This window comes from Chenopodium album, chromosome 20 (genome assembly GCF_948465745.1).
Source record: "Chenopodium album chromosome 20, dcCheAlbu1.1, whole genome shotgun sequence".
In the NCBI taxonomy this organism is placed as follows: Eukaryota; Viridiplantae; Streptophyta; class Magnoliopsida; order Caryophyllales; family Amaranthaceae; genus Chenopodium; species Chenopodium album.
The window spans coordinates 8,345,704-8,633,077 of record NC_137853.1 but is presented as its reverse complement, the minus strand read 5'-3'; the positions used below and the strand labels follow the sequence as shown (position 1 = coordinate 8,633,077).

The following is a 287,374-nucleotide window of genomic DNA, read 5'->3' as shown; positions in this document are numbered from 1 at the left end:
AACATGTCTGTGATGCACAAAACCAACCACTCTACTTCACAAGTGCAGGACTAAGCTGAATTATCTGGAGACATTAAAAGCCTTCCATTATAGAATTTTTAGCACACCATTAGTTGACTATATTGAAGCCATTCAGACATCAACAAAGTGAGTGTACAGAACCATGTCCATCAGCCGCCCTCAATCTAAGTCCAATTTCTTACATACATGATCTACTGCTTTTATATACTCTATCATGAAATCACCTACTCACATAGTCACATCCCATGAACCTGAAGACTAAGTTATGCCTACCATATAATCAGGGTGACATGTTATTCCAATAACTATATTGGAGCTTGTAGGCAATCTAGGCATGTACAATTAAATGCTCTACATATTTCCCAAAGGCAAAGGTATTCCTCTTGCAAATGTCTAGAGAGCAAGATTTTTCGTCATCAAGATGAATAAGTAGATTCAACTAATATCGTGCTTACATCACAATTCACATATAGCACATAGGATGTTAAAACTCACCGAATTTCTTCATAAATTGCATCACAAAGTTTCCTGGTTTGCATATTTTCTGCACCAGGACGATTAAGTGCAGTGGACTGCTTAACCACTGAAATAATGTTGTTACGCAAGTCCTCCTACAGCAACCAGCAAAGCTCAGAATAAGAACACATAGCAAAGATAGATTTCTTAGATATAAAAATGAGTTTGTAAGCAAATCTACTAATATCACAAGAAACGTAGAATCCTGCATGAAGTTGACAACATTATAAATATAGGGAATGACATAAGACATTGTGGTAGATGTGATGACCTTTTAAATACAAACATTCAAATTATAAGCATACTTCATGTTTTTTTGATAACAACAGTTTGACTTTAACATATATAATCTCCACTTTAACCATCTTTGGATATTTATATGCAAGAAAAATCATGTGGGATCTAACCACATTCATCTCAATACATATTTTCAAAAATCGACTTTTAACTAATGTACAATAAAGCTCAAGGCGCATTGAGGCAATAAAACACTAGAGCACCTCTTTGAAGTGAGGCACAATAACTTGCGCGCCTTAGGTGCGCCTCTTTATTTGCACCTCACCTAGAGCAAAAAATAGACGTTCTACCCTAATCGCATAGCGCCTAGGCCACCTTTTTATACATAGCTTTTAATAACATTGCTTAAAGAATATAAATATATCAATGGCCAAAGTCGTGAGTTGGCAAGCATGTAAAACAAACTATTGCAATTACAAGAATGGGGTATAAGGTATACTGTAAAAGATAATGACATTCTACAATATAATGCAAGCTTTGGAGATATACAATATACTTCTGAAACAGGGATGTGCTCACAGTGGGGTGTGGGCCATATTAGACTCTTCTCTTCACATAAAGTTATTCCAGATGGAAGAAACACCATACTTCACGATTTACTATAAAGTGAGAGGACTTGTCTTCAAAAGCATAATTTTGTTCATATTTCCAAAGTAAACTATCTTCATAAGACAAAAAGGCATGGATGGCATAAGAATTATTTGACATCCAACAAATCATCAAGGCCTCAGAGATTTAAAACTAAGGGCTTGTTCTCATTGACTGAACTCAGCTGAACTGAACTGAAATGAATATTTTATAAGAGAAGAAAATTAGGAGCTGAACTGAACTAAGCTGAGCTGAATTGAATTTCAACGTAAGAGAACAGGCCCTAAGATGGACTAACATGTGCTTTGAATACAGACTAACATGGATTTAAATAATAAGTGTAATATTCCTAAAATGACAAAATCAATGCAAATTAGGAGATAAACATCATATTTAAGCCATATTCATCTCCTTTTTCATTAATCAGTAATAAATTTCCTACTTTCAATTATCATCTTTCTTGGACAGAACATAATATATTTCAGTATTAGGCCCTATTATGTTCACCTTAATTTCACTTATTTCATGTCATAAGTTCAAATAAGATAAGTTCATGAAAAAACAGTTCTAATAAGGGTTGATAAGGTTGCCCAAGTTTGAAAATCTGTTGGATAGAGCACATCTTTAGTAGTATTACTGCAACGGAATTAAGGTTATTATGACTATATCTAATGAACTCACTCTCGACATATATTGAATTCAAAATAATAAATGCATTGATTCAACTTGCAGGTCACTACAAACAGGTTAGGAAAGAAAGAATCAGCCAAATTCATACTTGAAAACTCAAATATCCACCCACCATTAAGAAATGTTGTACTTGAGAAACACATAAGAAACACATAAGCTACTGCTAGGTTAACAAGTGAAAGGTCAATAAATCAAACGTGATTACAGACAACTCAATTAACTCTTCTACCCAAATAGGTTAATCAGATGAAAGATACCAGGGTGGCAGGGTAAATGTATTCTTTAACACAAGCAGGGTATTAATCACAAAACCTAGTGTCCTGTACTCCTGTCTCATACTTCAGGCAGATAACTGAACCCATTAGCTTATTCTTTCTACCAGAATGTCCAGGGTCCTCCAAGTATTGGTGAATAAGACATTCAGACGTATATATTTCTGATGATGAGAAGTCATTAGAACACTAGTCAAACTATGCTTTTTCCCAAGAGAAAGCCGCTTATGCAACCTTGTTGTCTGTAACAGTAGGTTATGCAAAACTGCAGCTTTATTTTTATTTTTTTTTGTTCTTTTATATTTCCTCTATTCCCCGAATGTTGTAACAAACTACCATCTTGAAAAGTTTCACAAATATTGCAACATTACCAGATTTGCACATGCTTTCCCTCTATCTCTCTTCTCTGATGGGTTCCTATCTTTATTTCTCTCTATCTCTAATTTCGTGTCTTCTCTCCTTGTGGCAATATTAGGGAACAGAGAAGGAAGGAGGGTGGGGGGTATGTCTTTCTGCTTGAGCACTGATTTTCTAGCTAAATCCCAAATTTATCAATTGACATGCAAAATATTCTTAGCTAGGATCCATTATCTAGAGCCAGTTAAGTTGATAAAATTCCCTAGGTAATATTTCCCAATTTGCAAACAAATCTAACATAATATTCTTGGCATTAAATGGCCATAAAGTGTTTTCTCTGGAGAAATCCAACCAACAATAAAGCTTAAGGAAAGAGTAATTCCTCATTTGTCTGTCAATGTTACAACAATCACATTACTACTAAAGATGAACAACAATTACCAAGTCAATTAAACCTCTCAAGAAATCGATTCGACCCGGGATAGATACTATTTTGGAAATAACCTATCAGACTAGATTTTCCTATAGACTTGGAAACAAATGCCTCATTGCCCGGCAACATCCAAAGCAACAGCCCACTTTCCACGTACCTTAACAACTTCCCTCTTGTTAAGAGTACCCCATTGGTTCACCGTGTCAAACGCCACCAATACATTAAATTTAGTTCACTAAATTTCATCAATATAAAATTACTAGAATACAATTAAAGTCCAACTATAAACAATTTCATTATAAATAAATAAAACCCAACATTTTTTTTTTTTTGGTGATAAAACCCAACATTATTAGTGAATATTTATTCCACCAAAACTAATTGTTGCTACTCTTTTTTCCTCCAAATTCAACCAATAATAGAAAATGGGAGTAAATATAGATAATTTTCACACTAAAAAATTTCAGCATTGACACCCACAATTTCATTGCCACAAATTCCAAGAAACTAATCAATGTGCATATGATAAGATAACGAAATTTTAATTTGTTATTACATTAAATCCTAAAGACAAACAACAATAACAATAATAATAACAATAAATTGATTTTGTTAGAAGTGCAATACGAAAAGAGAGAGAAAGAGTACGTTTTGTTTGAGTTGACGGACAATTTTGAAGCGAAGACGGTCGAAATCGCCATCATCTTTGAGCTTGGAAATGACTTGTTCAGCAGTGATCTTTTCATCTCTACTCATTGTTTTAGGTTTTCTGTCTGCGCAACTCTCCTTTAACTTTCTTTGTTGAACCAAAAACTGTAAAGTTTGGTTAAGATATCAATGTAAGTAACCATTAACTATCTCAAGGAGTACTAATATTGTAGGGCGTGTTCGGCGCTAGCTTTTGAGTAGATTTTAGGTAGCTTTTAATGGTTTGAACAAGTCAAATCACTACATTATCTATCTTCACAGCTAACAGGTTGTTGGCAGCTAACAGCTACCTACACAACTAACAACTACCTTCAATAAGCTGCCTACACAGCTATATTTAGCCAAACACACCCTTATACCATATCAATTATGAATTACTCCCTCTATTCCAAAGTAATCGGAACGGTTTGATATTTGAACAATTCATAAAGATCAACCGTTTGATCTTTACCCATTAATTTAAGAGACAATTTGCTCTAACTAGTTTTTTTGTAAGATCATGTTCTTTTCACCTTAAATTTTTTTTTTTTTTTTGTAAAAATAAGTTCAATTGAGTAAAATAATTTCAATCGAGTAAACATTAGTAAAAAGAAATATAATAGAAAATCAAAATGATATTAGTTATAGTTTAGTAAAATTAATTTCTGTTTAGCAGAAATAATTTCATTTCAATAAAAATAATTTAACTCAACAAAAATAAGGTGAAAAGAACTTGATGTTACTCCTTTTGTCTCTTAATACAATGACATCACTAAAGGAAAACAAAATAATTTAACTCAATAAAAATAAGGCGAAAAGAACTTGATGTTACTCCTTTTGCTCTAAAAACACTACTCTATCTCAATCACCAAATCAAATTCGAAAGTCAGTGTTAAAGTACTTTGCACTTTTTTTAGGGCTTAAATAATGCAATTAGAAAAACAAATTTGGTTAAAACTCATACTACCTCGGTTTTTCATTATATGCAACAAAGGGGTATTATTTGTGAGACATCAAATATTCTCGGACTGGGTAAAATATTCCTTTGTTGCACATAATAAGAAATGGAGATAGTAATAAATATACAAGGCTTGAAAACATAGTGTAATAAGTCATTAATAATTGGGCTATACTTTGGAGGCTCAAACATCAAATTATAGAACATGACTATATGAAAACAATCTATAATTTGATTTTTCGGTTCCAAACAATGTTAATTCGAAAATCTGAATTTTAAAAATACTTCAATCCGATTTAATTTTATTTAAAATTTAATATTAATTTGAATAATTTTCTAGATATTTCACAATCATTAAACCCTCCCTCCCCAAAATGAAATGTTTGGAGGCCTCCGAAAGACAATTTTGGAGGTTTGTAGTGTGTCAATCGTCTTCTTCCTTGAGAAGGGACCAACGGTACCCACAGTTAAGGGTATCGAATCACTTGAATCGGTGATTTAGTTTGTGCTGTTAAACCCTAATCGCTTTGTTTTCCCGCCCCATTTACTTAATGTTAATGGCACTTGGTGTCCTTTTTAGCTCGTTTATATGTTTGCCATAATTGGTTTGTTCGTTGTCCTCCAGTACATTCTCCAAGTTCAAAGGAAAAGTGGAATACATAAGTAGAATGGGGTGTTCCTTGTTGCATACTCAAAGGAAAATGACAGATTATTCAAGTCAGCAGATCAAATAGGGAAATACTTCTGTTCACATTTACTTAATTTCAGTTCAGTTCAGCTCCAATCAGTTCAGTTCAGTTTAGTTCAGCTCCTAATTTCCCTCTCTCATAAAATATTCATTTCAGCTCAATTCAATTCAGTTCAGCTCCAATCAGTTCAGTTCAGTTCAGCTTCAATCAGTTCAGTTCAGTAAATGTGAACAGGCCCTTAGTTTAATGTATTCTCGCTGTATTAGAAGAGCTAGTAAGGCTCGTAGTTTGTAATATTTTAATATTTATTCAAACCGTTGTAAAAAAAAAAAAAAAAAAAAAAAAAAAAAAAAACAAACCTCCCTCCCAACCTTCATTTTCTCTTTCTTTTCTTTTAGAAAACAAAACAAAAAAAAAACACAAAAGAAAAACAGAAAGCTTCATTGAATTTTACAATAATTTACAGTCTCAACCTGAATAGTTCAAATTCTTTCTTCTCACAAATCTATGAGTATCTTCATTTTCAACATGACTGACTTCAATTAGTTGAGTAGTTCAAACACCCAAGTCATAAAGGACCATAACCTCAAGGGATCTTAGTTTTCTTTCAATTGGGTGTTCTTAGAGAGACGAAAATTGGAAAATATTATGTTCTTCAAGCCTCAAGGGATCTGACTCCGGACAAAGGTTCAATTCGTTATGAAGACTAGTTTATTAAATTTATCAGAATATATTGTAATTTTGAGAAAAAAGTCTACTAAACTATCTCACTACTCACTGTATCTTAAAAGCTAGCAATTGACAATTACACCTCTAAGATTTTAAAATCCCAATATTGTTCTCTCACTCACTAACAATAAAGGGTTTTCTCAGCTGAAATGAATTCAATGAAGCTACATAGCCAATACCTATCTTTTACTATCCCAAAACCCTATCCACCAAAAAACCAGCAGGGGAGAATAAATGGTGTTTTCCTGTACAACTTGGTTCTAATCCTACAACCAATGTACTATATAATAGTTACAAAATATGTTACAGCCAGAACAAAGGCATGAGAAATATAAATTCTTGTTCTGGAGAAAGCTCATAATACTCCTGTATATGCTTCGAAAATCTTGATAGACAAGTATCACCACGAAGCCAGCAACTTGACACCAGACTGATTTTGCAAAATCACCCTCCTTTGGCACCAAAGATAAAGATACAGGAAGATCAACGACGAGACCTTTTACGAGAACTGCCATGTTCACTGTGACTTTGTCTGCAAAGTTAGAGAACAATTAGTGACAGTTACATACTTACATTACTTTTGTACAGCCAATGAAGAAATTAGTAGCTTACAAATCATCAACATCACGCTCTTTACTCGATGAATCTTCTTTTCCATGTGATTTTCTGCCAGCCTGAAAGTAAATTACACAAGCTTCATCAAAGATACCAGAACACATCTATATATAAATTCGGATCTGCAAATTGACAACAAAGCCTTTTTTTCCTTGAAAGAGAGAAGGGGGGGGGGGGGGCATCTAGGAAATAAACCAGCTCAGCAGACCATGCCTTAAAAATACAGTAGCAAATTATTATAGAAATTTAGCACCTAAAACACTTGCTTGATACCAGTAGCTCAGTGATATGCAATGCCACTAACACACAAAAGGTAAAGCATTACAAGCATAAAGATTAAAGACAAGCAGCTCCTTTTTAATCTCACTCACATCATCATGCACACACAAGTAATACTTGATAATGATAAAGACCGAAGAAGGCTTGCATGACTTTTCTTGATTTACTAATTTAATGCAGGGAGAATGACCACTTTGTTTGGATTGAAGGAAATGGAGCGGAGCGAAGGGAAGGGAAATGGAGGGATGAATTATATTTCATTTGATAACAAATGAAGGATGGGATTTGGAGGGGAGAGAAATTAAATTGTAAGAGATTGATCTCTCCAACTATGGAGATATTTGAAAGGAAAACTCATCATTAATCCCTCCCCTCCCCCCCCCACCCCTTCCCTTCCCTTTCCTTCCCTTCCCTTCCCTTCCCTTCCCTTCACCTCCCTCCCCTTCTTTTCCTTCCCAATTATCTATCCAAACACACTGTTAGTGATATCCCAAACCAAATAAGAGAAGAATTAATAACCGTATTTGAAAATAATGGTTCATCAGATGATACCAGTGACAAACAATCAATATTAATCTTGAGTTGAAACCCCTGTCCTCTGCCAATTATGTACTAGTACTGGACAAAGTACACAAATTTGGAGTTTCCTCGATAATGCAGGTTCATACATTTGCATCACTCTTTGTGACACATGGTCTCAAATCCACAATACTTCTAGATATTAGGACTTTAAGAGTTAGAAACAAAGCTGGAACTATCTGAATTAGAATACTTATGGACAAGGTCTTAGAACCACTATTATTTGCCTATATATATGAGCAAACAATTAGAATTTGCAGGTGAAGGTTGCTGGGGTTGGCGGTGAAGGTGGAGTCATGGGTTGGTTGTGCAGGTGGTTGGGACAGTGAGGAGATATTGGTGGTGGAACTGTGGAAGTGGAGAGTAAATCACTAAGGGAATGGTCAGTACAATCAAATAATGTAAGAGCAATAAGGGCACTAGATGTAATGCACTATACCCTGAGGTCACTTTAAAATGTCACCTTTTTTTTTATTTTTAGTTTCCACCATGCAGAAAAACCCCAAACCAAAATGCCACCATGAAGATTTTCCAAATGTAGAATTTACCAGATTTATACAATCCTTCAAAACAAACACTGACTAAAATGCTCTTACATCCATTAATGACAACCCATATTTTTCTCTCCAACGGTGGGTTAGCCTTATTAAGAGCAATGAGGGCACTAGATGCAATTTACTTTTTTTTTTTTTTTTTTTGGACTTTTTCTTTGGGGTTAATCTATATACATCTCCTTGTCAAAAAAATATATAAATAAATAAATTGCATCTAGTGCCCTCATTGCTCTTAACAAGGCTTGTCATCAATGGATGTAAGAGCATTTTAGACAGTGAGAAAAATATGGGTTGTCATTAATGGATGTAAGAGCATTTTAGTCGGTGTTTGTCACCATGCAATGGGGCATGTAGAATTTCCTAAACCAAACCACTTTGCCACCATGTAGAATTTCCTAAATAAATATAGTCCTTCACAACTGTACTATGATTACCTTTACACACCCACTCATGATAGCTAACCCAAACTTTCTGTTTCTTCCCCTTCTCTCTCTTTTGTAGGTATTAATGATTGACTGAATTTATATCTCTCTTCCGTTGAGGTGCAATTACATAGAGGTGTGGTAACGAAGAGAGGTGCAGACTGTAGACATCTTCAGGTGTAATTGCAAGGGTTGTTGCGGTATTGTTGGCGGTATAAGTTGACGAAAAATTTAGCAAGGTGGTTGGTGGTGGCAGCGAATGGCTAGGAGGTCATGGGAAGAGAGTGATTAAGGGCCAATTTTTATGGGGCTCAGCTTTTGTAAATATGCTACCTCCATGGATGAAGTTTAAAATCGGTATGAGCTTGTGAAGGGTCAAATAATCCTCCCTTTTGTAAGATGATTATTTTCCTCCTTCCTCTCCTATTTTCTCATCTCCCAAAGTCCTAAACAGAGGAATTGATTTTCTTCAATCCTCCCCTCCCTTCAGATTATGTAAATATGCTACCTCCATTGGTGAAGTTTAATGATGGTATAAGTTTGTAAAGGGTGAAAATATATCTCCCTTTAATAATTCCCAATGTATAAAAAGGCTAAAGGCGCATGAAGACATTTCGGAGTTCCTTGCACCTATCTTGGTGGGCCAAATTGAAGTGAGGCGCACATTATAAACAATAAAAAAAATTAAAAAAAAAATTTGTGTGCCTTAGCTGGGCCTCATCGAAATCGCCTCGCCTAGACTACAAAAAGCGCATGACCCCTAACGTCTTGCGCCTCAATGCCTGGACGTGCCTAAAATCTTATCCAAACAAATTGTTTGACAAAAAGAAGAACTAATCAAACTTCCGAATTAAAGACTATTCTATAATTTTCCTAATTATCTATTCTTATTCCTCTATGATTTTCCGTCAGGAATTGGTTGTAATTTTTAAGAACGTCATAAAAGGGGAAATAAGAGACCACTTAGTGATGTAAATCAGAGTTAAGCAATGTCACTACACACTAAAATAATAGAAAAGGCATGCTTACTAACAGGATGGAATGAATTACCTGCTTGATGCTTTTAGTATGAGCCTCTAGATATTCTTCATAAGACTGCAGCAAGATTTCCAGATTACAAAATGAGGTTAACATACTATAAAGCTTGTCCATAGGTGAAAAAAAACAAATCTGGTAATTCATGCTTCATCTGGATAAGGTTATATGTCAGCCGAGGCAGATTACAAACTATGTGAGCTCTTTATAACACTAGAACCTGAGCCATAGCAAAGCTGATATCAAGTAAACAAGGCTGTAAATCAGCCAATCAAACTATGTAAGTCCCCAGGGTCAGTCAGTCAAGCCAACATCACAGCTTGGAGGCTGAAGTTGTATCAACCCTAAGCTCCAGGTCAATTTAGGTATTCTACATTAGCTAACGTTACAGGAGATTTTACCTCTTATCATAGGTAGGGTTCTTTTTGTGCTTCAAAGTATTTTGCGTCACGTAGTATACTTTTCCAAAATCCACGTTTCTATAATGAGGATTTCCTTTTAGTATTAAAGCTAAGGGCTAGATACTTCTTGTCAAAGCATGTTCTGCTCTGAGCAATACCCCCTGAAGCCCCAACCAAGCAAAAAGCGTGCAGCCTTGATTTCATTGGCTTGTAAAAGTGGTGGTCTGTAAACAATAAAACCCTATTACTCATCAATGAGAAGAGCGATAAATTTAGAAAATAAAAATTTATTGGAGCTTAATGCAGGGTAAGACTGGTCAAGGCTCCACCGAGGATTAACTAGGAGCCAAGTGCTCTTCCGAGCCTAGCCTTCTCTCAACAAAAGAAATTGACTTTATCCAAAGAATTTATCAGGGACTCCCTTTGTTTTTGATTTAAGGCTTTCACAATTGAAATAGACCCACAACTAATTCGTCATTTCTCACTCCCACTAATTTCAGTTGCAATACTATTTTATTATTTCCCTTCCCCAACCTCACTTGCACTATTTTTCTTCCCAATACAATTAGATACACCCCCATAAATGATACTTTATATTATAACATTCCCACTTAAGTCCCCACCCTATAAAAATTTCCTTAAACTTTATGCACACCCTACTATTGCAATTAATCAAAAAAGGAGTATAAACTAGCAAAACTCTATAATCAGCTCAAAATAAACATTAAAATATTTTGCACTACCAGTCAACTCGCAACAATTATCTTACTTTACAAGTTTAAATGAGTAATTCAACCCCATGTAATTTTAAACGGAAAAACCTCATATTTGATTGGCTTGGTTGCGAAAAGTTCCCAAAATATCATGCCACCCTTCTATGATTATTTACATCACTTTGACTAAACATATTTGCCGATGCATAACTTTAACCATCAAAAATACTTCCTTTGTTTCTTTCTAATTGTCCAATTTGTTTTTAGCGTAGTTTCCATAGCATATATGTAATTAAAATATTTTCAAACTTCATAATAAAAAAATATATATAAATACATATTTGTAAACTAAAAACCAAAACGAATCTATCAAAATCCTACATGCCTATGTAAATATATATTATTCCTTAAAGTAAGATTCCATAGCACTGAAATCTCCAAAGATTCCAAATAGGACAACAAATTAGAAACATAGTGAGTATTAATTATCAAATACTCCCTTCAAATCTATGTTTCCCATTATGAATGTGTACGTTTGCCAATGCATTTCTATACCAATAAAAATATATAGTTGCATATTAGTATAAAATACTGTAGTAGGATATTAATAAATTACTCATTGAGAAGAATCAAATATGACTATGTTATGTTTTATATACATATAGTAATTTAGAAGATTCTCTCAACTTATAAATAGTGACAAGATTTCAAATGAGAAAAACAAAAATGATAGGAGGGAGTAGTAACAAATAGATAAATAGATAATATTTTAAAAGTTTAATTAAGATAGACCTAACAATATCTTACATACTAACATTTATTTTCATATATTAACAAAAAAAGGTTTGAATAGTACAAAAAGACAAAATGATGCAAGAGACCAAATGGAGCAGCCCACTTCCCGTATTCAATTTTGAAAGCTTAAAACTTGGTCCACACAAACCATGGCGGATACCTTAAAGAAAGACTCTCATATGTCCTTTTCCGTTTTTTCCCTTCCTGACCTCTTTCCCTTTCCTCATTAGCTTTCTCCCTCGTTTTCATAATCATCCCTTTTTCATGACTTTTATATAATCTACCAAAATTCAACAACCTTGAAACCCAAATCAATCAATACAGCTTCCGGAACTAACCTGACATCAAGATTAGCATCATCAAAACTAACTAGCATTGATCTCAGAACCATCTTCTTGATGAATTACCAATACCATTACCAACAACCATCGCTCAGCTACATATCTTCTCTTCAACAACATTACCACCCACTATCACAACAACAATAAGCCAATAAGCATATTCATGAGAGCCATAAATTCTATGCAATTGGCTCAAGAATCAAATTCAACCGAATCCTCCACAAATATCCAAAACAATCAGAATCAAGAGCCCAAGAAGAATTTATTGGATTAGCAATCTCTCTTCCTCGATTCATTCTCAGATAAAATGACCTATAATGCAGTGAGTGGGGAATCAGAGAAAGATGAGAGGGAAATATGGGTGATAGAGATAGCTGTAACAACTATCAGTGATGGTGGATGGTGCCATAGGGTGTCATTGCCATTGCGAAAGGCTGGCCAGGACTCCAGGAGCAAGAAAGGGGACTGAGAATTGACTGCAGCCATGAGGTATCATTCTCAAGGTGGAAGGCTTGCTAGGAGCAAGAAAGGGAAATTGAGTGAAGAGAGAGAGAGAGAGAGAGAGAGGAGAGAAGGGGGGAGTTATTTACACATCCAAATTTTGAATTATTATTACCAAATCAGCAGTTTGGCACCTTTACTAATGATGTAAAGTTGGGTGCATTTTCATTAAAACTAAAGTAGAATTATCAAAGTGGAATTATTAATGCAGATTAAGAAAAAGGTTGGATTAATGTGAATAACATTCCCATATCTTATCTCTGAATTTAACATTTCATAATTCATATATTTGTGAAAACTGTATATACAAAGGAAAGGCTTTAGCAGGATGACTATACATGATTACTACTGCAGCTATAAATTTCAAAAATTCTAAAATAATTCAATCAGCAGCAGAAAATAGTAATTATAAGCTGAAAAGAATATTGTATATAAGCCCCTTGAAAACTAAAGTAGCTAAGATAGGACCATACCATTTCAAGAAACTCATCTTCAGAAAGAGTACTACACAGAGGACTCGTTTCACTAGACATCCGCATGCCATCAACTTGAGAAGAAACTTTGTGATCAGCTGGTGAGTCTAAAGCACTTCCTTTACAATGGGCTTGCCTAGTCAGTGAACCTTTACTTCCTGAGACAGGCAGACTCTTGGGAGGATATAATCCAACAGGTTCATGGTGTGCGACAAGGGACCCACTTGCTTCAGTATGATATTGATAAAGATAAGATGAGTAGAGCATGGACTTTGTGGTCCAAGTCATATCCATAGAAGGAGCAACATACCCCTCTTCAGGAAAACAATATCCAGACTCCACACCAGGCCTCCTCACAAGAAATGCATCCCTGAAATAGAGTAAAGAACAAATCACAAATAGCCCATCCAACCTGATTAGCTTAGCTCTGATCTATCATACTACCTTTTCAGACTTGGGTCCTCTTCAGGTTCTCTATCAATAAGTTGACAAAGTGCTTCCCCAATTTCTGGAGGTACCTCCTGATAATAATTGAAATTTTTTAATTTAACTTATACTCTGTTCAAAGTTGAGCAGGGGAGGCAAGAGATAGTTCACGCATTATTAACCTGGCAATCTCTGCTTATTTTGACAGGTTTGTATTCATTCAGTGGATTTTTCAGATGGATAGTTTTGTGGAATGGCAAATTACTTAAACGCAACCATTTGACTCTAAAACTGCGCCCCCATGGATTATTAGCACCAGTTCCTTGTGTCCAAACATTCTCCCGCCTCCGGCCAACAGAAGACATCATCTGTGCATACCCTTGGAAGAATCCGCTTGAATTAACACTATATATCAGAATTACTTTACGACATTTCTGCAAGATAAGGGAATCTCCATAAAATACAACATTGATATAAGACATCATCACATCAAAGGAAGCAATCTTACATGAAAAGCTTCTTCCAGTATGGGCTCATTCATAAGTTGGGTAGCCCAGATTCCCTTTTCAACTGAGAGTTGGATATTTTCATGATTCAAGCTCTTAATGATAAAGTACTTTGTATTGCACATTTTATCTTTTAAAACCATATCTGAATTGTTCATCAAATCCCTGTGCCCCTTATCTTCTGTACTAGGTGGGTCTCTCTCCTCATTTGCTCTACAGCTGGAACTATCTGAGATTACAACTTAGCTTTGTCCGACATCAGTCCACACATAAAATATAACTTTTATACATGTATAATGCTGAAGGGAAAATATAAAGTGTTAGATATGAGCTATAACATATTTAAAAATTTCATTCAGTTAATAAAGGCCAACAATATTTTCAAAGCACAAGTTCAAAAACAAGACTAAAAATTCAGCCTTGCACATACAAATGCAATCGAACATTTTAAAATATATCTGTATGCATGAATAATTAAACCACACCTGATCTAATAAAGAGCAGGGTATGACATCCAAATCACAAAATTAATGTTTTAAGATTACTACTAAGATGGATGCTTTGAAAGATTGGTAGACATTCTAAGCATATCTGATTATTCGGTCCAGCCATGGTTTCATGGTATGACTCATAAGCTTTATTTCTTGTGTATATCCTTCATTCTTGTAAGGTAGGAAAGTCTTTTTTCTCTATCCTTTGTGGTATCTTGTTTGTGCTCCAATTTTTTTTTTATTTTCAATAGAATCATTAACCAATCAATAACATCCCTCCATAAGCATCTCAAAACCTCAACAAGAATACCATATGAGCCAACTACTTCCTTAACTTTCTTCTCTTCTAAGCCTTTTGTACCGATATTTTTTAATTCCTCCACATATTGCCCAATTTGACTTCTTCATCCTCAAGAAAGAAGTCCTCTATACAACTTATCAAAGTATTATATCGATCTGTTCACAACCTCTCCATCTTAAACAAGAATCCTTTGGCATTCATCCTTCATACACCGCACCATAAAAAGGCCTTTGGTCATTGCTTGTATTTTTCTTGCTATCTTATTGATCACTTTTGCAGCAACTCTAGTCCAATTTGTTGTATACATATTTATAAACCTTTCACTTAATTTATCTTCAGAATAAGTTCTTTCATCTTACCTTTAGCGTGTACCATACTATGCAATAGTTTGTTCATCTCTATAATCATTCAAAGCCAAACATTCTATTTTCTTCATAATTGCCTTATTTTCATTCTTATTGAGCCATGTTATATCCTTTTGCATTGGTAGTTTCTCATAAACCTTTTTTTCCACTATAGAAATATGATTCTTCATCTAGCACCCCAACAGCTTCATCAACTAATCAATTATAGTAGCCTTCAAAATTCAGACCCAATAAACTCCACATTCCACAATCTAATCCTTTGCTCACCTAACATCTATTTGCATCAAACACAATTAAATATGAAAATCAAGGGCTAGAAGCTGGTATTGTGTAACTACAATTTCCTTTGATATCATCGTGCAATTAAGACAACTAAGTTAGTTCCAATTTTTTGATTTGAAATTCATTAGAAGTCATTCCATCCTCCATAACCAAAAACTTCATGAACATTCTCAAAACCGCATTGATTGTCTACACATGTCCAATTGGAAGTCTGGTTCACCACTAATTAATACCTTTCTCTATGTAGTGAATACTTGACATCACTACATCTAAATTATCCTAAAATTGACTTTTAGAAGCTTAAACACCTACTCTTTCTCTCTATCCCTATTTGTTTATCTCGTTGTATTTTTTGGGGTTAAACTTTAAAACTTTGAACACAAATCCTTAATAATTTATAAGAAATAACATAGTCAAGTGGGATTTTGTTAGGTTCATTACAATGTCTACTTTAACAATATCAAATTTTTTATCATTTATGCGTGTTAAATTGGAGATATTTATGTTTTTCGACTATCTTGAAAACCGTGAATATTTAAATGGGACTAACAAATAGGAAGAGAGAAAGTACGACATTTACAATCCTTATACCAAAATTAGTCTTCATGCTAATAATTTTATCACCTTTTGTTACAAACTAGAATTGCATCATTTACTATCTGATCATCAATGTCAATATCAACTTCATTTTTACACTTGAATTGTACTTAACCTCTAAGGTCTTAATAAAGAGTAAAAATTGGCTACATACTAATGAAAATTATTCGCAAGTAACGATGCAGAGGTATTCTAAGCTGGCAAAAGTCAATCAAAACTCAACTTCAGAGAGCTAAATAAACGAAAATGATTCAAAAGGCTAAGTGAACAAATTAAAACTTAAAGCTGATAAATTAATATAGCAATTTTTTTTTTTAAAAAAAAAAAAATAAAAATAAAAAAATAAAATAAAAAAATTTACATGCATAACACACACTAGACAACAATAAAAGCTTTATAAAGTCATCAGTTGCTAAACCTCAAAGTTGTGTGCTCAAGTTACAAAAATTTCATTAGGTATTGCTTGAGTTCTGTATTTTTCTCTTTGATTGATTTTTGTCTACTACTCCCTCCGTTTTCTTTAAAAGCTAGAGTTGGGATTGTGCGGAGTTTTAGGAGGTATAATAAAAGATGTTAGTGGGGTAGATAAGCCTGATAAGGTAATATAAAATTGTAAGAAAAGATTGTGGGTTATTATTTTATTGAAAAGTAAAGTGGTGTAAGAGGGAGTGAGGACCATTAGATGAGTGATAAATGATAAAGAGTGAGTGGGGACCATTAGTGTGAAAAGATATATTATTAAATTGTAAAGGTTTCCAAAAGAGAAAGTGTAGCTTTTAAAAATAACAGAGGGAGTACTAATTAGTGCATCCCTGAAACTTTTTCTTGTTATGCCTTAATGATTTTAAGATGTAGTAATGGCTAAAAAGTGTTCTCTGTCTTCTTCCTTTTACACCTTTACATTAAAGTTCATAGACCTAGGTTTAAATAAAAGCAGGTAACAACTACTTGATGACATACATTCTTTTGGCCAACTTCCTTATCTAAGAGAGAAATTTCCCTTTTGCATTGAACAAACAACTAGGCATCATGACCTAACAAGAAATTTACATAAATAGATGCCTTGGAATGCATAATGTTTCTATAGCAATGTGGTCTATAACAGATAAAGATGTCGATGGGTTGCATGTCACCACTTCTAAACCGTTTCAAGATATAGACATCAAAATGTCCTTACAATAAGACTTTAAAATACTTAAAGGGATGTTCAACACTTCGTTATATCACCAAGACGTAAATTTGGAAACATGGTAGAAAGGTCATGCATAGCACATGCATCTTTCTACCTCCTTTGAAGGGGATAGATCACAAAATTTTAGGTACACCCTAGAGCACCATGCTCTATGTGCTCCCGGAACTCTATTGAATATTACATGAAATTCAACTAAAAACCAACATCCAGCTGTAGAAAATAACATATGATTGGTGTAAAAATAACCTAGGTTTAACATGTCATGATGGATAGATTTATCAAATTATGCTCTTTCTTCATATTCAGCAATGTTATTTGTTAACTACTTTGAAATAAGCATGTTAAAGAAAAAAAAAAAGAATACATTAGTTGTCATAAAATAGTTTCTACAAAAATATCCAAATATGTACATTTACCGGCTGTAAAAACTACTCTTATACATGGTTTTTAAAACAATATTTTGCTGGTTTAAAAATAGCATATGTCGTCAAAAACAAAAGTAAGTTGTTAGTGTTTACAAAATGTGTAAAATATAATTAAAATATGTAAATTAAATGGTTATGGGAAGAAAGAAAATATACTTCATTCTTGAAATCGACTTGATGTAAGCTCTTGTTTCTAGGGTAGTATGGATACAGAGTATGTGTAAGAAAAAGGTGGTTCGGGAGCAAAGATAGAATGGTTCAAGAGCACTATCCACTAAAAGAGCCTAGACCTAATGGATATTGGGAAATAAAGAACAAAAACCTAGATCTCCCTCGTTTTCGGTCCAATCAATGAGAAAATTGCCATATTTGCTAGTTGGTAGCCTTTGAGAAGCTCATGGATGCCAAAATTTCAGACTAGAGTATGTAGCTATAAAATATTATTCACAGCAAGACCTCACTGAAAATAACAGGTAAGTTAAAAAAGGTTTATGTACTCAGTTAACTTTCTCATCCTTTACAGCAATCTGCTATTCATTTTCAGTATTCTCTAAAATCCTGGATGTTCTCAACCACTGTTCTCATAAACCAAAGTTTTCACTTTTTGGTACAGTTTTAGTTAGCTCAGTTCTGTAGACATGCTTACCCAAAAAGCATAAATAAGATTACTCAAATGTACTAAAACGTATTAGAATGCACAAAAGGTCAAGAAAATCGAAGAGGAAAAATACAGTGTGCAGGCAGACACATAATGACATAATCACTAATCAGGCATCAAACATTGAAAGCCTCAAAATTCAAGAAGGAAACTACAAACTGAACTGCTGGAAGAAAAAAAAAAATGATCAATAGTAAAACCACAGCAGACAAGGCCAACAAATATTGACAGAATATTTTCCTTGCAGAATTAAAATCTAGTGACTAGCAAAATAGATTGCTTGAATCAAGCCAAAGAGGAATAAACTCATCACCAAAATACCTGGTCCTTCCAAATTCTTGGCATCACACTTCCGAGATACAGAAGAATCAACAATAGAGGCATTTTCCTTTGCAGTGTCAGTGGACATGTCCTATATATATCCGTCCAGTCAATTCAATAATGGCACAATCTGCAGCAGCATTAGCGACTTTTATAAGAAAAGATAGCCTACTAGGTTCATCTACAAACTTAATATCGGACAAAACGACAGAAGAACAATGCATTGCTGCTGGGAATAATCTTTAGCAGGAATCATATAACCATTAGTAACAATTATAAATTAAAATATAAATTATTAGAGGCAAAGCACTTTTCATTCCCCCAAAACTTAGCACCTAAAATCTTTGGTGTGTGAGCCTCAGCCTCATGCCTCGTCACTCAGGTTAACAATACTTGTACCTCTTATGCCTTGAGCTTTTTAAAACCAAGATGATTACAATGGGATGCACATACAGTCCATATTGTACATGAGGTTCCAAAATAAAGTATTTTAAATTTTGATATTTTGGTTTTAATATTTACTTCTTTGTATTCAGAAAAGGATAGGGAAAACCTCTATATGGGATTCAGGAAATTTCACCTAAGAGCATCCCCAAGTCCCAAGGAAGCACACACTTGAGAGGCTCCCCAATGAATCCACTCTTCCCTACAAGAGTATAGGCATACAAGCCTAAACCTAGCTACAGGTTTCTGACTCAGATTTAAGAGGGGCAACAGTACAGAACATATGAATATGTTTGTTGTTAAACATTGCAGAAATACAAATAGCTTGCCCCTAGTTAGTAAGGACAATTATTAGATTCTACAAGTAAATACGTATAGTCCTCTAACACCCCCTTCCCGAGAGAGAGAGAGGAGGGATTCTTTAGTTGTATAAATACACCAATACTCCCATATAACTAATTTACTATTCACTAAAACGTATTCAGGAACAATCCTGCAACATAACCACATATCTCGGCCTTCATCCAACTTCTAAGTGCTTAGCCATTAGGATTAGTAGTATAACCTATTGGAGATGTTGATACAGGTGTGGTCTTTGCTAATTAGTTAAGATTAACATTTCTATCATTCTATGGATACAAAGAGGTGCCTAATAATAGGAGGTCAAGAGGAAGCATTAATTATGTCAATAAGAGTAGCAAATTAACATATACTACGAGTATATCCCAATCTCTTTGAGACTCTGACTAAGGAACCTCTAACTTCTCTTCCTCCTCTTTCTATCTTTCCCCTAACCTTCCTCTTCTTGGACATCCATCAATGCTACCACCACTTTAACTCTCATCACACATTCACCACCTCATTTAGAACTACACTTCTGCCATCTATTATCTACAATTCTACCAACATATCTTCCCTCCTCCATCTCTCTGCCAAAAAGGCCAATGCCATTGTGGATATCTACAAAAAACACAACTTTACTTATCCATCCTACATTAACTCTCCCCAGGGTCCATTAGATCTGGCTATTAGTAACAGTGGAAAAGTTGTGGCGTATAAATGGAGACGCCAAGGGTTGGCAAACAGGGGAGGAAAATAATTTTAAAAAAAAATGAGGCAAAGCCATTTGGGGAGGAGAAAAAAATATATAATTGAGCAAGAAGAAAGAGTATTTATCCTTTTACATAGATAACCAATCAGCAAAATGTACAAGAACAACAGAGAACAAGTTGTCCTTAAAAATAAAAATAAAAGTGCTATAACTATCCTTATACATAGATAACCAATCAGCAAAAAGTACAACAAAAACAGAGAACAGGTTGTCCTTAAAAATAATTATAAAAGTGTTATAACCCACTTCCATAGAGTTTCAGCCATAATCTAGAAAATGCCTCACTATATACTCTTACAAGTTACAACAATCTTGTCAAATGACTTGAAATACAGTTTATTCACAGATAAATATCCTGATTATAAAATTTCACTAACTTATTTACATAGTTATTATGCCTCTTCTCATATTTTTGAAATGCCAACCAACTTTTCAATGATTAACAACTTTTCACAGATAAATATAATATTCCAAAATATGAAAATTCTACATGGTGGCCTCTAATTATTGCAATTTGTATACATTGGAAATTTACTATTGCCATATTCCAAAGTGACCCACTACTTTTGCAAAAATCCCTAACATGCCCTTACATATGTTATATGGCTAACTTTTGGTGTTGATGGTTAACCTTTAGTTCCAATAAGTAAAATTACTACCTTACTCTCCTAATTAATCCAACCATCACCACCTAGCTGCCACCACTGCCATCCAGCCACCACCACCGCATTAACCTCCCCCCCCAACCACCCTACCCACCCACAAACCCACCTCCACCCACCCCAAAACCAACCCCCACTCATCCCAAAACCACCCCACTCATCCCAAAACCAACCCCACCCACCCAAAACAACCCACCGCACCCAAAAGGTAGTAATTTTATTTATGTAACTTAAGGTTAACCATAAAACAAATACAAGGGCACATTGGAGATATATACAAAAGCAAAGGGTCACTTTAGAATATGGCCCAAAAAAAAAATACCACCGAATAAATGCAAAAATTAGAGGCCACCACCATACAGAATTCTCCATAATACAGTTAATGGGTGTGGAGCTACAAGGAATTATAAGAAGTAGCCAAATTTGCTACAGATTCCGATGATCTAGAATAATCTTTCAAATGACATGTACACACATTCGGTGAAATCTTGGATCAATTTAGGTATCAAATAAGATCTACAACAGCAGCAGCAAACACGCTTGACTCTCATTCACAGAAAATTAATAAACACAGAAAATTAACAATAAATTAGACATTAAAAGCAGTAGAATAATCAAATGACTACAATAAAATGCACTAAAAATCAATCAGAGAAAAAATAAGCAGCGTACTTTAAAGAATGAAGGTGCAAAAACCTCAAATTGTAGCTGGAGCTTGGAGCAAATGTTTTGGTGAGAAAAATTAGGGATATCAAGATCCAAGAATATATATTCTGTAACGATTGAAGGATGGGAGCCTTGTGACTGGCTAGAGAGCTACATAGAACAAGCATCAAACTTTGGATAGTCAGTCCGGCCCAATATGGTGTAAGCCTCCTTTTTCTCCTTCATTAATTTGGCTTGCTCTTCTTTGCATGTACTCAACCAACTTAATCTTCTGCATTAAATAAACAAAACCATCAATATTTTAGTCAAGATTTTCATTTTATAGAAACTCTAGAATCAAGAATTGAATTAAGAATACAAGTCCAAATCTGCTAATCTAATTTCTATAAAATCCATGTCAACATTAAAATAATTTTTTGAAGTAAACAAATGGACATAAATTACCTATATACACACACACATTATAATGTTGCAGGTATCTACTCTATAATCCCCTACAAAATGTATACCCAATTTTAAAAAATATATCAAGGATAAAAAAAATAAAAATAAAAAAGGTGGATAGTGAAAGAAAAAAGCAAGAGAAAATGTGGATAATAAGGAAAGAAAAGTAGGAGAAAGTGTGGGGATGAACGAGGTTATTTTTATATACATAAAGGTGAAAGTTTTTTTCGGAATGTCCATTGAAGGCAAGTATGAACTTCATTTAGTGACGGAGATTGTAATAAGTTACGCATCATAACTATCTAATGTTAACATTACCTCAAGTCTATACAGCTATACCCTATTCCAAATTCCCCTCAAAAAGAATGGTTTGTTTTGATAGTAAAAAATCCATTAATGTGTACTCTTAATTGATTAATTTATGATGCATTCCAAGCAATGGTAAGAGGCCAATAACCTTCATGCGCACTCCTGCGAACCAATTGCAAGTGCAGCATGACATTTATCTTCATGCACATGAAAATTTTTTCAAATCTACACAATAAACTCATCTTATCTCAAAATTTCACTACTCACAGCAAATTGCAATTGAAAAGGAAACTCAAGCAATGGATATACACATTTCAATATAGGCGATTACCTCTATCCAGAGTTCTCATGAAACATATAATCCAAATTTCAATTGTTTCAGTAAGAGCAGACAGCACAAAGCCATACCTCAGATTTCACAGTTCCCAAGCGACAAGTTCTCTTTTAACATGAAGTTTGCCGTATCTCCATCAACAAGATTCCGCATTGGATCAAATCTAATGTTCCAATATACTCCTTTCGCCCTATACAATAGGCCACATTTAATCGAAGACCATGTTCAAGAAATTAGGTCGAATTACTATAACTATCCTTCTTCAAATAAGTTTTTACATCTTTACCATGCCACAAACTAATCTTTACTTAAACTTATTATCAAGCAGAAGACAAAGATGTTGCAAGTTTTACAAAGAAAGTTTAGAAAGTTGACTATAAAGTATAATTTTGGGACATACTAAAGTAGAAACAAAACCAATTATTTAGGGATGGAGGGAGAAAGAGATAGCTCTAACAGGCTAACAACTGTCTTGAATTAAGACATCAGAGGTTGCTCTAACAGATAGCCACTTACATTGATTTTTAAGTGTGAAATCTTTTTTGTCTCCAATAAGAAGCAAAGTGCAGCAAAATAAAGTTCTTCTAACCACAAAAACTCATCATGAATACTGTTTTTTTACAATGATAAAATCAAACTAAGCATTTATATGAGTAAAGGCACTAAGGCTATGTACAGATTGTACACTAATGCCCCCATATCCCACCTTACGTAAGCGTCACTAGAAAAATCAGGGTAATGAGATGTTCGGCCAATTACAAGAAATACATAATACAGATTTATTCGGTTCAATTTTAGTAAAGCAAAAAAGAGGAAGGAAGGGAGGGGAAAAGGAAAGAAGGGAAAGGAAAGGAAAGAGATTTTAGTTTCCAATGTTTGGTTAACCAAATGAATTGAAGGGAAGAGATAAAAAAAAAAATTGATTTTAAAATAATTTTTTTTGTAAAGGGGCATTCTTTCCACTTCTCTTCCTTTCTTGTGAATTCTCATGTCATTTAGCAAACCAAACATGGAAACATAATAAAAAGCCTTCCCATTTTTTTCGTTTCTGGCCAAATTCCTTCAACCAAAAAGGGGCTACAGCAAAACAAAATGCCACAACTATTCTCATCCAATAATGAAGCCACGATCCTGATAAATGTTCTAAAAGACCATGCCTCTTGAAAACTTCTCGACTCGAATTGTTCTGGCATTCTAAACCTTCACCCACTGTTTCAGATTCCACCATCAATAGACCACTAACTATATTTCTAATTTTATGCAACAATTATTCATAGATAACCCATTTTGGTATAGCTTCTAAATTCAGAGTATTTTTCAAACATTCAAGTACAAACAATCAAATTAAGAAATAACAATAACCCTAAAAAACCAAATAATACGTTTCCCTCTCTCTATTTCACCCATTTAATTCTAAATTAAAAAAGGATTAACGATAACCTATCCTGAAATAGCAACATTCAGCTATCAATTTCCCAGAATTTCATCCATTTCTCTTCGAAATTACACCATAAACCAATTCAGCTTTGCAAATTTCCTCAATTAAGCAATTTAACTTGAAAATGTAAAAATTAACCCAAAAAAAAAGAAGAAGAGAATCGAAAGAATTAAGCAATGAAAGTCAATGTAACAAGGATTAATTACCTAGCTAGTGAGAAATTGAGTTGAATTTCTGGAAAAAATTTGATAATGCCCCAAAAAATCCTTTGCACTGAATTTAGTTTGGTTGTGTTCTTACTAATAGCACTTGGGAAGAAGGAACGACGCTCTTTGGCTCTTTTTACTCTCGCCTTTTTTTTGAATGATCCTCTCTTTCCAAATACAGATTTCCTTTAAAAAAACTGATTTTTTTACTGCTCGCCGAGGGATTTTTTTTTAAAAAAAAATTGGAGCAATTTCAAGCATTATTGAGCGAAAGGGGTGTTTGGTTCATGGATAGAGGTGTAAGTGAACAGAGCCGAGCTAAGTTCTACCTTATTCATGTTCAATTCATTTTATTTGAGCGAGTTTAAGAACGATTCTTAGCTTCAAGCATGCTTAAAATTTTTTTCAAGCATGACTCATTTAGTACAATATATGTTCATAAACAGCTTGTTTATTAAACGAGTTGATAAACGAGTGTTTCATGAATGAGTGTTTCATGAACCAATTTTATAATACACGAACTTTCATAATAAACGAACTCTGTGCTTTTGAAATTTGAAAATCTAAAACATAGCATAATAATTAAATCTTAATTATAAACTTAAGAATTAAATTAACAAATGTGAATAAATCAATAATTCATGAACATGAATAAACAAGTAGTTCGTGAACATAAATAAACGAGTTGTTCATGAACTTTATGAACGAGCATAACTATATATGTTCATGTTCAAGCCCATCTATTAAACAAGCTTCAAAATTTGCTCAAGCTCAGCTCGTTTATTAAATAAACGAACATGAACGAGTTTCAACCGACCTCGAATCCGAGTAGTTTATTGATCAGCTCGGTTCATTTACACCCTATTCGCGGAATATAGGTATGACGTATGAGTTCAAAATGAAACCCACACTATATGTTTGTTTGTCAAAAATATGAATTTTATATCCATACCTCAAACCCATGAGGTATGGGGTTTAGTAACCTTTAGGGGAAGGTGAGTTTGGGCCATTCCATTCCCTTAGGGCCTTAGATATTAAGGGGCCGTTTGGTTGGGGGTAATTAGGAAAGGGAATGGGAATCAACTGGCTCGATTCCCTTTGTTGATGTTTGTTTAACACTTTTAATCATTTCCTTTACCCTCCCAATTACCCCAAATCCTTCCAACTTCATTCCCCACCCCCCTAGACTTTCCCGTTCCCTTTCCCTATCCACCTTCACACCACCACATCACCACCTTCACACCACCACATCACCACCGGAAAACCATCCCAGACCACCGCCGCCCTTACCCAGACCACCGCCGCCCCTCCCTTCCCCTGAGCCTCGCCGACCTCCCCTCCCCCGAAAAAATCTCCCCTAGCTAGCCCCGCAAAACCCTAGCCCCGATCTCCTTTGACCCCGAAAACCGCCGCCCAGCCCTCCCACCACCCTCGAAACCCTCGCGAAACCCTAGCCGCGAGGGTTTCGAGGGTGGTGGGAGGGCTGGGCGGCGGTTTTCGGGGTCAAAGGAGATCGGGGCTAGGGTTTTGCGGGGCTAGGGGAGGTTTTTTCGGGGGAGGGGAGGTCGTGGCTCACGCGGCTAGCGGCGGCGAGGGGAGGGGAAGGGCGGCGAGGGGCAGGGGAAGGTCGACGAGGAGTTTGGTGGCTGAGAAAGATGAAATGTGTGGTGGTGTGGTGGTTGTGGTGGTGGTGGTGTGGTGGTGTAGTGGTGGGACTGATTCCCTTTGTTTTAAAAACAAACAACAAAGCAAAAAAGGCTATTTTCATTCCATTCTTCTCCATTCCCTTTGTTCATTCCATTCCGATTCCCTCGTGCGAACCAAACGGCCCCTAAATGCTTGGTATTAAGGGGATAAGATTCTATTCCAGAATTGAACCAAACACATAGTATTAAGTTATTGATTGATTTTTACTTCTTTTTTATAAAATTTGATAGATTAAAAAATAGAAATATTAAGATGGATCTAAAAAATAATTTATGTTATACGGAGTATATGATACTCCAAACATATACTCCATATATAACATTTATCTTTGTAGGTTAGTAAAAACAAAGAGTTATGATGTATTTCGTTCATCACTTATTAGATCTTATTATTACACCTGAAATACGTGGAAAAAAAGGTGAACATAACATGTTGTTATAGTTAATAGAAAAAAATAGAGAAAATGGATGTAGTCTTATATGATATACAAACTACTTTCTTTCGCATTAAATGAGCTTTTTTTTGGGTTAGTATACGGGCTTTTGTTCACAACAGATTTTTAAACTGGTTGATTGAATTTTAAAACAAACGGTTGATCGCTAAATCATACACATTACAAAGTAACATATATTATTGATTAAGGGCATGTTCACTTTAGCTTAATTTCAGTTTAGCTCCAATCAGTTCAGTTTATTTCAGCTCTAATCAGGTTCAGTTCAGTTCTGTTCAGCTCCTAATTTCCTTCTCTTTCATAAAATATTCATTTCAGCTCTGTCAGTATAGCTCCAATCTGTTCAGTTCAATAAATGTGAACAGACTCTAAGTTATATTCTATAAGAGGAATATAATTTCATTTCATACAGAACATTTTATATATTGACTAGTTTTATCCCCGTGCAAATGCACGGATTTGATAAGACTTGAAAATTATAAAAGTCAATTCAAATGGAGTTAGTTTAAATGAAATGACTTATATATAATATTTTTTATTTTTGAATTTGAATTCATATCATGTCTATCTTTAAAATTCTTTTGTTAGATACATTATTTAAAATATTTTATAAATTATTGTAAGTTTTTATTCATTAAATTATTTTTATCATGTTATTTCTTAAGGGGAAAAAAAAAGAAACTTAAAAAAATATTTGGGCGGGAAAATTTTTGTTGTGAATGTGACATGTGTACTTAAGAGATAACTCCGGTGATTACTTTAGTATATAGTATAGATAGTATAGAAGTATAGAAGATTAGAATAGATATAATATAAATTCAAAATAAAATATTCAAAATAATACATATGAAATAAAATAAACAAACCATGCATCACACAAGTTTAAATTTAGTCATCCAATATTCATAGCATAATGTGTAGATATCTTGCTGCAATGAATGACCATTATTACTGAAAAGAGATAAAATATCAGCTTGTGTTTTCATCTTGCTTTTCCCACATCCAAAGTGAAACTAAGCTTTCCTTGTAGGCAGAAATAACATCACACCCAAATCCATCTGGTGTTTCTAGATCCCATGTTTCTTGGGTTTCAAGGTCATATAAAACGATTGTGCGACAATACTTATAGAATAAGAGCTTGTTATCCTTCCAATGACCAAGTGGCTTTGGTCTACTATAGTCATTATCACAGTTAAGATCAATGGTGTGTTTCTTGGTCCAAGTTCCTTCATTAAAACTCCACAACACGAACCTATCCCGCATCCCTTGTTGACGATCTTCAATTAGTAAGGCAACAGAGTTGTAACATACTGCAAGACTATGCAATGCATAATAATCCACCTTCTCATCATTTGGTAGTTGCCACTCTTGAAATTCATCGGTAACTAGGTTGAAACCAACCATCAAATGATAATAATCGCGACATTTATCCTTGCTTGCAAGCCAATAAACACTATCATTCACATAGATATCTGTAGCAAATTTCCCGTTTCATATGATATTCTCCATTCAAGTCACCCCAATGTCTCCAAGAATCATTCCGTAAAGAGTAGATAAAAATCGATGTAAAATACTTCATATGCTCTTCTTCCGAAGAAGAACTCCAATCTTTATGTGTTCTTGTATCAATGCAATTCTTGATAATAATTACCTTGTAATCATTAGCTAGAGGATCATGTCCAAATCCATAATACTCAGGAATATAATAATATCCGGGACACTTATAATAAGATGGGAAAATAGAGCTCTTTAATAGGGAAGGCAACTTTTTTTTCTCATTGAGTATTGGGTTCCATAGATAGCGACCATCCTTCTCAAACAAGGCCGGTAATAATATAATCCATCGCACGGACCATATAAGAACGTATTATTAAAGTCCATACGATGATCTATATTTTCACATGCTAATAAAAGTTTTGGTACTTTATAATCTAACAATAACTCATACGTTTTAAGTTCACCCGCTTGAGTAATTGGAAATTGAGCAATGAGACATTCACAACTATCATCATTGTTTCTATAGTAATTTTTTAGATGCTTTGTAATGAAACTAGGGCTCTTGATGATAGCATACCATGATTTGCAAACAACTTTAAACTGCAATAGAGTTTTCACAGGCAACCTTGACAAAGTTTCTGTTAACAAATCTTCTGGAATTGAATATCCAATATTTTCTTTTAAAACTCCACTTGACCTCTTTCGTGCTCTTAACATTCTGCAATTAATATTACATGCTTGTATGATTATAAGTAAACTAATATTTTCATTGAAAAATATCAAATTAGAAAAAGTGACTGATTAATCATTGAACATTATTTTACGGGTAGAACATGTTAATAATTATTCTAATATTAATATAAGTTAACAACAAACTATAAATTTGTTTTTTTTAAAAAAATTGAATAATTAAAAGAAGAATTTATTACATACCTTTTCTTTAAAATGGTTGCAATTTCATTCCTCATATATGGATACACATGTTTGTACAACGACGAAAAAGCCATCTCTACAACACAACAATACATAATAATCAATAAAACAAACATTTTTGACTACTAAAAAAACCAAAATACAAAGCACCAATACTTATCAATATGGATTAATTATATTATCCCCTTAATTTTTTTTTTTCCAATTTATTGTTTCATAAAAAGATATCATACAAAAAGAACATAAAAATTACTACTCGATAATTTTTCTATCACAGTGTTCGCCTTCGTTTCAGATCATCAATTTGTACAAAATTTTGACACAGCTTCATATACAGACAATGCATAAATTATTAAATTATGAAACCTAGATAAGTTATACTTTAATTTAATATGAAAAAAATTTCAGAATCAACAACGCAATCTACTGTACTTATTGTTAAAACCTTATTTTATATATATTCTCCCAATATTTATTTGAAGATATGGACTAAATAAATCAAAGCCAACCTACGTGTAGTTTTCAAAAAAAAAAAAAAAAAACAAAGCCAACCTTTAACAAAACAAAAATCCATCAAGCAATTAAAAAAAAGATTAAAAATAATTCATAAAATTAATGTAAAATTTACCGAATTTTTGACGAGATAATCAACTATCACGTTTGTTGGTTAAATCCGCAGGAATCGAAGAATAATTTGTTGAAATCGGTGGTTTGACGTTATTAATACTCCGTATGTGTATATATTGTCAAGCTTAATTTTCACAGCAAAATTATAGGGATTAGGGAGTACATGGTGGAAAGCTTGGGCATCAAGTATTCTAGTAGGAAAATACGGAGTAACATATAATAACCGACTTCTAGGTTTTTGCAACCAATTCCAAGGTTTTAAAATTTACTACTACCTCCGTTACATATTAGTTGCAACTTTGGAATATTTTATCTCTCACGAATATTGCCCAAAATTGCAACTAATATGTAACGGAGGTAATATTAAGTATTACTAACGAAAAATTGCCAAAAAGGGGAGGGGGTGAGTTTTATGTGGTGGGGATGGGGAAGGGGGGAACTGCCCCTCCCTTAATCCCACCTCAGAACCCACCGAAAATTCGATTTTATATCGATACTATTTCATAATTTTAATGAAATTCTAAAATTTTATAATTACTATTTTTTTTTTGTATAAGGTGCATAATTCTTATATAAGTTCTATATAAATCGCGCATCGCACGAGATATTACCTAATATAAAACACTATGTTAGTTCACGTGCCACATAGTCACGCACAATAATTTTCAATAACTATATTAAAATATCATTATAATTAATTTGTACATTTTAAAAAAAATTGAAAATATTGTTGTCAAATTTTTATCAAAGAACAAATTACTAAACATAAGATAGATATTAAATGATGTGTGATAAAGATATGATAATCGTGGAATGATATTTAAGATTGAAATAAACTAGTTATTGACCCGGACGATGCCCCGAATCATTATAAATCCATAGATCAGATTTGATCAAATTAATTTAGAAGAGTTAATGTTGAATAGTATTACAATAATTTAATGAATACATAATAAGAGATTATACAGATGAAGAGGATGTTTAAGGTGATTATTCATCACCTTCCTTGATGCTTGAGATTCTTCTTCTATGTTCTTTCATTGTATCTCTATAAATAGAAAAAGTCTTTTTTTTTTCTTTTTTTTTTTCCTGATTTTTACACTTGAAAAATACATCAAGCACATAGTCTTAACACATTCTTTATTGGGCATAAAATCATAAGTTACTTGATTCAAACCTTCCTTCCAAATGTGTCTTTGTGTGGAAGTGGTGTGTTAACCATAGGGTTCGTGCCAACGAATGCAATTGAGCATTAAACTAAATTTTTTCTTTTTGAGTAAACCTCTTTATAATTTTTTTTTTTTTTTTTTTTTTGGTGAAGTCATATCTAAATCATTTTTATTTTTTTTGCAAAGTCATATCTTATGCTGAAAATTTTGGACGATGACTACCCCAACGGCCCAACCCCACCAATGAAACCGCCCCTTCCCCGGCCCAGTCCACAAAATCCCCCCCTTCACCCACGAAACCGCCTCCCCTTCTCATCCCCACCAACGAAATCGAACCCCATCCTTTCCACCACCCTGCGAAATATGGGTTTAGGATGGTTCGAGTGTAAATTTTAGGGTTTGGAGGGCGCGCAGCTAAGGGTGCTGACGCTGACAGGGGAGGGGAGAGGGGTGGCTTGGCCTATAGAGGAGGGTGGTCAACGCCGTGAAAGAGGTGTATTTAGGGTGGTCAATGCCGTGAAAGGGTGGTTTTGTGGGTGGTGCTGATCTGAGAAGGGAGGTGGTTTATTTCGTGGGTGGATTGGGGTAGTCAACGCTGGAAAAAAAGGTCAAATTTATGGCAGAATTGTATTACTTTAAATAGTCTTGGTCTCTGTGATTAAAGGGAAGCTCTAACTGTTTGAGTTATACTTCAATGTTCGTATATCTCTAAAAAGTTTACTATCTATCTTAATTAAATTCTATTTTAAATATAATTTGAAATTGAGTAACCCTTATTAAATGTTAACCTTAATTTAATCTTATTTGTGTCATACTTAGGGCGTGTTCGGCGCTAGCTTTTGAGTAGCTTTTAGGTAACAAAAAATGTGAGTGTTTGGCAAAGTAGTGGTTAGGGTAGCTTTTAGTGGTAAAGGTAGCTTTTATGAAAAGTTAGAAAGATTAGCTTTTGAAATTAGAAGTATGTAGCTTTTGAGGTAGCTGTTGAAAATTTAATCTATAGTTTTAAAAATAACATATTGATTTTTATATGTAACAGCTAATCAACAGCTACTTTACCGAACACTCATATCTAGATTATTATCTTCACTGCTAACAGCTTGTTGACAGCTAACAGCTACCTCCACAGCTACAACTACCTTCACAGCTATAATTTTCCAAACACGCCCTTATTAAATCTTGTTTGGTTTTATTTTTTTAGATTATGTGAATATAACATGAACAAATAATAATCAAATTCGTGCAATATTCAAATCACCTTATTTTCAATTAATTCAGAAGTTCAAATTTAATACAAGTTTATATGTTAGCATAGCCTCCTCAAACAATATATGTGAGTGTCTCATCACATTGATTTAAATATGGGAGAATAAAACACTGTCTTTTATAAGGCTAAGGGCGGGGCTATTCTTCTTATTATTATATAGTTTTTTGGACGAAACGTCCTTAGACTTGTAAAGTGACTTTCTCTTTTATGGTGAGGTTGTAGCCCATGTCCGAATTTAACATGGTATTAGAATCAGGCCTACGACTAGAACCTTTAATGGCTTAATTAAGTACACGTACAACTACGTACACTAGGCCAACTTATCCATGTAAGGGGAGTGAAAAAAATCACTCTAGCCTATAAAACATTATATATGACAAAATTAACTAAGGGATCTTACATGTGAGGGGGAGTGTTGACTATTAATCGAGACATAGCCTTTAAACCTTTTGAAAAAGGAAGAAGTGTTTGATACTTAATTACTTATTTATACTCTAATGATCTAATCTAGTGGGTTGCATAATGATCCACTCTATAAGACTATAACAAATAAAAAGTACATTAATTAATTAAGGAATAGGCCAGGGGAAATACTTGTACTATTTTACCTACTCTCGACCAATTTGTCCAAGTCTTTGTCATCCTTACAAACTAGGCTAAAATGCCTCTTAAAATAGATTTAAAAAATAATTACACCAAGAAAATTAAGCCTTATACTCATATATTATAATAAGTACAATATAGTATGCGAATATATGATTTTATTAATTTATAATTCATGAGTGATCTGTCAATGTCTGCCGTAGTAGACATAGATCAAAGCCTCTCCCATCGTCAACCTGTAGGAACAAAGGTACTTATAATTAGATCAACTACATATACAAATAAAATATATACGGAGTAATTCCTTTGTCCCTTAAAATTATCTTTAAAACTTTTAATGATGCCTAAAACATGTCTTAAACCGGTAATAAAATACGTAGTATAATACTACCCTTGATCTTTGGAGTATTATTTGTGAGATATAAAACATTTCAAAATTACAAATAATAAAAATCGGAGATAGTATTTAATATCCTTACGGGGCAATTTTATGGGGATGGAGGGGGCAATATATGATGTACATATATATATATATATATTACCTGTGCTTGTATGGTGTGAACCAAATTACTGCCAATTCTTGATGAAACACAGTTGATCACATTTAGCCCTTCTTCACCAAGTACACGGAGCATTTTCGAAAGGCGAAAACCTCTGTTATTTTCATGATCGTCGTCATCCAATGCATTTGTACGAACAATAACTTCAATTATTCCATCTTTACAAGGTGTTACTGTCACATGATGACTTTGCTGCTGTTTCGAAGTGCTACTACTGCTTGAACTTCTAGCACCTGATGTCATTTTCAATAATTCATCTCTTTTATCATTTAGTGCTTTTATTCCCTCTTCCATGCTGTTTATATGGTTTGTTGTCACTTGCAAGAGATCCGAAATCGACCGCTTCTTCTGCTACGTCAATTGGACAATGCAACAAAGACATTAGGAAAAAACGGCCTTACTCAAGTAACAAAGCAATAATCTTGATAGTCAAAGGGGCTTGTATTTCAAACATTGTAACAAAGCAATTACAGACAGAACAATGATCAAATTAATGCAAAAACCTCAGGTCGATTAACAATTAAAAAACATTGATAGTCAAAGGTACATCTCTAAGTCAAAATAAAACTGTCAAATTAAAACGGAATAAGTAATATACTGCTATTGATAGAGTATAAAACATATTCCTAAGTTTTAACCATCATCAGCTTAAGGTTTTGGTTGAGTTGGTCAATTAACATAGTATCGGAACCAGGGGACACAAAGTTCACGGGTTCGAATCTCCTTGAATTGATCCACTTACAATAATTATGTAATGTACAAAATAGTACTGACCTTAATAAGTCCAGGAGGTAGTAACGACCGAAGTTCTTGGTAGAGGGAGGACATATCATGCCTCCTCTTCCGCTCGATTTCCACGGCCTTCGCTTTCTTCTTCCCGGCATCATCCTTACTCGGGGCGGGGGCGGGGGCAGGGGCGGGGGCTGAGGCAAAGTTGAACTCCACAACATTATTATGTTGAGGTAGTTGAGTTGAAGCATGAAATGAGTTACCAAAAGTCAATAGATTATCATGACTATATTGAGCTTGAATCTCTGTTGAAGTAGTTAAAAAAGCTGAAACATCATGATTTTGAGGGGTTTGTGGAAAATCATTACTGATAAGCTGCATTAGCTCATCATCTAGTGATATCAAATCGAAATCGAAGGGATTCGATGAAGTTGAAGGATTGTCGTCCATGGATTGTTATTAGTACGAGGTTGATAAAGTCTAACGAGTAAAAGTTATGTTCTTAGGATTTTTGTTTAAGGTTTCGTGATTTAAGCAATTTATAGTGATTTTAATTAAATGTATATATAAATATTTGGAATAATAATTCAAATAATTGAGGACGATAATAATGCATGTATAGTATCTAGCTCAATGCATGTACAGTATCTAGCTCAATATAATATTATGCTACTTTGGATTTTGGAATGTGATTTAGATGCAAGATAGACAAAAAAATCATACGTATTATAATTTTTTATGAAGTAAGTAGAAAGTTGGAGTGATTCATTATGGGATTATTAATTATGGCAAAAAATTAAAGAAACCACTGATGATTAGTTCTAGGTCTTAATAGCTCATCACGACCCTAAGCTAGCTATGTGTGTAAAACTACTTTCTCTACTCTTAATGTCGATAAGGGAAAAATTTCTATTCCTTAGTTATCTAGCTATTTGATGAGATTATTAAATTAAAATGAGCAAAAAATACTCTTGGGAGCACCGTGCACCCGGGTGTATAAAACAATATTTAGATAATCTTATTATAAGAGTTCCAACATATTTTTTCTTTTATTTTACTTTAGGGTTCTGGTTGTTTAAGATTGATGGAAAACATTTTTCTAAACTTACATATGTTTGTAGCAATTTATTTGTACTTCGTACTTAGGTAGCCCTTATTAAAGCTTATTTTTTTCCGAACTTAACTTATTTGAACTGATTAGATCTGAGAAAACTGTAATGTAACAAACTATCTCAAGGGTTAAATTTAGACTTTTTTTTAATTGTCAATAAAAAAAATAAAAAAATAAAAAAAAAACTTTTTCTATATTGATTAAGTTAACTCACACGTGACTTGAAACTATTATCCTACCTAGTACAATAAAGAGATGACTTCTTTTTTTTTTTTGACATTGTGTTAAAACTCTCTTCTTATTATGCTAAGTTTTGCTTAGTGCAATACCAACTTAAAAGTTAAAATTTATCATGATATGATATCATAAAAGTAACACTCCTATAAAGTATTGAGCCCGTTGATTATATGAAAAATGCAAGTTGGAGAGATTTGAAATTGCCTAAGATCAAGAAATTAAAAGCCAAACATAATTAACTTTAAATTTCAAACATGCTCATTGCTCAATTAGTCAATTACAATACTTTTATATTGGTTTCACAGTTTAGTGAAAAAAAAAAAAAAAAACAGTTTAGTGTAGAAAAAGCGGAAGGCTTTAAACGTGCCGCTTAATTACAATGAAGCCAATAATCTCTTCAGATTCATTTAATCACATGTTTAAAACTTGAAATTAATACAAGTATAGGTGAAGGCGTAGAGTAGCCCACCAATAATATAGCAAATTATATTAGCAATACCTGCATAAAAAGTACGTAAAATTAGGGGCTGCCATTTGTTGAAAAAAGATCATAAAGTAACAATGTTGTCTCGCTCGTGTTGTGCTTGTGAATTTGTGATTGAATTCAATTGTCTATTGCTTTGCTTGAAAAGTTTCTTTAATGACATAAAAATAAACATTCATTTATATGATATGCACATATTATATAAACATTAATTAATCTGTGGTTGTTTATATGTTTGATGTTATATCACTATCAATATCATACGACAAATCCCACTATATAAAACCAAAATAGTATGACCATTTACCAATTGGTTAGTAGGCGTGACGAACATGAAATAAATTTTCGTTTCATTGGTTTGGAATAGTTTCAATTAAATCATAATATAATTTGGAGACAGTATGAAGTTTTTGTTCGATTTAGTTTGGACTACTACACCAATTTCACTTTTGGATTTAAGTTGGTTTATTTAATATATGATTTAAGTAATTAAATATAAGCAATTTAGTTTTCTATAGTCTATTAGTTAGATAAGCTTTCCTTTTTTTTTTTTCTTTTTAAACCAGATACATATGCTTTCCTTCATTTGCTATAGAGAAAGAAAGAGAGAAAGAAAGAGAGAGAAAGAGGCACTACTAGAATCCGGGCAGATACCGACATTTTGTACTGTTTCGATTATGTTTTTTCTTTCATTTTTTGTTCGAATTTTATTTTATTTGATGTATATTTGTATATCTTATTGTTTGATGTTTTGTTATTTTTATGTACTATTTTAATTTTTTTTTTTTATCTTTTTTTTTATGTACAATGTTGGTTATATGTTGGGTTTTTTTTGTATCTGGTCAGTTTGTTGGGGTTTAATTTTAAGATTGGAAAATTTGCCAAAAAAACCCTTTTAAATACGCCATTTTGCGGGGAAAAAAACCTTTTAAAAGCTTTATTGTAAAAAAAAATATATAAAAAAAAAAAGTGAATATTTTGTTCAAAGAAACCTAATACCACTAATTAACTTAATAAACCTTTAATCACCTTTTTTTTTTTTTTTTTTTTTTTTTTTTGGCAATGTCATACCTTATGTTGGAAAATAGATCAAATCCCATTTTTCAATGTTGACTACCCTAATCCCACCAAATAAACTACCCCCTCCCTAGCCCAGTCCACAAAATCACCCCCTTCACCCACAAAACTGTCTTCCCTCCTCATCCCCACCAACAAAATAGAACCCCCTCCTTTCCACCACCCCGTGAAAACTGGGTTTAGGGTGGTTCGAGTGTAAATTTTAGGGTTTGGGGGGCGCAGCTAGGGGTGCAGACGCCAACAATGGAGGGGAGAGGGGTGGCTATGGCTATAGAGAGGGTGGTCTACGACGTGAAAGGGGTGAATTTAGGGTGATCAATACCATGAAAGGGTGGTTTTTGGGTGGGGGCTAAGGAGGGAGGTGGTTTCATGGATGGGTTGGGGTAGTCAACGCCGGAAAAAAAATGGGTCAATTTCCATTTTATAGCATAAAGATAATATGACTTTGCAAAAAAAATTTGATAAAGGTATGATTTCGCCCAAAAAAAAAAGGAAATATCTTGGAAAGTAATGTCATTAATATTTAGGAAATATGGGTAGGCACAAACGATGAAAAAATACAGGTGTACAAACTGTTGAATTGTACATTTGTTGAAAAGTTATCCTAAATCAATAATTACCTTGAATCCAATATAAATAAAAGTAAATTAAATGAAATTAAATTAGTTTTTTTTTTTTTTTTTTTTTTTTTTTGGTGAAAGAGAGGGGACTAGCCCCAAAGAAGAACAAACTAAAGGAAACTAGAAAGGAAAACAAGCAACTGAAAAATAAAAGGAACTACAAACTACTAGGCCTAAGCACTAGGCTTATCCGGCACCATTCTAGCCCATGCCACTCCTCCCAATTCCTCCAATAAAACAGCACGAAGATCCTCCGGGATCGCCTCGATCATGACTAATTTCTCGTCTAAGGAAACACCATAGTTTGCGAGCCAATCTGCAACACGGTTCGCCTCTCTATAGCAATGAGAGATATCCACCTCCCAATCTCGACAAGAAGTAAGAGCCTTACATCTTCGCAAGATATGAATATAAGGAAAGTGGCTCGGAATGTCACCCAACAGCATACGGACCACCACCTCCGAGTCCACTGAGACCTCTACTCTACGATATCCACCATCCCACACAATCTTTAAACCTTGCAGCACTGCCATAAGTTCAGCTCTAGTACATGAGCACACCCCGCAATTCATAGCAAACATCTCGAACAAAGACCCATCACAACCTCGAATAACACCTCCAGCACCAGCTCTACCTGGATTCCCCTTTGCAGCTCCATCGGTGTTTAATTTCACCCAACCCAATCTAGGACACAACCATTTAATCAAAACCTCCTTCCTCTTCCGCACCACTTAACCAGGGCTTTCCACATTTCGATCCATTGTCGTCCTGATTATACCCAGTCGAGTATAAATAAAGCTTGCTTGGTCCAAAAGAATGTTAGGATGTTCACTAAAACATCTCTTATTTCTCCACTTCCATAGCCACCAACAAGTAAGAGCAAAGAACCGAGGCCACTCACTACCCAACTCCACATTGATGTCATTTATAATGTCCAAAATCCACTCCTTAAAGGCAAATTGCTACCAAGAACCTGATTATACACCTTGAGCTTCTTCCAAACTAACCTGGCAGTAGGACACGCACGAAGAATATGCTCAACATTCTCCTCAATTTCTCCACAAGCTTTGCATTGAGGGTCATCCGTGAGAGTTCGAATAAATCTATTCGAATTTGTCATCAATCTTTCCTGGGCAGCAAGCCACACAAAAAAGCGTATCCTTTGAGGCACTGGAATTTTCCTAATTAACTTCCAACCTCGCACTTCCTCAATACTCACAACTTTATCATTTCTAATAATATCAATAGTAGATTTCAGAGAAAACCCTCCCGAAGGAGTGCCTTTCCAATACACTATATCGACAGCTTCATCATCCACAATAACCTCATGAGCTAGAATTTCATCTAATATACTAGCAGGAAGAAAATCCGCAAATATATCAAATTTCCAGCTACTATTTTCGTCCCACATTTCCCCTACAGTCATATCTTGAATCTCCAAGGTTGGTTCCTCTCCCACATAGGACAATAATGGATCTTTAGTTGCCCACCGATGATGCCAAAAGAAGGTTCGCTCTCCATTCCCGACGGACATGTTGATACCCTTCCTTACAATATCAACACTACTCATAATTCCCCTCCAAGCATTGGAGCGAGGCATTAGCTTTCTCCTTAAACATATCGATATCACATCGATTATCACAATACTTCGCCCTTAAAACCCTCGACCATAAGGCATTAGGTTCCGCAAGAAAACGCCACCCTAACTTAGCAAGGAACGCACTATTGGTATTTCTCATAGACTTTATACCCAAACAACCTTCACCTTTCTGTTTCTCCCACGCAATCATATGCATCTTCCTTTTTTCATCAGTACCTCCCCACAAAAAACTCCTAGTCTTTCGATAAATTCCATCACACGTAGAACGGAGGAGTTTTGTGGACTGCATTGTGTAACAAGGAATCGAATTAAGAGTAGATTGAATGAGTGTAGCACGACCCGTGCGCAATCGACAAAGTTTTGGTCTTCCAACCGGCCAATTTTCCATTAATCTTTTCAACCAAGTATAGATATTCTCTCTTAGAAGTCCTTCCATTAATCGTAGGGACTCCTAAATACTTACCAAAGTCTTATGTGGCTTACATACCCAAGCAACTACATACTGCATCTCTAGTATTATAATTCGTGTTATTCGAAAAATAAACTTGAGACTTCTCAATACTCACTTTACTACCCGAAGCCTCACAAAATTTGTTTAGACACCCTTACATTACTTTGGCTTGCTCAACACTTGCTTCACAAAAAAGAATCTAATCATCCGCAAAAGCTAAATGGGAAATCGAAGGACCATTACGGCTAGCACGGATTGGTTTCCAGCTCCCCAACTTTACCTTCCTTTCAATCAAATGAGCTAATCTCTCCATACAAATAATGTATAAATATGGAGACAAAGGATCACCTTGACGGATGCCGCTCGACGGACTAAACGACTCTAAAGGCTCCCCATTCCATATAATCTGTAATTTTGCAGAATTAATACACAAAATGAAAAATTTCCACCAAGTGATTAGGAAGCCGAAGTTCTAAAAGCGAGTCTTTGATGAAATCCCTTCTCAAACGATCATACGCCTTCTCGAAATCGATCTTGACCACCATGAGCCCACCATGTCCTTGCTTATTCCTCATAGTATGAAGCATTTCTTGCACAGTAATCACATTATCCGTTATTTGCCTTTTTGGAACAAAACTACACTGAGTCGGAGAAATCAATGTTGGCAAGATTGGTTTAAACGATAAACAATCACCTTTGTCACAATCTTATAAATGATGTTACAAAGCCCAATAGGACGAAAGTGATTAGCCTTCTCCGGAACCTCCATCTTCGGAATAAGGACTAAAAATGCGTCATTAAGACCTTCAGGAAAGGCACGGCCTTCGAGAACATCCTTGACTAAAGATACCACGCTAGATTGAACAAGATCCCAAAATCGTTGATAAAACAACGGCTGAAACCCGTCAGGCCCCGGGACATTGTACAACTTCATGCTCTTGACCGCAGTATAGACTTCACAATTACTCACTGGTCGAAGCAGCTTCTCATAGTCATCAGGTGCAATTTCTGGGAAATAATCCCATAATAATCGACATCAACCTCTGCTCTCTGATCATCCGAAAAAAGACCCTTCCAATATTGTTGCACTATATCTCGAACTTCAATTTGATCAAAAATCCAATCTCCATTGCAATTCTGAATAGTCTCAATCTTATTTCTTCTTCGTCTAATCATAGTTGCATTGATCGATGAAAGTAATGCGTGTTACGATCTTCATCGCAAATATCATCCATACGAGACTTTTGAAACCATAACATCTCCTCATCATTAAGCACTTCTTCCATCTTCTGTCTCAACTTAGCTTTCAGTTTCACAAGGTGACTCTATCTTCCTTTCAAAATTTCAGCTTGGATCCCTTCGATACGAGCCCACAACTCTTATTTTTTTATGGAAAATATTATAAATTTTTTTTATTATTCCACTCATTTAACCTTTGGGAAAACTGTTTCAAGAACGGGATTAAAGGCTTACTACTACTCCATGTACAATGTACAAAATCATGGAAACTTTGATGATTAAGCCATGCCGCTTGAAAACGAAAAGGCTTAACTGCTGTAGGAATTGGTGCAAACCCCGTAGTGCTAATCAAAATTGGACAATGGTCAGATTGAATTTTAGGGAGATTTCTCACTGCACCCTCTGTAAAACGCAACCTCCACTCTTCATTCGCAAAGCCACGATCAAGTCTGGCTGACTTAAAAGTGTCAGGGGAATTACCTCTAAACCAAGTGTGCGCTGGGCCAGAGCAACCAAGATCAATCAAAGCATTTTTCTCGACCCAATTAGAAAATTCTCGATACCTACGCTGCATCTCTGCTCCTCCTACCCCATTCCGTTCAGACATCGAAGTAGTATCATTGAAATCTCCAGCTACTAACCATGGACCCTAATACTGATCTTTAATTTTTTCCAGTTCTTTCCATAGATCTTTCTTCAAGGCACTCATAAGGCTTGCGTACACTGCTGAAAATAGCCAAGGCTGCTCACCCACTTTCTTAATTTGCACTGGGGGATATGTTGCGAATGCTCATCAAATATAGAAACAGAAATATTTTTGGACCTCCAAAACAACCAGATCCCTCCACTAAAGCCTTGTGCTTCTACTCGATATTGACCCAAAAAGCCAATTTTATCACAAATCTTCTGAGCTTGTTCCCCACTAATGTGAGTTTCTACAAGAGCAAAAATCCACGGATCATTAATTCGAATTAACTCACGAATTATTGACAAGTTTTGACCAACTCCTTGCACATTCAAAATTAAGAGTTTTATCGACATATTAAACATTGAAAAATTAGGAAATCGATCATAAATCCTAAGAGGAATATTGGGCAGCATCTCCAAGTATGCTTCCTTCAACGCCTTCATCGACCCAGTTGTCTCCATTGGCAGTGCAAACCTTGCCATCATACAAGGTCGATTGTGCTCCGGGGGGAGGTACAAATCCAACTCTAGCAGCATCTTGTTTGCCACCGGATGAGCTGTCACCATCGACGGTCCCTCTGTCGGATAATCCACAAACATCTCGTATTTCGGGGGGATTTTCACCTCCAGAGTAATTGGTACTTGAGACGGATTCATGACTTCCAGAACTACTGGTACTAGGCTCAATAGTACTGTCTCGAAGAGCAGTTGGAGTAGAGGAAGCAACTTCAAAAATATTCTCTTTTCCACTCACCGAAGATTTACTCGAGGAATTCAACTTTGAGTCAATCTCCTTAAAATAAGGTTTAATTAAACTATTAAGTTTATTTTTGTTAGCTAAAGGCACTCTAACACCCTTCCTTAAATTTCTCCCTGTAGAATTAGAAAAATATTTCGTCGATATCTTTTCCTTTTCTACCTCCATCTTTTCCTCAATTTCTCTGATTTCAAAATCTTCCCTAATATTATCTTTCTCCAAATCACCTTGATTATTTTCCATATTTATCCCCTTAGTCAAGATTGACTCACCCAAATTCACAACAGAATTATCCTCAATTTCTATATTTTCCTCCAAATAACTCTTTTTCTTGATTAACATTATTTCTAAGAATATTCCCTGAATTTCACCCAAATTAACAGCATCCTCCAAAACAACTTCCCTATTATCTTTTTCTGAGATCCATACGAAATTTTTGTATTATTATTCTCCAAAATTTCCTCGTCAGTTTCCATATCATCCTCAACCACTAGAGCCCCGAATCTTGAACCCTTAGCCACCTGATTTGTAGCCACAACCTTAGTAGATCGAACCTCAACCTTCTCTAAACTAACCCCTGCATTAACCTGTTTACCCTTAGCCACATTAGACTGTTGTTTAGGCTTATTTACTGCAGCCCTCGGACTAGCCCTTCTTAGGTTCCTTAGCACCAGCATCCAGGAGCCAAAACGATCTTTTTCCTCTGGCCTCTCCTTTTGAAGTTGACTCTTGTCAAAAATTCCTTGACAATGAACTTTCTGTGCTTGCACCAAAGCTTGCTCTTGACTAGTACCATTATACACCTTACAATCCTCTTCCTTGTGGCCTAATCTACCACACTTGAAGCATATCAACTTCAAACCTTCATACTGAATTTTCCAAACCCTACCATTCAAACAAAACTTACAAAGCAGGGGTTTGGTTAGATCCACTTCAACACAAAGTCTAACATATGGCCCCCGTTCCTTAGACTCAGTATTTCTGTCAATTTTAATGACTTTCCCAATTTTTTCACCAATTTTGAATAATAATTGGCTATCGAAGTATTCCACAGAAAGTTGGGGATTCTCACCCAAGCAGTGAGCTTTTGAATTGGCTCCTCATCCGAAACAAAATTCGGCACCCATTTCCTTATAGTCAAGTAGCTATCTCCAATCATCCAAGGGCCATTGGTCAATACATAATCATAATCATCCAATGAATTAAATCGCACAACATAATAAGCATGACCAACATCAGTTAGTGCAATATCACCCTTTAGACTCCATTTAGCTTTAAGTCTCTTGACCAACACTTCATAACTAATTAAGGCGCTTATAAAACAATTTGATAATAAGAGCAATTTGCCAGGGTTTACGAATTCTCACCTTTTCTTCCCTTGTAAGCAAAATGGTTGGACAATTCTCATCATCAGAATCACATTCCAAAGGTCATCATCAGAGACAATTTCATCCTCCATAAAATCCTCATTATTAAATAGAGGATTTACAGTATTTCCATAGCCTCTAGCAGCCTGAATGTAAGACACTTTTTGTTGAGACTGAGAATTATTGCCCAAAGAATTTGGGACAAAAGTTTCCATGACCATATCTTGGTTACCATACATCACTGCATCCTCGTGAGGAGGATCTTCTTTGCTTGCATTGAAACTTCTTTTGAATTTTTTATTCGAGCGCTGCAGAATATCGCTTTCCTCGCTTGAGAGAATTTTCTCTCTTTCACTCTCCATTATTATAGTTAGCCTGATATAAATGAAAGAAATCTATGTTATAAATTAAATTAGGTTTTATTCATAAAACTTTCCTTCTTTAAATGAATAAAAATCAAAATATCAATGAAAAAGTCTTGGTCTCCATAATTAAAGGGAAGTTCTAATGTTTGAGTTATACTTCACTGCTAGTATATATATCTCTAAAGAATTAACTATTCATTTTAATTAACTTCTATTTTAAATATAATTTGATTTCTTCAAAAAAATAAAAAAATAAAAAAATAATAAAATACAATTTGAAATTGAGTAAACCTTATTAATTAAATATTAACCCTTATTTAATCTAATTTGTCTCATACTTATTAAATCTTTTTTGGTTTTATTTTTTAGAATATGTGAATATAACATGAACAAAAAATAATCAAATTCATACAATATTCAAATCACATACATTATTTCCAATTAATTCAGAAGTTCATACTAAATACAAGTTTATAAGTTAGCATAGCCTTCCCAAACAATACATGTGAGTGTCTCACATTGGTATAAAGATGTATGGGAGAATAAAACATTGTCTTTTATAAGGCTAATGGCTATTCTTCTTGTTATTACATAGATTTTGGGATGGAACGTTGTTAGACTTGTAAAGCGACTTTCTCCTTTGGTAATTAAGGGTGTAGCCCACGCTTGAATTTAACATGGTATTAGAATCAGGCAACAGTAAAAACCTTTAAGGGCTTAATTAAATACACAATTACGTACACTAGACCAACTTATCCAGGTGAAGGGAAGTGAAAAATGCACTCTAGCCTATAAAACATTATATATGACAAAATTAACTAAGGGATCTTACATGTGAGGGGAAGTGTTGTCTGTTGATGCATAACCTTTAAACCTTTTGAAAAAGGAAGAAGCATTTGATACTTAATTACTTATTTATACTCTAGTGATCTAATCTAGTGGGTTGCATGATGATCCACTCTATAAGACTATAACAAATAAAAAGTACATTAATTAAGGAATAGGCCAGGGGAAATAGTTGTCCTATTTTACCTACTTTCGATCAATTCGTCCAAGTCTTTGTCATCCTTACAAACTAGGCTAAAATGGCTCTTAAAATGGATTTAAAAAGTAATTACACCAAGAAAATTAAGCCATATACTCGTATATTACAATAAGTATGCGAATATATGATTTTATTAATTTTATTTATTTATAATTCATGAGTACGTGATCCATCAATGTATGCCGCATTCGACATAGATCAAAGCCTCTCCCATCATCAACCTGTAGGAACAAATTAAAGTTACTTATAATTAGATCAGCTACATATACAAACAAAAATATACATAATTCTTCCATTCTTTTATTATTGCACCATAGAGGTTAGCAATTTTTTTTTTTTTCGGTAGTGGAAAAGGAAAATGGTAAAATTACAAAGTTATCCATGTTAATGTAAACCTAAACTAAAGAATAAAGTGACAAAATTAGGATATATTGGGTATTTGTAATATGAACAGAGATATTTTGTTTTCCTAAAATGATAATGATAATGATAATGATATAATGGTGCAATATTTGTGAAACTTCCTTAAAAACAAGTGGTGCAATAAATAAATAACAGAAGAAGTATAATTAAGTAATACGTATTAATTCCTTTGTCTCTTAAAAATTGTCTGTAAAACTTTTTATTATGCATAAAACACGTCTTAAACTAGTTATAAAATATATATTCAATATTCTTACGGGGCAATCTTATGGGGATGGAGGGACAATACATGAAATTATGAAGAACGTATATATATTACCTGTGCTTGTATGGTGTGAACCAAATTACAGCCAATTCTTGATGAAACACAGTTGATCACATTGAGCCCTTCTTCACCAAGTACACGGAGCATTTTCGAAAGGCGAAAACCTCTGTTTTTTTCATGATCTTCGTCATCCAATGCACTTGTACTAACAATAACTTCAATTAGTCCATCTTTACAAGGTGTTACTGTCACATGATGACTTTGCTGCTGTTTTGAAGTGCTACTACTGCTTGAACTTCCAGCACCTAATGTCATTTTCAATAATTCATCTCTTTTATCATTTAGTGCTTTTAAACCCTCTTCCATGCTGTTTATATGGTTTGTTGTCACTTGCAAGAGATCAGAAATCGACCGCTTCTTCTGCTACATCAATTGGACAATGCAACAAAGACATTATGAAAAAACTGCCTCCTTACTCTTAGGTCGATTATATAGGGGCATATTTTTCAAACCATTGTAACAAAGCAATCACAAAAACGAAAAGTCTAGAGAACAATAATGATCAAATCAATGCAAATATATTCATTAATAAAATTATACTTCATAAGTTTCTAATTAGTTACATCACTTTCTAGTTTTAAATTAGTTGTATCATTTTCCTTTTTAGTTTATAAACTTCCTTTATTTCTTCTCCTATCACATGGGTTTTTTGTTTTTTTATTCTCTCTGTTTCTCTCATTTCCAAAAATTGGTTAAGGATTGTTCCGATTTACTGAAAACAATTAAACTGAACTTAACTAATTAGGGCTAAACTAAGCTGAAATGAATTGTTTATGAGAGAAGGAAATTGGAAACTGAACTTATTGGAGCTGAGCTGAACTGGACTGAACTGAAATTAAACTGAACATAACAGGCCCTAAGGGTCCGCAATTTACAAAGTGATTCAACTAAAAAACAGAGGAACTAAATACAAAGTACAAAGTAGTACTGGTACTGACCTTATTTAAAAGTCCAGGAGGTAGTAAGGACCGAAGTTCTTGGTAGAGGGAGGACATTTCATGCCTCCTCTTTCGCTCGATTTCCACAGCCTTTGCTTTCTTCTTCCCGGCCTCATCCATACTCGGGGCTGGGGCTGGGGCTGGGGCTGGGGCTGGTGCGGCGGGTGAGGCAAAGTTGAACTCCACCACATTATGTTGAGGTAGTTGAGCTGAAGCATGAAATGATTTACTAAAAGTCAATAGATTATCATGACTATATTGAGCTTGATTCTCTGTTGAAGTAGTTAACAAAGCTGAAACATCATGATTTTGAAGGGTTTGTGGAAAAACATTGTTGATAAGCTGCATTAGCTCATCATCTAGGGGTATCGAATCGTAATCGAAGGGATCCGATGAAATTGGAGGATTTTGGTCCATGGATTATTATTAGTACGAGATTGATAAACTCTAAGGAGTAAAGTTTTGTTTGTAGGATATCCTATTTAAGGTTTAGTGATTTGCAGATATATATAGTGATTGTAGCATAAAATCAATTAAATTTTCAAATAATTGAGTACGATGACAATGAATGTATAGTCTCATTATAATAATATGATTATTTGGATTTTGGAATGTGATTTAGATGCAAGATAGACAAAAAAAAATCTTATGTATTATATATAGAGTAATTTTTTTATGAAGTAGAAAGTTGGAGTGATTGGGGGATTAATGATAATGACAAAAATAAAGAGACCTATGCGGCTATGCCACACTAATTAATACTAGCTCTTAGCTTCTTAGACCCTAGCTATGTGTGTATGTTGAAACCTATTGTAGTCCACTTATTAGTGTCCCACATTGGAGAAAGATGAGAGTTAATTCAACTATATAAGGCAAATGATTTAGGGCCTGTTCACTTCAGCTTATATTCAGTTCAGTTCAGTTCAGTTAAGCTCCAATCAGTTCAATTCAGATTTTAATTTCCTTCTCTCATAAAATATTCAATTCAGTTTAGTTTAGTTTAGCTACAATCAGTTCAGTTCAGTATATCAGAACATGCCCTTACTCCTACTACTACCAATTGGATTTTGTATAGAAGCTCTCGGTCCTTGTTTGTGGACCAAACTCACCCCCTTGTTCGGGTTGCCTAGGCCCATTCTGTATTCTCTCAAAAATTGGATTTTGTATTCTTTTTTTTTTTTTTTTGTAATACAGGTTTGTCACATATTCCGACATATATTTAACACATCACTTCTCTATATTTTCTCCCACAAATTCTTATATGTGGTTGTCTGACCATTCCGTGTAGCCAACCATCATCAGGGTTACCTCAGCTTGTTAGTATATTATAGGGGTTTACTCGGTCAATGATTCAGGGGTTTACTCGGTAGGTACTACAAGGATTCCTTGATTAGTGTTATTGGATTTACTTTGTTATTTTACAAGCCGCACATAAAACGAGTTGATTTTCTCCTCTGTCCATGCCCTTCCTTGTATTTTAATTTTTCTTTTTATCCACAAGATTTTCTATAATCAAATAAACGAAAACCTTTTCACAGTCATGTTATCCATATTATTTTCTTTAGATAAAGATTTTTCATGAAATTGTTTTGTCAAAAGAACATAGCATAGATGTATGGTCTCAAATTATCTTACTCATACTGTTTTACTACGACGTCCGTTTCATATTATTTGCAACGATTTTACATAAAATAGAGAGGAATCACCTTTTCATTTATGAAAATTATGCAGGTTTTTGCTTAGTGCAACACGCACGTACTTAAATTGTTACCCATATTATTCTAATTAATATTATATGAAGAATCACCTTTCATTACTTCAGTGAATGGCTCCTTTTGTATTATTTAATATTATCATCATGCTTATGAAGAAAATTCTCTTTCTTATGCAATATATATATATATAGTGAAAATGAATCAAAAATCAACCCAGTATTATTAATTCATTTTATAGTTTCTATCCATTGCTTTACTGTAAAGTTACAATCCATCACATCAAGGGTTAAATTTACACTTTTTTAAAAAAATTGATTAAGGCCTTATTCTCTTACGTTGAAATTCAGTTCAGTTTAGCTCAGTTCAGTTCAGCTCCTAATTTCCTTCTCTTATAAAATATTCAGTTCAGTTCAGCTGAGTTCAGTCAATGACAACAGGCCCTAAGTTAGTTATAACCTACATGCGATTTGAGACTAAAATCCAAGCCATAATATTAATGAGATGATTAACTCATAAAATTTTATGATAATTATGCAGATTTTTGCTTAGTGCAATACGAACGTACTTAAATTGTATCATGGCTCATTAACACTCCCAAAAAGAGTTGAGCCTGTTGATTATATGAAAAATGCAAGATGGAGAGGATATTTGAAATTCCCTTAGATCAAGAACATAAAAGCCAAATATTATTAACGTAAAATTTTTAACATGCTCAATTAGTCAATTAAAATACTTTTATATTGGTTCCTCAGTTTAGTACTTTAGTGTTGAAAAAGTGGTAGATTTTAAACGTGCTTAATTACAATAAAGCTTATAATCCCTTCAAATTCATTTAATCACATGTTTAAACTTCAAATTAATACAAGTATAGCCCACCAATAATATAGCAAATTAGCAATACCTGCTTCCGATCCTATTTTCATCGATCATAAAATATTTGGGGGGAAAAAAAAGAGAGAGAGAGAGAAACAAAGAACTTGAATTCCTAGAATAAATAGTAAGTAAAAAATAATAGGGGTTGCCATTTGTTGAAAAAATGTCATAAAATAACAATGTTGTCTCGCTCTTGTTGTTGTGTTTGTGAATTTGTGATTGAATTCAATTCTCTATTGCTTTGCTTGAAAAGTTTCTACAATGACGTAAAAGTAAACTTCCATTTATTTGAAAGACACATATATATATATATATAAACATTAATTAATCTGTGATTGTTTATATCATTATATGTTTAATGTTGTATCACTATCACACGACAAATCCCACCTTAATATAAAACTAAATTAGTGACCATTTACCAATTGATTAGTAGGCGTGACGAACATGAAATTTACATTTGATTGGTTTGGAATAGTTTTATATCATAACTTGGAGACAGTATGAAATTTTTGTTCGATTCAGTTTGGCCTACTAGACTAATTTAACTTTGGATTTAAGTTTGTTTATTTGATTTATGGCATGGTTTAGACCTATGTTAGATCATTGATTCAACTCATTCAAGTAATTAAATTAATCATGTGCAATTTAGTTTTCTATGTCTATTAATTAGTTGGATTTGCTTTCCTTCATTTGATGTAGTATAGAGAGACAAAGAGGGTAAGAGGGGAACATTAACATAGAGATAGAGGAGGATGGTAGAGAGAGAAAGAGGGGATCGGAAGAGGAAGACTTAGTTAATCTTCATGGTAAACCAACAAATTTATCTAGTGGTAATGATTTTGTAAATAAATCAACATAAAATTCCAATTAGCATAACATTTTTGTAGATACATCAACATTTGTGGGGCCTATATTTAACAAAAAGCTATTGATATTTACAGAAATATCACTGGATAATTTTTTCTTTTAATTGTTTATCAAAAAGAAAAACTTGTATAGTCTCAAAGGGGAACACAGAGAGAGAAAGAGGAAGATGTTAGAGTAGAGAGAGAAAGGGAATGGGAAGATAGATAGAATTAGTGGGGGAGGTGTTCCAAACGGAGGGTTGAGAGAGATTTGGAAGTGTCTCATAGGGACAGGTTGGTCATTTTATGCGGGATTTAAATTTTATCATTGTAGATTCAATGGTACAAAATACACTATTAGTGGTATAAAATATAATTTCAGTGGTATTTAAAAAAAGTTCAAATGTCTCATTAGACTGTCAAATAATACCATTAGTGCTCAGTGGTAAAAAAATACATTGCCAGTGGTACTCAATACAGTTATAATGGTACTTACAAAAATCCTTAGTGGTACAAAATATACTCTCAGTAGTTGTGGTCCCAAATTTTTTTTTTTGTTCTTTTTGCACGTGAAACCATTTCTGACGAAAAGGTAGGTCGTAGCTCAGCCTTTTTCACTCTCTTTAATTTATCTCTCTCTTCCTTTCTCCCTCTTCCTAGTACATTTGCTATATTATATTATGTTGTGAGACATTTTATTTTGTCTCACAACCTTCCAAATATATTTCCAAGGGGGTATGAATATATGGAATGAGGAGTAGCTTAGGGTTTCCCAATCTTTCTTTTTTTTTTTTTTTTTTTTTTTTAACAAGGATGAAATCATTAATAAGAGCAACTCCAATGACAAGCTAATTTGACAATTAGCTTGCCATGCCACATAAGCTTTTAAGCTAATTATCATTTTAGCTACCTTTTGCTCCAATGGCTAGCTATTAGCTTAGTATTAGTTGTTAGATAGAAAATACATGGAAAGAGCTTAATTGGTGCAATGAGCATTTTATTTTGGAAAGTTTAATTCCCAAGCAAATTAGCTTGGCAAAGCTAATTTGCTTAGCCAAGCTAATTGAGTTTTCTAGCTCCAATGGTCAAGCTAGTAGCTAGGGAATTATTGAAATTGCAAGCAAGTCCGTAGCTACAACCATTGGAGTTGCATGCTCTAAGTAGCCATACGACATCTACATTGGATATGACTATATGAGTACAGAAATCAATAGGATCTAAATTCCGGAAACAAGATTCACATCCAATACAACTAAATGAAAGCATACTCGAGCGCAACTCTTGGAGGAAGGATTCAAAGATGAAAATCCTCGTTAACATCGATGTTTGTGCATAGTTACAGGCGGAGATCTTCACAGCCTATGCTATATATATAGCTGCCTTGAACGGAGAAATTATAGGTGGATTCAAAGATGAAAATCCTCGTTAACATCAATGTTTGTGCATCTTTACAGGCGGAGATCTTCACAACCTGTCCTATAGTTGTCCAGAAACATAAATTATAGGTTCTTGAACCATCATCATCTTCCCTACTACTTTAACTCTATAAAAAGAAACGGTATCACAAAATTGCCGTAAAGACAGAACACAACAAAGAAATGTAGCTTTTCCACCTAAAAGAAGTTATTTTGGGCCCTTCGGAAGAGGACTGATTATCCCAAAAATAGGACTTTTAACTCTCATAACTTGAGACTCAATTGTTGACCAAACTGCATAAACAATAAGGAGATTTGGGGCTTACCATGGAATTTTGGAATAACGAATTACAAATTAGTGACCAGTTAAGCAGTTGCTAATTCGCAACTGTCTAAATGTTGTCGCTAATTCGCGACTAATTTTTAAACAGTCGCTAATCAATGATTTCCTTTTAAACTCGTTTGTAATTAGCGACTGATTGTTAATAAAAAGCTTTTTTATTGGTATGTTGTTTCCTCCATTTATTAGCTTATTGTGTATATGGAGAAGTCTGGCTCGGATCGAGTCTCGAGAATTCAAGTGCCACAACGTAATGCACTTACCACTTTTAAATTAGTCAAATAATAAGTAAATTTTTAGATTTAAGGTTATACAGTAATATTTTTGGCATGATCATTATTGAGGATTAAGGGTCGGTCAAAATTTTGTGACTTGGATTCCATAAGGCAAGTTAGTAAACTTAATTAGATAGGCCAGGTATGTTCTTGGGTCCATATAAACTTAATTAGATAGGCCAGGTATGTTCTTGCCAGAGCGATGGACCGATGCAATAATTATCCAATATAATATGATTGTATGATTGTGACAGTTTTAGTTATGATTGACAGAAAAGTTGCTGTTAGAAAATAGTTTTTATGAGTAATGATCCTTGCCGTTGCCGCTTGCCGCCTTGCCGCTTTGCCCATCGGCAGTGCTTGCTATATGAGGCTAAGTTTCTATATTATTATCTTATGAAGAAAATTTTGACAATTATCACCTTTTGTTATGTCCATTTTAGCAATTACCACCTTCTATTTTTTTTTTTTTTGAATATTACCATATTTTATTTTCAAAAACATCAAAAGTTACCACCTTCTTGCCCCCCAACTACCACGTGACGTCATTTTGGGCCCATTCTTTCCCTTTTCTCCATATTTCCCTCACATTTCTCATTCCTATTTGGATTCTCATCTCCCCTTTCACTTTTTTACCCCCAAACCACCAATAAGTGTTCGTCAATTTTGATTTGGAGGAGCGAATTGAAGTGTTTTTGATTGTTTGGGGGAAAAGAAGTGAAAGGGGGGATGAGAATCGAGTTAGGAATGAGAAATGTGAGGGAAATAGGGAGGAAAGGGAAAATATGAGCCCAAAATGACGTCACGTGGTAGTTGAGGGGCAAGAAGGTGGTAACTTTTGATGTTTTTGAAAATAGAAGGTGGTAATTTTCAAAAAAAAAAAAAAATAGAAGGTGGTAATTGCTAAAATGGACATAACAGAAGGTGGTAATTGTCAAATTTTCCTCTTATGAATGTGTAACACATTCTTACCACTACACCTCGTTTTTTGGTGCCTAAGTTTCTAATTGAAACGGTACGACATATTCTCCTAATCAAGTGGCCATGAAAAACAAACTGAGGGCCTGTTCTGATCAACTAAACTGAGCTGAACTGAACTAGATTGAACTAAACTGAACTTATTAGAGCAGACCTGAACTGAATATTTTTTTAGAAAAGGAAATTAAGAATTAAACTGAACTGAACTTATTGGAGCTGAACTAAACTGAACTGAAAATAAACTGAAGAGAACAAGCCGTAATTGTAGTAATGAACAACAACGCCCGTTGCACTCCTTCGTTAGGAAGAAAATTTTGTATAAAGTTTCAAATAGAGTGGCCTAACCATGCCCAATATAAATCGGACTAGCTTGTTTTTTTGTTTATTTTGGGGCCGCCCTTAGTTTGCACCCAAAAACGAAAAAATCATGTAATGTTTAGAACTTGTCTATTTATAAGCCTAATATAGTTTGGTAAATAAGCAACATTCTTTTCTATTGGAGTTTTGCTTTAGATCGATTTTCATTTGGACGTACTTCAGATTTATGTAGCAAGATAATAAGGAAACATACAGGTTAGTTGTTGATTTTTCAGTTGACTACTTAAGAAAACATGCATGTTAGTTGATTATAGATGTAGTAATGTAGTTTTTACAATTATATTAACTAACCAAACATTCATCATCCTCTTGTCAATGTGAAATTAGGTTAAGTTCACACAAACTAATACTCCATCCATACTATCTTTCGAGTCGTTTCGACTAAATAACTTAACCTTTGGTGATGTCGCTCAGCTCCGGAAGGTTGGTGGAGGCCTTTTGATTTCCAAAGTAGACCCCTAAAAAATATTATAAAATGCAGATTTTGTAGACTTACATCAATAATAATTGGTAATTTAGTTGGCAAAAGCATTAATTTTTCTCGTTGATAATTTATAAAGTGAAATATTTATTTATAATATAATTTTTACTTCGTATCAAACTAATCGTTTTGGACTTTTTTTTTTCGTCTTTGTCTTTCTATATAATATAAAACAAAAATTCTGACTTAAATTAATAAGTTAAGTCTCGTCCCCAATTTTCAAATCCTGCCTTCGCCCTTGTAGATTGCCCATACATTATTTATGGTGTTATTATGTTGGTCAGAGCTACGTTGATATCAAAATGAAGTCATGTCTTTGATAAGCATGGGTCCACTATGCGACACAAAATCAAATAATCTTGGGTAGTGCAAGATCGTATTCAATATTTTTTTTAACAATATATAATGTATGAATTGAATAAACTTTCTTTCTTTCCACTCTACTTCCCCACCTCTACTATAAGAGGAAAGGAATAGAGTGAGACAAAAGAAACATACCATAAAACATGAATAACCTTTCCTCTTCAATAATGTTTGATCCTTTGTGTTCACAAAATAATGAAATATTCTTAGATATTTCTGATTTTGTACCTTCATTTCAATTTGAAGGTGATCAAATAACCCCAACATTATTAGAGCAACATAATTATGATTTTGATAATCTCCTTAATAACCAGATCCCCGCTTTTATAGAAGATCCTCCTCTAAAATCAAACCTTAATCGAAAAAAGCGATCTTTAGCCATTGATCATGGTCAAGAAAACAATGGCATAAACCCTAACGATAGCAAGAAAAAGCAGAAGATCATACATAGAGAAATCGAACGAAAACGAAGACTTGAAATGTCTTCCCTTCATACATCTCTAAAATCTCTCCTTCCTGTTGAATACACCAAGGTGAATACTCTCTCCATTTAGTGTTACCTATACAGCTATACACTTTACTAACTTTTAAACTTTGTATTATATGCATGCTCACTTTAATAGTATAAATGCATTATTACTTATTGTATGATATTAAAATGTGATTAGGTTTATGCACTGTATAATTACCAATCAATCAATTCTCAATGCATAACTCTAACAAAAAAGCAATGAGTACGTAGTTTATGTCTTATTCTTTGAAAAGTGGCGCTTGGGAAGTAAATAAATAAATAACAGCCTAACATCACTAGCTAGTAAGCTCATTAATTATGATTTTTATCTTTAAAAAAATTTAGTTATGTTAGACATTTGTGTAATTATATATTACTAGCTAGTAAGATCATTAATTACTTGAAGATTGAGTGTGATCGAAGAAAAACATGAAAAGTTTTGCACGGTGGGGGCTTTGTTTTGGATACTTATTCTATTTTAATTTTGTTGTTCAATAATTTATTTGAACACATATATAATTGATAGAGCATAAATTAAACTAATCAGCTTAATTTTTTGATTAAGTTGGTGCTTTGATGGTTGTATTAATAATAATAAAAGTAAAAAAAATAAAATTAAAATTAAAAAAATCCTTCTATTCTTAAGAAAATTATTCGAAAATTTGGCTTTGGATATAATTAAAAACAAATAACTTTGTAGGGAAAGCGATCGATATCAGATCATTTGGGAGAGGCAGTGAAGTATATAAAGCAAATGCAACAAAAGATGCAAGTGTTGAGTGCAAAAAGAGATGCCCTTAAAAAGGAAGTGTCAAAAATTGAAGGGCACAAATACAATAATGATGTGATTGTGAATGTTTTGAAAGAAAGTGTAGAGGTGATTGTGAGTACTAATTGTAGAGAAGATGGTGAAAATGAAGGTCAAGGGTTACCTCTATCAAAGGTTCTTCAATGTTTAGTCCAAGAAGGGTTAGATGCGGTCAGCTCTTCTTCAAAGAGAGTCAACACTATTTTTGTTCATTCCATTCATGCTCAGGTAATATACTCTAATGTTATACATATTTGTCTATTAATTGTCACATCCTCCCATTCCTCTTACCAGGCCAAGTTAAATGTTTTTATTAAATGATCTTGTCGGAAAATGATTTTGACATACCTTTGATTAATTCAATGTCTTTTTGTGAGAAGGGTATCGTAACTGTAATGGGTATGCCAAGGTCATTTTTCAATCTTGTCAAGACAACATATATTTAATATTGTACTAGTGTGTAGCCCGAGCGTTGCACCGGTTGCTACTTCAATTAGACCTTGTGATTATCAATTATATGCATTTATTTTCATATTTATAACATAGTTTATGATTGGCTTAGATGGTTAAGTAACTATCTTTCTTATAAAAGGTTGGGTGTTCAAATACGCCTTTTAATATATTAGTATAGATTGGAAAGATCATAGCCCTTGTTTCTAGATGAAAGGAGGATCATGTAAGTTACTCCTATCATAATTAATTTGATTGATTGATATTTTAATAAAAAAAATATTTGTTTGAATATCATGAGACAATGAGGGCCGACATCTCAATGATTTTACTATTATCATATAATTTTTCATTTATTTTGTTTGGTGGTATGGTTGAGAAAATATTTTCATACATAATTTGACTTTATTGACTAATTATTGATCTTATTGACAGGCAGGAAAGGATGGCAAGATTGCCATTGATGCAAAAAATCTGAAGAATAAAATAGCTGATATTCAGAGATAAACGTTTATGTATTCTAAAGTTTTATTTAATTTTAAACTTTGAAAATAAAGAGTGATGGGGAATTTAGGGGGGAGGGGTGTACCGGGTGTTATGATGTTTAATGTGCTGAATAAATTGGATCTGTATTTCAGACTAGAAGAAAAAAAATAAAACAGTTCTGCAAGTTTTTGTGTTTGTCTTTTTGTAAATCTATCTATCTAATACTCCCGATATCCTCAAATATAGTGTTATTAACGAGTTAAGGCTGAAGAGCACAATTGGGGACTATTTTATTTAATTTTTAAACGTTTTGTTACTTTTGTAGACTGTTATTTTTGTGTGTCTTTTGGGATTTGATGTGATATTTCTAGCCAAAGATTTTGTTTACTTCAGCTTAATTTCAGTTCGGTTCAGCTCCAACCAATTTAGTTCAGTTTAGCTCCAATCAGTTCAATTCATCTCAGTTCAGTTCAGTTTAGCTCCTAATTTCCTTCTCTCATTAATATCCATTTCAGCTCTATTCAGTTCAGCTCTAATCAGTTCACTTCAGTTCATTTAGCTCCAATCACTTCAGTTCAGTTCAGCTCCAATCTTTTCAGTTCATTTCAGTTCAGTTCAGTTTAGCTCCTAATTTCCTTCTCTCATTAATATTCATTTCAGCTCTATTTAGTTTTAGGTCAATTAAATTATCTAAAACTATGCGCCAGTCAAAGTGTTATACCTATTAGGTAATTAAAAGCTTGCGAACGCTCATGGGGCGTTAGATAAACTAGCTAAAAAGTAAAAAGATTAAATTAAAATGAACATTAATTACACCGATTGACACGTGATTTTGTCATGCTTTTCCAAATTAATACCACTTTAGGCAGTTTTTTAAATGCTTATCCAACACTCCGGGGTCTTCGTTCGCAAGATCCTACTTATTAAAACATGAAGTGAGTAATGAAATTTAATATTCCCTCCGTTTTTAAATACTTGCTCTATTTCCTTATTTTGAAAACATTTACAATATTTAATTAATCTCTCACCTAGTGGACCCAGCATCAATCATACTCCCTCTTTTTTATTTATTTATTTATTTATTTATATGCATCATTTTGACCGACACATTTGCCGAGACGTTACTTTGCCCATTAATATCTTTAATTGTGCATTAGTAAAAATTGTAACAAAATTATATTATGAAACTAACCATTATGACAAATCTAATGATATATTATATAATGATATATTGGAGTAGGCGAGTAGCATTTATTTACTTTTTAGAGGTGAAAAAATTAAGTCAACCATGGTATGTAAATAGTGCAATTGTCACAGTGATGCATATAAAAAAAACGGAGGGAGTATTTTATTAATTTCATATTCTATCCTCCAATTCTTTCCACTACTTTTACTTTATATAATTTTTTTTATTCTTCCATATTTTTACTTTCTTCAATTTCTGCTAAAATTCCACACACGAAGAAATGAAGCAAGTATTTAAAAACGGAGGGACTAATCCCTACTGCCCTACTGGTATCACATCTATAATAATAATCCTATAAACGTACCAACTAGTCAACTACAGTACAAACATCCAATCAACAATGGCGGATTCCATTGACCCCAATTCCCACCAAAAACCCCTCCTTGTAATCAACCGCATACCCTCCTTCAAATCCCTCTTCGACCACCGCCTCACACCCACTTTCACCATCCTAGACCCCATCACCGCCGTCGGCACCGACTCCTCCGCCGCCCACGCCTTCCTCCGCCGCAACGCCGCCGCCGCGCGCGCTGTCCTCTGCATCGGACCTTCTCCATTGAGAAAGGACACCTTAGATTGCCTGCCTTCTTTGGAATGCGTCGTCGCTCACTCCGTTGGTTATGATCATATTGATTTGTCTGAGTGTCGTCGCCGGGGAATCTCCGTCGCTAATGTTGGCGACGCTTTTTCGGATGATGTTGCTGATTGCGCTCTTGGGTTGTTGATTGATGTGCTTCGTAAGGTCTCTGCTGCTCATCGGTTTGTTCGGGCCGGGTCTTGGCCCGAACAAGGGGTGTTTCCTCTTGGGTCTAGGGTGAGTGGTCTTTCTTTACTCTAGCTTCAAATCTTCAATTTTACTTCTGATTATGTGGAGTAGTTATTTATTACTCGTACTTCATTTGTTCGTTTTTGTTTGTCTCATTTTCCGTTTTTATTTATATTGTACATACTACCTCCATTTCTTATTACTCGCAACAAATGGGTATTATTTGTGAGATATAAAATATTCATTTGTTGCAAGTAATAAGAAACGGAGGTAGTAAATGATGTAGGAGAATTAGGACACCCCTTATCTTGCATCTACTTACAAGTTACAACCTTAAATTAGAAAATGAACGTGCTCATTGGACAAATAAAAGGGCACGGAGGGAGTAAATTTTAGCTCTATTTATATCGAATTATATTTATTGTATAGTTGCACGACATGAAAATCAAATGGTGTTTTCAAAAAAAAAAAAAAAAAAAAATCAAATGGTAATCACTAATTATGTAAGAAAACCAAAAAGATGTACTGTGTAGTCGAAATGATTGAAATATTGGAGTAATTCAACTTGCCCTTAACTTTTAATTTGTACCAAAAACATCATTAGAGATTTACTGATGAACTTCGTTTATGCTCATAACTCTTCTCTTCCTAGTTACTACTTACTACCCCTTTAAACTAGATACTATTTAGCTAAGTCATACATTCCTGAATTTATGATACTTATAACTTATATATAGTTATATACTAAACTCCTGAGTGATTTTCTGCAATGTGCTACTTCAATTACAATGACTAGATTTATGGCAATTGTAGTTACGTGGAAAGCGAGTAGGCATAGTCGGCCTTGGAAGCATTGGTTCTCGGGTTGTAAAGAGACTTATTCCACTTGGTTGCAACATTGCATACACCTCTAGGCAGAAGAAACCCTCTGTTTCTTTTCCCTACTATGCCAATGTCTATGACTTAGCACTTGACTGTGACATTCTCATACTGTGCTGCTCATTAACCAACCAAACCCGCCACATGATCAATGAGGATGTTTTGAATGCATTAGGAAAAAAAGGAGTAGTCATTAACATCGGCAGAGGGGATCTAATCAATGAGAAAGAATTGGTGCAGTTTCTGGTAGAAGGCAAAATTGGAGGAGCTGGTCTTGATGTGTTTCAGAATGAGCCTAATGTTCCTAAAGAACTGTTTGGTTTAGATAATGTAGTTCTCTCGCCTCATCAAGCTGTCTTGACTCCGGATTCCTTCAAGGCTGCAGAAGACTTTTCTGTAGCAAATTTGGAAGCCTTCTTTTCCAACAAGCCCTTAGTTTCTCCTGTAAGTTGGGATTAGTTGCAGTCATATACTGTACATTTTGTCATGAAGTTGTGTATCAAATTGTATTAGCAGCACAGTGATCAAAGTCTTGATTTGAGAATAAAATGTATTGGTTCAGGGATAAGTAATATTCTCCCTGCTTTCACATTGATCCTTTTCTTTTTCCATTTGTCAGAGATTATTTCCACCACTCTCTCGATCCTAAATTTATAGTGACATGCTATCTTAGGATATCCAGATAATGTTATAACCTTTCATTATATAGTTATGGTTTATGATAATATTTTTCAATACGGAACATTGCCACTACTTAAATCATCTTGGAGAGAGTATAAGTCAGCTATTTTAAACCGTCTTTCTTTGTAATGCCCTGTTAATCCTAAGTTATGAGGATTGATGCAAGTCTTTGTGAACTAAATATGGAGGATTGGGTGTAGATTTCTTAGATGTGAATGCACATGATGGTCAAGTTTTGAAAAGAAAAATATATTGCTACTGCAATTGTGTGTTTTACACAAGTTGTCGAGAAAGATATGCTACCATGAGGCAGGATAGTCGTAAGATTACAAATTACAAGTGCAAAGCAACAATACATGAAATATGTGCTTACTTATTGCTGCTTAAAACTAACCCTGCATACTTTCAGTCAAATATTATCATTCGGCTTCCCTGGAGGCAGAGGATAATGCTGGGAATTGTAAATGAAGACAACTCCCAACTTAATTACCGGAGATGATGCCTGCAAGACAAATTTGAATAGGTTTCAAAATCTTTTCACTGAAATTTTCAGAATAAAAAATTGCATAAAACAGAACATCAGAAGATCTACTCAAGGGCAACCTTAATGTTTCCTTTGTTCCACGCCGGACTTTGCAGCGAATTGTTGGAAGGCCTAATCGCTGATGAGCCTCATATCTGTGGCAACCAGAGAAACCTGTTGGTAAGAAGAGGAAGATAGCAATAAGTTATAATCCTATTTTATAAAACAAGCCTGATGAACCTCCTCAATAGTGACATGTTAGAAGCACAAGGCAAAAGCACTTGTTATTGACTTTACCATAGTACGTCCCATCAACCTCTAGAACATCAATCTGCAGAAGACAGAAAATATTCAGTTGTAACAAGAGTATTAACTATTAAGGTGATCAAAGTGATTCAAATCTTAGGCACAAAAAGTTTCACCCCAATTCCCTGTATTCTGTGAAGCACCAAACTCAGAAATTTAATCTACATTGGCAATCAGTGGGAAACATTTGTATGAATTGTGACAATTCAAAGATAAAGTAAATTGTATAACATCTATATTGCTCTGCTTCAAGAAAGGCGGATGCCTCCGCTATAATCTTGAATTTATTTCACCGTAGTGTAATTAACTACTTAATAGTAGTGTGTCCTAGAGAACACTACTGGACTAATACTATGATCCAAGCTAATGACTGATCTTAATTTCTTGCAGCACAAAATGATCATCACAAACTCCTAATAAGGATGTGCCTGGAATATGAAGTACTTACAGGAACTTGAAGACCAATCTCCTTAATGCTATCCATGAGTTCTTGGACTTTTTGGGGATCATTTGCTCTTGTACGCATTAGTGGTCTCCGTATTGTATCGAGGGGGAGCTCCAAGACTACTGGCCCGACTTTCTGTGTCGTTGAAGGAGCTCCTGCAAGCAGCAATTACCATTTACATCATGAAAGAAAACAAAGAACCAGTAAATCAAGGAGAGTCGGAACAAGGTGAGCAAGGGTAAGTCTTATATACCATTATTAGATGAAGCATGCAGCGAAAATTTTCTAAGAGTAGCCGGGCCTGGGAGGTAAAGGCTTGCCATCTACAAACACTTCACTGTAATCAAAATCAAGGTATCATTATCATCTCAGAGGCCTAAATAACCTCCACACATATTTAATTTCTAACTTCGCCCATTTGCACATTAAAATATTTTTGTGCTGTTATTCAATTATTCTAAAACAGAGGGAGTAGCATTTTTGTTTCTCGTGAAGTATGACATTATTAAGAAACATGTACAGTGTTATAATATGAATCACAAATTTGGATTTCAGCAGAGCAGAGCAGATTAGATTTCAGCAAAGTGGAGGCTGTGGAGCAGAGCAACTAACCCATTCACATTAATGACATACCATTCGGAGTATGAATCACTGGTAAGTTCAGGCCATAAATCACATGGATAAGCTAAGGACTCCATAAATTACAGCTTTGAAGATGATTAGTATCTACCAATTTAATGACAATTACAATCACTTAGCTATACAAAACATGTATTGTATTATAATATGAACCACAAATTTCGATAAGGTACTACCTCAATAATCGGAGATTTACCAGTTAATCTTTCAACTCAAACTAAGCCAAATATCGTCATTATATTAAAATTAAAGAGCTAAATAGGTAGTTATCCATAATCTACAAGAATTAAACAAACACATAGCAAAGATTGGCAGAAAACTCAGTTAATTTAGAGCCAATTTCTTCTTTTCAAACTCAAATCACTACAAAACATCTAGTTTATACATAAATAAAAATAAAATTTGAATTACATTAAGACGGAAAAATAGCTCAAAGAGACAGGAAGACCGAAGATGTTACCTTAGATGAAAGGAACAAGGAAAATTTGGGAAGATTTTTCTTTTGATTTGTATAATTGTGTTTAAGTATGAACAAAGGTTGTTGGTTTGGTTGAATGCGATTTTTCCTTGTTTTTGGTATGGACCGGCCAAGTAACACTATCTACGTGTCATCGTTGTCATGTTTATCAACAAATGGCACTATTTTTGTTTCTTAAAGGTCTTTTCACTTAAAATTATGTGGTTATTTATACGAAGTACTATTTTAACCATTAATATTATTCCTAGTTTAATATTTATAAAACATTATATTGATACTATAATGTTACTATTAACACATACTGAGCATCCAACAAGAATTTTCATAATGACAACAAGCTTTTAATTAAGATTTGGGATGGATCAACCTATATTATACAAACTACGAACTAAACAATTTTCTTAAATTTTTATTTACGATGCTCATCCTTCTTGATTCTTAACAATTATGCACAATACATTTTTTTTTTAGGAAATGCACAAAAGCATATTTATGAAAAATCACTTTATTTTAAGTGATAGCAGCTGAGGATAATAGGAATACTATCAAGGATTCAACCAAAGATCGCTCTTGATGGTAATTTAAGTACATTTAGTGCTTGTTTAGTTCACACGATTATCAACTTTCTATCATGGAAATGCCAAGGGGAGTTTTATTTCATGAATAGCTAATTCCCTTGCAGTGTGAACTTAGGAATAGCTTAATTGATAGAAATTTAATTGTCACAAATACCACTATCTCAATCTCTTGTTCTTGGTGAATTGTATGATATATTTTCAATGCTACAAATTACTTTTGATTTTTGAAACAAAGACTCAATTTTTAGAAATCACATTTATTAACTACTACATATACTGTGAATCTATGAAGTAGTATATGTAAAGTATTCATGATTAAGTCACACATTATCACAACATGTTTAGCAATACAATTATAACTTTATAGGCATGATCATGGAATACATGCTTAGGATAGAAATCAAAGTAGAATTAATCAATTAAAAACATCCATCACAAAGAGTGAAAGACATCCTTAATTAATTAATCTCTTCTTATACAATGATCAACTTAATTTTTTGTGATTGCTGTTTGTGGACCTTGAGTCTTCCTGAAGAGCTTGTACTGAACATGTTGGGCAAAGGTTCGAGGCGGATAACGAGCAGGCTCCTCGTCGCACACAAGGTCAGGCAAGGGCTTAAGGATGATCTTCTCCTTAGGTGGTTCACAGAAAACAGCCCAAGAAATCCTCACCTTCTCCTTATTGACTAGTCCTCTATGAAGGATACTTTTGTACTTTCCATTGCTAAGGATCTCAATAGTGTCACCAATGTGCATGATGATAGAGTTAGGGACACATTTTGCAGTGACCCATTTGTCCTCATAGAAGAGCTGAAGGCCAGGAACCATGTTGTGAAGGATGAAAGTTAAGGCACTTACATCGGTGTGAGCCTCAACTCCTAGGGCTAGCTCCGGTTGAGGGCATTTTGGGTAGTAGTTGATCTTAAATTGTAGGAGGAGCTCTTCTAAGCCTCCTACTTCCTTCTCTAGCCTTCCTTCTTCCAACCCTAATGCAAGTGACAATGCTGAGAGGATCTTAGTTGCTAAGTATCTTAGTTCTTCGGAATACTTTGATACCGCAGGACTGTATCAATTATATGATGACAAATATTAGCAAAAATTCTCTTGCTTCCCAAATGTACTAACATATATACGACTTGGGAAGTAAAAGTTCTGCAAAAATGTCTATGATAAAGTTGCCAATAAGCATACCCAATGTTTTAATTTGAAATATGTAAAATATATTCATCTAACGAATTACTTTAGTTAACTATATATTTAATTTATACAAAATACAAGTATATTCTATTAGGAGCCTTATTTCCATTCGAGAAGGTTTCACCCACCTAAACGAGCAAAATTTATACTATAAAGTGTACTTGACCAAAATTGTCAACGATAATCGATCCATGTATAGATACAAAGTAATACGAAATATATATATAGAAGTAATCGTAATGTTTTACATACACCACTTTTTAAGTCTAGAGGATGACCTTAAACCCAGAATGAATACAAGCTAAAATCACGTGTACCATATCTCAATTTCATTATATAGCATTTTTAAAATGAAAACCAAATCATCAAAGTAAATTAGATAATTTGCATAAATGATAGAGTTATAATTGAGTGTAACAACTTACATGTAATCAGCAGGAGTCTCAGGCCAAATAGACAAGTCTCTTTTGTTCTCAGGGTAACTAAGGTGAAAATAGTAGTCCTCCCACTCAAGTCGCCCACTAGCACTATTTGCTAGCTTACTTCCATACCCTTGTACATTCCCTGATGCTTGATCATTAGCATATTTCTCCTTCTCTTCAACGGGGAGCTCGAAAAATGTCTGTCCGGCCACCTTAACTCGATCAATTAGCTCATCCGAGATACCATGGTTGACAAGGTGCATTACACCCCATTCCATGGCAGCCCTTTTGAGCTCTTGGATTGCCTTGCCTCGTACCTCTGGATCCTCAGACGCGATGTCTTTGATGTCTATTGTTGGAACTTGAGACCCCTCATCTTTCTTTTCCTCCTCGAAAACATTGCCCATGGAGGTTAACTCCTCGTTAAGCCTCACGTACTCCTTAGGGATGGATTCAATGCCACTACTTGCTAGGCTTTCAACCCTAGAAGGAGCAAATGTGGCCGTCATTATTACTATGATCGAATTCACTAATCAATTTGATAAACAAGATTTGGAAGCGGATTGAATGTGAAGATGAATAATATGTTTGTAATATATTTTGTGAGACGTGATATAGTGTTTTTATAAGAAGAAATATGACATTAAAGATAATATTAGGTTGTGACAAGTTGAGAATACACTAGCATATCATGAAGGGAATGTGCGTTTAGATTCCAAAGGTAAGTAGTTGTGATTTTAAAAATGTGAAAGATATATAGCTCATCACGTGATTAAGTGTATGTGTTTACCATTCATGACTAAAAATGCAAAGGAATATAAATAGGAATGGTAGTTGGCGAAGAATAAAGCATGCATGAGGGGTAGTTCCTCCTCTAACATTCATGGATATGACTCATATGAGAGTGGGTAGATTGGCAACTCTTGACAATTATTGTTCAAGACTTCAAGGTTGAATCTTCAAGTGTTTTTATTTTAAAGTTATCTCTTATATTAAATCTAAGAAAGCTCGAAAACGCTCCTAAAGTGCTTGTTTTAATGCAAACAATTAGTAAGTGTGAGTTTCCGTATACACTTTGTAGGATGTACGACGTTCTAGCTGTGCATATATGACAAGTTGTTTGATTGACATAAAATAGTTAAACAGGGGGGAACATGGGTTCGACCAACAATGGTAGTAACTAAACCCAACCTGTATTGCTTTGATTAAATATAGGCCTAACGCTCATTATCTCATAGCCAAAAGTAATTTTCATTGTTATCTAGTACATGTATAATGTAATGTGTTAAATTTATCAAAACTAAAAATGGGTGTTATCTATTACCTATCAGGTTATTTGTAGACCAAACTTATCAGAATTGAGACCCTTAAATTTGAAAGAATTATATGGTTGACCACCTTAACAATACATAATTCCTCTGTTTTATATTTATTGACATTTTTTTTTAACTTTGACATTATTCACAAAAGCTACTTATTTTACTTTATTATGTGATTTACATATGAATTAAAGGTTGTTAAATTCATCTCAAATCTATAAATTCCACATATTAACTATTTATACGTTGTAAATTTTATCTATTACTGTTATAAGTAAAGTTATTGATGTTCAAAATCGTACATCGAGCAAACATGTCAAATAAATAGGTTAACCTAAATGAAACAAAGAAGTATAACATTAAGTGACTCCCCTGCCACTTCCCAAAAATTTGCTTGAACCATTAAATACACTCTACATTACTTAATTTGGCTATATTGGCTATCTGCATATGTACCTTAATACAAATGGACATTCATGTAAAGATGGCACTAGATCGGGATTACCTAGGCACGAAAAAGGATGGCACAACACGATGTGAGCATATGTAGGCAAGGCATGTGCAACTTGAATCGTGAGCCGCCTTTATTTGGGAAAAGCGTGACAAGGCACAACATGATCAGTCTTAACCTGACAACATTTGGTTTAGGCATGCTCGCATGTCATGATGGCACGTGGAAATGGGCCATACACTGGTCGCCCTTTTGAAATATTTGGCACAACATGTAGCTCGCTAACCCTAGCTAATCCCAAAGACGTGGGTCCAAACAAGACACGAGTCACAACCATCTTTACATTATTCATGCAGTATGAGTTGTAAATTGTGTACTACCCCTATTTCATATTGTTCTTCCTACTTTAACTAATTCTGCATCACAAAAATATTCAAAGTAGGAAGAACAATATGAAATGAAGGGAGTATCTTTTAAAAATAAAAATTAATTAAAAATTAATCTTGTACAATTAAGCCCAGCTCAATGCAATTACCACGTGGCAACAATACTCCAACCACATGTCAACCTAAGACAAGTCGACGAACCCATAACGACAAGCCAATAGAAAACAATCCACCTGGCCAATTCAATGACATGGCAGATTTACTACCAAAATCAAAAACAACACCAACAAGAATTTCAACAAATAGAGATCTTTTTGAAACCCTCTTTCATTTCCCTCCACACAATCAACCATTTGCCTTATCTCCAAACCCAAACCAAAATGCCCAGAAAACTCCTTTACCATTATTCCTTTCAACTTCAACATTTTGCTCTATTTGAGCTAAAAAAGACTAATAATTAAAGGGTAAAAAATAAGTTAGCATCTTAAGCTAAAAAAATGGCTTCCAAACTAGGTGTAGCAGCTTTAACTTCACCTAGGATTTTTACTGCTCCAACTCCAAAACGCGCAGTTACAATCTTCTCTGCATCTTCTTCATTCAAGGATGCTTCTGCTCAGTTCATGGGTGTTCGCCGTCTTGCGGTTCGACGTAGATTCTTACTTCTTACCCCCAACGCTGCTACTGATAAGCAAGGTTTTGCCTAAATGACATCTTTATATTATTTTCATTTCTAGCTCAAATATTATTACTCTAAGTTTATTTTATAGTATTGAATATTGATCTGACCATTTATAGTTAGATGTTATGTTGATTTTTAGACAATTAGCAATAATTTATAGCATTATATTTGGTTTAGCATTATAAATATATAAGGTTTGATCAGTAACATAACCCTCAGTGTCAATCAAACATATTCCAAGGTTATATAATACGGAGTACTGATTTAGATTATGCACATAAGTAATTAGTACTCTGTATTTAACATTAGTGGTGCTCATAGTGTAAGAAATGGCCTCTTGATCATGATCGCGACATTGGTGATGTGGGTACAATAAGGATTGTAATGAATTTTTTAGCTCAATTCAAATTGAGTTTTACCCATTAGTAATTTTATTTCTCCTAATAAGGATTGTAATGGTGTAATCCCATGATAAACAAAGTTTCTACTGTGTTTTTAAGCTGTTCTGATGTGGAAAATGAGAAGTGAAAGTTGACTCAATGTAATTTACAGGACAAACTGGAGCAGAAGACGAAATAGTAGACAGTAATATGTTGCAGTACTGCAGTCTTGACCAGAAGAAGGGAAAGAAATCAATAGGGGAGATGGAACAGGAATTCTTACAAGCGCTGCAAGTATGTATACATTAACTTTTGTTGTTTTCCCTTCATCTTTAGTAGTCTGAACAAAACATTCGAGTTCATACATTATGACACGACCTCTTTTCTGTGATCAGTCATTCTACTATGAGGGAAAGGCTGTCATGTCAAATGAGGAATTCGACAATCTCAAGGAAGAGTTAATGTGGGAAGGAAGCAGCGTAGTAATGCTAAGTTAGTTTCAGTGATATGTTGTCAAAACATCTGAAGTTATTCAGTTGTTTCCTGACTTATAATCATGATGCTAATAAGCGTAACTTGCTTCATTTTATTGACTAATTCATCAAACAGGTCCTGATGAGCAGAGGTTTTTAGAAGCTTCCATGGCATATGTCGCTGGAAATCCAATTTTGTCTGATAAAGAGTTTGATGAACTAAAGCTGAAACTTAAGGTCAGTATCTATAAATACTCAATATTATGACAGCTCGAAATAGATTTCTTTCTTGTAAACTGTCTTGTCAGTTAGAAGTATTTTTCTGTACTCGTTTTTATCTTCTGACCTGTTGTCAATTGTGCTTGACTTGTTAATGACTCTCACTTATTTTCCAGACGGAAGGTAGTATGATCGTTGTGGAGGGTCCTCGATGCAGTCTTAGGAGTAGAAAGGTTGGCAATTTTCCATTAGCCTCTTAATGCTCCTATAGCTGTGGTGTTGATGCATGTATTGCTTTCTTGATTATTAACAACATGCTAATGTGTTCAAAAAAGTGTCAACTGCTTTGTATTACTTTAAGATTTCAATATTTGCAAGATAAGTAGCTGACATTGTTCAAATGTATCTTTCATATTTTCTTTCAATGTCCTAGAGTCTATGCTCCATGAGGATTAATTTCTTTCTAACAAGCTCTCATTTGACAGGTTTACAGTGATCTCACTGTCGACTACTTCAAAATGTTTCTGTTGAACGTTCCAGCTGCTGTCGTTGCCCTTGGACTGTGAGTATCATGTTGATTTTCTGAAATCTGTTTACTGCACTCTCTCCCTTTCCTGTCAACATATCAGCCTAAGTTATTCAGACTCAAGCACCCATGTCAGACATGCCATTTGTCCACATATAGATACCAGACTGTTATAATAATATTTTCAATTGTTGATCGGTTGATCCAATAGAAGTGTTAGCTGTCAAGTCTATACCTAAGTTGGAGTGTCGAGTATCTGACACAGGTCCTTGAGGTGAATTGATGAGTCTGAGTAACATTATTACCTTGTTTGTATCCATCACTTAAAGAATTACATATGATCAATTCTGAAGTGTAAACAATGAGTCGACACTTGAACAGGTTTTTCTTCCTGGATGATTTGACTGGATTTGAGATCACACTCCTGTTGGAGGTAATAACCTCACTTCCTGTTGCAAGAATCTTAGAGTTGTCTATCGAAATTCCTTCCTATCTATTCATCAGTAGCTTCGACAATTTGATCATTCTGTTCTGTGCCAATGCAGCTTCCAGAGCCTTTCAGTTTCATTTTCACATGGTTTGCTGCTCTTCCTGCAATACTGTGGATATCTCAGGCCATTACAAAGCTTATTGTTCGAGATTTCCTCATTTTGAAGGTAATGCTCCACAAATTTAAATCATACTAATCTGATTTATGTGTGCCAAATCGTGTTTAACACTGTTACCATCTGCTAGGGTACTTGTCCTAACTGTGGTACAGAGAACCTCTCCTTTTTTGGGACTATTCTTTCGGTTTCTAGTGGTGGCGCTACCAACAATGTGAAATGCTCAAAGTAAGAAAAATTCAACTGCTAAAAACTGCTTGGAACATAAGAATCATACTTTTTTGTATAATAATCACCATGAAACATCTTCTGCAGCTGTAGCACGGAATTAGAATTCGATTCAAAAAAGCGCTTATTAACAATACCAGAAGGAAGCCAAGCGTAAGGAGAAGGTACACACATTAAAACTGCCTGCAAAGTGCAATCCCCTGCCAAATCATCTGATATAAGTCTGCTGAAATTTTTAAGTTGCTCACCTATTTGGCTAGTTACAATAATGTGTTAAATTTTTGAAATAAAAGTGATTGACATGAATGAACTCATGTTTATCATGATCCTTAGTTTGATGAGTAATTAGTTATTTTTCTCTATAATATACTACTTGACCCTAGATAGATTGGAAAAATATAAAAAAGCACTTAATCTTTTTCAAAAACATACCTCTTAAACTTAGGAATATTCAAATTAAATAAAATGAGTAAAATTTCTTATTATTCATGCCATACTAGATGATTCTTAATAAAATCATAATCAGTTTGAAGATGGTTGCTTTTTGCAGACTTTGTGCAAGCTATAGAAGTGCATGTTCAGCCGAAAATGCAAATGTGTTGAACTTGTTTTATACCAGTGGAATATGTATTTCTTTGAAGATTGAAATGGTTAAGATCAACAGGCTCTTCTGAACTGCTTGTCGCAAATTTGTAGAGTGTAATAGTTCAAAATAAATTTCGGTAACCTATGTATATTCCAATTAACTTCCTGCATACTAGAGGCAGAGTAAAAGTGAATATTCTCTGTATGTAATTCTTATACAGGCTCTTGAACCAATGGATTCGAGTGAAACAAACAACTCAATTATATGTTCATGTAAATGTCCTCTGATATTGTACACGATTCATGACACAAGCCAAGGCAGAATGATAAGAAATTAAGCAAATGGATACAGTTAGAAACTAATTGAGGCGTTTGCTATTATCAGCAACTTCATTTAGGCATCTTTTGAATGCTATAAAAACAATTGATAAGAGTTTGACTCTACTGTTCATACTAATATTAAAATTTGAATACAAGAAGAAAACTTAGGCAATGATTGATGTAAAGCTGTTATGCCAATTTTCGGGGATAACAAACCACAGCTCTACCATGCGTAAAGAACTAGTTGTACACTGGCTGAGAACATTTATGCCTCAGTAACATTGCATCTGCAGCCATCCCTGATCTACTCGATTGATACATCCAAGTAATCTCCAATCTACAAAATATAATAAACAATCAACAAATATCCGAGGAGAGGACAACTATATAGAAACTGATCAATTAGTGACATAGGAAATGTAATGCCAGAGTAAATTTAAGACAAGGCTTTGTTGTCATCATAATCAAATGTTACCTGGAAGTAAATTTCAGCCAAGGCTTTGTTGTCATCTAAGCGTCTCTTATTTCCATTCGAGAAGGTTTCACCCACCTAAACAATGTTGAAAAATGCTGTTAAACTTAATCAAACTCAAAGAGTATGTTCATATTTTACTGACATGTCAAATTTCCACAAGGACAGAGAAAAATCCTAGCACCTTAATTTAATTTACTTTCATTGTAGTTACACACACACACACATTGTGGAAATTGATTTTGGCACACCCTTAATTGATTTTGGCACACAATCAATTCCCACACGTTGTAAACAGGAACTGATGTCCCACTTTATAGAGACAAATCTATAAAGGACAAGTGAGAAGTCTGGAAGCATTGAGAGACTAGTTATAGACAAAATCTAGAGAATGCAAAATATACCTTTTTTACTTGCATACGCCCATTTTTATCAGGATATACAACTGCAAATGACAATTTTGCATCTCGTCTTCGGGCAGCTGGAGATACTTCCTTCACCTGAAGTTATAACAATCAGTATCACACATGAAACCTATGGATACAAGTGAGAGAAGGTAAAAGATAATATGACTAATACGAAGTATTAAACAAATGTTGGCAAACATACAAGATCAGTCAACTCTCGAAGCGTAGCATCCATCCAAGTATATATTTGAACCTCATCCTTAGGTTCCTTGCCTCTCACTGAAAAATCTTCTTGGGTATGGTGACCTCCAATCTATAAGAACAGAAATCAAATTTAAATTCAGCTTAATTGCCAAATAAATCAGTTCAACAACCCAGGAAATGCATACTAGAGTACAGCAGTATATTTTAGCAATATCATTAACATCAGCTCATCAATATCATATGGTCTCATGGAGAAGGAAGATTTTTGGAGAGACAAACTGACAAGAATATGCTGTAACAACTATTCATTTGCCGCACTGTCAGCATATGATATCATTTACTCTTCCATAGAGGATTCAATCATTCCTGTAACAGCTTCATTTTGAAACATTACAACTGACAACATGAAGGTCATTGATATATGAAGCACCATAGGGAAACCTCAAATTTACAACAAGGACAAGACACATCTTTAGAAATACAGAACTTCTTAGAAGTCCAGTACTTCAATAAGATGTACTAAAATGTTAGGATTAGCAATCACTAAAATCTTATACCCAGCAGATAAGTAATTGTTTAGATTCATATAGCATTTCCACGGTTCCACCCATGAGTAAGACACTTCTTTTAATTTCTCTCCCATTTTATCATCCAATGGAATTTTCATTCCAACACTAAGTTTATAGACTATATAAGTATATATTCTAAACTACTCGTGAATCTCAAATTTGAGCATGAGCCAGCACTTTTAAAATGTCATCAAACAATCTAATAAGTTAACATCTAACCCAAAAAAACAATTAATAACAAATCAGAGTTTTCACTTTATTGAAAGTTTCAGGGTTTAGCAGTTTCACAAATATATGAAATCCCTAACTCCGTGCAACATTGTATCAAGAAAATAGTGTTCTATAATAAGAATGCAGAATGATAAACAAAATGTAAACAGAAATAGATAGCTGACAAAAGCCAGGATCATTGCAAACTACACTAAAGGATGTCACTGACCTTAGTGAAAACCCGAAGCAACAATGGACAAGTCTGCATAATCAAAAGAACAGAAAGTCAGTTTAGTTGCTCTTCGAAATCACATGAAAAAGCAAAAGCGCACAACAAAATCATATTAAAGTTAGTGTTACATTTCAAGTTTCAACACAAAATCCTGGAGAGAAAGAGAAATTCATACAGCACAGCCAAAAGGTTATATTGATTTGCACTCCAAATCTTCCACCAAAGGCATACAATAATTAAGGAAGCCCAACATAGACAAAACTTGATAATTTTAAAGTAGGACTATGATAGAACGTGGAGGATAAAGTAAATAACTATTAGTTTCGACAACTTTTACTATGTCATACACACAGATCACATCAACAGAGTAATAAAGATTTAAGATTTACAGATTTTGACTCTAAATCTCACTGGTTCAAGTACAGTGCAGCAGGAACAGAATTCTAATTGAATCAAATCTGTCAATGTTAATAAAATGCACTTCCATTGATACAGTTGTCAACTCTTACACATCAAATGACATCACACTAATTGCCATGTTTACAATGTACTATGCTATGGCTGAATTAGCATAAAAAATGCAATGCTATGACTATAGTTCCTCAAGAGCCTCTTATCCTCAACATAATAGATAAGAAGAATATATGAATTGTCCAAAATATTTTGGAAAAGCTTCTTAACTTTTATTAAAGGCTCCTCAAAAGGCTATAAGAAAAGCTTGCATTCCCATATTTCTGCATCCAATATGCCTGAAATATAATAAAACCATCCCCAATTTTGGTGGCAATACCACATGATGACACTTACGAACATACCCAGAATTAAAGGTAAAAAAGACTATCAAACTCCTATCCCCTCAGCAAACATAAATCACGATAACTGACAGCCACAGGATTATCTCAAATATGTGAACCCCATCCAAGTATGTAAGGATCATAATTTCAAACACTAAGGCAAGAAAGGCCACCTTAATTCCTTCATTCTTACATTCTCTAAGTTAGAGATACCTAGAAACTCGCAAACTCAATCAATTCACTGCAATTTTATGCTCAATTAGTCAACTAATACCCAATATTCCAGTAGGATGTTTGGCATATAGGGGGTAAGAAGATGCCAGTTTCACTCAAATACGAACAAATAATGCCTTCAGCTACCTAATAGGCAGAGAATATAATGATTACACACTTCCTATGAATTCAATCAAGCTAATTGAATCCTGAGTGATTCCACTATAGTAAAGCATAAAATTTTAGGACTTTTACTCCAAAACACTAATAGAATTGAGCCCAAAGCTCAAAATAATCAACAATTCTCTAAAAACAATCACCTTAACTCAATATACCAATTTACAGTAATTAACCCAATTAAGCATAGAGAATTTTAATTAAAACCAAACCCTAAATTTGGGGACGAATAAACAGAAAACCCTACTCTAAACCCTAAACCCTGAATCCCAAATTTCGAAATCAAGAACAATAAAAATGAAATTGGGGTCAATAAAGGTTGAGAATAGCAAGAATTGATCCAAGAATTAACAGAAAAAAGAAGATAGAACAAGGAAGGACCTTTTCGCGGTCGACGGGCTGGAAACGGGCGCGCTGAGGAGGGGGGCCAGGAAAGCCTCGAGAAGGGAGAGGGGGAGGCGGTGGAAGAGGGCGGCCGGAGTTTCTGGGAGGTGGGTCTCCGGTAACTCTTTCTCTCTCCTCTCTGCTTCTTTTTCTCTCCATTGCTACTTCTTTGTCGAAGCTCGAGTTTTGGTTTGTGACTGAGTCGTTACTCGTTAGGGTGGGGGTGGGAAATGGGAATGATGTGAATTGGGTTGGATTTTTTAGGTGGTTAATGCCCGCGAGGCATACTACAGCCACAGCTAACCATGTTCGGGGGTTTTTTCCCTTACTTAGGGTCTGCTCGGCAAAACTAGCTGTATCTGTTGGCTATTAGCTTTAAGTACTCGTATGTAGTGGTGGAGCTAGGATTTTAACATTACTCGTATGTAGTGGCGGAACCAGGATTTTAGCAATGATAAGGCATTTGTTATCGGGAAATCATCTTATTAGAACCTAAAACCCGTCTCCCTAAAATTTTCAATTAAAAACAATCTAGATACAATTACGTAGTAATATAATCGTGAAAGGATTTTCTTCATATCAAGATTAAAATTTATTTAACAATCGTATTTGTCAAGCCTCAATTAAAGAGTAATTCAAAATCCATCAAACGTTACCTCGACCTATGTAAGGCGGTAAGAAATGACCCATATAAAATAATAATAATAATAATAATAATAATAATAATAATAATAATAATAATAATAATTTCGATGGGTTCAAAATTGCTAAACATTCTTCCTATCAAATAGCATGATACAAAATACTAACTAAAACTAATGATTTGAGTGTGCATGTGTTAAAAGAAATAACATATAAAAAAATATTACAATTTCATTATCACTTTCATTAATCTTAATTAGAAAAGTAATCTTGCTCTAATTTTAATTTATATTTTTGTATCAGGTAAATAGAACATTAAGCACAAAACTTTTAAAATAAAATAAACAGAAAGGATCACTTTGTATTCTATTTAACTAAGGGTCTGTTCTGATTTACTGAACTAAACTGAACTGAATATTTTATAAGAGAAGGAAATTAGGAACAGAATTGAACTGAACTGAATTGATTGGAGCTGAATTGAACTGAACTGAAAGCGTGTTGTCGTGTCATGTCAGAATTTGTCAGCACTTTAATAAGTAAACTATATAATAAACTTTTTTAGGGTATATATATACATACACTGTTTTTAAGAATTATGAAAATGAGGTACTTAACATATAATGAAGACAATTAAGTAAATTTTTGCAATGTAAATTTCTTAGGCGTCTTTGTAGAATCCTAGGGCAATCATGTATTCATTTGCATTCTGCAATGTATTTGCATGTAGTAATCATAGATGTGGGTTATGCATCATATTATTATCTTACTTGTTTAGTTGTTAGGCCATATGTTTATGAAATTTATTTGTTTCTACTAAAAATTACTCCTTTTGTCCTGAAATGAATTTTAATAGTTTCTACTAAAAAAACAATAGTTCGTGAGATATTGCTAGATTTATTCAATATATAGCGATGTAGTATATATTATCATTTTTTTTGAAGTTTATATTATCAATTTGGTAATACATAATAAAAAAATATTGATGGTTTAAACACTGTGCAAAGTTGAAAAGGATTTTTTTTTAATTTTTTTTAAGACGAAATATTTAAATAAGTTAAAGAAAACAATAACCTCTATGATAACATTAATAAGCCTAAGGATCTATTCTGATTTACTGAACTGAACTGAATTGGTTGGAGCTGAACTGAACTGTTTATGAGAGAAGGAAATTAGGAACTGAATTAAAATGAACTGATTGGAGTTGAACTAAAATTAAGGTGAAGAGAACAAAATCCTGAGTCAATGTGGCATCGCTTATTTTGACACACCAAAACATGATGACGACATACATAAATTGCATGATGCATGCTATATAGTCCAATTCTAATTAAGCGTGTGAGTTGGCTCGAAGTGGTCTAGTACATAAGTGTAAACTCAAATGTTTTTGATCTATTCAAAGTCCAAATAGGATATTTGACTAGGAGATGGTGATAGGCTACGTGACTAATAAAAAAAAAGTGGTGGTTAAACCTTAATTATAGTATAGTAGTATAATACGTTCTGCTTGTTGCACATATTCTTAACAACAATCAAATAAATATATGAATCTACATACTATATCCCTTTATTCTAAATAAAATAAGATTCTACCAAATAATTAAATGTGGTATTAGTCTATTAGATAACTACATAATTAAAAGTATAGTATAACTTGTTAGCACGTTATGGATGCCTTTGATCTTCCATCTGCAAAAACATTGAACAATTGTTTTTGGACCATATAAGATTTTATTTTGTGCATGCAAATTCAATTATTCTGCCTTACAACTATTCGTGGGAGTCACTAAATTTTAGTTACGTATGTACATTCCTATTTGTTTTCGCACACTATATAAACCATGTATAGTTATCATCTAAATCATCCAAAACTCGAATATCACTCAATCTTTCAAAATTTATCTCGTAAGCAATTAGATTTTGTAATCCAAAGTGCAACAATTTATCTTTCAAAATTATGGATTCTCTTTTGCAAAAAACAAGGCAATTCAGTCTGTTGTTTTCTGTAGTGGTAGTATTAGGAATGGTGAAATTGTCAAATGGATATGCTACTCATTTTAAGCCAAGCAAATGGAAATACGCTCATGCAACTTTTTATGGTGATGATAGTGCCTCTGAAACCATGGGTAAATTTACTAAATTATACTTGTTTTTCTTTATTTATGTAACACTTTATACAATAGCACATAACCCATTACATTGTATAATATTAACTTTGTACCGGATACGAATGGTTCTTTTTATTTCCATCTTGGCGATAGCATTTTACTTTTCGGGTCAATTAAATGACTTTACACTCGTATATATGCGGTGAATAGATGTGTGTGCATGCATGCGCTCTCTTTTTGGTACAAATTACGACTAATAATCTAATATGCATGATTGAGCCTAATGCTTACCTTTGTACTACACACCCTAGCTAGTGAAGTAATAAATCATTTATTACTATAATGTATGAAATATTGATTTTTTTTTTTTCCTATTTACAGGAGGAGCATGTGGATATGGAAATTTGTTCAACAATGGATATGGAACAAATACAGCTGCATTAAGCACAGTATTGTTCAATAACGGATATGGTTGCGGTAGTTGCTATCAAATAATGTGTGTTGGATCAAAATGGTGCAATAGGGGTCATGGGCACGGCCCGACTTCCATTACTATCACTGCCACAAATCTATGCCCTCCAAACTGGGCTCAAGATAGCAACGCCGGTGGCTGGTGTAACCCTCCTAGAGCCCATTTTGACCTCTCCATGCCTGCCTTTAAGAAACTTGCCTTTTGGAAGGCTGGCATCGTTCCAGTCCAATACCGGAGGTAATAAATTATCCTTCGATAAGCTCATTAGTAATATTTTTTGTATATATTAAAGATAACAAATTTTCAATTATAATGGTCTTTTAAGGTTTTTTTTTTTTTTTTTTTTTTTTTTTGTACAATTACGTACATGTCTAGCTTTTAAGTCGATAATTTGATCAAAACTACTTTTTAGTAATTAGTAAAATAAAATTTAATCATTTTTATATTCATTGGTGACCAAGTAGGGTGCCATGCGCGAAAAAGGGAGGGATAAGATTTAGCCTCCAAGGGAACAACTACTGGCTTCTAACGACGGTGATGAATGTTGGTGGTGCCGGTGACATAGCCAAAATGTGGGTGAAAGGTTCTAGAACCGGATGGATTAGCATGAGCCACAATTGGGGAGCTTCATACCAAGCATTTGGTCAATTAGGAGGCCAATGTCTTTCTTTCAAAATCCAATCTTACTCCACCCGTGAAACTATCGTTGCTTACAATGTTGTCCCAGCTTATTGGAGTGTAGGCATGACTTACCAAGCTAAAGTCAACTTCCGATGATACAATTATCACCCTTGATTTTCTATGTTTATTTTTATTTTCCCTATGGTTGGTCAATGTTGTAGCAACATCGCCTATTTAGATGCAATGCCAATTGACCCTTGTATAGGATCTCTTTGTATAATTTATGTTTAGGTTCTTTGTTTGAAATCTTGTATCTTAAGTGTAGCCGATTGTGGAAATGAGTGGCTCCAAGATACAAAAGCTAATGCAAAATTCACGAAATTTAAAGTTTTATTGTACATCTTTGATTATCTCCAAATTTTCTTTATTGTCTTTGTACATGTTTTTTGGGAGTTGGTAAAATATTTATTATTCACTTGATTATGCAAGTTAAATACTACGAGTACCTCCGTTTTTTATTAGTCGACACGTTTTAACTTTAGCACTATTCACAAACTCCTCTTTGACCATGTTTTGTGATTTATACGTAATGAAAAATATAGTCATGTTGGGTCTTGTTAGATTCGTCGCAGTATATACTTTCAAAATATCAACTTTTTATAATTTTTACACATTGGTAATTAAAAATATTAACATTTTGATTTGTGCATTGGCAAACGTGACTAAAGAAACGTGTAAGCTAAAAAGAAATGGAGGAAGTACAATATAATGACACTATAGATGTCTTTTTTCCCCCAAGAGATCTCCTATAGGCTTATGTATTCAAAGATCTTAATTCTTTCCCTGCCTCACTCCTTACCATTCTTTATCTTCCATCCTAGCCTATCAAATCCCATCTTTCTCTCCCACCCCCACCCTTCCCCGCCATCCTAGTGCACATCCCTCGTTATTTTTGCTTCAAACTCAATTTTGACAGTACATACTATTTTCTGTGGACGTTTTATCTTCCCATTTTAACTGTGGACGTTTGTGAATACATTACTTTGATCATAAATGTCTATTGTTTCACATTAGTAAATAATATAGCCATTAAATATTAATAAACTCTTCATTGAGATGAATCAAGTAAGACTTAATATGAATATGTTATGTATAATATATTGAGCGTAATTAATTTAGAAAATTATCTCAACTTTAAAATATTGTCAAGATATGTGAAAAACAAAAAGGATTGAAGGATGTACTATTGCATTGGGATTTATCATTAGATAATTCAACTACTGTATTAGCTAATTAAAGAGGATTAACTTTAACTACAAAGCTAATAAGGATTGCTTGTAGTATATGACTTAGGGCCTGTTCACATTTACTTAATTTCAGTTCAGTTCATGTCAGCTCCAATCAGTTTAGTTCAATTCAGTTCAGCTTCAATCAGTTCAGTTCAGTTCAACTCCTAATTTTCCTCTCTCATAAAATATTCATTTCAGCTCAATTTAGTTCAGTTCAGTTCAGTTCAGCTCCAATCAGTTCAGTTCAGCTCAGTTCAGTAAATGTGAACAGACCCTTAGAATAAATCAAATGGAATTTTAAGTGATTGAGCTACCTCTGTTTCATAATCATATTAACATCATACTTTTTCACGCTTGTCAATGTAATTTTTTAAGCTTTAATATCTCTAGCTAATTGTGTGTTTATATTGATACAACCTAGCAATACCATTTATTTTTTTTTTGAACAAAGATTGATTCATAAATAAAAAGTCAATATCTACAAAGAGGTTTTTATCGAACAAATACATGACATTTGAATTAAATAAAAATATCCGTTCAGCAAAGCTATGATTGTTGTTGCAAATCATACATTATTTATACCTACCCTCTTCCAGATCGCTGTAAATTACAGTCTTCTTCGACGAGGGGTCTATATATCGATATGTTGTAGCCATAAAGAAAATTTTTGCCTGATTCATCTAATTGTAATAAAAAGATAAACCTCTTTCTCGATCTCACACATATTTGTACCCATGAAACAACTTTACAGCAATCCATCAACTAAAAAAGCAAATCCTCCTTCAAAAGAGAGAAGAGTTATTATAAACTTAGAACAAACAAAAACATAGAAAAGGCATACAATAAACAACGATTGGGGTTTTTCACTGATAAAAACTAATAAAAGCCCTTCTAAAATTCAACAATGAAGGCTAGGGTTTTTAGAGAGAAGAGAGAGGTTGGGTTAGCAATACCACATATAATTATTTTTCTCTTTACCTATAAAATGATCACAGACAATGTCCAACAAGCTAAGGAGTGCCAGAATATTAAATATTAAGTCTTAATATCATTATTTGAAATAATACTTCATATAAATACTCCCTCCGTTTTTAAATACATACTCCATTTCTCTATGTACGGAGTTTTATGAGAAATTGGAGAAAGTAATTTAATATAGAGGTAGTGGAGTTAGTGGAAGGTAACTTGAAGGAGCGAGAATCTAAAGGTAATAAAACATTCCAAATAAGAAAATAAAGTAAGTATTCGCAAACGGCCGGAAATAAAAAGTGGAGCAAGTATTTAAAAATGGAGAGAGTAATTATTTATGCTAATGCATAACTACATAAGAATCAATTACGTATCTACTCCGTATCCGTAGTTCGGTTGTCATTCATGTAAGTGCAATGATTAGTTTTCTACATTCTGTGGTTGATATACGGAGTATAACATAGGTTGAACTTAGGTAGCTATAAAATAAATTAATTAGAGCGACTTCAAACATACATTGAATATGAAATTGTGTTTAATTAGTTTTCTACATTCTGTTTGATGTATGTAGTATATAGTATGTTGAACATAGGTAGCAATAAAATAAATTAATTAGAGCGACTTCAAACATACATTGAATATGACATATTATAAATTAAACAAAGTTAAACAACAAAAATATCGTTCTCAAATACTAAAAAAAAACTATTGTTCCGATTGTTCCATAGGCCTAGGACACCAATGAAATTGACCCAATTATATGATGTACTTAAGTGAAGGTAAGTAGGTATCATATTTTACCTTGATATGACACATTGACACCACAAAAATTGCACGATTGGTAGTATTATCTAATTGGTCAAGCCCAGATTGCTTGTAAATTGGCTCAGCATGGTCAAGTATATACAATGTCCATGCAAAATGATTTTGACACACTCTTAATTGATTTTGTGCTCTCGTATAGGGGTGTGTCAAAATCAATAAAGGGTATGCCAAAAGCAATATTCCATGTCCATGTGGATCATGTCTATCTATTCTTTTAACCTATTCAAAAAATATAAAATTAGTTTGGAGATGGTGATATGCTTCATGACGTTTGATTTAATGAACTTTAATTTAATAGATGTGGTGTTTGAACCTTAATTTAATAAGTTGTGCATGTTGTACAAGTTGCTAACATTATAATTCATGAAATCATATTACTAAATCCACTCATTATAATAATATATGATTATTCCTACCATATTATATAGATAGTCAAATATAGCTAAATTTATTATAACTTGCTAGCACGTAAATAGCGTTGATCTTCCACCGCCAAACATTGAACATTGGTGATTAACTAGACGAAACAACGTAGACTTAATTTAGTGTTTTATTTTCTATTATCTTGCCGTACTATTCGTGGTTGGCACTAATTTTTCGTACGTAAGTACTTTCCAATTAGTTGTGGTAATTCTATATAAACCATGTATAGTTATCTAGCTATATTATCCAAAATCATACATCTCTTAATCTTATTGTAAAAAAAACAAAATACTTTCAAAGTGTTTATTCTAATCTAAATTATGGCTTCACTTTTGCAAAATTCAGGGCGATTTAGTCTATTGATTTCAGTAGTGGTAGTATTAGGAATGGTGCAATTGTCAAATGGATATGCTATGAATTTTAAGCCAAGTAAATGGAGTTACGCTCATGCAACTTTCTATGGTGATGACAGTGCCTCTGAAACCATGGGTATATATACTTAAATCATTATTTATTTGTTTTATCATTTGTGTAACCCTTTATATACATGACATATATAACTTCTATTTTATATAATTAGCTTAGTGATGGTGAGTATTTTAACCCTCGAATAACTTATTTGAATACTAGTGCTAAAATTAAGAACAATCACTTAAAGAGATTGTAGTAGCTATGTTAAAGTACATAATTTCTTATGCATACGTAATACGAAGAGTATGTTTAGATTTATGAGAAAAATAAATATATTTCATGATCAACTAATAATAATGCAATTAACATATAGACATGCAGTATATGTCTCTATTTATTTTTGGGTACAAAAAGAAATGAAAATGATTGAGCCTATTACCTCTTTTCATAGTTTTTAACCTAGTGAAGTTATTTAAACTATTTTTATATGAAATACTAATTTTTATATATTTATTTATAGGAGGAGCATGTGGATATGGAAATTTGTTCAACAACGGGTATGGAACTAATACAGCTGCATTGAGCACAGTATTGTTCAACAACGGATATGGTTGTGGTAGTTGTTATCAAATAATGTGTATCGGATCAAAATGGTGCAATAGTAGGGGTTATGGTCACGGCCCGACTGCCATTACCGTCACGGCCACAAATCTATGCCCTCCAAATTGGGCTCAAGATAGTAATGCCGGTGGCTGGTGCAACCCTCCTAGAGCCCACTTCGACCTCTCCATGCCTGCATTCAAGAAACTTGCCTTTTGGAAGGCTGGCATTGTTCCTGTCCAATACCGTAGGTAATAAACTAAGCTATATGCTTTTGCTAAACCTAAGCCACTATTTGTTTGTAGTATTATTATTTATTTATTTTATAAAAGTAGTACTTCTTAACAAAATTTCATTAATAATCTTAAGGCTTTACTTATATACAGTTTTAAGTCAGGGTTAAGTTAATATACATACGTAAGCATTATAGTTTAATTTTGTCAAAATGAACATACTCTCATAAGTGAAAAATCATATTAATTATTTTTTATTCATTGGTGACCGAACAGGGTTCCATGTGTGAAGAAGGGAGGCATAAGATTTAGCTTACAAGGGAACAACGACTGGTTACTAACGACGGTAATGAACGTTGGTGGCGCGGGTGACATTGCCAAAATGTGGGTGAAAGGTTCCAAAACAGGATGGATTAGCATGAGCCACAATTGGGGAGCATCATACCAAGCCTTTGCTCAATTAGGAGGTCAATGTCTTTCATTCAAAATCCAATCTTACTCTACTCGTGAGACTATTGTTGCTTATAATGTTGTCCCACCTTATTGGAGTATGGGCATGACTTATCAAGCTAAAGTCAACTTTAGATGATTCAATCATCAACCTTGATTATTTGTATGTAATTTTATTTTTATTTTGGTCAGTGACTCATCACAATTTCTGATGCAATGTCATATATATTCGACCTTTAATAGGATCTTTGTTTACCTTTGTATAATTTTGGTGTAGAATCTTTGTTTGAAAACTTGTATCTTAAGTGTAGCTGAATGTGAAAATGAGTGGCTCCAAGATACAAAAGTTAATGCAAAATCTCGATTTATCATGTTTGAATGTTTTAAAGTCTAGTAAATACTTCCTCCGTTTTCTTTTAGATGCAACACACACTTTTTCACGGTATTTAAGAAATGTGGGGTTCACATGATATAATACACTTTAAAATGGGATGAGTGGTTGTTAGAAGTGTAATTTAGTGGGTCATGTGCTTTAAATAAGGGAAATAGTATAGTTTTTCCCTAAAGTAACTTTCCTTTTATAGTGTGTTGCAAGTATTGTGACATTTCCTTTTTAGGAAAGTGTTGCAAGTAAAAGAAAACGGAGGAAGTATTTGATTTTCTCTGAAATTTTGTTATTAATTGTCTTTTAAATGTGTTTTTTTGAGAGAAGATAACATATGTACTGTCTATATGCTACTATATTCACTTGAGTGCACAAGCTAAGTACAATATAATGACACTCAAGTTATATTGTCTAATGCACTTTAGAACAAAAACGAGTAGTTAGTGGTTGTCTAATGTTTTTCTTTCGTAAGGGATAAATTTTTAGAACACTCTAGGCATATAACTCAATAACTTTAAATCATGTTAAGGGTGTTACTATCATACTATTAAATATAATGTTATATCTTTATTTTTAGTAGGTCAAAGGAAACCGCTAACATTCTGGTATGTAATCTTTTATATGAATAATAACCCTGAGTTTATATCATGTAACCAAACCTATGATAAAGGTAATATTAGCTTTCAACACCACCAAATACCATACATGTGTAATAGAGCAGCACCACCTTTGATTAATAGGTAGATCATGTCATTACCAACTATTGCGAAAAGTGCAATACCTGTGTCAACATGACGTAGGCTAGAAATGTCAATGGGGTGGGTTGGATGTCGATGTTGATTCCTTCGTCCCTAGCATCACCTATAATTCTCGTCCCTATACTCGCCTCTCACCCACGATGAGAGCGAAATTCTTCCCCATCCCATCCCTAGTAGATACAAAATTAAATTCATCCCACTTCACCACCCACTTGGATGTCCACAATGCAATCTAATCACCTTACCGCCTATACTTTGGCCTTGTTTGATAAGCTCTTTTATGAGAGCTTTTAGTTTATTGTGTCCTATTAGAGGTTTGACCATTTTAAGAAATTAATTTGGGTGTTTGGTAAATAGCTTATTAGAAGAGCTTTTTGGGCTTGAAAAGCTCTTTAACAAAAAGTTAATTATAAGAGCTTTTTAAAATTAGCTTATTAAACAAACAATTAGCTTTTTGACTATTAAATACACTAAGGGTCTGTTCTCATTGACTGAACTGAACTGAACTGAAATGAATATTTTATAAGAGAAGGAAATTAGGAGCTGAACTGAACTGAATTGAACTGAACTGAGCTGAACTGAACTGAATTTCAACGTAAGAGAACAGGCCCTAAATCAGCTAACAATTAATAGCAATTTACCAAACAATTTTACACAATTAGTTATTTACAGTCAGCTAGTCAAATCAACTAATTTAACCAACTAGTCAAATCAGTTAATACAACCAGCTATATCAATCAGGTACGAACTATTTCACCTCACATGTTGAATAAAGTTTTAAATACAAATTATCAACACACATAACTTTTTTTTACAGTTAATATTTATTAGCTCACATTACTTAATTTTATATTGTTATATAGTAAAAAAAAAATAAAAATTACAAGTATTTTTTTATAAAAATCCATGTTACGGTTACGTAGTTAAGCACCCAGATACAAACATGAGGCTTGTGGATAATGGATCGAATTGGCTCGACACACATGGGCAACTACGTACCCAAGTGTAATATCAGCTCATTCAAGAAAGAGGCCGAGGGCGATGAAACTGACTGCTACTAGCATGAACAATATCTCTTAGCTTAGCTTGACCCATTCTACTAGTATTAAAAAAATTGACTAGAAGATGCTTAATTATATGCTGCTACGTGACTTTAATTTTAAAAAAATGGGGTGGTTAAACCTTGTAGAAGTTAAATAAGTTGTGCATGTTTCACAAACTGTTAACAACGATCAAATAAAAATCATGAAATTATATAACTATATCGGCTCATCATAATTAAATAAAACAAAAATATTCCTAAGCTACCAACTTACTATATAGTCATATAAGATAATCAAATATAACTTGCTAGCACGTAAATAGCGTTGATCTTCCACCGCAAACATTGAACATTTGTGATTAAGACGGATCAACGTAACGTAGACTTAATTTTGTGTATATTCTATTATTCCGCCTTACTATTATTCGTGGGTGTCACTAAGTTCTAGCCTAGGTACATTCCCATTGGTTTTAATTTGGTAACACTATATAAACCTTGTATAGTCATTTAACTAAATCATTCAAAATTCCTACATCTCTTAACCTTATATAGCGAGGAATTACATTCGATCTCATAAAACAAAACAATTTATATAATCATAGTTATTATGGCTTCTCTTTTGCAAAAATCAAGGCGATTAAGCTTGTTGTTTTCAGTATTGGTAGTATTAGGAATGGTAAGATTGTCAAATGGATATGCTACTTATTTCAAGCCAAGTAAATGGAACTATGCTCATGCGACTTTTTATGGCGATGATAGTGCCTCTGAAACAATGGGTAAATTTTCTAAATCATTAAAAAAAATTTTTTCAGTTTTTTTTTTTTTTTTTTTTTTTTTTTTTTTTTTGTAAAACTACGTTATATTTCAACACGAGTACATAACCGGATAATCTTTGTTTAAAATTGGTCAGTGTTGGTGTGTAATTTTTACTTTGTATTAAATATAAGTTGTTCTATTCTCTCTTACTGGAGAATATAGAGATGGCTTTTTCTAAATAAGACGTGCATGGCTCTCTTAGCTTTATGGGCAATAGAACTAATATGCATGTTTAAGCCTAATGCCTCCCTTTTTACTTACCCTAGTGTGAAATAAAAAAATCATTTATGATTTATTACTATTCTGTATGAAGTATTAAGGGCGATTGATGAGAATCAATCTATCCCAAAATTGATGAAGTATTGATATATATTCTTTTTTTTCTATTTATAGGAGGAGCATGTGGATATGGAAATTTGTTCAATAATGGCTATGGTACCAATACAGCCGCATTAAGCACTGTATTGTTCAACAACGGATATGGTTGTGGTAGTTGTTATCAAATAATGTGTGTCGGGTCAAAATGGTGCAATCGAAATGGTTATGGCTCAACTTCCATTACCATCACTGCTACTAACCTATGCCCTCCAAATTGGGCTCAAGATAGCAATGCTGGCGGGTGGTGCAACCCTCCTAGAGCCCACTTTGACCTCTCCATGCCTGCATTTAAGAAAATTGCCTTTTATAGGGCCGGCATTGTTCCAGTCCAATATAGGAGGTAATAAACAATACTTTGACTAATTGACTTGCTCATATAGTCATGTTATATGTTACACTTAATATTTGTTGTTATTAGTTAGCAATATTACTTTTAAATTAACATAAATTTCATTTATGCTCCCTTAAAGCGTAGCTTTTTTTATTAATCATAAGTCTAACATGTATCGATAATTTGGTCAAATGATTGGTGATAATAAATTTAAATCATTTTTATGTTCATTGGTGGTCGAACAGGGTTCCATGTGGAAAGAAAGGAGGTATAAGATTTAGCCTCCAAGGCAACAACTACTGGCTACTAACGACGGTAATGAATGTTGGTGGTGCGGGCGACATAGCCAAAATGTGGGTGAAAGGTTCTAGAACCGGATGGATTAGCATGAGCCACAATTGGGGAGCATCATACCAAGCATTTGGTCAATTAGGAGGCCAATGTCTATCTTTCAAAATCCAATCTTACTCCACCCGTGAAACTATTGTTGCTTACAATGTTGTCCCAGCTTATTGGAGTGTAGGCATGACTTATCAAGCCAAAGTCAACTTCCGATGATTTAATCACCACCCTTAATTTTCTGTATTTATTTTTATTTTCCCTTGGTTGGTCAATGTTGTCGCAACATCGCATATTTAGATGTATTGCCAATTGACCCTTGAATAGATCTCTAAATCTCTTGTATCTTAAGTGTAGCCGATTGAGGAAATGTGTGGCTCCAAAGATACAAATGTTAATGCAATTTTTCATATTGTCAAGTTAAATTGTAAATCTTGAGTTTTCTCCTTTAATTACTTAAATCTCTCTCTATTTGTGTATTTTTGACCTGCGATATATGTAATTATTGTCTATTATTCACCCGTATGTATCAAGAATAATTGAGTTTATATAAATGTACATTACATTTAGGCTCAAATTATTAATGTTTCATGCACTATATAAAATATACTCCGTACAAGTACAAGTGATTGCTAATTTTTCCCGATGATATAATCAATCCCTTAAAAAAAAAAAAAAAAAAAAAAAAGAACCATGGAGTCATACCCTGCACACATTTTTTATCCTCAACCTCACTATTTGGACACCCTTGTTATTTTTAAAATTGTTCAATTCACAAAGGATTAAAGGATTAAGCATGCGTGCCTAGCTATTTGATTGCCAAGCTCATGCATCATTATGGATCAACAGTCTTTCAAAAACACTAAAAGTGGTTTCATCTCTTTTTGGCGTTTGGAGTTGATTTTATTGCTGCCATTTCTTTTTTTGAATGAAGTCAATCTTCTTACCGACAATTGCTTATTTTGGTGTTGTCAAATCTTTTGGGACAACATTCTCTTTATACTTCAAACTCTAATTAGTAGATTTATAGTTGACATTCAAAAAATATGATGTATTTAGTATTTTCAATGACAAATATAGCAAATACTTCGTAGGTTTTATTTATTTATTTATTTATTTTTGGGTGAAACCGTCATACATAGTTTGTAGAACTTAATTAATTCTTATTGGAAGAGCATGTTTGTAAAGCCATTTAATAAAGTATTGTAGTAGGGCTAACCATGAATCAATTAAGCTAAGCGATACTCTAATATGGCTAAACATGAGTTTAGTCTAATTTAATTACTTTCAATTTCGCTTTATAGTTTGTTGTATCCACTACATCAAAAATTATTACTACTTATAAAGACATAAAGATACTAATGTAATTTTAAACCAGTTTTGATCATGAGTATTGAGATTTGCCTCATAACACTACTTATCTTTAATGAATTTAAGTTGCATGATTTCTACGAGTCAACGAGAACATTAACACGAGAGCGTAAAGCCTAGAACAACATAGTACAAATGTACAACAAGATGATACAACACCCCCCAAAAAGGGTTAGATTAAGGAGACATAACACCAACACAATTATCAACTAGTTGAGCCCTAAAGGTAGAAACTTGCATATGCATAGCTATTTTTTTTTTTCTCTTTCCTATCTCATGATAAGTACTTCTCAGCACGCCCCAGTCTCCTTTTTTATTAGCCTTTTATCATATGAATGATCATCATCACTCTCATGCTCCAAATCATTCCTTTGCTTCTTTTGTCACCTTACTTTTCACCTTTTCCTTCACAATAGTCAATGTTTTCTCCTTTTTAGATCCATTTTTACTCAATCTAATTAGTTTTTAAATTTCAGTGGTCATAGAGTAAACACCCCATTATAATTAACTTGATCAACTAGCTTAATTATATACTTTGACATTGCTATAAGTCTTAACTATGATCAATCACCACTTTTGATTTAAAAAAATTATTTGAATTTAAAAACCGTGATCAACACTAGAAGTGCTTTTAAAGATCCACTATTGTCAGCAATTTACATTCTGTCAAAAAGTTAGAGAAATTAAATTGGAGATAATTGCTTAAGATTTTTTACAACCACAAACATATGATAGGTAGTTGTGGTACATTAAACTTTACAGGACATTTAATTATGGATTCATAAGTAATTTGATTATTTATAATGGGCTTATTTAGTAGATTCAATAGACAAAGAAACAATTAGTACAAAGGTGCAAAGAAAAGAAGGGTATTATTTGACTCTGATCCCTACACAATCTACAATTTTATTTTATTTGACTTAATTTGTTTGAACGTATTTATTTGGCGTTAGCTATATAAACTTATTTATTACCTTATTAGAACTATTTTGTATGAGATAGATCAAATTGTGTTGAGATAAACATGGATTAAATTCGTATAGTATACAATATTGGATGACACAATTTTTGACAAGACTTGAAATGGACTTATCCCGACATTGAAATGACCTACTACAATAATCTGAATGACTAACTTACATTGATTTTATTATTATCAGTAGCCTTGAATATGTGAGGTGCATCGAACCTAAAAACGACTCACCATAAATGGCCTATAAAAGAATGACCTGAATCAACTAATGCGAACTAAACTTAGTCCAATCAACCCAGTTGTCATGCTCTATTTAAGCTCAATCACTTACCTTCATTTCATTGTCCATATATATTTTGACAAGAAACTTTTGTTTATCCTATTATGTCCACACATGATTATATTCAATCAAAATACCATGTCACTAATAATTATGAGCTAAATTCAATCCAAGTGACCCATTTTCCATATTCTATTCAAGCTCAATTCACTTGGACTTACCTTCAATTCATTGTCCACATATTATTAGAAATTATTGTATAGTTCCATTTATGTCTATACATGATAAAAGTCAATACAATATATTAAAATACATTTCTATCCTTGGACACTATATACCCCTTCATCCCATATAAAAAAAACAATTAAATCCACTAGATAGTGACCAATCCTAAACTAGTCACTTGACAAAAACAAATCATCTATACAACCCATGGCTTAAAAAGAAAACCTACAAAAACATGCAAAAAGCTCTTAATGCTCCCATAATCATTTGCCACTCTCACATACCCTATAAGAGGAGGTAAATCTTTTGACATAAAGTTTTTATCATGGCCCAACCAAATGTTTATTCTATCTCAATTAATTTCCATGCCATGGAAAAACAAACATCTACTTTACTTTCCCCTTTTCTTTTTCTTTCTTCCCCTGTTTCAACTCTGTTCTTCTTTAACCTTTCCCTCTCATTCTATCTTATACTCTTCCTCATCCCCCCAAAAAGGCTGCTACCTTTCATTAACAACACTCCTTTCGATGCGAAACCCGCTTCGATATCATAATCCATTTTGTTAATCACACCTTAATAAGATTAATAACCCCTTGTTATTCCTCCTTAACATACATATGGGCTCTGTTTTTCCCCTGTTTTTGGTGTTTCTTCCTCTTATATCAATGGCATTGCCACCTTTGTCATTAGCATCATCACCATCATTAAGTACGGAGAGATTAACAATGACGGAGGGTAAAACAGTCATTAACATTCGATCTCCTCGTCTCCTTGATCTTGTTGTTCGAGACTACACGGTCGGGTTATTCGACAAGAACAACTTCCAAACAGGAGTGGTGAGCAATGTACAATTACCTTCAAATCTCTCCGGCATTAAGGTTGATACAGCGAGGTTTCGATGTGGTAGCCTAAGAAGGTATGGTGCTCGAGTTAAAGAATTTTACTTGCGCAAAGGAGTTCAGATTACTCCTTGTGTTGAGAGAGTTATATTAATTAGACAAGAACTAGGATTAAATTTATCTAACATGTACTATGATAATTACAATTTAAAAGGGTATCAACTTGTTACACCAATTTTAGGCCTATTAGCTTACAATGGTGGTGATGATTATCAGAATGTAAGTCGACCTGACCCATTTGAGCTTCGGATTATTGCTGATAAAGATCCAATCAAGGTAGATTTCACCAGTGTGAGTCGAATCGATTCGAGGAGTACTAAGGGTGGTATAATGCCATATTGTGCTAATTTTGAAGGCAAAGGTAAGGTGACATTAACAAGTATGGTGTCACCTCATGTTTGTGAGGCCAAAAGGCAAGGCCATATTGGATTGGTGATCGAGGTAACACGTCCGTCTCCTCCGGTGGAGTACTCGAAGGGGATAAGTAGATGGAAAATCGCGCTAGGGAGCTCAGTAGGGGCGGCATTGGGTGCATTCTTGTTGGGGTTGTTATTGATTGCTATGCTTGTGAAGGCGAAGAAGAGGTCAAAATTGGAAGAAATGGTAAGAAGGGCTTATGAAGAGGAAGCATTGCAAGTAAGCATGGTTGGACATGTTAGGGCTCCTACTGCTCCTGCAACTAGAACTGTGCCTATAATTGAACATGATTATAGACCGCCATACTTTTGAATTTTGATCAAATTAAAATTAGTCTTGTTGATGAATCAATCAATTCTTTTCATGATTATGTGTAGTTTGTAAGTTAAGTTTTAGTTTTGTAAGATTGAAAAATTGAAGGAAAAGAAAGAAAATATTGTTTATAGTATGATATGTTTATGTTAGTGTCTCATTAAGTACACCTTAATTAACATTCATATATTAGCACATCAATTTCTATAGAAATTATTTCGATCACATACATAAACAGTGGCGGATCTAAAAGAACTATTTAGTGATGTCAATTAAAAAATAAGTTTGAGTAAATTTAATATTTTATTGAAAAATTATAAAATAAAATCTTAAATCTCATAGAGGATATCTTTAAAATTGTCAAATTAACACGGAGTCAATTGACCCCCCAAGCTAATATGCCTCTGCCTTTGTTGTTTAGAAGGTGAGTTGTCGATTATCAAGGTGGTGTAGCCCTTTAATTAAACGATCTCTAATAAGTTGGATTGTTCTTATTAGACAATCTATAGGTTAATTTCTTAAATGATCAAAAAAGTTGCACGCAATATCTAAAATTTCATTTGAGTTCGAGCATAATAAGCTCAAGGCCTTGTGGCCTACTGTTGAATTTGTATGATAACGGTTGCATGATAAGACAGGGCTGCATATATATTTATGTCTTAAGTTATCCGTTATCAATCATTTTTAGAAGTAGTCTAATTAATATGGGCCAAAGGAGGATCATTGTCTGAATGACCAGCCCATGTATGATAGGTGGGTAGTGTATAGACTAGAGAGGACTCTTAACTAATTGCTTTTAGTGCCATAATAGTTGATCGTTCTATTTCAAATGCCACTCCATTCACCTTATTTAGTTACTTGCCACCACTGTTTGATTATTTTTTGTGGAAGTTTTTAGTCAAATGAGACAAATAAAATGAAACGATGAAGGTATCAAATTAGTAGTATACCCCTGTTAAATTCAGAGTATAAATTGTATTACCCTTGTAAAATAATATATTACCGTGAAATTGAAACCTGAATCACACATTAAAACAAAATGACTCGTTTAAAACTTTTATTTAGAATAAGAGTTAATAAAAAAAAAAAAAAAAAAAAAAGTAATAACGAACCTCATCCCAATCACACGCACCTTTTGTAGACTTAATAAGAATACAAACAAACCCAAAAGGCCAAAATTGCATACATGAACCAACTAGTCCAACTCAAATTATTTAATTTGAGAGATTGTTTAACGAATCCTCACTTGGACATGGACATAGAAACAAGTAATTGTTGTAAAAAAAAAAAAAAGTTACAAAAATTTAATAAAGAGTTTCCAATTAATGAGTAATAATAACGGTATAAAAAGAAGCAAATGAAAATGATGCATCATACATGCATGGAGCAACATGCACGGGAGCTAGTGAGCTAGCAATAGAATGACATGATCAGTATCCAGTCTCGGCTGCTGGAGGAGGAGGAGGAGGAGAGGATGGGGTTGCAACCTGTGCCGGACCGCCACCGATTGCGGGAGCTGTGAGGTTGCCACAAGGGTTTACACCCGCCGCTTTGACATTCAGGCAACCGTTCATTGGGGCTTTAGAAGTACCATGTGCCCTTACAACCCCTGCATCCTGGTCCACTGTTATAGGAGACACAGGTTCGAGGAGTCGGGTCGGTCGGGAAGCCGAGACAGCGAAGGCCATGACAAGCATTGCTATTGCCATGATCACCATAGACTTTTTGAGTTGTTGTTGCTGAGCCATTTTTGTGTTACTAAAAAAAAGATGGGAATTTTTATATAAACTCTAGGATTATATATAAAGAAGAAAAGAGTTTGATAGATAATATTGTAGGTTGGATTTGAATATAACCAAGATTGATTGTATTTATAAGAGATTTAAGCGACAAATAAAAAGGATTGAAAATTATTAACACCATTTTCTAAGATTAGTCCTCAGGTTGTTAGATGCTTTCAATAATTTTCCATGGACTACGACTACGACTATGTTTTGTTTGTAATATAATATGATGATGATCAGTCTTTTTGTAATACTAAATTATAGTACGTGAATTCCACTTTTAAGCTGATCTGTATCTTATTAGCATAGATTGGAATTTCGAAATTTTTTTTTTTTTTTTTTTATTTTTTTATTTTTTTATTTAGACTCAATTGAATTTAACATATACTTTATACTTCCTCTGTTCTTTTTTACTTGACTTGTTTCTTTTATCAAGCTTGCCAATGCAAAACTTTAACGATCAATTACTTTAATTCTCCATAATTAAAAAGTATAAAAGTTATATATTCTGATTGTACTTATTGAGACGAATTCAAAATGATCCAACATGAATATGTTTTTTCTTACATACATATTATTCACAAAACATGGTCAAAGAAGGGGCGGTAAATAGTGTAAAAGTCAAAGCGGATCAGAACGGAGGAATTATATGTTAGGGATGCTAATGGGTCTTATCAAGGAATACCTACAATTAATGAAGCCTAAAAAATAAATTCATACAACCATACTTCTTTCGCCTTTAATTTGCTTGAACTTCCCAACTTAGGAGTTTTTATCTCGAAGTTCTTCAAGGAATTCACTTATTTAAAGCATGTATTACCATCTTCATATAATCACACCCCATTAAGCATACTCCAATCTCGATGTTTAGGTCTCAATTCAACTTTATTTCCATTAATGATCATTTTAAACATATGAATACAACATATAAACCAAGTTTGTAAATTTCATAGTTTGTCATCTATCGTTGTCAAAACCCTAGAGGCTCAAACTTAACTAAACATAAGTATTATCAAATTATTCAAGTAAGGGTTATATCAAATGTTAAACATACTGATAAGGATTCCAAAGTTTCAGCAATAAGTCACAGCAAGTCTCACAGCAAGTCACATTAGTATAACCCAAAATTCTGTTATAACAGAATTATACAAGTCAGCAAGTTTGTTATAACAAACTTATTCTTGACTGCTGGATTTTGGATGCTTCCAGATTTTCCTCTTCCTTACATTAGGAAAATATAAATAGCCCTGTTGTAATAATATGCTGTAAGCTTTTCATTTCTACAAAATCTAATACAAAATTCTCCTACTTTCTCTCTCTAAAATTCTCTAAAAGTTCTTAAGTTTTCTGCTTCATTTTCTTCTTCATTTGTTCTGGAAATCGATCCTACAATTTGTGACATCAAAGAACAATCCAAATTAATTCACAATAATATAGACGAAGGCAATGCAACAATTGAGCTAAGGGCTTAGCTCAATGAAATGAGTAACCTCCTCTCATCTTTCATCTAGATATCATATGAAGATTTAAACGGTTGTTAAACAATCATTAAAGATTAAAAACAGATTAACATCTGAAATTAGTGGTTAAGTTGTTACATCCTTTAAAAATAATTTATCATGGATTTGGAGTTGGATTTGATTCTCAAATGATTTCCGCTATATATTTTTCTGATAAAACGTGAATTCCACTTTCATTTCATTTGCATATTCTCTCATAAGTTTGGGATGATTAAGAGCCAGCACTTAATTGCATATCATCTGTTTTTCAAAGGAGAATTATATTATTATAAGACTACATAATGGATAATGGATAAGTATTAAACATAAATTATGTTTAATCAAGGCTTTGAACGCCTACCTTTGTTTTTTAGATGTATGATGTAAAGTGAAATCCAAATTGAAATGAAAAGGGCTAACACAAATATCTAGGTACGTACCCGATCAAATATGTTAAATTGGCATAGCAAGCTTTGTTTTCTATCTCTGCTAGGGCTGTCAAACGTGTCGTATCGTGTTCGTGTTCGTGTCAATATTAAACGGGTCGAAAACCCTTGCCCAAACCTAACCCATTTATTAAACGGGTAACCCGGGTAACCTTTTAACCCTCATAATATATAATAAACTAATTAATATTCAACATAATAATTAAAAAGACATACATCATTAACGATACTATAAGAGATTAAAGCTACTGATTTTGGAAAAAGATACTACAAGAACATAAAGATAGTAGTTTTAGCAAACTCAACCAATGCATAAGAGTTGTCCCAAGTCCCAACCTTCAAAATGACAACTTCTAAAACATGCATCAGTACTTAATTTCATGGATTACATATATGATTTAGTCTTAAATAAAGAGTAACTGAGTACAATCTAGAATCCTCTAAAGTGGAAAAGTGAAATGTAAAAAAGTTAAAAAAAACTTATTTGTCCGCCAAATTAAACCGCCAAACAATCCCCAAAATTTAAGTATAGCGCCAATGCTTTCTATAACCAGTACAGTACAAGTTTAGAATATTGTTTCAAAAAAAAAGTTTAGAATATAAAATTCAGGTTTTTTTTCTAATTAATAAAGCGTGCCGAGTTCGTGTTAACGGGTTGTCGTTCAACCCATTTACATAATCGGGTTATGCGTGTCGGTTTCGGGTTGAAAATTTCAACCCAAACCTAGCCCGTTTTTTACGTGTCGTGTTCGTGTCGACCCAATTATTTAAACGGGTCGAGAATTCCTGACCCAAACCCGCTTATTTCGTGTCGGGTTGTCGTGTCGTGTCAGCTTTTGACAGCCCTAGTCTCTGTGATGGCGTGATGCTCTTAATTTTGGCCCTTGTCGTATTTACACGTTATTTTTGCTTTAGGCCTTAATAGTAACTAGTAAGCCTAAATGGTTGGTACAAATTAGTACAAAATAAAGGGAATTTTGTAGGATACTGCTGTGTAAAAATGGGTTTTTGTGAAAAACTATATTAATAATTGATTTATGTGAAAAACTATCTTTTAAAGCATAATATGCTGTAAAAAGGTGCCTATTTTCAAAAGTTTAACTATTTTATGTTGTCGGCTTTTTATATACTAGACTAATTGATTGATATTGAAATTTTAGCAGTCTCTAATTGGTTTACCGACTATTTTTCACATGTTATCAACTATTTTGTGAGGTTGGTAAAAATGGGGATTCTTGCAACGAGACTTTGGAACACATGAGCCTTCTAGACTCACATAGTACATTATTATTACCTAGTTTCACACTTAGAGCATTGCATATAGCCCCTTGGCTAAGATTGCATGTAATTTGAATGAACATCTAATTAGGGCCTGTTCAGATTGGTTAAACTGAACTGAACTGAATATTTTATAAGAGAAGAAAATTAAGAATTGAACTGAACTGAACTGAAAATAATCTGAAGTGAACAAGTCCTAATTTAAAATTAAAGCTCTTTATATTATGTTTAAGGTATTTAAAGCTCCTTATATGGATGTTGTATCAATTATCACATAGCTAGCTTAAGTATTAAGCTAAGGTATGTTTTGTAAGAAAACTACCTAATACTATACATTGTTCCAGATAAATAATGAAAATCCAATGGTTAACGTCCTTAACGATCAATTCGTGTAAGAGAGTACAGTACAAAGTAATATTTCAATTATACTTGTTTCTTTAGGGTTTCTAATACTTTTCAAGTTTATTTATGGAATTACTTTCAACAATTTTTTTTTAACAATCTTTTATTGCGATTTTCTTTCCCTTTCTTCACATATAATAATATCATCTAGCTGTAATTTAAAGAGAAGTTTTAAATATCTTATCTTTGATGACTCGTAGCACATTTAACAATTGTTATTAGAGATGGAAACAAAATAATTCATATTAATCAACATAGCTAGTCGGTTCTTTAAAAAAAAAAAAATAGCTCGTCGGTAAATTTATTTTTAACGTAATACAAGTAATAATCTTGATAATAAACCTCATAACACAACTCATCTTGTACGTAAACTTAAATTAATAGTAATAAGGATACAAACCAAATAAAATGGCACACTTTAACCAATTGGTCCAACTCAAAGTATTTGAGGGATTGTTACACAATTCCTCACGGGGATGCCCCAGTTTCTTGTATCTCACATGATATTTTCGTAAATAAATCAACAACTTTATTCAACTTCATTCAATTATGGAGCCCAAAATAATGAAAAAGTTGTTAATTTATTCACGAAATCGCCCCTACGAGAAACAAAGTTCGTTTTTCAATATAAGAAACAGGGAATTTCCCATTCCTCGCTTGAACTAAAAATACTTAGTCCCACTGATTTTATTATTATTATTTTTTTCAAAAGTAAATCAAAGAATGATAATTAATGCTGTGAAGAAGCATATGAAGATGATATGCTGGCATGCTGCAGTACGTATGCATGCAGCAGCGAACATGCATGCAGCTAGCAATAGATTGATGATCATCAGTATCCAGTCTCGGTTGATGGAGAAGGTCGATGACTGTGTGCTCCTTGTCCTATATCTCATTCACAGCATATAATCCAGACTGTAATTTACCAAGAACTACTGAATGACTCATTGAAGGACCCTGAAGTATACACAAGTCATGAGTAAATACCAACTCACAATCCAAATCCTTGCACAGCTTATGAGTAGAAATCAAATTGAATTTGAAATCAGGAACATGCAACACATTCTCCAGCACAATACCATTATCAAACTTAACCTTCCCTATGTGCTTTACTATTACTTATTTACCATCAGCTACAGTAATAGTATTAGGCATTTTATCATAGACTTCATAATGATCAAGTAAATCCAGACTTGTGCATATATGATCAGTAGCACCACTATCAATAATCCATCTAGTATTAGAAAAGGTTACTAAGCAAGTACCTGCCACATTAGCACATCCTCCTGGCAGCATTTCAGAACAAGGATTTGATTGTGACTTCTGATACTCCAAGAAACTCTTATATTCATCCATAGAAATCTGAACAGCTTCAGAATCCTCTTCTGCAGATTCATCTCCATAAGCAACAACAGCTACTCTCTTGCCTTTGTACTTGTTGTTACCAAAACTAGGAGGAAAACCATGAATCTTGAAACATGTGTCAACTTTATGACCTAACCTTTTGCAATAATCACAGAAAGGTCTTCTCTGATTATTAGCTACATCTGCACTCATGAACTTGTTTCTTGCAGTGCTAGTGTTAGGTGTCTGTAAATACACCTTATTATGCTGCTTGACATGCTTATTATCATAGCCTGAGTTGACAAATGCCATAGGAGCATTGTCTGAGATGACAGATTGTCTCTGCATTTCTTCCTGCACCAATAATCTGTATGCAACAGATACAGAAGGTAGAGGTTGCATCATTAGCAAATTTATCCTGACATTTGCATATTTTCCATCAAGCTTCATTAACAACTGAATGAGCCTTTCTTCCTGCTGCTGCTGCAAGAACTTCTTAGTCAAATTGCATGTACAACCAGTGCAAGAACACACTGGAATAGGTCTTACAGCATTAAGTTCATCCCAAAGAGCCTTAATCTGTGAGAAAAAATCAGCAACACTCGCAGATCCTTGACTGAGATCATGCAGATTCTGCTGTAGAGTGTAAAATTGTGGACCAAAAGTTTGAGAGTACCTCTCATCTAGATCCTTCCAGATTTCTCTAGACGTGCTTAGGTATAGCACACTTCGTGCAATTGAAGAATCCAAGGACCTCAATATGTATGATATGATCAAATCATTACATCGATCCCAAGCTTTTCGATTAGAATCTGTTGCAGCAGGTCTAGACAAAGTTCCATCAACAAACATGAGTTTGTTCTTTGCTGATAAAGCTATACTCATACTTCGTTTCCATTCGCCAAAACCAGTACCAGAAAACTTGTCTGAAACAAGAGGAGTTGCTGGATTTTCTGATGGATGAATGAAGTATGGACTCGAAGGATCTTGTGCAGATGCCATTGAAAGCAAGGAGATAATCGACTGAAAATTCGATTGAAACTGGAATTTCTTCCAGAAATTAATGAAACAAATAGAAAGATGATGAGAAAAACGATCAAGAATCGATTGAATAAGAAGAATTTGCGGAAAAATCTCAAGATCTTAAGCAGAATTTTGCTCTGATACCATGAAGAAGTTCATAGAAATTATGAACTGATGAAGAAGATGATGAAGAATTGAAAGAATTGAGAGAGAATATTTGAGAGTTTGTTATTGCAGTAAATTGTAATTGGGAGCTTACAAAGATACATCTCTCAGATATTTATCGCATCAGCTAATACAGACAAAAGTTTAACAAACTTTCTAATAGAAAAGCCAGCTGTAATAATAGCCTAACAAACTAATAACAGAATTCTGTTATGAAGAGAATTCTGTTATGCTGAGCCAACTTTATTCTCTGCTGAGCTCGATACACCAACAAGGAGGACGGGGGGGGGGGGGGGGGGTGGGGGGGTGGGGTTGCAACCTGTGCCAGACCGCCACCGATTGCGGGAGAGGTGAGGTTGCCACAAGGGTTGACACCCACCGCCTTGACATTCAGGCAACCGTTCATTGGAGCTTTGGATGTACCATGCGCCCTAACAACCCCTGCATCCTGGTCCACTGTTACAGGATACATAGGCAGTTGGTCTTCGAGGCGTCGGGAAGCCGAGACAGCCAAGGCCATCACAAGCATTGCCATTGCCATGAACACCAAAGACTTTTTTAGCTGTTGTTGGGCCATAATGTTGGTGTTGAGAGCTATTAGAAGGGGATTTTTTTTAATAAACTCTAGGAAACTAATAAATGTATATATTGATGAAATTTGTAGGTTGAATTAAATCAACTAACATTGTACGTATTTATAGGGGGTTTGTGTGGAATATAAAAGGGATTGAAAATTATTAACATCATTTTCTAAGAGTATGTAGTGCTCAGGTTGTCATAGACTACGACTTGATTTGTTTATACTCTGATGATAGCTAGGATGATTAGTTATTATTTTGTAATACTATCAGTCTATGATGATTATTTGTGAATTCCAATTTCTTTTTGTCTTTTAATTATTTTAACTGATTATTGTAATTTTGTTTGACCCGTGTATGTAGCGTGCATGGCGTTGTCCAGAGCCATAAAAATGCTAACAGACGCAAGTTGTGATAAAAAAAAAATTATGTGTCACAATCCTATATAGAGATTAATATGTACGGAAATGAATGATAATGTGACGGGTAATTAAATTGATGTGAAAGAATAAAAATCACGAATTCTAACATAAATAGAAGATTTGTAGAATAAAATCTCACCTTTTTTTTTTATTTTTTTTATATGAAGTGCGCATATCAAATTTGATGATGATATGATTGCTGGGTGCATGAGATTTGACGATGATAGTATGTGAGTCAGCATTTCAAGTGTTGATCGAGCTGATATACAAATTAAACTCGTATGTAAGTGGAAGTGTTGTTACACATTAATTCAATGATAAAATTGAGGGATAGTGTTTGAAAGTGTATCCCACATAATTGAATGAAGAAAAGAGACGAGTAGTTGTGTCCACTTTATAATTAAGATTAAGATGTTACTTATTTTTTTTTTTTGAAGCAAAGGTTAAGATGTTACTTCTCTCATCATTACCATATGATAGATTTTGAGATGAAAGTCATGAAATCTATTTAAACTTTAAAAGTTGACATTCTTAACAAGTGTTGCCCAAGCCCGTTTAACACTCTCTTTTTAGATTAAGTGTATATTATGTCATCCTAATCTCTAACATGTGATATTATTGGATAACAATTCAAGCAAAAGAAAGGAAATGACCCTTTATTATAAAGGAAAATAACTTCAAAGTTTACACACCTTACATACACATTACACACCTTTTGTGTACGTAAAAGCTAGCATACAAAACCAAACTGTACAAATTAAAGAAATAGCAAGTCAAACCAGTCAAATTAAAACAGACTCCGCAAAAAAATAACTCATGAAAATAATGCAATAACGAGGTGATGAGGGTAATAATATTATCAGTTTTGACCAGGAAGTTTGCCATCTAAGAAAGTATTAACATGGCCTTCAATGGGAGGCCCCAAGCTCCCACAGGCTTCGACGGCAAGCCCATCGGCATTCACACAACCGTTCATTGGGGATTTGGTTGTGCCCGATGCACGAACGACCCCTACATTAGCATCCACTGTCACTGTCACTGGAAGTTCATCCAGGTTTCGGGCAGCCGAGACAGCATAGGCCATGACAAACATTGCCATTGCCAAGATGACTAAAGACTTTGTGAGTTGAGAAGCCATTTCGGTTTAAATTTTTAGTACGAATACTTTGTAGATTAAGGTGATATGAGGGTGTGCTTAAGAAGAGAAAGAGAAAATATATGGATGAATAACTATATATGAGTTTAATTTTATGATAAAGTACGAATGTATTAATCGTTTATATAAGGGTTTTGAAAGAATTTATTAAGAATTTAAGATGAGTAACATCTTATAGTTGTGTTCACGTTGTTATAAGCGTTAAAACTTTTTGCCACGAGTTACCCGAATTTGGATTTGTAAATCAAATGATTAGGCCGGTTTAAATATAATGTAATACTTTAATAATAATGCATGAATTACACTTTCATTTGTTATGTATTTGATCTACTCATCAACGACTAGTCGACTAGTGATTAAGGTGATATAACACGGGCCACGTCCATCATTTAGTTAATGTTATACTTCGTACATTCAAATCGAACATACTTATTCTTGATATATATTCTGTCTCAACCTTTAGTTAATTATGATAATCCTTGTACACATATTATTTAATAACCGTGTTAGTTAATTAATTCTATAGTTTGTCATCATCAAAACCCTAAAGGTTCAAACTTAATTATCTAATTATTTCACTAATATCCAAGAACAATAATTCATTTTAATTCTGATCTCAATAGACGAAGGCAACAATATATATATAATTGAGCTAAGATCTCAATGAAATTGATCGAGCACATGGTCTTTCATCTCCTATCATCATTTATCAAAAATAAGTAAGAAGACTTGAACAGTGGTTTAGACTAATTTTTTTTTTTTTTTTTTAAAAAAAAGTTACCGTCTAATAAAATTAGTGTTAAGGTTTGTTAAATAATAAATACTTTTATAAAAACTTTACAATAGATTATGAGCTCGATTTGATTCTCAACTCATATGATTTTCGTTATATATTATTCTATTATGATCAAACGTGAATTCCACATTCATTTAATTTGCATATTATTATCTCTTAAATTTGTAAGATGACTGGCCTAGGATAATCGAAAGCCAGCACTTAGGCCATGTTCGTTAAGACTTAATTTCAATTCACTACTAGAAAATAGGCCATTTCCGACGAAAACGTCGGAAAGACCCTGAAATCCGTCGGAAAACACGTTTCCGACGGAAATTCGGTCGAACTGGTTGTCGGAAAAGACATCGTAGGAAAAAGCACCTTTTCCGTCAGAAATTCCGTCGAAAACACTTTTCCAACGAAATTTTCCGTCGAAGGAGGTATTTCCGGTGCCGGAAAAATCCATCGGAAATTCCGTCAGAAAATGCTTTTAAAAAAACAAAAAAAAAAACACACACCACCACCCCGTACCACCGCCGCAAGCCGTCACCCCACACCACCTACCCCTACCTCACACAACCAGCCAAACCCTCACCAGACCCACACCCAACCCCATCAACCGTATCACCAGCCCACACCAGAACCCCTACCCACCAGCCACCTAACCAGATCTACCACCCCACCACCCACTTAAATCACCACCGCCACAGCCACCTACCTAATCAGATCTACCCATCTACAACCGCCACAACCACCTACCTAACCAGATCTACCACCCCACCACCCGCATAAATCACCATCGCCACCACCGAAAATCATCACAACCCAGAAATTAACAAAAAAATAAAGAAATAAAAAATTAAAATCCCAACCCAAGCCCCCAAACACGATCTCCAACAGCCACCACCCACCACCACCATAAATTGTAAAAAAAATCCGATAAAACAACAAATAACATCAAAATTGAAAAAAAAAATAGATACATACCTTAATTCGACCACACTTAACCTCGAAAATGGGTTTAAGAGGTCAAATTCGACCATGAAAACTCTAGATCTAGAGTTTTCATGGTCGAAGTTGTCCCGAAAACCTTTGTTTTAAGCATGAATAGAGAGAGAATAAGGGCGAAAAACATACAAATTGTTGTAGATGTTGATGCCGGTGATGGTGTTGTTGATGTCGGTGTTGCTGGTGTTGTTCGTTGTTGATGTCGGTGGTTAGTGTTGGCGGTGGTGGTGGGAGATTTGAGGAGGTCGAAAGAGGGGAAAGTAGAATAGAGGAGAGATAAGGAGCAGTAGAACAAGAGAGAAAGAAGAAGAGAACGCGACAGAATGAAGAAGGAGAATGAGATAAAGAATGAGCAGCAGATTCAGAGAGAGAAGGAGTGAGAAAGGAGAACGAAAGAGAAGGAAAGGAGAGAGAAGAGGAAAGAGAAGGAGACAAAGAGAGAAGAGGCGGAAATTTGAACATGGGTATTAGGGTTTCTAGGGGTTTATGGTTTTTTTTTTTAAAATTATATTCCGACGGAAATTTCCGACGGACTGCAAATCCGTCGGAAAAAGTAATTTCCGACGGAAATATCCGTCGGAAAAAGTAATTTCCGACGGAAATATATTCCGTCAGAAATTTCCGACGGATTTGTAAAATTCGTCGGAAATATCCAACGGAATTTGAATCCGTCGGAAATTTCGATTTTTCCGACGGAATATTGGGTCCGTCGGAAGTAGTCCGTCGCTATTTCCCTGTTTTCTAGTAGTGATTCAATTTAGTTTAGTTTAGTTCAGTTTAAGTCGATTCAGTTTGATTCAATTCAGGGTTTAGTTCAATTCAATTTTGTTCAGTTAAATTATTATTATTTTTGATAAAAATATTGCTTCAAATAATAAAAAGTTGTACGACATCTACAAAAAAATTTATCAAATAAATACGTGATGTAGTTGAATAAAATGAAAGTACCCTATGAGCAAAGCTACTGTCGTTGTTGCAAATTGTATATTCTTCATACCATCGTTCATATCGTTGTGATCTATCGCCTTTTTCAACAAGGAGATCTATCAATATGTATGTTATAGTCGTGGTAACACTTCATCAGTTAAGGGTTACTCGATTGCTCAGGGTTTACAGGGGTTACTTGGTCTAGGATTATTTCTCGATCGGTCAAAGATTACTCTATCATAGATTACTCGCTTGGTCATGAGTTACTTGATAAGTGTTTTGGTGGGTGTTAGCCGGGCACACGGTGTGGCCAACCACACAAAAAATGCGCTATAAATCTATAATAATAAGAATTATTATTATTACTAATATGATTATATATAGTTAATTACTTATTACTATTTTATGGTTATTTTACAATTATTAGTGTTTAAATTAACATTATTACTATTAGTATTATATTAATTATTAATTTTGAACAGTCAATTAGGTTGGTCATCTGGTTCGGATCAGCTAGGTCACTTTGGCTCACTAGTCATCACTTCAGGTTGGGTCACAGATCCCAAGTCAATAAATGCTCAACCTTAATGAACTCAATGTCGTAAGTTGCATGCATATGAATAATAGCTTAAATCATTTATGGTTCTATAATGTATGTTCATTAAATCATTAGTATACAATTGTGTTTTTGATGATATTACTTTGGTATCCAAATACTAGTAACTTGGTACCATTGTTTTGTTGGTACAATTAAATTGTTTGTTAGCATTAAGAATAGTATCATTATTTAAGCACAATATTATATTAACAACTTAACAAGCATTATTAAAGTCATCGGTGGAGAAAGATAATTTCACATGTACATATATGCTGTATATAACATGCAAGAGAAAGGAAATGATCAATATTTAATTATAAGGAAAAGAGAAATAACATCATTAATTGAATCTCAATACATTAACACACCTTCTGTATACATAAAGGCTAGTATACAAAGCCAAACGGAAAGAAAACAAACCAAAATGAAGACGTAAATAGAATGATAAAATTAAACAAGAAGTCAAACTAGTCAAAGTGCTTATAAAGAGGTCAAACGTAAAAGTGGCAAAGAGTAGTGCATGAAAATAATGCAGCAACGAGGTGAGGTGAGGACAACAAAATCTATCAGTTTTGGCCAGGAAGTTTTCCATCCAAGAAAGTATTAACATGGCCTTCAATAGGAGGCCCCAAGCTCCCACAGGCTTCGACGGCAAGCCCATCGGCATTCACACAACCGTTCATTGGGGATTTGGTTGTGCCCGATGCACGAACGAGCCCTGCATTAGCATCCACTGTCACTGTCACTGGAAGTTCATCTAGGTTTCGGGCAGCTGAGACAGCATGAGCCATGACAAACATTGCCATTGCCAAGACGACTAGGGACTTTGTGAGTTGAGGAGCCATTTTGGTTTAAAAGTTTTAGTATGAAGTCTTTGGGAAAATAAGGTTAAGAAGGGAATATTTGAGGATGAGTAATTATGAGTGTAATTTTATGATATGCAATGTAGTATTGTATCAACCCTTTATATAAGGGTTTTGAAATTATTAATTAAGATGTTTAACATCTTTTTTTTTTTTTTTTTTTTTTTTTTTTTTTTTTTTTTTAATAGAGATGTTTAACATCTAATAGTTGTGTTCATGTTGTTATATATATGCTTTAAAATATATTGTCATGGATCACGAATTTGGATTTGTGTAATATAGTAGGCCGGTTTAATATAATAAATCTAATAATGCATAAATAATTACAACTTTATTTGATATGTAATTGATCTATCCAACTAGCTAAGGAAGGTGATTATTATGTTGCACGTCAATTATTTGCCTTGTTTTAGCATTAAAAAATTTGTGATGTTGGTGAAAGCAGGGGACTACATACATATATTCTTGTTCCAATATTATACTTGATTGTCTCAAAGATGTCGTTTTTAAAGATATATTTGAAAGGTCTATAAAATATGAAGGGAGTTGTACATTGTTATGAACGAAAGGGAAGTTTTATTCATTCTTGAAGATAAACACAGTAAACTTAATTACGTAATAGTTAGGTTAATGTGATCTACTCCATGGGTGAAAGATGTTTTTTTAGCAAAGGTAGGTATATGGACCCTAGGCAGGTGCCCTAGTTGCTTTGGCTTGATAACGAAACTGGTTTTTCAACTGGCCTGGAAACCAAATTCCTAGACGTAGTTACAATTAAATTCGGGCCGGGGTTCTATGTCTCTGTGTTTCCCATAAAAAGGAACATAGTTTCACATACATAGTTTCATATGAATTTTCTAGTTCCTGTTTCCTTACAATGAACCCTAGAAAACAAACTCATACAACTATTATATACTTCTATATACTCAGCTTTTGGACTTTCCACTTATAAATTATTTTCACAAAGTGGAAAGTCCCTTACTTATATAATGCATATTTTTACACTTCACGTCAAACATATGTCGTTCTTTCGTTAAAAGTCCTTGTATGCATACAACCTAATAAAAACCACATAAGTGAATTACAAAGTTTGTCATCATTATTGATCGAAACCCTAGAACCATACTTAGCTCAAACCTTAACTCAATTAATTATATGTACTATGTCTCTTTGTATATATCATCAAACTATTCAACTAATATCGATCAAAGACTAATCCAATTCGCAATAGATGAAGGCAACAATAGAGCCCATAGTCTTCATTCCTTTTCTCTTTACATGTTGAGGCATAGCCTTTCCAAATAATGCATGCAAGTGTTCCATATTGATGAAAGAACAGAGAATTAAATACTTTATAAGGTCAAAGACTACTTCTCTTAGTGTCATATGGTTTTGGGATGCAACCACGCACCTTGGATTTGTGAATGAAGTGGCCTGGACTCTCTATCTTTCTTGGTGACTGGTGCATCCTAAACACGTATTTAACACCTATTTTCATCGTTGTAATAATGGTCTTTAAAATTTAAACGGTTTTTAAGAATGATCTAAAAAAAAGGGTCAACATCTTAAATTAGTGTTTAGGTTGTTAGATGCTTAACGAAAAAACTTTATCATGGATTATTACAAAGTTCGATTCTATAATGATAGTTTCAATATATACACGTGTGGATCTCAAGTATAAAATAACTTTATTATGAACTAGTTAGATTCACACAATTTTCAATAAAGGTAATTAACTAGGATATTAACTATGTAAATTTTAGGGCCATTTTGTTAAAATTATGGTCTAATCATTATGATTAACATTACCTTGGTTGACACACCTACGAGCCGCAAGTCCACAATAATATATTATAAACCCCCAAATCCACACAAATTTTTAATTTTTTCCGCATATTATCTCTTAAAATTGTAAGACTTGCTTGGGATGATCGAGAGCCAGCACTTTTACAAGGGCTATGCTCTAGTTGTTGCAAGAGCATAAAACGGTTGGGATTTTATCAAGTTCGGATGGTCCTTATCGGCTCATTTTTAGAGCGAATAAAGTTTGGGTCTAGTTAAGTACAACTCTCATATCATCAGTTCATTATCATGTTCAAGTTTGGTACAATATTTTTTGTCAAGATTTGTCATTATCCTTTTTCTGAAAATAAATCAACATTGGATACATTATATTTTTGTTACCTCTAAAACATGCTGTGACATTAATATATTGGATAACAAGAGAAAAGAAATGACATTTACACACCTTTAGTATACGTAAAGGCTAGTATACAAAACCAAACCGAAAAGAAAACAAACCATACTGAATGATACATGAGACGTACAAATCAATGAATTCAAATTACAAGTAATCAGTCAAAATGTTTAAAAAGTAATTTAAATCAAAAAAATAAAATAAAAAGTAAACTCCGCTAAAAATAGCGCATGAAAATAATGAAGCACGAGGTGAGTGCAATAATATGATCAGTTTTGGCCAGGAAGTTTGCCATCTAAGAAAGTGTTAACATGGCCTTCAATGGGAGGCCCTAAGCTCCCACAGGCTTTGACAGCAAGCCTATTGGCATTCACACAACCGTTCATTGGGGATTTGGTTGTGCCGGATGCACGAACAACCCCTGCATCAGCATCCCCTGTCACTGTCACTGGAAGTTCATCTAGGTTTCGAGCAGCCGAGACAGCATAGGCCATGACAAACATTGTCATTGCCAACAAGGCTAAAGACTTTGTGAGTTGCGGAGCCATTTTTGGTTTAAGTACGAATTCTTTGAAGATTAAGGTGATATGAGGGTGTTCTTAAGAAGGGAGGCAAATAAAAGGATGAATGAATAGATATGAGTTTAAGTTTGTGATATGCATGGTATGATTGTATCAACCCTTTATATAAGGGTTTAGAAATGAATAATTAAGATGAATAACAGTTCATCTAATAGTTGTGGTCATGTTGGTATATGCTTTAATTAAAATATTAAGTCATGGATCACGAATTTGGATTTGTAAATAAAATGATAAGGCCGGATTAATGTAATACTCTAATAATGCATGAATTACACTTTCATTTAATTTGTATTTGATCTATTCAACTAGTAAGGTGATAAAAATGTAATCCACACATCCAGCTTTTAATTGCTTAGAATGTTATGTTACACGCCAATTATTGGCCTTATTTTAGCATCAACAATTTAGTGTTGTGGGTGAGAACAAAGGACTGCGTATATTCTTGTTCAAATATTATACACGATTGCCTAAAAAGTGTCGTTTTTAAGGAGATACAATAAAGGTTTTTATTATATGTAGTGCCTTTGTATTGGTAAAGTTTCTAATATGGTCATTCCTCATTTTGACCGCAACTATAATAAAATTTGATTGGCCAATTTTTCCTTTACTTAAATAGTTGGTCAAACCTTATATTTATTTTTTTTCTTTTTATAATTCTTTTCCATTTTCGAAAATTATTTTTTGATTTTTTGAAATTATATTTTTTATTTTCGAAAATATTATACTAAAATTACTTAATAAATAAAATCCTGAATAAGATTAAATAAAAAAAATCAAAATAAAAAAAATATTCTTCAGTGTTCTTCGTTGTTCTTCATACTTTTTCATTGTTCTTAATCTATGAATGAATTTAACTTCTAATTAATGACCAGTTTCCTTTAGTGGTACTTGCGCAACGATGGACATCAAATATATGGCCAGATCCAAATAGTACATTCGAAATTTTTGAGCTTTTCGAATTCCGAGTTTTAGCAAACATGGGATTGGTTTTTTAATCTTTCAATAATTGATTTTAATTGTACAATATTCATCCATTGATGCGAAATCGCCGTTTTTATGTAATCGAAATCAAAAATTTTAAGTTTTTCAAGAATATGGGTTCGTCAGAAAATTCGAAGAAGAAACCAATACAATTTTTATACAAAATCTGTTTGATCCAAAAAAACGAATATGTAAATTAAAATCGTGTTTGTGTATATGGATCAGATTTTACCCAAGTACAGATAGGACATTACCTGTATGAAACATCTCTATTAATTATTGGCCACGAGTCCACGACCATACATTCTTTGGACATTACCAAGTATTGCTTTTTAATTCATTAATATCTTGTTATATTCTTAATTGATAGTGAATATGACTTTGGTCTTTACTAGACAAACCACATTTCACGTTACCATGCTAAGGTTTGATATCAATGGTAACTTATATATCTACGGTATTAATTCTATAAGCACATTTTTTTTTGAATGGAAATTCTATAAGCACATATTTCAATATAACTAATTAAAACAGTAAAACACCCACCTTTAGAAAAATTCCATGGGAATAATCGTTTTAGGACTATTCATAAGAATTTAATCATACTTTAAGAGATTATAGAGGCAAGTCAAGAGTCAAATTAGCATTATTATAAGTTTAAAAAAAAAAGAAAAAGAAAAAAAATTAGCATTATTATACTACGTGTGATATATTTGCCACATACACGATTTTTACCTAATTAATGATAATTATATGTAGTTTAAGTCCTAATGTTTAAGTACTGATAATAAGCCATTTTCCTATGATAACAATTTTTTTGTAATATCAATTATACATACAATGCATAGGGGTAATACCCAAAGCAAGTTTATACCAACACCCTTTCTCTTAATTGTTTGATTACATTCATTTTCCGTACATTTAAAATTTCGACCTAACCAAAAGTCCAAAGACATGTATCAACACAGTTACAATGCGTAAATTACGTAAATATCAAAAAGCTATTTCTTTGTCTGCTAGTAAATTATATTTTGGGTGACAACTTTTGTATTATGTATACATCTAATCATAGAAACTATTCAAAAATACAATACAAGTTAATAATGGCATGTGATAATTCCCGATTAATGTACAAAAAACTTTGCCTTTAATATAAGATTAAGATTAGCTATTGATTTTACGAAAACATAGCGCATTCAATGTTACATCCATACCTTTATTTGTAAACAAAATATTTCATATAAATTTGACTGACTTAATTGATTTTTTAAAAAGAAATTTAAAGAATTTAATTGATTTGCTTTATGATTGATTTTTTTTAACAAAAAAAGAAATGAATTTGATTGAATTTTTTAATCGTAAAAGGAAGGAAAATAATTGAGCTGTAAGGAATGAGGATAGTTGCGCCTAAGTGGAAGGAGGGTCCTCTACATTTCTCTGATTAGTTTTATGTGTTTAGGCGTTTCTGAGCTCATAATTAATTTTTCTTTCAAAAAAAAAAAAAAAGGAAGGAAAATAATTCATATGAGTTTTATCATTATTGTTAGAATATATAATATAACTATCTTATATTCTGTTTTATGTACATATCTCTAATTTAATTTGTTAAGAGTATATTTTGTGTATATCCTTCCCTTGTATAATGTCTTAATTGTAGGCTATCTTTTGACTTGTAATCTGTAAATATGTGTTAAGCATGCTAATGAGAAGGTCATTCAATTCAATTCTGAGATGGGAATATTTTGCTTCCTATTCTCATTCAATTGTACAGAATATATACAAAGTATAAACTTGAACCTAGGCTACAAACTAGGAATCAATCTCCATAAAATACATTAACAGAAACTTTAAACTAGGAAAATAATTGCAATGCTAATTATCTCCTTTGACAAAAATATTCGGTATATACATTATATTCAACAATAATTATAGTTGTTTAATCTTTAGGTATTGAGATATAATTTTCTATTACTAACAAAATTGTGGGTTTTTATCAATAGGTACTAACATATAGTATAATAATTAATAATTACCAATAATATTACAATACATATAAAAAATATTAGTATTTGAATCGAATTTCAGTATAGTTGGTTTATGACACAAATGGTATAGACGTATAGTAGTAGGATATTACCAGTTTAAAATTGCAAAGTAAAAAAATTACAATTTAGCAATGTCAATTTATTGTTTAGAAAGTACAAAAACATAATATACACGGCAATTAGACATGCATAATTAGTACAAATTTAACTAGAGTTTAATCACATCATCTAAATAGCATTCCAAATACATTTTATTATAATAATTAGTAATGTCCAAATGAACGTATGGTCGTAGCCAATAATTAATGTAGATGTTTCATACAGGTAATGTCCAATCTGTATCTGGGTTATTTACATAGTTACATATATACAAACAAGATTTAAATTTACATAATTGTTTTTTCGGATCAAATAGATTTCGCAAAAAAAATTTATCTTTTTCTTCTCAGAATTTCTAGCCGAACCCAGATTTTTGAAAAACTTAAAATTTAGATTTTGATTACATAAAGACGACAATTTCGCATCAATTGATGGATTTTGTATAGTAAAACAAATTATTCAAGGATTAAAAACCAATCTCATTTGCGCTAAAACTCGAAATTTGAAAAACATAAAATATCGAATAAGCAGTTCGGATCTGGCTATATATTTAATGTCCATTGATGCACGCACAAGTACCTCTAAAGTACAAATTTCATTAATTGGAGGTTAAATTCATCCGTATATGAAGAATATTGAAGAAGTTTGAAGAACAAGAAGAACGAAGAATAATGAAAAACGAGGGTTTTCTAATTTAATTTTATTTTTGGATTTAATTAAAAGATGATTTTAGTAAAATAATTTTGAAATTTAAAAAATAGAATTTTGAAAAATCAAAATATAATTTTCAGAAAATAGAAAAGAAATAAAAATAGAAAAATAAGAAAACAAGTTTGACCAACTATTTAAGGAGAGGAAAAATAGGCCAATCAAATTTTATTATAGTGGTGGTCAAAATGAGGAATAACCATAGTAGAATTCCCCTTGTATTGGTGTACATTGTTTCGAATGAAAGGGATGTTTTTATTCAATTAATTACTCCCTTCGTTTCAAAGTAAGACCTTGTTATGTTCGTCTTTAAAAAATAATATTATTAAGTAAAAATAATTTCAATTCAGTAAAAATAATTTCATTTCAATAAAATTCAGCATCTTTAAAAAAAGAAATATAATACAAAATCAGTAAAAAAATAATTTCGGTTCAGCAAAAATAATTTCAGTTCAGTGAAATTTATTTAAGTTAAGTAAAAACTTCGTATAATTTAAGTACATAAAAAATAATTTCAGTTCAGCAAAAATAAGGTGAGGTGAACGGGTTCTAATTGACTCAGTTAAAGTTGGCTCATATACCATTGCACAAGTTTGACCTTAGACTTTTTATAAAAACTACCTTATATACATCAAATTTTGTGAAAAAGTACTTTATAAAAAACTTGTTGTAAGAAACAACCTTATAAAAACTAAATGTTGTAAGTTGCTACCATGTGCTGAATTTAACAATGAAAGAGAAAGAGAATTTGGGATTATAAGGGGGCTATGGAGAAAATGGGTGGTAAAATTAAAGGAGAAAAAATGATTGAAAATGGGTCTTTAAACGTCTCTTATTCAATGCAATAATTCGGCAAAAGGAAGCTTTTTACAACATTAATTGTTTTACAAGGTACTTTATAACAACATTTATTGTTTAAAAGGTAATTTCTTACAACATTTTTTTAATAAGGTAGTTTTTCACAAAATTGACTTATATAATGTAGTTCTTCACAAAAAGTCCTTTATATGATTAAATTTTTGTGAAAAAATAAATAAAAAATATATTTAAAAGTAATATATTTCATGATTAAATTGTTTATTATTCCCTATTAAAAAACGATGATCTAAGTCAATATACGAATAGTGGAAAAAAGTTAAACACGTTAATTATTTAGGAACAGAGAGTGCGAGTATGAAGATAAACTCAATACTTAACAGCATATTTGTAGGAGTTTCTAGGTACTAATTGCGGAAATACATGAATCATATTCATAAAGCACCTAAACCAAGATCTCATGCATAACACATAAGGAATAAGAATTTATACCTTTGAAGCGTGATTCCACATATGATCGAGCAAGAACAAGGGAGGCAAAGAACCTCAAATGTGATTCCTCTACTTAGTCCACGGGCACGGATTAAGACCTCCACTAATGCTAGTTAGTTGCAATAAAACCCTTCAATTGACCTTCTACGGAGAAGATAGAGCAACGAACCAACCACGAACCACCACACGCGGCGGCCAACCGTATGGTCTAGGGGGGGAGAGCCATGAGTTAGAGAGAGGATTAGGGTTTTTGGGATTGGTTGCCTTGATTCACAATCTATTGTATGTTGATTGTGACTTAATTGTGCAACCCTAGGTATGGATCTTATTTATTGATCACATCTCTAAATTAGATTCTATGTCAAGCCCAAAATCCTAACTCTAATCTAACTATGCTAGCCCAATCCAATTCATGATTAGTTACTTGCTCATGAAGCCCATTAATGGGCCTCCAACTTGCTTAACCCAATACCCTTGTTGTGTGACCTTATATGATCCATTCTAGCGGGCTTTGGACTATTTGATTAGCCCAAAGATCATTGATCATAGTCTAGCAACAGATAAGGACGACCCAAAAGAACGAACTTATTATCTTCATAATAGTGATCCTTGATATATCTAGTAATTGCACTTATCGAAGACATAATTCCTTCAATCTCTCACTTGTCTGAGACAAGTGCGCAATATTCAAATTCCTTAAGTCAATGTGTGTCGAATTGATAATATGATATGATCTCATGTCGAGATCATATTAATCTACAAATCTTTTCTTGAAATCCGAGTTAGAATTACAAAAACAAATGATTACTATGTAATCCATTTGAGCACGACCATGCATTTTCTGAATTCTCCCTCTTCAAGGGACCAAGACACATTCCTAATTAAATAGGTAGACTCAATTCAATCTTGTAGCAACCAAAGCTCCCACTTAAGTCATGAAGTAACAGGAAACACCCTTTATAATCTCCAGTTACAGGTAGATGTTTGAGTGTACACAATTATATCAACCATTGAATGGTATCAATGTTCCACTCATGTCGAAGGAATCCACTAATATATCCGGAAGCTCTATACCCGAACTTTTAAAGTAGGTCTATAGTTCGATCATGCATCATTCATGCATATCCATGTGATTAACCGAGCATCACTATGCTCCTATAGCCCATGAAACTGCGCTATCCAATCAATCTTATATGCTAGTCCATTAACTGAAATCATTTATGTCCACTTTAATGATTTCGAACTAAGAACTTAAATAATATATGAATTTAGTTCACGTGTGGGGTTTCATTCACCAAGTCATCAACCTGATGAGCCCATCAATCCATAATTATTTTGGACATTTTATTTAATATCAAAAACCATCATAAAATAAGAGAAATAATAAATTTCTGATTAAACATAATTCTGTAAATGAATGTATTACATATGTAATAAATTTTCTCAAAAACAAATACAACTTAAATTACATCACAAGCCTCAATCCAGTAACACTAGCATGTTTCTCATGCCTAGACAATGGAAGGAGTTTAGTAAGTGGATCAGCGATGTTCTCATCTGTATGAACTTTGCACATCTTGACATTTCCTCTGCCAACGATCTCTCGAATGAGGTGATACTTCCTCTCAACATGTTTGGATTTGAAGTGTGACCTAGTCTTCTTTGATTGAGCAATGGTGCCATTGTTGTCACAATGCAACTCGATTCCCTTTTGAGCACTTGGTATGATGTCTAGCTCAGTTAGGAACTTCTTAATCCAAACTGCTTCCTTAGCTGCTTCAACATCAGCCAAATACTCTGATTCTGTCGTAGAGTCTGCGACAGTGATTTGCTTCGAACTCTTCCAGCTCACTGCTCCTCCATTTAGACTAAAAAATGTACCCAGATTGTGATCTGAAATCATCTCTGTCTGTTTGGAAACTCGCATTCATATTACCTTTGACAACCAAATCATCTTCGCCGCCATATACTAGAAACATTTCTCTCGTCCTTCTTAAGTACTTAAGGATGTTCTCGGCAGCTGTCCAATGTGCTTCACCTTGGATTTGCCTAAAATGCTTGAGCATATGCAACATCTAGCCTTGTACAAATCATGGCATACATAATTGATCCTACTGTAGAAGCATAAGGTACAATAGCCATACGTCTCATCTAATCTGGCATGATAGGGCACTGAGATTTACTAAGCGTAATGCCATGGGACATGGGGAGAAATCCTCTCTTGGAGTTTTTCATCTCAAACCTCTTAAGAAGCTTATCAATATAAGTCTCTTGACTTAGTCCAGTCATCTTTCGAGACCTATCTCGATGGATCTTGATTCCCAAAATGTACTCGGCGTCACCCAAGTCTTTCATGGAAAAACAACTAACTCTTCAACCATTCCTTGACTGACTCAAGCATTGGTATGTTATTTCCCATGAGTAGTATGTCATCTACACACAAGACTAAGAAAACCATGCTGCTCCCACTAGACTTCTTGTATACACAAGGTTCCTCTTTGCTTTTGAGAAAATAAAACTGTTTGATCGCCTCATCAAAACGAAGATTTCAACTCTTGGATGCTTGCTTCAATCCATAAATGGATTTCTGAAGTTTTCATACCCTTCTAGGATTTTCTGGATCTTCAAAACCCTCAAGTTGTGTCATATACACTTCCTCTGTCAAGAACCCATTCAATAAGGTGGTTTTGACATCCATCTACCAAATTTCGTAATAAAAAAATGCAGCAATCGCTAGAAGAATTCGAATGGACTTAAGCATTGCTACTGGTGAAAAGGTTTCATCATAGTCAATACCATGAATCTATATATACCCTTTTGCAACCATACTTGCTTTATAGATGTAGGCATTTCCCTCATTGTCTGTTTTAATCTTTTAGACCCATTTGCAACCTATGGGTTTTACCCCATCAGGCAAGTCTACTAGGGTCCATACAGCATTTTTAAACATCAAATCTATTTCGGACTTCATGGCCTCAAGCCATTTCTCTGAATCGGGGCTCGCCAAAGCTTGCTTGTAGGTTGCGGATTCTTCATTCTCCAATAGGAAGATTTCAGAATCCTCAGTTAACAGAAACTCAACAAACTGTTTGTTTTTTATTCTGGCAGACCTACGTGGGGTAGGACGGAGCAACAATAGAAATGTTCTCTTCAACTCTTTGAAGATTTTCGCAAGAATTAGATTCAAGTGGGACGATAGCTAGGAGTCTCTCTAGTTAAATTAGCTTGCTCCGACGTATGATTAGTCGACTCATGCGCCCTCGCCTCTGATGTGGTGTTATCCACACCCATTTGTTGCTCGTCTCGAATTTCTTTGACAACTACTTTACTCCCACTTGACTTTGTAGAAAGAAATTCTCTTTCTAGAAAGACACCATCGCGAGCAACAAACACTTTGTTGTCATCGGGATTGTAGAAGTAATACCCTTTTGTTTCTTTGGGATAACCCACAAAGAAACATTTGCCTGATTTAGGGCCAAGTTTTTCGCTTTGTAAACGTTTTACATAGACTTCACAACCCCAAATCTTGAGATAAGACAACTTTGGAACTTTTCCAGTCCATAACTCATATGGTGTCTTCTCAACTGCTTTGGACGGGCTTCTGTTTAGTATGTTCGCAGCTGCTTCTAATTCATATCCCCAGAATGATATGTGAAAATAAGTAAAGATCATCATGGACCGAACCATATCCAGTAAGTTCCTATTCCTCCATTCTGACACACCATCTAACTGTGGCGTCCCTGGAGGGGTTAATTGTGAAAGTATTACACAATTAATCAGATGTTCATCAAATTCTTGAGTCAGATATTCACCACCACGATCAGATTGTAGTGCTTTAATTGTCCTCCCAAGTTGGTTTTGTACCTCATTCTAGAATTCCTTGAACTTTTCAAAGGATTCCGACTTGTGCTTCATTAAATAGATATAACCATATATACCAACTTAAATCATCAGTAAAAGTAATGAAGTACTTAAAACCACCTCTAGCTTTTGAACTCATTGGTCCACATACATCTGTATATGTAAGGCCTAAAAGGTCACTAGCTCTTTCACCTTTTCCAGTAAAAGGTGATTTGGTCATCTTACCTAACAAGCATGACTCACAATTCTCATATGATTCATAATCAAATGAGGTTAGGAGTCCATCCTTTTGTAATTTCTGGATGCGCGAATTGTTTATATGACCTAACCTACAATGCCATAGATAGGTTTGGTTTCATTCATCTGTTTTGCGCCTTTTCTGATCAATGTTGTAAACATGAGCTGAATAATCTAAGACATACAAACCATTAACCAATTTTGCGTTAGCATATAACATATTTCCTTTGGAAATAAAACAACATTTGTCTCTTATTTCAAAAGAAAAACCTTCAGTATCTAAAACAGGAACCGAAATAATGTTTTTTGTAATTGTTGGAACATGATAACAGTTATTAAGCACCAAAATAAGACCCGACGGAAGTCTCAAGTAATAATTTCCAATAGCAAGTGCAGCAACTTGTACTCCATTTCCTACTCGAAGTGTGACTTCCCCTTTTGCTAACTTCCTGCTCTCTTTTAGGCCCTGCATGTTATTAACAATGTGAGAAACACAACCGGTATCGAATACCCAATTGCAAGAGGAGGTAAGATTGATTTCAACAACTAAAACATTAGGCAACTCCTTACCTTCAGTTTTCACTTGTGTATTATGGGTAGGGCTGTACACCGGTCCAAAACCGGACCGGACCTGGACCAGACCCGTTGGGACCGGGACCTGATTCTCTATTTTTCGAGGACCGGGGACCGGACCTGAATCAACAGGTCCGGTTCCGGACTAGACCTGGAAAAACAGGTCCGGTCCGGTTTTGGACCTGATGGACCTTATTTTTTATTTATTTATTTTTTTTTTTTACATAATATGAACTTAAATCTGACATTATATAAAATAAAAGTGAAATTTGATGAATTACCTGCTAGTCTGCTACACTTCTACATATACAATATGAATTATGTATTCACAAAACCACAGATATACTAAAACACAAATGAAATTCAGAAAAAAAAATTAAATTAAAATCTAAAAAATTAAAGTTAAAAAGCTTCTCATATGAAATTGGAATCATTCGTTGATAAATCTAAAGCAATAGAATACAAAGAAACACAAAGCGTTGTGAATCATTCGTAGCTTCGCTGGAACCGAGGGTTGTCGAGCCGCAGCTTCTATCGGCGTCAACACGCACCATCGCAGGTCAGTGGCACAGCAATAGGGGGCAGCACATCAGCGGCATCGCAGACTTCACAGCAGGGGGCAGCAGGTCAAGGACGTGGTGGTAGGCGGTGGTTATGGTGGGAGATGAGAGAGAGGGGTAATATGAAATAGGGAGTATAGTTGGCTGCTATGAATTTGTTCGGCATTTAGGTTAGGTTAAACTTAATAAAAAGTCAGATTTAAAAAAAAAAAATTAAAGTCAAACAGGTTTTCAGGTCCGGACCTGAAAAATCCGGGTTTAACCCGGACCGGACCTGAAAACCGGATTCCCCATTTTTTGAGGACCGGGACCGGACCTGAATTTACCAGTCCGGGTCAGGTCCGGTCTAATCAGGTCCGGTTCAGGTCGGGTTTCAGGTCCAGGTCTATTTGTGTACACCCCTAATTATGGGGACACCCTGGTGTGTTGCAAGACCACCTACCGTAATAGAAACATTCGCTTCCTCCCTTCTTCAAGTACTCCTCAGTATGGTTGAGTAACAGGTTGACTAATGTCACTGTCGAGCCCTCATCAATATAAATGAGGTTGACTATATCAAATCCATCGTGGAGTTAGAGCAGGATAGTATCATGTGCAGAGTCATCATCGAAAGGCCTCCCTAGGATATCCATCTAATTGAGTAATTCAATCAGTTCATTGACATGGGTCCTAACTGACTGACTAGGGATGAGTTCCTTAGCCATAGTCTTACAATGGATATTGTAAGTCTCAAGGGATCGGATTAACGATATCTCTTACATTATAGTCGTTGAAGCCTCCACTTCCTTATGCCCCAATGCCACCTCGGCAGATGGCACGAAGACATTCATGCATATTGGTCAACTTATAGTTCCTAAACCTTCTTTTCCAACAAGTTGGAATAGATTCCAATATGAGATTCCTGATTTTCGCTGCATCTGAAACATATTTCGCATGCATTTCAGGTGTAAAACCAACTGTATACCTGCTCTCAATGGGTATATATGAACGAGTTTCAAGCTTTTGGCTTTTGAGAACATTTCTCAGCTCGTTTTCCCATTCCCTGAAATTTCTGAGATTCAACCTCAAATTAAGTTTGGTTGGCAAAATAGTGTCGTGGTTAAGGTTATTCATCTACAAACAAAAACAAAACGAGGCAAAGTTCAATAATTATGTTTAATAAATTTTAAGTACCATAAGCAATTTAAATTTGGTAACTTTAAAACACTTTATTCAGTTAAGGAAATCATTGATGGGAATAATCCCACCTTTTGAGTGTCAGAGATTAACAATCCCACCTTTGGGATTCTTTTTAATAATCCCACCTTTGATATCAATGCGCTGAAAATAGTCCCAACCGGTCATGTAACCTGCTATAACAAGTTACATGACACGTGGCGGCATGTGATTGGTCAAAAAAAAAATTTTAAACAAAAAAGTTACATTACATTGGCTGACACGCCTAAGAACCTCAAGTCCACAATAAGTAAAAATTAGGGCCATTTTGTTAAAATTATGATCTAATCACTATGTTTAACATTACATTGGCTGACACGCCTGTTTTGGGTGTTTTTGTCCCTCGGGAGAGTTACAGCTCGAAGACTAGTCCGGTGCGGCCTGTACCTGCAAGACAAACGGAGACACCAATTGGTAGGTGCTCCGCCTCCGACGATCAATTTAGTAACTTGAAAGGAGAAAAAAAGGTGCGGAAATTTAGGTGGGGATCTGCTAGGATTTCTAGCTCAGTTGTCTCTATAAAAGGGACAGTTTGTAATAAAACACTACTACAAAAAGAGTGATTTTTGGACGCAATTGGTTCGACGCTGTTGAAGGGGCGTCAGTCTATAATTTTTGGTTCCGTCTTTTTGCGACGCTTTTTGTAGTCGAAAATTTTCTCGACACTTAAAAGCGTCAAGAAACTCACGTGCTATGCACGTGAGTAAGGTTGCCCGCAATTTTGAATTTTTTTAATGAAATAATTAGCGGGTTCGTCTTTTTTCACCCTCAGCTCAGTCGAATTAGTTCCCAATTAAACGTCTTCGAAAAAGAAAAAAAAAAGAAAAAGGTTCCCAATTAAACTGCCCATATTCTGTTCTGCTCTCCTCCAAATTTGGACTCCATCATCACTTTCATCAGCGACAAAAAAAATCTCACATTTTAGGTTAATTTCTGGGTTTTGCTTGCTAAATTTCAAGGAATTTGGGGTTTTGTGGCTCGTCACTTTCATAAATTTGAGGTATTAATTTACAATTTGCTGAACAATATTGTTGCTAGGTATATATCTCTATCGTTTTTGGCATATAATATATCACAATTCTCTAAATTTTCGTTAAAATTGGGAATTATTTGTTTGCATGTCTTCGATTTTGCGTTGGTGAAGAACAAGAATCAATCTCTTATTGCGAGGTAATTTTTTTCCCTTAATTAGATAAATTAATTTCTTTTTATGTTGTTTTTTCGTGAATTCTGTTTTAAAATCCAATTTTTCATGTTTTTTTTTCATATTGTTTTTTGGTTTTTGTTTTGATTTTTATGGCGTTTTAGGGTTTTAGTTTGGAATGTTATGGGTTTTTTATATGAATATTATAGGCTTTGAATTTTCTGGTTTTTGATATGAATTTTGTAGGCTTTGAATTTTATGGGTTTTTTTATATATATGAATTTTCTGGTTTTTGATATGAAATTTGTAGGCTTTGAATTTTATGGGTTTTTGATATGAATTTTCTTGTTTTTCTATGGTGATTTTGTGGCTGATGATTGCATTCTGTCCTCACATGCTCTACTCTTAGAAGCAATACTCATTCCCTTATAAATCATTAGACAACACCCCCAATACTCACGGCCTGCTGCTGATGAATCAGTATAAGTTTGTTTGTTCGTTATTATGATATGTACGTATAGAGCCAAGGCAGCAGTGTGAACTGGATATGATCCTAGATTTGGGAGCTGTTGATGAATCAAGTCTTGTTGTTAAGAATGTACGTATTGTTGTTTTCTTTTGAGGTGTGGGAGCCATAGCAGGTAATCTCATATAAATAATGTACTCTATATATAAGAGGAGGACAGTGAGATTGATTTTGGGACAGTGAATTTGGTCTAATATTGGGCTTTATCTCAGAGATGAAATCAAACTTTATGATTTCCCCCTTAAATATGCTATATTAATTGGAAGTTGAAACACAGTAGTTTTTACATGGACTGTATCTAGCAATATCCTTTGTCTTTAGTTTCCCCAATTCCATTTTTTCCACCTAATGTGGTTCCTATCGTTCTTTTTTCCTTTTCCTCTCAGCTTCCCCATCTGGGTGCTCAGTTATTTAAGATTTGATCACTTTGTTTTTCTTCTATCATATTTTGATATTCTCAGTTTATTCGTTATTGTATTGTAGGAAAAATAGAGTTTGACTCGTTGCTTTTCCCTTCTTACACATGCATATTGCATGATGTTTGGGAATCATTGTAGTCTTTACAAGGACCCCTTCAATTCCTTACCCCATGAATTTTGTTACTTTCAGTGCCAATCTCCGCATTGTGCATATTTTGTCTAGCTGGACAATTTACACTCGGGTATCACATCTTGCTCAAAGGATATACACCTTTTTCTTTGTGAGTGACGAAGTAGAATTAAGATTTGATAAAAGATCTATACATAGGATCCATGACACTCCATCAGTAAAACAATGTGGCAGCAATGGGCACATGCCCATAGATTATCCAAAACTGCTTTAATTCTCTGATATTCAGGATTCTTTGTTATGGATGACTTATTTGTCTGTATAAAATAAATGAAGTATCTGAATAGATTTATAATTTAGATAGTGAATGAAAGTAGCTAATTTCTGTGTGTTCTGCCTAATTTTTTAATCATGATAGAACTAAATGTATAGCTGAGTTTACTGTTATTTGGTACTTGTGGCTTTTCATTAAATGTGAGGCTTTCATTTATCTTTTTGAAAGATCTCTTGATGTATAGATATTGCAACTTTTGCACTTTTGACATCAAACATTTCTATTCAACCTCATATCGCGGTTATATAGAAGAAAATATATACTACGTAGTTATGTGGGGTCTTGTTGATTTGTCTTGGTATACAGTTTCATTTTGTTTTAGGAGGGTAAAAATAATTCCAACAAATAGACACGTTGATAAGGATACCAATCTGAAACACTAATGTTGGCTACAATCTGATCACTACTGCCTCCCCTAGCCTAGTTCTCTTTCATTGCCTATATTTTTTTAGCTCTTATTTTGGATCAAGAATCTGAAATATTGACAATTGCTCGGTGATGACAATTGCCTCTTAGTGGTAAAAGTAAGCAATGTATGAATTTACATGATTGACAGAAATTTATGTGCAGAAAGCTTACTTCTAAGGTGGAACACTGTTAAATAACTTGTCATAAATGATTTGCATAATATTTAAACAACTCTATGATGTTTGGAGGGAAGCATGAGGCTAAAATTTTTCTTTATAAACAGATTTTTCCTTTGATGTTGCTGCAGCTGTAGATTTCTGGTTGAGAGTTACATTTCGCTTGTGGTTTTAGACAAGCCAAAGTTTATTAAGGTACGATTTTCATTGCATCAAACATCGATATATTCATAATCTTGTCTGATTTTGTTATGGTTGAGTAAAGTCTCAATTTTATACATTTTATATTTACTCTAAATATGGAGTCCTAGTAGACTCCTACTGTTGTCTAGCAAAGATAGATTACCAAAATGGATGTGTGTGAGTTAGTTGGATTTGAATAGCTTCGTGCCTCAACTTTCCTTTTTTTCACTATTATATTGGTGCCTTGGTGCCTTTTTTTGTTCACTCCGGATTGGCGAGATGACATTGATTTTGACGACAAGGAGGAGGTTCTAACCATAGGTAAATGTTTTGTATTCAAAGTTGTCTGTTGATGCTTGATGTTGTTGTGGTGTGATCCTGCCCTATTGCTGCTGCTTGTTATTGTGGGGGGAGGGGGAGGAGGGCTAGCTTGTGTTATACGTGTTATACATGCATATGTATTTTAAATATCATTGTCAAACTTGTTCTAAATTTGGATATATGGAATTGTTTATATCTTGAAACTTGTATTGAGCTGCATAATTAATTGTGTTATACGTGTTATGTGCTAATGTCATGTTTGTTTGGTTTTTATTTTTATTTTTATATTTTTTTTCCTTACTTCATCATGAGATCAGATTTTGAGACACACATATGATATGTGTAGCATGCTTTCTTTTTTGATTCAGTACATGCTAATTGTGTTATACGTGATTCAGTACATCTGATTTCAGTTCTGGATTTCAGTTTTGATTTCAGCTCTGAACATCAGAAATGAATTCTAGAACTGAAATCAGAACTGAAAATCAAATCTGATTTCAGTTCTGGATATCAGTTTTGATTTCAGCTCTAATCATCAGAAATGAATTCTAGAACTGAAATCAGAACTGAAATTCAAATCTGAATTCAGTTCTGGATTTCAGTTTTGATTTCAGCTCTGATCATCAGAAATGAATTCTAGAACTGATATCAGAACTGAAATTCAAATCTGAATTCAGTTTTGGAATTCAGCTCTGAACATCATAACTGAATTACAGAACTGAAATCAGAACTGAAATTCAAATCTGAATTCAGTTTTGGAATTCAGTTTTGAATTCATCTCTGAACATCAGAACTGAATTACAGAACTGAAATCAGAACTGAAATTCAAATCTTAAAGCGCTTGTTGGACAATTTTCTCAGATTGTAGGTGCAGTTCGTCAAGGGAATGCATCTCCGGGTCTTCTAGACAAAGCATCTGAATTCTTAGGAAAAGCAAAACATCAGGTAACAAACTGATCTGAAGTTCAGAAATGGAAATCAGAACTTCAATCCAAAAATGCTTGTGTGTGTGTGAAATTCAAAGCTTGTGTGTGTGTGTGTGAAAGTCAGAGCTTGTGTGAATGCTTGCTTGTGATGTGTGTGTGTGTGTGTGTGTGTGTGTGTGAGTGCCTTGCTCCCCTGCTACTGCTTGTCTGCCCTGCTCCCCTGCTGCTTTTATTCTGCTTGTCTGCCCTGCTCCCCTGCTACTTGTTGTATTGTGTAGTAAGTTGTTGTATTGTGTATTGTAACTTGCTGTTTACTATATATTCTTAACAATTTCAGAACTGAAATCCAGAACTAAAAATTGTTGATTATTTGATTATTAGTAGTGCATAATCGACCTATAAATTGTTGTATCGCCTTATGAAATTGGTTAAATTGCCTTGTTAAATCAAAAGTTTTTTTGTTTCAATTCTCCCTTGTCATCAAGATTTGTTTTTGAAATTTCATCGCATTAGCTGTATGTTTTTGCTACCCTCTCTTGCTTTATATACTGTATTTGATTCATATACTATGATGTTTGAATGTTACAATTGCATTAATCTGTGTATGTTTGGATGTTCAGTGTGATTTTTGGGGATCCTTATTTTTGAACTCTTTAATTTCTTGTAATTTGAGAGCTTGAAAGCTATATTTGAGTATGATAGCAAAAAATAAATAAAATTTTATTGCTTAAGCTTGCTGTGCATATTCTCTGAAGCTGGTGTTCTGTTCAAATTGATTTTTGTGGAGTAGTATAGTTTTGTGATTTGAAAACAATTAAGATCTGGGTTTTGGTTTAATTGCAAGAAGTTCATCATTTTGTTTGGCTATTAAAATTTTGAGTTTTAATCTGGGGTTTTGGTTTTTTATGGCAAGATGTTTATCTGGCAATTATACTGAGTTCTGAACTGGGGTTGTTTGAATTATACTGAGTTCTGAACTGGGGTTGCTGTAGACTGCTAGTATGGCTGGGATGCTTCAGAAATGTTCCTGGTATTTGTTGACATTCCTATGTGCATATATCAAGTTTTGAGTGTGACCACTGACAGAGTATTTTTGAAGTATGTCAGGCAGACTGTAATATTAAGTTTTGACCAAGTATATCCTGCTATTGATTGAAGGACTTAACCTCTGAATAACATGTATTAATAATTAGCATTTCACTCATCTTATGTAAATTGCTTTTTTGGGATAAGTTGGAATAAATAAATAATTATTTTAACTTTTTAGCTCGTTTAAGGGCTATCTTGAGGAGTGTCATCATTTGGGAATTATGAAATACAGCATCAAAAATTATGATCATCTGAATTAATCATTCGTTTCCAATAATTATCAGTTAACATTCTTCCTTTTCATATATATCACAATCCCATAAAATTCAAAGCCTACTGTGATGTGCTATTTCTTAATGTGATAAATGAAAAGGAAAAGTTTCTGTTACACTCTTCTTTCTCCTTAATGTGCTATTTCCTACTGTGATGCCATGCTTTTCACATATAGAGAAATGCAGAGTATTAGTTTTTGTTCATTTGTTTTTTAGACATTATGTTTGATGCCATGCTGTAATACCTAATATGTGAAAAGCTCTTTGCTGCTTCTTTTCTTTATAATTTTCTAATAAAGACCATAGTCCATAAGTTACTTTGGTTGCGCTTCTGAAAAACATCATCAGCTAATTGCCCTGTATAAGGCTTAGGTTGGTAATTTATGACATCATTTCTTAATTAGAGTAATCTACTACAGTTTCCTGCTTTTACATTCCTTGTGAAAAATTGTTGATACCCAATATAATTCTTTATTTTGTTAGCAACTGGGATAGTTTTGGACTGAGAAAGTGATGTGTGTGTGTGTGTGTGTGTGTGTGTGTATAAGCCAATATAATTTTGAGCTTGTGTGTGTGTGTGTGTAAGGCTATATTGTGTAATGTACTAATTTATACTTTGTTTTTTTTTTTTTTTTAAGATTGGAAAAGGCAATGTAGGAGCAACAAGAGAATAGGTCGAGACACTTGAGCATCAAAACAAGCGACTATATCTATCTATTTTGGTTTTTAGTCTTATTTATATTAGTGATGTATTTATTTAGGGACAAGCTACTATAATATGCGACTTTTTTTTATTTTAGTTAATTGTGTTGATGTTTTCTTTTATTTATAAATTTGGTAATTGTTAGCAACATACTCTTATTATTGTTGATTAATTATTGTTTTTTATTTAATCTGATCTAAACTTGTTATAGTGAATATTTGTTTATTTTAATTTTAATGTTATTAATTTAATTTATGATAAATTTAAATAACTATATTGTATATGATGGTAATAATTTAATAAAAGGAAAAAAAAGAAAAAAAAAAAAGCTTAAAAAATAAATCTAGACGCTTTTTAATGTCTACATAATTGCACATTTTCAAATTTCAAAGACTTTCCCGCCATACCATAGGCTGACACGAATAAACGCAAAACAACAAAAAGCGTCGCAAAATTTGATTATGTGGACAGGAAAAAGCGTCGCTAAAAAACTACATACATTTGGGATAATGCGCGAAATACGTGATTTTGGACGCTTCGTATATTCGTTTGGACAATAAAAAGCGTCGAGAATCTCGACGCTTTTTTGTGTCTCCGAAAAATTTTCGACTCTTGGATTTGCGACGCTTTTTTGCAGCGTCGAGAAATTATTTTTCGACGCTTTTTAGCGTCGAAAAAAGGCCTAAAAAGCGTCCAAAAAACACGCATTTTGTAGTAGTGAAATGGAAAAACGTGCCCTCCAAAAGAGGGGAATCTCCCTATTTATAGGGTCCTTGGGAATTGTGCCCCTGATTAGGTCACAGAACCCTAATCAGTGGTGGGCTGCGCCACATTGCGGCTTTCTCGGGATTTGGGCCTGAAAGCCGTCATTTCCCCCAAATATCTGGGATGACACGTGTCAAGCAGGGATAGGTCCACTTTGGACCATCCTTGGGCTGACACGTGTCGCCCTCTGGTTGGTCCACATGGCGGGGTAAAATTACCCTAAACATTTGCCCCTCACAGATGTGACGTGGCACGCCACGTGGCATCTGTGACACGCGTCACTCTCTGAGTGGTGGTAATTTTACCGCCAAAATTTATTGTTCACCATCTGAGTAAATTACAGGAATACCCCTTCATTTACCCTCTTTATATAGCCGTTTACCCTCATATTTTTGTACGTTTCACAAAAATTTCCAGAGAAAACTTAGAGAGAATCTTGAAAGAGAGAGTAGAAGTCATCCGTCTGAGTCAAGCGCAAGTTTAAGAAAACTCAGCCTCCTCAACACAGGCGGACCCGTCTACCTTCAGATCTCAAATCTAAAGGTACCGTCTCTGACTCTCTCAGCTCTTTTTCATTTTACCGCTTGTACATATTTCTTGCAATAAATGGATTCATGCATCACCAACACACACGGCACAACCTAGGGTAGAATCCAGCCGTTCATCAGGGACGGCTGAGTCTAGGACTGGTAGTGCCGTCTCAGGGTGTTGGGACCACCCTCATGCTTGGATTCCGACCATTTGCGCGTCTGTGCAGGACACAATGGCTCGGACAATGCAGACGGCACAAGACCCTGATTATAGATGTGAAGGCTCAGGCGGCCAAACGCCTGAGGGAGAGACGTCTCGCTCTGAACACCAGACGGCTCCGGAGAGATCCCTTCCGCGTGGCCCCCCAACTCCTCCAGACTTGTTTTTGGACGAGTGCGACCAAGGCGGTAAGAAGGCCGCCTCAGCTTCTGTCTCCCAATCTGGGGAAGAGACGGGGAGCGGACTTGCCGTCTCCTCTTCAGAGAGCAGTGATGATCTTCCTCCGCTTGAGGATAGCGAGGAAGAAGAGAGAAAGAAGTGGAACGAGAAGGACGATCCCTTCAAAATCCACGTCTCCATGAAGGACAGGGACCTCATGGAAAGAGGCCTTAAGAATTTCCTGAAAGCACACCCAATGGGAGACGGGTGGAAAATAAGGGTGGCTCCTCCAGACGGCACCATCTCTTGGGAAGATGCTGAACGCAACGCCAACGGCTACTTCGGCTGTTACGAGGCGGCGTTCAAGGCGGGTCTGCGCTTCCCCCTTCACGAGGCGATGAAGGCTATTTTGAGAGGCTACGGCCTTGGAGTCTGGCAACTTACCCCCAATTCTTGGGCAAACATTCTGGGGTATGTTTCCGCCTGTGAATTCCAAGGAATTCACCCCGGCTGGGAAGCTTTTGATAAGATGCACTATCTTAGCCGCAGCCCAGGCGGGTATAGAGCGTGGTATACTTTGACCACGTTTCCTCAGTATATGATGATCTTGGATAAGGTCTCCAAATTTGATGGCTGGAAGCACAGGTTCTACCTGATGACGGCTCCCACCAGGCGGGAGAACTTCGAGCTCCGCCAATACAATAAGAAGCCCGACCTTCTAGGTCGGAAATGCTGTCTTCCCCGGATCCCGGATGAGGACTTTGATAAAATAATCGAGGCTGACTTCTTCGGCCTCGCAGACGCTACATTGTCAACCGGGGAGACAATTAAAGTCCCCAAGAACTGGATCCCTAAGAGCGCCTGGCTTAGGGATGAATGCTTCCTAGCCGCCTGCGGGCTAGGGCACATGTTCACCAGACGTATGCGCCTGAATACTTTTCCGTCTGTAGTAATTTTGTGTCGGAATAGTTTTTGATGATGTACTAATCGATTCCCCTTTTGTTTTTGCAGAAGAAGCTCTGAACATGTTGCCAGACGAGAAGACCCCCAGACGGTCCTCAGCACAGATCCGCCGAGAATTGGCGGAGGCCCAGGCGCGAGAGCTCAAGGCCAAGGTAAACGTCTGACTCTTTTTGTGAGTTTACTTTCAAAGTTTACTTTCTTCGACTGCTAACATTAACTTGCTTATTTTCTCAAGGAGGAAAGGTGGATAAGACGTTTGAGAAAAACCTCAAATGGGCTAGGGAGGATACCACCGCCTCTAACCCCAGTAAATCCTCTAAGAAGGCTGCCTCCACCGCAACTCCCAACGCCCCAGGCGGGAGACAGATGCGGATAGGGGGAAGAAATGAGAGAGTGAGCGGCTCTGTTGGCCTTGACTTGGCCAACCCCCTATCTGCAACCGGGGGGTTCACCGCGCCTGCCAGCGGCTCTCGTCTGGCCGGCTCTGCAGGTAAGAACCCTTTTGAATCCCCGCCTGAGCTGGGATGGCCGTTACGAGTGAAATCACACTCCTAGCAGACGTCATCCTCAGACGGTCGAAACCAGATAGGCGCTGCTATAGTATCTCACTCTGACACTGATTATGGTGCAGATCAATCTCCCCGCTGGCCAGACGTCCAGAAGCATGCCAAGGCCATGCTGGAGGCTGTCAGCAAACGGGATAAGGATGTTATCCCGGGGATTGAGACGTTCAATCTTGAACGTATTCTGACCCTCCTAGCTGAGGTAAGACACTTGAACAATTTTCAATAACTTTCTCCAAGTTTTTTCTTCGCCTGCACTACTAACCTTGTTTGCTTTTGCAGGCTCTTCTGCGGGTAGACGGGCTCAAGCGTCCTTACACCCGCAAACGGGACGAGGTAAGACGGGCCAAGCAGGCCGCCACAGATGCCGATAATTTTGCTTTGTACTCGTGTATAATTGACGATCTTTAAACTAAAGCAACCCAAATGACACAGGCGGCTAAGATTCAAGAGCTGGAGGCGGATCTGCAGGCGGCCAAGAAGAGGGCTGAGGATGCCGAGGCGGCTCAGAAACAGGCGGAGGTGGACCTCCCCAAGCTCAGGGAGGACCTCAAGAAGGCCCAGGAAGACCTTGAAAAGCTTCAGGGAGCCTCTTCAGAGAATGCTGATCTGAAGAGCAAGGTTGCCAAGTTGGAGAAAGAGGCGGCCAAAACTCAGGATAACTTCCGAGTGACTCTGCAGGCGGATCAAAACCGTCTGGTTGCTGAGATGGCCGCCGACAACGAGGCTATGATGAGGATCCCCTGGGCTGCCTTGTATCCCGACAAGGATTATGGCGTCTGGGCTCTGGCTCACAAGTATGCTGATGAGGTGATCTACTTGAGAGAGAAGGGTGAGCCAGAGCCTGATTCCTTGCTCGCCTGGGCCGAAACTGAGCACCCCGAGCCTGAGCCTGAAGCTCCCGGGAATGAAGAAGGGGAGAAGGGCCCGGAGGGACCGCCTGAGGGGCAGTAGATTCAGCGGCTGTGCGCCAACTCTTTTTTTTTTTTTTTTCTGTGGCAGTATGCCATTAGTTTCTTTTCTGGCCTGTGTGCCGAGTATATTTGTATCTTTACCGGCTAAGGAGCCGTGTTTGTCAAACAATTTCTCTTTCTCGGATGGGATCCGGATAACAATTAATCCATCACAGCCGTTTGGTTGGGTGGAAATTCAATGAATGCACCGACTGAGTCGGTTTTATTACTTTGCGCTTGTGTTTGAACTTTAATTTTTACATCTTCAGATTTTTCAATTTTTGCCTAACTTATCAAAAGCATGCGGCGAATTTTGCCTAACTCGTCAAAAGTATGCGGCTGTCCTTGCCCCTGGACGCCTGTGTGGTTGGTTTCAAATGGAGTTGGTTGATTGGCTTGGGAACGTCTGATGCTGCAAAGAGCATGATACGTTTGTAAGTCAATCAATCACAATAGTGATTGCCCCAAACCAAGTACACAGCCGTACATTAACAGGCGTTTCAGTCTCTAGCTAGACGGCATTGTCCGTCTAAGTAGAGTTCATATAGCCATTGCACAACTCTTTTGCTCCAAACGAGGATGTGTGCAATTTAAAAACGAAAAAATGCTAAGTAAGAACTGCAGTCGGTCGCCGACTGATGTCGTTGGACATCCAAGTTCCGAAACTAGGTTGTTCCTTAGACTGTTCAGGTCAGACGGCTATGGATGGCTGATTCAGCCGTCCAATTGTGGCCGCCTGCATTGGTACGTAGAGTAAGCAAGTTGGCTTCTTTCTGCGACGATTGCACCCGGAGGGGTGTCGCCGGACGCCTTTGTCCAAGTTGGGACAGGCGAATTTATGGGAAAAGCAGCCATCCGGCCATTGACCTCTGGTCTTGTTTGGGACCGGCTGTATAGCCACTAAGCGGTTTTGTGCTTAGCTTAATTATCTGGCCATTGGCCTCTCGTCAATCAGATGTTAATTCAATTTCCAAGTGTCAAACTCAGAGAAACAAACAAGTGACTCGTCTGGGATTCAGACGGGGCATAAGACAAACAAAACAAAAGTGAAAACAAAAAGCAATTTCTCATTAATGTACTTCTTGTTTACAAAAATTACAAATCTCAGAAGTAGTACTTTTTCAAATTGTCTACATTCCAAGTTCTAGGCAGGCGCCTGCCGTCTGGAGTTTCCAGGCGTAGGTGCCATCTCTTACTTCTTCATAAATCCGGTAGGGGCCTTCCCAATTAGGAGTTAGCTTTCCAAGCTCATTGGCCCTATCGGTTGCCTCCATTTTCCGTAACACTAGGTCGTCCACTTTCAAAGGACGCCTGTGTACTCTCTTGTTGTAGGCTCTTGTCATTCTCAAACGGTAAATCTCATGACGCAAGGCGGCATTGCCCCTGCGTTCTGGGAGTGAGTCCAATGCCAGGCGCATTGCCTCCCAGTTTGCCTCTTCATCATAAAGCATGACCCTGAGAGTCGGCTCATAGTGTTCAATGGGCAAGACGGCTTCAGCACCGTAAACCATGAGAAATGGGGTTTCACCGGTTGCCCCCTTTGCTGTTGTCCGGATGGCCCATAGGACATGGATTAATTCCTCAGCCCATAAGCCACCGGCTCTTTCAATTTTCTTCTTAATGCCGTCTGAGATCAATTTGTTGAAGGCTTCAACTTGGCCGTTTGCTTGGGGACGGCCGACTGATGCAAAACAACTTAAGATCCCTTGATCTCCTAACCAAGTTTTTAGCTGAGGCGTCTCAAACTGAGGACCATTATCAAACACCATGGACATAGGAACCCCATACCGGGTGATAACATTCTTCCAGATGAAAGAAATGACGTCTGATGTCTTGATATTCTTTACCGCCTCAGCCTCTACCCACTTGGTAAAGTAATCCACAGCCACCAAGATGTAACGCTTTCCGCCTGGTGCAGGCGTGTAAGGACCTAAAATGTCCATGCCCCATTTTGCAAACGTGATTAGGCTGTGGATGGCCGTCAGATCAGTAGCCGGACGGTGAATAAGTTTGCCAAATTTCTGGCACTTGTCACATTTCCTCACCAATTCCTTGGCGTCTGCCTCTAGAGTGGGCCAAAAGTAATGTCGTCTGGCTCTGACGGCTAGGGATCTGCCGCCTATATGGGAGGCACAGAATCCGAGTGCAAGTCTTCAAGAACTTCCTTCCTCTTTTCTGGGATTACACACTTCAGAAGAGGCTTAAGAAACCCCGCCTTGAAGAGCTCTCCATTTCTTAACTCGAAGCTTGCGGCTCGCTTTTTCAGAACGGCTGCCTCCTATGGTGAATCAGGAAGTGTACCGTCTGAGAGATATGCCCGGATGCCATCCATCCAGGTAGAGCTTCGGTCTAGGACTCCAATGGGATCTTCATAGATGCTTCTTTTTTCAAGTACTTCCCAAAAGACTGATCGAGGCGTATCATGGCAGGCGGAAGATGCAAGTTTTGACAGTGCATCCGCCTGGTTGTTATCAGACCTGGGTACTTGATTCAAATGAAACTCCTCAAGTGACCCAGCCTCCTCTTTGACCGCCTGAAGATATTTGATCATAGCCGGGTAAGTTGCCTCAAATTTTCCCTCATATTGGCTAACGACCAACTGTGAATCAGAGTAGGCGTCAATTTTTGTTGCCCCTGCCGCCTTACACATGCGGATTCCGGCTAGCAGGGCTTCATATTCCGCCTCATTGTTTGAGGCCTGAAATTTGAACCGCAGTGCATACTCATATCTGTCCCCCTCAGGAGACTCATAAATTACGCCTGCACCACAGCCGTTCTTTGTAGAGCTCCCGTCTACATACACTTTTCAAACCTGATCAAGATTATCCGGGGCCACCGGACGAGTCATTTCCACAGTGAAGTCGGCAAATGCCTGACCTTTCACTTCCTTCCTTGGTTCGTAAGTGAGTTCAAGACTTTGCATTTCAATATCCCATTTCAACATTCTGCCGGATGACTCCAAGGTAGACATTGGCCGCTTGAGTGGCTGGTCGGTGTAAATCACCACCGGATGAGCCAGAAAGTAAGGCTTCAATTTTTTGAATGCCATGCACAAAGCAAGGCCAAAATTTTCAACCACGGGGTACCGGAGTTCAGCATTTTTAAGGACATGGCTAATGAAGTAAACCGGGAGCTAAACGCCGTCTCGCTCAGCAAGGAGAACGGCACTGAGAGCATGATCTGAGACGGCCAAATACATGTACAACATCTCCCTAGGCAGAGGACTGACCAGCCTAGGCAGAGAGTGCAGGTGCTCTTTTAGCTTCTGGAATGCCGTCTCAGCATCGTCTCCCCATTCAAACCTGGTCTTCTTCCTGATTGCTTGGAAGAAGTAAAGGCATTTGTCACCTGACCGGCTGAGGAACCTCCCCAAGGCCGCCAGGAAACCAGTTAGTCTTTGAACTTCCTTGACAGAACGGGGTGACTTCTTGTCAATTACCGCTTGTATCTTTTCGGGGTTAGCCTCTATCCCCTTTTGATCAATCAGGAATCCGAGAAACTTCCCAGACTCAACACCAAAGACGCATTTCTTGGGGTTTAACCTGACCTTATGCCGCCTGAGGGTGGTGAATGTTTCTCGGAGATCAGCAAGATGATCCGTCTGTGGCTTGGATTTGACTATCATGTCATCGATGTACGCCTCCACATTCCTCCCAATTTGATTAATGAAGACCGTATTAATCATCCGTTGGAAGGTGGCAGGCGCATTCTTCAAGCCAAACGGCATCACAGTATAACAAGATAACCCCAAATCAGTGACGAAGGCCGTCTTCTCTTGATCTTTTTTCCAGAGGGGTATCTGATGGAAGCCGGAGTAGGCATCCTTAAAGCTCATCAAGGCGTGACCGGCTGTAGAGTCGACCAGACTGTCGATCTTTGGAAGCGGGTAACTGTCCTTTGGACACGCCTTGTTGAGGTCTGTGTAGTCAACACACATGCGTCAGGTCCCATTCGGTTTCTTGACAAGGACCACATTGGCCACCCAGTCGGGGAAATTACAGGGCCGAATGAACCTGGCGTCTAGCAGCTTTTTGACTTCGGCAGCTGCCGCCTGACTTCTTTCCTCGCCATGGTTTCTTTTCTTTTGCCGGATGGGCTTCTTTTTGGGATCCACGGCGAGTTTGTGGACAGCGAGATCCGGGCTGACGCCTGGCATCTCTTCCACTTCAAAGGCAAAGATGTCTTTGAATTCTTTCAGCAGAAGGTGCAAGCTTGCACCCAGAGAAGCATAAGCAACCGTCCCAACCTTCACAGTACGCTCTGGAAGGCTGTCGTCCAGAACGAGATCAATATTTTCACCGTTCCCAGGTCAGTGATTGCTATTTTTTCTCTTTCTTCACCTCCACCAGCAGAGGCGCTTTTCTTTTCTTACCAACGGCTGGTGGGGCAGGGTTGGCATCCTTGACATCGTCAAGGTCTATTGGTTCCTTCTCTTGGCCGTCTGAGGCCACAGTGTCTTTAACGGCTGAGATGAGCACTCCCGAGCCGTCTTCTGATCCCCGTTCAGGGAACCAACAGAGCCATCATCCCGCTCATACTTGATGAGCATGAGAGACGGGATGATCACCGCCTTGGCTTCGTTGAGGGTTGGCCTACCAAGGATGATATTGTAGGCGGTCAACTCCTCCACGACCAAGAATCTGACGACAATATGTCGTCCCTGGCCTTTTTCTCCCAGCCGGATGGGCAAGTCAATTCTGCCGGCTGGGTAGACCATCCCACCCCCAAAACCAACCAAGGGGTGGGTGACCGGATGCATGCTGCTGACATTGTATTTCAGCTTCTGCAGGCACCGGAGGCTGATAATGTCCGACGAGCTGCCGGTGTCAATAAGGATCCGTCCAACCAGTTGATTGGCAACCTTACATTCAATGACGACCGGGTCGTCATGCGGACGGCGGACGCTGCCCTTGTCCTTCTCAGTTATGAGGACGTCTGGGAAGGTGGAACTGGCAGACGCCTGCTCATCATCATCATCCTTGTCCATCTTTCGAAGATGGCTCTTGGTGCCCCGGATGGTAGTGCCACCACATGAAAATCCGCCTGCTGTAGTGTAGACCGGATCCTTGTCGGTATCCGAACTACTAGTAGGCTGGGTAGCCTTGGAGGACTGACCCTTGTTTTCTTTTTTGCCCCAGCTGGGGACTTTGAAATGTAGGACTTTAGAAGCCCTTTATCAGCCAGACGGTCCAACGTCCGCTGTAAACTGAAGCAGTCGTTGGTGTCATGGCCAACCTCCTCATGGAACTGGCAAAATTTATTTTTGTTCCGTGAATGGACGGAACTCTTCATTGGATTCGGCTTCTCAATAGACAGCCGGTCCTTTACCTCCATGAGGATGGAGTTGCAGTCTTTGTTAAACTCGTACTTGGGGACGTACGGTTTAAACTCTCTCTTTTTCTTCTGGGACGGCTGGTCGAATCACTAACCGCCCGGAATTCTTTTCTCTTTTTGCTCTCTTCTTTTTTGTTACCCGGCTGAGCAGACCGGCTTTCTTTTTGTTTGTCAGACTTCTTGGAGTCTGACTGGCTTCCAGGCGTGCAGAGGTCGGTAGCTTGTATGTAGCTCTCCGCCTCCCTCAGGGCCGCCTGTAGCGTAAATGCCCCTTTTCGGACAAGGTCGAACTTAAAAGCCGACCCGTCCTTCAGACCCTTGAAAAAGTCTGTAAAAGCTACCTCGTCAGACAGTCCCTGAATCTGTATTCTGACCAGGTTGAACCGCCTGACATATGAGCGTAGCCCTTCCCTCTCACCTTGCTTAACGGTGCTCAAATCAAGGCTCGTTTTCTTAGCAGGGATGTTCATTGAGAAGTTGGTGGCAAACAAGAAGGCTAGCTTCTTGAAGCAATCAATTGAGCCGGCTGGCAAGTTGCCAAACCACTGTTGGGCAATGCCCTTCAGTGTAGCCGGGAAACATCGACACCAGGTGGCATCGTCCCAACCCTGTAAGCACATGAGGTTGGTGTATGCCATCAAGTGGTCTTCTGGGTTGGTGGTACCATCATAGGTGCCCACCAACACATTCTTATCCTTGGACGGCTGAGCCGCCTCGGTTATATTGGCTGCAAAGGCGGACGACTGTTCGCCTAGCCTCATTAGCCGCAGCTGCCAGTCCAGTGCCTAAACATTGGTATATGCCGCCTGACCTCCGAATGGGGGTGGCTGCATAAACTGGAGGCCATATTGCCCATACTGCGCCTGGGGTGCGTATGACATAGACCCTATCATCAGTTGAGGTTCGGTGTTGACGGATTTATCGCCTGTCCGACTCTCATGCAAAGACATAGAATTCCTTGCAGAAGCTTCTTTGAAGCTGTCTAGAAAGCTTGAGGTAGAAGATGACTCAGACTGTTGCTGCCTCCTTCGATTGATGACTTGTCTAGCATCGAAGGTAGACGTCTTTTTGGCCTCCGGCTGGGGTTGCCGGGGCTGCCTCTGGGGCATCAGAATCTTGGACTAGTCAAGTTTTGCGGCTGCCTTCTCCTTTGGATGAGGAGTTGGCTGCCTGTCCTTGACCGGCTTCTTCTTCTTCCCATCATTGGGAGTCTTTTTAGCCGGCGGACTCTTACTTGAGCCTGCCTTGTTGTTGATCATCTCCTTAATTTCACCCTTGAAGGAGTTCATGAATTTCATGAGCTCGTTCCGGGTGACTGGAGCCTCTCCTCTGGCCTTCCGGGTTTCCCCGTCTAACCTCCCAGAGGGGCGCCTGCTTGGGCCCGCCTGGTCTAGATTTCGCTCCAGTTGATCTCTGGAACGAATGGATTTAGAGATGAGGGAGCCATCTTTGGTTATGTAGGTCTCCACATCATTGTCTTCTTCTTCCTCCTCCTCAGTGAATACCTCTGGCTGAGGCTGAGGCTGAGGCGGAGGTTGGGGGATTTCAAAACCTTCCGGTTGAATAACCGGCTGCAAGTCCTCTTGGTTACCCGCCTGAGTAACCGGACGTAGAGAAGTAGAGTTGAGAATTGGTACAGAACTTTGAACCATCTTGAGGTACTCTCCCCACAAACGGCGCCAAATGTTTTGGGTGTTTTTGTCCCTCGAGAGAGTTACAGCTCGAAGACTAGTCCGGTGCGGCCTGTACTTGCAAGACAAACGGAGACACCAGTTGGTAGGTGCTCCGCCTCCGACGATCAAGTTAGTAACTTGAAAGGAGAGAAAAAGGTGCGGAAATTTAGGTGGGGATCTGCTAGGATTTCTAGCTCAGTTGTCTCTATCAAAGGGACAGTTTGTAATAAAATGGAAAAACGTGCCCTCCAAAAGAGGGGAATCTCCCTATTTATAGGGTCCTTGGGAATTGTGCCCCTGATTAGGTCACAGAACCCTAATCAGTGGTGGGCTGCGCCGCATTGCGGCTTTCTCGGGATTTGGGCCTGAAACCCGTCATTTCCCCCAAATATCTGAGGTGACACGTGTCAAGCAGGGATAGGTCCACTTTGGACCATCCTTGGGCTGACTCGTGTCGCCCTCTGGTTGGTCCACATGACGGGGTAAAATTACCCTAAACAACGCCTATGAACATCAAGTCCACAATAATATATTATAAACCACCAAGTCCACACAAATTTTTAATTTTTTCCGCATATTTTCTCTTAAAATTGTAAGACTTGCTTGGTATGATCGAGAGCCAGCACTTAATTAACCTGAAGAGAACATAATTTTCAATTTAGCTATGCTCTAGTTGTTGCAAGAGCATAAAACGGTTGGGATTTTATCAAGTTAGGTTTATGGTCCTTATTGGCTCATTTTAGGAGCGAATTAAGTTTGGGTCTAGTCAAGTACAACTCTCAAAACATAAGTTTTATCATGTTCAAGTTTGTAACAATATTTTTGGTCAAGATTTGTCATTGTCCTTTTTGTGAAAAAAAAAAATCAATTGGATACATTATGTTTTTGGATGACAAGAGAAAAGGAATGACATTTTCATACCTTTTGTATACGTAAATTTGTAAAGGCTAGTATACAAAACCAAACTGAAAAGAAAACAAACCAAACTGAATGATGAGACGTACAAATGAAAGAATAGAAATTACAAGTCAAACCAGTCAAAATGTTTAAAAAAAAAAAAAAAAATCTGCTAAAAATAGCGCATGAAAATAATGAAGCACGAGGTGAGTGCAATAATATGATCAGTTTTGGCCAGGAAGTTTGCCATCTAAGAAAGTGTTAACATGGCCTTCAATGGGAGGCCCTAAGCTCCCACAGGCTTCGACGGCAAGCCCATCGGCATTCACACAACCGTTCATTGGGGATTTGGTTGTGCCGGATGCACGAACAACCCCTGCATCAGCATCCACTGTCACTGTCACTGGAAGTTCATCCAGGTTTTGAGCAGCCGAGACAGCATAGGCCATGACAAACATTGTCATTGCCAACAAGGCTAAAGACTTTGTGAGTTGCGGAGCCATTTTTGGTTTAAGTACGAATTCTTTGAAGATTAAGGTGGTATGAGGGTGTTCTTAAGAAGAGGAGGCAAATAAGAGGATGAATGAATAGCTATGAGTTTAATTTTATGATATGCATGGTATGATTGTATCAACCCTTTATATAAGGGTTTAGAAATGATTAATTAAGATGAATAACAGTACATCTAATAGTTGTGTTCATGTTGTTATTTTGCTTTAAAATATTAAGTCATGGATCACGAAGATCACGAATTTGGACTTGTAAATAAAATGATTAGGCCGGATTAATGTAATACTCTAATAATGCATGAACACTTTCATTTAATTTGTATTTGATCTATTCAAGTAGTAAGTTGATGAAAAAGTAATCCACATCCAGCTTTTAATTGCTTAGAATGTTATGTTATTGCACGTCAATTATTGGCCTTATTTTAGCATTAACAATTTTGTGTTGTGGGTGAAAACATAGGACTGCGTATATTCTTGCTTTCTTGTTCCAATATTACAATATTATACATGATTGCCTCAAGAATGTCGTTTTTAAGGAGATACATGAAAGTTTCTTATTATATGTAGACATTAAGACATGTAGTGCCTTTGTATTGGTGTATATTGTTTCAAATAGAGGGAAGTATTTTATTTAATTAAATTATTCCCTCCATTAAAGTTAAGGGTTTTTTTTATTTTTTTTATTTTTTATTATTTAGGAAATTGATAAAGTTAAAGTTGACACACATATTCTTGGAAGTTCAAAACAAGAGAGTTGGGAAAAACAGGAGAGAGAGAAAAACAAATGAAAGGGAGAAGTCCCACATTGGTTGTGGAATAAGGTTTTGCCTTGTTTTTATATTGTAGTTCTTTAGCACTATTTAGGCCCTGTTCTTTTGAGTTGCTGTGCAGGGCAGGGCATAGCAGATTTTATTATTATTATTATTATTATTATTATTATTATTATTATTATTATTATTATTATTATTATTATTACTACTACTATTACTATTATTAATATTATCACATTATTATTATAATCATTAAATTTTGTTATTAAATATTAATTATTATTATTATTATATTAATAATAATAATAATAATTATTATTAAATATAATTTTAATATTATTATTATTATTATTATTATAAAAAATTACTCCCTCCGTTTTTTTATATGCATTAATTTCCTTTTATGGGTGTTTTTTTTTATATGCATCACTTCTATATTTTGTAAAGTTATACTATATTTTATTATTTCACTCTCTTACTTTAAACCCCACTCAAATTATTTTATCATTTCTCTCTCTTTTATGTCCCCACTTAAATAATAAAATATCTATTCTCTCTCACATACTTTCTCTTTCATGGTCCCCATCATACTTTTATTATAATAATTTATTCACCCACTCACAATATTATAATCTATACTATATATTAAAAGGCGTTCCTTTTAAAGGAACGGTGCCACGTGACACTCTTCAAAGTATGTGTACCTATGTTACAATGCCATGTCATCATCCAACATATATGCGCAACGTAAGCTAGCCACTTCATTTAACAAAATAAAATATGCTTACAACAAGATTCGAACCCATAACCTCCAATATACATAGGTAATACTTTTACCATCTCAACCAACTATTATTAATGTTTCAAGTTTCACATAATATTATAATATTCCTTTCATCTATTAAGTAAATTAGAGGTAATATAATTCATTTAATTTTCACAAGATTAAAATATAAAAACATATGATGTAAAAAAAAAAAAAAAAAAAAGTGACATCCAAGGCAATGCCCGAACCACTACACACACTAACTACACAAATAGTCCAACATAATTGTTAAATTAAAGTATGAAGTACACAAATTAGCAACGCAGGGCATCGCCCGGGATACACACTAGTTATCTCCTAAAACTATGTGCATTCCCAAGTGATGCATATAAAAAAAACGGAGGGAGTAATAAATATTATTTTTATTATTATTATTATCAAAAATTAATAATTAGTATTATATTTAAATATTAGTTATTATCTTAATATAAATCTTTATTATAATAAATCAATTATTATTATTATTATTATTATTATTATTGTTATTATTATTATTATTATTATTATTATTATTATTATTATTATTATTATTATTATTATTATTATTATTAGTAGTAGTAGTAGTAGTAGTAGTAGTAGTAGTAGTAGTAGTAGTAGTAGTAGTAGTAGTATTAATTATAAGTATTATTATTACTATTATTATCATTATTATAATTACTATAAATATTACTATTATTATTATTAAAAATTAATATTATAATTATTAGATAATAATTATTATTATTATTATTAAATACAATTATTTATTATTATTAATTATTATAATGATAATGATAATTCAATATTAAGTACTCCCTCCGTATTTTTTTAAGTGATACACTTTCCATTTCCGGCCGTGTTTTTTTAAGTGATACACTTCCTTTTTTGGCAAAAAAATACATTAAAAATATTATATCTCTCTCCTCTCATGGCCCCCACTCAAACCCACTACTACTTTTTTATTATATCTTTCCTCTCACATTCATTACTTTTCAATAAACTAGTAACCCCACTATCTTTCTTTAACAATTTTTTAATACTCCACTACCCCACTTACCTCTTATTTTATTTAAGTCAATTAAATTGCCTATAACTATGTGCCGGTCAAAGTGTATCACTTAAAAAGAACACGGAGGGAGTATTAATTTTAAGCAGAGGAGGACAAAGCAGGGCAGACAGAGCAGAGCAGATTTCAGCAGAGCAGCTCTAAAGAATGGGGCCTTAGTAAAGTGAGTGGGGGTGGGTGTTATACCCCACACACACACACATACATGCGCATCAAGCTGGGTCAAGCTCGGGCCTCGGGACTTGGGGTCTTGGGGATTGTGATGCGCGGGCGTGAGTCCTTGTTATCTTTTTGGAGAAATTTTATTTCCTTTCTTTGTAGACAGAATATTCCTTTTTCATCCGTTTTTTACTGTTGGGATTTTCTGACTATTGCGTAATTTAATCAACCTTTAATTCCTTGATTGTAGCTGACTGATTCAATTCCTTGAATACTGCTTCCGTTCTTGACTAGCCAAATTAATCTGGACAATTTCTTGGCTAAGTTCCTCCCTTGTTTTATGCTTGCCGTTTTCCATTGAGTGGCTATATATACTCGGTCTTTCTTTAGCCAAAACACACAACAACAACAATCTTCTCTTCTCTAAAATCATCTAAACACGAGTTCTTTCTTTTCTGTTTTCTAGGCAAGTATTTTGAATTCCAGTCGGGTTTGTGAGTGCACATAAACTCTGGCGCCGTGCTTATCCTGGAGGGCGACTGCTTCTAGTCTACTGCATCGGGAGGTAGCGCGGAATCGTCTTTTAGGTCAGTGGTTCTCCACGACACGGCTATTATCAATTTGGTTCACTCATCAAAAGATAAGCAATTTCTGTTTTATTGCTTATTAGTATAACACATATCAACGCACAAGTTTAACCTTAGACTTATATATGTATATATTTTTTTGAAGAATTAACCTTAGATTTATATGATAAAATTGTTTTTTTATTCATTATTAAAAAATGATGGTCAAAGTTAATATTTAAATAGTGAAAAAAAAAAAATTCACGTGTTAATTATTTAGGAGCGGGGGAGAGAGTATGAAATATAAACTCAAGGGCTCAACAGAATATTTGGGTTAACATGAGCTACGTAATTGGGTTAACATAATCTATTCCACATGCTAGGGCATGTTCTCTTCAGCTTATATTCTGTTCTGTTCAGTTGAATTCAGCTCCAATCAATTCAGTTCAGTTCAGTTCAGTAATTAGTTCAGTTCAGTTCAGTTCCTTATCTTAATTTCCTTCTCTCAAAAAATATTCAGTTCAGCCCAGCTCCAATAAGTTCAGTTCAATTCAGTTTAGTCAATCAGAACAAACCCTTAGTGTTTTAGCGCTAAGGTAAAATGGTAATAAGTTAATGTGTTTTTAAAATTGGGATTACTTTTTGGTGTAAAAACTGCACTAATGTTGTTGAGTATTGTGCGTATCTCCTTAACATAATATTAGTATAGGAGTATCCCTCAAAAAGAATAAAAAAAAAATATTAGTAGGAGTATCTACAACTCAAAATATTATCAAAACTAGGATCAATTTGCTGTGATTGAAGATATTTACCGAGTAAATGATTTTCTATTAGAAATTTGGCATACCTCATTTTCATAAGGAAATATTTTCCACTATTTGAAGAACTTTTTTTTTACTTTTGAAAAAAATTGTTGCCTACGCTTTACTAATTAACCAAACGATGAAAATAAAATGTTTTTCATCAAAACTATTATATTGAAACAAAGAACTTTTTTTTTTTATCTAGAAAGGATTGTTTGTTTAGGAGAGACCTGACATGTTTTAAACCAACCTGGAAAAAAAAATTTAACTAAAATTGACATTGAATTTAATTTACTTACAATGATAAAGGATGACTATTCAATGACTACAGAGAAATTGTGGCCATTGTAATTATTTTTAATCTTAACCATTTATTTTTAAAAACCAATCTTGTCCATCCATCTAATTAACATTAAATATTTTTTTAAATATAAATTTAAAAGTGTTTTCAGTTATTAAAAAAAAAAACCTGCTATTCACAATTGCAAAATCACCATAGTTTAACCTTCAAATTATGAAGAAAGTATCTTGACTTTTTTATTTTTTTTGACAAATGTATCTTGAATCTTGATTGTTGTTTCATTATTAATAACCACAGAAGAATCTAAGGTCTACAATTTTTTGATCAAAATTAATACGAATCATCATCTTCCTCATCTATAAAAAAAATAAAAAAAAATGAAAATATATATATAAAAACAAAACAAAAATCATAAACGAAAAATGGAAGAATGACAATGAAGGTATTATGATTTTTGATTCACTTACAATTAAATTATCTCTAATTCTAACTCCTATTCATAGAACTAAGAATTACATGATGCCTAATACCTTACTTGGTAAGATGAACTCTACCCATAAAATTAAAACTACAAGTCATACAAAACTGCATTTAACAGATATAGTATCTTGCTCGACTCGCTGGGGAAGATTACATCTAATTTTAACCCGCATCGTTTGATATATTTGGTTTTTTGGAGTCAAAACTAGTATTTATATAATTTATTTTTATTATTACTAAAATTACGTAGTCAAATTAATGAATGGCTATGATTTAATATTGCATATCAATGGTTCATCTTTAACGATTATAATGATTGTAGCCACTGCGAAACTTTTATAAACATACATAATCAGGTGGGTTCTTGTTTAATAGATCTTGATACATAAATAATTTTAGAGTAGTATCAAACTTTTATATTTTTACTAACAATCATAGATTTTTACGATCTAAAATGTGCATTGACTAACTTGTAAAGTGGAAATGAGAATAAATTTTTAAAAATAGAGGGAGTGATATATTTAGTTAAGATGAGATCTTTATGCAAGGACAAAAAAATTAGTTTAATGAAGCTTTCATTTGGGAACGGGGGATTCCGTAATTACCACTCCAATTTCGAAAAAAAAAAATTGGGAGAGTCTACAGTACATGACGTGCAATGCTATGTACTGACGTACTGTAACTGATATGTACTGCTATGTATTAGTATTTTTTTTTTAAAAGAAAAAAGTTTATCTCTTTCAGATTCCTTTTAAATTTATATCCTTTTATAGTTGATTTTTTTTTTTTTGTATTTTTTTTTTCAGTGCTTTTTTTTTGTGAAGTTAAAAAAAACACTTGACCCCTTTTAATTTATATTTCTCACGATTTTTCTTGTTTCTATCCTACCCTGGTATCTCATTCTGCCTATCTCCTTCGCTTTTTTTTTCATCACAATTAAAGATGGAAGCAAATTATAATTTGGGAATAACATTATTCAACAGATTTCAAGATTCTGATTTATTGGTTTTTTCAATATCAATCTCTCCGTTCATCAATCTAAAATGTTACCTTAATCTTTATTTCTAAGTATAAATTAATTGTTTTTGTTAATTTCAATCCCTCCTTCTCATTAATTTAAAACCCTAATTTATATTCAATGGCTACAACAATTTGGTAGCCATTGTAACAGATTAATATAAACCCAAATAAAATTTCAAAATTGAATAAATATCATAAAAAAAGAATAATCAAATTGATTAGTGCTTCTTTTCATACCTTCGATTTATTATGGTTATACATATTTTTTTTTAGTTTTATTCTTCAATAGATTGCTTTGGCTGGTTAATATGAGCAGCCAATCTCGTCAAAAAAATAATTGAAACAACTACCTAATACAAATCATGGACACTGAAAGGTTTAAAAAGAAAAATATCTGCTTTTAATGAATTTCCTTACAATTGTCACAATTATATTGGTGAAGTCCTTACCCCAAAAAAAAGAAAGAAAAAAAAAATCAAAATTGGTGAAGAATATACGTGGGGTAGAAAATTGATATAATGTATGGTGAGTATGCAGATTTGATCCTTAAACCACAAATCAAACCAATAATGCAATTTACCATCTTAGCTAGAGTTGAATCATGTTTTTAAAATGAAATAAATATAATATATATTTAATTTAGTGGTACATTACGGTACATTGCTTTAGTGGTATATAGCGGTACACGTCGTTTATTGTAGAATTTTCGAAAAAGAATCGTCATTTGCTATTATGTTGATGAATGACAAGAAAAAGACAACTAAATGACCAAAATATAAAAGGTCAAGAGAATTAAAATTTGAAATTTATTACATTTGATTTAAACACTTTTTTTTTTTTTTTGACACAAGATTTAAACACTTTTTTTATGCGTAAAACGGTAAAATCAAGTATACAATTTTAAACTGAAAATAAACTGAAATCGAAACACATAAATCATATGTGAGAAGTATTACCAATAAAAATTGGTTACATACTTACATACATCATTTAAATAGAAAAATAAGACGTAAAATAATAGTGAATGAATAAAGTAGCTCCGCATCAAAATAATGCACCAACAAAGCGAAGGCTATAACATCAGTTTTGGCCGGGAAGTTTGCCATCTAAGAAAGTATTAACATGGCCTTCAATGGGAGGCCCCAAGCTCCCACAGGCTTCGACGGCAAGCCCATCGGCATTCACACAACCGTTCATTGGGAATTTGGTTGTGCCGGATGCACGAACAACCCCCACATTAGCATCCCATGTCACTGTCACTGGAAGTTCATCCAGGTTTCGAGCAGCCGAGACAGCATAGGCCATGACAAACATTGCCATCGCCAAGATGACTAAAGACTTTGTGAGTTGAGGAGCCATTTTGTTTCAAAGTTTTTCGTACGAATTCTTTGGAGATAATTAAGGTGTTATGAGGATGTGCTTAAGAAGAGAAGAGAAAGTATATAGATAAATAACTATGAGTTTAGGTTTATGATATGCATGGTATCAAGTATCAATCCTTTATATAAGGGTTTTGAAATGATTAATTAAAATTAATAATGTGTAATAGCTGTGCTTAAGTTGTAAGATGCATTAAAATATTTTGCCGGAATACATACTAAGATTTGTAAATCAAATGATTAGGTTTAGTTTAATTACTTCAACAATGCATGAATTACGCTTTCATTTTATATGCATTATTTGATCCCTTCAATGATCCACAGAACACAGCCTGCAGTTTAATTGCTTAGGATGTTATGTTGCATCAATAATTTGAATTTTTCTATGTGATTTCTTTAAGGGTGCGTTTGGTATAGTAATTTTAGATATAAGAAACGGATTCAATAAAGCTTTCCAATTCTAGTTGTTTGGTATGTGTTAAAAGTAACAAGTACCCTTTCCTAAGGGTAACAAAATCCCCCAATTTGCTACCCTTGACAAACTAGCTAGTGGAAACAAAATATGTTTCCTTAATCAATCACAATCTACTCAAATTGTTTTCATTCCCCTATAATACCAAACATATACTAAGGGGGAAATAAATCTAACCTACACGTCTTGCAAGCAATCAAATTAATTAATATAAGTAAAAGTTCTCATAAATTAATTATTGAATCAAGATAGTCTACTAATTAACTGACACAACTTAAAAATATTAAGGTCTACAGCTAATACTCCGTATGAACTATGAAGTAATAAAATTAACAATAAACTCAATATAACAAAACTTATTCAAAATCAATCAATCAATAATACCCTAAACTTGCACATAATATTAACGGATGTACTTAAAGTTTTACAACCAAAAAATCCAAAATAAGTAGTTAAAAAACAGTCTAAAAAAAAGTAGTTAAAAAACAAACATCGATATTATACTAATTCTTCCTCTGAAAATATTTGCTTAAGCGTTCAAATTTTTTGAAGTTTTCAAACATAAGCTAATATTTTTAAAAAAAGAAGTAAAGTAAAATAATTAGGTCCTCTAGAACACAAGCCCAATCCACTTAACTACGAGTATTAAAGTAGTTGCAAGTTTAGCTATAGTCAGTTAGTCAATTGGTAATTAATTGGGTATACATTTAAAATTAAATGGAGGCTAAAAATATAGGCTCGAAGGGGATTCGATCCCACGCTCATAGATATGGAGAGGACTTTGTAATCAAAACAAAACCACTGCGCTAACTTTATCATTATGACTAGTAATGCACAATAATATATATATATATATATATATATATATATATATATATATATATATATATATATATATATATATATATATATATATATATATATATATATATATATATATATATATATATATATATATATATATATATATATATATATATATATATATATATATATATATATATATATATATATATATATATATATATATATATATATATATATATATATATATATATATATATATATATATATATATATATATATATATATATATATATATATATATATATATATATATTATTTTGACACTGAATTAAGCCTAAATTGTCTAATTATGCATCAATGAGTCTGGTTCACTTATCAGTCTGGCTCTCGCAGGCTGTCCAAACCAGGTCAGAACTAGTCCAAGTGAGCTTGTTTTTTTAGGTTTCTTGCTTCAACTTGTATAATCACTTTAATTTACTGTTTGGCAACATTCATGTTTATTCCCAAAATGAAGCTCCATAGATCGAGTTAAGAACTATGGACGAAAAATTATGTTAAATACGGGTCTGGGTCGCACCGGTCACGGGAGAGTGCAAGTCCACCACTTTACAAGACCAAGGAGGTTCCACCTCAAAACCATATGGCAATGAGGGGAGTAGCCCCTTAGCCTTATATTGTGGTGGTAACTCTTAAATTCTTTCAATGTGGGATTTCATTACCACTACACTCCCCCTTTAAGTGTGGGACAGAAGAATGCTCACATGTAGGTTGTTCATGGGCTCAACACTCCTACTCACATGTGAGAGGTTCATAGTGTTTTTGGCCCAGTATACCTTAGCCATTAAGGCCCCAATCGTGAGATCGTGGGCCTGGCTCTAATACCATGTTAAACGCGGGCCTGGGCCATACCCGCAAACCAAGAGAGAGAGTTCACTTCACAAGTCTAAGGAGGTTCCATCCCAAAACCATATGGCTATAGGAGGAGTAGCCCCTTAGCCTTATAAAGTGTTTAACTCTCTCTTCTTCAATCAATGTGGGACTCTTACATGTGTTACTTGGTGGGATATACTTCAACAAATTACCATGCATATTGTTATATTTGAAGTCCCAAACAACTATAGTAGCAGAATAAAATTACTCGTAGTCTCGTACATGGATAACACAACCGAAATACATGGTTTGTAAATTAGCTTCTATGCATTTGTTTGTCATTTGCATAGCTGTTGACAATGGAAAATTGAAATTAATTTAAGAAATTGCATAGCCTGCCTATATATATACAAGTAATACAACATATTTCAATGTAAATGTTTAAACAGTTGGATTTTAGTACCAATTCATGTGATGTCAAATTGTCAAAATTTACATTATCTTTCCTTGATGAAAATGCAAGATTAAGTAGCTAAATAAAGCAAATGTTATTTCCTTGACATTTACTTTGACATTTCTTCTCCAATAAATTTAACTTTCGTTGGCCTGACTTGATAATTTTATACACACAACTTTATTACGTAGTAGCCACTGGGTTAGATCGCTTACTCTTCAATTCAACTTATTTTTGTCTTCTATCTATTGATCTGATTTGACAATTAATTACTCGTACTAGATTATATTATTAGTAATATAGTATAAATTATTAGGTGTCTGAGTCGGGTTTGGTAAAATCAGACAGAATCTAATTTTAAATTCAAGTCAAGTTAAAGTATTGGGTCTAAACAAGTCAATATTTTAATTATCATTTTTTCAAGTTAATTTCGAATCAGACGGGTAGGTTTTTGACACCTCTTAAGAGAGTCTTATACAATAAATAAATTTACTCACCACATATTGGCTAGTCTGATAAAAAAATTTGAGTAATAATTAAATTGCTCAGAATTAGCTTGAGGACTTAAAATTTAATTCTATAAAGTAGTCGCGCAAGTGTGCAACTAAATTCAGGTTTAGTTGGGAGGTTAGGTTAACTTTTGGCGCTACCACAAGAAACTTTTTTTTTTTTTTTTTTTTTTTTTTTTTTTATAAAAAAGTTAAGATAGTCAATATACAAAAGGAAGTAAAGCACTCGGAGTGAACTTGCATTTGCTTATTTTGATCCCACTGACCTCAATTATTTCTTGGAGTTAGTGGAAAATGCTGGGGAAAGTGTGATGAAATTTCGTAGCACTTCACTTGACTATGGAGTCTATTGTTTGGCCTCCATTTTATAAATAAACAACTTTGCTGTTATTCAGACCATACCAAAAATATTTTCATCCAGATTGGCGAGGGAATAAAACATTGAAAAACAAAATTGAGAGTTGAAAACAAAGAAAATGGCCACAGGTATAGTGTTGAGTGTTGCTCAAACTCTATTGGCAGCACTACAATGCAAGGAATTGAGAGAGTTGTGCTCCAAGTTCAAGTATGAATTTGAACTTGAGGCTCTTCGAGGCACCGTCGAAACCATCCAGAATGTCCTCCTTGATGCAGAGTCCAAGCAGCAGGAGCTCAACAATCAGGGGTTGAATTGGGTTAACAAGCTCAAGGATGCTGTCTATGATGCTGATGATTGTTCGATGAATTTGTCACACTTGCTCAACGACAGAAAATGATGCCTGGTGGTAAGATCTCCAAAAAGGTACAAGCTTTCTTCTCTAGTGAAAATCAGTTGCTTTTTGCTGTTAGGACTTCTAAAAGGATTAAGGAGATTAGAGAGGAGTTGGATGATGTTGCTAAAGATCGTACTCAGTTTGGGTTTAGTGATGTGTATAGGCCTGTTAAGAGAAAACAGGAAACTTGGTCTTCTGTATGTGAAGATGGTATTATTGGGAGAGATGCTGATAAGGAGGTTATTATGGGTATGCTGTTGAATGAATCAGATTCATCAGCTGATAATGTTTCTTTTGTGAGTATTGTCGGGATGGGAGGATTAGGGAAAACTGCTCTTGCTCAACTTGTATACAATGATGTTAGAATTAAAGATGAATTTGATTTGAAGTTGTGGGTTTGTGTCTCTGATGATTTTATCATAGAAGAAATCCTTGGTAAGATGTTGAAGTCGGCCACTCAGCAAGATCATGGTGATATTGGAGTTGATGGGGTGCAAAATAAGGTGAGACAGTGCATACAAGGGAAAAAATATTTCCTTATTCTAGATGATTTGTGGAACGAAAGTCGTGATGAATGGCTTAAGTTGAGGGATTTCTTGCAAGTAGGTGCAAGAGGAAGTCGAGTCGTGGTGACTACACGCTCAAAAAAGGTGGCAGGAGCTATAGGAGACGATCCAATGCACACATTAGAAGGTTTGTCAGATGAAGATTCTTGGCATTTGTTTAGGAGAGTAGCATTTAACCAAGGGAGTGGAGATGTTAATGATGAACTTGTGGACATTGGTAAAAACATTGTGAAAAAATGTGCAAATGTTCCCTTGGCACTAAGGGTCGTAGGGAGCATGTCGTATGGTCACGATAATAGCAAGTGGAAATTATTTCAGAAAATTGAGTTGTCTGAAATGAGCCAAGGTGAAGAGAGCATCATGCCAATATTGAAGTTTAGTTATCATCACCTTAAACCACAATTAAAGAGTTGTTTTAGTTATTGTGCACTGTTTCCTAAGGATTACGAGATTGAGAAAGAGTTATTGATCCATCTATGGTCTGCACAAGGCTATCTTGAACCTATTAATGATATGCAAAACACAGAAGATGTTGGTAAGGAGTATTTTTCAATCTTATTACATAGATGTTTTTTTCAAGACATTATAAAGAACCGGCATGGTGAAGTTTATTCATGTAAAATACACGATTTGATTCATGATCTTGCACAAGAAGTTGCTGGAAAGGAGTCATACTTGATGGACACTAGCAAAAGCCCTTTTGAAGGAAAAACTCGTCATGTCGCTATTCCTGTTAGGCGCTCTCTCTTGCTTAGTCCAAGTGATGCTCTTGGAAATTACAGGGAATTCGCACATTTCTTCGGCCTTCTTATCATCCATTGAATTGTGAGTCACAAGTGACCACAATAATAGCAAAATGCAGGCGTTTGAGGGTATAGGACTTGCACATGCTTGGCATAAAAGCATTACCAAGAACAATAAAGAACCTATTACATTTAAGGTATCTTGATCTCTCTTACAATTGGAAGTTAAAGACGCTTCCTGAATCAATCACTAGACTCTATAATTTGCAAGTATTGGACTTATGTGATTGTTCGTTACTAAAAGAGTTGCCCAAGGACTTGAGGGAATTAGTCAATCTTAGGCATTTGGACCTAACAAATTGCTCTGGGTTGACTCATATGCCTGCTGGAATGGATAGCATTACTGGTCTGTGTACCCTTACATGGTTTGTATTGGGTTCAGAAAGTTCGAAGAAAGCCCGCCAGATCGGTCAACTTGAAGACTTGGTGCCTCTAAATAACCTTAGAGGTGGACTTGGAAGTGTTTTTAAAAATGGATACGAATACAATTCGACTAATGCTGAGGAGGGAGCTTATATTTTAAACAAGGAACTTATCAAGACTTTGACAATACGACATGAAGGCGCTAGGAATCGCAAGGGAGCAGTTATTGAAAGATTGCTAGAAAGACTGGAACCACACTGTGATCTAAGAGAAATATATATAGATGGATATAAAGGTGTGACATTGCCGAAATGGGCAGCCACTCTGGCAATCTCTCTCCCACGGCTTGTGAGTATCACCCTGCAGCATTTTCATGATTTGCAACAACTGCCAGCACTGGGTCAACTCCAGCATCTCGAAGAACTGAGTCTCCTTGACATGCCTAATGTAGAGCTCATGGAGAATGATAATAATTGTGCACCTTTGTTTCCGTCACTTATGAAACTGTACCTTCATGGGTGTCAAAGCTTGAAGTCTTTTCCTAGATGTCCAAATGTGAAAAATTTTAGTCTGTGTGGCCTGAATGAAGCACTGACATTTTGTAAACAAAGAGATGATGAAGCAAACACAACAACCCCTGCTGCCTCCTCATGCTCGGCCTTGTCTTCAAGCATCAATGACAAAAATTCAGCTGGTGGTGATGTTCTCAAGTTGTTGAAATTAAAATTAGACAATTTGGGAATAATTAAGTCCCTTTTCGGAGAGTCTATACAAAGCATTGGTGATCTCACATTGTGTCGAACGGAGGTGGAGAGTTTGTCGAGTGTTGTACAAGAGTTTCATCAAAAGTACGCATTTTCCATTCATAGTCTAACGTTTGATGGTTTTCGAAACTTAAAGAGTTTGTCGGGAGGAGGAATAGAGTATCTCACCAACTTGAAAACACTCCATATTTGTTATTGTCCAAAACTAGAACTGGAAGAAGAGGAAGGGTTTCCATGGAGAGACCTTCACGCTCTCTCTGAGTTGTCCTTAATTGCACTTCCACAAGTGAGAGATATACCAAAGGGCATTCAATACTTGACTTCCCTTCAAACTCTCTCTATTAAATGTTGTTGGAATTTGAATACCCACCCGGAGTGGCTTCATTGCCCTATGTCTTTGCGATCACTTACAATTCAAGATTGTCCGACGATGAAAACGCTACCAAAAGCAATCCTCCCCTCCCTCACAACCCTTCTTATATGGTAAATTTTATTCATGCTTTCTTTATTAATTTCCTATTCGGTTTTATAATTTTTAGACAAAATTGTGAAAAAGGACCTTTTAAGTAGTCGACTTTTTGAAAAAGGGTCTTTTAAGTGAAAACTTGTGAAAAAGGACCTTTTAAATTGTATTTTGTTTGTATGGGGTACTTGGGTGAGATCCATGGTAGTTAACGCCGGAGCTTCGGGGTTGACTATCACGTATTAGTCACGTGTCTTTTTTATTTTACAAAAATAAAATATTTTCCCAAATTTCCCTCATTTATCAACCTAACCTTTTCATATATTCTCACAGAGGTCGGAAAAGGGGAAAATTTGGGGATTTTTTTATTTGTTTTTTAATAAAAAGTCACGTGACTAACATGTGATAGTCAGCGCCGGAGCTTCGGCATTGACCACCTCGCAAGCTCACCCAAGTACCCATACAAACAAAATACAACTTAATAGGTCCTTTTTCAAAAGATTTCACTTAAAAGATCCTTTTTCAAAAAGTCGACCATTTAAAACTTAAAAGGTCATTTTTCACAATTTTCTCTAATTTTTATATTAATTTCCGATTTATGATTTTGTTATCAACCTTTCTACAATTTGCTTACCTACGTTATAAAATTAAATTCAAAATCTTCTGGGAAATTATTTACTACCGTACAACATTAATCAAGTTTTAGGGTACTCGATATGTTTTTATTTTTTACCAATTTGGTAGATACATCATACATGATATAATTGTTTTTGTACATTAATTAAGATGTGTTTTGTAGGGTTAAGTTTTATAAAGGACAATTTGATACCTTTAAATGATTTTTACATGCTTAATTTCTTGTGATGAAACCAAATTTTACGAGAATGACTCAGTATCTTTTATACATATTGAGGTAAATTTTAATTATTTTATATTAATTGATTTACAAACTTACTTATAAATTGGTCAATTTATTTCTAAAATTTAATAAATTATTTGTGAAACTGTCAAAACAAGAAATATATCAAAAGATGGCACATTAAATTAAGGAAGTATTTGATTGTATTCCACATAAACTCAAGGCATTTAACTACAAGATAGTTAAGTTTTTTAGTATCTTATAACAGTTTGTTATTCTCTAAGCATGTTATGAACTCAGTTTGAAAAATATTTGATTGTATTGGCGTTGTTGTAATGATGAACTCCAGGTAGCCACAAATTCAACGTGATGTAGCTGTAGAGTACAGTTCATTGGAAAGGATCGTGCTCTTTTGACTGGAAAACATTGCTGCTTGTTTGGTTGTTGCTGCTAAGATGAGCAGTACAGTGAATATAGCTTTGCTCTTTATTGTGTTACAGAAATCGTCGATATAATGTAACTGGGCCTTGGCATATGATGTGTGGGGTGCATGGAGATACCCTTCCTAGAAGGTGAGCTTCATGGCCCTCTGATGCTTATGCTCTTTGAGGCCTAGGCTAGTGATCAATGTAAATGCCTAAAACAGTTAGATATCAAGGCCAAATAGTGTGATGGCAAACTGTAATGCAAAAAATAAATTGGGGCATCAATGATGTTTGTATGATAAAGTCGACTTGTTTTCATTGTTTTCGTTCTCGGTTTTGCATGATTGAAGTATCAATTGAAAGTTTTATCTACAAAAATCTCCACTATAGCCTGCAAATAATATTGCCTTCCCCCTCTGATAAGGCGGTCCATACAATTATAAAGTAAGATGAAGTAACCAGCATTCTAATGTAAAATAACTCTGCATTAAATCCTCTTTCCTTGATGATAATGCAAGATAAAGTAGCCGAAGCAAATGCTATTTCCTTGACGTTTACAACAGGGAATTTCTCTCCCAAAAATTCTTACTTACGTTGGCCTGACCAAATATTGCTACACTCAAATTTATTACATGCAAGATAAAAGTGTTGCTTTTAAGGAGATTTGTAGGAAGTTAGGAACAGTATTCAATTTATATGTGCAATGGTTTGGGCAATGGTTTGGGCCGGTGCACGGGATGATGCCCCATTTAAGCCCTAACCCGAATTAGGAAGTAAACGGATCGGACATTTTTCAACTTTAGTGGGCTTTAGTGAGGTGGGCTGGCAATTAGCAAAGGCTTTTGCTTTTAATTGATCTCTATTAAGTGTTACTTAACCATATGTCTAAGTATAGTTTAAGCCTTTAAGGAACCTGATGAAACGTGCTTGTAGTATTTTTCAAAGACGCTTTAGAAGCTCTCTTATAATATCTTTGTGATACGAAAATTTCAATAATTGGAAGTTTGTAAGTGATTTTATTGGTGCAAAATCAAATGATAGTATTATGGGCAACGACCCTAAAACCCCAGCTAAAACCTAATTTAAATCTAAATCTGATAGTATTTCATACATATACACAGCCAATTAAACTACATACAATTGTAGACATGTGACTCGTATCTATACGGAAATAAATCTAACCTACACGTCTTGCAAGCAATCAAATTAATTAATATAAAGTAAAAGTTCTCATAAATTAATTATTGAATCAAGATAGTCTACTAATTAAATGACACATCTTTAAAATGTCAAGGTTTACAGCTAAAACTCGGTATGAACTATGACGTAATAAAATTAACAATAAACTTAATCATGACAAAACTTATTCAAAATATGGTAAAATGCTAAGACATAACATTCTCAAACAACAAATGAGAGTGTCTCACATTAATAAATAAAAAAAGCTACATAATTTATAATGCTAGGGCCCGTATTTAATATGGCATTAGAATCAGGCTCACAACTCGGCCTTTCAACAGCTTCTTATACACTGGGCCAAATTAAATTGGATCACACAAACATAAAACCAAAACAACTCCAATTAAACAATATTAATAAAATTGGATCTTGATCTGCATCACTGTTTGTTGGTAATCACTCCTTCTTGTTCTTGTAACTCTTAGAATAAAAATCCACAAACAAATACAAAAGAGAAGTATTAAACACCACACCAAAACTCCAAGCATATTTAGGACCAGAACATGGATACTTCACCAAATGATAGTACAATGCAACTCCTGCGGCGAAAAACCCGAAAATGAACTGTATAATCTGTATATTAGTAACCATCCTCTTCCAACTCGGGCGCACCCCAAGCGAACACATAAGATAGTACCCGTACATAACCGTATGGACCGACGCGTTCGTTACGACCCCTAGGGGAAACAACGATTGAGCGGCGTCAATCCAAATGTAAGACATGATCAACACCATTGAGTGATGAAACACATGAAGAAATGACAACCGTCTTTTTGTGCTATTCCCGTTAAAGAGAATTAAGAGGGTATCAGTAAACTCGAGGATTTTCGACAAGTAGAAGACGTAGCCCCAGAAGAAGACGGGGCCACGAGTTGGGGTGCGGTTAGCAGGGAAGCAGAAAATCCAGTCGGGGTTAGGCATTTGAGATAGGGTGGAGAAGCCGCACCCGACAGCCATTAGGAGGGATAGAGAGAAGGAGAAGAGATTGTAGACTACGGAGATGGAGCGGAGGGGTAATGAGACGGGTCGAAACGAGTAGCGAGAGAAGAGTAATGTAAAGGAGATGTAAGAAAGGACGGTGAGAATGAGGAAGTGAGGTGAAGCACCATTAGTAGTTCCTGTTTTCCATTCAAAGTTGTGTATTGTTGGGTGATATACTAGCCAGTTTTTGGCTGTTTTTATCACTGTTTCCATTGTTATTTTGATATTTTTTTTGTTTGTAGGAAGTTTGATGACTTAGATGGAAGAGAATAGAATGTTTATGTTGGATGACTCGTTGTAACTTCTGAGATGGTGTCCTTTTATAGAAGAAAGTCTTTGTATCATTTGCTTTGAATTAGTCATAGATCTTGAGTGTGATGGACTATGCATGTCTTAATAAATCGTCTTAGCTTCTTGAAACATTATTTTCATATAATATTTCAACTTATTATAAACTTAATTATCTCAACTTCAACTTAAATTATAAGAAGAAGAAAAAAAATTGAATTAAATAAACTCTTGGCCACTCTTTTAATTTCAAGAACTAAGGTTCACAAACTTAACATTCAATTCTAATTTGATTCAAAGAGATAAATCACCTTATTGGAAGGGTTTAGGCGTTTAGCTTATTATAAACTTATCTCAACTTTAATTATAAGAAGAAAAAAAAAAATGAATCAAATAAACTCTTGGCTACTCTTTTCAAGAATTAAGGTTCACAAACTTAACATTCAATTCTAATTTGATTCAATGAGATAAGTCACCTTGTTGGAAGGGTTCTTCTATTCCCTCTGTTTCAAAATTCCAATAAAAAATCTCATTTACCTTTTGTATAAGATTTTAGATAAAAATAAACTATAGCTTTTTACCAATTTTTTGTACAAGTATAGTGTGGCACTATACAATTTACTCTAAAATTACATATGTAGTACGAGTATTTCCCTAAAATATAAATGGATAGAAAAATTTGAGCATGTGACATTTAATACACATATCCTTGATCTTAATAATTTTTAGGCTTATACCTCATTAGTTGTTCTCTAGTAAACAGTAATATTCTCTATATCTAGTGGAATGTTTGGAGTAGGTGAAAAAGGTTAAATTCAAAATGTCTTTGAGATAATGTTTAATGTGTTTTGCTAAACTCAAAGTCCACGATTTCTTTGCACCAAAAGATAGAACAAAGAAGTAACAAAATTTACCTCTGTTTTCATTAGTTAAAAGAATAACTTGTGCTAGTTAACAACAAATGGGAGAAATACTTGTTATTAGCACTAACAAGTTCACTCTATCTCACACAATTATGATAATAATTTGCTTCATTTGAAGCTTCATTTGTACACACTTAACTTTAGGCACGCCGCCGGCAGTACACGACCATTTTTCAAGATTTCAAGCAACAACTACATTAATTTAAACAAGTAATATCAAGTATTAATTTTATTTATTTTTAGCGACATTTTATACATTATGTTTGCTAGAAAATGTTGCAACTATAGCTTTTAGGTTGGAGAGGGTGATAGGTGGCTTGCAAAACCACACAAAATGTTCGACGTAATTTATGACTCTGCTTCATTCTATGTATTTTATTTGTTTTGGATTAGACAAATAAGTTATGTCATAATGAAAATTAACATACTCACAACAAAGTTTCTACTATATTAATGAAGATAATATTATTTTTCACATTGGTTCGTATGAGTTCTAAAATATGTTCAAATGTACGTACTTGGGGCCTGTTCTGATTGACTGAACTGAGCTGAACTGAACTAAAATGAATATTTTATGAGAGGAGACTATTAGAAACTAAACTGAACTGAACTAAACTGAAATTAATCTAAAGAGAACCTGCCTTGGTACTTTGTATAGCATAAGTCTAAAGTGTTTGGACTATATAAATTGAATAAAAAGTCTTCATTTTTGCATATTTATTGATCAAATATTCAAATACATGCACATAGTCTTCTATAGTCGCTTAACAAATGACGTACTAAGCGGAAATCACGCTTCAAAGGTATATTTATGTGATTCTTGTGTGTTATATATGCATGCGATCTTGTTTTAGGTGCGTATGAATATGCATGATTCATGAAATTACGCTTAGAGCACCTAAATCCCTACGGTAGTATCAGTTAGCCTCTTGCATGAACACGCTTGATTATAATAATATGATTATTTGAAGTCAATGTTCATAAAGTTTATAATCAATTAAAAGGGAGAATTAATTTAATTATGGTAGGCTCAATTATTATATTGAATGTCATTTAACTCTTGAAATTGATTAAATGTGATTTAATTTGATCAAAATAGTCATAAAGAGGACCAAATTTTTGCCTATTGAATTCGAAAATTTTGAACCCTAACCCTATTTTTTTCGAAAATTATGAACCTAATAAGCCCTACAAATCAGATTTTATGTACTTGTTTTGTTCGATTTCGATTAAAGTATATTTCATGATTTTTATAACTTTGATTTGATGTTTAAATTATGAGTGTTACATGGTTAATAAATTATTTTTTGTGTTAAATTTATTTGGGATTAAATTCATGAAGAACCTTAGTTTAAAATTGAATTAGGATATAATTTAATTATTTGGACTAGTTTAATTTAATTTAAACAAGTGTTGTTTTGATTAAACTAAAAGTCAAAAGAAAAATGAGGTTGATTTGGCCATGGTGGATGCCGCTGCTGCTGGTCCAAGAGGGAGGGGAGGGGAGGACATGCAGTCCGGGGTGGCTGGGCAGTAGTTGTGCAAAGGTTGCACGCTGCTGCCATGGCTGAAATTGCTGTTGTGTTGCGTCACTGCCTGCGGCAGCGTACACCACTGTGTTCGGCTTCGGCTGTCCACACCATGGTGGCTAGCGAGCATATATTTTCAAAAAAAAAAAAATTTAAAAATATTTTTAAAATGAAATCAGTTTTAATTTTGGGATAAAATCAAATTTTAAAAACTGTTAATTTTGTGATTATCTATGATTAAGTTGTTAATTTTGGATTAGATTTGTTAGGATATTTTGGACAACATTCCAACGGGATAATAACTGATTTAAACAAAATGATTATCCCATAATTATTTTAGGATATAATTGATTTTAAAATTATTTGATTGGCTAGTAATTAGGATATAATCTCCTAAATTGGTTAGGATAATCATGGAAAATAAATACGATTTATCTTTCCATATTAAAATAAGATTTGATTCTATCTCATGGCAAATTTAAAATATATGGTACTTTATATATGGTAATGATTAATACGGAGTATATGATATTTTCCTCAAAAAGAAAATATGATATTATCTAATTATGAATTTGAAAATATGAGATATTTAGGAATTGCGTTGCCTTAATTAAGAATATTTTATATTTAGTTTAGACAAGCATGTTGAGTGATTTATTATACGACACTTTTTATAACATATGATATTATTTTGCTATACATAGACTAGTATGACCAAGCAAAAAGTTTATTCACCTTGAACATGTAATGGTTAATAAATGGTAGGGCCAAAGTCCGGTCAATTATTGCACAAATAAAGGATCTTGGATCATCAATTAGGACCATTTAATATTGAATTTTATTCATGTATGGTACTTTAAATTTATCAAACATAATTATTGAACTTTGCCTCGTTTTGTTTGTAAATGAATAGCATTAATGACAACACTAACTTGCCAACCAAATTGAAAACAACTATAAACCTAAGAAACTTCAGGGATTGGTAAAGGGAGGTAAGAAGTGTTCTAAAGAGCCACGGGCTCGAAGCTCGCCTATACATTCCCATTGAAAGCATATTCATAGTCGGTTTTATTCCTCAAAGGCATGCGAAAGAAGTTTCAAATGCAGATAAAGTCAAGAATCTCATCTTATATATCCTCTATTCCAATTTATTGGTCTAGAAGGTTTACAAATTATGAGCTAACTTTGCTGTGAGAATGCTTATACAATGCATGCAAAGGGTGTGTACGATCAATAGGCAATGCAGGCATCATCGATAAGACTGACAAGGAAATCGTTGATTCGATTCCCAAGATTTATTACTCCTGGAATGTTAGTAAGGTATGAGATTTACAGCAAGATTATTATGGCCAAAAAACTAATCCTGGTTAGTCAGATAGGGACCATGTTAAGGAATTGATTGAATTACTCAATTGGAATATTTGATGGATATTCTAGGGAGACCAAGCCATTTGATAATGTGTTTGCTCATGACACCATTCTTTTTTCACTCCATGCCTGCTTAACTTTAATATCGTCAAGCTTATTCATGATGATGAAAGCTCTACATTCAAGCTTGTCGATTTACTAGTCAACCATTCAGAGGATTACCTGAAGAAAGATGTTTGGCAGTGTTTCTACTGCGGCAGGTGGTCTTACCACCCGCCAGAATGTCCTCACGACATTAAATATTTGACATAAAATTGGGGTGAGGAAGAGGAACGTTGTCAGTATAAATGGAATGCTAGTTATCCCATGCATGGGAGAGTAGCCAAGAAGGTCTTTGTAAATTTAATTAATTTTGGCAACTATCATGCATCGATCTTGAATCTACAGATGTGATGATAAGTCGATAAAATATTAATAAATGTTTAATGCCCTAGTGCTAAATCATACACAACTCACCAATTATATAGTTTGCATACTTAAATTATTTGAACCTTCGGACTTTTTGATTTTGAATAGAGAAGGGAGATTTTAGACCACAATTAAATTAATCTGGATAAAACATTTGTTAGTATTTTTTCCGTCTAACCTACTAAACTAGTAGCACTAAAAAAATAAATAAATAAATAAATAAATAAAAAATAAAAAAAAATAAAAAAAAATAAAAAAAAAATTGTAGTGTAACACTACTCCATATACTAATATTTCATTTAGCACCCAAAAAAAATGTAGTGTACGTATTAATATTTCATGTAGCACTACTTCATATATTATTATTATTATTATTATTATTATGAAAACTTTATATATTAATATTAACATTTCTCGTCGTAGTGTACGTTTCCCAAAAAAAAAAAAAAAAAAAAAAAAAAAAAAAAAAAACAATTGACATTTGACACCCTTTCATTTCAATTTATTTTTGTTAGCAGTTAACAGTTAACAGGATAAGAAAGGCAAGAACCACATAGATATTGAAATGATAAGGTGCCAATTCTCTTTTGTCCGGATCAATTATTATTGGTTTTGGCGAGGTTTATGGTTTCGGCATCCACCATTGCCGCTTCACTGTGGGATGATGTAATAGGTTCCCCCGTTTAGCTTTACTTCACTATCGATCCAACTCATTCAATTCACACGCTAGGTATAACATTGTTCTCTTTTTTTCTTTCGATTGTTTTTTTTTTTTTTTGTTGAATTTATGTAATTATTATTTTTACCTTGACAAGCTCAATTTTTTTTTTTTCGATTTGGTTGTTCTAAATTATACCACTTGTAATTGGCGAAATTTTTATCGATAGTTGAGTGGGGCATTTATTTTGAACGGAATTAGGTTAAGAAATATATAGAATTGTGATTTGCTAAAAATCGAATTTTCATTGGGGAATTAGAAATCATGAGTTTATTTTCGGGTTCAAATCGAATAGGGTGTTAAGTTGGTGAATTTTGTAGCCAATTATAAGAGAACTCTTGGGATGCACCAATTTCAATTTCTTATTTATTATTTGTGACTATTTAACACACTTTTTTCGACAATTTGAGGTAATTTTTTTTTTTTAATGAAATAGGGAAGGGGTGATTTCATTTAATAGTAATAGTCATTCGGCATTTACAATCATCCCTTAAGATATATCTAAATCCTCAATGGCAAGAATTAAACACCCCTAAACTAATGGCATCGCTTCTAAACGGCTCCTTGATAATTTTAAATGTATTTGCATCGTTCTTGTATTGAAAATTCATTTAAATGTTATTATTTTGTATTGAAAATTCTAGTGTAGTGTATTATGTATGAGAGGGAAAAAAGTTTATGGCGTGGATCCACTATTATTGAATCTTTAGGGCATGCTTGGATTGAGGGAGATGTATTATTAGGATATTAAAAGTCAAATTAAGCAAAGAGAAAGTGAATATATGGAATTAGGGTAATAAAAGTCATTTTGGAGGTAATAGTTACTCTAGAGGAGGGTGGGTAACCATTACCCACATTATGAGGGTAAAACATACTTCCTCAATCTCTCTCTTTTCCTTATGACACAACTATCTTATTTCATTTGTAAACACCTTGTCTCCTACAACAAAACTACTATTTACTTATGTTTTTTTCAAGTTTGATTTTATTACCCCCTTAACCCTTCAAGTTTGACTTTTATCACACCCTTAATATATTACCCCCATTCCAAGCATGTCTTTAACGTGAAAAATATTGGATGTACATCCTTCACTTATCATCAATATATTACTTGGTTATATCTTTCAAATATTGGATGTATAGGGGCCGGGATAGCAAGAGCCCCTCGGGTTACAAAGTAGGTCGTTTAATTTGCCAGTAGTCACCAAATAAGAATGTTAGTTGTTGGCTTAATGCTACTGCTAGAGTGCTAGCCAGGGCCAAGTACCGACATGTAAAGTGATAGGATTAAGTGTGACGTTTAAGGCATGTCAAAGGTGGGTTTGTATTAAATAGGATTAAGTGTGAATGTGTGATGTAGGTGTAAGTCATGTCAAAGGTGAGTTTGTACACTTATGTGAGATTGCATTCTGAATATTCTGTCCTTCATTGAAATTTTCTTCTTGCATGCGTGCTTGGTGTATACAGATTTTTAATTTTTTTTTTTTAAAAAAAAAAAACGGAATGTATATCTAGTTTGTTGTTTTGTAATGAACATATAGTTGTATTGTAAAGAACAAATAGTTGTTTTATAATGAACATATGACTATTTTGTAAAAAAACATATAGTTATTTTATAAAGAACATTTAGCTTTATATTCTTTTTTTACTACTCCCATTTCACATTTTTTGCAACTTTGGAGTCGACACAGACTCCTAGGCAAAAAATGAGAAATGGAGATTAAGAAAAGGAAGGGGCATGTAATTAAAGTAGTAGTGAGAAATTGGGGTTAAATTAATAATTAACCACCCTCCATAACAGCAGCCACACATCCCACCACCTTCGCAGCCCACCGCCAGACTCCCTTCGAACCAGACTTTCGTCCTCCCCTCCCCCGAACCACCGACCCCACTCCCTCCGATCCCCAACGAAATCCTGCTAAAATCACCCCCACCGTCAAAATCCCCTTCTCCATCCCGATCTCTGCCCCCTCAGCTCCCCTTCCCCAGTCCCGATACCGGTCTCACACAAACCCCAACCACCAACCCACCTAAAATTTAATCCACAACCACTACACAACCACCCCGTAACCACCCCCACTTTAACCCAAACCACTTACCGTTAGCCACCCACCGACCACCAACCCTCATCATAATAACCACTTACCGTGTAGCAGACATTTTTGGCAAAAGTTGCAAAATAATGTGAAGCGGAGGTAGTATATCTAAAGAACATCTGGTATATTAATAAAGAACATGATAATATAATGTAATGAACATTATTTTTATTCAACCACCATAATCTAAATACAAAATTCAAAAAACATTTCAAAATAAATATGAACATTATGTCAAAAATAAAAGTACATCACTGACAATCAAAGAACATGGAGATAAAAAAATATTATTTAACCGTATGTTCTAATCACTCTAGGTCGGTATATATTCATTACATTTTAATAGTATGTTCTTTTCACTATAGGTATAATCATTACATTTTAATAGTATGTTCTTTTCACTGTAATTATATATTCATTATATTTCTATAATATGGTGCATACGCTTCTAGGAACCAAGCTTTGTTCCTTAATACCCATCAAATTTTAAATTAACCAATCTTCCTTCTTTTACAACGACAATTATTCACATTAATTCAATAGACATTTTACTCAAACACTTATCAACTACAAGTAATATGAAAAAAAAAAAGTATCTGATGAATAAGGCCCCGTTCTTTAGAGCTGCTCTACTCTGCTGAGCCCTGCTCTGGTCTGCTCAAATCAAATCTGCTCTGCTCTCCTCAAAAGAAATTTGATCGGCTTTGCTCTATTTTCAAATAATAATTAATAATAACAACAATAATATTTAACATTCAGTAATAATAATTAATATTGTATTGATGATAATAATTTATTATTTTAAATAGTTATAATAATTATTAATATTAAAAATAATTTTAATACTATTAATGTTAATAATAATTAATATTTATTAATCATAATAATAATTAATAATAATAATAATCAATAATAATATTTAATAATTCAAACTATTAAGAATTAATATTTAATAATACGGATTTTTCATCAAATACCACTGAGTTTTAACAAAATTCACCAAATACCACCATCTTTTTTCAAATTCACCAAATACCATTCACTCTATATACATTATCACAAAATGTCTATTTTCTTAACAGGCGTTAGCTTGCCGTTAATGATCGACACTTTACTATTTCACCATATACCACTCTGAGAAAAAAAAAATTCACCATATGCACACTAATAAAACTTATTTCACCTTATACCAAAATTGCTTAATTGGTTGTTAGGCCTAAATCAGTTTTTGCAGAACAAACTTAATTGTAAGCACAAATTACTCCAACTGCATATTCATGTAGCATTGATTGTAAAGTGTATATGGTGAATTATAAGAGTGTCATTAACGGAAGACTAACGTCTGTTAAAAAAATAGGCATTTTGTGATAATGTGTATAAAGTGAATGGTATTTGGTGAATTTGAAAAAAGTTGGTGGTATTTGGTGAATTTTGTTAAAACTCAATGGTATTTGGTGAAAAATCACTTAATAATATTATTAATTAATAATTTCTAATAATTATAACAATTCTTAAAAAAAAAATAATAATAATAATAACAATTTCTTTTATGTACATTTGATATTAGAATCACAATGTGTAGAAACATATTATGTGGGTATTGATTGTTAGTTCATTGAGTTGAATTATTTTTCAAATCTTTCCATACATTTTAAGAATTAAAAAAAAAAAAGGTTGTTTTCAAGTAGTACTTTGTATTTTATTATTACTAGGTTAGCACCCGTGCGATGCACGGGTATCACAGTAACTTATCTTTGGATTTTTGTACAGTTTTCACGTTTTTTTTTTAAGTTCAAAATGTTAATAAGTTAACTTTAATTATTAACCTCAATTATTATGCTAATAACTTTCCTAAAAATAAAAAATTATTATGCTAATAAAGCTTTTTTAATCAATGTCAATTTTGTTGTTGTAAAAAAAAGAAAAACTATGCTAATAACTCCTAAAAAGACTCCAACAACCTAATATCAACATAAATTAGCAAAATAATAGATTCCTTTTTTAAATTAATTACCTAAAAAATAGTAATTATCTATTTAAAATTAATAAGCATTTTGTTTCATTAAAAAAAATAAAAAAAAAAAAAAAAAGCAAAAATCATTTGAGCGGGAAATCTTTTCATAAGATAGCGCCACGTATACTATCGGTTGCTACTTTAGTATAAGTTATAGATTTATTTATTTATAGACATATCAATCAAAATAGTAGTATGTAAAATTTTGTATTACATACGATATTAACAACATAAACAAAGTACAAATATTAAAAATAATAACAAAAGAAAATTCACGTCTTTAATAAAATTTAGCGAACTTTGTAATTAGATGAAATAATCACATATATTAAAGGTTGATACTACCTCCGTTTCATATTATTTGCAACGATTTGACATAAAGTAGAGAAGAAAAATATCTAATCGTTACAAATAATATCAAATGGAGGTAGTATTTGTTTTCTTTCAGATTTTTAAAAGGTTTTTTAAAAGAAAAAGTAATGAAAATTAAAATGTTTAATGTTCTGTATTAAACTATTTTACAATCATTATTTAAATTTTTTTTTTTTGTAAAAAAAAGGAAAAAATTTTAGGAGGGAAAATAATGAAGGAAAAGCTGACACGTGTACAATTTGATAAAAATGATGAAGTCAGCGGTTGTTACTTTAGTATTATTTATAGATTTTTAGGGTTAAAAATATATTATTAAGACAAATTTATAAGTAAAATCATTATTACTCATTAAATCATTTTATTTTAAAATTTTTGTGAAATAATTATAAGTAAACCATTGTCTTTTATATTTCTACTATTAACATATGTTAAATATGGTACACATATATTTATGTTTTCACTCACCTAAATCGTATATGCACTTAATAATAATAATAATAATAATAATAATAATAATAATAATAATAATAATAATAACAACAATAATAATAACATCAATAATAGTATTAATAATAATGTTGAAATCTGCTCTGCACGGCTCGGCTCGGCTCTGCTCTGCTCTGCTCTACTATCCTGAAATCTGCTCTACTCTGCTGAAATTTAATCTGCTCTGCTTTGCTAACCCCTACTCTGCTCTGCCCAGAAGCTCAAAAGAACATGGCCTAAGAGAATCATGGTAAAGTGAAGTGCTTTATTACAAAATCCCAAAAATAATGTTGTAGATATGTGCAACAAGTACAATTTTGTGGAGAAAGTCCTTTGACAGTAAGACATGCATTTATGATAATGTGCTCCAACAAAATTAATGTGAAAGCAAGTCAAACATGAAGATTATATAGCCAATTAGCCATTGTAATCTAATTGGAAGCAAGGGTGTGTGTTGGAATATATGCTTTAAATTGTTAGTGGGTAATTAATTAACTCAAAGTGATTAGTTTGTGTTAGTGGAATCTTAAGAGTAGTGGGTTAATGCTAGGCACGATCTAATTATCATAATCATAGAATCATGTTTCTTACTTTTAGCTTAGTATTGAATACAAAATTAGTTTCATCTCTATAACTATAATTTTAACACATTCAAGCAAAGCATGCTCACAATGTTTTGTTGTAAACCGGCTGCAAATAGCTGCAAGAAGCCTTCATAGAAGGATACGTCCCCTTCGAGCTTTCAGGGAAGGAAAGAAACCTACACCTAAGATGTTATTGCATTACATAGTACGTTTCAAAATCATCGCGTCCCTTGGCCCCTAATTTTCAAACTCTTTGACCTCTTCAAAACAATTTAGTGTAAATTTTTGCAAACGAAAAGAGAAAAAACGTAGCTTTATCAACTTCAATTCTTACGGTTTTTAAAGTCAAAACTAGTATTTACGAGTTAACAAATACTTAAAATTAGACATGAGGTGAAGTAAAGAGATCCTCATCTGATCTCCAAGCACCTTCACTTAGTAAAATTCGAATCCTAAACATCTGGTCATAATCTAAGATAAGAGTCTTATCAAATGAGTGAACTTTTTACACTTATTATACTAAGAGTCTTATCAAATGAGCGAGCTAATTACTAAGATATCTTATAAAACTGGCCTTTAAAATTTAGTAAGAAGTCACCTCAAAGATCAAATAAATATTATTAAACCTAGGTGACCTCTCAAACTTTGTAAGCTAAGATGGTTTCAATGTCTCATACGTAACAAAGTTCACTCATTTTAGTCAAGCATTAGTCTTCAACAAAAACATGAGGAGGACAAGAGGAAACTTATAAAACTAAAACAAATACAAACATCCAATATCAATTCTTTGGAAGGATTATTTTAACATGTAATCTGCTTGACAGTAGTGTAACGCCAATAGTTTTAATATCGATCGACAGTGCTAGTTTACACTAGTAAGAACTTGATTAAGAAGAATTCATTTATGCACTTTTATATTCAGATCTTGACAAAGTAGATTGATTTTTGTGAATGTGAAGAAACTCTTTCTTCTGTTGATGACCATTGGTTCATACCTTAACAAATGCATATATAGTTACTAAAGAAAATCTATGACTTATGAGTGCACCCTATTTATCGTCAGGTTTGATATATGCTAAATCATTTTTCCCTCCGTCTTCATATAAAAATTTGAGGGAAATCTATACTATATATTAAAAGGCGTTCCTAAGAACGTTGATGTGCCACGTAGTCCCTTTTTGTTGCGCCACGTCATCTTTCCAATATCTTATGATGCCACATCATCACTCACTCAAACAACAACACATCACTTGAATTTAAAAACATAAGGATAAGGAGGATCGAACTCTCAACCTCGCATACCAACTATAACCATTTCACCATCTTAGCTAATTATCAAGTACGTTATTAATAAGTAAAAAAAATTATATAAGTGCAAAACACAAAGTTCAATTAAAAGAGAATAAAAAATAAAAAAAAAAATCAATTTTAGTTTGACCATGACAACTAAAATTTTAAAAAGACTTAAAAAAATTATCGATTGCACGTGTACAAAAGTAGTAATCCGAGGCAACGCCCGGGCTACTCACTAGTTCTACATTATAACCCGCTACTTTTTGAAATTCTAATACGTTGTGCCCCTACTTTTTGAAACTCCTACACTGTAACCCCAAGGTCTCGTTGGTAACTCTGTTGTACCCTTGTCGTTAAGTGTCCGTTAATAAAGTTCCGTTATCCCAAAAAAATTAAAAAAAATTAAAAAAAAAAAAGAAAACCAAAACCACCAATCCAACCACCCACAACCAGCCGCTGCAACCCACGACCAGCCCTACCCCCGTCCCCTCGAACGCTGCTCAGACCCCCTTTCCCTCCCCCATTTCCCTCCCAAGCGACTGAACCGCCCCGATGACCGCCCCCTTTCCCCGTAAAACCACTCGTAACCCCTCCCCCTCCCCCTCGAAAAAACCTTAAATAACCTCCAATCGCCGGAAATCAACAAGCCGCCATCTCCTTTCACCGCAGCCGTAGCCTCCGCTGTTGTTCCTTTTCTCTCTCTCCGCTCTAGCCTCCTACTACCAGAAATTGAAAGTTAGGGTTAGGGTTTGGGATTTGGGGGTTGGAATTTGAGTGATTTTGTTGAATTTCGTGGTGGGTGTTTCGAAGGGGAAAGGGAAGGTGGTCGGGGCAACGCGAACGTCGGGGGAGGGGAAGGAATCTAGGCGGCCGACGCTCCGGGGGAAGGGTGGTGGGCTTGTGGTGGTAGCGGGCTGACCATGGGGTGGTTTTGGTGTTTTGATTTTTTTTTTTATATATTTTATTTATTTATTTAAATAAAATTTTTATGTCTAACGGAACTATATTAACGGTCATTAGCATCAAGGGTACAACAGAGTTACTTACTTTATCTTGGGGTTACAGTGTAGAAGTTTCAAAAAGTAGGGGCACATCGTAAAATTTCAAAAAGTAGCGAGTTATAATGTAGAATTTCCCAAAATTTTATATGCAAAAACTAGCTTGAGACATTGATTTTAAAATAAATAAAAGTATTAATGGGGATTTGTTTGATTGATTATTGTAAAGTTTGAAATAGCATTAAATAGAAGTTTAGACTTTTTGAAAAGAATAAGATATTGCGATGAAATAAGACTTTTATATAGTGAGGGAGCCAGAGCTGTAGGGACTAGATAAGCAAAATCATGCAATGCCGTATCTAGAGAAGTGAATTGTATGTATGTTTTTTCTTGTTTAAAATTTCTTTATGAGAAAATCACCACCTAACCAAGAACGTTTAAAGATGGTGGTGTAGTATTTATGTGAAAGTGCATTAAGTTAGGAATAAAACAAAAAATCTCTATATATATTTAGGGTCTGTTCATATTTACTAAACTGAGCTGAATCGAATTGAACTGAGCTGAACTAAACTGATTGGAGCTTAACTGAACTGAGCTGAAATAAATATTTTATAAAAGAATGAAATTAAAAGCTGAACTAAACTGAATTAAACTGAAGTAAACAGGTCCTTAGTATATAATAACACAAACCATCAAACAAACCAACAATGTCACATGTCACACTTAGCATTTCACTTTTTAAGAAGTGACATAGGGCCTACTCAACTAAAACTTAAATGTGATGTCACACTTAACATTTCACTTAGCATGTCACACACTCACACCTAGCTTCACTTTATATAATTAGACTTTTCAATTAAAACCTAGAATTAATTTCTATTTAAGAAGTGATGTATACATTTATTAACGGTTAAATAATACAAGTAATGCACTCATTCAAAAAATCAGATGTAATGTTACATAATCATTGCCACCAATTAGGGATACTCTACTAATAATGGGGCCTCGATTTCTCTTCATAGAAAAAGGATTTGGGGGGGAGGTGGAGAAGATTGAGTGCGGATCTTTTAACCATAAAATTTGATAGATCCCAAGCACATAAAATCAACAATATTAAGTTTGGTATTGAATTACTTTCACTTTATACAGATCTAGCCATGATGAAGCAACAAAAAAATTATAATCCAAGTTTGCTTGAATTTTGGATCATGCTCTGGATACCATCACATTATATATAATGTGATAAAAGCTTAAAAATACCACTAAACAATATAGAGTAGTAGCTTAAATAGTTATACAAAGGGTATAAAAAGGGTTATTAATTATAAAGTAGGAATGATTAATTACAACTAATCAATACTATTCAATCATGCGTGAATACAACAAGGATATAATTACTTCTCTTACAAACGTTGTCCATAAAAATAATTGGGAATGTATATGGTGTTTAGGTAATAGGTATCATAATTTGGTTATGCCCTTTGTTTGTCTCAAAGAATGAGGGTTCTTTGGGAGAGATTTGAATATTGTCTCGTGATACATATGATGAATTTCTCTTAGCGTTCTTAGAAAATTTTAAATTTTATTCCCTCGATTGTTAAATGTAATACTTGCAGTACTTACATTTAATTAGCTTGTAGTTTTATGAGTGCAAATAGGCATTATGTGAAAAATGATATTTTAATGTGCAAACGGTTTTAATAGTTTGAAAAATAATAAAAGTTTTATGTAACGGATTAACTAGGGCCAAAGAAAGAGAAACAATAAAATAGTAGTCTCATATGAATATAGAAAGTGTTACAACCTACAAGTATTGCCAAAAGAAACAACTATAACCCTATTGCATTGTGATATAATTTGTTGCCTTATGCCTTGAATGAGTTAACCCCCTATGAACGGCTATCAAGGGGTCTTGTTGTCCCGATCAATGAGTCAAGGTCCAAAGGGTGTCACGCTATGGTAAGAAGGCTTGAGGGCACAATGTGGTCACTAATGGGGGTTTGGGGGGCATTGCCCTTCGACCCAAAACTTACAACTAACTTATATTATGTGAGCTATGATTTTTTGTTTTGGAATTATTTTCGGCCTATTCCATTTTCAGTTATATGAGTACTATATGAATCCCTTTGGTTTAACCTAGTCACTAATTTGTAATTTGTACTATCCACAAGATCAATAAAATTTTTCTCTCACTTGTCCATGAAATAGCAACTCCTCAGCTCGTTTGTGAAACACATAGAATTGGGTTATTGTTTGTTGATTTCTTTCTTTCCTTGCCTTTGTCATAACAAAGCTAATATTAACTTAATTCCAGAACATATAATAGACAAATTGGAATTAGTTAAACAACATCCTTTAATTCAACTCATTATTTCTTATAAAGCATATTTTTGCTGATAAAGAGTCAGTTTAATACTTATGCATGTGTGAGTGGTTGTTCAGATTAGATCTCAACATTTGCCAGGTTAGGCTTTTTAAAACGGCCTAAGTTAAAGCCCAATTCCGACATACCCAATAATAGGCCAATATGATATAATTGGGCTTAACAAGACAATGTAAATTTTCAACTATGTCCTTCAACTTTATTGGATTCCTAATTTCTAATCATTCACAATAATAGCAGCACTGACGCAATTTACCTGCTTCAAATATCTCAAATGGGATACTGCTCCCTCAATTTCAAAATATATATCCCGTCTTGATTTTTACACTATTTACATGCGCCATTTTGATATCATTGGTGCTTTATATAATATGGAGTAAAAAGTTAAACATAGTTATGTTGCCATTTTGGGAATCATTTCAATGTATACTATTTGAAAATTAACTTGTTTTGATTTAAACTTATTGATAAATAAAGATATATAATAGTCAAAATAGGATATTTATTTGTAAACGGATAGAGTATTAAATTTCAGAATTTTATCATATGTAGCAATGCTAACAGGTCGGATTTGAATTGAGTCTACAGAACCGTTAAGATCAACACCTAGACCCGCACGTATAAGCTATCCACTATCCAGATTAAGACCTAAATTTGCATGAATGATTAACCTAGCTAAAGGAGCTAGATCTTAATAGAACATACCTAAAACCTATCTCTGTATCCAATGGGTCTAACAAGTATAGGATCTAAAATGGGTCAAGGCATATTTTTTCAAGTTTTTTAATCTATTATATATATATATATATATATATATATATATATATATATATATATATATATATATATATATATATATATATATATATATATATATATATATATTTGCCCCTGTTTTTGTATAACTATGCTACTACTTGACGTCTTGAATATAGAAATTTCATATAATAAACTATCTTTAAAACGTAATAATTTCATATCACAAATTCACAATAATATTAGTTTATACAATTCACATATTCCATCAAATTTTAAATACAAAGTAGTTTATTACACAATATTGGTTGTTTTAATATTTCAGTTAATCTTCAAGTTTAATTTTTTGGATCGAGCTAGATTGAAGTAGATGAAAAACAAATACTTAATATTTTTTGAGTCCATGGGTCAAATTTGGGTTTGTAATTGTTAAACCTAGGGCCAAACCCGGATCAAGAGCAAATGATGAACTTAGATCTATCAGGCTAAAGTTCTTGGGTCCAAACCTAAAAGTTAAATTAAATCTAACTAAGTTTTGGTCCGGTCTTAATTGGTTCCATTGTCATCCCTCATATGTCATCGTTTCATTTATAATTCTCCAAATACCATGCATGCTATACTTTTTTTTTTTTTTTTCTCTTTTTTTTTAAAAGATGATTACACTTGAGATCTTCTCAACATCCAAAAAGAAATGGTCGGAAAATTAGGAAGAATTATAGAAACTTGAAGTGTTGTGATATAAGAAAAGACAAGATTTTTAATAAATTGGCTAAGTAAAATGCTTTTTGTAAGAAAAAAACCCAAAAAATTAGGTTAAGTGGTTGAATATTTTAAGTAAAGTGAGAAAATGTAGAGTGAAAATGAATCTATTAAGGTGAGTCATATATATACCCCTAAAATGAATGAAATAAAGTAAAGTGTAACCATTGCTTTGTAATCCTTGTATTAGAATTGAAATAGAAGGAATAATTGAAAGTTTGAGACTATACATCTAATTGTATTGTCTACAATAGTAGCACTACTCCCTTAACTTAAGTTAATAATTTGTGTATTTTATAAGTCAAGTAATTAAGATAACATTAAGAGTGCAATTGTGTTAGTTCTTTTTCACTAGCTAATTGATCACCCAAACTATTCGCAGATGATGGATGAATAGAATGCATGGGAATCGATGAAATGACCGTTGATGGATGAACTAGATGGCTTATACATATAGTTAGCAGATGAAGTCATGTTGAGCTACACTCAATCCATCCACATCCCACACGATCCATTGTCAACCCTAATTTGAGTAGTTCAGCCGCATTTGTCACTAAAGATCAATCGTCTTGAAATGTGTACAAATAACAACTAATTATTTCAATTTGGCATTGTTTGGCATTGTTTTTTATTTTCAGTTTTTAGTTTTTTTGAAAACAAAAAACCAAAAACAAGAAACAACAAAAAAGTATTTCCACTTTTCTAAAATTATCATGATTTTAATAAGTTTAACTAATTTTTGATTCATTATATGACATATATCATATAATTTTAAAATACAAAAAACCAAAAAACTGAAACCACAACAATGCCAAACGAACCCTTAACTTTAATGTTTCTTTCTCCTAGCATAGATCTCACTATCATCACTACACACACATGTAGTTGATCACAAATACAATAAAACTATTGATGGATTACATAGATGAGTCTTATAAGTGGAACATGTGTTAATGTTTTGTTAGATGCCTTATAGTCTTTTAGTTCCACGTATCCTATAATTTGTTTTCATTGAATGATATGACCAAATCGATTGAATGATGCCTTCCCATGTTGTGCGGTGAAATGGGAATAACATACATAGGTGAATGTTATGTTCATAAGACTACACGGCACAAGCCTTGCTGTTTGTACAAATAAAACTATTAACCAAATAAACATTTTTGGTAACCAATTGCCAGCTGCATTGGTACCAATGTCTTGCCAATTTTGGCAGCCAATTGAAGCTACACAACATGTTACATTAGAGTAAATAACTACTATTTGTATGACTTGGGATTTGCAACCCCTCAAAAGCCTAATTATTCCCAAACCAATGCATAAAATATACTATTAGAGTATTAGCTTATTATCTTATTACCCTGATAGCTTTTTCTAGTATTGGTTAAGTTATTCTATATCTTGTATTAGTACTTCGTCTGTTTAGTAGTTTTTTACCCCCCTTGTTAAATTAGATGATTGTAAATTTGTTCAGTTGAGAAAGAATCAAGCGAGATCTCAAATTTTGTCAACATTTCGGATATTTTCATGTGAATTAGAGTGGAAACTAACTTTCATTTGGCTACAACCATCTCTCTATAAAGGCTATTGTATGTCCCAACAGTGTGTGTGAGATACCTCACGGTGGAACATCTACTCAACGATTGTAGTTTAGATGAAGGATTCCTCCGCATTCATTAAACATGTCGTATATTTGTTGAATTCGTATTTCCAACATATATCGACTTTACATAAAATAAAATCTTATGCACCCTTTTCATCCGCTAAAAAAAATTCTTTTTTTCGATCATAAACTAATAGTCACTTTACAGTTAAGAATGTATAGACGTATGACACTTATTTTTGTACAAAATAGGTTAGTAATATTATATTTTAAAACATAACTTCATATATACAAATGGTCGGGTGAAAATTTTAAAAAGACAATTTTGTAAAAATCTCAATTGTTAAACCCCCCACCTCTCTTGATCTAGGCTTATGAATTAAATCCTTGTCCATGCAATGGGGAGTTGTGTGGGTGATCATGGACCTCTAGGTGGCTATTGAGAGAGGACAACTCATTAGCCTTTGATGTAACATAATTTTAGTTAATGCATGTAGTTTAATTTACATCTATCTTTCTACACTCTCTTGTTAGAGAAGGGGAAAAGTTATTACCCAAAATCGTCATTTGTGTAATTTTAAATAGAGTTTGGGTCGAATAATCGTGTAAATATACCGTCGATTTATCAAGTACTATTACAATCAAAGGTTACTTGTGGTGTTGATCTAATTAAGCTTAGGCCTTAGGGTTGGGAGTTACAACATGAATATAATTTAATGGTTTTTAGTTATGCATTAAATCCACGCTAAGAAGAATAACTGATGGTAATATTACATTAAATGCTCATGTTCCTTTGTTTTACTCGACTCCCATAACTTTCCAACTTACTGGAAGGGAACAAGGGAGGGGGTACTTTGCTTATCACTACCACTGTAAATTCTTCAATTATAGCCTTAGAGTACCAACATCAATGATGAGAGGTTAAGGCTAGTAAAGGGTATACTCCTTCATCCTTCTTCTTCTTCCGCCTCATTTTTCACTAAATTGACCTACCTCTTGCTCAAGTCTTCTTTGATTATTCTATAATATTGACCCAAAATCACCACTCTCTAGCCCTTTTACACACACCTCATCTAGAATTTTCTCATCTTATGAATATATTAAAAAAAAAAATAGTTTTATTATTACTTAATACATACGATCATCATTAATAATCAATTTAATAAATACATGTTAGATTACTCAATACATAGTTATTATTACTTAATTAATTGATCGTTCTATTATTATTCACCAAATTATGACATAAGATCGAGTAAGTGGATCAGATCTTCAAAATTTGAAAATCAATATGTTTAGCCTAAATCAAAGATTGTATACATGTTGTGCTTGAGGCTTACTCATGCACGACACGTCTTTTGTGCTTGTGTCATGTCATATTAGCCAATGTTAAATCCAATACCCATACAACCCACAATTTTCACCCTTTTCAATAAAGCGGCCACGTATTTCACAATCACAAACACACACTAATATACACCCCATAATCCTACATCTTTTTCATGACAAACTATCTTTTTCATGACAAACTATGCTTCAAGTCAATGTGCCAATGTCATCTTCTTCTTAATGTAAACAAATTTTGATCCCAAATTGTAATTATATATTTACAGAATACCACCTCCTAAAAATTTAACCAATTAAAAAAGTTACATCTTCCCATTTCGACTCTAAATTAGTATAACAATGACTCACTACTGGACCAAGTACTATCGAGAAAGAAATGGCACAAAGTCAAAATCACATTGCAAACAAAAGCAAGTAAAGTAAAGTAAAGCAACCAAAACCCACCCAAAAAACTACCAATATTAGTTAAATAAAGTTCCCTAGAAAAACCAATGTTTCAACAAAAACCACCACAAAAACTTTCCTATAATTTTAAAAAACCTTGATTTCGCCCTAATTTTGGCCTGTAAAAATTTTCCCGCAAAGGTTACCTTTCCTTCTCATCTACAGCCCTAATTTTCCCGGGAAAAATTAACAGCCACTCGACAAACTTCGCAGGTGAAATCAATCTCTCTCCATTTTCTCTCTCCTCTCTTCTCTTTCTCTCTCCTCCATCTTTCTCTCTCCTCTTCACCAACTCTTCCTCACATGGTGTAGATCTTCTCACCCCCATTATCGTCTTCATCTGCCCCCTCTTTTATTTTCTATATCTTCTTCTTCACGCCTCTCCCAAAAACCCCACAAAAAAAACCCCATTTAATCTGAATCTGCATCTTCAGAACCCTTCAACAATGGCGGATGAAGATCTATCTTCATCATCTAAGCCTTATCTCATCAACCACCCTTCAAAAATTGCTCGCCCTTCTCTCAGTTTGGACAAGAAAATCGATGAGGGTCCCACTACCCCATCTCAAATTATCGACCGAATGATCAATTCCAATCACTACCCTTCTCCTTCTAGAACCATCTTGAGTGATCGATTCATCCCTTCTAGAACTTCCTCGAATTTCTCCCTGTTTAATTTGACGCCGTCGCCGTCTTCTACGCCGTCGCCGAGTAGTAAGAGTCAGCCCGATGGGGCCCGGAGTGAAGATTCTCCTAGTGCTTATACATCGCTTCTTCGGGCCGCGCTTTTCGGGCCGGATTCTGGGTCGTTCTTCCCTGGTACGCCGGATAAAGGACCGCCAAATCGGAATATTTTTCGGTTTAAGACCGAGACGAAGCGGCCATTGCCGTCGTTGATGCCTTTTGGGCCCGATGATTCGATCCCCGGTGTTAGTTATAGCCCGGTTAAAACGCCCCGGAAAGTACCAAGGTCGCCTTATAAGGTATAATTTTGATTTTAATTGGGTTTTAATTTTGGTATTTAGTGCTGCATTGACTTAAATATTGTATTTTGATAGTGGGGGTTTTGTGGGTATGGGTTGATTTTGTCCAATTGTGTGGGATTTGTTACTTTTGATTATCATGTGTTAATGGGTGTTTAAGGTTATGGTATTATTTGTAACTGTTGTTTGATTTAGGTTATGGGGTTGACTTGGTTGATTCTGATAAATGTGGATGAAATTTTGATTCTTTGGGTTTGCGATCTTTTGTCCGATTGTTTGCCGCAATGTTGATTTAGGGTTTGATTTGATTGATGTTCAAGAATTGGGTATTGATGATTTGATTGGATTTTGATTCGTCGGATTGGTGGTTTTGTAGGGTTTAGGTTTTATGGATTGTGTGTATAATGCTGGATCTTGATGGTGTGCTTTTGTGGTAGGTACTGGATGCACCGGCATTGCAGGACGATTTTTATTTGAATTTGGTAGATTGGTCTTCACATAATGTGCTTGCTGTTGGATTAGGGAATTGCGTTTACTTGTGGAATGCTTGCAGTAGCAAGGTAAGCTCTTGAAATCCATTTATTGTGTGCATTTTATCATCTGTTTGCTGATCACTGACAATGCTCCTAATTTGGTTTTGTAGTCTTAATTAGGGTTCTTGGTTGATGCTTGTGAATGTATACATTGAATTCTTGAATCTTGAATGCTTTACTTGTATGGAGGGTTCTGATGATATTAATGTGTATGAGCAGGTGACAAAGTTATGTGACTTGGGGATTGATGACAGCGTTTGTTCTGTTGGATGGGCTCAGCGGGGGACACATCTAGCTGTTGGTACAAACAACGGCAAAGTTCAAGTAATTAATGCTTGTTTAACTGAATGAATACTGTTTTCGCTGAAAATATCTAGGTCAGACGTTGTGATTGATAGATTGCTTTATATAACGAATCAGTAGAACTAATATATGGCAATGTGGCATTTTTTGTAACAGATTTGGGATGCCTCTCGGTGCAAAAGGATCAGAACTATGGAAGGCCATCGGTTCCGTGTGGGTGCACTAGCATGGAGTTCTTCTGTGTTGTCTTCGGGCAGCCGAGATAAGAATATTTTCCAAAGAGATATACGTGCTCAGGATGATTATGTCAGTAAATTAACTGGACACAAGTCAGAGGTTTGTAGTAACTGCATTTCAGCCAAATTATCCTGATTTTGTTGCTTTTATTGAAATATCATTCCTTATGAGGGTGTGACTTTCTTATCATTAAATGCTTTACTAAATATTTTCCTTCTGTTCCCGTGTTGAACTGATGAAATCTGTTCATTGATTTAGGTTTGTGGGCTTAAGTGGTCGTATGATAATCGTGAGCTAGCATCAGGCGGAAATGACAATAGAGTAAGTTAACCAAGTTATATGTTGGTTGGAAATAATTCTGGAAGTTTCTAGGTCGAGTTACTCATCTAATCTGTGCTTTATTTCAGCTTTTCGTATGGAACCAACATTCAACGCAACCTGTATACAAGTATTCTGAGCATACAGCGGCGGTTAAAGCAATTGCTTGGTCTCCCCATCTTCATGGGCTACTTGCATCTGGTGGTGGTACTGCTGATAGATGCATTCGTTTTTGGAACACAACCACTAATTCACAGTTGGGGTGCATGGACACTGGTAGTCAGGTTAGTTGTTTGCAATTTTTTGATTTCTATTGGACTACTAGTTGTGCGACTTTCTACCTTCGCATATTTCTTGAAACTTTTCACTTTTAAGATTACCATTGAAGGATTTTAATTAGTTGAAGGTTTCCAAAGGGTAACGGTTCATTATAGTAATAACACACTCAAATCTAGGCTTCAATGTGGGCATATTATAGGTGTTGCCAGTGGTAGAGAAGTTATTAATACATGTATAGATTGGGTTTACAGAAGCCCTAATTAGATAAGTTTGTGTGCTTTTATATGGAGGGAGCTATTTCTAGGGTGAAGAGGGTGGTGGCTATTGGGTTATGGAGTTTGAAAGACACTGCTATTTGCACCCTACATTTTAGTGACCTAATTAGTTGACAATAATGAGCAATCGAAACTAGGTCCCATAACAGCGGTAGCTTGTTAGAAGAATTGAAATTTATGGCTCTTAGTTTACTTAATGTTTTTGATTGGGATAGATGCTTTTCATAATTATTAGAAGGAACATGTAAAAGTTTCCGGTAATGTTATTTATTATGTAAATGTATGTACCTAAAATCTGTAAATGGAAGTTGTAGATTGCAAGCTTAAGGTTATCACTTTGATGGATTTCCTATTATGAAGAAGTTTTGAACGGTTCCAAGTACATAATACTCTTGTTCCTAAATAAATTCATATTTGGACTTACTTTGCAAGTAGATGTAGAGATGGAAAAGACAATGTTTGAAGATGGAAAAAGATTTCCATTGAAATGTTTTGGGTAGTTGCAGTTTTCCAAAAGGCTAACGGTTTAAAAGTATTAAGCTACAGTTTATGGTGGAATGAGCAAAAAAATATATGTACATGTGAAAAGGGGGATATATGGCTTGTAGCAAAAAATTAAAGAATGAAGGGGACATGTTAGTAGCGAACTGTTTCTTTTGCAACCCTTTAAGATTAGTTGGTCAAACTTATTGAACTAATAGCTTCTGTCCAGTTGACGTTAATGAGTAGGCTGTTGAGGAGTTCCAGAGTTCTGCTCTTTCGAGATTAGTGTGCTTAAGATTTGAAATTCATTTCGATTTCCCTAATCGTTAGTGGCATAAACTATAAAACCGGAATAAAAATGTCATAGTGTAGCTGTTTATTTTGTGTAATTTAGTCCCTGCTTTCTGAAGACTAGACATGAGAACATTATGGACATAGATGCTGGCTGTGATAGAAAATTTGTTAGAAGGCATGTTCTTTTCAATGGAGAAGGGTTGCTAGGGTGGAGAAGGTGGTGGCTATTTGTGTGCATATTGCAGGGTTTTTCCTACATATGATTGGCTTAATTAGCGGCCAATAATGAGCAATTAAAATCTAAAACCAGCTCCCATCCCTGTAGTAACTTGTAAAAAGACTACAAGAATGGATGTTTTTGCCTGCTAAATTATTAGAAAGAACACATATATGTAATACCTTATTGCCCCGTGTCTTTGCATGTGCCGAGGTCATATAATCCTCTAAATGGAAGTTGTAGATTGCAATTTAAGTTGTTAATCTACTGCCTTTATAATATGAAGAGTTATTAAAATGTTCATATCACATAATACTTTTTATTCCTTAAGAAAAGATCTCGCATTAAAAGTTTACATGACGATGAAGTGTCGTGGAGAGAGAAAAAAGTAAGAAAACTTTTGTGTGGATAGGCATGTTCTTTTTGTTGCTCATAAAATTTCTGGGTCTCGTACCATGAAACTCTCTGTCCCGTTGAATCTCCTCCTCTTCATTGTCTTCATTACTACTGTCACATCCCTCCTCTCTTTCTTCATCACTATCATTCTTAACATTATCATCTTCACCACTCCTATCCTGCCCCCTCATCTTGATCATCCCCTTGGTTAGCAGTCTTAGCACTTCTCACTACCTCTAATTAGAGCTCCATTCTTTTTCCTATGTGATCTACCCTGCAACCAAAAGAGTGCCATTACATTGAATTTTCATTTTCTCCCTCCATTGCTTTGTCTAGGGACTAAAGGATAAAGAAAGAGTAAAGAAGGGGAAAGGCAGAAAAGAAGTGTGCTGTGAGAAAGTAGGGCATCTGTAGCAACAACCAAGCATTAAAGAGAAGAAAATAAGAAAGGAAGAGTAATTAAAATATGTGATGGCTTAAAATCCTAAAACTTGAATTCAAATCTTGTATGGTTGTACCTCTTTACCCAATAGGCCAATATTATATTGGTTATCTCCTATTGATTGTGAATTGGGAAGAAGGGATAATATAGAAGGGACAGCTGAATGGTAGTGATGGTCAGATGAGGGAGGGGGTTTGGTGATGGTGGAAATTGTAACAAGCGAATGGTCATAGTGGTGGTGATAAGGAGATACGCGTACACCATAATTAAAAAAATATGCTAGGGCATATCTGAATTATGAACTACATATATTTTCTTTGGTAAAAATATGTCGAAATGTGCTATAGACAAATGTGTAGATGTTTACAATGATTTCAATTTGCTTTAACTACTGTTCTTACATAATCAACTAATTCTTTCAATAGTATTCATTGTGCCTACATGATCGGATGATCCTTAATTGAACTGTACTAGTGTTTGTAGTTTCTGTTTATTTAATTTTTTTCAGTTTCTTTAATTTGATTTTTATCTTCATCGCAGGTTTGCAATCTTGTGTGGTCTAAAAATGTTAATGAACTTGTCAGCACCCATGGATACTCCCAAAACCAAATTGTTGTTTGGAGATATCCTAGCATGTCAAAGGTACTATTTTAAGACTGTTCAATGCGCTATTACCTGAATTTTGTCAGTTCTGACTTTTTTTTTTCTCCGTGTTCTGCAGCTGGCAACTCTTACAGGACATACTTACAGAGTCCTCTACCTTGCAATTTCACCAGATGGGCAGGTGATTATCGATATTTCTAATTCTAATTTTAATCAAACTCCCTAATGTTTAGAGGTGTTTATTTAAACCTATTTTTGTTAATTTAGTTTATGGATGTAAGCTGTGTAATGAGTAATCCATGCAGCACTTTCTTCAATATCATGCCTAACTTTAAAACCTTTGATAATGGCTTCTACTTTCAGACCATCGTAACTGGCGCAGGCGATGAAACACTCAGATTTTGGAATGTCTTCCCTTCTTCGAAGTCTCAGGTTAGTTTTCTTATCCATGCTAAATGCATGAGATCAATTGTATTCAATATCAGTAGAAACTGCAGTGATTTTTATTTCTGATATATTACAAATTTCATTAGATTATACAACTTGTTCTTCCTCACATACGTTGGTTTGATAACTATGTGTATGTGCACACCCTTGAGAATTGTTAGGCTAAATCACTTTTTGGAAAATGCTACACATAGAAGCTTTTTTTTAAATAAAATAAATATAAGTAGTGGTAATAAATGGAAGAGTGATATTGTATTGTATATGGATGGAGTCCAGCTTATGTATCATGAAATAGAATGTGGGTTAAGTCCATTAAAATATGGCTAATCCTTACCATTTTTCATTTCCATCTGAATTTTTTTGTTGTGCGAGGAGAATCTCGGCTTTTTTTCTTTATCCTGCGGGGTAAGAGAGGGGGTGGGTTTGGTGATCTTTTCTTTCTTTTAGACTAGGGGTTTCCAAGGTCAAATATTACCACCATGTCTCAGATTTTCGGTGGTGGGGGTGGAATTTATTCATCAATACCTAGAATCAGTGGTGAAAGAAATTTTACAATAGATACACGTGTGGTTTGGTGGGTGAATTCTGACTTTCTGAGGCCTTGAAGGTCAAGAATGATGTAGTGTTTGTGGTACAGCTCACAAGAATAGGGTTCTCTTTGGGGTTATTTCCTGACAGTATATCACATGGGTGGTGGTGGTATATGGAATTTTTTTTATTTTTGGAGGTTATAGATGAGCCATTGTATATGAACTATATTGGTGTCATCCGATGGTATGCAAGGTTGTAGTGGTAGTGACTAGTGAGTGATGGTTTGGGCATGTTGGTAGCGGAGGCCGATGACTGTAGAGTAGTGCATGGTGAGTTTTAGGGGGTGGGATTTTGTTTTTGATTGACTGAGGAGGGGTTTTATCCCTTATTACATGATCTGCCCCTTTATCTATGTTCTTTTAGTGGAACTCAACTGTTAATGCCAGCGTCTTGCTCATCTTATCTGTTATTACGCTTCCCTCAGACCTCAGTCCCTCTCCCTCTCCATGTTGTTTTAGGGATGGCATGTCGACTTACCATGCTACACCATGAGTTTATGAGCTCTTACATCTTTTCTTGTTGCAAATGTGTTAGAAAAACTTTGTACGTTGTTGTTTCTACTACTGTTGACTGTTGCAGTGCCTTAATGACACCTTATTATGCATGCAGAACACTGACAGTGAGCTTGGATTTCTATCTCTTGGAAGAGCTCAAATACGGTGACATCTACGACTAATAATCCCATTTATTGTAGAAAGCTTATACAATTGAGCAACAAGAGATTGCTCGTCTCTTGGAGGTTCCAGATAAGGCTGTGGGGAAAATTTGAAAATTGATAGCGATTTGTCTTCCTCAGGCAAGCCCTACAAGTTTTGGTCTACTGGTGCCCGGATTGGCTCACTTGTTCGAGTAATTGGGGAGCCCCAACAATTTTGTCACTAGAGTTGATGGAAATTGCTAATATTTTTGTCTGAATACATGTATAGAGTGGGAGTTGTTCTCCTGTTATAATATATATATCCGTAGGGGCCCCAAAGATGATCAATCTTGTAAATAAGATAGTTGTCACATTACTATCATTTCTTATAGAGAGCATTTTCACATTTTGTAACACCCCCTCCCCCCTTTCTCTTTCTCCCCCTTTATGTATTTCCCATTTTTTCAAAGTTCTTGACTATTCTAGTGGCTGAAGGTGATGCTTGAATCAATAAATTATGACCAACTCGATTGGAATATTACTCCATCCGTTTCTTATTAATTTCTAGGTTAGAAGTTCACTAAACACAGACAATTAGACCAGATTAAATCATAATAGAATGAATCAAAGCAAACCATATAAGACAATTAGACCAGATCAAACCAGTATGGAATAAATCAAAGGAGATAATATCATACATTGAATAATTTATTTCAGGTGAAAAGAACAAAGTTCAGAATAGAATAAATCAAAGTAGACCATATCAGACAACTAGACATTAACAATAATGGAATAAATTAAAGCAAACCATATCAGACTACTAGACCAGATTAAACCAGAATTGATAAATTAAAGTAGACAATATCAGACGTAGAATACTTTATTTCAGGTGAAAAGAACAAAGTCTAGAATAGAATAAATCAAAGCAGACTATATTAGACAACTAGACCAGATCAAACCAAAATAGAATAAATTAAAGTAGAACATACCAGCTATAAAACACTTAATTTCAGATGAAAAGAACAAAGCCTAGAAGAGAATAAATCATAAAGCAGACCATATCAGACGTAGAACACTTTATGTCAGGTAAAAAGGTCAAAGTCTAGATACGCACAGTTTTGTCTTTTTTTTTTTTTTTTTTTTTGGGTCCATGTTAGTCGGTAACTATTTGCTTAGGATGCTTAATCCCTTAATTAACTTGTGCAGATTTGTACATGTCTCTGAACAAAATCAGCGTATCAGAATATGAACATTGCAATCGCAGAGTCGCAGAAATGCAGCAGTATGCAATTAGACAGCCAAGCAAGCATGTGATGAAGTATACAAAATATTAGATTTGGAATCACATTAGCGGCCTTGTGGCTGATCGTGCAATATACAAGTACAAAATTAATGGCTGCTCTTACACCAGTTAGACCCTTTCTAGATTCTAGCACCCTGTGTGTTTATGACTGTATGTCACCCTTTAGCGCGCATATCGCTCGCGTCTACAGTCTACTGTTAATGAGCTGCTGCTGTGTAAGTGTTGTGTTTCAGGATAAGACGAAATTAATGTAATGCCAAGTTATGCTTAAACAATAACACTTCTTGTCTTGATATTTCTTTATGCTTTTAAATAAGTTTTATTTCCCGCCCAAATTATTTTGTACGGACTACGTAGTACGGAAAAGATCTTTGTTTCCTAACGTTCTTAACATAGTACAAGTATTATTTTTCTTGCACTCATCCATCTTTTTACACTACCTTTCTTACTTTAGATATTTTTTTATGTATCGTCTCATTTGTTTTAGTTTTTGTGCAAACAATAATGATGAGAACATTATATAACAAATTTCTTTCAAAAAAAAAAAAGAACATTATATAACAAATGTAGTATTACTACGTATAATAAATGATTAAAAAAAGTAACTTCAATATTTTAACAAATACAACTTACCTATTTAAAACTCTATGCCGGTTAAAGTGTTACATTTAAAAAAAAAAAAAAAAAAGGAAGTGACTTTTTATTTAAACACAATAAACTCCTCAAAATCACTCCTAAATTCCTAAGGTATAAAACTACAAATAAATACAAGTTTGTCTCCTTAATAACTAATAAATAAGTGAAACATATCAAAGGGTATATTTGACTTTATACTCCAGCTCATTGTTCGGGTCCAATTTACTCCAACTACTGCGCCGGTCAACAAATAAATCACAATTAGTAATATGTGCACCATGGTGCACCTAGAAATAGGTGCACCACGTCTATACTTTAATAAAAAAAAATTAAACATTTTACAAAAAATAAACATTTAGTAAAAACAACATACGTCACAAAAACTGAACACAAACATGCAATTTTTATGTTCATATTTTATAAAGAAATGTTATTTTGTATACAGTAAATGTTCAGTTTATATTACAAAACTATTGAATTATTATGAGTCAGACAAACTTCTTTTAAAATTTGTCTGACTTGTAATAATTCAAAATTTGCGATTGTTCAGATTTATTTACTAAATATTCAAAATTTGTTATTGTTCATATTTTTTTTACTTAATGTTCAAAAGTATAGGCATGATGCATTGCAATTGTTGAGATTATTTTACTAAATGTTCAAAATTTGCGATGTTCAGATTTTTTTACTAAATGTTCAAAATTCGCGATTGTTCATATTTTTTTTATTAGATGTTCAAAAGTATAGGCGTGATGCATTGCGATTGTTCAGGTTTTTTAACTAAATGTTCAAATTTTCAATGTTTAGATGTTTTTACAACATGTTCAAAATTTGCAATTATTCAGATTTTTTTTTTTTTTTACTAAATGTTCAAAAGTATAGGCATTGTGCACCTATTTCTAGGTGCACCATGGTGCATCTTAAAATTTGCCAATAATTCAATTACAAGCCCAAAGAAGGTTCAACTCTCCTAATGCATGCCCAGTCAGTCAAAGACCCAGTCAACATGGCAAGCCCATTTGACTTCAAGGCCCACTTAATCTTATTGATAAAGGTATGAAAGCCTTTACTTCTCTCTCTTTATATTCACTCACTTCAAGCCTCAAGCAATTAATACTCTTGCATAGCTTTCTCTCTCTAAAACTGTACTCATTTCGGCATCGGAGGGGCCTTCCTCGACACAACTTCCGATGCCAGTTTACGTGTGTTTCAGTCTTCTTCAGCCCACATGAAAGGTCCATCTAAAGGACCCATTGTTTTCACCCGAAACACTCATTAAGTTGGGGATAAAGTTGTCATTTGCTACCATAACTTTGCAAATAAGATGTTCCCTACAGGTTGAGAAGTGGCGTCCCGGAGCCGCCAAACATGCGAAGCGGCGTTTTAGGAAATGCCTCTCCTAATAACAACCATGGTCGAAGACTTTAGGATGCATATATGCCGTTGGAAGCGACACCAGTATTTAGGAGATGCTTTCCCTAGTATACATGTGTAGCGACATTTAGGAGATGTTTTCCCTAACGGTGTGTTTGGATTGAAGGAAATGGAGGGCAAGAAAGGGAAGGGAAATGAAAAGATGAGGTATCTTTCATTTGGATAACAATTGAGGAAGGAAGGGAATTGGAGGGGAGAGAAATGGAGGGATTAAATTGTAGGAAATTGATCCCTCCAGCAATTGACAGATTTGGAAGGAAAACTCCTTTCCATCCCCTCCTCTTCTCCTCCCCCCCCACCTTCTTTTTCTTCCCCTTTCTTTATCCAAACACACTGTAAGTGATTAATATGGCCTTACACATTTTGCTTAGGGTACTTTGTGCTTGATCGACAAGTTGATGCAGAGATGATTGCGGTGGCGGTGATATGTTTCCAAAGGAGGGAAGATTGTGATTTCTCCAACCAGAAAACGGGAGAAGGTGGTGGAGACGGTGGTCGTTTTCATCATAGAGGAAGAGAAAGTTGGGTTTCATCTAGGAAGAGAAAGATGAACTATGTTTTTACAATTTTTTTTATTTATTTTTTTTTTTTTGAAAAAATTGGTTTTAATAATCCCAATTTTTGCTCTTTTACTTTGAATAAGCTCAATTTTGGATTGTTATTGATTACTCCCAACTTTAGGGTGTATTCGCGTTTATTGGTCTCAAGTGACCCGTAACCTGTTAAACATGTGATTTTTTTTTTTTTGGTTTAATGGACATGTGTCATAATGTGATTTATCAAATACGGAGTATTTTAAAAATAAATAAATAAAAATAAAAAAACCAGCAAGTCACCTCCGGCGTGGCTTCCCTACCTACAAACTAGCCCCCCTCCTATCCACACCACCGAAATGCCCCGAAACCGCCCTTCTCCCTTGCCCAGCACCAAAACCCTACCCCTCCCTTTCCCAACCCCGAAAACCCCAACAGATGTGGTGTCGGTCGAAATAGTGGAAGGGGAGTGGGGTTTCGGGGCTTAGAAAGAGGACGAGATATGGTTTCAAAGCTAGGGAAAGGGATTTTGGATTTTTGGGGCTGGGGAGGAGGGGGAAAGAGGGGGGTTATTTTCGGGGGTGGCGAGGGTGATTTCAAGGGGGGTGGTGGTGGCTAGGTGGGGGCGGTTTCAAAATTGGGCTAGGGATGGGGGTGGGGAGGGAGCCCGCTTTTGAGGGGTGGGCTGGGAAGGGGGGCAGTTTCCGGGGGAAGGGGTTGCTGGAGGTGGTGGAACTTGGGAACGGGGTTGTCGCAGGTTTTTTTTTAATTTTGTTGATTTTAATCTTTTTTATTTTCAACCAATCATTTATTGTCACGTGTCCTAGCCTCCTAGGTAACCTATTATAATAAGTTGATAACTGGATAAACCAATAAATCGAATACCCCTAAAGTTGGATTATTCAATACAGAGTAATAATCTAATAAATTATGAATGCATCAAAGTTGGAATTATTAATCTGTTTTTTTTTTCTTTTCTTTGAAATTAGTTTACCATTATGCCATTGATTACCCTTGTTTATCAAAGAGATAAATGCGGGTTATAAATGTTGGGCAATTTTTTTTTTTTTTTTTTTTTGGTGCACACTAGGGGCTAGGCCCCAATGTTGGGGGTTATAAATGTTGGGCAATTTGTAATTTGCATCTCTTCAACTTAAAAGAAAGTGTGAACATATTGGGTTTAGACGTTTAGTAGGCTAACTTCTAAATAGCTTACATGGGCCGTATGTTTATTTTATAGGCCTCTTAAATAGGTGTGTATAAACTAATACTCACATGAATACAGACTTGGGAAATTTCATTTCTTGACATTACTCGTTATTGAATGTCATTTGTCAATTATTAACCTTGATAAATGATAATTATTATTACAACTTTATGGTTATTTGTCGTCTATTTTGATTTGATAGGTTGAATCATGAATTAAAAACACTTGATTGAATTGTTGGTTGACGATTTTGCTACTATATAGGAAAATTCTTCATTTATTGAATCAAAGTGTTGTCTACCCTATTGAACCCCCAAGATTTCATATTCCTAGCTTCACCATTGACAATCACAAGAATTAAATAAAGTATCCTAGGTGCGTTGCAAATAATTTGTAGTTCATAATATTCTTAGTAAAGCTAAGTAAATACAAAAATCCTCATAGTACCCATACATTAGATTGGTAAATTAGAGATCTAATTAACAACTTATTTATGAATAATAAAAATAACATTCAAACTTAAACTTGTAGAAAAGTCTCCCCTAACCAAAATCAAATGTGGCGTACTCCGTATCATGTGTTGTGTAACAATAGGAGTCTTTAATTTTAAACAAGATAACCTAACTAGTCACAATATATATCACACGTATAAAGTGTTTACCAAAATAACAAAACCAATCAACGTGTATGTACAAAATTTAAGTCCATGAATTTAATTTTTTTCAACCCCATAACATTGGAGTGAGAGCGAGGTGATCTTGACAAGGTCACAAATAAATACAAACCTCCAACATCAGATCATCCAATACAAGGAAGCTCCTTTGTCCACCCGAATTTCAACTAATTTAACATAAGTACAATGTAATTACCTAAGATATGTTTTCTATTTGTATGTGTTATATACAAAATAAATCATGGTTGTAATCAAATGTTTGATTTTGATTCAACTCAAGCATACAATATTTACCGAATCACCGGGTCCCGGTTGGGGGGATGGAGACGTCTCCGGTAAGTTCTTGCTCTAGCTGAGGTTGCTCATGTGATAGTGAGGGAGTCCAAGGGATCAAACTAGTTGGTGGAAAGCAACATCTACATGGTTCCGTGCAAGGCTCTAACATGTCCCATTTCGAGTTGCTTGTTATTGAAGGCTCTTCTTCTTCGTCTTTCTCTTCATCATCATCGTCACCTTGCTTGTTTATCATCATCATCTTCTTCGTGTTCTTCAAAGTGGGGTCCAGCGCGTCCTTGAGTGGGCCCCAGCACTCGACTTTGTTGAACTCAGGGATGCTTGAATGGAAATACACCCATACAGTTGCTTCTTGTAGTTCTGGGTTGTTGTTGAACAAATTCTCATCCCCATGCACAAATGCATTCAGTACCTGTCCATTTCAACAACACACCTCATGTTACCTTTTCTTATACTTTGTTCTTTTCGTATAAAGTTTTTGCAAAAATACGTTCTGATATGGAATTAAGGAGTGTCATACAATAGTTCAATTTAAAACTAAAAAATGAGCTTTCATGTTTCATAAATAAATTCAAATAAGCTTGGATAAGGGTTTCCAAACGAAGTACAAATACGAGTATTATTGTTGTTCCGTTTCCGGATCAGACAAAGTTGCACTCATCACGTTGTATGTACCTAATTTAGTAGTTAATGCTCTTTAAAACTGTAAGTCTTGTACGTAATCTAACAATAATTATGGCTAATTATTTTTCCTAATATGGGGTAGTGGTTGGTGTCACAGCTGAAAGTACTATGCAAAATTGCAACTTTACTAGCTCACTTGCAAAGAGTTTGTATTAGACTTAATCTCAAATACAAAAAATGAACAATTTAAACAGAGTATCCATTAATCTCAAAGGAAACTCCGAAACTACAAGTATATACTATTGAAATTTAATAAAAAGTATATTTTCATGCACAAAAGTGTTTGTGGTAAATATACTGCAACTTATATGTAGTCAAACTCTCCAATTTACGTGCATTCATTGTTTGAGAATGTACATTGATGATTTTTGTAGCAGCTCACTCTTGAATTTGAATATTTTTATCACATCATTAGGTGTTTCATGTATTCCTCTCACGAGCAAATGTTTTTTTTTATAATAGTAAGAAAAATTATTTCTAAAATGTAGGTCCACTCTCAAATACTCCCAAATATTACAAAAAGATGAAAAAAAGGAAATAAAATAAAATATGAGGCTAGTTTGAAGATGGCCACAAATAAAAATCTCAGATGTTCAATTATAGAAGTGGGGAAAGTGGATAGCTACACTCCTGGTTCTTGACAATGTACTCACTAATAATTTTCTGTTCAACCATTTTTGCACATGGGAAATAAGCCATTATTGTGATTTATTCTCTTTTTTTACAAAAAAGATTTTTTGATAAATTTATCAGTTTACCATATTCTCTAAGCTTCTCTAAAATGTGGACGATTATAAAGAAAATAAACTAAGTATTTGTAGTTTGTTCTTTTTTGGATCAAGTCTAAATGCTTGTTTAATTTCATGAAGTTTAATTTCACAAGTAATAAGGAGTACAAAATGTTGTTTGATTGAACATGAGAGATAATTTCACTTACTTACGAAAGCTAATTAGTAATTAACATTCTTCAAATTTGGTTAAACTTCTCAAGGTATATTTTGTGTAACTCCTCAAGGTGTTTTTAACCAAATAACTTCTATTTCTTATAATTAAAGCGGTGTTCGCTCTTTATTTTCCTTGTATTATGTCAATCAAACAAACATTGAATAGCCTTCTTCAACCGTCAACAGTTGATTAAAAGAACTATTAGTCAGATTTTACCCTAATTTTATTAACAGGCTCTAAGATACGTGACAAATGTCATTTGTTTATATTTTTCTATTTTTGGTTAAAATTTGTTCATATTTTTCACTAAACCAAAATCTATTTCAGATATACTCCGTATAATTTAACTGAGTTTGTCTAATGCCCCTATGGCCCTATCCTTAGCAAATTGAAAAGCCAATCACCTAATCACTTGAAAACATGTACGGTGCAAATAGGAAAGCCTCGTATTAGTAGGATTAGACCATTAGAGATACTCTTTCTATACCGTACTACATAACTACTTACCCGTTTTTGCAACGATCTCATTTAAAACCTAATTGAATTAACACTATTTTCTCAAAAGAGTAGAAGTGTGTACGAGTATGACTATTAATTAGTATGAGACGATCTCACTTAACTTTTTCGCGAAAATAAGAGGAAAGAAGAGAGTATTTCACTTACCACAGGGAGCTCCTTGCAAAAGATGTAGTATCGCAAACGAGCACACAAATCTAATAGGAAATGACCACCACTAATGTGACAATGAACATGTAGTGACATCTTCCCTTTTACTTTCTTCCATTCTGCCACCACTTCATCTCTATACAATTTGTTATACCATCCTTGCAACTATTAACAAAATAACATATATTAACACTTTATCAATCAAATTAATAAAATTTTGCATAAATTAACACCAAATTCCCCTGTTTCCCCTGTTTTTACTCGAAAAATACTAATTGAAATGAATAAACTACAGACAATATAGATTATACTCAATAAACCCAATAATACTACCTTTGTTATATATTATGTGCGACTTTAAAACTTTTGTATCTCACAAATCACAAACGATACATTTACCTAACCTAAAAAATGTCCTAGGTTCGAGAATAATAGTTGATTAGTTACGTGTGGAGTTTTACGTTTATCAAATGCATACGTTGATCATTAATATATTTTAAATTAGAAAAAAAAAAAATTAAACAAAAAAAAAAGAATTGAAAGAAAAAAAGAATAGAAATTACCTGGGAATTGTTAATAGTTTGAGAGATAGCCAAAGTGAGTTTGGAGGTGATATCACTATGAGTAAGAGTATAAGTTCTTGGCAACTTTGGGTGTTTCTCTTTATCAACTCCTAAAAACAATACCTTCAATTTTGATGCTTCAAATATTGCTGGCCCAAATAATCTCATCACCTAATCTCAATCATCCACCAACAAAAAATAACACACTAATCAATACCCAATTACCCATGTGGCCATATATTATCCCATGGTCCGGAATCAGTTGTCACATTATTTGTTCAAATTATACTATCAACGTGACAATTAATTCCAAAACCCGACTCGAATAATAAATACTCAATAGATAGAGATACTTACAGGGGAAAGAGATTGGGTTCTCTTGGATGAAGAAGATCTGCCACTTCTGAAATTAAAAAGAGAGGATTTATCCTCAGGAAATGAAGGTTTGAGCTTTGATGGCAGTAACATAGAGGCAGTTAAAGTGGCCATCACTCAAAAATTAGTAACTACAGAAGTATTAATAAATTGATTAATTACTTCTGTATTTGTATTAATTAATGAATTAGAAGGTCCAATATTTTAGGAATTTGAACAAGATTTTATATTGAACAAGAGTAGTCTACCAAAGACTAGAAAGAAAAGAAAAAAAGAAAGAAAGAAAAAGAAGATACTTTGAGTAATTGGGTATTTTTCTTTGCTTAAGAGTTTTAATTATAATTTGGAAAACTTTGAAGCTTTGTTTTCCACTTTTTTGTCAAATGAGGAGAGAGAAAGAGAAAAGCGTGTAGAGAGATGATTCACAAATTTGTTCTACCGTGATTGAGGAAATTGCTTGAAGTTACTGACTTCTACTAGTAATTGAAAGTGAAATGTAGGTGATTTACACGTGTTTCAATTTTAATTTTGTACTGATATGGAAATTTTGGGGACATTTTGGACCAATTATATAACGGCCGTATGTGGCTATGTTCTTCCTCTAATTTTTGAGAGAATTTTTCTATTTTGGAGCTTTGAAATGAATGTCATTAAGAAAATTTCATTTTTTGTGTTGGACTTGTAAAAATAAACTTTTCGGGATTGGTTTAAATAAAGCGGCAAAGAAATTGAATTAAATATGAGGTGTCAATAGAAGAAAATTTCGGCGAACATGACTGTGAAAATCGCTGATTATGCCTAAATTATACAAGTATGACGCTGATTATGCCTAAATTATACAAGTATGAGATAAACGTCAATTTGTTTTTATTTGATGGTACCAAGTAGGCTTCATTGGTTTTTTATAGATATAAATTATACAAGTATGACGCTGATTATGCCTAAATTCTACATTTGTTTTTTTTATTTATTTATTTTTTTGGGCCAATAATAACACGACACGTGTCGTTATGGACCCACTTAACGGATTCCGTTCAGTGGTAGCAAAATTTTAAAAAAGGGCAAGTGTTAGGTAGCAAAATAAAATAAAAGTTTTGATAGGTAGCAAAATTGAAATTGAAGTGTTTGTGAGGTAACAAAAGTCAGAATTTCCTTATTATTATTAGTAAGGAAAAGGTCCATCCTAAGAAGGGGATCGGGGGGATTTTAGGGAAATCCCTCCTAGAATGAGTTTAGTGAGATTCGAACTTAGCCTTACGCCAAAGCGCTTGGAAGTCGAGGAACTAGCTAATTGCTTTAGAAGGGTTTTGATGTAGTACCCATACCAGCAACTCAACAAGACTTTTTTTTTTTTTTTTTTTTTTTTTTTTTTTTTTTTTTTTAAGATACCCCATAATCAAGCACATTTGACAAGAATGTGCATTATAAGACAAAATACGCTATATTAACTTGTGTTAATTTGTTGGGACAACTATCAGTCTCAGCCCTAGATTTGGCGGCAATCAATTCATCAAACTTAACTAGGGGTAACTGGGAAAGGGTGCTACGTACAATTGTTAATTTGCTTCCTTATGATAATATGCATCAAATGCATACATGTGTTAATTGTTAAAGATGGGATATCTAAACAAAAATCAAATTTTAATCTTTGTATACTCAAATTGTGTCCTAACTCGGCTAAAAGCTTATAAGAATCTAAGATGGATACAAGCCATGGCAAAGGAGCTCAATGTCAAAATGTCAGTCAAAGGAGCTAAACTGAACTTATTAGAGTTGAACTGATCTGAACTATTTGACTATTGATTAATGATTTTTAAGTACAAAATAATGATTTTTAATTATTTAATATTACATATTTAAATGTATATACAAAAATACATATTAAAATATTTATGAATAATAATAATAATAATACATATAGCGAACCTGATCCTGTATTATTATTATTATTATTATTATTATTATTATTATTATTATTATTATTATTATTATTATTATTATTATTATTATTATTATTATTATAAAGATAAATTGAACTTAACTTTAAAGAGAATAGGCTCTTAATAAGATTTAAACTCCAAACTTACAGAATATGAGGTAAGAAACTTACCAAGTGAGCCATCACTTTATTAGTAAATACTTTACATTACGAAGTATTGATATGATTACTCATACTAGGCAAAGGTGTTTAATATATAGATAGACGACATTAATAATACAGTTGATTTTGACTGTTAAGTAACAAGACGAATAAAAAAAAAATAAAAATAAATAAATAATAAGTAACAAGACGAATAACAGCACGTTTAGTTTGTGAAGGACTTGTGGTAGCGTCCCATATTCATGGCCTACATCTAAATCTAGTGCATTAAATTTGCTGAGAGCCTCAGATATGATATGTCCGAGTGAGCAGGCCATGCAACCATTACCATTACAACTTACAAGCCTTTTCCAACCCCAAAAGGCCAGTTGGCCAATGACAGCACCATTTCATGACTCAATTATTATTTCATAAACGTGCTAAATTGCATATTTAACTAAATATTTGTTGGAATTATTTTCCAAAGTATTATGATAATTGTAATTTGATCTCATCCTCTAATTGCCCCCCAAAATAATCTGGAGTAATTGAGCTTTAATTGCCCAATTATTTAGGATGTATGGAGTACTAGGTGTTTAACTAATGCATTGTTTAAAACTTATAGAGCATAGATGACCTAAAATATTTGGTCATGGATTATTATATAATTTCTTTCTCTTTCCACTCGTCCATGACCAAGTCACATGACCAACCATGACCAAAGACTCCCAATAGTTGCCCAAAATAACTTTGGTCATGATTTTCTCTCTCCTACTTTTACCATACCCCAAAATAACCAGGTCATCCATTGGCCTCACTCTTAGAGTAATACAGTGTATGTTATGAGAAAAGTTAGCTGATTTACTTACATGAATTTTACTTTAATTGGTTAAATTTTAAATATTAGAGTATTAGACCAATAAACACATTTGGTCCTTCAAAGTAACCAAGCCTTCAAGGCCTTAACCTAAAGAAATCAATTGTCAATTAGCTTAAAATCTCAAGCACAGGTTGTAGATTTAACTGCTACCTTATTGGTAGAGATATTCAACCTCATTCTTCAACAACAACAAAATAAAAAAATAAATAAAATAAATAAATAAAAATAAAAATAAAAAATCTACATGGTTAAATCCATGGCCAATTATTGATTGTGCCCCGAGGAACACTAATAATCTTCATGCACCCACATATTCCCATAACAAATAACATCTACATAAACAATAAATAAGCATTTAACTAATTAGACTAGGCTGGACAAATAAGCATCTCACCTACTTTCATAGATTTTATTACAAAACTTTTATTAATCTCAATCAAACACAAATACATTCCAAGGCCCTTAGCCCCTTAGTAGAGGCAAGACTAGGACTCCTTATTAAGTTATTATAAGATCATCATCACTCATGGTATAAAAATTTATACCATTTCTCTCTCTCTACCACTTTCTCACTCCTCCACATCATCTATACCACAATACAATATATTTTCTCCAAAAATCATCCCACCCATGGTATTAAAAAAAAAAAGTTTACCACCACACTTTCTCTCTCCTATTTATATTAAGAATTCACTTAATTATAATTATATTTCATTTTATTATTGAAAATAACTAATTAATGTTTGTAAAGTTAATTAAATAAAATAAGTAATTTACTTAGTAAAAAGTGAATTCGAAAAAATATATAAAACTATATCAATATGGGTGTCTATGTTTAGGTCTTGAAAAATTATGAAAAATGGTAATTTTTTCATAATTTTTAACTTTATAATTTTTTCTTAAAATGCAATTGAAAAAAAAAAAGTTAAATGATAATCAGGCCACATGGCATAATCTGCTTGGTTCATATTTCACGAGGATCGGAGCAAATGTTTACCATGGGATGGTATATACCATCAAATGATATATTTTTATACCACCAATGTAGTGAAGAATTGCAAGTTTTTACACCGTGGTATAAAATTATACCATAAGTGTTGATGCTCTAATATACGATAATGAGTACAATTTTTTTTTCTACGCGTAAAATCCAATCCTTAAGGGACTAGTAAAACCGTGTAGGACTAGTAAAATAATAAAGCAGAAAGATGTGACTTATCCTAATTGGATTAGGATTAAGCCTTAACTTCCCTGCACACCAAGGTCGTCTACGACCAGATTATACATGTACCGAAATAACCGTCTAACCAATACAATAAACCCAAAATAACCCTATACAGATAACTCAAAGATGAGATTGACTTTGAGTGTTGACCATATTGTTAGAGATATGAGATATAGGACAATATATGATATCTCATATCTCTAACAGATACACACCTTTTCAACGGTTAAAAAAAAAAAAAAAAAAAAAGCACAAAGTAAACGGAAGTTAGGAACTAGATAGACGACAAATGTCCCACCCAACTTCACCTAAACCTTGACAATGGCTGGCTGGCTATGTACGGCGCAGCATTTAACTAAGGTACAAGTGCCTTGGCAACGAAGCTCATGTTTGGCCGAAAATCAGGTTCGGGGTTTAAGCACAATTCAGCAATTGCGGCCATCTGCATAATGATCCAATGTATTAGCATAGATTCTAGTATTAATTCATTTGTCAGCAAAATTAACTTGCACAAAGAGAGAGCATGTCAATTTAACAACCACCAACAAACTAGTATCCAAGCCTAAAAGAAAGAATTAGCCATGCATGAAAGATGTATACCAGTGCAACACCTCTAAAACGATACTCTCCATCGAGTCTCGGATCAACACACTGCTCGACTTTGTCTTCACTGAGTTTAGGTGTAGCCTGACATCATTAAGTATATGCACTGTGTTAGGAGAAACTACTAGTCATTTGTACCAAAAAAAATTATCAGTAAACAGAGCAAAATAACTAGTACCCATGTCACCAGACTTTGCTGTCCGCGAGGTAAGGTATAATCAACAGGTTTCCGACCAGTGAGAAGCTCAAGCAAGACAACACCAAAACTGTACACATCACTCTTGTCATTAAGCTGCCCTGTCATCGCATACCTACAGACATAAACACATGAATAATAAACAAATTAAAGGCAAAATAGTTCAAGAGTGAATCTTCTAATTAGTCAATTAGATAGAGGCTAATAAATCTGAAAGTACTCCATCTCACTAAAGAAGATATTGTCTATAAAAAAAAATCACCAACATGCTGAGTAGTTCCAAATAGAGGTAAAAAAGGAGCAAAGAATCCTTACTCTGGTCCATGGTAGCCAAGAGAATGAAGTCGTGCTGCCATATCCGGAGCTTTATGTGACAGATCAAAATCACCAATCTTAGCAACATCATCATCAAAGAGCAGTATATTACTAGACTTAATATCACGATGAAAAATGGGGGGAGCTGCCTTCTCATGCAAAAACTCAAGCCCCCTGGCAGCACCTACTGCAATTTTAACACGTTGAGCCCACGACAAAACAGGCCCAGGTTGTGCTCCTTCAACACCCTTCCTCCCTAGACAAAATATAACAGGAGTAAGTAAAAATTGACGAAAACAAATGATCACTTCCAAGACATAAAAACAAAAGGTCTCTGTGAATACACATGACCAGTTTCAGTTTCAATGGCTTAACTACGAGTACAAATCAAATTAAAAGAAACACACTAATATGCACAGATTATACAAACTCACATAGCATAAAAGCTAGCAGTTCATGTTTCTTGCAGCACTTAGATATCGAACAAATTAATGAAAAAAGGAACATGATGTATCACCATATGATGACAACCTGCAGTAAGTAAACAACTCATATCATTCAGTAGTCCTTAGTCCTTACATGAGATGATGAGTAAATCATCAAAACTAATAATCCATCTTATTCATAAGAACCAAGAGATAAAAAGTCCAAATATCAATCAATCTGGACAAAAGGCACAAGTAATAACTAATATGACAAAGGGGACAATGAAAAATAAAGGAAACTAAAGGCCAATAGGCTCCAAACACCACAAATTCCAGCTTACCGTGAAGGATGTCATGAAGAGTTCCATTGAACGCAAACTCATAAGCAAGAATATGTAGGTTGTCATCAACACAGTAACCAAGCAATTCAACAAAATTTTCATGTTTAAGCCTTGAAACGATAAAAACCTGAAAATCAAGACGATAAATTAACCACCTCGGTTTACTAAGGTAAAATTAGCACCTTAGTACTGTAGATCAATGATTTCAATATGATTTCAAAAGTTGTAAACCTGAGATAAAAATTCGTCATCTGGTTGTTTGCTGGCATCCAGTTTTTTTATAGCTGCTGCACGCCCATTTTTAAGCTTACCATAGTATACTCTACCATATGCGCCCTCCCCTATTAAAGCATTGGAACTGTAGTTTTCTGTAACTTCCCGTAATTCATCCACAGAAATTTGAGGGACAGCTATAGGCTGGACTTCCACAGGTGACTTGCTAGGTGCATCATCAACTAACTGATCATTACCAACGGTCCCTACAAAATTTAATAATTCTTACTTTTAAAACTCAGAAATCAACAGCATATGAAAAAGAAAATAAACCAAGGATGCGTCGCCACAATAAATTAAGATTTCTGATATCAAGAACTTCAAATCAAACACGGACAGGCACACATGCATATTTCTTAACCACACACAGACTTATTCTATTTAGTATGATACATTGAGTATCTCTAAGACTATCAGCAGAGTTCTAAAACTACAAAATCAAATGCTTTCACAAAATCCAATGCAAGGGGCTAATGAACAATCGGTTTTCCATAGTTTTAAGTAATCACTAACGATAGTGGGTTAGGATTTTAAATCATACCATCAGAAACAGAGTGAAGGTCGGGGGAATTGAGCTGTATGTCCAAATTACTTTCCCAATCATCATGGTCTGGAGTGTCAAGAACTTCAAGGTCAATCTGGGTTTCAAGAATAGAAGGAACTGGAACCTCAATTTCTGAAACAAGACCCTCAATATCAATTCCAGCAGGTACGACATCCAGTTCAGGACCCGAAACCTCAGAATTAGTAGTGCCATCCTCTGATACAAGAGCCACAACACCGGAATCACTAACCCCATCAACAACTTTTTCAGCCAAACCATCCATTGATTCCAAGGATATTATAAGTTGAACAAGTGAAATTGAAGATCTAAGGTTACAAAGAGATGTAATTTGGAACAGAAAATAAAACTAAAAATGATAGATGAATAGAATTTATCAATTTATGGATACAATGCAATAAAGACCTTTCGGATCAAGCAAGGGGAAGAACAAAGAGGATAAGGATGCAAGAATATACACTGATTACATATAGTTCTACAAATTGCATTAAGGGGGTGTTAGGTTGGGCTAGTGGGTATGAGAATTAACATACTTTATTCCCATTGGGGTTGTTTCTTTAACATTTTTCTTTGTCATTTCCTTAACATCCTTTTGTTGATTTTCCATAATCTTTCCATTCCTCACTATCCCTTCTCCTTCCTCTCAAATCCTAAAACACCATAGCCACCCCTCACCTTCGAGATTCCGACAACCGGTTCCAACCACCATCTTGAGTTTCCTATCTGTTTATCACTCATCTTTCTCTAATGTTTTTCCTTAATTCAAGCACCGCCGCCTCTTAACCAATACCACCACCAACCACCATCATCACCACCGCCTCTTTCTCTATTTTTTCCCCCTTTTTTAAAATCCTGACAAAAAAAAAAAAAAAATTTAAAAAATCCTAACAAAACCCACCACCCAAACCCCTCTTTTTATACAATTTGTGAAACCATCCTTGCAACAAATATCCACACATTATTTTTAATTTGATTAAAAATTAAGTATTGCATAAATTAACACCAAATTACATTGTTTCCCCTGTTATTAAATTAACTCCTCAAAGATATACTGTATACTAATTGAAATGAATAAACTAGACAATTAGGAAACTAGAACATACTCCATATTCTATAAACCCTACACTATAGTATAATTATAATGCTAGTATAATAATACATCACAATTCACAAACAAGAGATACATGCGGAGTAATACTATTATAAAATGCATAACTTTGATCATTAAAATAAATGAAATATAGAAGTAAAATACTACAGATTGGCTTGAAATTACCTGGGAATCGTTAAAAGCTTGACAGATAGCCAATGTGAATTTGGAGGTGATATCACAAGTTTGAGGGTTAGTTCTACCAGAAATGGAGGAAATTGCTTAAAGTCGCTAACTTTCCTTTGGGGATGTTTGGTATATGTGGGACTGTGGGAGTCTGGGACTGTGGTCTGTGAGAGGCTAGCCTGGGAGTTTAGAGTGGGAATGGGAGTTGTAATAAAATAATTTTAAAAAAAAAAATTAAGCTTATGTGTTTAAGCATGTATGTGTGTCAGATTTGTCGTGAAATATTTCAAACTTTCATAATTTTTGCTTATCGGTAATTAAAGATATTGCTGGTTGAATTTGTGTTTTGACAAACGTGACTAAATTAACGTTTCAGGTAAAAAGAGACGGATGAAGTATAATCTTGTATTCCAGCGTTTAGTGCAAATTTCTGCCCAATTTTCCAGTGTATAACATGAACATAGTTGGATCTATTTTAGGCAGATTATGGCTATTAGCAACCCTTTTTTTTTTTTTTTTTTTTGACAGATCTGTTTTTGGCAGATTATGTCTATTAGCAACCCTTTCTGTATCAGTTGTAACACCATTAAGGTGAAGGGTAGGATAATGAAACGCCTATTTCATGCAGTTTCAAAGTCAAAAGGCCATAGCATCACCATCATCTGGAGTGGAAACAGCTGCAACACCACCATTGGATCGGTGTCAGGTTGCTCGACAACTATTAGTCTTAGATGTACTACAATCCTTGCCTCCCATAGAGAGGGAAGTAATCATCTGGACAGAGGAGTAAAAAATAGACTGATGGTTATCATCAGAATAAAGGGCTATTTACCATTTAAACTTGATCATTGAAAGGTATTCCGTAGAAAAGGTACACACTAGACAGGAGACTATATAGGAGCTCACAACCTGGCAGTTGCTGCTAGAAAAATGACCTAGTCTTTCTACTAGTACTGAGAAGTCAAAATAAAATGTACAAATAATGAATTAGTCCTCATTTCATGGGAGTTTAACATAACATACGATGAATATATGTACTTCAATGATAAACAGCTATAATTTCATTCAACCGAAGTGTATGAGCTGGAAAAATGCGACATCAACATCCAGACCACAAAATAAATCAATAACCACACTATGAGCAAACCAAAATTACAGCTTATCAACCAAAAGTAAGCACTGCACAAGCTAGAATAATTTTTTTGTATTCCAGAAAATTAACTTCTCTGTATACTTTGCATTACCAAAAACCATAGCCACATATTGAGACGGACAAATGGCAGGGAAGGAGAGATCATATTTTTCATGAGCTTGGAGCATCATGGCTGGCCATGTGCCGCGCAGCATTTAACAAAGGTTGGAGTGCCTTGACAACGATGCTCATGTTTGGCCGAAAATCAGACTCATATTGTACACACAATGCAGCAACTGCAGCCATCTGCGTAATGATCCAATGTATTAGCATACATTTTGTATCCATACATTTGTCAGAAAAAATTAACTTGCAAAGAAAGAAAGCATGCCATTTAACAACCACCAACTGTAATCCAAGCCTAAAAGAAGAATAATCCAGGCATGAAAGGCGTATACCTTTGCAACAGCTTTGGCAGGATAATCTCCATTGAGTCTCGGATCAACACACTGCTTGACTTTGTCTTCACTGAGTTTTGGTGTAGCCTGACATCATAAAATTTATGCATCTGTTAGGAGTAAAGCCTAATTATTTGTACTAGAAAAATCAGAGAACAGAGCAAAATAATAAGTACCCATGTCACCAAACTTTGCTGTCCACGAGGTAAGGTATGATCAACAGGCTTCCGACCAGTGAGGAGCTCAAGCAAGACAACACCAAAACTGTACACATCACTCTTGGCATTGAGCTGCCCTGTCATTGCATACCTAAGGACGTGAACAATGATCAGATCAAAGGCAAAATAGTTGGAGAGTGATCTTATAACTAGATAGAGGAAGCTAAATAAATATGAAGGTACTCCATTCTATGACTAAAGAGGAGACTGTTTGCTTAATCATCAAGCCGTCAGTGTTCGGATGTTTCTATGACTAGTTGAACATAAATTTAATAATACTCCCTTCGAGGGCTTCAACTGAAATGCAGAGCCGCTAAACATGAAGGCAGTTACACATAAATCATGTAGTTACATATGTAAACATTGAAGATATGCCCAGAGATTTTTCGGTGATGAAGTGGTGATAAAATCCTGGAACATTAATTTACGTACCAGCACCAAATCAAGCAATAACCATCATCACTACTTTATAAGGAATAAGCAGATAAAACCATCGGTGCAATAGTAAGAGGCTTACCAAGAACATTAAGTAAAAAGTCAATAAAGGTCTAGAAAGAGTAAGATGTACACTGCCATAGAAGCAGATAAAATATCAGCATACGAAGGCCATACGGCTATTTAATTTTCTAGGGTATTTTATTTTCAAGGGGCCCTGGATGCTGAAAGAAAAAAACAGATAATGTAGCTCCTAAAATATTAAAGAAAAGAAGATAGCCAATCAAAAAAAGAAGGGAGAAAAAGGAATGTCGTTATAAGGACTAAGAAATCAAGGTCCATAATACCACCCTTCCAGTGGTGTGTGCTGTGAGGCTCTATAAATACTAGGTCTTCTGTCAACATTGTTTTAGCTCTATAGATATTCAAGGGGATAAAGTCACAGAACAACCAGAAGACTACACCAGTGTGAAAATTATCCTTGGCAATTCATACACTATTACTATAATTTAAGAAACCATCACAATGCCAAGTTAATTTAATGCAGGGTGTCATGGGGATTAAGTCACAGAAGTACGGAACTACCAGAAAATTATTCCAGTGTTAAGAACTATCTTAGTATCTTCGGCATTCATACACTATTACTAGCTTAATACTCTAATTTAAGTACCATCCCACTTTACACCATGTTACTTTAATGCAGGGTGTCAAGGGGATTAACCGATTAACAGAACTATCAGAACACTATGCCACTATCAAAACAATCCTTGGCCATGCATACACTATAATACTTTGATTATAGTAACCATCCTTGGCCATTTCTATACAGGGTGTGAAGGAAATTAGTCTAATATTGTGAAGTAACCATCCCAATCCACACCGCATATATGTGCCATAGTATAATACTTTAGACCATTTTGATAGTCATACTGTGGTATTAAATTCCCCAACATAGAAGAAAAAAAGGAGTTTGAAGTCCTTACTCTGGTGCATGGTAGCCAAAAGTTCCAAGAACTCTTGTCGAATGAAGTCGTGCTGCCATATCTGGAGCTTGATTTGACAGGTCAAAATCACCAATCTTAGCAACATCATCATCAAAGAGCAGAATATTACTAGACTTGATATCACGGTGAAAAATGGGGGGAGAAGCTTTCTCATGCAAAAACTCAAGTCCCCTGGCAGCACCAACTGCAATTTTAACACGTTGTGTCCACGACAGAACAGGCCCAGGTTGTGCTCCTTTGACTCCCTTCCTCCCTAGATGTAATATAACAGGAGTACGTAAATATTGACGAAAACAAATTATCACTTCCAATAAAAACAAAAGGTCTGAAAACACATTTCCAGGTTCATTAGCTAAACTATGAGTACATACTCACCAATATGCACTGAGCAATTGAGCATTCAAACTCACAAAGTGAAACAATGCATACTAAGATATTGAATCAACTAATGAAAAAAGGACCACATATCAAAATGACCTAATGCAGTAAGTATACAATTGGTATCTATCAGTAGCCCTCAGTCCTTACACAAAATGATGAGAAAGCATCAAAACTATCTTCCACCTTAATCATAATTCATACTTGTATGAAGCTAAAGGTAAAAAGTCCAAAGCTTAGATAAGGCCAACAAAATCTTACTCAAAGGAAAAACCAATCAATCTGGATAAAAGGCAGTAGTAATAAGAGAAAAGGGGCAATGGTAAATCAAAAATATTGAAACTCTAGGCTCCAAAAAACTCAGAATACAGCTTACCGTGAAGAATGTCATGAAGAGATCCATTTGATGCAAACTCATATGCAAGAATACGTAGGTTACCATCAACACAATAACCAAGCAATTCAACAAAATTTTCCTGTTTTAGCCTTGAAACCATAGAAACCTGCAAATAATAAAGTTTAAATAAGCACCCCCAGTGTTATAATGTTAAAAATAGCACTATAGCAGATCAAAATTTTCAATATGATTCTGGAAGTTTTAAACCTGAGCTAAAAACTCGTCATCTGGTTGTTTGCTTGCATCCAGTTTTTTAATAGCTGCTGCACGCCCATTTTTAAGCACCCCATAGTACACTCTGCCATATGAGCCCTCCCCTATTAAAGCATTGGAACCATAGTTCTCTGTAACTTCTCTAAGTTCTTCCACTGAAATTTTAGGGACAGCTATAGGCTGAACTTTCACTGGTGGCTTGCTAGGTGCATTATCAACTAACTGATAATTTCCATCTCTCCCTACAAAGATTTAAATTTAATACATATAAACTGAGACACGACTGAGAAAACAGCATATGATGAAGAAAATAAACCAAAGATGCCTGGAGGTTCAGACTTAACACAATACATCAGATTTTCTATCATCAAGAACTTCAAACATACACAGAGGCACACATATGTAAGAACATCAAAAAAAGAGGGGGGGGGGGGGATTTTGGGGTGGTATAACTGCTCACAGACTTCTAGCATTACAGTTCTTTTCATTATAATACATTTAAGATAACAAGTAATCACTGACAACTGTGGGTTAGGGTGAGTTGAGAAAAGCCAGTTGAGAGATTTAAGACCAGCAGGCTTGACTCAGTGAAAAAATAGCAATAAGACAGAAAACTCTCAATAACCATTTCTTTTTTTTCATTCAATTAAAAAGGTGAGGGTGAAATTGAACAAGCTTAACAGAGATTCTATTTCAGTTGTTCTCAGCTATATGCATAGAAGGCATCATATTATACAAAACACAAGCAGTCAGCATGAACTGAAATACCTGCTAGAGTTCTGGGCATATAACCACCTCCATTGTCTGAATGTCTATGGGCTGCATCTCCTCCAAAACAGCCAAAGCAACTCATGTTCTCTCCTTTTCACTAATCTGCCAAAATTATGCATCATAAAAATAACCTCAATAGAATTTTTTTTTAAGCTACAAAGGAAGAATAATGACCACATGGTAGGGAAACAAGACAACAATTCACCACAATGTATCTCAATTCTAATGTAACAAGGGCGTCTAGAAACTTGAAGACTAAAAAAATAACAGGTACAAAGTATGTTTTATTATACAGTACAGTATTACAAAAGCAAGCAGCTTATAATGTTAGCATATTTCCATGCAAAAACAAGAAGTTTGGCAAATAAGAGACTATTTAGCATGTACTGGAGACACCCATGAGGCCATGACCCATTAAACAAAGGAAAGGAAAGAGATGTTATCTTGTAATAATACAATGCTCTAAAACAATACAGAATTTGCTATGCACTAAAAGCAATTTCTAGGATGATAGGGGACACAACGGATCTTAGGCCAAAAAGTTTTTTACGTAGTATATAAAATTAAAAGCAATAATATATACAAGGAGCACCATAGAGGCAAGACTGAAATATTGAAAAGGAAGAATCTATCTTCACTCATCAGCCTTACACTGATGCTTTTTTCATATACATAAGTGAAAATTTGCAATAGAAATCAATCCCAATGACAATTCTGCATCTCAACTTAAGAGACCAGATAGTCAACCATTATGTACTTAAGACCATTTACCCCAAAGAAAACTTTTATCATGGCAGCAGTCAGCAAATACACCAAAATCGCCAAGTGTGAAGCCCTCAGATCAGACACCAGTGCAGAAACTAATTAAATTTCAATGAGAGTAGTAAAGCACACATCCAACCTTGTTTTATTTTTTTTCATAATTTCCTTCTCAACAGCTTCAATGACTTGAGTAAAGCGGAAATAGCTGTAATATGTGTTTTATTTCTTGTCATGCCAATCTTTCAGTTGGTATTCATTCTGAATACTACCATAAACACCTCACTATAAATTAACAATAGCTTCATAATTTTTACATGTTCTCGTAGTTGTCAACCTTTAAGAAGCTTTGCCAAAAGAAAATCTAGGCAGTAGTCAGTTCCTCAATATCCACCATCAAGACAATAAGTGCTAAATTCAAAGCCAAAATTCCTTAGATTGCTCTACAGTCCACATAACAGTCTCTTAGGTACGGGACCTTTCATTCAATCACATTTTCATAAACTTTACCACATCATATAAAATCCTTAATCCACAATCTCCTAAATTTGATTACCAATGTTAGTCATGTAGCTACACATAAAGTATAACAAAAAATTTCAACAGGAACAACATTCAAACAACAACGTTATTCCCTAAATTTTCTCTTTCATCAAAATTGTCACACTTGAGTCCATAAAATTCTTAGAGCTTACTGCTATCAAAGACAAAGGCCACATTGCTATTACTTCCTCAGATAAAAGAAAGTTCCGAAATTTCAAAAAATCAATCCTGTGATCATATCTACTACTACTACAGTCTCCCTCTCCTTGCATTCCCTTGACATCTTATGGGGAAACCGATTTCAAAAAACGTGATTGCAAATGTCAATTCCCAGCCTTTCAGCACAGGATGCCATAATTGCAAAACAATTTCTTAGTCTATATTTCATCTCCAAACAAAGTGAATTGTTAACCACCCACCAAAACCTTAACCTTAGCATTTGACATGGTATGTAAAGCAATGCAACAGTATGCAATCCACAAAGAGAATATCAACAAATACCAAACAATCCCTCGTTTTTTATTATTTTTTTTTTTTTACAGAACAATCCACCAAACAATCCCTTATCATAAACAATTTCATAATTTTCTCAATTCAAAGAAATACCCAGAAGAAAAAAAAAAAAAAATATGTATCATGCATACCAAATTTAATATAAACAACATCAATTATAACAATAACAACAATCAAAATTAATCAAAACCATAAATTAGAACAAACCTTCAAACAAAACTGAACGCGAATTCACAATTGAAAATTCAGCCAATTATTTTTGACGAAGAACACAAAAACTTCTTCAGGAGCCGGCAAAAGATAAAATTCAATAAGACAATAAAAACAGGTATTAGGACAAAAATAAAAAATAGAAAAAAAATACCAAAATATATTATAATATAATCGTCAAAAACTGGGTAAAAGCCTAAAAGGATAGACTATGACTATTATTTTGTCCTAATATCTTCGCATATTCGTTGATTAAATAATAAATAATTAATTGATAGCTTAAGATTAATTTCCCGTAATAAATCAGCATGTGGTAGATAATCCTCATCAATTAATAAAAAAAATGACATGATAAATCAATCAAATGAGCCCTAATTTTGAAAATTAGCGTGAGAAAGGAAGAAAAATCACCGGAAATTGAAGATGATGAAGAAGAAATGGAAGCGCCGCCGTGATCACCGCCGTCTTTCGCCGGCGGAGGTGGCCGGAGAAAGAGGCTGAGAGGGCAGGGGATGGTGTGAGAGAATGTTGGTAGGAAAAATGTGATGACAGGTCGTTGGGAATTGTTTATATATGGTCAACGCTACTATTAATAAATAAATAAAAACAAAAGTCATTTATTGGGAATTAAATAAGATTTGACTTGGTCCACGCCTGCACAATTGTATTGATGAATACGGAGTAACGATATAAATTACGGAGTAAATGCTACGGCGTACATTGTTTACATGGCTATACTGCACATTTGTCATTTGTACTCCCCCCGTCCCCGGAAAAACGACCCATTTGGGTTGATTATGTGGGTATTAATAAAGTTAAATAAAAAGAAGTAAAAATATATTGGAAAGATAAATTTATATGGGGTTTGTAAAAAAATAGAGAGAGAAAGTACTAAAATTACATGGAAAATTAAATTTTTATATGGGAAAGCTAATTTTGCACAAATATTGTTGTAAATTGGTGGGTGTTTTAAAGCAAATGGGTTATTCTTTTTGGAACAAAACTAGGCCAAATGGGTCGTTTTTCGGAGACGGAGGTAGTACTATTTATTTGGTCTTCTACAACAATACAAAAAACACGTCTTTTTTTTGAAGGGAAAATACGTCTTTTAGCGATTAAATACAAAACACGTCTTAAAATGCATATATCTATTAATTAATAGGATCTTGCTAAGGAACGTTCCAGATAAGTATTTAATATATTACCTAAAATGATACTTGTATTACTTTGGGAATCATGACAAAATCACTTGTCGATCATTGTAAATAATGTTACTCCGTAATTTTAATTTAATCTTTTTACTTTTAGCTAGCTTATTCAGCATCCCTAAAAAATAAAGAATTACAATATAAAACTCAAGGCACCAAAGATGAATTGCCAAAGCATAGGGTACCAAAGTGAAATAAAATAAAACTCAAGGCACCAAAGTGAAATTGCCAAAGCATAGGGTATCATTAGGGCTGGGCAAAAAAACCGTAACCGTTAACCGGTGTACCGGCTCATTTAAACGGTTAATTTACCGAACCGTTTAAATTAAACGGTTACGGTTAACCGTACCACTAAATATAGCGGTTAACGTTTACGGTTACGGTTACAAATTTTAGTAAACCGTTCGTATATTGTAAGAAGTTAACTGCTTATAAGTCATCAAAATATCAAATGGGACTAGTGGCATGTTAAATCATATTAATAGATGCAAACTATATCCTGCCAACATCAATAGAAAACAAAAGCTCATTATTTTGAAACATAAACATATTTAGCTCATTTTGAAGAGGATTACCTAATATTTAAGTTATTATGCTTTTGAAAAAACTTAGTACTAACTAAAATATTGTAATGTATTTGGTTTGTGCCTTTGTGGGTTTGTACTCTAAATTAGAACATGAATTTTATTGTTAATTGCTTTATTTTTAAGTTTGTATTAGAGTTGGACGTTTGGAACTATTGGAAGTAATTCAGGTCTAAAATTTATTGAACGGTTAATAGTTAACCTGTAACCATACCATTAAGGAACGGTTACGGTTCGCAATTTGAAGTAACCGACATAACGGTTAACCGTACCATTAAGGCTAAACGGTACGGTTAACCTATTGTGCCCAACCCTAGGTACCATAGCAAAACAAATTACTTCATTCATTCCAAATTAAGAAGATTTGATGAACTTATTTCTTATCTATAAACCACGCAAAAACTAGACAAAAGTAGAGTTGTTGAAGGGTCACAAAATGAAGATCGGGAAAAAAAATTGGGGGAAAATAGGGATTTTTAATAAGGGGCTCCCCTTATTTTACCGTTTAAAAAATATGCAGATATTACATGCAGAGTATTATTATTATTACTATTACCTTGGTTTTTTTTTTTTTTTTTTTCAATTTTGTCCCACATCTTGAGTGTTTGTGGGCCTCTTGGATTATTAGACATAATAAGGTATTTAGAGGAACCACTTTTGAGACCACCTTAGTCATGGTGGGTCACTTTGTATCTGGCCTGTGGCCTTTAAACTATGTTTCTGACGGTTTAAGTATTTAATGTAGTTCAACTTTTACCAAAAAAAAAAGAATTACATGCGATATGATTATCAAATAGGTTTAGCACAACTTGAGGTTGCACTTGACCAAATGACCACTACTCCGTATGTTATTTTCTTGGCATTGAGGGAGAAGGAACTTGGCTTAATGCAATCCCATGATCTAGGACTATCATCGGTTCCACTTCACTTCTTATCAGTTTATCACCCTGCTAGCAAACGCGCAACAAAAAAGAACATGAAAAGTAAGGAGTAATTATGTAGTATGATTAGCATTTAAACAGACCAACATATTCATCTCACTGAAATCTATAACAGATAACACACTTCTCCTGATATTCATTATTTACCAGCCAAATTAAACCACAATGTAGAAGTGATTTTTGACTCTCTCATGTTCACAACCTAACTTCATAAACTTGATGATTTGATGTAAATGAAAGGTTACACAACAGACAATACACATACACCCAAATCTTTGGTTTTCTTTAGTTAGTTAGATTTACTGCAGCAATCGCGTGTTTCTGCTTTCCGGCAGCCCTATAAACAAATCGGTCTCTACATCTTCCACGCTATTCTGCTGATCATCTGCTGTTTGCCGGCTGTGTTGCGAATCCGGTGAAGATATTTGAAGCTGTTGAAAAAATATCATGTAGGTAAAACATTCACTCACCAAAATTCACATCAAAATTTGTTATAATAGTTTTGCTAGGAGGCGTATCTGATGCTGATACCAAAATGAACTAAAACCACTTGTCTAGTTTGAAAACACGTGTTTTTACTGAACAAATACCAGATTCTTCTTATTGTGGAACTTCCTTTAAATCCATTGCTAGGTCATATTTCTTTTTTGGGACGCCTTTAAATAAAGGGACGCGTCACTTTTTAATTCAATTATTGGTCAAAATTCAATTGTTATGTTTTTCATAAAACCTTTTGATAAAGAATAACAATAAAGATTATGATATATTGTACTGTACAATTGTACAAGTATTAACTTATCAACTCTATAATTATTACCTCGATAAGAAAAATGACCTATAATTTAGAGATAGATGTAGTATTACCAATTTCTATAAAGATCTAACAAATGAAATTGACAAAATGAAAGAAATTACCTTCTCTTTTAGGCGGGCATTCTCTTTGAGCAAGAGCTTCTCCTACGGGATACAAAATATAGAACACAGAAAATAAATAAGCGCGAATTAACATCTAAATACAGAACTACGTAACCCAAACATAGACATTATGTTCATTCAAAATAGATAAATTACCTCATTTATATCCCTAAATTTTTGAAAAAATCTCAAACCGAACATTGATGTAGAATGTATAGAAATCAACATGTGCTGCTGCTTTTAATATTGAGTTTAAAGCTTACCTCTTCATACAACTTGTCAATCTTCTCTCTGAACAATGCATTCTGAGAAAATACAGCAGTAAATTAGTTAAACTAAGTACGTATACAATTTTTTAAGATGAATAGAATTACTTCATCACACGAGTCAACCTAGATCAATTTGACAGGTTAGTTAGTTTGAGAGTGGAGAAAGGTAAGCACGTGATCCTCACATACATCAAAAGTGTCTGTGGTGAAGATTAAATTAAACCCTTAAGCTTAAGGTTGGAAAATACATTCAGTACCATTAAGCCAAGCTTTGGGGTTAATTTTCGTGGTCCACCACATTAATATATATACGAAGTATCTTAAATTAACAGGTCATTAAGGAAATTAAGGTTTAATTTACTAAATTTAGGAAGTGGCATAATATTTTGGTCTTTTGGACCAACTCAAAATAGATATGAAGGTGATTGATTAGGTATGGAGGGAAGGAATTTATTCACAAAAATACCCCTATGAGAAACAAATTTCGTTTCTCAATATAGGGAATTTTCCGCAATTAAGATGACACACCTTTTTTGCTCTGATATTAGAAAGACTTTTATCTAGCTGTTTCTCAAGCTCTTGAAGCTCATCAATGGAACACGCCTCAAGACCATCTCCTAGTAACTTCCTACAAACCAAAAAAGATATGATCTCATCCATGCATACTAATTAATTATTGCATTAGAAGTTAGAACAGTAAAACATTATCCAAATGATCATTAGTTGATATATAATACGGAGTAGGATTGCAAACCGTTTAGAAATTTCAAGGCTCTTTAACTTCTTCTCGAGTTCATGAGCATCTTCCTTGAATTGCTGTATGTATGAAATGAAAAATGTGCTTGATTAGTCTAATGCTGACTTAAACCGACTTATCATGACTTGTTGTGTGTTCGGGAAATGCAACTGCATCATATTACTCCCTCAGTTTCACATACATAAACCTAATCGTAGACTCTTGGACCATGGACTAAATAAAAAGTCTTACCAGCATGTTTCTGTCTGATGACACTTTACTCTTCACTCCGCGCAGCTCCTTCATATGTTTTTGGTATCGATCGATTGTCCTGGTTGCACTGCAACACCTCCAAGCCAAGCACTTATTACAACGGGCTATGTATGTATGTTATAATAGTGACAATATAGCCAATATTAGATCAACAATCAAATAATTCATTTTGCAAGTTCATTATTAGGTTATTTAGTCACAGCAAGCTAAGCTTGGCATGTCATTGATCACCATGCATTCGAGATAAAATATGTTGCGGTATGACGTCTCTTAAACAAGAACAGCATCAAAAGATATTTCCTAAGGGCATGTGAGGGCAAAGATGGTTATCAATGTTTATGTATATACTACAGATCAATTCAAATTTAATACTTCGCATATGGTAACACTTTTGTCTAGCACTAACATTGAATCAAATAAGCTATACATGAAACTGAGGTTTTTCATACTTCTATTCATGGCCTCATTATTCATGAGTCATGACTGAATAGGTTGTTGGTTTCACATGACTACTTCTCGAATTATAGTCTTATAGAACGTTGGGTTCACTGTCACTTATAATATAATCCATCCCACCAATGAGGATTGTAGCTTGAAGTCCCAAAATAGGTATAGGCAAGGCAAGTTTTGACATAACAAAAGATCTTGGCCAAAGATTGGATGAGACAAGCAAGATAGTCAAGAAATCCAAGTTTCCGGCAATTAAATATGATACTCTATCTAGCACTAATCCAGTCCCAAATTTATTGGGACTAGTTTAGTATGTTTGATTGTTTGGATAACAATGTTTGAGGGAAAGGGAAGAACGAGCTAGAAGGAAGGAATCGAAGGGGAGGATATATGAGTTGACTAATTGTATGTACTTCCCAATTCCCAAATCTTGCCACTATTAGGAGAGGAAGGAAATAGATTGTTCCCATTTCCCTCCAATCCACACCATTCTATACTATATCCAAGTGAGAATTGAAGCAATAGAATACACCATTCCTTCCTTCCAAATTCTATACAAAAACACTGTGAAAGTTAAGTTCAATTCAAAGCATTCCTCAAGCTAGTAGCCCAAGCTTGAAGATACTATACATAGGTATTCACAGATGAAATCACCCAAAGGATTAAATCAACAGAATGATGCCTTACACACCAATGAATAACCTAAAATGCTCAAAGCCTCAAACAACTCTTAAAAAAGCAAGCAACATCTTTAACACTAAACAATCCCATAAGTCAACTTGACAATTCACAAAAGATGGCATCTCATATGCCAAAATGTAACAGATCTCCAAAGCTTAATGTACATTAACACATGAGCTGATTCAGCCATAACCATCTCATATGCCTATAGGCATCTGCCAATCGCCATGTACCCTTAACGAACACAATTCTACCTTTCACACGACATATATAATCTAGGTGAGAAGTTCTAACCATCACATTTCAGTCTACTTCACATATAATAGTAACAAATTAATATGTGTAATATCATATATTAACCATCATGCATTCAATTTCAATATAATTTCTTGCAAGACAATTGATTTGCTACTTACAATGCAAAGCCAAAACAGACAAGTAATGCTACATGTTTAACTGTTTAAGGCTTGGACAAAATATAATGTCTTATGTTATCAAGTACGAGTATAATATAAATATAAAGAGCATTTTTTGAGAAAACTCCCACAAGATGTAGTAAGGTTGGACTTGTTTAAACATGCGAAATTTAGCATGTTGATAAACAAAAATTTGTTTCATACATATAAATATATGTTAATACACAATTATGAACCTTGTAATTCCGTAAGCAAATTTGAAAGAAAAAACATCATTGTTAAACATAAAGCACTTCAACAAGCAAAGACAAATAAGATATCACATGAATTCACATTTTCCACAAATAGATCCTACATTAACTTTGGTGTTGTAAAGCAAGAGCCACAAATAGATGTTCATCCCCATATAATATAAACCATTTTTAACAAAGACTAAGAAAACTTTCCATTTAAACTAGTTTAAAGGTTATCTTAATTAGACTTAATAAACACATCCCAAAATAGAAAGTACAAAAGACGACTTTAGAATCAACATTACATTTCCAAGACATTTGTTTCAATAAATAGCAAGCGCGACTAATGCAAAGTTTTTATTAATGAACACCAAAATAGCCATTTAATTGCATCATGGAATAACATACAAAGTACATTGCCTAAAATGAATTCAACCACATAAGCAAAAATATAAAGCATAACCATATATCGCCAAATATTTAAAGTCATAATTAAGACTATATATTTACTGACACATATATAAGAAGAAAAAAAAAATAACATTACATCATTTCCCAAATCTCCAAAAAAAGAAAAATACAAAAATAAAAGAAGATGACATATATAGTTAGTACTTAGTACTATACTATCTGATAATAATGTCCCACTGATGTATCTGTAATTGTATTTGATTAGTAACTGTGGTAATACTGTATATTTCATCAATATACCATAAAGGACCACCTTCATTAGATCACCAAAGATTCTTCCATTAATTATAATTTTTTTAATTATATTTTTGCAATTTTTTTGGGGAGATGGTGATTGGTGATGCATGAATTATTAAACTGACTCTTAACTTAAAGATCAATGCAATCTCCAAGAAAAATTTTATAAATTTTTATTTTTTTTGTTTAATTAATTAATTTTTTTCAACATTGATTTCAAAACAAAAGTTACTTGTATAAAATCCATGTATATTACCGTATGAGGTAAGTGTATGTTGCAATTAATTTAAAGTGGAAATGATGTGAATTTGAGAAAACGGCGACTAATGAAGGAATAAATTAAACTGAAAGTAAATTGTAAAAAAATTCCTTGCATAATACCGCATGAACCATGTGTATGTTGCAATTAATCTGGAATGAAAGAAGTACTGCTTTGAGAAATCGACGATTAATGATGGAATAAATTGAAAGATTAAAAAAAATTGAAAATTGGATGAATAAAGCGCACCTTGAGCTAGCAAACTCGTAGAGTTTACCAGTAGGAGAGAAAATAATAAGTGCAACTTCAGCATCACAAAGAACAGAAAGCTCAAAAGCTTTCTTCAGCAAACCATTTCTTCTCTTCGAGAAAGTCACTTGTCTACTTGAATCATTCTCTATCCTCTTCATTTGAGTCTTCCCCCTCACCATCTTAATTAGCTAGCTAACTACTCAATCTCGAGTGTCTCGAGACTTAAATCCAATTCGATTCGATTCAATTCAACTTGATCGACTACAACAGACCGGATCGGTATCGGTAAATGTTAAAAATGAGGGAAAGGGAAAGGAAAAATGAAAACCCTAACCCAAATTTTTAATTTTTGTGGGATTGTGGGGAGAATAATGAAGAAACAAAGACACTACTGTTCCCTGTTTCTTCTACTACCACTTTATTTTATATATTTATTTTTATTTTTTCTTTTATAACACAAAAATTAAAGAAAAAGGAGGGAAGGCCTAGGAAGGGCAGAACCTCATCTCTTTCTTCTTTTGGTAATCTGAGAAAATAATAGGTAACCCAGAAAAAGCATATTTTTTTAAAAATAAAAACAAAAAAAGAGGGTTTATTACTATATTTATAAATTTATTAATTAAAAAAAGGCTGTTGAAAAAAGAGAATATTGAGTACATCGGTGCAATATGGAGAGTCCTAATTGGTTGGAAAATATAAAATTGAGAGAAAAGAAAAAAAAAATAGATACTATAAAAAAAGGGGAGTTTCGATGCATTATCAACCTGGTGCGATTCCAACAGTAGGTGACAACTGACGCGTGGAGGGAACTGGGTACATGGGGTTCTATGATTTTTTTAATATTTTATCACATGGCCCTAGGGTATTGTTAGACCAATAGGAGTAATCTATTCCTAATCAATTTTTTACAATTATTATACAATGTGTATAAAAAATTAATTTTTGGCTAATACAAATATACAATACACTACTAGTTGTTTTAAGGCTCCGTCTATTTTAATGAAAAAAAATTTCTAAGATAATGAACTTTTTTGCTTCATACTGCGTATTTTAATTACTCCCTCCGTTTCTTATTTCTTGCAACAAAGGGGGGGTTCACGGTTCCCAAGTCAAAACTTTTAAGGGCCTTAAGCATACTTTTAATCACATGTGATTAAAATTGAAAAAGGAGGGAAGGGAAAGGGACCACCGTTTTTTGGGGGGTCACATGGGCTGAAATTTTTGGAGGATGTACTTTTCCCTCCCAAAATTTCACCAAAATTTCAAACATACCCAAATTTCATCCAAATATTCCCTCTACTTACTTTTCCCAAGCAAGTGGGGGTATAAAAGTTCCACAAACACACAAATCAGTTTCAGTTTACACAAAACACCATCAATTTGTTGTCTACCTCCTAATGAATACATTTTACCATAAAAATTCCAAAAGTTAGCACTAAACTACTGCAAATCCTACCATAATTACACAGCAACTACAACCTTCTACCCTACTTAGTGCTAAATTAGGGGCAGCATCTTCTACTTTTTCTTCAAGCAAAAGCTGGTTCAGGAAAGAGTTGTCCAAAAAATTACATCCTCCACTTCATCACCATCACAGACCTAAAAACAAACCAAGGTTAGTATCTGCACATGGATTCTGAAGAATTTTTTTCATTAGAACAATTACTTGGATCAGAAAATCAGCTATACTCAAGTGACTCAGCAGATACAAGTAGTGATTCAGATGATGAATACGAAGCAGAGTGGGCATATTCACAAATTGTAAACAACCAGCAACAACAAGCAGATGTAGGAGAGAAGAGGAGAGATCTCACCATGGAACAGAAAAGGGAGATTGTAGATGCAATACTCCTAAAGATGCAAGGTGGGGAACTGCCAAGAGGGTTCTTAGCACAACTTGCAAGGAAATTTGACATTCATAGATCAACAATGTCAAGGTTGAATGCTGACATTAAGAAGCAGATGGCACAGGGGAATGTCATTGATGTCAGGTCTAAGAAACTGGGGAGGACTGGTCCTAAACCAAAAGAGTATTCTGATGAGTGGCTTCAATCTGTGCCTCTTTATAAGAGGACCACAGAGAGAAGCTATGCTGGAGCACTTAATGTCTCCCATTCAACAATTCACAGATTAAGAAAGAAAGGAAGACTCAGGACACACACAAGCACAAACCATCCAGCCTTAACATCAAATCACAAAGTGGCTAGAATGAAATGGGTTTTAAGTCATATTAACCCCATTCCAAGTCAAGGGAACCCAAAATTTGTTGACATGCAAGACACAATTCACATTGATGAAAAATGGTTCTACTTGAACCCAGAAACAAGAAAATTCTACTTGCTGCCAAAAGAAGAAGATCCATACAGATGTCAACAGTCAAAGAGGTTTAAGATTAAGGCCATGTTCATGGCAATGATTGGTAAACCATTGTATGCTAGGGATGGGACTCTATTGCATGATGGGAAGTATGGTATCTTCCCATTTGTCAAACAGCAGATGGCAAAGAAAAAGAGTAAAAACAGAGAAGCTGGTACAATGGAAACAAAGGCTGTGCAGAATGTAAATAAAGATGCAATCGGGGAAATGCTATTGGATCACATCATCCCAGCAATACAAAAACAGTGGCCAGAGGGACTCCCTAAAAATGTCAAAATTCAGTGGGACAATGCAAGACCCCATCAAGTCCCTAAAGATGAAGAGTTTTTAGCTGCTTGTCAAGCTAATGGGTTCAACATAGAAATGATCTACCAACCTGCACAGTCCCCTGACTTGAATGTCCTAGACCTAGGTCTTTTCAAAGTCATACAATCCCTCCAATATCAAGCATTCCCTACTACACTGGATGACTTAATCAAGGAGGTGGTCAATGCTTTCAATGCATTTGAAGCTAAGGCAAACAAGTACATATGGCTAACACTTCAATCAGTCATGATCAAGATATTAGAAAAACAAGGGAACAACAACTTCTCTCCACCACACATGAAGAAGAAGAAGCTGGACAGATTAGGTGTTCTACCCAAACACCTACATGTCCCTAAGGAACTCATTAAACAAACTGTCACATTTCTAGACACAATGTTCATCCCAACACCACATGCCACAGAAGAAGAAGCATACATGGAAGTAGATGCTGACTGAAGTACAGACAAGTTAAAGAAGGGACCCTGCCAATGCACAAGGACTGCCACACATAACCTTCATAGTATGTTTGCAATTCTGGTAAGAAAGCTTTTGTTTAAGGTATCCTATTACCAGCTTTTGGTTAAGACCCAATGTGTAATGCTTAGGTTATGTGTATTTTGTTGAATTTTTGTGAGCACATTAAAGGCAGTCATGTAATATTGGGCCTCAATATTTTGAAATGAAATGTGAACTTTGACTACTTTAGTTTCTGTCTTGCATGATCAACTAATTGAGGAAATGTACTCAACACATAAACAACCATCAGTAAGGGTATGCTTTTCTCACAAAGCTGCTCTATGATGTTACCTCTACACCTAGGTCAAAAGACCATAGATGGAGAAACACAATCACAGGCAACACTAAATCAAATGAGTCCCTTCATCATTTGGTTTACACAACATATACATATGGGCACATGCAATATGGGGGGACTCATTACATGTTGGTCTAATATTTGACTGTGAATGAGAACATAAATGGGACTCAACAATGCTTCAGGTAAAACATTCCCCTAGCCACATCCCCTTTACAAACTGTAACAGGAAGTAAGGACACTACTCATCAAATAACTGTACCAAAGCAAAAGGGCATACCATAAGCAAACAAACCAGTATTTTAGCATCTAAATACTCAAATCATCATACATCATCAACATTTGGAACCCAGCAATAATAACCAACAACATTAACCCACAACACAACAAGAAAAGCATAACTTATTCTTCCAAACTAATCACCACAGCATACATCATCAAAATTTGCAACATATCAACAATAGAAGGCCAGATCACAGATAATATTAACCACATCAAATGTATCACAGGGACTTAACCCCTAATAAAATCAAACAGGGACTCATTTTCCCCCAAAAAACATGCATATAAATCCAGGAAAAATAACTGGAAATTAAAAGAACAGGGAGAAGAAAGGTTATACGCTGCATAGTTAGTGGCCAGAGAACCACTCAGGGTGAACATCCCGCAGAAAGTCCCTGTAGTCCTCATCAGAAAGCTGCTCAGGGTCAACAGGCAGCCCAGATCTGACCCGTTTCATCCCTGAGAGGGATCCCTTCTTCTGCTGCTTCTCAGTAAGGGACTGACCCCCAGCAACAGCCTTAGATCCACCAGTTCCAGAAGCAAGTGCCTTCCCTTTTCCAGAACCTTCACCATGCGTCTCCTTTTCCAGATCTATGATCTCAACAGGGGTTTTAGGGTTTTTTTCAGCAAGATCTGTGTTTACCTCAGTTTCATCATCTGAGGATATGTACTCAGTCAGTTTCGCACCACGCTTGACACGCATGAAAATTGGCCTCAACCTTGCCCTACGAAGTGGTTTGATCTTACCACTACCCCTCTCACAAATGTAACGAGTGGTTCCTGGAGGAAGTTCCTCAGTTCGTTTCTCAGGGGGGAGCTTTTCATACCAGAACAGAGATCCGGAATTGGAGGACTCAGAACTCATTTTTTTGGGTGGTTGATTTTGCACAGATCTGGAATCGGAGAAGAGAGAAATGAAATCGAGATGAAGGAAACGGAGAAAGGGAGAAAACGAATTAGGGTTCCGAAAAATCAGGAGAGAGAAAGAGAGAGTCATGTATAGCGCTGAGAGAGAGGAGAGAGAGAGGGAAGATGGAACAGCCATGGAGTAATTGCAGGTAGTTGAAGACTGTATGAAATTTGAGTGGTTGGGAAGATGAACTGAATTGTTCATCAATGTGTGAGGATATAAAGAGAGATAATGTTGGGGGGGTTAATTTTTTTGGTGGGAATCATTAACTTTGGATTAGATTTAATTAGCTTTAGTGTATGTAGTTTAGTAGAAATCAGATCATTAAGCATGTTTTAGTAAGGGCATATATGTAATTTCACCTGCCAAAATTTACTAAAAGAGGAAAAAAAAAAAATTGTTGCAACAAATGTGAACCACCCATATTTAGTAAATGTTGCAAGAAATAAGAAACGGAGGGAGTATATTGATTGATGCTATAGGGAGAATTTTTATTTTCGTGAAGATTTAAGTGCGTGTCAGTGTCACATATTTCTCCATATTCCTAACATCTATGTCCTCTCCTACTCTCTACCAATTAGTTACTGTATATCTTCTTCTTTTTCTCCGCCTATTGTCCTAAGCTATGTTATTTTTTTCCGTTAGTTGAATTGAGTTAAACTGAAAACAAGTCCAAAAGAACATATCAAATTCTCTCATGTTTTTTGTACGGATATAATTCCCTGAACATTGTTGTAAATGAAAATTATCTTTCATCAAAACAAACAAAGCATGATGATACATTGAGAAGAAAATAATGTGATTTTCTAGAGGAAGAATTTAGAGTTTAGGGGTGTCAAAAGGTTGACGTAAAATAATTAGTTTATGGACAATGTTACATCTAAACAGAAATGGATCATCAAAGGTAGTAATGTAGCATGATATGTGGTTCTAGACTTCTAGTAATTTTATTTTTTTGCGACCATAAAGTATACACTGGTTTTATTTGTCAAGCACGGTTTCATACTTTCATAAAGTCGTCAAAACCGTAAGAGGGGTTGAGGAAAGAAGTGGGTTTGGAAAAAATGTACAAACAAGTTTCATGACACTGTTATTTGAAGATTTGAGGTAGTTTAAGATTTGCCAACCTTTTTTATTTTTTTATTTTATTTTTTTTATTATTTTTTTTTTTTTATGTATGTATTTTTATGTTTGGATGTCAACTAAATTAATTGATTAGTCTTACGTGTAATAATTAATACTTAAGTAGGCTTCAAAAAAAAAATAATTAAGATAAAGTCTCGTCTACTCTCTCTACAAATAAAATGAAAATATTTGGTAATCATAGTTTGTGGGAAAAAAAAAAACTATATGATCATGATACAAATCTAAGAAAATTAAATTTTGTTTCAAAACAAAAATCTAAGAAAATAAAATGGTCTACTGGCATTTCTAGATGATCATATAGTTGGTATATGATTTGTCATCATTGTGGCCTGGAGTTAGAAGCGCAAAAAACATAATAAGAAGAGAACAAGCGACATACGAGTGCGTTCTATGTACTCCCTCCGTCCCTAAATTACATTCCTATTTCTAGCATTTATTCCTCATATAATAGATTAAAACAGGAATGTAATTTAGGGACGGATAGAGTACCTAATTTTTACTTATCTGAACTTATTAAAACTTATTAGCCCTTAATAGAACTTATTTTAGTTATAAATTGAACTTGGTTTGCCCTAATTAACCCTTATTACAACTTATCTGAACTAATTTTTTCTGAACTTATCTGAATTTATTAACCCTAATTTGAACTTATTTAACCTAAATAAGTGAAAATAAGGTGAATAAAACAGGGCTTACATTTTAAAATAAATGATACTTTGTATTAAATTTTGTTCCCCTAAATAATTAATTATTGTTACTATTCATTAAGTAATGCTCTTCTTACCTTAAAGATGCGTGATTATTTTTCTTACATACAAATTAAGTACTAGTACTAAATTTTTTTATTTTTTTATATTTTTAATAGAAGTACTAGTACTAATTAGAGATGCAAGTTTAATTTCGACTTAAGTAAAAAAATTAAATATACAAAGTATACATATTGTGTCTATGAGCTTCAAGACGGATTTAGTTCAATAATCATAATTTCAAATAAAACATGAAGTTTAAATACATAGTAAATTTTACTTATGTGGTAACTATAATTTTTTTTTTTTTTTAGTGATAATGTCAAGGAAAGGTTCTTAAAGGAATAACATAGCCACAAAAATAAGAATGGAAATATTTTTTGGAGTGATAATGTTCTGGAAATGTTCTTTAAATGAACATAGCCACAAAATAAGAATGGAACTAATTTTTCCAACCACTCCATACTTGGGCTATATTTGATTTGAAAATGGCAAATATAAATTTGTACTTTATCTATTATGTTAGATACTTGTACTTAAATACAGAGTACTTAGAAAAGCATTCTGATCAACACTAGCTAATTAAACAAATGCAAAGTACAACATAACCTTAAAAACAAATGTTTGGAAAATGATGCATATCACTCATTTGTATTTCCATATTCCACCCCCATTACTACTTTATATTTGAACAAGAAAATAAGGGGATAAATATAATGAAATTAGTTATACAAAAATTATATCCTCACTAGTTTGTGCAAAATAATACAACCTAAATAATTTAATCAGAACATGATCAACGCTCAATTATTTTTGGTAAATGTAATCAAATATTACATTTTTAAGGATCATCTTTATTCATTTAATACCCTTGAAAACAAATTACTCCTAAATTAGTTAGAAATCGGTGATGTACCATTCAAATAAAATTAATCTGACCAAACTATTTAGTACCTACCAATAAACACTAACGAGCACTCATATTTATAATAGAAAAAGGCAAAAATCATTTCTACTCCGTAATTGAAAAGGATTATACTATCTAAATCCAAATTTAAAAATAAAAAGAAGGTACTCCAAAAAGTGATTTATAATTGTAAATTACAGTGGGATGAAAAAAGGGATGGTGTTAATGAAAGTTTGAGTGAGTCAAAGAGTTGTATTACTGACAACCTATTGAAGCAGGTGAAGAGGTAAGAGAAAGAGAAAAGTTGGGATGTAAACAGGAGACAGTTCTGTCGGTTGCCGGTTTCGGATTAGCATTTTAATGTGTTGCACGAAATTTACCATCAGAATATATACGAATCAGTATTCAGGTTAAAATATATTTTATCCTTCACGCTCATTGGCTACTCCGTACATTGTGGGTCATTTGTCCGTACGATTTTATCAGATTTTGTCCAATCAGAGGGTGCCACCACATCTATTTCTTACATGTGTCACGTGGCTACTCTTGTGTGACTCGTTCTGTGATGGCTTTTTCAGCTTTTCCAGATTTACACTTTTTTTTTTTTTTTTACATGAAATTTTAATTTGGAAAAATTAAGTGAGTTAGATAAAGTTCTAGTCCTTCAGCCTTAGGAGGTGGATCCAAGTCATACAACAAATGAGTACGGACTATGGAGTATGTATATACGAGAACTATATACTGTGGAGTTGAGTACGTATTTTTAAAGGTTGGAGATATAAAAGAATGTACGAGCATTTATTATGTTCTTTAATGCAATAATTGTATAGAGAATATATAGTTGATGAAATAAAATTTTACTGTACTCCGTATTAGATAAAATACTCAAACAAGGTATTATGTTCATTAATTCGTCGACTTGGTCCCTAAGCCCTAAGAGTTACACTTCTTTCAAATCTCACAAATTAAGACATGTTACTATGTTAGGGTGAAAAAAGTTAGAGTAGTCACATAAACTTTATACTACGGAGTATAAAATTGTAAGAGTATGAGAGAGGGAGAATAGCCCTATAAATCAGATAAATATGGATTGGGTGGAAGATTGGAAGAAGTATCAAGAGGTTGGACTATATCGATTAATTATATATTTGTTGCATTAAGGGAAAGAAGAAACATACCAATGCAATAGTTGAGTAGTAATAAGTAAACTACACATTAAAGGAAAGATAATGGTCATGATGATGATCTTTGAACAAAAGTTAGAAAAGGTGGAAGAGTTGTAAGGAAGTTGCAAAAGGAATTAAGGCAGTTCATATTACTAATGAATCAATCAGCGAGCTCTAAAACCCACTCACGGCCTATGCGTGGACCAAACTGATCTTTTTTTCTTTTAATTTTTTTAATTTAATTTTTTTTTTTTTTTAATTATTTTTAAAAGTATTATCCCAAAAAATCTATATTATTTTGGCTTTCACATTACCAGAAAAGTTGAGACGATGTTGTTAAAGTCGTTGAAAACATGGGATTTGGGAGTTTATATGCAAGCATCAAGGTGTCTTAATGAGTGAATTTCTCATTTCTCATTCTACAAAGTGAGTATTATTTGAATATCTACATAAATACTCCATTATTATAATAAGTTAGATGATTCCATTATTCAAATAACAACCTTTTTACTAGTATATCACTTGTACAACATTCTCTCTCTCAAAAAAGAAATATTACTTCTACAACAACTAGTTAAGCCTATAAAAGTCAAGAGTAGTAATTGTTAATTCGTACTTGCTTCCTAGTTTATTAGTGAAGTATTTACTATTGTAAAGGTCAAAATTCAAGTACTTCCAATTAGGCCTGTTCACGGATCGGATATCCGAAGACTCGGATATCAAAAATTGATATCCAAATCTGATTTGAAAAATTCGGATATCCAAAATTTTCGGATCGGATGCTTCGGATATCCATTATCCAATATTAAGTAAAATTGTTATGATTACTTTCTAAATTTCACTAATTTAACCGTTTTTTTATCGCTAAGTTGTACAAAATATTTTAACAAAAATAGTAGTCCTTTTGCAATTAATATTATCATCAAATATATTAAGAATATTACAATAAGTTAATAATACATGGTTAGTTTTATATGAACAATTTAAAAATTATATTATTTTAGGTTTTATATTTTGGATATCTTTCGGATATCGGATATACGAAATTCTGAAAATTAATATCCAAATCCGCATCCGATATCCGCTTTTTCGGATCGGATATCCGATCCGAAATGAAAACTCGGATCGGATATCCAAAAATTCGGATCGGTTGCGGATGGGATTATCGGATTTTCGGGATTCTCGGATAGTTTTGTACAGCCCTACTTCCAATTGGTCCATTAATAAAGTGCTAGTAATAAATCAAACCTAGCTATATGAAAATTAAAACAATAGAGTAAATGTCCTCACCTAATAGGATGTTTCTACTATGATCATCTTAGATATGACTATAGGTATACTTAAATCTCATTGGCTGATTTTTGATTTATTTTTTTAGCTTGGTCAAACTTTATTTAAGGGTATTCAAGGTATTTTCTGTTTTTTAATTCATTTTCTTATTTTCCATAATTCAATTAATGAATTTCTGAAAATATTATTTTAATTTTCGAATTAATTTTATCTAAATCTAATTTTAATAAAATCTAAAATTAAGATTAAAAAAAAAAATCGAAAATTTGTTCTTCGTCGTTCATCGATGTTCATCAATGTTCTTCCTAGTTCTTCCAAATTTTTCATCAAATAATGAAATCAACCACGATTTTATGTTCAATGTACCTTAATTTCAATCGCGCATCAATGGAGACCGAAAAAATAGGCCAATTTTATACAGCCATTGCGCAACTTTATGGTACATATAATCGGTTTTTTCATCCTGTGGGTGGGTTCTTAATCTTTGAATAACATATTTTAATTGTACAAAGTCAAGCATCAGATTCGAAAATAGCGATTCAAGGTATAAGAAATAAAAAAAAATTAAGTTTTGAGGTAATATATGTTCGTCATGAAAATCTGAGAAGAAACCGTAACACATTTTTTCTCACAACTTTGTTTGATCCAAAAAATCGAAGATCGAATTATAAACACTGTTTGTGATTAAGGTATTGACCCAAATTTGAATATGACATAACCTTAATTGAATTTTAATAATTGTAAACAGATAATGACCAAACGTAACATTGGACATTTCCAATTATTATAACAGAATTTACTTCGATGTAAATTTATAATACGATGAACCTAGACATTTATTCGAACTAATCAGTAAACAAAAATTATGGAATCGATATATTTTAAGTTTAGAAATTGCATTTTAATATTGGAAATCACTTATTCTAATTATGATCTTTTCCTAAATTTATATCTTTTTAAATTTTGAATAGATTAAATATTGGTAATCAGTTATTCTACATAGGATATTTCCTAGTTTATTATCTCTAAAATTTAAATGATTTTTATCTTTTAAATTTTAAAAAATCTTTACAAACAACAGCGTTAGGGTTTTTTGCTTCACATCTTTATCATCCTCGCATATCCTTTTCAACCAAATTTGTTTCACACTTTGCACAATTATTTTTGTTATTCAAATCATGGTGAAAAAAGCTAAACCCAATGTAAGTATACTCGAAATTGAATTTGTTTTTTGCTATGTATTTTAACCAATATTTAAAATTAAATTAATTTTTTTTTTATGCGTATGATGAACAACTTTTTATTTTTTTGAAGGAATTATTTATGAACATTGATTTCGTCTATATAGGGTTTATGTTTTAAGCTAATTAAATTCATTGATAATGGTATAATTCCATTTTTAAATTACTCATGATCTCTGGAATTGATTTATCGTTGCAGAAAAGTAAGACAATGGAGAAAGAAATAACTGATATTCACTGCAAACTGTCAAACATAGAGTTGACATTGGCTAAACTCGCTGCCGATGTTGCTGCTAGTATGTCACAGAGTTCAACCAAGGTTCCAGAATCAACTGATTGTAGGACTGACGGAGAAGGAGACACTGTTGGTAAAACTCCGCATGGAAATCGTTCGTATTCTCCTTTCCTAAGCCCTGATGGCGAGTTGATGGTTAGCTCACATATCTCAACAACTAAGAGAAAGCTACAAGTTAATGAAGAAGGCGAAGAAGTAGAGGAAAAACACTTCGCTGGCTTCGATGTTGAATCATTCGACATAAGAAATATCCGTTTTACCGAGCCTCAATTTCCACCTGGTCTGGAAACACTCCAAGATCTTAAAGAGGATGAAGAAAAAGCGAAGGACAAAAAGACAAAAGATAAAGTTAGAAGCCCTGATATCAAAGTGCTGACTCCAAAGCCAAAAGAAATAACAACAAAAGAAATTATAAACGAGTTCCATAGCATTTCTGTAAACAACTTTAGAGATCAATAGTAACATGTATTTTGAATAGATTTTTACCTAATGCAATTAATGATATTACAAAAATAGTGTTTTATCTTTAGAGATCAATAGTAACATATGTAATGGCCAACTTTTATTCTGGCCAAATCATGTACTCCATTTTTACAGATACATTAATAATGAAATTAATAAAACGTATTCACATAAAAAGGGTATGTGATTAATTAATGATAATGTAAAAATAGGCTTTTCCCTAATTGTAAAATACATTGATAATTGAGCACTTTACAATGGCGTTAATGAAAATACAGTGATTAACGATGATGCAACAATAGACTTTTCCCTAATTGTAAATTATGCCCAAATAGGTTTTCACCTAATGTGATTAATGATAATGCAAAAAAAGGCTTTTCCCTAATCATTATTCTAAATGATCTTCTTCTTCACCGTCCCTTTCTTTTTGTTCACATCTTCTTGTTCTTCTTCTTTTTCTTCAACCACTTTCTTTTTCTTTGAAGGTTGAACCTCTTGTTCACTGTCTGCATAATCACCAGTGCCAGAGTCCTCATCATCCTCATAATCACTGCTCTCCTCCTCATCTTCTTCTTCAGATTTTGCTCTCCTCTTTTTCCTCTTATCTTCTTCACTAGTCACTGGATGATACTCTGCCAAAAAATTAGATATCAGCCTCCACATCTGATTCACGGCTTCACCCCACTTGTCAATCTTATCGTTGATGCGATCAAAGGCTCTCTCAACCATCTCAACATGTGGTTTTGGAGCCTTTCCTACCATATTCGCTTTATCCTTGTCAATAACCCCCATCATCTGAAAGATAAACAAATATCCGTTCATACAAGTAAGAGAAAATATGACCAAAAACAAGCACAAACATGTTTTTGACTCACCATAGGTGTGAAGTAGCCCTCTTTTAACTTGCAGATCATTTCATGCAAATTCTTCGTCTTCACATCATTCCAGTCCCTAATCCTTGGCAGATCATACTTCCAAATGTTGTGTAGTCCCTCCCTAGGGGAATACTCACAAAATATTCCCTGCATATATACCCACAAGCTAATTCTTATTACCAGTGTACACAAGGCATACAACAAAATAGATTCTGCCACATTCAGGTAATAACCTATATACAAATATGTCAAAACAATTATTCAAACAGAACTCAGCATACTAAAATGTATATATAAGTAATCACCATTAACAATGTTTGTTAATACCTAATACAATTCAGGACAGAGACAAATCTACATTTGTTTTTAGGTAATGATTAACATAAACATTTGTCTTTACAAACATATACTGAAAATACACTAACAGTCTGCCAGAAAATACTCTGACATATACAGGTAATTACCAATATTCAAAGATGTCAACACACACATCACTCTTTGTTAATACTTTCTCTGGTTGAGGACAGACACAAATTGACTTTTATCATTATGGTAATGATTTACATAAATATATGTCATAACCTACATATATTGAAAATACAAGCGGTTGAGAGATAGTGAATAGTGAATTGTTTCGAATGCCGTGAAACATAAAGTAACCGCCATTACTTTTGGTAAAAAAAACAAGCGGTTGAGATTGCTTGTTTTTAAAACACTTTTTTAATTTTTTAATTTAAAAAATAAATGGTTACTAAAAACAACTCCTTAAAACACGTAAACCACATCTGTGCAATTGGGTAATTTTTTTTAATTAAAGAAACAATTTTATTTTTTTTTATCAAAAGGAAAACACAAAGAAATAAAAAATGGAATCAATATAATCTTATGATATATAGCATAACTTTAAGATTATATTCCTTTATAACAGATTATTTTTAATAGTTTGTTTTAAGGATAAACTTTATAAAAGATTTTTTTTAATAGTTTGTTTTATTTTACTTTTTTTAACACTACCCAAAATTCCAAAAAAATTTTTTTTGTTGTAACTATAACTAATTGATAAACATCAATGATTTTACCAATATAATTTTCAGTCAAAAAAAAAAAAAAAATTGATTTCAAGAATTAATACTTAAATTTTGTCAAAACACATAATTAATAGTGACAGAATAAAAATTCAAAACATGCAACGTGTCTTAGATAAAATCAAAACAATAAAGAAATTAATATTCAAAACATTAAAATCTTATAAGATAAACATGTCTCGAAATTTATTCAGTTCGAAACTTAGGTAATCACCAACACTAATTCAGGTAATCTCCAGAAAAAAAAAATCTGACAACTAACCAAATAAAAAACTACAGGACCTGTGCAAAAACTGTAAGCACATATTTCAGTCTATGAATTAAGATTTATAAGAATAAACTTTATAAAAAGATTTTTTTTAATAGTTTGTTTTATTTTTCTCTTTTTAACATTACCCAAAAAAAAAATTGATTTGTTGTAACTATAATTGATACACATCAATGATTTTACGAATTTTCACTCAAAAAAAAAATGATTTCAAGAATTAATACTTAAATTTTTTCAAAATACAGAATTAATAGTGACAGAATAAAAATTCAAAACATGAAACGTGTCTTAGATAGAATCAAAACAATAAATAAATAAATATTCAAAACATTAAAAGCTTAGAAGATAAAAATGTCTCGAAACTTAGGTAATCACCAAAACTAATTCAGGTAAACTCCAAAAAAAAAACAATCTGATAACAAACCAAATAAAAAACTGCAGTACTTGTGCAAAAACTGTAAGCACTTATTTCAGCCTAAGAATTAAGATTTATAAGATAACTAATAATCAATGTTTGGATCCCAATCGAATATGGTTGGCACTTTCTCGAATTTACTGACTTCATAGCTATCTGTAGCAGTTGCTGCATCTCCAACATTGTATGTCCTTGGCATGAACTTTATCAAAAGGTCAACAAAACCACCACGTTTGATGACTGGTGGAGCAGCTCCTTGAGACCCGGCTTGGCAATGCGTACCCTGATCGGTAATGTCATGAACAGACTGCCCAATATCATGAACCATTGTGTCGACATTTACATTCCCAGTAGTCTTAACATTCTGTTTAGGTTTACCCCTGCCCTTTCTTTTCTTTTCTTCTCTTATGATATCCTTCTCCTTAGGATTTTTCTTCTCCTTCTCTATTTCCAGGATCATTTTTGCTAATTTGTCTGTTAGCCAAATAGATCGATCATACGATGTGGAAACCATTCTACAAAGCTGTGTACCTAGACCACTGAGGAAAGTATAACGCCCATTTGCCGATGCCTAATCATTTCTCTTTTGAAGTTCTTGCTGCTTCAATGAATTTGATATATTGCTCTTCGCTTTTATTGTCCACCTTCGAAGAATGCAACTTTGTGGTAGTTCAACCATTCCTCTATATTTCATGACCGCAAACATATGTCGACAAGGTAGACCAACTGCATTGTATTTCGTACAACAACAAACCAGTTGTTTTAGCTTATCATTGTAGCACACAATGTAATTACAATCTTTCACCACACAATCATTTAACACGTAGGTAGTTGACGACCCATCACGATGCCCTTTCTCTTCTTTCACCTTTTTCACAATGTGTCTTGATTCAAACTCAAGCTCTTTACAAAACACTTCGTACACATTCCTTGTGTAGGTTCGGGCTGCTTGAGTTTTTATTTCAGTCAACACACCAGTTATAACGGGAAATGTGTGAGTGGATATGTAATCATCTTTGTCTTCTTCAAATCGGATATATTCAAGCACTTGGTCATACAGCTCCACAAAACGATACAACATTATCTTAGATGTTATAACCGTTTTAAGTGTGCTATTCATAGACTCACATCTTTGAGTGCTTCTCATACCTGCACATAAAATATGTAATGACTAATATATTTATCACTCAACACATATTTCTGCACATCTGCATATTTTTATATTTACTACCCAAACATTGGTAATGACATACAAATATGTTTAGCATTGCACAAAAAAAAAAACACTAGTTTTATTCAAGAATATATAACACAGGTTTTCAGCTTAGGGACTTCTGTCATAAAATTGGTAACCACCTATATAAGCATGCATCATTACACAAAGAATAAATTAGTCAGATCAAATACATGGGTAACCACCTATATACGCATGCATCATTACACCATGGATAAATTAGTAAGATCAAATACATGGGTAACCGCCAGAACAGTAAATGTAATGATTTATATATTTATTGGTAATTGCATATAAAAAATAATGTACTTACCTGCATAAAATTGTCCAACCATAAAAGCCTCAGCCCATTTTGCTTTGTCATTATACAGATCTTGTGCCCACTTTTTATCTCTCACTTCATCATATGCCTTCATTAAGTCTTCCCATGCTTGTTCAAACTCAGAAGGTGTCCGAGCGCCGTCTACACATTTCATGATTCCACTGCAAAAGCGTCTGTTTGTATGGCCCTTGATGTTGCGCATAAGATGCCATAGACATAGCCTATGGTGAGCATGTTTGAACACTTCTCCAACAGCGGTTGCCATAGCCTTGTCCCCATCCGTGACAACAGTGTAAGGAGCAACGTTGCCTCCCGCCTCGAGTAATTGTCTAAGCACCCATATGTATGTGTCTGTTTTTTCATTTGCGATCAAAGCAACACCAAACGGCACGGTCTTCCTGTGGTGGTTGACACCTACAATCACCACAAATGGTTTGTTGTACGCGTTGACTTTATAAGTCGTGTCGAATGCAATTACTGATCCAAAAGCCTTGTAATCCGCTTGGCATATCCCATCACACCAAAACATTTTGTCAATACCATCATAATCATCACGTGTGTACCTTAAAAAAAGAAGGGTGAACCATATTAGCCAAAGAGGTGAACCGGGTGGAACGCCAAAACAAAAAAATCAATCACGTGTTTACCTTAAAAAAAAGGAAGGGTCAGCGGCTTTCTTTCCAAGTAAGTACGCTAACACGGTTTCTGTGTCTCCATCCTTTATCTCCTGTTTTTTGAACTTCTCACACGTATTATACAAGTCTTTTGTTAAGAACCCAACTTCACGAATTCCCCCTGCTGTTATTGCTAAATTCCTCATAGTGATGGATGGTTTCACTCCAGATTCAATTATGGACTTAATTCGAAGCTCATCGGCTTCGCTGACTTTTCGATGGCTCCTGTCATGTATTTTAACAACATGAACATTAATTAACGAATGTAATATCTAATTAGTTATGATGTATATGACAAAAAGTGAAAACCAACCTTTCAAAATAGACTTGGTTCATGGGAACTAATTCATGGCCATTGTGCTCAGCCACGAATTCCTTCACGTACCATGAATCATCCCGATGATCCCACTTGAAACTTATGAATGCTTTGCAACCACATCGTGTTATCGGACTCTCTCTACGCTTTCTATCAGGTCTTTTAAAGTGTTTCGTTTCTCGAAACCCTTCTCTGTTACACCAAATCTTTTGAGAAGTCGGATGACCATCAATTTTGCTCGTTGTTGCATGCTTTAGACGGATTCCAAAACCTTTAACCTTGGCATACATCTTATAAAATTTAATGCAAGTATGATGGCTTTTGAAAGACAGTTGTTGCATATCTTGAAAAGTGAATTCTTCTATCTTCTTGCCAATTTTTTCCCACATGTCAGCAAACGAATCAAGAATTTCATCATCGTCAGTGTCTGATACATTATCAATCTCATCTCCATCATCACTATCCTGAATAATTAGGGGACAAATGTCGTAGTTAGGATTTTTTTACATTGCTAACAAATCAAGTTTTTTGCTATGTATCGTTAATAAAGTATGAATTAATTAAATATAAACAAACCACAGTCAGAAGATATAAATTTCACCTACCTCAACAACATGATCATCAGCTTGATTGGTATCATTAGCATGCATATGTGAGCTTTCTCCTCCATCAACATCCATATTAACCTAACACACCACAGACTCGTGGAGAATTTGAATTTCAAAGTTTGAAAAAGGTTGTATACGGTTACTGAAAAATTAAACCCTAAAAAGGTTGTAAATAACCACTATAAAGGATAATAATGAATCATCCCTTATTTTTGGTAAATGATAATTACAAATCTTTTACGTTATTCTTATATTTGACTAATATTTTACGGAAGATTATAATATTTTTATATTTCTGGTAATTATCTTTACAATGATTTGGATATTTTTATAAATATCTTTACGTTATTCTTATATTTTTAATTTTTTTTTTGTTTGAAAGATATTTTGTTAACTATTTGTTTATATCAGAATTTTAAAAACAATTATTTTTTTTTAACTGATGAGAAACTGAGGCTAGGGGAATAGATGTTATGGGAGGTATATCTTTTCAACCTTATTTTATTATAGATTGTCGTTGCTGTATGTAATCAGTCTAATAATTGGTATTGACAAATACATCTTTTGGTTAATACACATATACGTAGATTAGTATTTAAATCACCTCAATATTTGTGTTTATATAATTTTATTATTAACATAATGTAGGAAGGACCTCTAACTTGACGCAAATATTGTTTCATGAAGGGTTAAATATCATGTAAACATTTATGAAATATATATTTCTCTATATTTATATTTATTTCATTATTTTCTTAAGGTAATGACCTTTTTGATTATATGTTAAACCCTTTTACACGATTTCTGATTGAATTAATAAATCGAACCCTTTTCTTATTACAATATTATACAGAAATCATTAACATAAATTTCTGTAGCGCTAATTACAATGTTGTTCAATAATCCCCTATTAACATAAATTTTGGTTATTAACATGAATATGATTTTAATTACCATAAACTAATCAGTTTACCATAACTAATTATTCCATATTAAGTGCCTATAATTACGGTGCAAATTATTCTATTACTCTTTTAATTAAAGTATTAAATTATTGTTGATTTAAATCTCAGCACAGTTTACCATAACCGTTGTTGATTTAAATCTCAGCACATTTTAATTAAAGTGTTGTTTTTTTTAAGGCAAGAATAGTATAATAACTTAAGTAAGTATAAACTTTCTCTCCAAATAAAATATAAATTAAAAATTGACCTATGCATAATATATAGCAACAACAATAAAACAATTTCCGTATTATTCAATATAATGATTATGACACACAAATATAAAAAAAATAAAAAACAAAGCAAAAACCCTTATGGTTTTATTCGAAATTAACTAGACTCATCATCAAATTAAAAACATAATAACATAAACGTTAATTATTACAATTAAAAACATCTAATCATCCAACGTAAGATCAATAAAATCAATAAATACGGTTATCTTGGGAACTTTTTCAGTACGTTTGGTGAACCAATTTGGAGTCCATGTTTCTTCATTTAAAACAACATCATAACGCGTCTCCGCAATCTCAAGAACACGCTTTTCATTCTCATTCAACGGTAACTTGTTGAACATGTGTTGCTCTTTGTAGTAGGAGTTCAGCTCGAGCCGAAAGATGTTTTTAAGAAACTCTGACACGGTTACATCATCAATCAAAGACTCGGCTTGTGTTACACCACAAACGATGATTAGTCTTTTCATAAATATGCGTATTTCGATTAAATCTTTTGCATGACTTACATCATCACCTAACATTCCGGGAAGAGGCCCATCATCCGGGTTGTCATCATAGGGCAATCCTTTAAACATACGATACACTGTAACTTCATCGGCAATAACCATTTCTAACGTAGGTAATTGCCCAGGCCACAAGCATGCAATATGTCGCTTACCTTTTTTTCTCCAATACTATAAAGTAAATGAGTTATAAATAACCTAAATTCAAATATGTCAAACTCATGATCAAAGACTGCTTCTGGACTAGGAGGCATTTCAGATGATATTGAAATTAAGAAGAACTGTGCTGCTTTCAATTGGTGATTTAGCTGCGAATATAAAGCATAAAATTAGCGCCAAAATGGTTTATTTTCCCACCAAAAGTTGGCGCCAAAATGTGCATTCCAATATCCCTTTAGAGAATATTTAGATCAATATAAAATTGTATTTTGTTAAACAGGAATAAATCCTTGCAGATTAGATATCATAAGATAAATATTAGTAAAGTCAATCTAATCCTAAAATAGCCTTTTATAGAATTTATAGTATTGTTTCCGCCTGTAATATAAATTCGTAAGACTTAAAAATAATTGATAAAAACCAATAAAGTTTTCAAGCTAAACCAATAAAGAGTATGCGGGGATGATAAGCATGTGAATCAAAAAACCCTAACTTTTTTGTTTGTAAAATATTTTTAAAATTTAAAAGATAATTTAAAATTTAAAATCATTTAACTTTTAAAGGAAATAAATTAGGGAAACATCCTATTCTGATTTCCAATATATAATCTATTCAAAATTTAAAAAGATAGAAAATTAGGAAAAGATCCTATTTAGAATAAGTGATTTCCAATATTAAAATGCAATTTCTAGACTTAAAAGATATCGATTCCATAATTTCAAATAATTGATTAATTTAAATCATTGTCCAGGTTCATTGTATTGAGAATTTCCATCGAACTAAATTCTATTATGCTAATTGGAAATGTCCAATATAGTGTACGGTCATTACCTTTTTATAATTAATAAAATTCAGTTAAGGCTATGTCATATTTATATTCTGGTCAATACCTTAATCACAAACAAGTTTTATATTTCGATCTTCGATTTTTCGGATCAAAGAAGGTTGTGAAAAAATGTGATACCGTTTCTTCTCAGATTTTCTTACGAACATATATTACCGAAAAACTTAAAATTTTTAGATCGTAATGCATAAAATCGCTATTTTCGCATTCGATGCTTGACTTTGTACAATTAAAATCTATAATTCAAAGATTAAGAATCCCTTGCGAGAAGATGATAGAAACCGATTATGTGAACTAGAAAATTGCGCAATGGCTGTATAAATCTAGCCTATTTTTCGATTTCCATTGATGCGCGATTGAAATTAAGGTACATGGAACATAAATTCGTGGTTGATTTCATTATTTGATGAAAAATTTGGAAGAACTAGGAAGAACATTGATGAACATCGATAAACGACGAAGAACAAATTTTCGATTTTTTTTTTTTAATCTTAATTTTAGATTTTATTAAAATTAGATTTAGATAAAATTAATTCGAAAATTAAAATAATATTTTCAGAAAATAATAAATTGAATTATGAAAAATAAGAAAATGAAATAAAAAAAGGAAAATACCTTAAATACCCTTAATGAATGTTTGACCAAGCAAAAAAATAAATCTAAAATCAGCCAATGAAAATTGAGTATAGTGATGGTCATTGTGAGAGTGACCATACTAGAATTTTTACACCTAATACCTTAAAGTATGATTCAAAATCAACATGATTGAAATCTATTTGAAAATTTTTTTTTTTGAAAAAAAAAGGAATGTTATTGGGTTAAGGCCGTCTAATTTCAGGCGTAGAAACTGTCCTTCATTATTGATAGAAGACATGTAGCAAATTCAAAGGCCCATCACATCCAGTTGACAAATGTAGCCCACAAAAAATCGCGTAGTTTTCTTAGTTACTTAAACCGGGTCTCTAACTCTACGGAGCTAAGCTTCTATAATTCTATTGCCCAACAATTATTATTGGACAGTCCGATGGTTCAATTAGTCTTGCACAGTTGCACTCTTGCATGACCAAGTTGACAGAATAGGGTTAACCCTCAGCGCATAGCAAATATATAGGATGAAAAAAAATGTATCACTAGGTGACAGGTGGTAAGTATTTTGGGGGAAAATATTCAACATTTTTTTTTTTTTTTTTTGACGGGAACTTAAAAGATGGTAAAAAGTACCACTACATGCATAATAGTATACAAAAAATACTATTAAAAAAACTTATTCTTTAATGGTATACAAAGTATTATACATGCATAATAATACATTATACTGTAACACTATAGAGTCAGCTAATTTCCATAAGCTTGCCAAATTTACAATTTTACCCTCCTATATATTTTGTAAATGCATGGCATGATAGCAGTTATGCGCTGAGATGCACTTGACAGGCTGAAAACATATCATCACACATTCACACATATGTGATATGACCATGTTTACATTTTTTTCTCCTTCGGTCAACAAGCTGAACTACACTAGTTAACGCTTGAGAAAGAAAAGGTAAGGTTCGTTATCCACCACATCCACCAAGCACATTTGGTTACCAATGAAGAAAAAGTAAACATAGTTAAGTGAACTCTTATTAGAATAGTCACAATTCTTAAGAGTAATTGTTAACTAGAAGGAAAAAAAAAAAGATGCAACGATGAAATAATATTTTATCTAATTTTTTTATAGTAGTTTATTCAATATTTCTTTTATTATTGAATACTTTTTTTTATCAGGTCAAGTAACCTCTTATATTTCAACGCCTTTAATTTTCTCGAGTAAACTTTTGTAGGGTGTAGGGAGAGCCACAAACAAAGTTTAATCGATCTTATTTTATTAGTATCAACCAAGACTTTAAACCCCTACCTATGAATGATAGTGGCAAGTTGTGAAGGATACAATTATCTAAATACAACTACCAAACCTAATAGTCAATGCTTAATTGCTAAGAAAGGATTGATATTAGAATAGGAGTTTAATGACATAAAATATCTCTCTATAACCTTGTCATACTTCAACATAAATACTTTCTAAAATCAAATTGATAACCTCCCATTCAAGTTTTCTATATATAGAATACAAAGTTTGTGACTTATTTCTTTGGTTGAGTATGATTTATTAGCAACTTATTAAACATTTTTCTCTCTTTTATAATTAAAAGAAATTCTATAGAAAAGTCTCTTCGTAAATCGTCTAATCAAAATATTATTAATTAGGCTCTAACTTAAATTGCACTCGATATTTACACCATTACAAAATTTTAATGTTACTTCACATGATCTTAGCCAAAAGGCCGAGAAATTTTAATGTTACTTTATTTATTTTTATATACTCAGCTACTCGCTCCGTTTCATAATTGGTCAAACACTCGGAAGAGGTATCGAAACTGGTTGTTAACCGGGACTCTCTCACACAAACCCGCACGTACGTTCTACAAACACTATAAACTCGTTTATTTTAGAGCCAAACTGTAATCACGGAAAAACACTTAAAACTTGAACATTTCAATTCAATTCAATCTCATTTTCTTTTTTCCTTTCAAAATCCACTACTCCTAACAAAAACATTACAACGATCTTTCTCTCTATTTTCTCTCTCCTCCTAAACTAACACCACAGAGGTCTACCATGGCTTCTTCTTCGGAAGAACAACAACAACCTCAAGAACAACAACAACAACAATCTTCAGATGAAACTGCTTCTGAAACTGTTCTTCACAAAACGAAGACAATCAATTTCTTCGGTCGTTCTACTCCAATCATTCTTCAAAATGACAATGGACCTTGTCCTCTCATCGCTATCTGTAATTTCTATCCTCCATTTCTAGGGTTTCGTGTTTTTCTTGATTGTGTTTGTATTTGTATTTGTTTGTTGATTGATTGGATTTGTTGAATCGATTTCGATTGAAGACTTGTGTGATTTTTCGCCGGAAACCTATAGTTGTTTTCTGATCTGAAATGCTTGTTTTGGAAGTTGTTTTTTGTCTTGAATTGTTGATTTCTGTGTTTGTGATTAGGTTTTGTTGTTATATTGGTTAGGATTAAGGAATTTATGCGGTTGATTGAGTTGTGTAATGAAGACGTTTTCTTTGATTTTGCGTGGTGAATGTTTGAATTACTTGTTTTCGGATGTCGATTGTGTGTAAGTTTGAATTGGCGGAGTTTAGGATATTGAGTGAGACTGAGAATCTTGATGTTTGTTATAAAGCTGGCAAAGATTTTTGATTGAAGAATTTGTAAAATTAGGATTCGCTTACGTTTGTGGCGCCTTTTGGTTGAGCATTGGAGTATTGATTTGGACAGAGTTTTCCTAATGTGGAAAATACTGATAATTATGTCAATGTTTAAATTGGTTTTGACTTTCATATTTGAATAGGAAAAATTTAATTTATAATTGAGTTTCTTGAATGTGAATTATTTTAATTAATGTAGTCTATTGAAGTATTATGTACCTAGTTACTTACGAAAAATTATGGAAAATAATGGGGATATTTGCTGTGTCATGTATGACTGCCACTGCATTCTTTGAGGAGGAGATGTCGGTATATGGCATTTTTATGCTGAAGTATGAAGAAGCCCTGATTTTACTGATAAGGTGTTTGGGGCTTATGTAGGTAATGTACTTCTGTTGAGGAATGAATTGAATTTGAGTGCTGATGTAAGTGAAGTTTCACAGGAGAAGCTACTTTCATTAGTTGCTGAGAGATTGCTCGATTCAGACAGCAATAACAATGTAAATATCTTGTCTATATGAAATCTAAATCACTTTTGCATTTCGTGTTTGTTGGTAGTTATGACTAACTCAATGGTTTGCAGAATAAAGATGCAGGTTTTGTTGAAAACCAACAACAAAATATTTCTGATGCGATAAACTTGCTGCCGCGTCTTACGACTGGCATTGATGTAAATGTCAAATTCGATAGGTCTGATTTTATTCTTTTTTCAAGTTTATCATGGTAGTGCTTACCCTTGGGTTTTCTTGTGCCTAGGTCCTTTCCAGTTTTTAATCAACTTAACTGGTCTGTATTTCACAGGATTGATGCTTTTGAGTTTACTCCAGAGTGTGCAATATTTGATCTTCTGGGTATCCCATTGTATCATGGTTGGTTAGTTGATCCTCAGGTATGCTTCTTTTATCGTGGATATTTGGCACGCCCTTTTCTTATTTGTATAGTTGGTATTGTAATTATGCCCTTGAGAATACTTGTTCGTCCATTAGTGATAGTCATGTATACTATTTTTGAGTTGTCCGGATAGAGTTGTCAATTTTAGGAAATAGTGCTAGTCTAATAAAATCTAAGGAGTTATATATAGCCCATTTATACTCCTTAGATTTTATGCATGGCTGATTTCTAAGGGCATAGTGTTAGTCTAATACTGGCAATGCCTTATATGTTGTTTTAATTTTGTTGTGGTGCTTCTATGAATATGCCTTGTGATAAATGTGTTAATCTAAGGAGTTATTTTTTCAAACCAGACACAGAGAAGAATTGTAGGGTAATCAAGATACAAGGTCTTGTAAGCTATTAAATAATGAGTTTAGGTTCTAGCTTCTCTTTTAGCCTTCTTTACCCCTCACCTCTTACTCATTAGGTTTGTTCCTTGCCACTTATCGCCTTCTCATTAAGCTTGTTCCTTGCCACTTACAGCCTTCTCATTAAGCTTGTTCCTCACCACTTACAGCCTTCTCATTAGGCTGCTATTGTTTCTATTTCCCAATTGCCTTCATCAGCCTCTACCCCTTCAGATGTTTTACACTACAACTCTACCTCATATGTTCTTAGCTCTCCTAAAGGCATCCACAATAATTGCTTGTGAACAGGCTAGAGGGGCTGGCCAATTGGCCATGGATATTTAATCAATGTCCATTCTTGGGTGTTGACCATTGAGGTTGAGACTTGCTGCCTATTTTACTACTTGCCACCACACTTTCTTATCCTACTATCACTACTTGCCACCCCGATTTTTATCTAACATTATAAGTCGTGCATTTTTATGTTAGTCTTTTTTAAGACTATTGTTTATATTGCTTAAGAGAATGTGTAGTATATTCAATTATTCATTTGATGATACAATAATTGCTATATGATGCTTTATGAGATTTGAGGTTCAAGTATAATTTTTTTTGCTGTTACTTATTCCTTGTTCCCTTTGGCATAATGTCTGTTCATATATGGTTGCTAGGATCATGAGACTGCTGAAGCAATTGGATCAAAATCTTATAACACTCTTATGGGGGATCTTGTTGCCTTGGAAACATGGAAAATGGAGAATGTGGGCAAGGATAAATCTGATGAAGACTGCATTGATTTTGCGGCTGCAACTACTGCAGCCTTAGGTGTTCCTTCACCTAGCCTTTCAAGGGCTAAATCATTTGACGAGTCTCCACGTTCTGCTTCTGATCAACAAATATTTGGAAAAGGAGATGCTGAGGAAGAGGCACAGTTGTTTGAAGTGTTGAAATTATCAAAGGCTGATCTACCTTCTAATGCAGAAGCAGTCCCTGCAGGAGATGTAATGATATCTTTTGATGAGAATGTGCATATGTCGAAGTCACCTATCGATTCTGCTCATGTATCCGAAGGACAAAGCACCAGTGGACCGTTAGATGTAGAGCCTTCTGTATCAGGCAGTGATGATGTGCATGACCATTTTGACAGAAAATTACTTCCGTCTGAAGATCAGGCTCATTTACTTTCCTTAGCTGATGATAGGGAAATAGGTCATGAGTCTCATGACCAATTATTTCCTGCTCAACTTGGAGAAGTTTCCTTGTCAAATGATTTGGCGGAATGCAAGCTTGACACAGCGATTCTCAGTGAGCCTACTACAACAAAAGATACAGTAAATGATCAAGAAGCTGAAAGCTTGTCGACTCCTGTAATAGATATCAGTGAGGGGTTGCATAAACTATCTTCAGAACAAACTTCTAGTCAGATTGCAGGTCATGCTGATTATGAGCCATCTAGTGGCTTAATGCCCAGCATTGAAGCAGTTCAATCCTTTACATCGAGTCTTGATGGAAGTGAACCTATATATGAAGGGGAGGAGTGTATACTTGATCCAGGAAAAACACTCTGTGAAGATCGAGAACCTGTCTATGAAGGTGAGGTGGTTTTGGCTGAACAGGCTGACAACGGAGTTAAAGATGCCTGTGATGTGAGTCCCAAGCATGGAATATCACTTAGACAGGGTACATGTAATTTTGAATTTAGCGAGTTTCTGATTTATAATATTAATTTTCAATTTCCATGCGGGTGCTATACATAAGGCTATGTTTCTTCCACTTGTAAAGTTGTAATTATATTTTCTCTTCATTTCAGGGGAACTTATTGACAACTTCTTGAAAAGCAATGCCAGCCAGTTGACATTTTATGGGTATATAATGCATGTTTTAATTGTTTATTTGCTCTTCTTTTGACAGTAAAATTACTTCTTTCCTTATGCCAACTTTTTTTTTTTTTTTTTATTTTATTTTTTTTAATTTTTTTTTTTTTTTTTTTTTTTTTTTTTTTTTTGTGCAGCTTATTTTGCTTGCAAGCAGGTCTCGACGACCATAAGCTTTGTGTTTTTTTTCGAAATAATCACTTCAGCACAATGTTTAAGGTTTGTGTATATATGTATTTCTTCACATAGTGTGAATTTTGCTTATTTGTCCTTCGCTTTTCATTGTCGGATAATTTCATTATTCTGTTGCTTGTTGCAGCTGGATGGCGACCTCTATCTTTTAGCCACAGATCAAGGATACATGAATCAGCCTGATTTAGTATGGGAAAAATTGAATGAGGTAACAAAATGTTTTCTATTCTAATGATTATCTTTAATTTTTTATTTTATTTTTCTTATTGCTTCCTCTGTTTCTATTGTTTCGCTTGGAATCTTACTCTGTTGATTTTAATGTAAAGTTTGGTATGTACTCTCATAATGTTAACTTTTTACAACTTTACCAAAAGGTAATTTCAAGTTATTATTGATATAATCTGACCCCTTCTCCCCTACTAATCATACTTGGTTCAAGTAGCCGACCCCTTCATGGGATTAAGGCTTTGATTGACTGATTGGTATAAGCTGTGCACTGGCAAATGTGAAACAAATTATGATTCAATACTAATAAAAAAAAGAATAAAGGAAGTGTGATTGGAACTATGTTTGACAAATCCTTTTTTCTTGTCTTTTTTTTTTGGTTATATATCTGGCTGAGATGCTCAAATATTATTTAAATTATCATGTGTTTTTATATGTTTTGCTGAATGTTTTTACGTTTCTTTGAGACTTTGATTACCAATAGCCAAGAGGTGATGATTTTAAATTCAATAAAGGCAAAACCTACTATGCAGTAGGGAAATTATTGCTCATTTCTTTTCATGGTCAATATGTACATGGCTTCTTTTGCTCTCTCTCTCTCTCTCTCTCCCCCTCCCATCCTCATTTGTCTCTCTCTCTCTCTCTTTTTTTTAACCTAATAGTGTAACTTATGTTCATATCAACAAATCTCTGCAGGTAAATGGAGATACACTGTTCATGACTAGTAATTTTAAGGAATTTAGGCTGGAAAGCAGTTCAAACGGTACATGGGATCAGCAGAATGCTGTAGCTAATACTGCTGTATGTCCCTTTATATTTGAATTTTCCATCTCTATGTTTTCTTCTCTTGGTCGTGCTGTGCTCATGTCTAAATTGAACCATACATTCTTTCCTGAAGTATATATGCTTATACGGTTATACCTGCTATTAGTGTTAGCCTTAACCAGGTTGCATTGTGGACATGTAAAAATCAATTACATGAAACTAAATTTGAATGGTGCTGGAGATAATCTTCTTACTACTGGCAATGTTGCTCTCTTATTGAATTTAATATGTACATGATTTGAATTCTTTATTGTTCTTTTTTTTTTTTTTTGGGGGTGGGGGGGGGGGGGGGGGGGTGGGGGGGATTGGAATGAGGATAAGTGTGTGTGTGTGTGTGTGTGTGTGTGTATCCATGAATGGAATTCTCTTTCATTTGATTCAACTAGCTTTGCTTGAATGCATTTGAGTTTGATGTGATTCTCCTGAAGAGCAGGGCTTGTCATTTTGTGATTTCTTTTTCTAATTCTTTCTTTTTCGCAGGACTATTTGGCTAGCATTGATAACTCAGCAACGAATGACTCAAATATGAAGTAATTATTCCAACTAAATAATAACCTTTTGTTTCTCCTATTGCCTTTTGTGCTCTTTGATTTGATAAGTCATTTTGTTCTGTACTGTACTGTGTTTTTTGTTGGGTATAGTTTGGTTGCTTTAGTGAAACTTTTTTTTCCTTTTTACATTTGGGGTTTATGATATTTTTCTGTTTATCTTGGCAGTTCCGATCTACAATTGGCAATCGCTTTGCAACAGCAGGAGTTTGAGCAACAGCAGCAGCAGCGTAATCCCCCACAGCAAGCTTCTAGTGTTGGCAATTCTAGGCTCATAACTGGTCCTCAGGTGAGAGGGAGATTTAATAACTATGAAAAATAAGAAGCTGATTGCTCTTTTTTGTAATCTTTGATATTAGTGCTCAATGGAGCAGTTAACTGTGTTTCTGGCTCTGCATTGTAAATGTAGCAGCACTGTGTTATTAGATGTTAGCACCTTCTTTCTAGTCTTACGATGTCAAGCTTTTAGTTTTGTAGCCAATGAGCGCCTAAGGGTTGCTCTAGAATCTTTATAATAAGAGAAATTCTAGTACAAGCCAGTAGTTATGTGACATCTTTATCAGAGTTTAATCCCACAATGATGGGGCTGGCTAGTTACAGATGTGTAAATTTTGGCTTAAATCTTGAAGGAAAAGTTAAGATAGAGAAGAGAATCAATGCTTTTCTGTTTATCAAGAAAGACAATTGTTTTTTATAGTCCATACTTTTGGTTCATTTGCTAAAACTAATCCCTACTATAACATATCTTAAATTAATCCCAACGTTAATATATATGTATGGTTCCAACTTAATTGGCTGTGGAATTTGTGACAAATTCTTTTCCACATGGCATCATAATGTTATTAACCTTTAAATAACTTAATATTTAGTGTTTTGTATGCTGTATGCCGGGTTTGAACCAAATATGGGCTTGATCTGTTGTCTATGGTTGGAACCAATTTAACAAAATACTTTTGAAGCTGGGATTTTTCAATTATGCTAAGGTAGGGATTGTGTAATTTGTTGGGTACCATTGCTCCCCACAGTCTGCCCTACAAGATATGCAACATGTTTTGATGGCTTGGTAACAATAAAATTGGCATTAGGTTTTTGTTGTGAAAATTACATTGGACTTTTTAGATGAATATAGTTACCAGCTGTTTGTACTTTTAGTATGATAAAAATTTATGTTACTGAATGTCTGAATGTACCAATTGAGTAGTTTGTTTAAAATGGCTGTATGGACATAAATTAACCCTTACAGTTATGTTCATTTGGTTTATCAAATGTAACCCATACCCTTCAGAATTAAAGGAAAGTCCTCAGAGCTATCATGACACTTAACACCTACCCATTCCATCATCTAATTCAATTGCTTCTTAAGTCATAACCTTTGAAGTGAATGCTCAATTTATAAAATTACTGTAATTTGTAAATGACTCTTCTAGTTTTGTTTATCTTTCTTTTAAATAAGGATGTGTGTGTGTGTGTGTGTGTCAGTGTATGGTTACGTAATATTTATATCACATGACGCATGGTCTCCCTTCAATGTGGATAGATGTTTTATTATCAACTGACTTTTATAGTGACAAATACTTAGGGCCTGTTCTCTTACGTTGAAATTCAGTTCAGCTCAGCTCCTAATTTCCTTCTCTTATAAAATATTCAATTCAGTTCAGCTGAGTTCATTTCAATGAGAACAGGCCCTTTGCTCTTTTTAGTTGACTTATTTTTGACAATTGATACTATTCATAAATAGTACTTTGACTGACTTTTGTATTTTATAGTTATGATAAAACCTAGTCATGTGGGATCTTGTCAATATTGTCTCAATGCATTTTCATAATATCAAATGGTTTATAATTTTTACTTGATGATTAGAGATGTAAATCATTGAACTTTTGCCTTGGAATAGAGGAAGTATATCATTGGGATACATATTAGGATTTATTTTGTTTTGAAATTTTGGATTTGTTCTTGAGTAGAGACTAGAGATATTATTGAATGTAATTGTCATTCGACTTATTCTGTCTATAACAAAAGAAAACAAAAAACCCTTTTATGTGTTGTTTGAAGTTCTTTGATCTTGTAATTGATGACATAGAAATTGGAGCTTCCAATTCGTGAAATTATATTTAAAGTTGGTTATCATACGAAGTATTTAAGGTTTTATGTTTATCATACTTAAGATGAATTTCCTTGTTATTGATAATTTTATAATTTATAATCATTTGAGTTTAGATTTCTAACATTTATCTCTATGTTTTCCTATGTAATTTTGTGTTATGATTAAGTAGTTTGTTTTAGTATATGACCAAGTGAATTATGATGATGTTCTAGGTTCCCCGAAGTAGTGCAAAAGCAACATCATCGTCATCGACCCCGAGGCAAGATCAAAAAGCAAAGGATAAATCCAATTGTAAAATTATGTGACATTTTTTGGTGGGGAGTTGGTCAAATTGTAAGTGTAAATTTTGTGTCTCTAACTTGTTTTTATAGCAGTACATGTGATGAATCCATTCAGAATCCCCTCCAAATTGGTTTTTCATCTTGATTTTATGCTTTTGGGCTGTAAATAATGATGGTATAATATTGCCATTGGCCTTGCAATGCAAATTCCTCCTTTTTGTTTTCCTCTCTTTCTCTTGCAGGTTCCATTGTTCCACTTTCAAGTTATGCTATAAATAAATGGATTCCGTTTTTTATTTATTTTTTTTTTTTTTTTTTGGGTGTAATGTATATTCATGTTTATATGCTGTATTGTAATGTTTATAATAGTAAGTTGAAATTATTAGGACTTCTTTTTTTTTTTTTTTCACTATTATTTTTGCCTTTTTCTGCAACCCCTGTTTGTAAAATTTAATACCATCATTCAAGTTTCTATTGAGATTTTTGTGTATCCATGTAAAGTTGGGGAAAATTTTTGTGTACGTGTACTGGATATTATTTCTTGTTGCAGATGATTTGGATCCTTCAAGAATAATCCAGGTGAAATAGACTATGTAGTCACTTGGTGACTATGGTTTGAGCCTTATCTAGGTAAATGAAGGTCATGCTGTCATCCGATTCATTGGAATGGTGCAGGTGTGGCTAACTAACCCAAAATGAAAGCGCTGTTTAAGTTTTGGCTTACAGACGAGGTATTGGGTCATTTAAGTGTAGGATTTATAGTAGCTACGGAGTAAACTTTGGTTTATGTTTTGTTTGAATGAATTTGCAGCAATATGTATGAGTTTGTTGTTATAGCTGCATCTGCTGTGAGTGTCTGAGTGTGAGTCCCATGACTTTTGTTTTGTCTGCTTCTCATGACACTTGATTTTTTTTAAACACTTGTTATCATCTCAAAAATTTAATTTAATTTAATTTAATTTCCAGGTGGTCCATGATTTTTTGTTGGTCACAAGACTCCCAACAGTTCTAAAGTTCAAAGTCTTCTAACCTTATCAAATAAACATATGATACTCACCATCTAAGTGATGTGGATAGCTACTAAATTTCAAAACCAGAAAACAATGTATGATATCCAAAATCCAAAAAAAAAAAAAAAAAAAAAAAAAAAAAAAAAAAAAAAAGAAAGTGCTGTTGTGCAACTTCTTGTACTAGTATAATGGTTGCATTACATTTTTTTCTTTTTTTTTTGTTTTGTTTTGAATTTGAATAGTTGTATTACGAATACAACCTAGTGTTATAGAGTGTGTGTTAAGGTGCAATTTGGTAGTCATCTATTTCTTTACACAATCTTATTTTTAATAGAAATTGAGTAATAAGTATCTTATTAATTTATTACTCGTACATTGCACTCTTATAATTAGTGGATATTGGGTTTGGAGAGAAATATAGGAAATTTTGAATTGTGAAGTTTTGATTTCTTGTAAAAATTTTCATGAAGATCATTCTAAAATATGTGTCAAAGAAGATTGTATCTAATCTAAAAGAGTATATGAATAATGTAAAAGACAATAAAAAAATTATTTTAAAAATAGAGGAAGTATTTCGTTAATTACTCATAATTGGTTTGCATATGGAGCATATAATTTATGCTTTCTTTTGATCTACATAGTATCTTGTTGAAGTAGAAAGTTAAAATGATGAAAAAGAGATGAGAATGTGGCCATGAAGATTCCAGCAGCAATATATTAGGAGTTAAAATACACCGTTAAGATGATCTTGAATAAAAGCATAGTCCAAATTTCTATTCAAAAAAATAAAAAAATAAAAAATAAAAGCATAGTCCAAATTTGTTAAGCGTTAGGACTTAGGACAATGGACGATGATTAGTCTTTATCGCTTAATAACTCAGCTATATATAAAAATATTCCTTCCTTTTGTTTTACCGTCGTTACTGTCATGTATTACCATCGTTTACTTTCAACAAATTAAAAAAAATATATATACATGATAAAGGTCAAGTACCCAAACCTGATACCAGATTCGAAATTGAAAAGGACCCGGCCCGCCCACTTTAGATTCCAAGTTGATTCAATTAACATTGATTTTGGTTTAGGGAAATTTGATATGAAATAGCGTAATATAAAAGGCTAAATTTGTCTCATTTATAAGGAACGAAATTTGAAAAGAGGACTTTTTATTGTAAGAAGAAAAAAGATAATCTATTCAAAAAAATAATTATATATATATACTGGAGTTTCGATAGATATTATTACGTATAGATAATAGGTATCAATTTGTGTTATTTGTGAGTTGATTATTTCAGAACCACACTAAGTTTTTGTGCTCACACTAATCGAATTTTAGATTGGATTACTTTGCCACTATTTTGTTTTGAGAATAAGTAGAGTAATCACACCAACATTTAGTTTTGTGCTGAATCAACTGCCATGTTTGCAACTAACCTTAAAATGGTTTACAAATGCATCATTTCTTAAAAAAAAAAAAGGAAAAATAAAAAACTTGTAGGTGTATTCATTTCTTATCTTCATTTTTCTTTGATGTAAGTCTCAGTTTACATTTCCTTCAAAAAAAAAAAAAAGTCTCAATTTACATGAGAGATCCTCTTAACAATTTGTTTTTGGACAAACTCTTTACCGTTATTTTACGCAAATCAAAGTTACCCTCAAATTAATCACATACACTTATTTTCTCATCTAATAATTGTTCATTATATAAGATTAACATTATGTACATTACACGGGATGAAAACTAGTTGAAAACGGCTTCACATCTTATTACACATATGTTGAAATCGACATCCTTGATTAACAAAGAAATTAAAAGTTGTAACAAAAAAAAAAAAGGGGTACAAAACGATATCTTAAATGCCAAGATAGCTCAATCTACGTTTGGTACGATGGACGACCTTTCAAGCCATAACAAACAAAGAGTATAAACGTGAACAAACAACAATATTTAAATATTAATATTCTCTGCCGAAATTTCTGATAAATTTCAATAAATTAATAAAGACCTAAAATACAATATATATATATACTTGGTTGATTTGGTGAACATTTGTTGGATGAAATATAAAGCCCTTTAATTGGTTTGTCCACAAAATGAAGTTATTCCTACTTTCACAGTTTGCAACGTCGGCTGCATTGGCTCAGCAACCGTTGGTTGATTGTTTCTCGTGTATTATCATCATCTATAGCAAATTAGCAACTACTCATGGATATTTATATGTTTATTATTGGTATTCCTTCCGTCTTAATTTAATTTTTTCAATTATTATAGGAAATAATTTTAGAATATAAAGTTAGTACGTATTGAGGTATTACCATATCAGATGTTATTATTTTAATGATTAAGAGGTACGAGTATATATGTCATAGAATATACGTATTAAATTATTATTTTTTAAATTAAATGAGAAATAATGTGCGGCATATGAAATGTATCGTAATTGTGGAAAAATTGCGGTAGTAAAATTATATGTAATTCCTCTATGTTGACTCTAATTGTTCATACATTACAATATGATTTGAGTATTAGTTGATGGTGTATGTGACCACTTCACATATAAGTAATTAATTGAGCAACTAGAGATTATGTATAACGATGATCAAATGAGGTTACTAATCACTTACCAATACCATAATAAAAGAAGGGGTATGGTTACTACAATGGAACAATGGGTATACCACCGTTTACCTTTACCCTCATAAATAAGTGAAATTGTCTTTTTATTAGTTCAAACAAAAGAATGATTACTCAAATTAATTGAACAAATGAGGTTATTATATTTTAAATTAATTGATATTACATACTCACATATTTTGTATATAATAAAATAAGGTTATTCAGATACTGATAGGAAAAATTAGGTTACCCTTGCTTATATTGAATGGAAGAATCTTTTATGTATCCTGATAATAAAAATAACACTTGCTAAACTTTTTCCCTATACTTCCACCCATTTGTTTTTGGTTAATGAACACATGATATATCACTTTCATGTTGCATTTGTCTTACTTACAGTATATTCTTTTTAAAACTCATTTAGATGTATGTTGATGGTGGATGTTGCATCTATTCATCTGATTCTCGTCTTGATTTCACATTAGTTTGATATTATCTAAGGCTTATTATGTCTACCACTGAGGTCCAACTCTAAAACCTTCAACTCTAATGCCAATTGTTAGGAAGTTAGGAACTGATCATTATTCAATATATTGAGTTACATGCGCACCTTGGTTTCACATTAGTATGATATTATCCGCTTTAAGACCTTTAACTTACCTTGCATAAATTTGCTTTTAAACACCTTTTTACAAAAATCACATCCGAATCGGAGTACAAATTATACAACTGTTCCTTAATTTTTTCATATTGGACTTGAGTTGGCAACTTGGCACCCCAACATTCGGAACTTAATCATCACACATTTTTACTCGTACTATATGCGTGAACGGTGAACCGTGAACACAATGGCAGCAATTTCTTTTGTCAAATCATTTGAAATAAAAGCTTTCATGTATTCTTAATTAAAAAATAGAAAAGGCTTTCATGTAAACAATGTTTGACTTAAATAAAAAAAGGTGAAGAAGATGACAAAATTGATAAAGGTAGTGTAAATCAGACACTGGCTGAAGACAAAGCAACCCCATTTGTCTGGCATATTCATCCTCATTACTCTTTTCTTTTATTTAAACTCTCAAATTAAAGTTAACATTACAATTACATACCTTTTTAATTATGACAAACCCTTCATTTATGCATGAAATAGCTTGATTGGTTATATAAAGAAGCATACAACTGCCACACATTTATTAACCAAATGTCTATCATTCGTATTTCCATCACGTGTTATCTATGTTGATATAATTTGTCCTTGTGAATTCATTCTATGGAGGTGAGATCAATTTGAGGATCTTATTGATAATTGTTTTTAATGCAATATTTGTGAGACTACAATAAAATACATGCATTGGTCTCAAGACTCTCAACAACATTATGTTAGTTTGTCGCTTATGTTAACACCATAGTCTATCTCACTATCTGTGTTAATATCTGTCAATTAAGTCTCGACGTCTCGCTTTACTACAAACATTATAAATAGAAATAACATGTATGTAATGGATAATGAATTGTCGTTACTTTACATGATTAGATATACAACTAGTTTTCTTCGATATCATGATAAGATATAATCCCCTACAAATAAAAGTTGTGAAGAAAAGGGTGGATCACAATTTGATAACTAAGTGATCTATCTCTCCATTGAGGCCCCTCCCAAGAAAAGCTAAAGTCCACAAATCATATGTATATTTCGTACGTATGACCCCCTAAATTCATTTCAAGAACTCAAATCAAATACTCCATAATTTAAACATATAACACAATCAATTCAACAACTTCCTACATAAATCATCAAATAATTTATTATGAGTTTATTATTTTCCAAACACGTAGAAAAAATGCCTCAATGTATCATTGTCTACAAACAAAGCGTGTACATTAAGGGCCTGTTCTCTTCATCTTAATTTCAGTTCAGTTTAGCTCTAATCATGTCAGTTATGTTCACTTCAGCTTAGCTCCAATCATATCAGTTTAGTTCAGTTCTTAATTTCCTTTTCTCATAAACAAGTCAGTTTAGCTCTATTCAATTCAATTCAGCTCAGCTCCAATCAATTTAGTTCAGTTCAGTAAATTAGAACATGCCCTAACTACTTTAACTGGTTAAAATTTTACACTGCTCCATCCATTTTGATCTTAAGATATAAAATCTTGTTTCATTATTTGTCATTTGTGACTCTCCAACAACACAAAACCAATAAAAGTTGTGGATACATTGGAGTAACAAAAATATATAGTGGTCCTATACTCCTCCTACACAATGCTCATCTTTTTAATTTGATCCAAGTAACACTTTAGTCTTTGATAGAGATTACATACAACAAAAGAGGTTAAACAAAAAAGCTTAAACTAAAAAATAAAAATAAAAATAAAAATCAGAGGAAAAAGCAGCCAAGATGTCAGGATCACAGACACAGCCAAACAGCTTTTTTTTTAATAATCCTTGATCATCTTTCTCTCTTTCTCTCTCTCCCTTCCCTTTCATAGTAATGATCTCTTTCTTCCTTCTTTCTCTCTCTCTCAAAACCAACCAACCTCTCTTTCTCTCTCCTCAAATTCTCTCTCCTCCGTTATACTTTCATTTGATCAGCATCTTCTGCATTCATTATATAAAAATCATAAACTTTATAATAAAATTAACTTCATATTTCAGGTTTTCAGCTAGAAAAACAAATTTATAAAAAGCTTACATACTGTTTGTCTCAGATCCCAATAAATTTATCATATCATAAAATATAATCTGTCTTTCTCTCTCTAGGTTTTTATATTACAGTTCAGTGTTCACTGTCTGATTTACTGATTTAGCAGTAAGTTTAAAGCAATCTCTCTCTCCTTCATTTTTTCTCACCCTATATTTGTGGTCCTCTCCCTATATTATTATCACTCTTTCTCCCTCTTTTTTCCCCTCTTTCTCTCTCTACCTCAAACTTTCTCTCTCCTCAATTTTTCCCAAATTTTCTTCATACCCATTTCATATAATCACCTAATTCAAGTACCCTTTTGAAGGTTTTGCTTAATTCCAATAAAATCTAGTTTTTGATTTCAAGGGTTTTGTGAGAAAAATGCAGGAACAGGGGTTAGGGATGATGGGTGGCGGAAGCGGAGGCGGAAGTGGTGGTGGTTTTAGCGGTTTAATGGGCGGAGAAATGGCGTTTTCCGATCAATATAGACAACTAAAAGCTGAAATTGCGACACATCCGTTGTATGAACAGCTGTTAGCGGCTCATGTAGCTTGTTTAAGAGTTGCAACACCAATTGATCAGTTGCCTTTGATTGAAGCTCAATATAATCAATCTCATACTTTACTTCGTTCTTATGCTACTAATTCTCAACATAATCACTCTCTTTCTCCTCATGAACGCCAAGACCTTGACAACTTTTTGGTAATAATTCTAATAATAATAATTATCTTTTATTTGTTTGAATGATTAGTAGTTATAATATATAGTTTGTGATTTGTATAGTTTGATTAATAATTTTGGGTGGTGTATTTTTAGGCACAATATTTGTTGGTGTTGTGTTCATTCAAAGAGCAGCTACAAAATCATGTTAGAGTCCATGCTGTTGAAGCTGTCATGGCATGCCGTGAAATCGAACAAAATTTGCAAAATCTTACTGGTATGTCCTCGGTACTGCCTCTGTTTGAATTTAGTTGTCGAGTTACTAGTTTAAATTATACGGTGATAGACCTGATAGTTACAGTAATAGTTTATTTCGAATGGAGAGTACATATTTTATTGGATCTATGTATATATGTGTCAATGTGTCGTATACAAGTGTTACTCCGTATTATTATTATTTGGTGTGGTGAAAAAGACTATTATCAGGAATAATAAAACAATATGTATAAAATTCAATAAACATACATATGATATTGTATATTATAAACAAAACATACTAGTATGATATAATAATATTCTATCCATTTTGCTTGATTAATGAAGTTTGCATACATTTGGTTTCCTATGTTTCACTATTCTGATGATTGATTAGTTTGGTGGGCAACAAATAAAAATCTATATTAAAATAAATAAATAAATAAAATAAAATAAAATAAAATTATCCATGACAAAATTGGAGGTTTTTGCAATTGCTTGTGTTGACAAACAAAAGGGTGGGTGGTAGTGGGCCCCATTGAAAAGGAAATTTTAATTTATAGTTAGGAGAAGATAGTTAGTTGGTGAGGAAAGGAGGGAAGAAGAAGAAGAAGGGTAAACAGATTAAGCAAGATGTATACTATACATATATTATTATGTGTTAGCTTCAACCCCAACCAATCACAAATCGAAAGGTACACCCAATAATCGAATATTATTGTTGGTGTTATCTAGAAAGTATTGAATGATTGATTAGTTGATTAATGAAGATTACTATTTACTTAGCAATATGATGTTGTCAAGCATTCAATTGTTATGAGTAGTTGTTACTATTAGGCAAGATATTTTAATTTGTAGCATTCTAGGTCCATTTTTCGAGTACACTTTATCTTTTCACATTTGTCAATAAAAAATTTAGATCATCAGTGTCTCCATAATAAATTGGTACTGTACAAAAATATATAGAAAATTAATATTTAGACGATACTGTATATGTTAAGATGAATATGTGAAACCTTAAATTGATGTAATTTCATTGCATATACATAAAAATGATACTTTAGATGATTAAAGTGAAGTTTGTGGATAGTGATAGAAGTATAGTGTTAAGAACTTTAAAAATTAGAGAGTACATTATATTTTGTAAGAAAAATACAAAAACATAATTTGATATCTCATTATGTCATGTCAATCTAGATTAACAGTAAAAAGATATTAAAGATATTTTCATTTGTTTTTCCAAAGATATTGAAGTGGGGTTCTTTGAGCACATTTGATTTATAAATTAGATTGATATGACTTTCACTTTTTGTTTAATCTAACATGCATGGTGATTGATTTGGCAATGGCCGGTTGGGATTTATTTACAATGATTATCAAAGTTAAATCCATTGTAACAATGCAATCATAACCACTAGATTTGCTAATCTTATTGTTGTGATTATTTTCTAACAATGGTAATAAAAGACTTTTTTTTTTTTGGACAGGAAATGGTAATAAAAGATAAAAATGATGATGTACAGTATATTTTTTTTTTAATAATTTGAAAATAATACAGTATCAAATAAATTTGGCACTTGAACATTTTTTACTCTGGATTAGTTTTCGCTTTTTTGTATTAATTGTGCAGAAGATCGTACATATTTGATGTGATACTTTGAGATCTAATTTAGCTAATACGTAGTATGTAATCGTATTAAGTAATTAATTAGTGGTCGAAATTGTGAATACTAGCTAACACATTAACTAACACATTATTAGGCAAGTTGTGCTTGTTAGCTAGAAAACTTAGGTATTCTATCTTAATTATTCGTATTGAAAAATTAGTGGCAATTTAAAAGGAATAAAAATAAGCCATTGTCAATGTTGATGTAAGAGGATGCGTGTTTTAGAATCTTATTATATAATTAATCAACTGTTTACTAGTCATTGTCCATTTTTAATGAACTTGGGGAGATTGGCCAATTCAACCTTCATTGATTAATTAAGAATTTGTTGCTTGATGATTAAGGAACTTCTAGGAGGAGAGAAAAAAAAAGAATTAGCATATTTAATGGGAGTATTAGTATATAAAATGGGGAGAATAATGGAGCTTATATATGAAGAGGGTTTGGTCTCTATCAAATGCATAAAGATACGAGTGTGTATGTCATATTACTTTGTGTGCCGATTTGAATGACCTTTGTTTTTATTGGTCCACATTATTCTATACATTTCTAAATTGAATACAAAAGTGGTGGACCATTCACTTATTACGGAGTAACATTTACCAATAAAATAAGCGTCATTTCATTGTTGATAAAAATGAGATGATCTATTTTGGCGCTTGCATAAAAGATGTGGTCATCCACCATAACTTTTGCTCGCAAAGAAGAGTTTTAAGCATGTGCTTATACTTACATGTATTGTGCATCAACGCATGCATACACAACCAATATTTGAGTGGATTAAGTATGACAGCTTTATATTTTGAGCTTTAGAGCCAACTAACTTAGTGTAATATGTGTATCTAAGTGGTATGACGGAAATATTGCACTTAAACCTTGGGTTATATGCCACTTTCATAAGTTAAAGATAAAGTAGGAGCACCAATTATCACAAGATCAAATTTATTACTTACGGAGTATATTACTAGATATGTTCTTTCTCAATCTCCTTTTTTTCCACTGATCAAGGTGGATGAACACTAAACATAAAAAATATAGTATAACTGATGTATAGCAGTCATAATATACTGATGTATAGCTAATGCATAGGCAGTTTCGAAATCATTTTGCTAAAAAAATATAGTATAACTGATGTATAGCAGTCATAATATACTGATGTATAGCTAATGCATAGGCAGTTTTCGAAATCATTTTGCTAATCTTGTGTTAGTAACATATAATAACTTGTGTAAATCTTGCTGCTTATGATTTGCATAATTGCATGCTATGATACTGATTTACTGTTACATTCCTTGTTAGATGCTATGTTGTAACGACCTTTTGTTATTTGACACTTGCAGGCGCGACTCTAGGAGAAGGAACAGGTGCAACAATGTCAGATGATGAGGATGATTTGCAGTTGGAATACTCTATGGATCAGTCATCTGGGGGAGATGCACATGACATGATGGGATTCGGGCCTTTACTTCCTACTGAATCTGAGAGGTCTCTCATGGAAAGAGTCCGTCATGAACTAAAGATCGAGTTGAAGCAGGTAATTATAATTAAATCTGTACATTATGTTCAACAGGAGTATTAAATCATCCGAAAAGTCTTGATTTTGTATATATAGAGGTTGTTTCTGCTATTTGATGATTGAAGAACAATGTACTTGCAGGGATTCAAGTCCAGAATTGAAGATGTCAGAGAGGAAATTCTGCGCAAAAGGCGAGCTGGGAAACTACCAGGGGATACCACTTCTGTTCTTAAGGCATGGTGGCAACAGCATTCGAAGTGGCCTTATCCTACTGTAAGATACACTATTCAATCATTCATATTTATCTCTTCATGGTTTGTAATTTTAATCAGATTTATACTTTTGTAGACAGCAACCTGTAATGCCTGCTTTTTATGATTACAGGAAGATGACAAGGCGAAACTAGTTGAGGAAACAGGATTACAACTCAAGCAGATTAACAACTGGTTTATCAACCAAAGGAAGCGCAACTGGCATAACAACTCTCAGTCTGCAAACACTCTCAAGTCCAAGCGCAAGCGGTAAACAGGCAGGCCATCTCACCTGATTCATTCCTGCAGAATGACAAGCAGATCAGACCAGCAAAGATCATATGCAAATATACGTTTTTGTATCGCGTTTCCATCAGTTTGTATGCAACTTCTCGTGCAGGTTGATATCAATCTAACCAAAACCACTGTTACTTTTGTGATATATATACTGAAAATTCAATCATGGAATTACTATTAGGATGCAGGATATGCGACTTCGTTCGACAGTCTGGTGTAAAGAAAATTGATAATGCATAGAGGGGATCAGATTAGGTCTTTTGGATTCTTAGTAATGATGTAATATACTACTACTTCATATATCCTATTATTATGATCTGATCTTTTCATTATTCTTAATCCTCATAGTTGAAAGTTACTCTTTACTCATAATTTCTTTTGTTTAACACTATTATATTGCCAAGGCACATGTGATGTTATGATCTCGGGTTCATTGAATTTATTTCCCTCCTAATCATTGTTAAAGGACTAGCATAATTATCATCATTTCCATTTTCGACTTCGAGGGTTGCTTTAGCCCAAGCTGATTAGTATGGCAAAGCGTATGTTTCATCTAATCTAATCATCTTTTCTCTAGGCAACGGTAATTTAAGCAACTGAGGAAATTTTCCCAATACTGTGGCCAAAAACATATTATGCGAACTACTACTTCCTCTGATCCTTTTTATTTGGAATCTTTACACGAATATAAATTGAGAGATTTTTTCTTTTTTTATGTTACCCTCAATAGTATCAAACATAACATAGTCAAAACAAGTCTTATTTGATTCGAATCAATAAGTAGTTTATTAATGTTCAATATTTCAATAGTTATACTTGATTTTTTACTATGCAATTATTATTATGGTCAAGTAATGCATTGACAAACGTGCAGAGGAGGGATGTGAATGTTGCTGACCATCGCTTGGCTATGTTAGTATCTTAAAATATATAGACAGCATACAATACTACTACGAAATAATGTTGGAGTCTCATTATATCATAGTGAAATATCTAATTCTCATGTAATATGGATAATTCCTCAATTCAATGTACCATCTTTCTCAATAAAAATGTCTTCCTCATATAATGTGATTGCTTTCGATCTTGAAGTGTGTGGACTTTAGCCTAAGGGACAGTACAGTATCCCCCAAGTGTTTGGTTTTGCACGTAGCTTTCCTTAAAGTCTTAGGTGGATCATGCAAATAATAGTCTTATAGAGTAATTGTTAGTAGTGGTTGGCATATATGAAAACTATAAACCAAGTCAATGCAAAATGGTTGGTTGTGAACTTGTGATGAAGCTGGTTGTGACAAGAGGAATGTCTCCCTCATGTAGTGTGTCCCATGTTACACTTGGAGTTGTTCAATTCCGTTCATGCTATGATTGTTATGGAAACATGTCTATGACTATGATCAAATACTAGGATGTTATTCAGTCTTTGTTGTGTTTTTCCAGTGCTTCCTTGCTTGAAAAATGAAATTGTATAAGAAAGTTTAGCTTTTCATATAAAATACAAAATAGAAATATTGTTTATTAGATTTTCGTACATTAGTGGAACTTTCAATAACTCTTGTAAAACCAAACAACATGAAATAAGATTACACGGATGTATAAACAAGAAAATGGAAAGTGTGTCAATTATTCAGAAACGAAAGGAGTATGTTTAAAACCCTTGTTTCGTTAATGACTTTTCATTGACTTTTGTATTTTTCATTTAGTCAAATAATTAATTATTTGTTTCGTAAATAAATACCTCAACTAGTTAAATAATTGACTTTCAAACGAAAATGAAAAAGGTGTTTTTGCTTAGAAAAACAGCCAACCAATTGAACTTTTTTTTTTAATAGGCATTCAATTGAACTAAAATAACCCTTATCAAATATTATTTTAACTTATTTTTCCAAATTTATCTTCTCTAGATTTATTTTTTATGAACTTATCATATCTATTTTTTTCATAAAATAAGTAAAAATTTGGTAGACATTCACATAATAGACTTTCATATAGAGTCCTCAATTTTATCAATAGTTCGTCCAATTTTCTATCCTCATCCAAAAAAAAAAAAAAAAAAATTAAATAAAAAAAAAATAAAAAAAAAAAATCTTAAAAACAAGCACGGGAACAGTAGCGGACTTCAACTGTAAAAACAGATTGCAGCAAAGCATTGATCACTGACATCAACTCTTTTCCTTAGAAGTTTCCTTAATCCGTATTTCACTCTCTAATTAATCTAATCTAATTTTCTATCAATTTACAAAGATGAACAATTTTGAATCATTTAATAATTAAACAGCAGCCTAGTCTATCATGTTGACTTTTGTCAATGCAAGATCTTATTCAAATTAATGTGCCCAACAACTTATTTTTGGGTTCCCACTCTCTTCCAATCATTCAAAATTCAATCTTTTTTATTGATTTTTTCAATTCTTCAACTTCCCAATTCATTGGGCTCTTTTAATCAAGATTTTTCCACTTGGGTGACCCTTTTAAGCCTGATTTTTGTAATCTTGGCACACACCCACATTTATACAACTCATAAATCAGGTAAATTTGACAGATTTATCAGTTTTTCAGACTGTTTTTGTAATTATATTGCTCATTCTTTGGTTAATTTGACAGCTTTATTCATTCTACAATCAAATTTAATCAGAAAGAAACAGGATTAGGAAGTTTTTGTTGGGTTTTGATTGCTTAATTAGCAGTATCTCTAAAAAAGATTGATTTTTGAAGATTGTGTAAAAAAAATATGGCATATTTTAGTCAAGTTCATTCACCTTCCTTTGATGGCTCACAACATGGTCAAGGAACTGAGTATTTGCCATTTCAGACCTCTCAAGGGTCTCTAAAAGTTATGCTGTTACATGGGCATTTAGACATTTGGGTTAAGGAGGCTAGGAACCTTCCTAATATGGACATGTTTCACAAAACCCTGACTAATTTGTTAGGGGGTTTATCGATTTTGGGGTCCTCGAAGAGGTTAACGAGTGATCCGTATGTCATTGTATCTGTTGCTGGTGCTATTATTGCTAGAACTTTTGTAATGAGGAATGATGATAACCCGGTATGGATGCAGCATTTCTTTGTGCCTGTTGCACATACTGCTGCAGAATTGCAATTTGTAGTAAAAGATGATGATGTTGTAGGTGCTCAGATTATGGGTGCTGTTGGTATACCTGCACAGCAGTTATACTCAGGTGAAAGGATTGAGGGGTACTTTCCAATTGTTAAGGCGAATGGACAGAATTGGGAGACAGGAGCTGTCCTGAGTGTGTCGATTCAGTATATACCGGTGCATAGAATGAATCTTTATCATTTGGGTGTTGGTCCTGGTCCTACTTATTATGGTGTTCCTAGGACATATTTTCCACTTAGACAAGGGAATAGAATAACTCTTTATCAAGATGCACATGTTGAGGATGGTATGCTTCCTGATTTTAGGCTTGACAATGATATGCATTATGTGCATGGGAAATGCTGGAGGGATATCTTGAATGCTATTTCTCATGCTCGTCGATTGGTGTACCTCACAGGGTGGTCTGTAACCCACCTTGTCAAACTTGTTCGTGATGCTAGAGATGGCTCGGGTATTACTTTAGGAGCTCTTCTTAAGGCTAAAGCACAAGAGGGTGTTAGAGTGCTGCTCCTTTTGTGGGATGACCCTACTTCTCAGAATATTTTGAACTTTACTACTGTAAGTAGATTTTCCTGCCTACTCTCACTGTTATTGTTTGCGAGTTTTGCTCGTGGCCAGATCACTTTCTTTCAGTCTTAGTATCTAATACTTGAGGAATCTTGTTATTAGTGCACATTGCACTTTCCACTTTCCTGCTTGATTGATGTCCATTTTTTTTTTTACTCCTTTACTTTTCTGCAGTGATTATAGTTAGAATAGACAATTGTCGAGTAGTGGATATGATAACAAATTTTTTCTGTGACAATGAGAATGCCAAATTGCGAATTGCTTCTCTCCTAGTTTCTACCTATTATGGCATCATTTGCTTTAGTTTTACTAGTTTTCCTTATAATCCATCTGTAGATTCTTATAAATGAGAAGGCCAATTGCTGTTCTCCTGGTTTCTATGTATTATGACATTATATGCTTCGGCCTTACTAGATTTCCATCTAATCCATCTTTAGATTCTTATAAATGTCTTGTAAAAAAAGGATCTTTTAATGATTTGTGCATCTGATGTGTAGCAAGGCATCTTAGCAACAGATGATGAAGTAACATTCCAATTCTTCAAGAACTCCTCAGTGCATGTGATACTTTGCCCGCGATCTGGTGGGAAAGGACATAGTTACATCAAGCAGCAGGTATTTTACATGCCACTTTGTCGAATCAAATCATTGTCTCTCTTTGTTCATACATGTAAAATTCTGTATTTGTATTTTTACCTGGACAGTTCTATTAATTTTGTATTTGATCCGATGTGTCCCTTTGATTATACTATGATCAGGAAGCTGGAGCAATCTATACCCATCATCAGAAAACTGTTATAGTAGATGCTGATGCAGGCAACAACTGGAGAAAGATCATTGCTTTTGTTGGTGGGCTTGACCTCTGCTCAGGGCGATATGATACACCAGAGCATTCGCTTTTCAGAACATTGCAGACTGTACACAAAGATGACTTTCATCAGCCAAACTTCACTGTAAATCATACTTCTCAATTCCTTTAACATATAGTTACTGAGGTGTGTAGATGCACTTTCATGCAAATATATTGATCCTCTATTCTACAGGGTCCAACTGATGGATGCCCAAGAGAACCTTGGCATGATTTGCACTGTCAAATTGACGGTCCAGCTGCATATGATATCATGGCCAACTTTCAGGAGCGTTGGTTAAAGGCTTCAAAACCTCGGGGGCTACAAAAAATGTCAAAATCTTACGATGATTATCTACTTCAAGTAGATAGGGTTCCTGATATTCTCAAACTAGAAGATGTAATCAGACACAGCCATGATGATAGGGAATCATGGCATGTGCAGGTAACTTAATCTATTTCAGCTGGTTCTTAAACTTTCTTTTAATTATCCAGATTTTTTTAAAAGCTGTTACGGTTGACTGACTAATTAACTAAATAAACTATCTCAGATTTTCCGCTCAATAGACTCCAATTCTGTGAAAGGATTTCCAAAGGATCCTAGAGATGGGATACGATGGGTTAGCATCTTGACTTCCTTTTAACTTTTGTGGATATACAACCCTTCTTAGTATAGACTGTTAACGAACATTTGGTTTTTCTGTATGTTGGACCAGAACCTTATGTGTGGAAAGAATGTACTCATAGACATGAGTATACAAGCAGCTTATATACATGCCATCCGTTCTGCCCAGCATTACATTTATGTTGAGAACCAATACTTTCTTGGCTCCTCATATAATTGGGATTCTTACAAAGACTTGGGTAATTTATCACAATCCTGTATTCGATATTCTCATTTAATTTTGCACGACAATAGAGTTCTGAATTTCTTTCGTATCAGCTCAATGATACATACAAAGTGTTATGCAGTAGGAAATTTTTTTTAGTGTTAGAATTCTCTAACGTGATCTTGCTAACTGGCTAAGCCTAACTCACTAGCAAACTAAGCTTGGAGTTGCAAATGATAGATCTTGACCATCCCATTGTGTACCAATGGTTTCAAATATAATCAAACTATAATTTCTCAACAATGTGGGGATTACATATAGGCATTTTCTCCGTTTTGGATCATCGGATATGCTTCCTTTCCTTTTATATGGCGTGGATGAGGGAGGGGCAATGTCTAATGCTATTTGGATGTAAAATAATCTTCAATTTCTTCTTGTGTTATAGTTAATGGATGACTCTTTTAACTGATAACTTGCATGACCCTGTATTTTCCTTATTCTGAGCAGGTGCAAACAATTTAATACCAGTAGAAATTGCTCTTAAGATTGTCAGTAAAATCAAAGCAAATGAGAGATTTGCTGCATACATTATCATTCCTATGTGGCCGGAGGGTGACCCTAAAAGTCTTGCCATGCAGCGGATTCTTTTTTGGCAGGTATAATGCAGATCATATAGTTGTAGGCTTCTTGACTATGCCACAATCATAGACATTAACTTGCTACTAATTGCTAGTTTTCTACAATACCTGAGATTTCAATTACTAAATTTCCTCGGCTTTTTCCCTTTTTGAACTGCAGTACAAGACAATGCAAATGATGTATGAGATGATCTACAAAGCTTTGGAAGAAACAGGAATGGACAGCATATATGAGCCTCAAGACTTCTTGAATTTCTTTTGCCTAGGAAACCGCGAGGTTCTAGATGACCGCGCTAGAGATCCTGGTAGTACTCCAAATGGAACTACTCCTCAGGTAATTATCTCATTTTCTAGCTTCATTTGTATGTAGCTCTTAAAAAGTGGTTTGTTCTTAGCACATTACAAACCAATATTTCCTTCAATAATAGGCTCTTTCAACCAAGAATCGACGATTCATGATCTATGTTCACTCAAAAGGCATGATAGTGGACGATGAGTACGTGATCCTAGGTTCTGCAAACATCAACCAGAGATCTATGGAAGGCACTAGAGACACTGAGATTGCTATGGGTGCATATCAGCCAAACTACACTTGGGCTAATAGACATTCTAGTCCACGCGGACAGGTATGCATATGGATGAATTTTACCTCAAGTAGCTTGTTTGTAATGTATACTTTTGGGACGGTTCTTAGTGAAACTTCCCTTAAGCTAGAAGGCTAGAATGTCCTTTGTAGCACATATAGTACGCGTACACTAACTAATCTTAAGTTAAACGCGTGATTTACTTCTGATAAGCTGAATGTACAACTTCATCTATGATTGCAGATATATGGATACAGGATGTCGTTATGGACCGAGCACCTAGGAAAGGTAGAGGACTGCTATGCACAGCCAGAGAGTATCGAGTGTGTGAGACGAGTAAGATCAATGGGTGAGCAAAACTGGAGACAGTTTGCTGCAGATGAGGTAACAGAGATGAAAGGGCATCTTCTCAAGTATCCTTTACAAGTTGATAAGTCAGGAATTGTAAGCCCTCTTCCTGGTTATGAGACATTCCCTGATTTAGGTGGGAAGGTCATGGGAACCTTCTCTGGCATTCAAGAAAACCTTACCATTTGATCATTGACCATACACTAATTATTTTGAAACAATATTAATTAGGCGATTGATTATACCCATGTTTTATTTGATTATTGTAATTAATTGAGAATTTTGTAACCTTTGCTTAAGTTGATTTAATGAATTATGATAAATTGGTGCTAAGCACACTTTCTAATTTGATGTCTCGATTAAATTTGTTTTTTTTGGGTTGGGCCTAGTTTGCCATGTTATTGTGTGTGTCTGTGACAACGTTTATTGATTATTATGTACTTTTTTTCGTTTAAAAAAAAGTCAATTTTAAGCAACAATGTAGTGCATTAATATAAAATAAAATAAGGTATTAAAATGATGGTGATGTCATACAAAATTTATATGACGGAGACATTATATAGTGAGTAATGACATTCTTCAATAAATTACTCATAGTTTTATATCCATTTTTAATGTCTTGCATGCAAAGTACAATTCTATTTTAAACCGTCATTAAATAATAATTGTCCACTAAGTTGTAAAAGAAAAGAGAAAAAAAAAATATTAATATGGTAGAGCTTTAAAAACATTATGAAGGTCATTTCAAAAAGGAAAAAAAAAAAAAAAAAAAAAAAAAAAATATTGTGATTAGTAGTTACTTTGTATAATGTTTCTCTCAAGTCTCAACTCAATGAAATTAATTGGATTGATCTTTTGATGGTAACATGCATTTTCTTCATCGTACAAAACATGATTTGCATTATCTTTTTTAAGACAATCTCACATCCAAAAGACCAAAAGGCCACAACATCCCACTCACGCAACAACGCTATGGAGTACTAGTAATAATTGTTTTATGTGCATATGCACATCTTCATTTTGTATTTTTGTATGTTAACATGAAAGGCCAAAGGTCTTTGCCGTCCTTGTCAAGGGAGATGTCGACCACCTCTCCTTTTTGTATCGGTTTACATCTCGTAATGATTTATTCTCGATCTCTAATAATCTTTCAAAAGAACGAGTTAGGTTGATCTTATTGTGGAGCGAGATTTTATCAAGAAATATGTAGGGATTTTGTCATTGAACGTGCTAGTAGATTTTCAATGATATATATTACACAATCGGTCTATTCAATTAAAACTACAATTGTAACTCATGTATGTAAATATAGCTAAAAATGTGTAAAAATGTTACTCCGTAATGTTGTTTCTTATTTTAACACAAAAATACAATCAATGATCAAATTAAGTCAAAGATAAAAGGACACGGCCGTAAGTAAATAGGGCTTGTATGACATGAAGGTGAGGCGAATTGTTGATTGTTCAAATCCACTGCGAAGTGATCACTTCACTTCACAAACTCCACACCCATGCATGCATGGCTACAATCGCTACAATACATAGGTTCGATAGCATTTCATTTTTGTAATGTAAACTTACAATGTTATGTGAACATAATAACATAACATGATTCAAAAATAAAATAGATTTAATTGAACGTCCAAACCCAACACGAACTCACTGAAGCCGACCTAGACACCCAAAATGACACCTAGACATACACATGTACCGTAGTGCATAATGTCATATATCAGATCCCCTACCCTGCTATAGCAATTTCCAAGTAAAATGATAGGAAGTAAGTTGCAGAAAATGTTGAATTTATAGTGTACGAGTATATATTAATAATATAGGCTACACACCCCACACGCCAAAGCAAATCACATAACAATAGATTAATTAATTACTGTAATTTATTAATTAATGGATATAGATCTGAATCTTAAGTTACATAAATAGACGACCAAAACCTTCATTGTCATTACGTGCACGTGGGCCCAATCATCTACGTTCAAGGTTTACATTCATTGGTTGATGTAACAAAATACTTATGCTTGGTCTTTTATAAATACTCAAATCTCATAAGTCAATTTTCTTTTACTTTTTAATTAAGAGAAGGTAGTAAATGGGAGATTACTAGTCCCCCACGATTAACAGATCATCATTCTTTGATTAATTGTCATTAATCAATTTATAAAATGAGGTTGTTTGATATGTTTTGAGTTTAAAACTCTTTTAATTGGATGTTATTAGAGGTTAGCATGCATGCAATTGGAAGAGGACTTATTGAGATGGGATCAAGATCTACCATACATGAACCCAACTCATTTCCCATCACCAACATTTTAAATTAAATTAGTATCAATTTTTTTTTTTTTTTAAAAAAAAATTTACTTGTATCATTTTAGTAAGATGTTGTATCATTTATTACTTGTTCTATTCAACAATATTTTTGAATTTATAAGATGAATAGACATTTGAAGTATGATCTAAGACATGGGATAGATCTATTGGAAATATGTTTAAGATCTATGCATATTGTAGAAAAAAACTTCAGAAGTTTTCTCTATAATTTTATTAGTCTATACACATAACCCTTTTGTATAAAATGTTGTAACACTTGTAAGTTGTCTTCAATGGTGAAGGGCGGAAAGTTTATCCCACATAAAAAGAAGAGGATGTTATTGATGACTTTAAAACCCATTATGTGATTAAGGGCCTATTCACATTAACTGAACTGAACTGAGCTGAACTGAACCGAATTGATTGAAGCTGAACTGAACTGATTAGAGCTGAACTAAATTGAATTGAGCTGAAATGAATAAAATATTGGGTCCTTTAATATCAAGCTCACAAGAAAAACTTTTTTTAATTGATGGGATTCATGATATTATGAGAGTGTGGATAAAAGGTTTATATGAAACGGAGGATGTGGTATATTAAAAAAAATAAAAAAATAAAAAAATCAAATTTGAAAGTGATTAGAGCCAAAATTTGACTACTTTTCAAAGGAAACTACTTGAAAGTGATTGTAGATTGGCTATTGAATATCATGCAAAGTAATAAGCCGAAATCAAATTGACTTATCTCTAAATTTGACTCAAATATTTCATTTAGAATTGGAAATGATCTAATTCGCTACTGTAATCTATCTAAAAGGGAAGGTCGGAAGGGAGAAGAGAGTGAGTGACAAAATTGTTAGATGTTAAAATGAAATTAATTATGAAGAATGATTGAATAAATGAATGTTTGATTGTAGTATAGCCGTATTGGAAGGGGAAAAAGTTAATAGATGAATGATCTAAAAATCAAACTATGTCAATTAAACTTAAACAGAGATAACATATATAAGTAAATGTTACGAAAGTATAGAACATAAAGATTTGATAACATGAAAGCAATATTAAGACTAATGAAATACAGTAATATATAATACAAGTATTTCCTTACAATTTTAATTTGATAGCATAGGAGGTCCACAACAATTAAAACAACCTACATAAAGCTAAGCTTGATCTAGGGGTAAGGTTTATTCCAATCTCCACTAAATGCACTTTGAGAGTGAGGACCTTTAACCTTTTACCCACAAATATTAAACTAAAAAAACTGTAAAAGTTAAGGTATAATTTTTTTTCCTTATTTTTGATTTATTGAAAAAAAAATATTGTAAAATTCCAAACATTGCGATTAAAAAAAGAACGGCGTATAATTAACGAGTATTGCACAAACAAACCCACCACGGTGGAAACAAAGCTTGGTGAATCAGCCCTCCACATGGAAAAGACCGTCATTGTCCTTATTACAACACTCCCCAAATCTCACCTCTCATCATCTCTTTCTCTTCCCTTCCATTTTATAAAAGAGACACCATTCTAGATTCAACCCATAATTTCAGACAACCCCATTTCATTTCTCTCTCTTCTTACCAATCAATTTTCTCTCTCTAAAAATGGGTCTTCAAGGAAACGGTTCATCCGACCCCAAATCCTTCAACTTCCTCATCTACGGTCGAACCGGTTGGATCGGTGGTTTACTCGGCAAACTCTGCGATTCTCAAGGCATCTCCTACACTTACGGTTCAGGCCGGTTGGAAAACCGGTCTTCCTTGGAGGCTGACGTGGCGGCTGTCAAACCCACCCACGTGTTCAACGCTGCCGGAGTTACCGGTCGTCCTAACGTTGACTGGTGTGAGTCTCATAAAGTTGAGACTATTCGTGCCAACGTTGTTGGGACTCTTACTTTGGCTGATGTTTGTCGTCAAAACGGCCTCGTTTTGATCAATTATGCTACTGGGTGTATTTTTGAGTATGATGATAAACATCCTCTTGATTCTGGGATTGGCTTTAAGGAAGAGGATACTCCTAATTTTATTGGGAGTTTTTATTCTAAGACTAAAGCTATGGTATGTTTCTTTTTTAATTTGATTTTACCCCTTTTTTGTTTAATTTGATTTGAATTATATGATTGGGAATTGAATAAATTGTGCTTGTTGTAATGTGATTTGTTGTTGTTGTTGTTTTTTTGGATTTGAGATCCTATGTTGTTGATTATGGATCTTTGATGTTTTGTGTGTCGGTCAGTTTTAATTTATGTTACTCGGACTCTTCATTTTACTTTAAGTACCCGTGTTGGATTCTCAACGTTTCGACATGGGTGTGTACATTTCATTTTATAGTTGATTCTGACACTTGGACAAATGATGTCATATGGTATTGATTCGATATAGGTGTTACATTATTGAGTCTGGATTCACATTTGTATAATGTGCTTCATTGTTGATTTGAATTGTACTAGGATGTCAGATTTCTGATCTAATAAAGAGGATCACAATTGAGCTTGGATGCACATTTTTTGTACTTTGTGTCATGTGGATTGAGATGAGAGTTGAAATAAGTATTTTTAAGGATCTTGTATTGAGTCTTACATTATAAGAAACATGATCAACTGCTAAAAATATAAACTTTGTGGTCTACGGATCCCATTCTTGGTTGTTTGTGAATCTTATGATATGGGATATGACTTTGGTTAGCTCCACGATTCGGTTTCCCTTGATATAGCAATGCAGATTTCTCAACAAGATATAGATCACTCCATATTGTCAAAGAGATGGTGATTTTCTTTATTGGATCTGGTGTTTTTGGTGTTATTCTTAGCTTTGTGTAGTCTTTAGATGTGATGTAGAATGTGAGGAAATTTGTCTGTTGTTTAAGTTACTGTTAGGTTTTAAGCTAGGGGTAGTACAATTATTTATATGAGCTTTTGTGGCGATGACTTTCGCTATCAAGTATCTTGTCCTGTATTAGCATAGAATCCAGACTTAACTAAGAGTCTTTGTTGTAGCTGCTTACCTTATCTAGTATCCTAGGATTCAATCTTGCAGTACCCTTTTGTCATACTGTGACAAATCTGTCTTATGAATTGTATGTTTTGGCCTTTTTGAGTTTCATATTTCCATTCATCTTTAGTGCCATAAACGGAAAACTCTGCAAATGTCCCCACATTCTCAATCAGAATTCATGTACATGTTTTCGTTCATAGTATGTTATGTCAAGCATTTTGTTCACTGAATCTATGTATAGACTTTAAGTTGCGTATCGTCAGGAGAATATTAGTAAAATAGCTGGGCACGTAAGAGGTTTAGATGCCATATAGCCAATCTTTTATCAAGTATGGTAAGAGGTTGTACCAAATTTGTATCCTAAGAGACAGTGATAAGGTTGCCAATGATAGGGATCTAAAGTAAGCAAAAGGAGTGCAATTAGTCAAATGAAGAGATACAAAAGCATGGGACACAATTTTTTTGGTGAATTCATAATAACTTTCTTTCTTCTCACACTAGTGTTGTACATTAATTGTTATAACCCCCCCCCCCCCCCCCCCCCAAGGCCCCCCCCCCCCAGACCCCAACCCCCTCTTTAACTCTCTTATATGATGTTGTCACTTTTGAGGCCGAAGATTGACCATGAATTTCATCTTTTTGGATATATTAGTATGGAGTATATAACTGAATGATTGTAAGCTATCCAATTGGATTTGTACTAAAAGTATGTACATTTTTTTAAATAAGGTTTTTATTTGTATATTATGACAGATTCAGGGTGGAATTTCAACCTTAAAAAGAACAAATTAAGATAGAAGGGAGGATCTTTGTTTGTTGCTGGTTTTTAAAGTGTCCTGAATGTTTGTGTTGAGTTCTATTGAGCATATTATGATGAGCTGAATGGCCATATGTTTGGCATAAACTCATAATTCACATATACTGTCTTTTGTTCAGATTACTCTTCAGTTATTGCATAATATTGATGATAACCTCTACTGATGCAAGTGCACTTGTTATGGATTGTCTAGGTTGAGGATTTACTTCAGAATTACGAGAATGTATGCACATTGAGGGTGCGCATGCCAATCTCCTCTGATCTATCCAACCCCCGCAACTTTATTACCAAGATTGCCAGGTATGAGAAGGTGGTCAACATTCCAAACTCAATGACAATCCTGGATGAGCTGCTTCCCATCTCAATTGAGATGGCAAAGAGAAACCTCACAGGAATTTACAACTTCACAAACCCTGGTGTTGTTAGCCACAACGAAATTTTAGAGATGTACAGGGATTACATTGACCCCAAATTCACATGGAAAAACTTTACCCTTGAGGAGCAGGCTAAGGTGATCGTTGCTCCAAGAAGCAACAACGAGCTTGAGACCACCAAATTGAAGACAGAATTTCCTGAGCTCCTACCCATTAAGGAGTCTCTTATAAAGTATGTGTTCGAGCCAAACAAGAAAACAGCTGAAGTTTCAGCTTGATGATAGTCTGTCTAGGTCAGAACTTTTACTTCAACTCTCTAAATTGCTATTATTTGGACTGAGTTGGATTGGGTTTTGCATACTTTCTTCAATTTAGGCATCATTGTTATTGAAAATTACGAGTAATTGTTGCCATTATGTACTATGTCTATTTGTATTCTTTCTTCTCAAGCACAAAAGGAAAGGAGTGATGTTTTGTATTTGTAACAATTGGATTTTGAATAAATTAGTTGAGGCTGAGATTTGTGCCGTAATTACCTTTCAATATATGCTGATTGTTCGTTTAACTTATCCCATATTCTACTTGATTTAATCTACTCTATGGTTTTGTACTTTTTGGTCTCTCTCTATCATGTTTTAGAAAACTGCTTTGAACCTTAGTAGAATAGCAGAAGTTTGAGTGTTTGTTCGGTTGAACATATTGCCTAGGAAGATGTTTTCTGTAGTTTCAATGTCAATGACTTGCTATAAGTTAACTTTTACATCTCATGGGAAGTTCAGTTATTCCATATTGTCGGAAGACATAGTGAACAAAAACTCAAGTAGCGAAAATAATTGCTTATGTTTAAGATGAAACCATCGAGTTGAAAGGAAGCCCTGTCATCGTTGATTCTCATTCGTGCGCAAGCTTCCAAAATCGAGGGCTAAGCCTAATATGGCTTTGTTTACCAGTTTATGAAACCCAGATACGATATAATTTCCATTAAAAAGTTCATAGGATATGTTCTTTTTTCAGAAAACTGTCTTGCACGAAATTCGACAAATGCTAGACCTCTTTGCAGAAAAATGTTCCAAAAACCAATCTTTTGTCAGCTTCATGAATATCATTATATCCAACATTACACCTCTCCATGCACCATGGTGTTGAAACCATGTTGAAAGTTAACCATTGAATCCCTAGTCTGAACTGTCTTGAAACCAATGATAGACCACTGCTTAGAGCAATTAGTGATAATAACTAATCCTGCCAATCCCAGTTAAAGAAAGTAGTGAATTTGAAGTTAAATTTATCACAATGAAAGATGAGATTTGATTCTATAAAACGACCACCTTAGCTAGATGTATTCATGTCTGCCCCTGTCTCAGCATGCCCCGACTTTATACTATTGTCCAACCTTTGCAGAGGCTTTTGCTTATGAACCCCAATACTTCTTACAATACTCTCACTTGGAACCAAAAAGCATAAACTAGCTAGGCTGAATATCGAGTCCATATCAGCAGGTTGGAATATCAAGCTAAAGGCTTTTTCAGATGCGAAGTTAATGGCAATTTGTGAAGATCTGCTTACGCCTGGCTACAGATCACAACTTTGCGTAGTTGGAGATGACACTGAAGTCCATGCTAGGAAAACCTGAACTGATGCAGAACCTTGAGCTGCAGGTCATCATTGCAGCTATCGAGCTATATATGCAACTAATGCAAGGTATTACGGGGAGATTGGTACAGGCATTCATGTACACTAACAGAGAAGCAATTTAGCCGGCTCGTGTCATGTCTGAGGCTCCAAGCATCCCAGCTGCTAGCAAAGACTCCAAAGAGGCATGAAACTTCCACAAAGATTCCATCTTGGGCCTGGGGCGCCTATGATGAGATTGATCTTCTTCTTTGACTCTTCTTAGAAGTGAAGCCGAGTTTGGTTGTGAAAGGAGGCCATACTATTATAAAAATTTAAACTTCTTTGGATTTAGCCTAATTTTCATGGTCCAATTCAGCCTTTTAAGAAGGCCTAGCCTACTTAAGCCTTAATGAAGTCTCATCACCAACTTTACCTAAGGCTTCTTGATACTCAAAATTTGCTTGATATTGATATTTATAATTGTCAACTTAGATAACTAGCTATTAGCCTATTAGATTGAACCTAATGATTGAACTCTGCCTCTTATGCAAGTGAACAATCCCAAGCTAAAGCTCATTATCATCCCTTGTTAATGTTAGTTTCTCCTAGGTGATTTGTTTTGTAGCGCGTAGTATTTATTTTTAGTAAACTTTAGCTTTTGGACTCATAGCTTTTTTGCTACTCATTTTAAACTCGGCTAATTTAGTGCTTATTCAATTTATATAGAATGAAGGGAAGTTACTCTGTCATATGATACTAATAGGGTTGATCAAAAAATTGGGTTGGGCCGGGCCTTAACTTCATATCTCAACATCTTGTGTCCAAACTTGCAAAAAAAATAACGAGTTTGTCGAGTCAAATTGGGGTTTTTGGGCGTTTTCGGGTCAGATTTGGGTTTTTACCTAAAAATGTGTTTTAAGGCTCGTCCAAACCCCGTCTTATTTTCGGGCTAGGCTAGCAGAGCCGGCCTATATTGAACACCTCAAGATATTAAGATTCATAGGAATCTTATTCACGTGTTTGACTGACATATATATACGAAGCACTTTCCATGAATATTTTATCAACGAAGGTGAAGCTTGCTAAACTTATCCATCATAAACTTTCACTTCGTATTTACAAATTTATACGGAGTATCATGTAAACAACTATCCAAACTTACAATTCTCATGCAGTCGTAACCAAACAAACAATGAGTATGTTGTTTTCATTTATGGAAACATGAAGTATTTCACACTTACCTACTCTATAAACATTACTGAAGTCTAGAAATATTGGAGTCTACTCACTTGGTCAGTGTCACACATTATTCACAAATTCACACTTACCAGATTTGATAACTTGACCAACCAACCCCACTTTAAACATGAAAATTATGGATCCCCAATTATTATATTCGACAACTAGCCGGACACATGACCATAATCCAGTGGCTTTTCACGTGGGTATCTATAGTAGTTCAGTATATGAATCTAATCTCAAATTTCAATTTATTATCTTCAAATCCTTAAATTTTTGGATTGTAGTCTTTTAGGGGGACTCATATTCTATGTTAGCTAGCTTCAAGAGGACGAATTTATGAGTTAAGAGCATTCACAGTGATATAAAATAAATCCTTACTCGATCACAATCTACTCAAATTGTTTCTATTCAATTATTAGGATACCAAACATATAACAAAGGTAATGTTTATCATTACCCTATTCCCTATTTATTTAAATTTTCTTCATTTCATATACGGTATTTTCACCTTCCTTTAGCTAGGGAAAGATCTAAAAGTAGGAGTAGTCATTTAACCTCTCTTTTGCACAACTTTATAAATCAATCATTTTGTGGTACCAATCTCCTCAGGCTAAGGCATCTAATGATCTGGTCCTGTGGCAGTGGGCCATGTGTGTCAAAATGTCCTTTCTTTTTTTTATATATAAAAAAAAAATATTCACAAAAGATCCAATGAATAAATAATGACAGCTTCTCAACTATTTTATTTTCTTAAACTGTCTACCAAACATAAAATACATTTTCTAGTTTGGAACAATATTAACTCTAAATAAATTAGCTTGAAAAAAGAAACACAATACAAGCTCACACTACTAGAATGAATAATATTAAAATGTAAGAAAAGGATGCATCATTTTGCATGATCAAACAATATCTCTAACCATTTCAACTGATTTTATAACAGCATAGTATCCACCCAATGCTGCAAACATCCAAAAAGACTATCACTCTTCAGAGTTGCAGCAATTCCGGGCTGGTAACTACCCTCAGGCATCAGTGACCATTGGTAATTGAACCATTTTCTTGTGCGACGTTAGAATCATTTGCGGGTTTCTTGGCATAGAATCTTCGATACATAGAGTCTACTTCGGTTAAGTAGCAAGTGCCCGGAGCCAAAAGGGTGGTATCCTTACTCGTCACAAATTCCTTTGCTCCATACCTGTGCTCCATTAGCTTCAAGGTTTCGACAAATTTCTCAGGTGGGAACTGCAGACGTAAAATACAAGTCAGACATAAAGTCATGATCACAATTATACGATTAATTAACTTATATTTCTCCACCAAAAACCCTCTTTCCCGGAACCAAATAAAGGGATTCTAAAGAGGAATTACCTCATGCCTTGACTTCAATTTGTCAGCAACATTCATGACTGCTGCAATGTTGGACAAGCTGAAGGGCTTCTGCCCTTCAGTTAGCCGGAATGAGAACATTGTAGCTGTCAAACCACTTCCATAAGAGAACATTATGATCCTCTTGCCTGCCTGAAATATATTAATAGCCAAAAGCATGAATACTAAACCAAGTTAACAAGGTAAAAAGATCAGATGATATAAAATGCCTGAAGTACTCACCAATTCACTGTGTTTATTGTGAATAAGGGAAGCAAATGCTGAATATAGGGAAGCTGTGTATGTATTCCCAATTTGCTTTGGTATCAAGGTGGTCGGCTGAACCTTTTTATCATATAAGGGCTTCGCAACTTGCTGAGCTACCTATAAAGTGATAAAAACACTAACATAAGTATTCCACCAACTCTTATATTTCTCAATTAAGTTTGTTCTATCAGCGATAACACACCTTTTCAAGATCCCTACTTTGATAGCTTTCATCAATAGATAGATTGGAGAATGGGGACAGCTTCTCCCCAGCGTCTTCATTGATGGAGCTGCCAATCAATGAAGCAAATATTGGTGAAAGAGCACAATGATGGGAAGTCATTCAAGTCAATAGCCCTTCGTTAGACAAATTGTCAAATTGACATAACCCCAATAACAATATACACACCATTATAGTAAGGAGAGGACAATACCTAGCATTTCTCAAGAAATCATTGTACACCAATCGGGCAAAGCTCTTTTGCACAAGCTGTGAAAAATAAGAGATGAGCATTATTTTAAGATTGTCATATTTGCAAGTACACTTGTTTTAAACATCAGTCATTTCAAACATAATTACATCAGAGATATACCTTGTTGTATGGGGAATGGAATACAACATATTCGGAGTCATCAATAGAGAATTTCTTGCCTTCGAACTTCTCATACCTACAGTGGGGAGAATAGTTTAGCTTCACAAGCTTAAAGGTAAAGTGCTGGACACAATGCATTCTTAAGGGCAGTCAAAGATTCTATTAATGACTCACTTGCTGCAGTAATGTTTGTAGCAAGCATCAACCGCCATGAGATAGCAAGTTTGTGACAACTTCCCATCAACAACCTATGGCAGAACACATCAATAGATCAGTTTTATTGAATGAAGGAGACATTAGAAAGCTACGAAAATGAAAAATCTATTGCACATGAAATATATGTAAGCTTGAGGTATTTAGCAAACACTTGAGTAATATTTAATCTTCAAACGTCATATGCTTGACATTGGCACCAATTTCTATCCCATCTAAGTTAAGTTGTGTCGCGAGCCTGAGACTTACTGGATATTCACTGGCTAGGTTGGGCTTGTAAAAATCATAAACATGAGCCATATGGCTGCCCCTCAACTTGCTTTCAAAAGCGATGGGGGCATCTGGGCCCACAAGCATTGCAACAGTAGCTGCCCCTCCAGTGGGTCTAGCTGCTCCCTCGGCATAGACCTGGTAAAGGAAAATATTTACAAAATCAATAAGGTTGAAGATTGAAAGTTAATACCAAATGAAGTGCAAATTAGCTTGTAATTCCACAAAAAGTTGCTATAATAAGGTTTTTAAGAGCAAGGCATGTAATTTAAAAAGAGAGAGAATTTGAGCATACCGCACTGTCTGTGCATACAACAAGGCCATAGCGTCCATCCCAAGAACTGCTCTCCACCCAGTTTACACAATTAAATAATGCAGCAGTTCCACCGTAGCATGCATTGGTTGAGTCAACACCTTCAATGTCTGTGTTTCCATGTTCCTAATCATTTTTAACAAAAGAACATCAAGTTATGTTCAGACATGAAGGATATTAATTCCTTGTCCAAGATCAATTATAGTAAACGGAGGTTTAAGGAAACAGCACATGCATATTAATGCCCTGCAACAATTTAAATTGCACTGTGAAATTCGGCAGCAGCCTCTGCTCTCCTGCCCACCTCATTCATGCGCCCAAACATGTATTTTTATTTGTATTTTTTTGTACATCATTTTAAAGGAAGCCGTAATAAATTCTCATCAACACTACATGTAGCTTCTGAGTGAAGATAGTGGTTCCTATGTTCGTAACAATCCTAAATATTTAGCACCTATTAACTAGGCGGAGCTTATTCCTCAAAACAAGCAGTAAATGCAGAATTTCTCACAAAAAACTATATACGAAGTATAAGATAAATATGAAATAGTACCTCAAAAATTTGCATTAAGAATGTCTTGATGGATTTGCTCTTGTCCAAGACAGTCTCGCTGCCTACTTCCAGCCGACCAATTTGCTTGGGATCAACATGATATTTCTCTAGGAGATTGTTCACAGCTGTCAAACTACAAGTATAGAGATAATCAGAGAGGTAACCATCGTACGACTTTAAAGCTAAGATACAACAAAGTTCGACAAATGCTCCGCCTTCAAGCACTTAAAATTGTAACCGAAAATTCAATATTCCCTCCAAACATAATAGACTACTCAGCTATCCACAACTTCTAAGTATCAAGAGATTATATCTGTAGTGATTAGACACATAATTTCTCAATTTTACACAAGAGTTCCAAACTTTCCGGAATATAAAAAATAAAAAAAACTAACCATATGTCTAGGCAAACATTTTCAAGAGCAAGAGGATCAAGTAAGGTTCACTAATGTTCGACTTGTTTTGGCTTTCAGACAACATAACCCGACAAAGTAAGTTCTTTAAACAATTTCAGACAAACAAAAAAAGCTTTTTTCAAACAATTTCATTAGCAAAAAAGATTTTCCAGAGAAATAATTTCAAACATATATGTTGAATAGAGATGGCCAAATTTAACTATCTTCCTTAGAGATTCAAATCATTCAAAGACAAATGATGACTAATACGATAAACACGCTCACAAGCTCATATATTGAACTCCAACATGTGAAATACTTAGTACAGATTAAATTACAGATTTATTGATGCAACAATTGATCATAGACAGCAGTGATAAGTTCAAACATATGTTTCAAACCTCATCGATATAATGTCTTCAACATCAGTGCAGAATGCCATACAATCTTGTCCGAGTCCGATGGTGTACTTTCCTTTGCTAGCCCCATCATGAACCTCCAATGCTTCCTGTTTGACATACAACATCAATAACCAAAATTTATGATGACATGACAAACAAGAAACTAATTTAACTTATGAGTTACTCATATGACATTTAAATCAGCAATTATAACATCTTAAACTCATGACCCTTAACTTCAAATCCAGAAAATCACTTCAAGATTAAATTTCCAACATTCAAGGAAAATTAGAAACTATTCTAGCAGGAGTTTCTCTGATTTCCAAAGAGTTGACTTCACAATGAAACATAAACATCTTAATCAAAGGCTTAAAACTAGTTAGATTGGGCAAATTCTCAATTGGGTATTTAATATCCAAGTAAAATACCCATCATGATCTCATTAACCTACCAACTTAGGCCAAAGTATCCAACTTTCTTAAGCTTTTTAGGCCATATTACAAAATAATTAATTAAATTAAATTGATTAATTATTGTTTGTTCATTCAAATTGATTTGTCATATTACTCACAGTTCAGAAAAAACATGAAAAATCAATGTTATAACACCCAAAAAATAAAATGAAATAAAGTAACAAATATGCAATTTTTTTTTTTTTTTATTTGTTTATATTTTCCTGGTAATCAAGCAAAATCCCACATGGCAATCAAATTTCTCCAGCACATTTCTATTCACAGATGAAACTAAAATAGTTTCTGGGAAAATCCCAAAATCATGGAAAAAGCAATTTAATCATACAATCATAAATAAATCATTAACCCCATTATAAAAAAAATAAATAAATATGGGAACTTTTAATTGAGATTTCTGAGAGAATAGGGATTATATGATTGATTTACCTGTTGAACACAAGTTGGAGGGAAGTAGATTTCCATGGCAAGAATTCCTACATTCTTTACTGAAGAAGCCATTGTTTTTACAGATGAAAAATTTCTTCTTTCAGCAAGTCTGTTCCTCGATTACAACGACAGTTGAGAGAGAGGAGAGAGAAGATCGGAGGGTCCGGAAAGATTGGCAAAGGAACAAAAACAGGGAAGTTTTAGCAAGAGAGGTTTTTGAGAAGTATATTTTGGGTGCCTTAATTTTGTGCCTTTTATAGACTAGATGTATCAATGTATCATCATGTCTTCATGTATGATATTAGTCCATGACACCTACTACTACTAACAAGGTAGATTTTTCAAGATTTATTTTATCCTTCATAAGGAATTAGTCTTAACTCGATACTAAAACGATCTGGACTAAATATTGTTACTCCGTATTACGTAGTTTAAATTTGACTTGTTTTGTTGTTTTGTGGCTAATGCGTATTAAACGGTTGAGATTGAAAACTTATGAATTAGGACTAAAAACTTTAAATTTGGATTGACCTAAAGAGTTAAAGAATTTTCAAAATCGTTTTGATTTTGTGATGTATTGTGTATCGGTACCATCAATTTTCAAATAATCAAAATAAATTTGCTAAATAACAAAGCATACTTTTAGTTGATAACAAATGGAGTGAAAAGACAACCATTCCAATGACATCTAAAACCATGTTAAACTTAACAATCTGAGGTAATATTCCAAAATAATCTTGTGCAATTTCAATAGTAATTTGATTTTGAGTGGGGCGAATTCCGATTACCCGAGTTTCAAATTTCAAAATGTTAGTCAAACCCCTTCCATTTGGATTAGGTTTGGTGCGTTTAGTTAATTGATATTTGATTAATTAGAAATGATTCAACAAAATTATTCATGGAATAATAATAATAATAATAATAATAATAATAATAATAATATTGTAGGTTTATTCGATTGATTTTGTAGGTTTTTGTTATATTTCTATAATAATAGTAATAATAATAGTAATAGTAATAGTAATAGTAATAGTAATAGTAATAATAATAATAATAATAATATAATTTATGAAGTAATTGTCTAAAATAATATTTAGTTATCGCAATTTTTGTACTATTGGTCACATCGTACGGTCATCACTTGTAAGAAAATAGAGCATGTCCTACAACACTATGTAACCCTTAAATAACAAAATGACGCTTACAACATTGACAAATTAATTCCCTATATTACTAAGTAACTCTTATAACCATAACAATGTTAACATAGTAACCTCTGTAACACCGACCAGCAATCTCATGGTGGTTGATTGCACCGTATGACCAGTCACATATAAAAGTTAGTGATTTGGAAAATAAAAAATTACATTATGTAATCTTTTGCTAAAATAAGAATATATGAAGTATAAGATTCTTAATACAAACAAGATTTGATATAACGTCAGACTTGAAATTTAAGCTTATTGATAGTGGTAGAAAATTAAGTTTAGAAAATTCTATGCTTTAAGCATAGACAAACATAGTGTCCATAATCGGTAATTTTTTTGGATTTTTGTTTAAAAATACACTTCGTATGTAATAATTAAAAATTGGTAAGAAATACTTAACGCTGGCTTAAACTAATTTCAACATATGTCTGCTAGATTCGACTTCAACTAATTTCAACATATGTATGCTACAATGAGCTAAAGAAAAAGAGAAGGAGGTCAAGAAACACATGCAATTGATGTTACATATCACTAGCTTGGTTAATTTATTTAAAAAAAAACTATTGTAGAGTCCGTTTAAGAGTTTGAGAATGCATGCACCGTACCCTTTGTTCAAGATCGACCTCATACTACAGTAAATAATGAACATATTTTTCAAAAACGGGGGTAGTATGTAATTTTGCAAGAAAAACCTCATGTCAAGATTGTCAACGACATTGTAAGTTATCACTACGACATTACCATCTTTTGTCATATGAATAGTATTAAGTTTTTTTTTTCCCCCCTTAACTAGAGCTTAAATTAATTTTATTTTTTTAATTTAAATTAGTATTTACGGGTTAGACACTTTAAGAGTAGGGAAAATGTTATAGAGACCTCTAAATACTCTCACTTGACAAGATTCGAGCCTCTACAAGCCCACATCCTTAATATTATTGCATGTATTAAAGTATTTTGAAATTGAATACGGAGTAGTATTTAGTGATAATGGAAATTTTTATATAAAAAAATGCATGTATATAGATGGACGTACATTGATTTGAATGTTAAACAAATTACACTTATGTCTTGAAGGAAGACTTTTCATTATTATATAAGTATTTATTTATTTTGGACACGCATAATATATTTTGATGTAGAGTATATAGAAGAAATAGCATTATTAAATCTTAATGAGTCAATCATACACAAAATCGATACCATCATTGATTAGTTTTTTATTTTCTACTAGTATTTTTTACTATCGTTATTAATTAGATTTTTTAAATTTGTTGTCGTAATTCAATATCAGGGAGCTAATTAGTACAGTTATTTGGGTATTGTGTAGCGAATTTGAATTAGTGATGCAATCATATAGGCATATAGCTAACATTGAAGCTGTATCATTGTCATCAGAAGATATATGGGCAGCTTTCTTTAGATAATTGTCACCAACTTAATTGACTCTTTAAAAAATATATTGAAATATAAACGTCCTCTGTAATAGATCCGATATCTATTTTTTTTTTTTTTTTTTTTAATAATTATAGTAATTTTTATATATATTGAGAGAGAGTTACAATTTTTTTTAATTTTATTTTTATTATTTTTTTTTAAAAAAGCATTTTAAAAAAAATCACTTTAGCAAGGGTCCATCTATTAATACTACCCTCAATCCCTCATTTATAAAAGTTTGAGTCACTTACTATTTAAGTATTTATTGAGCTTACCCCAGTTTCTCTAAGTGATAAACAAAAATTGTTTATCACGTCACATTTTTGGTAAATAAATCAATAACTTTATATAATCACCGTCAACTGCGGAGCCCACATTAATGAAGAAGTTGTTGTTTTAATTACGAAAATGTCACATGATAAAAAATTTTTGTTTATTATTAAAAGAAACTTGTATTTTCTCCTATTTAGATTGTCAAAATAAAATGACTTAGCTTTGACACACTTTGTGATTTATAGAGACTGGGATCATGTTTGCTGAATTCCACAAATATGATCATTCATGACCAGATTGCTCCAATCACAAGTCAATTCATAATCTTGTTTTATATTTTATCTTAGTGTTCATTATTGAAATATGAGTTTCTAAGCTAATTAATTAGCTTAATTATCATATGATTCCCCTAAAGATTTCTTCAGTCGATAATAATTTTGTTAATTAAGTAATCAACTGATACATGTTTCCTTCATAATTTATTTTATGCGTCAAAGGGTCTAAGGATTTCCCTATTGCCTCCAAGCTAATTGAATATAGGAATATAGGAATTTGAGTAAATTATACTTGTATTGAGTTGACATCTTGTAATTACCCCAATAAACTAAGTTATTTTATTACTATATTAGTATTATAATTACACTACCAACGTAATCGGCCCTATTCCTTGAGCTTTTGGGAAGTGCAGAGCAGAGCAGTGCTTCCAACACATTGCATAGCAGATTTCTACAAAGCAAAGCAGAAAAGAGCAGAGCTGATTTCAGCAGAGCATAGCAGAACAACTAAAAGAACAGGGCCATAGTAGTGTTTTTTGATACATGATATACATTTTGATACTATAAATGTTGTACCAACATTAGGTTTTATTGTCATTAATGATGAGATTAATTATCAATAAGGATTTTTTTTCATAAAATAAGTCTATCATGTATCATCCTAGTATCCTACAAGCATTGGCCACCTCAGGAGAGTTGTGCATTAGAAATTTTAATTGTGCTTGGAAGGTTTCTTCCTGGCGGACAGTGGTTGCTATTTCATAAATAAAATGTGCTTTTCTTAAACGACTTGGAGTGTTATCTAGTGTTAGTTTTATTTATTGCATTAAATTTGCTAATAAAATCATGGGCCTCGTGGCTTTATAGTCAATAGACCAATTAGTTCGACAGTTAATTTTTATTTATTTATTTATTTTTTTTTTTTTGAGAAAACTTTTGTAATTTAAATTATGTATAGACCATTAAAAATTATAAAAATTGATATTTAGACATTAAAATTAATGCAACAATAATAAAATTAATGGCATTAATTTTCACATATTATTAATAAATAGTATTAGAAAATCAAAATTATTTTATAATAAAAGAATAAAGTATTGTTTTAATCATTAATAATGTAATATATACCCGCCCAAATTTAAGTATTCGTTTTTATTTTGTACGGTGTGCAAGTTATATTATAAACCGGAAGCAAGCTAAGTTAAGAAGAAGCAATAAGTTGCATGATCTTCATTCCTCGTGGTGCACGTGTTGAAAGGATTCACATATGACATAAAATAACCCTCGTTAGTTACAATCAATAATATTTGATGATTTAAGTATTGAGATATGAAATGCCACGATCCCCTCGAGGGCACAACAACACCTTTCTCCTCTTCAAAATTTGATATACTCATATACGAATTAAATATTTGCATCAAAAATATACGAATTAAATATATTATACTAATTTCATCCCTTTATTAGATGTCTATTTCCAATATTTATAATTTACAAAATAAGAATTAGACATTTAATTAAGGAACGGAAGGAGTATAAAAATATATATTACCTCCGATTTTTTTTAATTGCAATTTTGAGGTATTATTTGAAAGGTATAAACTATTCTAAAGTTGCAATAAAAAAATTAAAAAAAAAAAAAATCGGAGGTAGTAGTTATATTATATGACACCTTCACCTATTTATTTTATCACGTTGAGGCTTTGTTTTATTTATATTTTATCTAATTCGTAAAAGTTCTTTTTATTTAAATAAGGAATATTTTACATAAAAAAGTTAAAGCAAGAAATTTTTTTATTTATTTATTTTTTTAATACAGAAGAAGTTTTGCGTAGTCTTTAATTTGAACTATGTTTTATATATGCATGGTATCCATGAAAATTATTGATTTAAAAATACAATATCTACAATAATATAAGTCTCATGTTTAGGAGTTGTATATGAATAAAATAAAGTATATCAACAAAAATATTCCTTCCTTTTCACGTATATTATTGCATATTTAAAATTAAAGATTAATAATGGTACGGTCTTTGTGAATTGTGATGATCAAATAAAAATATAAAGAAGAGTATATTATTAAGATTTTAAAGGGAATCATGGAAGATTACAACAGATTCATTTATTCAAAGAGATCAATTTGTTTTAAGAATGATGCAGTTTTGTGTTGACAAATTTTCATAATTTTGCCAACTGTCCTTATGCTTGTTAAGTTGTTATTAATTTAATGTATGTGTATATGGCCAATATGGGGCACGGACAAGGGCAATATAATTTTGATTAGGAGACTATAACGAGGAGAAGATGACATTGTTTCCTGGATTAGTTTATGACAAATAATAAATATGTATGACAGGTTTATGAGATATTAGGACATGTGAAAGAGTATAATTAACTTGGTCATGGTATATAGACTACGAGTAATACGGATTTATTTTACTTTATTAATTTTCGCTTATTTGAATTTATTTTATTTGAATTGAACTTATGAAAATCTAATTTAAACTTACTCGTATTTTAATTGTAATTTAGATTTGGGTAAATTTTTTTTCTCTAACATATCTAATTTAAACTTAATTGAACTTATCTAATCTAAACTCAACTAAGCTTATTTGAATCTATTAGAATTAAAATAAATGAAAAATAAGGTAAACAAAACAAGCCGTACTTTCCTAATAAATGCGATGTTTTGACTTTGTGTCTTTTCAATACACCAATTTGACCATTTAGTTCTTATTTATTTATTTTGTAATTAATAATAAAACTTAAAATAAAACATTTTAATAATATGCCTCAATAATATACTTCGTATTATCTATAATTAGTGTGTGGCCCGGGCAATGCCCCGGATTGCTAGTTTGTACTTGTTGTTTTTGAGTTTAAGTCTTGCTATAAATAGTTTTTGGTTGCCAAACTCAATCATTACATAATGCAAACAAATAGTATAATAAAACACCAATTAACTTATCTAAGTTAACAATAATTTTGTTGGATAAAACAACACAATTAATAAATAGCTAAGATGGTAAAACTTGTAACTTAAGACTTGTTGGTCTTGAGTGGTTGTGAAGGTCCCATGTCAAACTTTTAAAAAGGTGACACGTGGAACATATTCTGTTTTAGGAACACTTAGCTTTTTAATATATAGATATAGATGTTTATTTTTATACTCCCTCCGTCTCCAAATGATAGTCCCTTAAAAATCACGGGAATTAAGAAACTTAAATAAAAATTGTAAAATTTTATTGTAATGATAAATTTACACTGGGTATGTAAATTGTAAAAAAAAACAGTGAGA

The 287,374-nt window shown here is 33.9% G+C and overlaps 29 protein-coding genes, 1 non-coding gene and 1 pseudogene across 38 annotated transcripts in view; 15 read left to right on the top strand and 16 right to left on the bottom strand.

The window, feature by feature from the left end:
• The window catches only part of LOC145599054 (uncharacterized), a 5,697-nt gene extending 1,715 nt beyond the window's left edge, over positions 1-3,982 (bottom strand). Inside the window, exons 1-2 of the mRNA XM_081655467.1 lie at positions 3,823-3,982; positions 517-632 (exon numbers count right to left, since the gene is read on the bottom strand). Of these exons, the coding sequence (XP_081511593.1) occupies positions 517-632; positions 3,823-3,930 (224 nt within the window). The 5' untranslated portion in view covers positions 3,931-3,982. The remainder of the gene's footprint in view (positions 1-516; positions 633-3,822) is intronic.
• Positions 3,983-6,261: 2,279 nt separating this feature from the next.
• On the bottom strand, positions 6,262-24,282 carry LOC145598416 (uncharacterized). Of its 6 annotated transcripts, none has more exons than XM_081654765.1 (11): positions 24,124-24,282; positions 22,477-22,669; positions 21,423-21,663; positions 18,510-18,639; positions 13,880-14,106; positions 13,554-13,805; positions 13,390-13,466; positions 12,946-13,315; positions 9,737-9,781; positions 6,850-6,911; positions 6,262-6,769 (listed from the first exon to the last, which is right to left on the bottom strand). In XM_081654765.1, the coding sequence occupies exons 4-11, from the start codon at positions 18,595-18,597 to the stop codon at positions 6,721-6,723; spliced, it is 1,170 nt and encodes a 389-aa protein (XP_081510891.1). In that variant the 5' UTR covers positions 18,598-18,639; positions 21,423-21,663; positions 22,477-22,669; positions 24,124-24,282; the 3' UTR covers positions 6,262-6,720. The 6 variants fall into 6 exon arrangements, 5 of the variants coding, with proteins under 5 accessions (XP_081510891.1, XP_081510890.1, XP_081510888.1 ...); XM_081654764.1 differs by having other exon boundaries at positions 21,399-21,663; positions 22,554-22,669; XM_081654762.1 differs by having other exon boundaries at positions 22,554-22,669.
• Positions 24,283-27,250: 2,968 nt separating this feature from the next.
• LOC145596749 (uncharacterized) lies at positions 27,251-28,785 on the bottom strand. The gene is made up of 3 exons (XM_081652954.1): positions 28,712-28,785; positions 28,356-28,496; positions 27,251-27,734 (listed from the first exon to the last, which is right to left on the bottom strand). Exons 1-3 carry the CDS (start codon positions 28,783-28,785, stop codon positions 27,251-27,253), a joined length of 699 nt encoding a protein of 232 aa, XP_081509080.1.
• A 3,762-nt stretch (positions 28,786-32,547) lies between these two features.
• Positions 32,548-34,113, bottom strand: LOC145596748 (transcription factor bHLH118-like). The gene is made up of 3 exons (XM_081652953.1): positions 33,709-34,113; positions 32,917-33,282; positions 32,548-32,610 (listed from the first exon to the last, which is right to left on the bottom strand). The coding sequence occupies exons 1-3, from the start codon at positions 34,111-34,113 to the stop codon at positions 32,548-32,550; spliced, it is 834 nt and encodes a 277-aa protein (XP_081509079.1).
• Positions 34,114-54,152: 20,039 nt separating this feature from the next.
• LOC145599442 (transcription factor bHLH36-like) lies at positions 54,153-56,480 on the top strand. The gene is made up of 3 exons (XM_081655825.1): positions 54,153-54,588; positions 55,267-55,602; positions 56,260-56,480. The coding sequence occupies exons 1-3, from the start codon at positions 54,199-54,201 to the stop codon at positions 56,329-56,331; spliced, it is 798 nt and encodes a 265-aa protein (XP_081511951.1). The 5' UTR covers positions 54,153-54,198; the 3' UTR covers positions 56,332-56,480.
• A 1,303-nt stretch (positions 56,481-57,783) lies between these two features.
• On the top strand, positions 57,784-59,818 carry LOC145596633 (glyoxylate/hydroxypyruvate reductase HPR3-like). The gene is made up of 2 exons (XM_081652843.1): positions 57,784-58,370; positions 59,136-59,818. The coding sequence occupies exons 1-2, from the start codon at positions 57,897-57,899 to the stop codon at positions 59,658-59,660; spliced, it is 999 nt and encodes a 332-aa protein (XP_081508969.1). The 5' UTR covers positions 57,784-57,896; the 3' UTR covers positions 59,661-59,818.
• Positions 59,819-60,110: 292 nt separating this feature from the next.
• Positions 60,111-62,405, bottom strand: LOC145596634 (sulfiredoxin, chloroplastic/mitochondrial-like). The gene is made up of 6 exons (XM_081652844.1): positions 62,256-62,405; positions 61,410-61,493; positions 61,160-61,311; positions 60,703-60,736; positions 60,486-60,579; positions 60,111-60,384 (listed from the first exon to the last, which is right to left on the bottom strand). The coding sequence occupies exons 2-6, from the start codon at positions 61,477-61,479 to the stop codon at positions 60,369-60,371; spliced, it is 366 nt and encodes a 121-aa protein (XP_081508970.1). The 5' UTR covers positions 61,480-61,493; positions 62,256-62,405; the 3' UTR covers positions 60,111-60,368.
• An 874-nt stretch (positions 62,406-63,279) lies between these two features.
• LOC145596632 (anthocyanin synthase-like) lies at positions 63,280-64,979 on the bottom strand. Its single transcript, XM_081652842.1, has 2 exons — positions 64,474-64,979; positions 63,280-63,914 (listed from the first exon to the last, which is right to left on the bottom strand). Exons 1-2 carry the CDS (start codon positions 64,977-64,979, stop codon positions 63,341-63,343), a joined length of 1,080 nt encoding a protein of 359 aa, XP_081508968.1. The 3' UTR covers positions 63,280-63,340.
• Positions 64,980-66,968: 1,989 nt separating this feature from the next.
• On the top strand, positions 66,969-70,609 carry LOC145599485 (PGR5-like protein 1B, chloroplastic). Of its 2 annotated transcripts, none has more exons than XM_081655858.1 (11): positions 66,969-67,319; positions 67,858-67,979; positions 68,081-68,177; positions 68,295-68,395; positions 68,554-68,610; positions 68,863-68,939; positions 69,285-69,336; positions 69,449-69,559; positions 69,639-69,736; positions 69,824-69,900; positions 70,270-70,609. In XM_081655858.1, exons 1-10 carry the CDS (start codon positions 67,124-67,126, stop codon positions 69,891-69,893), a joined length of 981 nt encoding a protein of 326 aa, XP_081511984.1. In that variant the 5' UTR covers positions 66,969-67,123; the 3' UTR covers positions 69,894-69,900; positions 70,270-70,609. The 2 variants fall into 2 exon arrangements, with proteins under 2 accessions (XP_081511984.1, XP_081511983.1); XM_081655857.1 differs by having other exon boundaries at positions 66,970-67,319; positions 70,287-70,609.
• A 64-nt stretch (positions 70,610-70,673) lies between these two features.
• On the bottom strand, positions 70,674-74,529 carry LOC145599486 (histone deacetylase complex subunit SAP18-like). The gene is made up of 6 exons (XM_081655859.1): positions 74,302-74,529; positions 72,734-72,766; positions 71,724-71,834; positions 71,519-71,614; positions 71,118-71,192; positions 70,674-70,979 (listed from the first exon to the last, which is right to left on the bottom strand). Exons 1-6 carry the CDS (start codon positions 74,461-74,463, stop codon positions 70,947-70,949), a joined length of 510 nt encoding a protein of 169 aa, XP_081511985.1. The 5' UTR covers positions 74,464-74,529; the 3' UTR covers positions 70,674-70,946.
• Positions 74,530-76,900: 2,371 nt separating this feature from the next.
• On the top strand, positions 76,901-78,305 carry LOC145599041 (expansin-A7-like). Its single transcript, XM_081655453.1, has 3 exons — positions 76,901-77,069; positions 77,433-77,760; positions 77,988-78,305. Exons 1-3 carry the CDS (start codon positions 76,901-76,903, stop codon positions 78,298-78,300), a joined length of 810 nt encoding a protein of 269 aa, XP_081511579.1. The 3' UTR covers positions 78,301-78,305.
• A 3,665-nt stretch (positions 78,306-81,970) lies between these two features.
• Positions 81,971-83,483, top strand: LOC145599164 (expansin-A7-like). Its single transcript, XM_081655574.1, has 3 exons — positions 81,971-82,139; positions 82,582-82,912; positions 83,171-83,483. The coding sequence occupies exons 1-3, from the start codon at positions 81,971-81,973 to the stop codon at positions 83,481-83,483; spliced, it is 813 nt and encodes a 270-aa protein (XP_081511700.1).
• Positions 83,484-86,136: 2,653 nt separating this feature from the next.
• LOC145598993 (expansin-A7-like) lies at positions 86,137-87,720 on the top strand. The gene is made up of 3 exons (XM_081655405.1): positions 86,137-86,305; positions 86,739-87,063; positions 87,300-87,720. Exons 1-3 carry the CDS (start codon positions 86,137-86,139, stop codon positions 87,610-87,612), a joined length of 807 nt encoding a protein of 268 aa, XP_081511531.1. The 3' UTR covers positions 87,613-87,720.
• Positions 87,721-90,582: 2,862 nt separating this feature from the next.
• Positions 90,583-91,977, top strand: LOC145599204 (uncharacterized). Its single transcript, XM_081655612.1, has one exon. It carries the CDS (start codon positions 90,860-90,862, stop codon positions 91,868-91,870), a length of 1,011 nt encoding a protein of 336 aa, XP_081511738.1. The 5' UTR covers positions 90,583-90,859; the 3' UTR covers positions 91,871-91,977.
• Positions 91,978-98,398: 6,421 nt separating this feature from the next.
• On the bottom strand, positions 98,399-99,625 carry LOC145596747 (uncharacterized). Its single transcript, XM_081652951.1, has one exon. The coding sequence runs from the start codon at positions 99,623-99,625 to the stop codon at positions 98,399-98,401; it is 1,227 nt and encodes a 408-aa protein (XP_081509077.1).
• Positions 99,626-121,196: 21,571 nt separating this feature from the next.
• On the top strand, positions 121,197-127,453 carry LOC145596745 (uncharacterized). Its single transcript, XM_081652950.1, has 6 exons — positions 121,197-121,202; positions 121,429-121,505; positions 121,626-121,673; positions 123,772-123,835; positions 125,006-125,089; positions 127,070-127,453. The coding sequence occupies exons 1-6, from the start codon at positions 121,197-121,199 to the stop codon at positions 127,103-127,105; spliced, it is 315 nt and encodes a 104-aa protein (XP_081509076.1). The 3' UTR covers positions 127,106-127,453.
• Positions 127,454-150,637: 23,184 nt separating this feature from the next.
• LOC145596744 (putative disease resistance protein RGA1) lies at positions 150,638-153,896 on the top strand (annotated as a pseudogene).
• Positions 153,897-156,791: 2,895 nt separating this feature from the next.
• LOC145596617 (uncharacterized) lies at positions 156,792-157,705 on the bottom strand. Its single transcript, XM_081652818.1, has one exon. The coding sequence runs from the start codon at positions 157,587-157,589 to the stop codon at positions 156,792-156,794; it is 798 nt and encodes a 265-aa protein (XP_081508944.1). The 5' UTR covers positions 157,590-157,705.
• Positions 157,706-177,959: 20,254 nt separating this feature from the next.
• Positions 177,960-185,259, top strand: LOC145597369 (B-type cell cycle switch protein ccs52A-like). Its single transcript, XM_081653524.1, has 10 exons — positions 177,960-178,788; positions 179,226-179,348; positions 179,541-179,645; positions 179,781-179,960; positions 180,120-180,182; positions 180,269-180,463; positions 183,106-183,207; positions 183,287-183,349; positions 183,532-183,600; positions 184,816-185,259. The coding sequence occupies exons 1-10, from the start codon at positions 178,252-178,254 to the stop codon at positions 184,867-184,869; spliced, it is 1,491 nt and encodes a 496-aa protein (XP_081509650.1). The 5' UTR covers positions 177,960-178,251; the 3' UTR covers positions 184,870-185,259.
• A 5,385-nt stretch (positions 185,260-190,644) lies between these two features.
• On the bottom strand, positions 190,645-194,501 carry LOC145597723 (protein STAY-GREEN homolog, chloroplastic-like). The gene is made up of 4 exons (XM_081653964.1): positions 194,139-194,501; positions 193,782-193,952; positions 193,216-193,383; positions 190,645-191,335 (listed from the first exon to the last, which is right to left on the bottom strand). Exons 1-4 carry the CDS (start codon positions 194,268-194,270, stop codon positions 190,928-190,930), a joined length of 879 nt encoding a protein of 292 aa, XP_081510090.1. The 5' UTR covers positions 194,271-194,501; the 3' UTR covers positions 190,645-190,927.
• A 3,764-nt stretch (positions 194,502-198,265) lies between these two features.
• On the bottom strand, positions 198,266-201,403 carry LOC145596492 (pto-interacting protein 1-like). The gene is made up of 7 exons (XM_081652660.1): positions 201,036-201,403; positions 200,453-200,700; positions 200,222-200,348; positions 199,456-199,711; positions 199,123-199,255; positions 198,942-199,028; positions 198,266-198,783 (listed from the first exon to the last, which is right to left on the bottom strand). Exons 1-7 carry the CDS (start codon positions 201,319-201,321, stop codon positions 198,697-198,699), a joined length of 1,224 nt encoding a protein of 407 aa, XP_081508786.1. The 5' UTR covers positions 201,322-201,403; the 3' UTR covers positions 198,266-198,696.
• A 1,890-nt stretch (positions 201,404-203,293) lies between these two features.
• On the bottom strand, positions 203,294-209,913 carry LOC145599513 (pto-interacting protein 1-like). Of its 3 annotated transcripts, none has more exons than XM_081655880.1 (9): positions 209,775-209,913; positions 209,361-209,434; positions 207,336-207,440; positions 206,562-206,809; positions 206,334-206,460; positions 205,559-205,832; positions 204,099-204,231; positions 203,923-204,009; positions 203,294-203,770 (listed from the first exon to the last, which is right to left on the bottom strand). In XM_081655880.1, exons 3-9 carry the CDS (start codon positions 207,418-207,420, stop codon positions 203,636-203,638), a joined length of 1,089 nt encoding a protein of 362 aa, XP_081512006.1. In that variant the 5' UTR covers positions 207,421-207,440; positions 209,361-209,434; positions 209,775-209,913; the 3' UTR covers positions 203,294-203,635. The 3 variants fall into 3 exon arrangements, with proteins under 3 accessions (XP_081512006.1, XP_081512007.1, XP_081512008.1); XM_081655881.1 differs by having other exon boundaries at positions 209,361-209,431; positions 209,775-209,890; XM_081655882.1 differs by lacking the exon at positions 209,361-209,434.
• Positions 209,914-212,205: 2,292 nt separating this feature from the next.
• Positions 212,206-217,961, bottom strand: LOC145596664 (agamous-like MADS-box protein AGL19). The gene is made up of 7 exons (XM_081652883.1): positions 217,286-217,961; positions 214,269-214,356; positions 214,035-214,096; positions 213,809-213,908; positions 213,275-213,316; positions 213,012-213,053; positions 212,206-212,527 (listed from the first exon to the last, which is right to left on the bottom strand). The coding sequence occupies exons 1-7, from the start codon at positions 217,465-217,467 to the stop codon at positions 212,396-212,398; spliced, it is 648 nt and encodes a 215-aa protein (XP_081509009.1). The 5' UTR covers positions 217,468-217,961; the 3' UTR covers positions 212,206-212,395.
• A 956-nt stretch (positions 217,962-218,917) lies between these two features.
• Positions 218,918-220,426, top strand: LOC145596743 (uncharacterized). Its single transcript, XM_081652949.1, has one exon. It carries the CDS (start codon positions 218,918-218,920, stop codon positions 220,424-220,426), a length of 1,509 nt encoding a protein of 502 aa, XP_081509075.1.
• A 12,017-nt stretch (positions 220,427-232,443) lies between these two features.
• Positions 232,444-235,098, bottom strand: LOC145596742 (protein FAR1-RELATED SEQUENCE 5-like). Its single transcript, XM_081652948.1, has 5 exons — positions 235,024-235,098; positions 234,416-234,882; positions 234,076-234,327; positions 233,420-233,991; positions 232,444-233,021 (listed from the first exon to the last, which is right to left on the bottom strand). The coding sequence occupies exons 1-5, from the start codon at positions 235,096-235,098 to the stop codon at positions 232,444-232,446; spliced, it is 1,944 nt and encodes a 647-aa protein (XP_081509074.1).
• Positions 235,099-240,274: 5,176 nt separating this feature from the next.
• Positions 240,275-248,598, top strand: LOC145598070 (uncharacterized). The gene is made up of 12 exons (XM_081654368.1): positions 240,275-240,608; positions 241,419-241,537; positions 241,621-241,727; positions 241,839-241,926; positions 242,989-243,997; positions 244,128-244,182; positions 244,329-244,410; positions 244,511-244,591; positions 245,305-245,409; positions 245,914-245,963; positions 246,150-246,270; positions 248,301-248,598. Exons 1-12 carry the CDS (start codon positions 240,434-240,436, stop codon positions 248,391-248,393), a joined length of 2,085 nt encoding a protein of 694 aa, XP_081510494.1. The 5' UTR covers positions 240,275-240,433; the 3' UTR covers positions 248,394-248,598.
• A 5,907-nt stretch (positions 248,599-254,505) lies between these two features.
• On the top strand, positions 254,506-259,727 carry LOC145597473 (homeobox protein knotted-1-like 7). The gene is made up of 5 exons (XM_081653653.1): positions 254,506-255,376; positions 255,491-255,611; positions 258,597-258,790; positions 258,914-259,045; positions 259,157-259,727. The coding sequence occupies exons 1-5, from the start codon at positions 255,056-255,058 to the stop codon at positions 259,295-259,297; spliced, it is 909 nt and encodes a 302-aa protein (XP_081509779.1). The 5' UTR covers positions 254,506-255,055; the 3' UTR covers positions 259,298-259,727.
• A 1,849-nt stretch (positions 259,728-261,576) lies between these two features.
• Positions 261,577-266,579, top strand: LOC145599404 (phospholipase D beta 1-like). The gene is made up of 10 exons (XM_081655794.1): positions 261,577-262,993; positions 263,500-263,616; positions 263,760-263,954; positions 264,045-264,293; positions 264,400-264,468; positions 264,565-264,712; positions 265,186-265,334; positions 265,477-265,650; positions 265,745-265,942; positions 266,144-266,579. Exons 1-10 carry the CDS (start codon positions 262,049-262,051, stop codon positions 266,435-266,437), a joined length of 2,538 nt encoding a protein of 845 aa, XP_081511920.1. The 5' UTR covers positions 261,577-262,048; the 3' UTR covers positions 266,438-266,579.
• A 654-nt stretch (positions 266,580-267,233) lies between these two features.
• LOC145599974 (U6atac minor spliceosomal RNA) lies at positions 267,234-267,356 on the bottom strand. The gene has a single exon (XR_014104214.1). It is a non-coding gene; the product is annotated as a U6atac minor spliceosomal RNA (small nuclear RNA).
• Positions 267,357-270,039: 2,683 nt separating this feature from the next.
• Positions 270,040-273,327, top strand: LOC145597638 (bifunctional dTDP-4-dehydrorhamnose 3,5-epimerase/dTDP-4-dehydrorhamnose reductase). Its single transcript, XM_081653851.1, has 2 exons — positions 270,040-270,631; positions 272,578-273,327. Exons 1-2 carry the CDS (start codon positions 270,179-270,181, stop codon positions 273,034-273,036), a joined length of 912 nt encoding a protein of 303 aa, XP_081509977.1. The 5' UTR covers positions 270,040-270,178; the 3' UTR covers positions 273,037-273,327.
• A 2,999-nt stretch (positions 273,328-276,326) lies between these two features.
• On the bottom strand, positions 276,327-281,108 carry LOC145596533 (hydroxymethylglutaryl-CoA synthase-like). The gene is made up of 12 exons (XM_081652709.1): positions 280,887-281,108; positions 279,988-280,094; positions 279,192-279,324; positions 278,621-278,764; positions 278,305-278,463; positions 278,017-278,090; positions 277,843-277,918; positions 277,684-277,739; positions 277,452-277,539; positions 277,226-277,366; positions 276,986-277,135; positions 276,327-276,859 (listed from the first exon to the last, which is right to left on the bottom strand). The coding sequence occupies exons 1-12, from the start codon at positions 280,956-280,958 to the stop codon at positions 276,647-276,649; spliced, it is 1,413 nt and encodes a 470-aa protein (XP_081508835.1). The 5' UTR covers positions 280,959-281,108; the 3' UTR covers positions 276,327-276,646.
• Positions 281,109-287,374: the final 6,266 nt, after the last annotated feature.

Excerpts from the sequence above, each read along its gene's own strand:
- LOC145596745 (XM_081652950.1), top strand. Across the intron at positions 121,506-121,625 it reads CACTTTCATAAATTTGAGGT|CTTCGATTTTGCGTTGGTGA; the intron begins ATTAATTTACAA and ends TTGTTTGCATGT. Across the intron at positions 125,090-127,069 it reads TAGGAAAAGCAAAACATCAG|ATTGGAAAAGGCAATGTAGG; the intron begins GTAACAAACTGA and ends TTTTTTTTTAAG.
- LOC145599442 (XM_081655825.1), top strand. The coding sequence starts at position 54,199 with ATGAATAACCTTTCCTCTTCAATAATGTTTGATCCTTTGTGTTCACAA. Across the intron at positions 54,589-55,266 it reads TTCCTGTTGAATACACCAAG|GGAAAGCGATCGATATCAGA; the intron begins GTGAATACTCTC and ends ATAACTTTGTAG. Across the intron at positions 55,603-56,259 it reads TTCATTCCATTCATGCTCAG|GCAGGAAAGGATGGCAAGAT; the intron begins GTAATATACTCT and ends TCTTATTGACAG.
- LOC145596748 (XM_081652953.1), bottom strand. The coding sequence starts at position 34,113 with ATGGACGACAATCCTTCAACTTCATCGAATCCCTTCGATTTCGATTTG. Across the intron at positions 33,283-33,708 it reads TACCTCCTGGACTTATTAAG|AAGAAGCGGTCGATTTCGGA; the intron begins GTCAGTACTATT and ends TTGACGTAGCAG. Across the intron at positions 32,611-32,916 it reads TTCACACCATACAAGCACAG|GTTGACGATGGGAGAGGCTT; the intron begins GTAATATATATA and ends TTGTTCCTACAG.
- LOC145599204 (XM_081655612.1), top strand. The coding sequence starts at position 90,860 with ATGGGCTCTGTTTTTCCCCTGTTTTTGGTGTTTCTTCCTCTTATATCA.
- LOC145596617 (XM_081652818.1), bottom strand. The coding sequence starts at position 157,589 with ATGGAAACAGTGATAAAAACAGCCAAAAACTGGCTAGTATATCACCCA.
- LOC145596634 (XM_081652844.1), bottom strand. The coding sequence starts at position 61,479 with ATGGCAAGCCTTTACCTCCCAGGCCCGGCTACTCTTAGAAAATTTTCG. Across the intron at positions 60,737-61,159 it reads AGATTGGTCTTCAAGTTCCT|ATTGATGTTCTAGAGGTTGA; the intron begins GTAAGTACTTCA and ends TGTCTTCTGCAG. Across the intron at positions 60,580-60,702 it reads GGTTGATGGGACGTACTATG|GTTTCTCTGGTTGCCACAGA; the intron begins GTAAAGTCAATA and ends TCTTACCAACAG.
- LOC145596632 (XM_081652842.1), bottom strand. The coding sequence starts at position 64,979 with ATGACGGCCACATTTGCTCCTTCTAGGGTTGAAAGCCTAGCAAGTAGT. Across the intron at positions 63,915-64,473 it reads GAGACTCCTGCTGATTACAT|TCCTGCGGTATCAAAGTATT; the intron begins GTAAGTTGTTAC and ends TAATTGATACAG.
- LOC145596743 (XM_081652949.1), top strand. The coding sequence starts at position 218,918 with ATGGATTCTGAAGAATTTTTTTCATTAGAACAATTACTTGGATCAGAA.
- LOC145599404 (XM_081655794.1), top strand. The coding sequence starts at position 262,049 with ATGGCATATTTTAGTCAAGTTCATTCACCTTCCTTTGATGGCTCACAA. Across the intron at positions 264,294-264,399 it reads GGGAATCATGGCATGTGCAG|ATTTTCCGCTCAATAGACTC; the intron begins GTAACTTAATCT and ends AAACTATCTCAG. Across the intron at positions 265,335-265,476 it reads AGCGGATTCTTTTTTGGCAG|TACAAGACAATGCAAATGAT; the intron begins GTATAATGCAGA and ends TTTGAACTGCAG.
- LOC145597369 (XM_081653524.1), top strand. The coding sequence starts at position 178,252 with ATGGCGGATGAAGATCTATCTTCATCATCTAAGCCTTATCTCATCAAC. Across the intron at positions 179,961-180,119 it reads TAACTGGACACAAGTCAGAG|GTTTGTGGGCTTAAGTGGTC; the intron begins GTTTGTAGTAAC and ends TCATTGATTTAG. Across the intron at positions 180,464-183,105 it reads GCATGGACACTGGTAGTCAG|GTTTGCAATCTTGTGTGGTC; the intron begins GTTAGTTGTTTG and ends TCTTCATCGCAG.
- LOC145596749 (XM_081652954.1), bottom strand. The coding sequence starts at position 28,785 with ATGGCTTTTTCGTCGTTGTACAAACATGTGTATCCATATATGAGGAAT. Across the intron at positions 28,497-28,711 it reads GCAACCATTTTAAAGAAAAG|AATGTTAAGAGCACGAAAGA; the intron begins GTATGTAATAAA and ends TATTAATTGCAG. Across the intron at positions 27,735-28,355 it reads AAAGTTGTTTGCAAATCATG|TGTTTATTGGCTTGCAAGCA; the intron begins GTATGCTATCAT and ends TGTGAATGATAG.
- LOC145597638 (XM_081653851.1), top strand. The coding sequence starts at position 270,179 with ATGGGTCTTCAAGGAAACGGTTCATCCGACCCCAAATCCTTCAACTTC. Across the intron at positions 270,632-272,577 it reads ATTCTAAGACTAAAGCTATG|GTTGAGGATTTACTTCAGAA; the intron begins GTATGTTTCTTT and ends TGGATTGTCTAG.
- LOC145598416 (XM_081654765.1), bottom strand. The coding sequence starts at position 18,597 with ATGTCCACTGACACTGCAAAGGAAAATGCCTCTATTGTTGATTCTTCT. Across the intron at positions 13,467-13,553 it reads AAATAAGCAGAGATTGCCAG|GAGGTACCTCCAGAAATTGG; the intron begins GTTAATAATGCG and ends AATTATTATCAG. Across the intron at positions 6,770-6,849 it reads GAGCGTGATGTTGATGATTT|ACAAAGTCACAGTGAACATG; the intron begins GTAAGCTACTAA and ends CTAACTTTGCAG.
- LOC145596533 (XM_081652709.1), bottom strand. The coding sequence starts at position 280,958 with ATGGCTTCTTCAGTAAAGAATGTAGGAATTCTTGCCATGGAAATCTAC. Across the intron at positions 278,091-278,304 it reads ACCTAGCCAGTGAATATCCA|GTTGTTGATGGGAAGTTGTC; the intron begins GTAAGTCTCAGG and ends GTTCTGCCATAG. Across the intron at positions 277,740-277,842 it reads TCCATTCCCCATACAACAAG|CTTGTGCAAAAGAGCTTTGC; the intron begins GTATATCTCTGA and ends TATTTTTCACAG.
- LOC145599041 (XM_081655453.1), top strand. The coding sequence starts at position 76,901 with ATGGATTCTCTTTTGCAAAAAACAAGGCAATTCAGTCTGTTGTTTTCT. Across the intron at positions 77,070-77,432 it reads TAGTGCCTCTGAAACCATGG|GAGGAGCATGTGGATATGGA; the intron begins GTAAATTTACTA and ends TCCTATTTACAG. Across the intron at positions 77,761-77,987 it reads GTTCCAGTCCAATACCGGAG|GGTGCCATGCGCGAAAAAGG; the intron begins GTAATAAATTAT and ends GTGACCAAGTAG.
- LOC145597723 (XM_081653964.1), bottom strand. The coding sequence starts at position 194,270 with ATGGCCACTTTAACTGCCTCTATGTTACTGCCATCAAAGCTCAAACCT. Across the intron at positions 193,953-194,138 it reads GAACCCAATCTCTTTCCCCT|GTGATGAGATTATTTGGGCC; the intron begins GTAAGTATCTCT and ends GATTGAGATTAG. Across the intron at positions 193,384-193,781 it reads AAACTATTAACAATTCCCAG|TTGCAAGGATGGTATAACAA; the intron begins GTAATTTCTATT and ends TTTTGTTAATAG.
- LOC145599164 (XM_081655574.1), top strand. The coding sequence starts at position 81,971 with ATGGCTTCACTTTTGCAAAATTCAGGGCGATTTAGTCTATTGATTTCA. Across the intron at positions 82,140-82,581 it reads CAGTGCCTCTGAAACCATGG|GAGGAGCATGTGGATATGGA; the intron begins GTATATATACTT and ends ATTTATTTATAG. Across the intron at positions 82,913-83,170 it reads GTTCCTGTCCAATACCGTAG|GGTTCCATGTGTGAAGAAGG; the intron begins GTAATAAACTAA and ends GTGACCGAACAG.
- LOC145596664 (XM_081652883.1), bottom strand. The coding sequence starts at position 217,467 with ATGGTGAGGGGGAAGACTCAAATGAAGAGGATAGAGAATGATTCAAGT. Across the intron at positions 214,357-217,285 it reads TACGAGTTTGCTAGCTCAAG|TGCAACCAGGACAATCGATC; the intron begins GTGCGCTTTATT and ends GAGGTGTTGCAG. Across the intron at positions 212,528-213,011 it reads ATGCCCGCCTAAAAGAGAAG|CTTCAAATATCTTCACCGGA; the intron begins GTAATTTCTTTC and ends TTTTTTCAACAG.
- LOC145599513 (XM_081655880.1), bottom strand. The coding sequence starts at position 207,420 with ATGAGTTGCTTTGGCTGTTTTGGAGGAGATGCAGCCCATAGACATTCA. Across the intron at positions 206,461-206,561 it reads ATGACGAGTTTTTAGCTCAG|GTTTCTATGGTTTCAAGGCT; the intron begins GTTTAAAACTTC and ends TATTATTTGCAG. Across the intron at positions 203,771-203,922 it reads CTGCCAAAGCTGTTGCAAAG|ATGGCTGCAGTTGCTGCATT; the intron begins GTATACGCCTTT and ends ATCATTACGCAG.
- LOC145599485 (XM_081655858.1), top strand. The coding sequence starts at position 67,124 with ATGGCTTCCAAACTAGGTGTAGCAGCTTTAACTTCACCTAGGATTTTT. Across the intron at positions 68,396-68,553 it reads AACTAAAGCTGAAACTTAAG|ACGGAAGGTAGTATGATCGT; the intron begins GTCAGTATCTAT and ends CTTATTTTCCAG. Across the intron at positions 68,940-69,284 it reads GCTGTCGTTGCCCTTGGACT|GTTTTTCTTCCTGGATGATT; the intron begins GTGAGTATCATG and ends ACACTTGAACAG.
- LOC145598070 (XM_081654368.1), top strand. The coding sequence starts at position 240,434 with ATGGCTTCTTCTTCGGAAGAACAACAACAACCTCAAGAACAACAACAA. Across the intron at positions 241,728-241,838 it reads GTAAATGTCAAATTCGATAG|GATTGATGCTTTTGAGTTTA; the intron begins GTCTGATTTTAT and ends TGTATTTCACAG. Across the intron at positions 244,411-244,510 it reads ACTTCAGCACAATGTTTAAG|CTGGATGGCGACCTCTATCT; the intron begins GTTTGTGTATAT and ends TGCTTGTTGCAG.
- LOC145598993 (XM_081655405.1), top strand. The coding sequence starts at position 86,137 with ATGGCTTCTCTTTTGCAAAAATCAAGGCGATTAAGCTTGTTGTTTTCA. Across the intron at positions 86,306-86,738 it reads TAGTGCCTCTGAAACAATGG|GAGGAGCATGTGGATATGGA; the intron begins GTAAATTTTCTA and ends TTCTATTTATAG. Across the intron at positions 87,064-87,299 it reads GTTCCAGTCCAATATAGGAG|GGTTCCATGTGGAAAGAAAG; the intron begins GTAATAAACAAT and ends GTGGTCGAACAG.
- LOC145597473 (XM_081653653.1), top strand. The coding sequence starts at position 255,056 with ATGCAGGAACAGGGGTTAGGGATGATGGGTGGCGGAAGCGGAGGCGGA. Across the intron at positions 255,377-255,490 it reads AAGACCTTGACAACTTTTTG|GCACAATATTTGTTGGTGTT; the intron begins GTAATAATTCTA and ends GTGTATTTTTAG. Across the intron at positions 255,612-258,596 it reads AAATTTGCAAAATCTTACTG|GCGCGACTCTAGGAGAAGGA; the intron begins GTATGTCCTCGG and ends TGACACTTGCAG.
- LOC145596492 (XM_081652660.1), bottom strand. The coding sequence starts at position 201,321 with ATGGATGGTTTGGCTGAAAAAGTTGTTGATGGGGTTAGTGATTCCGGT. Across the intron at positions 200,349-200,452 it reads ATGACGAATTTTTATCTCAG|GTTTTTATCGTTTCAAGGCT; the intron begins GTTTACAACTTT and ends CTTGATTTTCAG. Across the intron at positions 199,256-199,455 it reads CTTGGCTACCATGGACCAGA|GTATGCGATGACAGGGCAGC; the intron begins GTAAGGATTCTT and ends TTATGTCTGTAG.
- LOC145596742 (XM_081652948.1), bottom strand. The coding sequence starts at position 235,098 with ATGGATGTTGATGGAGGAGAAAGCTCACATATGCATGCTAATGATACC. Across the intron at positions 234,328-234,415 it reads AACCAAGTCTATTTTGAAAG|GAGCCATCGAAAAGTCAGCG; the intron begins GTTGGTTTTCAC and ends AATACATGACAG. Across the intron at positions 233,992-234,075 it reads GACCCTTCCTTTTTTTTAAG|GTACACACGTGATGATTATG; the intron begins GTAAACACGTGA and ends TCTTTTTTTAAG.
- LOC145599486 (XM_081655859.1), bottom strand. The coding sequence starts at position 74,463 with ATGGAGAGAAAAAGAAGCAGAGAGGAGAGAGAAAGAGTTACCGGAGAC. Across the intron at positions 71,835-72,733 it reads TGCTTCGGGTTTTCACTAAG|ATTGGAGGTCACCATACCCA; the intron begins GTCAGTGACATC and ends CTGTTCTTATAG. Across the intron at positions 71,193-71,518 it reads GGCGTATGCAAGTAAAAAAG|GTGGGTGAAACCTTCTCGAA; the intron begins GTATATTTTGCA and ends AACATTGTTTAG.
- LOC145596747 (XM_081652951.1), bottom strand. The coding sequence starts at position 99,625 with ATGGCATCTGCACAAGATCCTTCGAGTCCATACTTCATTCATCCATCA.
- LOC145596633 (XM_081652843.1), top strand. The coding sequence starts at position 57,897 with ATGGCGGATTCCATTGACCCCAATTCCCACCAAAAACCCCTCCTTGTA. Across the intron at positions 58,371-59,135 it reads TGTTTCCTCTTGGGTCTAGG|TTACGTGGAAAGCGAGTAGG; the intron begins GTGAGTGGTCTT and ends TGGCAATTGTAG.